Source organism: Rana temporaria, chromosome 13, assembly GCF_905171775.1.
Source record: "Rana temporaria chromosome 13, aRanTem1.1, whole genome shotgun sequence".
Taxonomy (NCBI): Eukaryota; Metazoa; Chordata; class Amphibia; order Anura; family Ranidae; genus Rana; species Rana temporaria.
Window position 1 is genome coordinate 29827954 of NC_053501.1, and position 284809 is coordinate 30112762.

General features: G+C 42.8%; 2 protein-coding genes across 13 annotated transcripts in view; one reads left to right on the forward strand and one right to left on the reverse strand.

The window, feature by feature from the left end:
• The window catches only part of CEP170B (centrosomal protein 170B), a 110681-nt gene extending 77699 nt beyond the window's left edge, over positions 1–32982 (forward strand). For 2 of the 5 annotated variants that reach the window (XM_040332684.1, XM_040332689.1), the window contains exons 13-20: positions 12424–12664; positions 16331–16490; positions 21573–21611; positions 24936–25073; positions 26816–26904; positions 26994–27087; positions 28872–28923; positions 30459–32982. In XM_040332684.1, the coding sequence (XP_040188618.1) occupies positions 12424–12664; positions 16331–16490; positions 21573–21611; positions 24936–25073; positions 26816–26904; positions 26994–27087; positions 28872–28923; positions 30459–30694 (1049 nt within the window). In that variant the 3' untranslated portion in view covers positions 30695–32982. The remainder of the gene's footprint in view (positions 1–12423; positions 12665–16330; positions 16491–21572; positions 21612–24935; positions 25074–26815; positions 26905–26993; positions 27088–28871; positions 28924–30458) is intronic. The other 3 variants (XM_040332687.1, XM_040332688.1, XM_040332686.1) reach the window with 3 other exon arrangements.
• Positions 32983–57721: 24739 nt separating this feature from the next.
• LOC120920636 (protein AHNAK2-like) lies at positions 57722–178055 on the reverse strand. Of its 8 annotated transcripts, none has more exons than XM_040332830.1 (11): positions 177721–178055; positions 116118–116176; positions 111837–111932; positions 109319–109417; positions 105793–105934; positions 105520–105698; positions 90843–101252; positions 82260–85985; positions 79092–81122; positions 75708–76619; positions 57722–67865 (listed from the first exon to the last, which is right to left on the reverse strand). In XM_040332830.1, exons 1-11 carry the CDS (start codon positions 177809–177811, stop codon positions 59370–59372), a joined length of 26241 nt encoding a protein of 8746 aa, XP_040188764.1. In that variant the 5' UTR covers positions 177812–178055; the 3' UTR covers positions 57722–59369. The 8 variants fall into 8 exon arrangements, with proteins under 8 accessions (XP_040188764.1, XP_040188758.1, XP_040188761.1 ...); XM_040332824.1 differs by lacking the exon at positions 75708–76619 and adding an exon at positions 69597–75691 and having other exon boundaries at positions 57722–68459; positions 79913–81122; positions 177721–178053; XM_040332827.1 differs by lacking the exon at positions 75708–76619 and having other exon boundaries at positions 57722–75691; positions 79913–81098; positions 84720–85985; positions 177721–178054.
• Between the last annotated feature and the right edge of the window lie 106754 nt (positions 178056–284809).

Consider the following 284809-nt stretch of genomic DNA (forward strand, 5'->3'; position numbering starts at 1 on the left):
AAACACACCTCCCTATGTTTATCATATATTTCAGCTGTATGTTTGCCTACACCTACACTTTAAAGAAAGATTGTGCAAGGACATGGCCGATGTCCATGTGTTCTTCCATTAAGATGATTTTTACATATGATGTATTGAGAATAATGTAAAGAAATGTGCTATTGTTCATAGTTGCAGAGAGGAAAATGTTGGTTTTAGCTGACAAAAAAAAAATGATTCTCAAAAAAATGTAAGTTCCGGGAATACGAAGACGGTAGCTCTTGTATTCAAATGAATTGGTTTTTCCAAACTCTTGGTAGCATACTAACTTAATTCCATAGTCTGTACTTTGATCACTGGTTTTATATGTGTCCTGTCCTATTAAACCTTGAGGTCTCCATGTACACATCTTCCACTTGATAGTCATCTGTCGAATCTCTCTGTGAGTCTGATAGGTGTGGTGGTTGCTGGATACACTGTGCTGGACTTACTATGGTAGACCCATGGCCATGAGTACAGGGTGTCTGTCAATGTATGTTTCAGCACTGAATGTCACTGATGACTTTCAAGGGAAGCTCTAAGGCCCCGTACACACGACCGAGTTTCTCGGCAGAATTCAGCCAGAAACTCGATGGGAGACCGGTCGTGTGTACACTTTTCGCCGAGGAAACCGACGAGGATCTCGTTGGGCCAAAAAGAGAACATGTTCTCTATTTCCTCGTTAGTCAATGGGAAAAGTTGGCTCGCCGAGATCCTCGGCGTCTTCACAAGGAACTCGACGAGCAAAACGATGTGTTTTGCCCGTCGAGTTCCTCGGTCGTGTGTACGAGGCTTAAGGCTTGACAGCTGTGCACATGGAGTCTAATGAACAATATTAATAATTGTAGATTTTCCAAGGAGCTATTTAATAATGTGTGGTGAACTGCAAGTAAATTTGATTGGTGGAAAAAACTGAAATTTTGGTAAAAATGACTACTTAAAAATAGGACCTTATTTATCATGATGTCTCTATTGAGTCAGTCTCTGTCTGTTGGATGAATGAAATGAACAATCTGAGTTGGGAGGGCTAGTGTGCAACTTGGTAGTTATTTCAGACAATTGAGTAAGTTATTCAGAATCTTTTTAGGTTCTTCAATTGACATACAGTGGGGAAAATAATTATTTGATCCCCACTTACAAAGAAATGAAGGGTCTATAATGTTTATCATATCTATATTTTAAATGATAGAAACAGAATATCAACCACAATCCATAAAAAAAACACATGCTATAAATTTAGTTGCAGTTCATTGAGTAAAATAATTACCGTATTTATCGGGGTATTGCACGCTCCGGCGTATAGCGCGCACCCCTAAAGTGGACCCGACATTCCTGTAAAAAAAACATTTTAGTACTTACAGTTTTGGTGTCTTGCGCGGCGGCCTCGTCGGGTCCGGCGTCTGTCTGCGGCTTCACGTGTCCTCTTCATCGGGTCCGGCATCCTTCTGCGGCATCCTCCCCGCTCGATCCCCGCTTTCCCGCGCCGACTTTGAATACTGCGCCGGCATATACCGAGCGCAGTACACTCGTGTATAGTTGGGCAGGCTGGGCTACTCTCTCGCTCACGTCCTGTACGTCCAGCTTTTTTCGGCTATATGAGGCGTATCCTATGTTAAGTATGGCTGTCGTTCCCGCGTCGAGTTTTGAAAATTTTACGTCGTTTGCGAATAGGGCTGGACGTAATTTACGTTCACGTCGATAGCAATGACGATTTGCGGCGGAATTTCGAGCATGCGCACTGGGATTTTTTCACGAACGGCGCATGCGCCGTTCGTAAAAAACGTCAAATACGCGGGGTCACGGTTAATATACATAAAGCACGCCCACATCATCCACATTTGAATTAGGCGGGCTTACACCGACACACATACATTACGCCGCCGTAACTAAGGGCGCAAGTTGTTTCTGAATACGGAACTTGCGCCCTAAATTACGGCGGCGTAACGTATCTGAGATACGTTACGCCGGGCGGATTGATACACCAATGTATCTGAATCCGGCCCATAATGTGTTGTCGTTTTGGAGCACCTTCTTAAATTGCCAGGACTAATCTGTGTACCACATGAGCACATACTGTAGCCAGTCTGTGGGAGCCAGAATTATTGTTGGTTGGTAGGGGATCAAATGCTTATTTTACTCACTGAACTGCAACTCAATTTATAACATTTGTATCTCGTTGTTTTCTGGATTTTTGGTTGATATTCTGTCTCTATCATTTAAAATATACTTATGATAAAAAAAAAATAGAGACCCTTAATTTCTTTGTAAGTGGCCAAACTTACAAAATCTGTAGGGGATCAAATAATAATTTTCCCCGCTGTAAATAACTTCCTTGTTGGCAATCAGAGGGTCGTTTTCATGGGTTCAGGAAAAACAGTGTTATACAGGTATGTCATGGAGAATAACAGAAATAATATCAGCAATGAGATCATGCCTATGTTATCAACAATTTGAATCTCTCGCAATCCTTTGTGAGAAACCTCAGTCTTGAGCCCATGCTGTTATATGCAATGAAGTTTGGATGGCAGAAAATGTACTCCCCTGTAACTGACATGCAGCCCAGATGTGACAGCTTCCATATGGGTAAAAATTGGGTCTAGCCGCAAACATTTTTATTTTATGACAAATCCTTTCTACAGAGAACCAGCCAAAAATGTAATTTGCAAGAATTAAAATCACCCCCACTAGTTACAACTGTGGAGCTTTGCCTCTCAAAATTGGGTGTTTGCGCTGTTATTCACTTGTATTCTCTTCCTGGCAGAGCAGAAAGTCAGCCCAATATCAGGCTGCACAAAAAAGCTGTATAGCCTTTATGAAGACTGTGTCCGACTTGAGCTTAGGACTAGGGTTGTCCCGATACCACTTTTTTAGGACTGAGTACAAGTACCGATACTTTTTTTTATGTACTTGCCGATACCGAATACCGATACATTTTTTTAAATGTCCCCCCACATATGCAGCCATGTCCCCAAACATATTGCAGCCATGTCCCCAAACATATTGCAGCCATGTCCCCAAACATATTGCAGCCATGTCCCCAAACATATTGCAGCCCTGTCCCCAAACATATTGCAGCCCTGTCCCCAAACATATTGCAGCCCTGTCCCCAAACATATTGCAGCCCTGTCCCCAAACATATTGCAGCCCTGTCCCCAAACATATTGCAGCCATGTCCCCAAACATATTGCAGCCATGTCCCCAAACATATTGCAGCCATGTCCCCAAACATATTGCAGCCATGTCCCCAAACATATTGCAGCCATGTCCCCAAACATATTGCAGCCATGTCCCCCATATACGCAGCCATGTCCCCAAACATATTGCAGCCATGTCCCCCACATATCCAGCCATGTCCCCCCACATGCAGCCATGTCCCCCGTACCTAAATGATGCCGCCGCCGCGTTAATCACTGCGCGGGGAACATTACAGTCAGCTTTCGTTTGAATAAGCTGTTTTCCCTGCCGCACTGTGTATAGAGACACTCCCCCTTGCTCGCGATTGGACAGATCGTCCAATCCCGAGCAAGGGGAAGTGTCTATGCGCGGCGGGGAAAACAGCTATTCAAACAAAAGCTGACTCTAATGTTCCCCGCGCGGTGATTAACGCAGCGGCGGCGGCTTTGCGATATACGGTGGCGGGGGGGGGGGTCAAGTATTCTATTTAGGCATCAGGGGTATTTGCGGGAGTACAAGTACTCCCGCAAATACTCTGTATCGTTCCCGATACCGGTATCGGTATCAGGACAACCCTACTTAGGACTAATACCTAACACTGCTCAGGCTGTTGGATGATGATAAATCTACAAATAATTAAAATATTTGTTTGTAGATCAAAGAGAAGCAGCGCCACTCCATGTATGATCCTTCAGGTTCCTTGATGCGGTAGGTGCTGGCCCCAAAGAACTTGTCCGCCTTATTTTAAGAGCAAGGCCACACTCTGATTATTCGAAAAGGCCCAATTGGGGTGAAACATGTTAGAGGGGTGTGGCCCATGGACGGGGACTGCATCGGAAGCCAGTTTGATTGAATAAACCTATGGTGTGATGTCAGAGTGCGGCCTTCTGCTTTGTTAGGGAAAGAATACAAGTACATCTTTAAAACAATTATTTGTGAGAAGCTAGATTTAAATTTTATAACAATTCCAGAACATGGAGTTTGGATGATTATGGAGACCTATTGGTGACAGGCACACCATCATATTTAATTGGAAAATGAGGACGGTAGCCATTTGACCCTTTTGTTGGTGTGAACGACGTCTGTTATGTTTCTTGTGCCCCGAAGCTTAAACAAGCTTTTGAATAATTTATTTGTCCAATTGGCAATGTTCAGATTTTGCTTTTGTCTTTTGCAAATTGTGGACACATGGAAGGCTATGTAAGCTTTCCATTAAGAGAACTACAGATAGAGAAGAGCTGCAGAGACAAACATCTGAAAAGAAGATTACAAACCTCTGTAGGCCGAATGAAGCAAGAACGATAATAAACACTCTCACAAAGTTGAGGGTTTTATTGACCTTCTTTACAATTACAAATTTGTCAAGAGGGTGGAGCTGGACTAGAAATGTCAAAGAAGGAAGACTTCTTGTAAACAAGGATTAACTCGCACAATATTTGCTGATTTCATAACAATGCGATAGCTTTTACTTCTACAATCCACTGCCCTTATATTAGTCATTGTGGCAGTCTGTTTAGTACACCTGTCATCTTTATACAGCAGACTGAACTTTAGCTTTGGCAGATGCGGTCTACCCTTTTTTTACTGGAATGAACATTTAGTTCATCCTTATCAACTGATGGGCAGCCCTTGTCCACTGATGGGCAGCCCTTGTCCACTGATGGGCAGCCCTTGTCCACTGATGGGCAGCCCTTGTCCACTGATGGGCAGCCCTTGTCCACTGATGGGCAGCCCTTGTCCACTGATGAGCAGCCCTTGTCCACTGATGGGCAGCCCTTGTCCACTGATGGGCAGCCCTTGTCTACTGATGGGCAGCCCTTGTCTACTGATGGGCAGCCCTTGTCTACTGATGGGCAGCCCTTGTCTACTGATGGGCAGCCCTTGTCTACTGATGGGCAGCCCTTGTCTACTGATGGGCAGCCCTTGTCCACTGATGGGCAGCCCTTGTCCACTGATGGGCAGCCCTTGTCCACTGATGGGCAGCCCTTGTCCACTGATGGGCAGCCCTTGTCCACTGATGGGCAGCCCTTGTCCACTGATGGGCAGCCCTTGTCCACTGATAGTTAGCATTCTCAAGAATATAGCTTTAACTTCATAAATCAGTTGCCTTTGGAACCTTAAAATTGTTCTTTAGATGGATTTTTCCTAGCATACACTATATTGTCAAAAAGTATTGGACGCCTGCCTTTACATGCACATGAACTTTAATGGCATCCCAGTCTTAGTCCGTTGGGTTCAATATTGCGTTGGCCCACCCTTTGCAGCTAGAACAGCTTCAACTCTTCTGGGAAGGCTGTCCACAAGGTGTGTCTATGGGAATGTTTGTCCATTCTTCCAGAAGCGCATTTGCGAGGTCAGGCACTGATTTTGGGCAAGAAGGCTTGGCTCGCAGTCTCCACTCTAATTCATCTATCTATCGATGTTCTTTCCTGTTGCGGTAAAGTTCAAGTTCCTCCACCCCAAACTCGCTCATCCATGTCTTTATGGACCTTGCTTTGTGCACTGGTGTGCAGTCATGTTGAAACAGAAAGGGGCCATCCCCAAACTCTTCCCACAACGTTGGGAGCATGGAATTGCCCAAAATGTCTTGTTATGCTGATGCCTTAGGAGTTCCCAAATTGCCATATTGCCAAAAGTATTGGGCCAACCCTCCAAATTATTTAGTGGAGGAGGATTATGGTGTGGGGCTGTTTTTTAGGGGTTGGGCTTGGTCCCTTAGTTCAAGTGAAGGTAACTCTTAAGGTGTCAGCATACCAAGACATTTTGGACAATTTCATGCTCCCAACTTTGTGGGAACAGTTTCGGGATGACCCCTTCCTGTTCCAACATGACTGCGCACTAGTGCACAAAGCAAGGTCCATAAAGACATGGAGGAGGGAGTTTGGGGTGGAGGAACTTGACTGGCCAGCACAACCCTGAGTCCTGAGCTCAACCCGATAGAACACTTTTGGCATGAATTTTAAGCAGAGACTGCGAGCCAGGCCTTTTCATCCACACAGAGGGAACTAGGTTGGTGTTGGGTATTAAGGAACCTTCTAAGCTGACCATACACTAATAGATTCATACGAACATGCAAAATGTCTTCGTACATTTTACAACCTGACAAATGTCTTTCTAAAGTACTTCTGTAAGCTGGCTGGCTTTTAATAGTCAATTTTGGAATGAATGAATATATATTCAAGAAAATTTTCCATCCTGCTCCTTCTAATTTTTTTCGGCACTAAAGTCAAAAACGAACATTAGACCCTACTAATTGAAAATCCAATTAATGTTCAGAAAACAAAACTTTTTAACAAAATTCTACTCGTGCATAGCCAGCTTTAGACATCTAATGACGATCTCCTTCTCTGGCTGTTTTAATAAGAAGACCTAAAGTGACCAATGGCAGATAATGCCTAAAAGCAAACGATGGAGGTGCTGTACAAATTTCAATTTGACACATTCGCCGTTTTTTATAGCCACCCTGGGGACACACTTGGGCTAGCCATAGACTGTTCGAATCTCGCCCGTCAAGCCATGGTTGCAAGAAAATAAATTTGCACTGTCTATGGCCTGCCTTAGGCCCATGTCAAACTGGTGATTTTGTTAGATTTGTAGTAGGTACAGAATTTATCTTTTACGTTTTTTTCATGTAAAAAATGCATTGCAGTCAACAATATGTCTATGGCCAGAAGTTCCAAGCGATCAGTCGGGATCATTTAGAACTATTGACACAATTGTCATAACTCGTCTTATCCAAAGCAGCTGTTGAAGATCGATCGGGGCTCAACAACAATTTATAGTTGCCTAGATTAAACATTGTAGTTGGCTACAGAAGCAACTTTAAAGCCAACTACAAATTACCAGAGAAAACAAGAAGAGAGATTTGTAGCTGCTAAAAACATCTACTAAAAAGTTGCTGATGTGATATGGCCCTTAGGCAAATACCTACTGTGGCTAATAATACATCTGGCTTGATCCCTGTGCTAGCACATGATGGCATTGTACAGCATGGACTCTTGCCAGTGAGTTATAAGAGAGCCTAGAATCCAGTTAATTTTGTACTGGCTAACTGATCTCATACATTTTCTATTATTCTCTACACCTGCGTGTGGTCAAAAATGATAGGAATGTTCAGAATGTTTTGAGGTTGATATTATTTGCAGTGTCGCCACACTTGTTGCATAGCTTCTTTGCAGAACAATATATGTTTCTTTTGTTGCAAAAAAATACAAAATTACGTTTTCTCCTATTTGGAACATGTTAAGCCACCATTATTACAGAACTAAAAATCTCATCATAACCGCCATCATTTCACATTCTGTTATCATCTATAACCTTCCATTATATCCAGAACAATAGATTCTTAGGGAAGGTTGTTCTTCTTTTGACTGCCTGAAAGGAATTCTATAGGCTTGTCTTTGTACAACAAAAGAAACATTTATATGGTCTGCGAACCATCTCAATGAAATCCTGGATAATGTTTTCATTCTAAGGGCTAGATTTAGCAAACTTTGAATGGCTGCTTATAGCACGTAAAAAATAATTCTATATATTGATACATACACTATATTGTCAAAAGTTTTAGGACACTGGCCTTTACACACACATGAACTTTAATGACGTCCCAGTCTTGGTCTTTAGGTTCAATATATGGAGTTGGCCCACCCATTGCAGCTATAGCAGCTTCAACTCTTCTGGGAAGGCTGTCCACAAGGTTTAGGAGTGTGTCTATGGGAATGTTTGACTATTCTTCCAGAAGCGCATTTGTGAGGTCAGACACTAATGTTGGATGAGAAGGCCTGGCTCGCAGTTTTCGCTCTAATTCATCCCAAAGGTGTTCTATCGGGTTGAGGTCGGGACTCTGTGCAGGTAAGTCAAGTTCCTCCACCCAAAACTCGCTCATCCATGTCTTTATGGACCTTGCTTTGTGCACTGGTGCGCAGTCACGTTGGAACAGGAAGGGGCCATCCCCAAACTGTTCCCACAAAGTTGGGAGCATGAAATTGTCCAAAATGTCTTGGTATGCTGACGCCTTAAGAGTTCCTTTCACTGGAACTTAGGGGCCAAGCCCAACCCCTGAAGAACAACCCCACACCAAATGATTTGGAATGGTGGCCCAATACTTTTGTGGCTGACCTCACAAATGCACTTCTGGAAGAATGGTCAAACATTCCCATAGACACACTCCTAAACCTTGTAGACAGCCTTCCCAGAAGAGTTGAATCTGCTATAGCTGCAAATGGTGGGCCAACAGAATATTGAATCCTATGCGGATTAAGACTGGAATGCCATTAAAGTTCACGTGCGTGTAAAGGCAGGTGTCCCAATACTTTGGGCAATATAGGGTATGTATGTGTATATATGTTTTTTTTTTTTTTTTTAATAATCATATTTTTATATATATATAATATAAAATTATCTGGTCTAGCATTGTGTCTAGATTAGCTATTTTTAGTCTGTCACCAGTTTGCCAGTCAACTTTTATAAATCTAGCCTAATTGGTAATCATATGTTTCCTAAGAATTTCTAGGGGGTTTCAGGAAAATCGAACATGTTACTTTTGACTGGTGTCAGTGGGAGGAATAGTGTCCCATCATTGGTGTCAGTGGGAGGAATAGTGTCCCATCATTTGTGTCAGTGGGATGAATAGTGCCACAAGGGCTGGATGAAGGCAATCAAAGGGCTGCAGTTGGAGACCACTGGTATAGCCTATAAATTGCCTGGGCATGCATGTTGATACCTGTGGGGCCAGCAAGAAAGAGCATCTGGCATGTCTAGAGGAAAACATTTGCCATTAGATAAAATGGTCCAACCCAGCTGTTCGCCATTTCCCTTGAAGCCAGTTAGCTGGGGAAGTCTGTTGCACTCTGATGTCCCTGGTGATCCTATCCCGTAGAAGTCGGATAAATTGGTTTACATGTTCATATTGTGTGAAAGAGTCAGAAGTAACAATTTCCATTTTCCAGGAGGGCCCGTTGAATATATAATTTTTTTTTAGTATGAGAGCTGATATACAAGTTGCTGATTTTGGTCATTTTTTTATTGTGGTATCGTGTACACATGGAAATCCTAGCAAACCATAAAAATGTCCTATGGAAGAAAACAAATTAGATATACAAATAGGCTTAAAATTTCAATTCACTATTGCAGACACAGTTGTTAAGTACAGTCTGCACTGCCCTCCAGTGGAAATATGGACAGGAAGTCAAATGTTGATAGAGAAATGTCTCCGTCCCGAATCATCAAATTTAAAACTTTATTAGCTTAAATATCTGCACACAGATTTTTGAACTGGACAGGGAATGTTACAACTCCTGAATCATAATTACCCGGTAAATTCTGGATCTGTGTGTTTCTCTGCAGATTGGACAAATTAAAAAAATAGACAACCAGTATATTTATTATGTAACTTGTGCTTTGAGCCTATTTTATGTCAAAACAAACTGAATTTTACTGAAATTAAAAGATACATTTTAAAATAATTTTGAGCCCTTAAAAAAAGACAGCTACTTGCTGTTATTCTAAATTCCTATGACATCATAAAACCGCTAAAGCTCAGGCATACACTGTTTGAATTTCAGCCAGTTCCATCCTGATGAACGAATCAAAATTCTGGCTGGCTCCCTCCAACCTGACATCCCTCATACACACTACTGTCACTGGCTGAAAGCGGCAATTAGGAGCCGGTCGGTAGACCTCTCTCGGCCTTGAACCTTCGAGAGAAGCCAGCCGAACAGCCGGCTTCTGTCGGACAGGCTGCTATACACACTTGCTGAATGTCGGCTGCTTTCTATTGAACCAGCCGATGCCACCCGACATTCAGCCTGTGTGTACTGGACTTTAATTGGAAAAATCATAAGAACCAAGTAGAAAATTTTTGGCCGAACGATGTTTGGGTATTTAAACAGCTGAATAATACAATAGTTGCAGTGGGAGATTTGTCTATCAGCAGTGTGACGTGTGGATGGAGGAATCTGTAACCCAAACGGGAAAAAAAAATCTGTATATGTAAGGCCAGCTTTACAGTTGTGGGTTGTAATATCTAAAAGCCCAACCTCAGCCACATTTTTATTTTAAATTTGAACAGACTTGGGGAGGAAATGCCTCTCAAGTTTTTATTACTCCAGAAAACAGACTGGTGAAGCACTAGACTTCAATCTTAAAATTCATTTAAATTCCAAATAAATTAGATGATTGCTATAATGTGGCAAATCTCTACTAAATGATGAAGCCCCAGTGGGTCCCTGAGAGGGTCAATTGGTGGCGCCCCACTGAGGTCCCTAAGAGGGTCAGCCTGTATAAGTTAAAAAATGAGAGCGCCAAGCCATAGGGATTGGTCCAGGTATTCATTTATATGTGCCCCAATAGAAGGGTCGGTGAAAGATCAACAGCCAATGCATTCTGGGGGTCATACACAAACCTTCCATCATTGAAGCTTGTATTTATTTTGCAAGTGCAATCTGCATGGACAGTTAATACTAGATTTTAATTTTTCAGAAGCTAGTTTACATTTGGCTCAGTAAAGTGGGCTTGCAGACAACCTTACTAAGTGAGCTGTAAACTGTTATTGTGACTAATGAAAATGCATATCTCTATGGCTTGATGCTCTCATAATTTTTTTTTCAAACTGTTTTTTTTTCAGAGAGAGGGAATGAACCTTTCTTCCTGTCTCTCTGACAAAAGGATGAGAAATGAGGGGGTTGGTGGTCACCGGACAGTAGAAATCACATGACAGAGGTCCATACTCTGATTTTTTTTTTTTTTTGAAAAATGCTAGTTTAATGTTTTCTAAGGACATATAAGGTCTTTAATTAGTAGTGTTTTTTATTGAATTTTTTTAATAGGCTGGATGTACTAAAATGTAAAAAAAGGAATACTGTAATTGTATTTGACAATTACACTATTAAGCACTTATGGACCGCCTCCTGCACATATACATCGGCAGAATGGCATGGCTGGGCACAAACACGTACCTGTACGTCCTCTTTAAGTGCCCAGCCGTGGGTCACGGGCGCGCGCCCGCAACCCGGTCTGAAGCTCCATGACTGCGGGACCGATCCCCGCCGGAGTCCTGCGAGCGGTCCCCGGAGCTGAAGAACGGGGAGAGCTGTGTGTAAACACAGCTTCCCCATTCTTCACTGTGGCGCTGTCGTTGATCATCTGTTCCCTGATATAGGGAAAGACGATCAATAATGTCACACGTCCAGCCCCGCCCCCTACAGTTAGAAACTGTATGAGGTCACACTTAACCCCTTCAGCACCCCTAGTGGTTAACTCCCAAACTGCAATTGTCATTTTCACAATAAACAATGCATTTTTATAGCATTTTTTGCTGTGAAAATGACAATGGTCCCAAAAATGTGTCAAAATTGTCCGATGTGTCCGCCATAATGTCGCAGTCATGAAAAAAATCACTGATCGCCGCCATTAGTAGTAAAAAAGTAAAAAAATAAAAAAAATGCAACAAAACTATCCCCTATTTTATAAACGCTATAAATTTTGCGCAAACCAATCAATAAACGCTTATTGTGATTTTTTTTTTACCAAAAATAGGTAGAAGAATACGTATCGGCCTAAACTGAGGGAAACATTTTTTTTATATATATATTTTTGGGGGATATTTATTATAGCAAAAAGTAAAAAATATGAAATTTTTTTCAAAATTGTCGCTCTATTTTTGTTTATAGCGCAAAAAATTAAAACCGCAGAGGTGATCAAATACCACCAAAAGAAAGCTCTGTTTGTGGGAAAAAAGGACGCCAATTTGGGAGCCACATCGCACGACCGTGCAATTGTCAGTTAAAGCGACACAGTGCCGAATCACAAAAACTGGCCAGGTCATTTAACTGCATTTTGGTCCAGGTCTTAAGTGGTTAACAGAGCCACACTGCGATCTGCAAGCTAAAGGCTTATTTTGTAAATTAAGCCTCCAGCCTGAATATGATAACTATGTTATATCAGACATGGTGATCATATATTAATGGACCATTCTGAATGGGTAGTGATGGTTAGTGGGGACGGCAAAGATTCAAATAAAGTCAAGTCAGCACGGGCTTTGTGCATGGTAGCATAAATCCGAAGACTACAGTAAGGAATTAAACCCTTTTCCATTTGGATAGCCATTTTGTTTTTCTTACAAGCAACTTGTATGTTGGCTCTCTCAATGTAAACAGTTCCTATCTTTCCAACTGGTGGCTAGGAGAAGATTGATCTTTTAACTTTCTCTCTTTAAAACCAATTCATTGTAAGCATCAAGACGGAGGCAGCAGGGTTCAGATTATTTGTCTACATCTGAGGAGGAGTATGGCTCTAATCACAGCACCCCTAAACACAAACGATCCCATACTTCAACAGCCACTCAGACCCCCAAGGCCACCACCATCATTTCTCACAGTCAAAGGCACAACCGGCTTCAGGATGATGATGACGACGACCAGGAGGTGTACAGCAACTTCATGGCACAGTCTGCAGAAATTGCAGAAATAGCCAGGTAGGTGCTTAATGCCACAGTAACCTTTAAACTTCTTTATGTCTGTATATTTTCATAGCAGGGGGTGTGTGTGTGTTGGGTGGAGTATTGTATTATCTTTATTAGGATTATAGTTTTGTACCACCTCACATGCAAGTGCGAGTACCTGAAGAGGTTTGCAAAGGGACCTAGGCTGTATGGCCGAATTTGTGAACACCTGACCATCACACCTCTCTAAGCTTGTTGGACACTCGATTTCAAAACCATGCACACACACTGAACATGGTTATTGAGTTTTAGGCCCCTTTCACATGTGCGAACCGTTCGTCCGTTTTTTACAAGTCCGTTTACGGACTTGTAATGCATCCCTATGGGATTGCAGACGTTAGCGGATGATGCATCCGCTAACGCCCGCAAAGATCCGCGTCCGTAAAGATCCGGTTTTTCGGACGGAAGAAAACCCTATTTTTCTTCCGTCCGGCGGATCGGATCGGATGAATACGGACAGACGATCCGTATTCATCCGATTCCCCATAGGGGAAAGCGGAGGAAAGACAGGGCGGTCTCTGCACAGTGTGCGGGGACCGCCCTGTCCGCCGACAGCTCAGCGGGGATTACGGATGATCCCCGCTGAGCCGACGGACACACACTGAGCGGACACAAAAACGGTCCGCTCCGTGTGAAAGGACCCTAAAAATAAAGTTATAAACATAGACCGCCAATGGCGGAAATAAAGAGCACAGAACATCAAGGATAACAAAGATTAACACTTGCCATACACCTATAGATTATCTGCAGATTTTCTATGGTCAGATGGAAAAAGTGGGAGATTCCTCCATCCACACAGTTTAGCGTGCACTTTTTCCATCTAACCATAGAAAATCTGCAGATAATCTATAGGTGTATGGCCAGCTTTAGGATGAGAGCGTGCTCACAAAGGAGGACATACAAAGTATGTATGCTGCTTGACAGCAGGTCACTAACATGGCATTGAGAGATAAATGGCAATATAACAAGCACTTGAAGGGACCCAGGAATACTGCCTTGCAGCACAAAAAACACAAAATTCAATGTTGTATTCTATTAATGTGAGAATCATTATGAGATGGAAATTAAGTCTTATTTAGGTCTTTGTAATAGTTGTATTTAAAAATAAAGTAGAACTATAGGCAGAACTTTTTTATTTTTATTTTGGATAGAGTAATGCCCGACAATTTCCCGACAATGCTTGTAAAATCCTACAACCCACTCTATTACAGTACTATATCATGTATAATGTGTGTGTTTCTGTAATATAAATGCAGGGAAGAGAGCTCCAGCGGTTCACAGAAGCGCAGAGCAGCGCTATAACAAAGGTATTTGGCACAATTATATTACAGAAACACACACATTGTGTATTATATACTACTGTAATAGAGTGGATTATATGATTTTACAAGCATTTTAACTCAGTTCACACTGGGGATTCCTGTCAGGCAGGCAGGGAGAGAGAGGAGGACAGAGAAGACAGCACTTTACATGGTAAGACCTACCCTGAAAATAAGCCCTACTGTGTCTTTTGTTGCCAAAATTAATATAAGACCCGGGCTTATTTTCGGGGGAAACACGGTAAGTATTATTATTATTATTATCAAGACTCTTTTTTCTCTTTTTTTTTGTACATTTAATAATAGGGTCTCTTTAAAGTGTATGTAAACTCTAACAATGTTCTTATTGTTAGGAGCTGAGCACATTTCTGGCAGATCAGTGGGTTTTTGTCTGTGCTTGCAGGGTGTATAAATTAGAATTGCAGGTTTAAGTTCACTTTAAAGCAGACCTTCAGTCATTTTTTCAACTTTGCATTTATTAAATCTTCTGCCCTTGTTGTTTTAACTTTGGATTGTAAAACATTTTTTTCTGCCAGTAAATACCTTATACAGCCCACTTACTATTTTTTGTCTGGTAAAAATACCAGGCTTATGACATCATGCACAGCTCTCTCTCTCTCTCTCTCTCTCTCTCTCTCTCTCTCTCTCTCTCTCACTCTTGTGAGAGTTTGCCAGATAGGGAGGGGGGATGAGTCATAAGAGGGCCAATCAGAGCCGCGGAGCTGAAGGTGTGCCTCTTTGTATCTGTGAAAATCCAGGAAGTGAACAGGTAGCAGCTTCAGCTGGCCACAGTTACAATGGTTGCAGCCAGACTCAGTGGAGGGAGATTTCTGCAGCATATTTGGCAAGTACAGAATTGCAGTATAAATAAAATAATATGCAAAGTGGTTGGAGGGAAGCTTCAGAATGGCAAAGATGGTTTTATTACAAATTATGTAAGCAGACTGCTGTTCCTCTGTATATAGATATTTTGAGCTACACTGGCCCAAATGAAATATTTCCATTGCAAAACGATGCGACTGCTGTGTGTGCTGTTGTAGACTGTAGCAGCATTAGCTACATACAGTATGCAGAAGTTAGTTTTGGGAACACTACAGGCGACTTCCCATCTGCTGCCAGAATGAAAGGAAAATGACCGAGTGCTTCTCCGCCAATCAAGAGAAGCCTTGTATTTTTTTCAATGAATACATGTCTTCTTTTGATTGGACAGGGTGGAGAACTGGGCGGATGATGTCACGATTCCCATCCCTGCCAATCAGAGAAAGCCTTGTATTCATTGAAAAAATACAAGGCTTCTCCTGAATGGCAGTGAAGCACTCAGCCCGACTATCTGGCAGCAGACAGGAGCTGCCAGAACACAGCTCTGCTTACTGTATGTAGCTAATGCTACTACTAATGTACTGCAGAAATCTACTGCATTGACTTCACTAGCATTGGATCATTGTGGGCAAATCTATGACAGCTAAGATCAGAGCATGTAGCAAATACGGGCCCGGATTCAGAAACGATTTCCCTAAGATCCGACCGGCGTAAGTGTCTTACACCGTCGTATCTTAGGCTGCATATTTACGCTGGCCCCTAGGTGGCGTTTCCGTATAGTTACGCGATGAATATGCTAATTAGGTATTTACGCCGATTCAAAAACGTACGTCCGGCCGGCGCATTTTTTTACGTCGTTTACGTTAGACTTTTTTCGGCGTAAAGTTACCCCTGCTATATGAGGCGTAGCTAATGTTAAGTATGGACGTCGTTCCCGCGTCGAGTTTTGAAATTTTTATGTCGTTTGCGTAAGTCATTCGCGAAAAGAGCTGTACGTAAGTTACGCTCGCGTCTAAAGCAATGACGACTTGCGGCGTAATTTCGAGCATGCGCACTGGGATTTTTTTCACGAATGGCGCATGCGCCGTTCGGAAAATACTTCAAATACGTGGGGTCACAGGGAATTTACATAAAACACGCCCACATCATCCCCATTTGAATTAGGCGGGCTTACGCCGCCACACATACGTTACGCCGCCGTAACTAAGGGCGCAAGTTCTTTCTGCATACGGAACTTGCGCCCTAAGTTACGGCGGCGTACCGTATCTGACATACGTTACGCCGCGCCGGCGGATACTGCAATGTATCTGAATCCGACCCACGGTCTATAGCAAAGGAAGAGGCCTTGCGTTGTACCAAGAATTTTAAAGATCGATAATTGAAACTTGGATCTATTTGCTATCAAAGGTACAAATGAGCAAAGAACATTTGTGAGATAATGATAATTGTAATAGTCAATCGGTGATAAATCCTTTGAATGACGGTCTGATGTATATCATAGGTTAAGTCAAACCCTGGTAAAAGATGTAGCCAGCTTGGCTAAAGAGATACATGAAGTAGCTGGAGATGGGGATTCTCAGAGCTCCTCCGGGACAGGACACAGTACCTCTATAAGCTCCGTGCCAAATACACCGGCCTCCATCATATCTGCGAGGGAAGAGGTAAGATTACGTTTTATAATAAAACAAAAAGCTACCTTTAACTTTCTATGTATTATCAGCAAAACGCCAGTGGATGTAGTTACTGAACCTAACACCTAACTCTGAAATAGTGTGAAGATCCTTTGCAAAGTTTTACATGAAGAAATGTCACCATGTGGCCTTAACCTATGGTTGCATATTGAACACTAAATTACTATTTATCTTTCTTTACCAGTTGATATTTCACAGCCTTAGCTGCTTGTATGAAAACATTTCTATTGCAGGCATAAACATTTAATAAAGTTGAATATTAGATGGCTAACACAATGTTGATGTTATGTCGAATAAATAGATACCCAACATGTCACGATTTAAAATGCCCACACTTGTGGAATGGCGCCAAACTTCAGTAATTAAAAATCTCCATAGGTGACGCTGTAAAAATCTTTACAGGTTACGGGGCAGATCCACAGAGATCTGCACCCGCGCAGCGTATCTGAGATACGCTACGCCGCCGTAACTTACCCGGCTTTGGTTCGAATCCATAAAGATTTTGCGATGTAAGTTACGGCGGCGTAGTCTATCTCTTGCGGCGGAATGGTGCGTAATTCAAATTGGCGAGTAGGGGGCATGTTTCATTTAAATGAAGCGCGTCCCCGCACCGAACGAACTGCGCACGCTCCGTTCCTAAATTTTCCGCCGTGCATTGCGCTAAATGACGTCGCAAGGACGTAATTTTTTGTGACGTGGACGTAAATTACGTTCAGCCCAATTCACGGACAACTTGCGCAAACGAAAAAATGTTTTTAAAATTATATACGCGGGAACGACGGCCATACTTAACATTGAGTACACCACCAAATAGCAGGTTTAACTATACACCGAAAAAAGCCGACTAGAGACGACGTAAAAAAATGCGACGGCCGCTCGTACGTTCGTGGATCGTCGGAAATAGCTAATTTGCATACTCGACGCGGAAAACGACAGGAACGCCACCCAGCGAACGCCAAAGAATTGCATCTTAGATCCGAAGGCGTACGAAGACGTACACCTGTCGGATCTAACCCAGATGCCGTCGTATCTTGTTTTGAGGATTCAAAACAACGATACGACGCGGGAAATTTGAAAGTACGCCGGCGTATCTATAGATACGCCGGCGTACTCGCTCTGTGGATCTGCCCCTACATGTTTAGAGTTACAGAGGAGGTCTAGTGCTAGAATTATTGCTCTTGCTCTAATGATAGTGGCGTATATAACCTGTGTGTAGATCTGACTCTGACCTCACCGCACGTCCCTGAGATATATATAATATATACACACACATAAATACAAATTAAGCTGACTAGGTATTATAAGGCAATCCGCACACTGAGGTTATAAATCTGCTCTCTGTAAGCAAGGTACCAGTGTTAAACTGACAGCACTGTGCAGCGCAGGGCAACCTGTCTGTCAGGATTACAGGATGCCAACATTAAAAACTACCGTAATATAAAGACAGACTTGGGTACTAGTGCTTGATGTATTTAAAAATCAGAAATGATGTTTGTTTCCGTTTTCAATGGGTGCACAAGGAGATTACATTATGTTTTGAGGTTTTCTCTGAAGATTGTGTTCCTTATATTCATAGTCTGGCAAACTAAAGGCATTAAACATTCAGATTTACATTTGGAATAGTAAAAGCAGAGAGTCTGTACCAAGATTAAAAGAAAAACAATTTTCCAGGAGGTGAATCATGGGCACAAGGAGTCACTTCTGAGCCTGAATTACAGAGTGCGGCTCGGCTGAGCTGCCAACACCCTGCATGTAATGTCTAAGATTTTTTTTGTTTTGACTAGCAACCCATATAATGTACAGTTGGAGTCCTAAAAGAAGGCACTTGAGATACAATTGAGGTGGATGTTTGTGTAAATAAGTATGATTAGAATTGCAGCAGATATAGAATTGGTCATGTGATCTTTAGTAGTGCCTGTACTTGTCAAATCATTCTTAAAGCGGGAGTTCACCCGAATTTTTTTTTTTAACATTAGATTGAGGCTCGTTTTGTCTAGGGGAATCGGGTGTTTTTTTTTTAAATCGAAGCAGTACTTACCGTTTTAGAGAGCGATCTCCGCCGCTTCCGGGTATGGTCTTCGGGACTGGGCGTTCCTATTTGATCGACAGGCTTCCGACGGTCGCATACATCGTGTCACGAGTAGCCGAAAGAAGCCGAACGTCGGTGCGGCTCTATACTGCGCCTGCGCACCGACGTTCGGCTACTTTCGGAAAATCGTGACGCGATGTATGCGACCGTCGGAAGCCTGTCAATCAAATAGGAACGCCCAGTCCCGCAGCCCATACCCAGAAGCGGCGGAGAAGATGTATCTCTAAAACGGTAAGTACTGCTTCGATTGTAAACAAAACACCCGATTCCCCTTGACAAAACGAGCCTCAATCTAATGTTAAAAAAAAAAGGTTTCTGGGTGAACCTCCACTTTAATTTTCTTAGGCTGTTTTTGTGACATTATATTATTTACTGTTTTATTATTTTTTATTTTCCTGATAAAAAAGGACTTCAAAGCAAAAATACATTAATATCAACTGTCTTGTATTCTGTACATGGCATTTAACCTGTATACTAACCCTTAGGCCTCGTACACACGATCGGTTAACCAGAGGATAACGGTCTGATGGACCGTTTTCATCAGTCCAAACCAATAGTGTGTGGGCCCCATAGGTTATTTAACCTTCGGTCTCTGCGTTCTGACACGATCGTTTTTTTAACCGATGGTGTGTAGGCGCGACGGACCATCAGTCAGCTTCATCGGTTAACCTATGACAACGGTCCGTTCTCATCGGATGGACTGATCGTGTGTACGCGGCTTTAGAGGCGGTTCACACTGGGGCAGCACGACTTGCCGAGCGACTCGGCAAGGCGATCTGCCCACGATTTCAGAGGCGACTTGCAAAATGACTTTTGTATTGAAGTCAATGCAGGTCGCACTGAAGTCGTCCCAAAGTCATACAGGAACCTTTTTCTAAGTCGGAGCGACTTGAGTCGCTCCTATTAGAATGGTTCCATAGTACAGAACAGAGTGCGACTTGTCAGGCGGCTAAGTCGCCTGAGGAGTCGCGCCTATATGAACCGGCTCTTGGGCAACTATGGTAAAAAATACACTGATTGTATGGAGACCAGTTTTAAAAACAAAAAAAAGTATCAAAATCTCATTATGAAAAGTCCATTTTAAGAACCTTGCACCGAGTGGGACAAGCCATGTGTTTCATGTATTGTTTTCAAGCATTTTCCTCTGCATTATTCTTTCCTTTCTCCATATTGATTCCGTTGGATGCACTGAGGTACTAATGACCAAGAGTCGTTCGAGCGAATATAATTAGGACTGAACCTGGTGTCCTCCCTGGGCACAGCACATGCACTGTTATTTTTCAGGAGAAATATGAGATAAAGGTCAATCTTTAAAAGTACTGCCTAGGCTCAATTGACATCTTCTAGATGTTTCCTTCCTTTAAAGGTAGAGGGGGGGGGGGCGGTTAAGTGTAATGTCATGTACACACGATTAGACATTCCGTCAACAAAACCGTGGATTTTTTTCCGACGGATTATTCACTCAAACTTGTCTTGCATACGCACGGTCACACAAATGTTGTCGGAAATTCCAAACGTCAAGAACGCGGTCACGTACAACACTACGATGAGGCAAGAAAAATGAAGTTCAATGATTCCGAGCATGCGTCGAATTCATTCCGAGAATGCGTAGGATTTTTGTGCGTCGAAATTGCATACAGACGATCGGAAAAATTGAAAACCAGCTCTCAAACATTTGTTGTGGGAAATTCCGACACACTGTTGGAATATCCAGCAAATGCCTACACACGGTCGCAATATCCGACCAAAAGCTCACATCGAACATTTGTTGTTGGAAATTCCGATCGTGTGTATGCGGCATTGGAGTGAAGGCGCTTAGGTGTTTACAGTGAAATTCACATTTGTTTTTAGAGTTTAATGTCCAGTTGTCCTGTGCCGAGTTGACAACCACATAAAGTAAAGTGTGTAATACATACATAACACATGCTAAAAAAACATTTGTGCCAGTAATTCCTGTGATAAAAAAAACGTTAAAATCTAAAAATAAAATGTTGCTATCGTTTTCATTACTTGGGCTGTAGTCCATACAGAGGAACACAGGGCCAGATTCACGTAGCCCGGGCGCAACTTAACTTTTCCGATTTAAGTTACACCGCCGCAATTTTTCCAAGTTAGTGCCCGATCCACAAAGCACTTACCTGGAAATTTGCGGTGGTGTATCCTAAATCCGGCCGGCGCAAGGCGGGTCAATTCAAATGGGGCGAGTCCCATTTAAATTAGGCGCACTCCCGCGCCGGACGTACTGCGCATGCTCCCGACGCAAATTTCCAGACGTGCCTTGCGCAAAGTTACGATGCGCCGAGGTTTTGTGAATCGCGACGGGTAAAAAAAAGTTGCGTCGGGGAAAAAAAGAGTTGCGCCGGGGAAAAAAAATGTTTTTTAAAAAATTTGACAGCGACGCGGGAAAGACTGGTACACTTTTACATGGTGTACTAACTTTACACTTTGTAAAAGGTACCCTATCTTTGCGACGGCAAACTAACACTTACAGCGACTTAACGAAGGGAAAAAGCTTTGTGGATCTCTGTAAGTGCTAATTTGCATACCCGACGCTGGTTTTCGACGAGAACTACCCCCAGCGGCGGCCGCGGTACTGCATCCTAAGATCCGACAGTGTAAGTCCATTACACCTGTCGGATCTTAGGGCTAGCTATGCGTAACTGATTCTATGAATCAGTCGCATAGTTAGAAACAGAGATACGACGGCGTATCAGTAGTATCTCGTTTGTGAATCTGGCCCACAGTCCCTATCCTACAGAACTGCCATGTTATGTGCTGTAAAAACACCAACGGTCCTTGACTAGTGGAATGGACAATTGGATCACTGACTTTCCCAACAAAAACTGTGGTCTGCTAAAGGGATGACATTCATTATTCTATTCATCTAAAGCGTTTTAACATTTTCATTGACTTTATTTTCACATCTATGATTTTGTATTGTCTTTTTTTCTTTCCTAACACAGATACTTAAAAGAGCATCACAAAGAGCATACCCATCCCAGGTGCCCTGATTTTCTTTTCTTTTTGTTTTAGTGAATTTATAGATTTTGTTTTCAGTTCCCTTTAAAAATTCAAAGTAGTTTAGAATCTTTTACTGTTATGGGCTTGAATTTATCACCCAGACACCATAGTTATCTGCCACACATATACTTTGGTCAGTTAGTGGCCAAATGTGATCTATCTCAGCCCATACTAATGCCACTGGCCTAACAATGAACAGTTTTTTAGTTTTTTAGCAACTGAGCTGAGGATGTAAGTGAAGGTGGTGATAAACTTTGTCAACTGTTGATATTACACACACTACTACTTGTGAAGATATTCTTTAAAGTGACCCATGCCATTCCTCTTGCTATCCCATCTACCAGTATCTGTGCATAGAAGCTGTTTTAAGATCTTTTTTGCTTAAGACGTCCACGTCACAAAAAATGATGTCCTTGCGACGTCATTTAGCGCAATGCACGGCGGTAAATTAAGGAACGGAGCATGCGCAGTTCGATCGACGCGGGGACGCGCTTCATTTAAATGAAACACGCCCCCTACTCGCCAATTTGAATTACATGCCATTACGCCGCGAGAGATGGACTACGCCGCCGTAACTTGCGGCGCGAAATCTTTATGGATTCGAACCAAACTGCAGTAAGGTACGGCGGCGTAGCGTATCTCAGATACGCTGCGCCAGGGCAGATCTTTGTGGATCTGCCCCTGTGTGTATAGGAAAGGAATCGTTTTTCAGGCACTATAGGTCAAAATGAGTCCATCAACTGTCAACATTACATTATAGCTGTCTCTAATATCAATATATACAACAACGTATACAAGAAAGTCCACTGTAGTTATTGTACGTAAGTGTAGGACTTCATTGATGTCATGCAGACTGTGCATGCAGTGGTTAGAACCTAAAGGTTGTATTGGTATATGGTACTATATAACCAGTGCCAATTGCATTAATTCAGTTTCTTAACCGGAAATAAGAGGCTACCTGTCCAAGCAAGGGAAGCCCCCTCTCAAACAATGGTCACCAGAACAAGTGTCCCTATTGAAAAATGTTTCCTTTTGTTTTCTTCCTGTTTTGGTGCCTACTCAAAACTTTGGATTTTCCCTCATTTTCAGTGCCGGTAACAGCGGCCACATAGTGAGTCCGAATCTGCCTAGTGGTAAAACAGATCACAACAAATAAAATCCTGAAGAGGTTCTAACCTCTCCCTGTTCTATCCAAAACTAAAAATGGTTTTAAATACGTTTTGATTTTTACACAAGGCTGTCTTTTTTGGCTTCTATCTAGAGAGAGATAGAAAGGCTGTGACATGAGAGAGGAAACAACGAAGAGCTTACAATAACCTCTACGAGCAGGTACTGGGATAGAAAGAGGCATGACATGGGTCACTTTAAAGTAATCTTGTCCTCCCTCTGATAATATATTTTTTAAGTGTGGAAGAGAAGGAATCATAAAATTCAATAAAACTCCCTCTCTTGTGCCAAACCTCTTCTTCTTTAGAGTCTTGCTTGAGGTTGCTTTTAGTTGCTTTCATGTAACCTTGAGAGTCGGTTCACACTAGGGCGACACGACTTCCAGCACGACTTTCAGAAGAAACTCCAACACGACTTGAGCATGAACCACAGGGCGATCTGGGGAGATTTACAACACGACTTGAAGTCGTCTCCAGGACAGGAGACATTCCCGTGGCCAATAAAGCAACCATCAGCTCTGGGAGGGGGAGGGAGAGGTTTGCCTGAGAAATGTATGTTATCTTCCTGGAAAGTAGCTTCAGTTAAAGACAGTGATCAGACTTGGAAGCGACTTCCATTGAAATCAATGGGTACAAATCGCCTACAAGTCGGATTGAAGTAGTACAGGAACTTCTTCTGAAGTCGGAGCGACTTAAGTAGTGTGTATTAACACCGCTCCCATTCACTTCCATTGCTTTTCTGGACAGCACGACTTGGGACGACTTGAGACGACTTCAAGTCGGATCCCAAGTCGCCCCAGTGTGAACCGACTCTAAATGTTGGACCTATGTTCTACCTTTCTGTGCTAAGGCCTGCCCACTAACCCCCCTTTCAGTGAGAGTCTTCTTATTGGCTTGCAAGGTGTTATCAATAGACAGGGGGCTGGTTGGTTGGTGGGCTTTGTGATAGGAAGTCTCTCAGGTCTAAAGTCCCAAGCCTCTGTGCAAATTGAAATCAAAGTTCTAAAGAGCTTCTTTAAAGTTCTAAAGAGCATCTTCAGTGCGTCAAATAAGGTTACTTTTCTAAGGTTACCTGAGCTTAGGGCCTAAGTGCCTCCTTGGCATGAAGCCCACCTACCTGCTAGCCCCCTGTCTACTGAGGGCACAGTTGCTACTCATATTTAACAAGATTGGCAAGTCGGGCTTAACATAGGTGGGTAGAACATAGTCCCAAAGTCACGGCTTTATTGGCAAACTAAGAGCAGTTTTAAGGCTTTTAAGAGAATCTTCTGAATAAGGGAGGCGATGGTACTTACACAACACATATACTCTGAATTGGATTACACGTTTACTTTGAAAATATCTTTATTTAAATTTTGATGTGTATTATACTTAATTTTTTTGATTTACTATATATTTAAAATCAAGCCATTCATTTTCATTCTTTTTCCTCCATTATTCTTATCCCTCTGGTCTTATTAACTAGACGTATATGCTTGTATAAAAACGGGAAGTTACCGCGCTTGCACAATAAATTAATTAATGAAATAAGTGAGCAGCAGCTCTAATGTGAGTCCTATTGCGGCTATTTTCGGGAAGCGTGACGCGCCATAGCCGGCCGTCAATCATGTTCCCCTCTTCATAGGAACGCCTACTCCTCGCGGGGACTCTGAAACAAAACTAATGGATTAAACTGTGAGTACAGCGCAAAAAAATAAAATAAAGGCATACTGTAGCTGACGCTAGTATGCTGGATGGCATGGTAGAAAGTTGTTTTTTAGGGTGAACCTCCGCTTTAAGTACCTTTTCTAGTTTACAAGTGCAAGTGCACTTGAATCTTTTGTCCCCCTTTGCCTATAACAAACAACTCTCAAAGCCATAACCTTATCTTTTCTGTACTACTGTTTAGTACTACACAACTTCTTTAAAAATCTATACTGTTGGGTTGGAGTCCTCCCAATCATTTGGGCAGCAGTCTCCATTCCAACGTCAAGACAGCCCTTTGCTCATTAAACTTTCCAAAGGTAGGGAAAGGGCACAGGAGCCCAATGTAAGTGCAGTCAAAAATAAACTGCATTTTTAACAATCTCTAATACATAAATGCAGTAAGTTTGAAGAGTGTGTGTGTATGAACATCTATTCTTTCCTTTTCGTTTAAAGTTGGTGCATCATATCCCAGAGGCAAGTCTAAACTATCAGAAAATCCCACCAGGCTACACAGGATCAGGTTTTGATCAGAACATGAATGACAATCGTGAGGAAGATCCTTTAAAAAGGAGAGCAAGAAACCGAGAGGAGGTGAGCATATAACACATCGACTTTGTGTATGCCTGTTTGTCCTAAAAAATATTGCATTGTTAGATGCTGGTAACTGAAATTGCCATATGCAATCCTATTATCACAGTGACTAAAATGTAAATGTTTTACATTAACGAAAAATACAATAGATTTAAATAAAATTATAACTAAATGAAAATATTGTATTTTGGTTTAAGTAAAGGAGAGTTATACCCCTGTTATTTTTTTATATCTCTGTCCCATTGGTGAGATTTCCCTTTACATTCTGTCCCATAGCCAAAGCAGGAATAAGGAGTCCCTCCGAAGTGAAGGCATCCCTGGTTGTCACCAGAACTAGTGTTCCCATTGGAAAATCCACCCTCTATTCCTGTTCTAGTGTCTGCTCAAGATTTGGGGTTTTCTTTCACTTTGATAATTGTAAACAGGTGTTAATCTTCATAATGGGGGTACAGAGAGCAAAAAAAGCTCTCTGGTGTTCTGGTCCCTTTCCACTGTATCCAATACCAAAAAAAATGTTGGTTTTAGTTATACTTCAGTGTATATCTAAAGATATATCTGAACCCAAATAACCAAAAAATATAATATATTGCAGCTTACCAGTTCGAGTGGCAGCATCCATTTTCTTTTAGAGTTTTTTTCACAAGGTGATCCTGCCAGTCCTAGGGCAACAACACTCCCCCACTTTACCTTATCTGTGGAGGAGGCGTACACTATATTGTCAACATTATTGGGATGTCTGCTTTTACACCCACATGAACTTCAAAGGCATCCAAGTCTTAGTCCATAGGGTTTAAACCTGAGTTGGCCCACCCTTTGCATCTATAACAGCTTCAACTCTTTTGGGAAGGTTGTCCACAAGGCTTAGGTGTGCATCTATGAGAATGTTTGGCCATTCTTCCAAAAGAGCATTTGTGAGGTCAGGCACTGATATTGGACGAGAAGACCTGGCTCGCAGTCTCCAATCTATTACATCCCAAAGGTGTTCTATGAAGTTGAGGTCAGAATTTTCTGCAGACCAGTCAATTTCCTCCACCCTAAACTTGCTCATCCATGTCTTTATGGACCTTGCATTGTGCACTGGTCCAAATTTGGTGCAGGGGGAGTTATGGTGTGGTGTTGTTTTTCAGGGGTTGGGCATGGCCCGTTCGTTCCGGTGCAGGTAACCCTTAAGGCATCAGCATACCAAGACATTTTGGAAAATTGCATGCTCCCAACTTTGTGGGAACAGTTTGGAGCTGGCCCCTTGCTTTTCCAACACGAATGCGCACCAGTGCACAAAGCAAGGTCCATAAAGACATGGATAAGCGCATTTGGGGTAGAGAAACTTGACTGGCCTGCTCAGAGTCCTGACCTCAACCCGGTAGAACACCTTTGCAATGAATTAGAGAGGAGACTGGGAGCCAGGCCTTCTCGTGCACATCAGTGCCCGACCTCACAAATGCACTTCTGGAAGAATGGTCAAACCTTCCCATAGACACACTCCTAAACCTTGTGGACAGCTTTCCCAGAAGAGTTGAAACTGTTATAGCAGCAAAGGGTGGGCCAACAGAATATTGAACCCTACAGACTAAGACTGGGATGCGATTAAAGTTCATGTGCGTATAAAGGCAGGTGTCCCAATACTTTTGGTAATATACTGTATATTTAACAGTAAGATGGATTTATGCTTTATGTAGAATTGATTGTACATGTTAAGTCAACTGTATTTATTCGACAAATGACTTTGTACTGATCTCCTTCAGGTAATATTTGACAACCTCATGTTGAATCCTGTATCGCAGCTGTCGCATACAATTTGCTCAAACACAGAGATACTTACTAAAAAAATGAAGTAGGTTACATTTTAAGGTTCTTGTTTTTATTTTGCCTGGTTATTTATATTTTTTTTAGGAATTAATGTAACTTTGTTTTATACAACAGAATTTTATTTAAGAACAAAGATAAAAGCTGGGAAGATATTGAGGCAAAAATTCATTCTGAAAATGAAGTGCCAATCCTTAAAACATCTAACAAGGTACATTTCCTTTGAAAATCCTACTGGTATTAACTGCAATATGTCATCTGTCATCATTATGTTATTTACACAAAAATAAGTTTGGTTTGCAAACCAGACTTTGAAGAGCAATTCCACCAAAGATTAAGGCCTCGTACACACGATAGGGTAACCAGAGGACAACGGTCTGATGGACCGTCTTCATCGGTCAAAACCAATCGTGTGTGGGCCCCATAGGTTTTTTAACCATCGGTTAAAAAAAAGCCAACTTGCTTTAAATTTAACCGATGGATTCCTAACCGATAGGTCAAAACCGATCGTTAGTAGGCACATCCATCGGTTAAAAATCCACGCATGCTCAGAATCAAGTCGACGCATGCTTGGAAGCATTGAACTTCATTTTTTTAGCACGTCGTTGTGTTTTACGTCACCGCGTTCTGACACGATCGGTTATTTAACCGATGGTGTGTGGGCGCGACGGACCATCAGTCAGCTTCATCGGTTAACCGATGACAACGGTCCTTCAGACCGTTCTCATCGGATGGACTGATCGTGTGTACGAGGCTTTAGCTTTGTTCGCTTTGGATAGAAATAGAAATTTTCACCCCATGCTGTGTCTTCAGTGCTGTCTGGTTTCCTGATAGAACGCCCCCACCAGCACTACTAAATATGATGGGCTGAGCTTGGCTTTTTAACCAAGTATCTAATGTCATAAGGCTAAGTATTTTAATGAGGGATTCACTAGAGCGCACAAGTAGGAGTGTTTGTGGCCTGTGCTTTTAACTTTTTATCTTTAACTTTTTTACCAGAGCACTTTCATCTTTGGCACAGACGACAAAATATGCATTTAGGTCAGAAAATGACTTTCAAATCCTCAAATATTATATATTTTCTGAGAGCTGAGAATGTGTAGAATATGTACTATATTATTTGCACAACTGTCTATCAAGCCTATATTTTTATTAAAGGAAAAGGTCAAATCTAATTTTAGTGCACACAAGCACAATAAAATCCCCCCTTTTTTCTAATATAAAACATGAGATTTTGCCCAATAAATAGATGCCAAACATGTTGAATCTCTGAATTGCAGTCGCAAAGCATCGACAAACTATGATACCCAATATTGTCCTTGGGCAACACTTTCAAAGCCTTTACTGTGCATTTGTTTGATATAGACAATGGCCCTGATATTATTCCTCTTATGCCGGTGCATGTGGTAACACCGAACTGTTGCACAATTGACGTCTATATACAAATGTGGGGTGCACATGTTTTTTATTCATGTGCCTAAAGCAATAAGCAGGGACGCTTTAGTGAATTTTTCTTTTTTCACTTTTTTAATACATTTTATTCACTTTTAATATTTTAACTTTTTTTTTTTATGTAAGAGGGTTTGTTTCATCTGTGTATAACCTGAGGCTAATCACTTCATTGGGTATATGTAAGGGTTTATAACTTAATTTTATTACAATTTTAAGGGGGCTCCCTGACTGTACGTAAGTAAAGGTATAGGCCAGTGATGGTGAACCTTGGCACCTCGGATGTTTTGGAACTACATTTCTCATGATGCGTATGCACTCTGCAGTGTAGCTGCTGAGCATCATGGGAAATGTAGTTCCAAAACATCTGGGGTGCCAAGGTTCACCATCACTGGTATAGGCTAAAATCAAGCTTTAACAATGACTGATACTGTATAATTTCATCTGTCTGCACTGTACTAAAAGCACTTTGCATACACAGCTGTAAATATGACTGGAGAACATTGCTGAAATGGTTATCCTCATTTTCTTTTCTTTTCTCTAAAGGAGATCAGCTCTATTTTGAAAGAATTGAGAAGAGTCCAAAAGCAACTGGAAGGTAGGTACTCCAATTGATTTCCACTAACACAGTATTTTAGGTTAGTATCTGAGAAAATCAAAAGTGTTGTGGACGGTTTGCCATCTTTCATAGCCTTGTAGCTGACAATGACTGAACACCCCATTCTACTGATTTGTAATGTTCATGGTGGACTACACCAAAGTCTTAAAAAGATAGTTTAACCATGGGCACCAAGTGTGTTTTATGTTCATGTCGCAGTGCCAGATATCACTATCGGGAACCCTCCTCACTCGGGTCTGGAACATATGGGATTTCCAGTTTTCTTTCAAATCTACTTTTAATTCTCTCAAGACATATTGGGGGTAATCCACAAAAGGGATACGCCGGCGTATCTACTGATACGCCGTCGTATCCCTGTTTCTATCTTTGGAACTGATCCACAGAATCAGTTTCCAAGAGATAGACAGAAGATCCGACATGTGTAATTGAATTACACTGTCGGATCTTAAGGATGCAATTCTAGGCCGGCCGCTAGGTGGCGAGGCCATTGCGGCCGTCCTAGAATATGCAAATGAACACTTACGGCGATCCACGAACGCTCCGACGGGCCCGTCGCTCTAATGCTACGTCGTTTACGTCGAGTTACGCCGTGTAAAAATAGGGCTGAGTCCTATTTGACTAAGCCCTATTAAGTATGGCCGTCGTTCCCGCGTCGAAAATTCAAACTCAACATCGTTTGCGCAAGACGTCCGTGAATGGCGCTGGACGCCATTTACGTTACCATCTAAGCAAATGACGTCGGAGCGACGTCAGCGCAATGCACGTCGGGTAAGTTACCCGACGGAGCATGCGCAGTACGTCCGGCGTGGGAGCGCGCCTAATTTAAATGGGACTCGCCCCATTAGATTCGGCACGCCTTGCGCCGGACGGATTTGAGTTACACCGCCGCAAATTTCCAGGTAAGTGTGTTGTGGATCGATACCTAACTTAGGAAATTTTCGGCAGTGTAACTTAAATCACATTACGTTGCGCTGGGGGGCTGTGGATTTGGCCCTTAGGACTTACTGTATTTATTTTATAGTAAACATGTCACAATCTCGAGCAACTGAGCATATGATGAAAAAACGGCATAAGCAGTTTCACTGCTAGTAATAGGTACATTTCTACTTGCCCTGTAAATCGAGCTTTACCACCACTAGTAAGCATCACACGATGTGAAACATGTCAGCCACCCTTTTCCTTTTCCTTTTGTTCACTTCTTTTTGACTGCAACATTGTTGGTTGTTTTTTGGATTTCACTTGCTGAATAAAGATACCGTTTTAAGGAGTGCGGCAGTCCAGGACCTCTTTTCATCCAATGTTTTGTCATTTGTTGTAACTAATTATTTTTCAGGCTAAAATGATCAGATGGGTAGAAAGATGAATCTAATTGGTTCCTGTAGATTTACTCCAATTTACACAAACTCATTTCACCTCCTTGTTAATGAGCCCATTATAATTTGCCCTAGCTAGTTTATGTTGCCTTTTTACATTGTGTACAAGTTCCTAATAGTTGTATTTTTCACATCCTACAGTCATAAATGCCATCATTGACCCAGCAGGACATCTAGAGGTCGTGAGCAGCAACAAGAAAGTCTCTCCAGCTCTTCAGTCTACAATGCCCCAAATCAGGACTAACAGTTCTCTTTTAGGAATTGAGTCCAACCAACCCGTCCATGTCAGAAACTACTTACAGAAGTCCAGCTCTGGATCTTCACGATCTCCAGAATCCAGCTTTGGTAGAGATGAGGATGGGGCTTATATTGTCTGATTTTTTTTTTTTTTTTTATTTATTTGATTTTCTTTTTTATTTTGTGTTTTTGTATGAATGGCCTATGTTATCAGTGTGGCTTTCGGTATAATATTTTGAGTGCTTGTGTTCTCTCGCAGGAAGGCTAGTCCTCACCAATGCGTAAAGTCTGTGTCATGCAAACGATTGTTGACTTTTTTCTTTTTTTTCTCAATCTCGTACTGTCTACCAGCTCCTGTACCATATTGAGGCAATTTTACTTGAACGTTATTTTTTTTTTTTTTTCAATATAGACTTTTGTCCTTGCTCATTAAAATGTGCCATACTGTTAAGACCTAAAATGCTGTAAATGTTCGATGCTAATAGGTCTGATATGTTTCCTGTATCCTGATTGCACTTATTTCCAGTTCTTTAAAAACTAGGCTAGTTGAAGCAAGTACAAAACAAATCGTATGATCTGTCTCTTGCCAAAAATTGTCTGAAACGAGTATGTCGGCATTTAATTTATCTGTTTAATAGGTTGTATTTAGCCAACAAAAACAATGTGTTCTAGGTTCAGTGTATTGTTTTAAAGGCATTGGAATTGTTGAATATATTGAAGAGACACTGACATTGTTTTTGCAAAGGAGCCCCCGAGACCCACAGATGCTCACCTTGCCAGCACTCCCCCAGCACACTCCTTCCTCCATCATAGATGCAACTAAAATCCTCTGTATCGGACACTAGAGGGAGAGGTGACCCCTCCCTCAATCATGTGACCGTGCTTGGGTCTAGCTATTGGTTGGTAGACATCAGTACCTGACATTGGAGGAGGTGACATGCTTTTCCATACCCCTGCATCAGAGGATGGAACAGCTGGCAAGGTGAGTATTTGTTAGTCAAGGGGGTCCCTTTCCAAAAAAGTTACCCTGAATGGAGGCTGTGTCTCTTTTAAAAAGAGAGACGTGTATAATAAGCCACATGGCAACCAACCACATGTCATCTTTCATTGATCTGACTACAGTCAACTGACAGCTGATTGGTTACTATAGGTTTCATGATTTTGTTGTAGCCGTTGTTATATGCCCAGTTTCTTTGCTGTGACCTCAGTATACCTTCCAGATTGGACAAATGCATGGTATTATTGGCACATTTTTTGTCACTAGCATGGTGTGGGTCTTAGAAAACGCCTGTTTGCTTTCACCCAGCATCTCCTGTAATGATTTAGTAAATTCTTTAAAGATCTGTTCAATATAGCAAAGTAGTGTTTGGCTTCAGGAACATTCTGCTTCTGCACAGCCACAGCATTAAAAATGAAATCTGTGTCAAAGGCTTGTTCCTGCGTTTATCATGCAGCCTACTTTGTTGTCTTGATAATAGAACCTCTTCATTTAGGGTCCTTGGAGCAGTGTACTATGATTACTCTACCCCAAAACTGAAAGTTTTTTTCAATACTATTTAATGTATTATCAATTATCCCCATTTAATGCTTGAATGAGACTTGGTCATATGCGTTAGAAAGTGATAAAGTTGTGCCATATTTTATGCTCAGTTTAAGGGCACGTGCACATGGCCGTAACTTACAGCATCTGGGCATACAGAGTAAAATATGTCTGCAGTTGTGGCACACAGGAGCTACAGCTGCAGCATATTTCTGCCCATAGGAATACATTACAGAATTTTTTTTATACATATAAAAAATATACCCTCAACGTGTGCATGAGTATAGGAGCACACAGCACTTTCTGTAATGTATTCCTATGGCAAAAATAAATTGCAACTGTGGCTCCCAGGTGCCACAAGTAGAGCTATACTTTACTGCAATTTATGGCCATGTGCAAGAGGCCTTAAACATAAATTCTAGTCCCATCATGCAGGCTCTCCTGGGTAAGCGTAGGAATCTTCAGTAGCATTTACAGCAACTTAAATGGCCAGCAGTAGTCTGATTGTGGTAGCTGTGTAGGATATTCATACGGCCATCAAGGCCAAGCACAGTAAGAAGTGCAGTCAGTATGCTCCATTGGGTTTTGGTCCTCCCCACATTGCTAGGAGATTTTGGCACCATGCACTAACATGTTCACCCTTCAATAAGCCCAAGAAAAGTTTACATACGTTGCAGCCTATCGGTGCTTTGATGTGGTGGCTGCATTTGTTTTGTTTTTATATGCCAAGTACATTTCCTGCCAGTACAGAAAAATACTTGTTGATCCTGATAGAAATCCAATGTGCTTGTACTTTATTTGTACTGAATTGAAATCTGAACCAATGTTATCAGCTTTCCAAGCCATTTTCTGCAAACAACAAAACCCCTCCTCCCTATGTAATGAAATGAGTAGAAGGGAAGGTGTACATAGTCTAAAAAAAGGAGAACAGCCTATAGAGCGACAACACTGCAGGATAGCCTGAAAAACAGAGACCAATGCAGCCACTATATCTGCAGACTGGTCAACTGCAATAGATTACATTTTTGCTTTTGGATTTCCATAAACTTTAAGGCCCCTTTCACACAGGCTGTCCCATTAGGTCCTACTGTCAGTTTTTCAGGCGGACCTGATTGGATCCTGCATGGTCCTCTGTGGAGCTGCAGATGTCAGCGGACACGTGTCCTATTTTTCATTCATCCGGTGTATCGGATCAGATGGAAAGGACATGCAGTCCGTTTCTATCCAATTGCCCCATATAGGAGAGCGGGCTGTGTCCATGTCAGCTGTGCATAACAGAGCGGACAAAGAGCTGTCATCCACCTGCTCAGCAGGGATCGGCTAAGAGATCCCCCGGCTAAGCAAGCAGATTGCACATAGCCAAGCAAACACAGACCTGTCATCAGGGATCAGCTAAGAGATCCCGCGCTAAGCAAGGGGATTGTGCATAGCAGAGGCGCCCGCATGAAAAGGGCCTAACAGACTATGCCTGACAACTGAGGACCATGCTCCCGTAATGTTTTTTTTTTTTTTTTAGAGGTTTAGTTAATGCAAAAGTGTTGCACTGCTTTGAAATTTGTAACAGTAGCAACCCCCACCCCCGGTTGGTCGGCAGTCGTTCGGGTGGGTCTGCTGCAATTTGCCCTATCTATGGTGGGCAGCGCTTCTCCTGGGCTTCACCGGTGGCTTCCCTTGCTGGGCGGCTCTGCGTCTTTCCCTTCCCCTGCTCTCCACGGGCATCGCGGCGGCTTTCTTTTCCTCCCTCCTCCTCGGCGGCCAATTAGGACTCTTTTTTTTCTTTTCAGCCAATCGGAAAATGGGTCTCAGACCTGCTTCTGATTGGCCGAATTGAGGATCAGTGTTTCAATAAGCGAATATTAATTCGCTGTTGTAACACCTGCGCGGGCTCCTGGCGCATAGAGCTTCTAATCGGGGGCTTAAAAAAAAACCACCCCTGCAGCTGTAATTTAAGCGCCTGGTGTCCTGAATGGTTGCCGGACACATTAATAGGGGGTGGTGGTGTGCTGTCAAAATAGCGTCTGTGGATAGAGCATGGGGGTGGTGGCCGTGGATAGAGGTGGCGGTGCTCCATCGCCCCTAATGGATGGGCCGCCACTGAACAATATGCTTAATGACTTTCATGATCAATCACAAAATTACCAACAGGTTTATCATTGGGGCTTTCTTGGACCTGTGCAATAAATTGTAATATAAATCTTGCCACGTAGTCACATGCATGCATTTTATTTTATGCACGTAAGAATGTATACTAAACAGAAATAAGAAATCTCAGGAACTTGGTGACCAATAAACCTTTTTTTAGGTGGGGGGAAAGAAAAAAAAGTCTTCGCAAAAATCTAGGATTACTTGTCAGGATTTAAGTGTCCATTTGACTGCGGGATCAGGCAACAATCCTGCAACCGAGTACTCCAGGTTCTTTCACTATGTGGGGGCTCAGTTGGTTTGGCTGAATTTCCCTGACCGAGCAATCATTAAGATAACACTGGAATGTCTGCTGAGCACCCAGATAGGAAAGAAGTGTGCATGCTGTGCTCTAATCTGATTGTTAGTGGTCTTTTAGTAATGCCGCCTTGTCTCTTCTTACTTTGCCATTTCAATGATGGTGAATGGCATATGAGAGCGCTAATAGTGATCGAGACTTTAGTTTATATTTGAGTGTCCTTTAAATGATTACTGCACATCTGAACCAGGTGCTGACTCAGTAGTCTGCTGGGTAGGGTAGCCCCATAAATGCATCCTAGGGCATACATATAGTGGATGTCTGAAGTGTGCTATGGCTTGTGTGTGGGTGTAGTGTTGGCGTACTAAATATGCAGAGCAGAGGACCGTGCACTTTATACTCAAGGACAATCTAACAGAGTAGAACATGGAAGAAAAACTCAGCTCCCATGATGTAGCTGGAATTTTTCCAGTTCTGGTTATGTTGTTCCTCAGCAGCACAACGTCCCGGAAGCAAGATGGGGATAATTAATCTGTGTTGCTGTCAGGTGTAGAGCTACCTATTTGCAAACCAGGTGCTTTAAGGGCTCTTTCACATGGACCCGTTCAGATCCGCCTGCCAGTTTTTTTGGCGGACCTGAACGGGCACTCTGTGCTCCTCTATGGAGCTGCGGATGTCAGCGGTGACATGCGCGCTGACATCCGACCCGCTCCGATCCGTCAAAGTGTGTCGGAGGAAAAACCTACTTTTCCATCCGTCTGGCGGATTGGATCGGGTGAACACGGACAGACAGTCCGTGTTCATCCGATCCCCCCCATAGGGGAGAGCGGAGAAAAGACAGGGCAGTCCCTGCACAGTGTGCGGGAACCGCCCTGTCATCCGCCGGCTCAGCAGGGATCAACGGAGCGATCCCCGCTAAGCAAGCGGAGGTTCACGGGGCCTAAGGCTTTTGCTACACAGGTGATTTTATTTTAATTTTTTTTAAATGACTACATTGCACCATTAAAATCAAGTGTGGTCTATCTTTATTAGAACCCTTCACCTATTAATGTATCTTATTTTAGTGGTGGCAATTTATGATAACCCAGGCCCAGAAAAAAAAAATAGAAGCAGTTATATATTTTTTTTGTTATAATTTTTTTAGTAATAAAGCTGAACTCCAGGCAGAAATAAAAACATTATTTAATCCAGTTACTTTGTAGTCATTAAAAAATAATTAAAAATTGGTCATTAAAAAACTGAAACTATTCTCTTCCTGCAAAGCAAACGGTTTGTGCTGAGCTGTCCTATTGCCCTCACCGCCGATCTCTACTGCACTAAAGAAGAAAGCTTGCTGAAGATCTACATTTGACACATATGATTGTGTTTGATCCCACCTCCCCTTCTGCCCTCTATGGTTTCACCCCCTGGACCCAATGTCAATACTGCATCATGTAGGGACATAGCAATCAGAGGATGAAACCACAAGGTGCAGCAGGGAGGGTCAGGACATTTAACACTCCTGGTAGTGTTGAATGTAAAACAAACTTTTGGCAAGCTTACTTTGTAGCAGCACACCTGGTGGGTATAAAGAGTTTATTTTGGGGACATGCCAGTTTCAAGTTTTAAAAGTCTTGATAGTCACTTTAAAATACAACTAGTTAAAGTACCAGAATTCTTTATTGTCTAGTCAGCAGGCTGTGTGTTGCTTCTTGACCAAGCTTTATTGTTCTAACTGGCAAGTTCTTTGGATGATAGGATTGGCTAAACAGCATAAAGGCGGCCATAGACAAAATTTTCTTTCCTGCAAACACGGGTTGCAGGGAGGAAAATCGCTTCATTCCCCCATTAACTCAGTGTTGATGGAGGTATTCCTCCTGCAAAGCCATTTTGTTCTCCCAGCAGGGAAGAGGGCGATGGGAGCCATCCCAACCTGGAGAACACAATGATTACTATAATATCTGCTAGCAATAATTGCATGTGAAATCTGACAGGCTGGTTGTACCCTAGTCTATTGATCGATCAACTTGGGTACATTTAACCTGCCCATGCATTGTTCGAATCTCGGCTGGTCCCTGCCATGGTTGCCGTTTTTAGAAGAGTAAATGTTTCTCTTATTCAAGTAATTGATAGAAAAATTGGGCATCTGTACATCTTAATTCCTTGTGTTTCTTTTTTGATTATTTTTACTTTTAATTCCAGGTTTATTTTTTTATTATTTAAATGAACACTGTTCCTTTGCAATGTGCACAAATCTTATTTTTTTCCTCTTATTTGTATATTTGTTTTCTTTTATATATAGTAGATATTTATTTTCTGTATATGTGTAAAATATATCTTTAAGTATGAATAAGAAGCAAATTATACTTTATAAATGTAAAATCATAAATATAATTCTACTTTTGATATTATTCCCTACTAACACACAAAAGGTACAAAGTTTCAATACTAATTCATTTGGTGTTTGCTGTCATCAGTGAGTTGTGTTAGTGGTTGATGGTTTTCCATCCTTATATGCTGTCTATATCAAGTTTTAAAATATCAGTCTGCCCAAAATGTGTATTTCAGTATTTGTTAGGGAGTTTAAACATCAGAGGCTCCATTCACAAAGCTTTACCGCCACCTTAAGGGCCACCAGCAGAATGCAATGATCACTGCTGGTGGCTATAGCTTCCGGCAGTGATAGGGTGAAAAAAAGCCAACAGGCTGGTTGTACTGAAGTTGATCAATAGATTGGCTTCAGTACAGCCACCCTGCCCACAGACAAGTTGAAATTCAGCCATTTCCTGCTGAACCAGACAAATTTTGATCAGTCTTTAGCTGGCTTAAAACTTTGGTTAGCAGGGGCAGTGGTGGAGTGATCTCTCATAAGAACTTGACTAGACAGCCCACCAAAATCCACCTACAGTATACTTGAATAATTGGGTGTACTGGCTCCTTTCATGTTTTCTTGGAAGAGGAACGGTAGTCTACTACTCCTTGTTATACATTCCTTTTCCCCATAAGATACAAGTATAATACTGTAGGGAGGAGGAGCCCCCCTTGTAATAAGAAGCTGGTCACACCAGGAAACCCAAGGGAAGTCCTCTAAAGAGTTGATACCTAGCTCCAGCCAAAACTTTTTATTCTTAATTACTATGGCCCAGATTCACAAAGCACTTGCGCCGACGTATCTCGAGATACGCCGCGTAAGTGCAAATATGCGCCGTTGTATCTATGCGCCTGACTCAGAAACTAAGATACGCCTGAAAATAGGCTTCATCCGACCGACTTAACTTGCCTACGCCGGTGTAGAGTGGGCGCATATTTACGCTGGACGTATTTGGCGCTCCCATTGATTTTCTATTCACATATGCAAATGAGGGAGATACACCGATTCACAAACGTACGTCCGTCCGACGCAGTGCGCGTAAAGTCATACCTCCGGTGTAAAGTTATGCCCCATAAAGGAGGTGTAACTCAGCAGCATCCATGCAAAGGGCTGCACCAGGGAACACAAGCCGACGTATTTTAAGTAGTTTACGTAAGACGTGAATATGACTAGGCGTATGTTACATTCACGCCGTAGGCAGTGACCCGACGTATCTTAGGCGGCAGTTCTGACGTGATTGTGAGCATGCGCCCACGGGACGGCGCATGCACAGTTGGCGATACATATCTGTCTGGTGCTCGGCCCATCATTTGCATGGGGTCACGCCTCATTAGCATGGCTCACGCCCACTTCCACTTACGCCGACTTATGCCTGAGAAACCCATCGCAGATTTGGGAGGAAGTGCTTTGTGAATTCAGAGCTTGCCTCTCTGCGCTGTGTCGGCGTAGCATAAAGGAGAAACACTACGGCGGCATTAATATGCGCCAGTGTCTGTGAATCCGGGCCATAGTTTCTAATATTTACCTAACGGTAATTTCCTGATATAGAGAGCGGCATGACTTAAATATTTTGCATGTTAATCTCATGCACTTCTAAAAATTTATTTCTACCCATCAACACTTCTGGTTCCAGAGATGCTGTTGAAATCTGTTGACATCCAGCAAATGGAGCTTCGGGCCAAATTAACTCAAAATAGTTTTATCTGGAGATTCACAATAAATGAATGCCAGGTCACAGAATTGCTAAATCATTGACATCTTATCTTGAATGCCATTTGAAGACTTTTTTACTCTTAGCAATTCATTCTTTGTTCTTTATTTTATTTTATTTTATTTTATTTTATTTTATTTGTAAGCTGTCTTTATTTTATTATTTTTATTTTTTTTATTCAATTTATTTTAATGATTTATCCATATGCCATGCATACAACCATCATGATAACCCAAATATCTATTTGAATTAATGGCCTTAATAGTGATTTCCCTATTGTATCTTAAGTTATTACTGGAAGATCCTATCCATTTGCAAAGATTTTCCTACTTTCCCTTATATGTCACCAAGCTGCCATGCCCTTTCTAGTAATTTTCTCACTAGACATAAAAAAAAACCCATAAAGCTTTGCTTTACCAACAATTATCTGTGCACCTGCTCAATTACAATAAGACCTAACAGTCCATGTAATACTACAAATTGAAATACTTAATCATTGTTTCTCAACATTTTTTCAGTCAAGGAACCCTTTAAAATTTATGGACAATCTTGTGACACCCTTTAAAAATGATGGACAGTCTCGAGGCACCTCATTTTGAAATATAAAAACGTATCTAATAGTTTTACATAATGTAGCAACATCTAGAAGTCCAAGTAGGACGTCCCAACGTTAGAGGGAATTTATTCTTACAAAGCAGATACTTTTCCAAACTGGTACTGACTAGTCTTCCAATGTTTCTCCATCACTCCGCTAATGGGACCCCACCACTGATGGCGAGGGACAGGGGCGGGTCAAACAAGGCTGATTTGCAGGTAACTTACATCCTCCTTATCAACTGAGGATGACATTGGTCATTAGGAGGTCGGCAGCTAGAAGGTTTTAAAAAAAAAAGGCAGGCTTCATCCACACACCTGCTTATATAAACATTTTGGGCAATTTCTAGGCATTTTGCCAAGGCATCCCTGAAGAAACCTCAAGGCACCCCAGGATGCTTTGGACATCCTTGTTGAAAAAGGCTGCCTTCAATCATACTCTGCTTTGCAGAGCAAACAACTAGTTTGCTTTGAAGCCAATTTCTGCTTCCGGCACCCCACAGTCCTCTCCCCTCCACACCAAGTTTTTAAAAGTATTTAACCTGGTCATGTATGGACAGTGGTTCTGGTTCTCTTTCTTCCTTCTCTGGCACTGAGCAGTCCTCAATGATGCGGAGGGCTGATGTGATAGCGTCAACACCATTCCTTGTATCCATGTACTGTGAGTGAAGGGAGCCATGGTGACTCCCCACAATGGGCAGGCCTGTGGCACTCTGCACCGGCAGGCATTATTCAACCCAAAGGAGGACTGGTGCTGGACCATGGAGAAGGTGAGTCTGGGTGACAGGGCTGGAGATGAGGTGAGTATTGCAGCAAGATTCTAACAAGAAAGCTGGGGCACCGATTTTATAAAAAATAAATAACAAGGACACAGTGGAATTTGGCCTTAATGCCCTTCCCCTGGTATGCCCACTCCATTCACCTGCTAGTAGTGAAGAAGAAAATGGCTGGTATTTCTGGGTGTATAGGAACCTGTGATTTAATTCTATGGCACATCCCATTGTTACGTAGGGATGGGAAGGGATAGCATTTAACCCCCCCGAGCTTACACAGAGATTATTCTCCTTTTATTTTTTATTTTCTCTTCTCTTTTCTCCTGAACAGTGGGGGGGGGCTGAAAAAATTCACCTATACACTGCTAGGGAGGAGGGCATTAATGGGCGAAGCACAGGCTTCGTTTTTAGCAGAAATGGAATTGCATGAATAGCAGTGCATAGAGAGACTGTTATCACATGGTAACAGACCACAGAGAACAATGATGTAATTATAACACAAAAAACACGACAGACTCCGAACTGATGACTAGCATTCTGTGTCAGAATGGGAACATAAACTAAATAACACTTCAACACTAAATGTTTTTTTTTTTTTGGTGTTTTTGGTTCATATGGGGAAACTTCAAGAGTCCAAAGTAATGGCGATGCCCCATTACAAAGTCCAATCCTTGTTTGTAGTGGTCACACTGGTTGGAATGATGTGTACGGATTCCATATTGTGCAGCTGAATGTGACTAGTGTGAGAAGTGAGGAATTCTCCCTGTCCCCTTTTGTAATGTGTGTTACACCACGCTTCAGTGGCTCATCTCAAATAAACTTGAAACTATAATTACTGTGCATTGTGTTTAGTCGGTGGAAACCAGCCAAAGAGCAAATCACAAGATTGTATTTTTCAGCCTCAGTAATTCCCAGCTATGAAGCAGCAACAGCGATATAGGTTTCACTTTCAGCCTGTGAAGCCCAGTTCTGTGTTAAAGTGCATCAGTTGGCCGAACACGGAGGATGCCGCCATTCTGTAACCGGGTTAATCTTTATGAAGGGGCAGCTTAATATCTTACTCTTAACTGAGGCCTCAGACAGAAATGGACTACTATGAGAAAAAGTGTTCTCATTGTTCTTAGTGACCAGCTAGATCAATTTTCATATATATTTTTTTCCTATACAGGGAGTATCTGATTATTGCCTTTAAAGCCTTGGTAAATGTGTTCCAGTGCAGTAAGAAATAGTGTGGCAAAACACTTGTAATTGATCAGAGGTCAGCTTTCAAGGGCTTAAACGGAGAAAGCTAGAATGAAGAGTTTTCGGATTGCTTGTTATGGTTGGTTACACACATCTATCCTTTCAAACAGGCAGCCAGGGGGCAGTTGGTCCACATTTTTACTGTCTCGTGACCTCTCATTTTCTAGTCAACATGGTGCCACATGGGTACACATTGCCTTGGCGACGATGCTTTGCATCGAGGTGAGGCAATTTTAATGAAGAACTCCAGCTTTTCACACAATTTACATAGTTTGGGCCAAGCCCACTAACCTGTGAGGCCTCTGGATTTGCGTTAAAAACTGCGGCTACATACAGCATACCACGCTGTGTTCTGGGTGCAAGCGGAGACTATGTCTGGAACATGGGAGAGTCTAGAGCAGCGGCACGCTGTTCAGAGGGCGCAATGTATCCTATCAATGAATACAAGGCTTCCTCTGAAGGGCTGATGAAGTCACACCACTGACTCAGCCATTCAGAGGAAGCTTTGTATTCATTGATAGAATACATTGCTTTCTCTGGATGGCTGAGCACCACTGTGATAGACTCTACTGTGTTCCAGGAAGTCTACGCTCGCACCCGGAATACAGTGCCGGTATGCTTTATGTAGCTACATACACTTTATACTGAAAATCCTGCGGCCTCACGGGTACATTGTTCGTTTGGGTCAGCTTGACCTAAATGATCTATATGAATTGTGTGAAAAGCTGGAGTCTTTCTTAACTCGACAGGCAGAACCACCTGCAAAATCACATTTGGCAGAAAAAAAAAAACACTTGCAAACCTCCTTTCACTGTCCTCTGAAAGAAGATGCACCACAAATCACTTTTCGGGAGGGGATGTGGTAAACACAGCTGCTAGAGTGAAATAGGCCTTAGATTAGTTATTAGTTTAAACCCAGCTGCAGCCAGGTGTTCTTGTCCCACTATGAAACTTTACCTCTAACTGCTTCGTCTCACACCTGTCGCCTAGACAGGAAGCGAGGAGAAATTTCCCCAGAAGGAAGAAAATCGGCAGTGAAAACTGCAGAGGTTCAAATCCTTCTAGAAGAAAATGGTTTAAACTCGGTTCATACTATGAATCGCACATGAACGGCGCCGCATTCCTGTTCAAACCACATGCGATTCCATACTGTGTGATTTGAACCTATTCATTTTTAATGGGCTCAAATTGCATCAAAGTTGTGCATGCAGCACATTTTTTTTAACCGCAGTGCAACCGGTTCGCATGGTACTTTTTGCACCATGTAATCCGATTACGGCAAACGCACTGCATTTATGACCTGCATTTGGGGTGTCGTTAAGATTGCACTGACAACTGCTGCAGAGGCAATGTGATTTAAATTCACAGTATGGCTGCCTCCACAAAGTTCAGGCCTCAGATGCACTTTAAACAACTGATGTTTCTGACCAGTAAATGTATTCAAAGACTGAAGTCTTTGTAATCCTTACAGCTGCAGTTTGTCACTTCTCTATTAGATCCCCACCTTTTTTTATCTTTGTGCATCTAAGATGCCTTAACACAAGATATTCTGTTAATATTCATTTCATGTTTCTTCTTTTTACCACTCATTTTGATTGCACTAATACTACAAAGACACTAGATGTATTTCATAGGATGATTGTTTAGTAACATTTTGTCTTTAAATAATTGACCCACCAGGCCTAACATGTCGGTTGCCCATAGCAATCTATAATATTTAGCCTTCCATTTTTAAGGGCCGGTTATAAAAGTAATGGAAGAACCTGCTTGGTTGTGATGGGCACCTATCACTTCTCATACACAAGGCTCCTCGGGGGTGTGGAGGTAGAGAATCTAGTAGGTGTTTCCGATACTAACCAATCATAATCACCCTGTCATTTTTCTAGTGCCAGTTAGAAGAATAAAATTGTGGTTGCTATGGGTATCACCTACATGTTTCCTTCCTTTTTTTTTTTTTTTTTTTATAAATATGCCCTATTATGAGTATATTTTCATCCTGGGTACTTGAAAATCAGAGGTTAATGTAAAAAAATGTAATGATGTGATATTGCTTTCCTCTGCTTATAGAATGCTTTATGAGAATGTGTTATTTTTGTTATTGCACAGCAGTGAGAAATTATCAATTTTGTGGGAGAGTTTTGTGTAAAAGATTAAATTAAATGTTTATGTGCATAGTGCATGGGGATACAATCTGCTTGTGCTTAATGGTACTTTGTATATTACCTTTTAGAAAATATTATATTTGTTGTTCAAATAGTATTGTGACAAATAGAAAAATAGTGAATGAAAAAATTTAAAGGACAACTCCTTCAAGTACAAGATATTGGTTGGGTTAGATGCAGTGGTTGTAGCTTAAAAATAACCCTCACCTTCATGCCCTCCTATTGATTTTAAAATATTACCTTCAAGCTGTATTTCCCTTTTGCTCCACTAGGTGTCACTCCTCTGACAGATTATGGAAACTTCCATGATGAAGTCAAAGAAAATGCAGTTTTGATGTTCTGGAGGTCCAAAGATCGGCATTTTAAGTTTGGTAGATCAATAGACTGGCAGCATATGCATAGGTTTTTTTTAAGGGCTGTTTTCTCCTTATCCCACCCCACTGCTATCAGCCTAGGGAAGTTCTCCTTTAAATTTTTAATTAAAGGGATATTCCATAAAAGATTAAAAGCATCTCCAGATAATTTTGACTTATCGGTTCAGTAATACAAAGTCTTTGCCACCTATCTCAGCTTTGTTGCAACGGTATTTGAGTTGTACTGGACAGGCTGCAGCACTGTTGTGCAGGCTCCCAGTTAAAATTTGGGATTATAGCTTTTATTTTATTTTTTCTATTTAGCCCTGGTTACCCCTATGTTAGTAACCATTAAATTCTGAATTATCTGGAGCAATTTTCATTTTTTTTTCTAAGTGGAACGCCCCTTTAAGTGTGCTCTGTGCTGAAATGATTGTGCCTCTCTACACCATTCAGTTCAAGAGGACTTGCAATGCTATGTATTGCAGAATCATAGAGTTTTATTGTCTTGCTGCTGAATTTGATTTCCAAAATAAAATATCCACCAGGTCATTCCGATTGCATGCCACACAAATGCAACTTAACTGTATGACAGTCAATTGAATAATTCTTCTGTTTAAACTTGAATACTTTTTTTTTCACACCTTGAGCTGTAACATTTTATGGATAAGATAAAAAAAAATCATCATTATTCAATGCTTTGTTTATTTTGAATAGTAATTTATTTCAATGTCATCTGTACATTATGTTAAAAAGTGGTAATGTTTGTTTTTGAGACAAAATAGATTACTATTTTCTCTAATGTTTTCCATAAGATATTGTAATAAATCATTCTTTTTTCATGCAATACTTGGCTTGGCTTTTTGGTTTTCAGGTTTTTAATGAAGGTATATACCATATATACTCGAGTATAAGCCGGGGCACCTACTTTTACCACCAAAAAAAATGGGAAAATTTGTTGACTCAAGTAGAAGCCTAGGGTGAGAAATGCAGCAGCTACTGTAAGTGGAAAAGAGGGTCAACAATGCCCATTTGCAGCTTCACTGTGCCCATTTGCATGCCTCAGCCTCACTGTGTCTTCTATCAGTGCCCACCAGTGCCTTCTATCAGTACCTTCTCTCAGTGCTCATCAGTGCCTTCTATTAGTCGTATTTACTTGTACTCGCGCAAATCCTCCCGATGCCTGACTCGATACCTGGGAGAGAGAGAGGCAGGCAGCGTGTAATGCCAGTGTCCGCGTATAATCCTCAGACGGCAGCCATCCAGTGTATAAAAGCTGCGCCTCCTCCTCTGTGATAGGGGAACACTCCCAGCAAGTGAGTCAGTGTTCTGCCTATCACGGACACCCTCTCATCCTCATCCCATGGACGAGGATGAGCGGGTGTCCGTGATAGGCGGAACACTAACTCACTGCTGATGGGAAACTGAGTTCCCATATCACGGACGAGGAGGAGGCGCGGCTTTTGAACACTAGATGGCTGCCGTGCTGAAGAGGTCCAGGTACAACAAAATCCAACCATGTAGGGGTGCAGTTCATCAATACTTTATCCAATCAATAACGTTGTGAAGTGAAAAATGTTGAAAAACACAACAATAAAAATAAAATATAAAAATAGAAATAAAAATAAATATAAAAATAAAAATAAGAATAAGGGTCAAAGTATTTCAGAAGAAGGAGGCCTTGTATCCAAAAAGGGTGAAAGATAGAGAGTGAGCCGTAACCAAGATCTCATATATGCACCTCTAGTGATCCCAGCAGCTCACCTCTAATCTGGCAAGCTGGATTAAATCAGCCTGATCCTGATGGGTGTGGTCCTTGAATATCGGATATTCAACAACGGACCACAATCCAGCTTGCCAGATTAGAGGTGAGCTGCTGGGATCACTAGAGGTGCATATATGAGATCTTGGTTACGGCTCACTCTCTATCTTTCACCCTTTTTGGATACAAGGCCTCCTTCTTCTGAAATACTTTGACCCTTATTCTTATTTTTATTTTTATTTTTATATTTATTTCTATTTTTATATTTTATTTTTATTGTTGTGTTTTTCAACATTTTTCACTTCACAACGTTATTGATTGGATAAAGTATTGATGAACTGCACCCCTACATGGTTGGATTTTGTTGTACCTGGACCTCTTCAGCACTGTGCCCTCGATTAATGACTATTCAACAATATTGTTTACTGGTATATTAGTGTCACTCCCCCTTTTTTGGACTTTCCCCACCCATTTTTTGTACTTGTATATGTATGTGGTTATATGCACACACACATTAATTTGTAAACTTTACAGCGCAAATATTTCACTTGTTACAATTATCACTTTTTGTCTATCGAGGTAGACCTCTTTTTTATTTGCAGCAGTATCCCCACTTTTCACTTGTCCCCTCACTCTAGACCAACGTTTCTCAACCAGTGTGCCGCGGCACACTGGTGTGCCGTGAAGAGTCCCCAGGTGTGCCGCGGCAAAATGACCCCCAATATGTCAGCTATGGCAGCTATCTGATGTCACAACTACTTCTAGCCACTTGGTTAATATTCGTTATTACAGCGGTGCCGGTCCGCTGTGTAAAGCTCAATTGCCACTGCAACAGGCACTCGGGAAGCTGTGCTGGCTGTGCGGGCCTCCCGAAAGCGTCTTGCCAACCGAGTACGTCATCGGTTGCTATGGGAGGGTCGGGCGCACTCACGCACTGCTATGTGTGACGTGTGAGCCGCGGCAGCTAGAGGACTCTGGCTGGCGCGCTTTTCCCTGAGGGGAAGAACGCAAGTAAAGTGGAGGTGGAAGAACAGTGAGGAGACACGGGTACAGTATTTTCTGTCTATTTACTGTCATTTTCAATGTGAAACATGTTTAATAGTTTTATTGCAGGCTGCAGGCATTGTTTATATAAAAAGAAGAAACTACATTACACCTGTTGGCACTTTCACATTGCCTCATTTCATTGCAGGCATGGTGATTTTTTTTTAAATGTTATATTTTATACATGGGCTATATGGGTTATTATTGATAATAACTGTATACTTCAATACTGCAGTTTGGCCACAGTGCAGGTGTAACGCAGTGTACCTGCGGTTTTCATGTGGTTTCTCAGACTTCTATTATGTCCCTCATTTTTGGTGTGCTTTCAGAAAATGTACCAAAAATGTACTACATAATAGAAGTTTATGAGAAACCACATGAAAACCGCAGGTACACTGCGCTACACCTGCACTGTGGCCAAACTGCAGTATTGAAGTATACAGTTATCATTATCAATATTAACCCACATAGCCCATGTATATTATATTAAAACATTTTTTAAAAGGCACAGTGAAAAGAAAAAAAAGTTTAAGACAATATTTATTTTTTTAAGCACCCTCCCCATCCCTACGCAAGTGGATATGCACACGCATATGTAAACAGTATTCACAACACACATGTGAGGTATCACCGCACATTAGAGCAAGTGCAATAATACTAGTGCTAGACATTCTCTTTAGCTCTAAACATGTAACCTGTAAAGGTTTTTTTAAAGCGTTGCTTATGGAGATTTTTTTTATACATTTTTGGTTTGGTGTGCCTTGAGATTCTGACAGATTTTAAAGGGTGCCTTGGTAAAAAAAAGGTTGAAAAACACTGCTCTAGACAGCGCAGGAGTTCACTTCACTTATACTAGATGGCTGCCGTCTGAGGATTATACATGGACACAGGCATCAGAGGCGTTGAGGATTTATTTTTATTTTTTTAGCTGACACGTCCAGCGCTGTCCCTCTTCTTCTTCCTCCGCTCACCTCCCCTACTGAGCCAGCCGCCAGCAAGGCGAGACTCAGCTCAGCCTGTGCCTGTCACACTGATGATGTGACGCGGCTGCACGCACCTGCTGTGATGATTGCTGCCCAGTCCTCTGTTTCCTCTCCCGGCCCGAGGTATGCCATTATGATAAGGGGGAGGGTGCGTTGGCATGTAGTACGCCGACCAGGGGGGGGAGCTGCTTTTGTCATTTATTGTAAGGTTTCATTTTATGGAATAAAAAATTATACATATTTGAAAAAAAAAAATAACTGAAATCAATAAACACAATTTGGAAGCAAATCTGTCACATGACATTAAAAAAAGTATGGGTATTTGGTATCGGCGAGTACTTGAAAAAAAGTATCGGTACTTGTACTCGGTCTTAAAAAAGTGGTATCGGGACAACCCTACTATTAATGTCCATCAGTGCTCATCAGTGAATGCTATTAATGTCCATCAGTGCTGTCTGCCTTCTCAGGACAGCACGACTCTGAGCAGAGATTGTGTCTGTCATGGAACAGTAGCACAGAGACACCGGCAATCATTGGCGTTCTATTTCCCCATCCGACCTCTCTCGCACGGGATGAGAGAGGACACACAGCTGATCTCACTGCTCCCCCTTCTCCCCCTCCCCCTCTTCTGTGTGCTCCGCAGGAAATGTTAGCTTCACACTTGACTGACCGCGGAGCACACAGGAGAGGGGGGGGTGAAAAGGGGGAGCAGTGAGATCAGCTGTGTGTCCTGTCTCATCCCGTGCGAGAGAGGACAGACGGGGAAGTGAGTCAGTGTTCAGCCTGATGAGGAGGCGGTGCTTGGTTACACTGCAAGGCCACCGATGACACTAAATGTATCACAGCGCCGGGGGATTAGGCTGCAGACTCGAGTATAAGCCGAGAAGGGAATTTTCAGCACCAAAAAATTTGATGAAAAACCCAGCTTATACTTGAGTATATACGGTACTTGATGTGATTGTAGCCGTATTGGTGCAATTGTGACAGAGAAAATTGAGTACTGTCCGTGATACTTGTTTTTATTTGCACTAGCATATAATTTTTCAACATACCCCGAAAGCTCGTCCTGAAAAATGATATGTTAGTACAAATATGTATAGTATGTATAATCAAATTATTTTTTGTAGTTTTGGAAAGAGTAGAAAAGATTAAAACCCCTGCTAGTTTATTTTTTTGTTGACGGTTTTAGAGAAATTTTCCTTTCACTTCCCATCTTAGAGACGCAACAGGAAGTTATAGGACATCTTCCAAAGTAAAGGGAATTCCCCTCTTTGACAGTTGTCGCTGGAACAGGTGTCCCCTTTGAAAGATTTCCCTTCACCTATTGTTCTAGGAACAACTCCAAAATGTGGTGTTTCCCCTCACTTTCTTTCTTGAAGAATATGGTCACCACTACAAATCGTGGGTGAATCCCTTCAATAGGGACACAGACAGGACTGAACCCGGCCACAGATGGATAAAATCTCTGCTGGTTCTGTAGGGACCAGCCGAGATCCGATCAATTTATGGGCCGGCTAGTTGTATTGAAGTTGATACATCTAGGAATGCAGTACAACCAGCAGAGATGAATTGAATATAGAATATTGAGAGAATATATATAATAGGAGCATTGGTGGAACTACCAGGGTTGCACTTGCAACTGTGCCCTGGAGTTCCGCCACTGTGGGGGGCCAGAGCCAGAGTAGACATGTATGTGGAATCCTGGAGCCCAGTGTCAGAGCAAGTTCCAGCATACAGCTTTGTTAACTAACCTGATGGGGGCTCGCTATTGTTGGACACCTGGTACACCAACCCTGCATCTCTTGCAGGGTGCCCGTGGACTCACACATGGCAGTCACCCTCTCTGGCAGCCGGCATCTTCCTCCACTGACTGCCTGCACACATAACAGCTGAGCTTGCAGAAGAAGGGACATTGCGCTCATTATCTGAGGTTTTCTAACCAGGAAAGGTGTGTGGGGGGGGGAAGCAGGCAATGATGTACACCTGGAGGAGTGATAGGGAGGTGGTAATAGGATATATGTTGGGGAGAGCTACCTTGGGTGGGGGAGAGGACTTCTCCTGGGAAATTCAGATTTGAAATCCCCCCCCCCCCCCCTACGGCAGGTTGATAAAAGGTGTGTGCATCCACCCAGTCATAGTCATGACAATGCGTTTCGAGCGTTGCTCTTATCAAATTACTTTAATTTGATAAAGGATCACGCCCAAAACGCATTGTCATGACTACAACCTGCTGACAGCCTTTCATCTGCTCTACTACTGCATCTGCGTTCCATCCCACACCTCGCTGTGGTGGGTTGGTTCCACATCTCTCCATGTTGGTGATGTCACATCCGGGGCTCTGCCCGACTACAGTAGCTGCACCATCTGGCGGCTTGGAGTCCACTTCCCAGTCCATTGGGGGCCTCTCTACATCATTGACCCTTACAGGTTCAACCAATGCTCTGTCATCCCTTCCATTGGGTGGATGCCCATGCAACTACACACCTTTTGGCCGCCCCAGCACCGACCCTGATATGCCTGAGTCATCCTGCCGAGGTTTGGGTAAGATCAAGGTTCACAATCGAGCATGATGTTTCACATTGATTGTCTGTCAGCCATATTTTAACCCTTTTCATTCTTGGAATCCTGTGACTTTGATTTCACAATAAATCATTTAATCACAAACCGTGGCATAGACATTTTTATGACTTTTCCAAGGTATGCCTCAAGCAGTTTGTAGCCATCACCCCCCCCCCCCCCCCCCCCCCCCCCAGCGCTGGATTAAGAGGAATCTTTAGTTGTTTGTTCTCTAGCTGTACAGTGCCCATCAAAGTAGACTTTTCTAAGTCCGATTTGTTTTCCTACTACAGGGATGCTTTTTTATTCCAAATAGGGATTTCAATTTTTTTTTAATCTTTCACATTTTATTCGTTTCTCAGATATATTACAAATGCTTCTTGGTACATTTACAGATAGATACAGAAAGGAAAAATACATATAAACAGGATCAATAAACAAAGGTGTTATCAATCCAATCTACAATTAAACATTGTCGGAGTTACAATACAATGGTAAGAACTACATTCCCTATGGACCCCATTGGGACCATATTGTCAATAGGGAATGTTCCTAAACTAAAAAGGGGGGAGGGGGGAGCCAAAAGAAAAAGCTTATGGAAGTCACTTTATAATTCAACATGTAAAGAGAGGAGACTCAATGGTTATTAAAGTCCTTCAGATATTTTGAAGCTCTAGGACATGGGTGCTCAACCTGTGGCTCTCCAGCTGTTGCGGAACTACAAGTCCCATCATGCCTCTGCCTTCGAGAGTCATGCTTGTAACTGTCAGCGGCTTCCAATGCCTCATGGGAATTGTAGTTCTGCAACAGCTGGAGAGCCACAGGTTGAGCACCCATGCTCTAGGAAGTACCGACCAGGCTTGCCAAATCCTTTTAAATTTTGCAATGGTAACGTTTTCGTATGCCAACATTAGTTCATAGTGGGCCTGTGTGTTTACTCTTAATACCACATCAGATGGATTGGGAGCAGTATTGGATTTCCACCATTTAGCTATGGTGAGCCTTACTGCTATTAATATATTGGCCACAATAGTTCTGTAGTTTGTTTAGTATATATCAAGGTGTAAACCTAGTAGACCTGTTGCAGGGTTAAGGGGAATCAGGTTACCCATAAGGGATGCAATAAAAGAAGATACAGCCCTCCAGAAGCTGGAGAGGTTTTTGCAGTTCCAAAAAGTGTATGATATAATGTCCATTTTTGATCACTGCATCTCCAACAGATAGGAGAGGAGGAAGAAGGGGAGATCTTAGAAAGTTTAAAGGGTGTCAAATACCAACGGTAAATATTTTTTGCAAATTCTCCCAATGTTCTATAAAAGATTTTGCAGATTGGTTTATTTTAATGGCTGTATGCCAGGACTCCCAAGAGAAGGTTTGGGAGAGATCTTTTTTTTCACTTGCGCATATTAATACTCTTTATATCAATAGGAAATACAGCAAGGGATTTCAAAATTTTAACTACAGACACTTGTAAATAAAAAAATTACTGAAAGTGGAGTTCCACCCAAAAATGGAACTTCCATTTTTTGGAACCCTCCTCTTCTCCTGTGTCACATTTGGCACCTTTCAGGGGGGAGCAGATACCTGTCTAATGCAGATATTTGCTCCCACTTCTGGGCATAGATCGCCGCAGGCTCCGCAGTGATCTACGCCATGTCCAGCCCCTCCTCCATTCCCCCGCTGTCTTCTGGGAGACACACAGGTCCCAGAAGACAGCAGGGACCAGTGGGATCGCGCATGCACAGTAGGGAACTTCACTTCCCGATTCCCTTACCGAAGATGGCAGCACCTCCACCCAAGAGCCGAGGGACATATCGGCTTCGGGTGCCGACATTGTGAGCTCCCTGGACAGGTAAGTGTCCATATTTTAAAAGTCAGCAGGTGCAGTATTTGTAGCTGCTGACTATTTTTGCGCAGAACTCCGCTTTAAAGTATAAGTAAAGTCAAAACTTTTTTTAGGTTTGGATAGAGTGGGGAGGGTTTAGGACATCTAGGTTTGTATTGCTGTCTGTGCCCTCCTTTTGGGAGGTTTACCCTCTCTATTTGCCCTGTTTACCATGATCACAATAGAAAGAAAATCCCAAATTTCAGTTTATCCCCAGAACAGAAGATACATGTGAAAGTGGGGGCACTAGTTCTGGTGAAAACCAGGGATCATGTCATCTTGAATGGATTTCCTATCACTTCCCGTTTCAGTGGGACACCCAAAAAAAAAAAAATAAACTTACAGGGATATAACCCTCCCTTACTCTATCAAAAATGAAAAAAAAACATTTTTTTTTGCCTGTAGTTCTACTGATTCCGTCACACTTGTACACGTCAAGACTTGTACACGTCAAGACAATAAATACACAGGATAAATAATAAAAACAATACTTTATTGTACTGCATATTGATATATTCTTGAAATTATATCTGACAGTGAATAATACAGTATATACTTATACAAGAATGCTAACACCGTCCCCAAAGCTTTTATATACATTATAATTTGTTTAAAGAGCTCAGATATACAACAGTTGAGAAAGCTCAAACTCCATTTTACAAATATATTATATTCTCAGTTAAAGATCAGAATTTTACCCCACACAGGAAAAGAACACGGGACATTCACTGTATACCTGTGTGTTAAAGGGAGCAGCAACATAAACCATTACATTCATACACACTTGTAATATATTGACCTTGCTAAAAGTTTCAGTGAATTGTTACGGCTCCTCCTCCTCCTTGCAGATAAACCCTTTTTATTGCCTGAAACAATACGCTTTTGGAAGACTTTTATTTTTTTCCTTCACAGTCTTGTATTATTGGGATAGTCAGTGCAAAGGTAACCTATTAAAATGTAATTGAACTTTCAGATTAAATTGGCCTATAACATTCCACTGCAAAGTCTCACAGTTAATTTTCTTTAAAAAGTGGCCATGTCCTGAATAGAAAAGCCTGTCCCCTGACAGGATAATGCTTGCCACCTATGTGGAAGCAGTGGTCTCTCTGCTCGATGACGCACCCATTGCTGAGTCAGTGCTGGAGTTCTCCAATCAGCAAGGCTCATACTGCATGCTGATTGGAGAGATTTGGCTCTGACTCAGCAGGGGTGGAGCGTCAAACCTGTGCAGAGAGACCTTCTCTATAGCTTGCTGTAAGGGGAAAGGATTTTCTAATCAAGCTGTGGCTGCTTTCTAAGGAAAACAAACCGTAATGCCTTGTACACACGATCGGTTTTCCCGGCGGTTAAAAGTCCGCCAGAAAAACCGAGAACCTGCTCGGTAGCTTTTTCCCCCTACACACGGCCAGTTTTCCTGGCAGGAAAACTACCATGAGCGCTTTGGCCAGGAAACATGGCCGTGTGTATGATCCACTGCAGTGTTTCCCATAGGAAAACTTGTGGGAGAAAAAACACCAGGAATCCCGGCAGGAAAAAAGAGAACATGTTCTAATTTTTCCCGTCAGGATTAAGGGCGGTTTTCCTGTTGGGAAAACTGCCATGAAGCATACACACGGCCAGTTTTCCCGGCCAAAAGCTGTCATGCCAGTTTTCCCGACGGGAAAACTGGTCGTGTGTACTAGGCATAAGACTTTGCAAATCTTTTGCTTTGATGCACATGGAATGTGTTTAGATATATTTAGCTCATGGCAACCGCAGATGCCTATTTTTATTTTATTACCTACAAAACATGTCTGTGCTATCTTTCCTCAGTTTTAATCCACATTTGTTTACAGTACCTATTACACCGAGTACCCGCAATGTGACTAGTACACTAGGTACCCGTACTGCAGAGCACCACAATGCACATGCTATGCTTTGTGCCTCATGTAAAATCTGACTTGCAGCTTACACTTTTTTTATCCACTCTGGTGCATTAGCAACCTGTTCTCAATGAATGCACTGCCTTATCACAACACATGTTAACACAGACAACACCACACAATAATGTGCATGGGGGAATGCAACACATCAAACTGGCATAGTGTAGTGTAGAAGATGCTACCCAAAACTGGTATCAGTTTCAATTCTAAGTTAAGTCCTACATTCAGACAATTTATTATTTATTTTGATTTCGTGGGAAAGAGTTAAAATTTCTGCCATATTTTTACTTCTGTCTATGACCCCATTGGGGAGATTTTTCCTAACTCCCTGTCCCTGTTACATCCATACCAGAAATGGAGTTGGGAGGGTGGGTTGTCATCCGGAGAGGAAAGACATGGGCAGCAATAAAAACATTAAGAGAAAATTTAACTTGCCCAATCTATTGAATACATGTTTTTGTTTTGTGTGTGTCCCCATTGGAGAGATTTTCCACGGTATTTTAGTAATGATATTCAAAGCAGTGCAATATCCCATAATAAGCTCAAAATTATTTTTGATTAGCTACAATGGTTTACTGTACTTGACACATTCCTGTTTATAGAAAGTTTAAATGTACATGTGTTTTCATCAAAATGCCACTACCAGACTTCAAATAATGACTTATAAAACGTTTCTCCGCAATGCTCCCTCCTGGGATTTTGATTCACGTATAGAGACAAAGTAGATCCACAAAGTCAATGGAAAAGTCCAGACAGTGCAAAGGCTTCCATAATATTGAATTTGTACAATTTGTATTACAGTAAACGATAACCGTGCCCGCCTCCTGGACGTTATTTACAGCAGGCTTCCTCAACAATGATTTTGTTTCTAAGTATTGTGTGATTAATGATTATGTTGGAAGATATTGCATTGTGTGTGATGGTACTTGGAACATACCTGTTTACAGAAGTATAATCTGAAATTAATTTAACTTCCCCACTGTCTGTATGCATATATGTGGCAACATGGCAGTGGGCTTTAACGCCATGTAACCAGAAATATGCATACAGCCGGCGGCGCACTGTAATTGTGCTGTCACTGACAGCTGTCGGTCGCCGTTTACAATTGGGAGAGATACGATGGGCTCCAAGACACGTGATTACTGTGACATCTGATCACAGTGATCACATGATCAGGAGGGCCACGTAACGCCACGTAACCTCACACTTAAAGGGCTATCTGATGGGTTAATTTTGTGGAACATGCCCAACATTTATGGAAAAGTGTATTGCAGGGACTATAAAGGTATTTGGAGATTGCGATTCACAATAAAGTGATACCATATGTATTAATAAATGTTGTTTCTCCTTTAACTATCACCTCCTACTAAAAGTAATCTTATGATATAGATATTATGATTTTATGGTATAATCTCATTAAATTGACCAACAACCATAGGGTACAAAGGGACTATCTGGATACGTATTAAATGGATTGGTTAGGTAAACCCTCATATTACATTGTTTTGGTAACTATAACAAAGCTTGTCCTTAAATTGTAGAATCAGATTGTAAATTGTATAACCAGCTTCAGGAACTTGATAACGAAAACCAATAAAATTAAGATGGTAGCCTATTTTACAAGGAAGACTGACCCCAGCCAATAAGTTTTGGTAAAAAGCATTGAACGATAAGTTTTGGCAACTCCCAATTAATAGGCCAGATATTAAGTATTACCTTGGGGAGATGCAGACTAGAATACTGCAATCACTGAGCAGCAAACAATATCACCTGTGATGTTATCTTGCCAACCTGGCCCGTTAGTGGGTCCTGAGGACAGGAGTTGAGAACCACTGTGTTATGGCATATAACTATGGGGTGGTTGAATTGCACATGGCTGACATCTGGAGTTGTAACCACACATATAAATGTTGCCGCTTAGAGTTATGTCACAGCTAGATGAGATTCCTTTTGCATCCAGTAGTGAGTACTTTCTTCAGGCAGCGTTGCCATAGCGGTGCATAGCTGGTCCGTGGGCACTCTCTCCATATAAAGGAATTGGTCACTTAGGCGTGAAGTAGCAAGGTGGTAGGGTAGCAAGGTGAGTGGCTCAGCCTCCATGGCTCTGGAGTATAACACTCCCAGTGGTAAGTCTCCATTCCAGATGACGAATGCTGTCAGCACATTGTCCGGATCCAGTTGACGAAAACATGCCAACTCACCAATGTCTGCTTAGACTCATGCACCTTAATGATGAGGATAGGCTGAGTGCTGTGTAGCTGTACCGAGTACTCAGGAATGCCATTTTGTTTAACTCCTCCAGACTGTGAACACTTTTCTAACTAGTCCCAATTGTTTTTTAAATAATCTTGGAAACACCTCCAGCTGCTCTTTCTTCATCCACCCTGTATTTATGTAGATATTTTTCAGCAACATATTAAATAACAGCTGAGAAAGCAAAGGTATTCTGTAATACATAACAACCAATCAGAATAATGCTACCTTCAAGTTAGTGTAATTCTAACTATTGAATGCTGATTTCTGATTGGTTGCTCTACAGTGCTGAACATTATTGCTCTTGTCTGTATTATTTTATAATAATGGATTTACGAAATTACTTTTTACCAATTTCAGATGTGGCCAAAGTCAATCTTCCTTATATAATAGGGAAGCATTGGTTTAAGCAGTAAGTTAGATGATGCTCCCAACTGATCAAAACAATTAGCACACCAGACCATAGTGATAAATACAATTTTTCTTTAGTGTGGATTGATCCTTTAAAACAGGGGTCTACCAACTACGGCCAGCTATGAGATTTTATCTATCCCCCAGCTTGGGTCAGTCATGTGGATTGATTGAGGATTAAGGTCAGCTGATGTAAGAGGGACTCTGATGGGGACCCTGATGTAAGAAGGGACTCTGATGGGGACCCTGATGTAAGAGGAGACTCTGATGGGGATCCAGATGTAAAAAGGGAATCTGATGCGGAACCTAATGGAAGGGGGGAATCTGTCAGGGACCCTGATGTAAAAGGAGACTCTGCTGGGGATGCGGATGTAAGAGGATAATATGATGGGGAACCTGAAGAAAGGGGGGAACCTGATGGGGACCTGGATGGAAGGGGGAATCTGATGGGGACCCTGACTAAGGGGAGACTCTAATGTGGACTCTGATGTAAAGAGGACACTGATGGGGATTTTTTTCAGCCTGCGATTATTGGTAAAATATACAATGCGACCATCATATTGACAAGCTTATAGACCCCTGCTTTAAAACATAATAAATCCTGCAGTTACATAACTCTTTAAAGGTAAAGAGAGCTGAAATGTCTGTTAAGCTACAGGTGCATAAATGGGGTTGCCCATATCGTGCGAGTTCATCAGTTGGACATCTGTCTTACAATTTATAAGAAATCTGTACAAAGAGAATAGCAGGGCTGCTATGGCTGACCTGTTAAACATGCTAGTTGCCTGGCTGCCTCAAGTCAAGGAAAGCAACAAGGAGTCATCATTATGGAAAATCAGAACTTCTGATCTGCATATATCTTGTAGGTTAGTAGCCCAGAGGGTACTAAAGTCTTTTTGATCAGTAAAACAGACAGAAAACTAGCATTTTTATCAGGAGAGTTCAGCAAAGGCAGCTTATGTCTATGCTTAGGTTTCCTTTAAAGCAGTGTTTCTCAATTCCAGTCCTCAGGCCCCCCCAACAGGTCAGGTTTTCAGGATTTCCATTATTTTGCACAGGTGATTTGATCAGTTTCACCGCCTTAGTAATCACCACAGCCTTTTCATCTGAGGGGAATCCTGAAAACCTGACCTGTTGGGGGGGCCTGAGGACTGGAATTGAGAAACACTGCTTTAAAGGGACAATGCAAGAAACTTGTGTGAAAAGAATCAAATACAAGTATCTATTACCAGGCCCATGTTTCATATTCCAGTTTAACTTCATGGCCTAATCATACAGGATACAAGTCAGAATAATAGCTTCCATAGGTGCCTGGTCACATGGGTGTTTTGCTGTGCGATGGATTCTGTGCCACATCATGTATTTTTCATGTGACTGGTAGAATGAAAAAAGACTACCTTTTAACCTGGCTGCAAGGAGGGGAGAGCTTGACTAACATTTGCATAGGGATAAACCCTTCTGATAGTTTATTAACGCCATTTAGTACAATTGTACACCAAAGTGGACTTATAGAAAATCTGTGTTGGAATGCCTTCTAATAGTATGGGATCTGATATCTGGAATAGTCAGGATTTAGCAAAGTATCATTTGCAATAGAAGCAAAACAATAGTTTAAAACACAACATTACTCTAGATACTTTTGTGCATTAGTACCCTTTGTGTGTTTATAGAGAAAAGCTCTGTATACCATTTAGAGTTTTAGACCAATAAGTAGCATATCGGTTTAAATTTATTTAGGATTTTATATGTAGTGGATGAAAATGATAATATCTGTCCTTAAGATATGTTTGTTATTTTATTGTAGCTTAAAACCAAGTTTCCAACTTTTGGAGTCCCTGGCTTAGATTTGAGTAGAGTGAGTCTCCATCTGTTTTTGTTTCTGAAGTGTTGAAAATGTCTTGCACACCAGGAGCGCAGCCTACATTTTTTACTGAAGTCACATGCAATACAACGTTACATCCTACTAACGATTCGGGGACTTGCTTGTCCACATGCTTGTCCTGCTTTTTAAGGTGACAAACATGAGTGCAATCCCATACACTGAGTGCAAGTTTTAATCTTTTCTTTTTCCATTGTCCATGTCTGTTACCTTGAGAAAAGAGACCTAAATGTCCCTGATCCATAGGTGTAATGTAATTGCAATGTATGTGACTGAAGCTTGGCTTCCAGTGTGCTGGCCATTATCTAGATTTCAAATTGACAATGGTACCACTGTAGGCCGTGCACCCACTTTAGAGACAAAAGAGCTACAGGTTCAGGGATGATTAATATATACTAGATTTTCTGTCTATTTGTTCGAGTAACAAGTGTCTAAGAAGAGATTACCCATCAATTCTGAGAAAATTCCTCCAATTTTTTTAAGCGAAAAAAAAACCCCCAATATAACTTAACAGGTTTCCTACTCCTGAAATACTATTCACTTGGGTGTCTCTGACTTAAATGCTTTGAGTAACTGACCCATTAATTGGCATGCAGAAAGTGAAGTCACATTGGAGTCTAATCTTCTTGTTGCAGGTCAGTTACGTAATAATTACTGAAGCCAATGGGTCAGTATAACAGTCAAACAGTTGGTATTTTCAAAAAGAAAGGTCAACAATTCCCCAAATTTTTCTTTCACTACAGTTTTTTTTTTAAGTATCGGAGTTTAGAGTGATTTTCAATGAATTTTTCATAATAAAATAATTTGTCTCAAAGAGTTAATCTGACTTTGCGCATGCTTGTTCAGGATTAAAGCAATGTTGTTGACTGAGTTTATTCATGTTATTCTTATTGAACTCACACAGCCTCCCACTGTGAATACAATAATGTCCTTTTGGTAGACTGTTAAATTTCACTTATTTGGTTGATTTGGTCTCACTTCCACCAAGGTCTGATTCGTTTATCTTAAAGTCTTCCGGTTCTGCCAGAGATGCCTGTGCACCTTGCTCTACAGAGGAGGTTTGTGCTTCTATATTTTCTGGTTCAGTTATGGTAGAAGAAACTTCAGGTCTTTGCTCTGTTTCTTTGTCTTCTGGTTTTTGTTTCTCAGTAGAAGAAAACGCTAGTTTTGGAAATTTATACCAAGGAACCTTTTCTTTACTTGATAATGCTGTTGTCGATTCTTTTTCAGGTTGAGAAGCTTCAGTCCTTTGTTCACCTTGTTCAGTTTTATTGATTTCATTCCCATCTAATGAAGAAGAGAAGCCAATGCTTGGAATCCAGAACTTAAATTTGCTTGGTGATTTTTGTTTTATGCTCATTTGCCCTTCCTGATTTGTTGGAGGTACATGTTCAGTTGTTTCAGGATGTGCAATCGCTGCATCTTTAGGATGTATGGGGAAACTAAGGGCAGCTGTTTGTGTTGGAGATGTCATCTCAATGGTAAATGTCTTCAACTTTTCTACATGGACTCCAGGAGACACTGTAAGATCACTTTTAATGAGCCCAGCTTTGGATTCCTCTAACCTGCTTTCATGGGATTGAAAAGCTTCTATAGTAATTTCCTCAGAAAGCCCTGGCTTACTTTCACAATGGTCTTCAGAAATCTGGTATTCTAAGTCTTTTGTGGTTATACTAGTGTTGACCTCAGGTAATTTGACTTTGAAAAGTGAAAATCCATATGCTGCCATTTCAGAAGTAGAAGTCTCATATTCTTTAACGATTCCTGAAGAAAAAGATGAAGACTTAACAGTTTCACTTTTTGACTTGACATCATCTGGGGACACGTTGTCATATTCACTTTTAATATCTCCTGAACTACTATCTGAAAACAGCTCTATGTCTTTCTTACCCACTGCTTCCTCTGCTGCTTCAGGAGAGGGAGCACCAAATCGAATGTAGCTGATGTGGGAGAGCTTGACTGTCTTGTGTCTTTCTTCAGTTTGACTTTTACGTATAGAGGCATTGGAGTCTGCCGAAGCTGGTTCTGTGTGTATTATAGTTTTGATTGCTTTCTCCTTCTCTTTAAGAGAAGCTGATTCCAATGTGCTAACATGTTGAGGTTCTGCATTCTCACTGGCCTTTTCTTTTTCACATACTGTAGCCTCTTCTTGATGTGAGCTTATTTCATCTGTTTGACCTCTCTCTTCATCCGTTATATCACTTGATTGCAATGCTTCTGGTATGTCTTGGACTGATTGATTTGCTACACAAATAATGTCCACAGCTGGCAATTCATCTTTACTGCTTAGGTCATACTCTGGAAGATCCAGCCCAGGCCCATCATGCTGCTTTGTAATATCAAAAGATTCTTTTTCACGGGGAGCAGAAAGTGTTAAAACAGGCATCTTTACTTTTGTAAAAGATAACTTGATTGCTTTTCTTGTTGGTTTGATTTTAGATTCGGTAATGTCTTGTTGGGAGGAAATGGAAATGTCTTTTAGCTCCTCAGAAACAAATTCTAGATTCTCAGCCTCAGGTAGACTCATGTCTATAGCTTTGTTTTTTTTAAGTGGTGTTTTGTATGTTTTGCTGAGGGTATCCTCATCTTTCATTTCTTCTGTGTGTACCTCCTCTTGAAAGCCTTGGGATAAATCTCCTGTCTCAGAAGTGACATCTTGAGGAACAAAAGCAGAAATCACTGGTGTTTTAAAATAAGGAAACTCAATCTTGATCTGTTCAGCTGGTTCATGAGTTATTTTAACATGTATCTCACTTCTTTCTAATTTCTGGACTCCAGCTGATCCAGGAGAGACCATGCTGGTATCATCCTGTGCCTCAAATTCACCATCTTTGTTTTTAGTAACTTGGGAAACATCGTCATCCAAAGATTCAGCCAGCACATGGGTACTATCTGTAGAAACTTCTATAGGTTTGGACAGTTCCGATTTAGGAAGCTTTATCTTTGCACGTTCTTCTTTTGCGCTAATTAGACCGGTCTTTACATTTGCACCTTCTATTCTACTTGCAGTTATGTCCTCTGATTTTCCAACATCTTTCTTTTTTTCAATTTCAGTAGATAACTGCTCTTGTGAGGCTACTTTGTCAGTGTCTGGCAAATCTATACTCATTGATTCACTCATTTTTTCTTTCTTTCCTCTTAAACTAAGAGATGGAAGTTTAAATGATGGCAGCTTAAAGGGACTTCTAGGTTTTTCTTCAACAGGTGACTGTTTGTCATTATCTGCCTTTGGTGTATGACTCTCCGCATCATCTTGATGTACACTATCAGCCTTCTCATATGTGCTCCTACCAGATTCTAGAGAAGTATCCAAATTTTTTTCAGTTTTACCAAAAATATTCATCCTAAAACTTGGCATCTGAAATTTCCACCCTGAAGATTCCGAACCTTCACCAACAGTTTTAATCATGTCTTCTTCTGTTGACAGCTTTCTTTGTACATTTTCTTCAACTGAGAAGTAATCCAATGTAGCTTGTATAGCCTCATCATCTCCGATGTGAATGCTTTCTCCCATAACAGCAACACTGAGTTTTGGGGTAGAAAATTGAGGAAAATGTATTCTGGTTGATTCAGTAACTGGAGACTGTGCTATAATATTGGCATTTATGCTGTCATCCTGTTTTGATTCAGTACACTCAAAAAGAGCTGTTGTATCAGGGAGACCACTAAAACTTGTAACATCTAAATCTCCTTCACTTTTATCTGCAGACAGAACTTGGTCAGTGATGCCTGGAGACAGTTCATGACTACTATCTGTGAAGAGCTTTGTTTTAGTGATAGAGTTGTCAAAGGGATAATGAGATACTGGAAACTCTGGAGATACTTTTTCTGGATATTCATATTCTTCCTCACTCAATTTAAGCTGCTGTACTTTTAAATTGATGCTATCTATAGTTTTCATGATATCTTTGTTTAGCTGGAGCTCAATGTTTGCATCTTGTTTGGTTTCTTTGGCATCTGACACCATTGTCTTGTGCAAAGTGAAGGCATCAGCTGCCCTTTCTTCTTCTTTGGACAGGTTCAAATTAACAGCGCCAGAACTCCTGTGTATTTTGTCTGTGAAACTGTTGTCAGCAGTTGGGCTATCTTCATCTGTAATTGAAATACTTTCTTGGAGAACGGTAACACCAAACCCTGGAAGTGACAACTGAGGAAAGATTATTCTTCTTCGTCTCTCTAAAATGGACAAATCAGAAGCTTGCTGGTCAGCAGTAGTTTCCTGGTGACTAGGTGTTATATCAGTAGAATAAAACTTTGCCTTTCCTTCTCTTAAGGATTTTAACTTACGAACTGAAACAAGATGCTTTTCAGGAAGTTGCATCTCATTACCTTTAGTATCTTCACTAGTTATATTAATACTTTCTGCAATAACACTAACACCTAATTTGTCAATTGAACTCATTGCAGTTTTTGTTTTCAAAAATATTTTTGCATCTTGAGAAAGGGTTAATTCTTCTTCGTTGTCCATTTTCTCTGTAAAATCAATATCCAATACACTTTCCTGTGCTTTAATCTTGAGTTTTGGTTCTGCTATAATTTCATTAGCTTCTAACTTTGCTATTATGTTTACTGATGTATGGTCTAGGCTTTTCGCTTGGTCCTCTACCAGTACTCTTTCCACTCTAGTTTCAGTGTTGTAAACACTATCTTCTGCCATTATTGACTCGGGTATTTCAGTTGTATCAGTTTTAGTGGTTGTAGGCTCTGTGACCACCTTTGTTTCAGTTATCGTATCGTCTGCTTCTGGAGAGATTCCTTTGAATGCATCTTCTGTTTCTGCTTCAAGAGATTTAACTTGTCCCTCATACACTGAAATCTGTACTTTTCTATCTACCGTAGCTACATTTTCTGTGAGATCTTCTTTATCTGCTTCGTATACTGTTAATTCTGTTTTCACTGCTGAAATTTCATCCGTGAATATCTGAAGTGCTGTCTCAGCAACAGTTTTTGAGGCTGCTTCTCTGGCCTTTTCCACAGAAGATTCCGTTGTAACATCTGTGGGTCTAGAGGTAGACATTTTCAATCTGGGTGACACATCCTTATGCTCTGCCACTGTAGATGTCACTTTGGTAAGGACAGTCGAGTCCTCTTTTACAGCTTCTGCTTTTTCCACACTTTCTTCAGGTTTAACTGATACTTCAACCATGATAGTTTCACTTTCTGGTGTTTGGTGAGAATCTTCCTTTACTTCACCTTCCTCCACTACAGTCTTAATTTCAGGGGTGGTTGGCTGGAGCTCCAGCATAGTAGGAATGGCTGCTACACCAGTGGTCTGTACAGTTGTGATGGTTTTCTCAACTTTTGTAATTTTTTTCTTGGGCTTTTTGACTTTGCCCCTTACTTTTACACTTTCTTTCGATGATTCTTCATCTACATCAACTACCTCTGTTAGAATTTCATGTACTGTAATCTTTAGTTCCTTATCCATGTCGTGCTCCTTAGATATTGGTGACTCTACAGAAGCCTCTAACTCCTCCACTTCAATGTGTACTTCTTCCACAACTACTCCTGCTATCTCAGTTTCGTCTGCCTCAGTTGAGGGTACGTCAAATGTAGATTTCAAGAAAATGGGCTGTGCCTCTTTTCTGTCCTCTGCTTTAAGAATGTCTGTGACTAACTCACACCTGTCAATGTCAGCTGTGACAGAGATAGTTTTGGGAACAATACTGTCACTTTCTTTTGCTTTACTTAGCACTGGAACCTGGAATGGTAGTTGCAAATCTTTGTAAGCGCTTTCCACTTCCTCTTGTCTCTTCTCTTGGCCCACTACCGGCATGCTCTCCACGCTAGTTTCAGTGATGTAAACACATTCTTCTGACTTTGTTATTAACTCCACTATTTCACTTGTATCAGATTTACTTGATGTAGCTTCTATGACCGCCTCTTTCTCAATTGTTATTTTACTTTCAGCATCAGGAGAATTTTCCTCGGATGAACCTTCCGCTTTTGCATTAGATGTGCCGAATAATGAAAGTTCTCCCTCAGACACTGAAATCTCTGATGTTGTATCTGTCATGTCTATCGTATCTTTGTGTTTTGCTTTATCTGCTTTGTATGCTGTTATTTGTGTTTTTACCATTGAAATTTCTTCTGTGGATTTCTGAAGTGCTGTCTCAGCAACAGTTTGTGGAGCTGCTTCTCTGGACTCATCCACAGAAGATTCTGTTGTAACTTCTGTGGCACTAAACAGTGGCATTTTGAATGTTGGCAACGTCCATCCAAAAGATATTTCCTCCTCCTCAGGCATTATAAATGTCACTTTGGTAAGGACTGACGAGACCTCTTCTACAGTCTCTGCTTTTTTGCCACTTGTTTCGGTTTCACCTGCTTCATCTGTCGTGATGGTTCCACTTTCTGGTGTGCTGACTTTTACTTGCTCTTCATAAATGGTCACTGTGATTTGGGCATGTGGAGAAACTACCTTTACTTTATCATCTTCCACTACAGTCTTAATTTCAGGTGTGGTTAAATGGAGCTCTAGTGTAGGAGAAATGTATTCGACACCATTGGTCTGAGCAGTTGTGATGGTTTTCTCAACCCTTGTAATCTTCTTCTCGCATATTCCTACTTTACCCTTTACTTTCACACCTTCTGTACTTAATTCTTTATCTGCATCAACCACCTTTGTTACGATTTCATTCTCAACTTTAAGTTCATTATCTGTGTCAGGCACTTTGGGAATTTGCGACCGTTCGGAAGCCTCTGATATTTTTTCTTCAGTTTTTCCTTTCTTCATAACTACTCCCATGTTCTCAGATTTGGTTCCTTCAATTGAGGGTGAATCATATGCAGAGTCCAAATGCATAGGCTCCACCTCTTCCTTCTCCTCTGCTGTAAGAATGTCTCTGCCTAACTTTGTGGCACTAAAGAGTGGAATTTTGAATGTCGGCATCTTCCATCCAAATGACACTTCCTCCTCCCCAGGCAGTATAAATGTCTCTTCGGTAAGAAGTGACAAAACTTCTTCTACAGCCTCTGCTTTTTTTACATCTTCTTCAGCTTTAACCGCTACATCAACCTCCAGCGTGGGAGAAATGCCTTCTACACCAGAAGTCATTGCAGTTGTCATAGATTTCTTAACCTGTGTAATCTTTTTCCTGTGCTTTTTGACTTTGCCCTTAACTTTCACGCCTTCTGTAGGTGATTCTGTATCTACATCAACATCCTCTGTTACAATTTTATCCACCTCAACTTTCAGTTCCCTATCTGTGTCAGTCTCTTGAGGTATTGGCGACTGCTCAGAAGCCTCAGAATTCTCCTCTTCAGTGCATTCTTTCTGCATAACTACTTCCATTGTCTCAGATATAGTTGCTTCAGTTGAGGGTGTTTCAATTGCAGATTCCAAATCCACAGGCTCAGCTTCTTCTTCTTTCCTTTGTGCTGTAAGAGCACATGTGACTAACTCGTGCCCATCAATAGCAATGATTTCAGAGGTAGCTTTTGAAACAATAATGTCACTTTGTTCTGATTGCACTTCCTCTAAGTTTTTCTCTTTGCCCTCTGTCAAAATGCTCTCCATGCTAGTTTCAGCGAGGAAAACACCTTCTTTAAGTTTTCTTATTGACTCAGCTATTTCACTTGTAGTGGAAGTGAATTCTATGACCACCTCTGTCTCAGTTATTTTACTTTCACCCTCTGGAGAGATTTCTTTGGATGAACCTTCTGCTTTCACCTCAGATGTGCCAAATAATGACAGTTTTGGGAGCTTGAATGATGGAAGCTTCCAACCCTCTGATTCTGTTTCTGCTTCTGGAGTTTTCTCTTTTCCATCAAACACCAAAATCTCTGCTATTGTGTCTACTGTGTCTACATTATCTTTTGTTTCCTCTTTGTCTACGTCATCTTTTGTTATTTCTGCTTTCACTGTTGAAATTTCTTCTGTGGATTTCTGAAGTGCTGTCTCAGCAACAGTTTGTGAAGTTGCTTCTCTGGGCTCATCCACAGAAGATTCTATTGGAAAGTCTGTGGCACTAAAAAGTGGAATTTTGAATGTGGGCAATTTCCATCCGAATGACCTTTCTTCCTCCTCTACTACTGTAGTTGCCACCTCAGTAAGGACCATGGAGACATCTTCTACAGTCTCTGCTTTCTCGACACCTTCTTCAGCTTTAACTGCTACTTCAATCGTGGTGGTTTCAGTTGTTGGTGTTCTGACTTGTTCTTCATAAACTGACATAGTGACTTGAGGTTGTGGAGAAACATCCTTTACTTCACCCTCTTCCACTACAGTCTTAATTTCAGGGGTGGTCAAGTGAAGCTCAAGAGTAGGAAAGATGGCTTCTACACCAGCCGTCTGAACAGTTGTGATGGGTTTCTCAACCTTTGTAACCTTTTTCTCGTGTTTTTTTACTTTGTCCTTTACTTTCATGCCTTTTGTAGGTGATTCCCTATCAACATTCTCTGTTACTATTTCATCCACCTCAACTCTCAGTTTCTTATCTGTGTCAGTTTCTTGAGTTATTGACAACTGCTCAGAAGCGACACACTTTCCCTTTTCAGTATATTCTTTCTCCACAACTACTTCCATTGTCTCAGATTTGGCTGCTTCAGTTGAGGATGTTTCAATTACAGATTCCAAATGCACATGCTCTGTTTCTTCTCTGTCCTGTGCTGTAACAACCTCTGTGACTAACTCATGCCTGTCAATATCAACAATTTCAGACATAACTTTCGAAACAATAATGTCACTTTGTTCTGTTTGCCCTTCCTGTAAGCTTCTCCCTTGGCCCTCTACCTGTATGCTCTCCACTCTAGTTTCAGTGATGAAAACAAACTCTTCTGACTTTGTTATTGACTCATCTATTTCATTTGTAGGGGATGCAGATTTTATGACCACTTGTGTCTCAATTATTTTACTTTCACCTTCTTGAGAGATTTCTTTAGAAGAAACTTCTGCTAATACCTCAGATGTGCCAAATAATGACAGTTTTGGAAGACTAAATAATGGAAGCCTCCAACCTTCTGATTCTTTTTCTTCTTCTGGAGATTTCACTTTTTCTTCAGACACTGAAATCTCTGTTATTATACTCGCTGTGTCTACAATATCTTTGAGTTCTTTTTTCTGTGCTTCATATGCTGATATTTCTGCTTTCACTGTTGACATTTTTTCTATAGATTTCCGAAGTGATTTCTCAGCAACTGTTTGTGGAGCTGCTTCTCTGGGCTCATCCACAGAAGATTCTGTTGGAACATCTGTGGCACTAAAGAGTGGAATTTTGAATGTGGGCATTTTCAATCCAAATGCCCTTTCTTCCTCCTCTACTACTGTAGTTGCCACCTCAGCAAGGACCATGGAGACATCTTCTACAGTCTCTGTTTTCTCAACACTTTCTTCAGGTTTAACTGCTACTTCAACCATGCTGGTTTCAGTTGTTGGTGTGCTGACTTGTACTTGTTCTTCATAAAATGACACAGTGAATTGAGTTTGTGGAGAAACTTCTTTTACTTCACCCTCCTCTGCTACAGTCGTAATTTCAGGGGTGGTTTGGTGAAGCGCAAGTGTAGGAGAAATGGCTTCTACAGCATCTGTCTTTACAGTTGTGATGGTTTTCTCAACCTTTGTAATCTTTTTCCTTTGCTTTTTTGCTTTGCCCTTTACTTTAATGCTGTCTGTAGGCGATTCCTTATCAACATCAACATCCTCTATTATGATTTCATCCACTTCAACCTTCAGTTTCTTATCTGTCTCAGTCTCTTGGGGTATTGGCAACTGCTCAGAAGCCTCTGACTTTTCCTCTTCAATGTATTTCTTTTCTGCAACTATATCCATTGGCTCAGATTCAGCTTCTTCAGTTGAGGGTGTTTTAATTGCAGATTCCAAATGCACATGCTCTGCTTCTTCTCTCTCCTGTGCCGTAAGAATGTCTGTGACTAACTCATGCATGTCAATATCAACGTTTTCAGAGGTAGTTTTCGATACAATAATATCACTTTGTTCTGTTTGCACCTCCTGTAGGCTATTCTCTTTTCCCTCTACCGGTATGCTCTCCACGCTAGTTTCAGGGATGTAAACAAATTCTTCAGATTTTGTTATTGAGTCAGTTATTTCACTTGTAGTGGAAGAAGATTCTATGACCACCTCTGTCTCAGTTCTTTTACTTTCACCTTCTGGAGAGATTTCTTTTGAGAATCTATCTGCTTTTATCTCAGACGTGCCAAATAGTGACAGTTTTGGCACCCTGAATGATGGAAACTTCCAGCTTTCTGATTTTGTTTCTTCTTCTGGAGTTTTCACTTTTTCTTCAGACACTGAAATCTCTGTTATTGTATCTGCCATGACCACGTTATCTTTAGTTTTCTCTTTCTCTGCTTCGTATGTTGTTATTTCTGCTTTCACAGTTGAAATTTTTTCTGTGCTTTTCTGAAGTGCTGTCTCAGCAACAGTTTTTGAAGTTGCTTCTCTGGGCTCATCCACAGAAGATTCTGTTGGAACTTCTGTAGCACTAAAGAGGGGAATTTTGAATGTGGGCAATTTCCACCCAAATGATCTTTCTTCATCCTCTACTATTGTAGTTGCCACTTCGGAAATGACCATGGAGACATCTTCTAAAGTTTTTGTTTTGTCAACACCTTCTTCAGGTTTAACTGCTACTTCAACCGTGGTGGTTTCTGTTGTTGGTGTGCTGACTTGTACCCGCTCTTCATAAATGGTCACAGTGATTTGAGTCTGTGGAGAAACTTCTTTTACTTCACCCTCTTCTGCTGCAGTCTTAATTTCAGGGGTGGTTCGGTGAAGCTCAAGTGTAGGAGAAATGGCTTCTACAGCAGCTGTCTTTACAGTTGTGATGGTTTTCTCAACCTTTGTAATCTTTTTCCTTTGCTTTTTGACTTTGCCCTTTACGTTCATGCTGTCTGTAGGTGATTCCTTTTCAACATCAATATCTTCTGTTACTATTTCATCCACTTCAACCTTCAGTTTCTTATCTGTCTCAGTCTCTTGGGGAATTGGCAACTGTTCAGAAACCTCTGACTTTTGCTCTTCAATGTATTCCTTTTCTGCAACTATTTCCATTGGCTCAGATTCAGCTTCTTCAGTTGAGGGAGTTTTAATTGCAGATTCCAAATGCACATGCTCTGCTTCTTCTCTCTCCTGTGCCGTAAGAAAGTCTGTGACTAACTCATGCATGTCAATATCAACGATTTCAGTAGTAGCTTTCGTAGATTTTGTTATTGAGTCTGTTATTTCACTTGTAGTGGAAGTAGATTCTATGACCACCTCTGTCTCAGTTCTTTTACTTTCTCCTTCTGGAGAGATTTCTTTGGAGGATCCATCTGCTTTTATCTCAGACCTGCCAAAAAATGACAGTGTTGGTAGACTGAATGATGGAAACTTCCAGCTTTCTGATTCTGTTTCTTCTTCTGGAGTTTTCACTTTTTCTTCAGACACTGAAATCTCTGTTATTGTATCTGCCATGACCACGTTATCTTTAGTTTTCTCTTTCTCTGCTTCATATGTTGTTATTTCTGCTTTCACGGTTGAAATTTCTTCTGTGGATTTCTGAAGTGCTGTCTCAGCAACAGTTTGTGAAGTTGCTTCTCTGGGCTCATCCATGGAAGATTCTGTTGGAACTTCTGTGGCACTAAAGAGTGGAATTTTGAATGTGGGCATTTTCAATCCAAATGACCTTTCTTCCTCCTCTACTACTGTAGTTGCCACCTCAGTAAGAACCATGAAGACATCTTCTACAGTCTCTGTTTTCTCAACTTCTTCTTTACGTTTAACTGCTACTTCAACCGTGGTGGATTCTGTTGTTGGTGTGCTGACTTGTACTTGTTCTTCATAAAATGACACAGTGACTTGAGTATGTGGAGAAACTTCCTTTATTTCACCCTCTTCTGCTGCAGTCTTAATTTCAGGGGTGGTTTGGTGAAGCTCAAGTGTAGGAGAAATGGCTTCTACAGCAGCTGTCTTTACAGTTGTGATGGTTTTCTCAAACTTTGTAATCTTTTTCCTTTGCTTTTTGACTTTGCCCTTTACTTTTATTCTGTCTGTAGGTGATTCCTTATCAACATCAACATCCTCTGTTACTATTTCATCCACTTCAACTTTCAGTTTCTTATCTGTGTCAATCTCTTGGGGTATTGACAACTGCTCAGAAGCCTCGGACTTTTCCTCTTCAATGTATTCTTTTTCTGTAACTATTTCCATTGGCTTGGATTCAGCTTCTTCAGTGGAGGGTGTTTTAATTGCAGATTCCAAATGCACATGCTCTGCTTCTTCTCTCTTCTGTGCCGTAAGAATGTCTGTGACTAACTCATGCATGTCAATATCAAGAATTTCAGGAGTAGCTTTCGATACAAGAATGTCACTTTGTTCTGTTTGCACCTCCTGTAGGCTTTTCTCTTTTCCCTCCACCGGTATGCGCTCCACACTAGTTTCAGTGATGGAAAAACATTCTTCGGATTTTGTTATTGAGTCAGTTATTTCACTTGTAGTGGAAGTAGATTCTATGACCACCTCTGTCTCAGTTCTTTTACATTCACTATCTGGAGAGATTTTTTTGGAGGATCCATCTGCTTTTATCTCAGACGTGCCAAATAATGGCAGTTTTGGCAGCCTGAATGATGGAAACTTCCAGCTTTCTGATTCTGTTTCTTCTTCTAGAGTTTTCACTTTTTCTTCAGACACTGAAATCTCTGTTATTGTATCTGCCGTGTGTACCTTATCTTTAGTTTTCTCTTTCTCTGCTTCATATGTTGTTATTTCTGCTTTCACGGTTGAAATTTCTTCTGTGGATTTCTGAAGTGCTGTCTCAGCAACAGTTTTTGAAGTTGCTTCTCTGGGCTCATCCACAGAAGATTCTGTTGGAACTTCTGTAGCACTAAAGAGTGGAATTTTGAATGTGGGCATTTTCAGTCCAAATGACCTTTCTTCCTCCTCTACTACTGTAGTTGCCACCTCAGTAAGGACCATGGAGACATCTTCTATAGTCTCTGTTTTCTCAACATCTTCTTCAGGTTTAACTGCTACTTCGATCGTGGTAGATTCAGTTGTTGGTGTGCTGACTTGTACCTGCTCTTCATAAACTGACAAAGTGAATTGAGTTTGTGGAGAAACTTCCTTTACTTCACCCTCTTCTGCTACAGTCGTAATTTCAGAGGTGGTTCGGTGAAGCTCAAGTGTAGGAGAAATGGCTTCTACAGCAGCTGTCTTTACAGTTGTGATGGTTTTCTCAACCTTTGTAATCTTTTTCCTGTGCTTTTTGACTTTGCCCTTTACTTTCATGCTGTCTGTAGGTGATTCCTTATCAACATCAACCTCCTCTGTTACGATTTCATCCACTTCAACTTTCAGTTTCTTATTTGTGTCAGTCTCTTGGGGTATTGGCAACTGCTCAGAAGCCTCAGGCTTTTCCTCTTCAATGTATTCCTTCTCCACAACTACTTCCATTGTCTCAGATTTGGCTATTTCAGTTAAGGGTGTTTCAATTGAAGATTCCAAATGCACATGCTCGGCGTCTTCTCTCTCCTGTGCGGTAAGAATGTCTGTGACCAACTCATGCCTGTCAGTATTAACAATTTCAGAGATAGCTTTTGAAACAATAATGTCACTTTGTTCTGTTTGCCATTCCTCTAGGCTTTTCTCTTGGCCATCTACCAATATGCTCTCCAAGCTAGTTTCAGGGATGTAAACAAATTCTTCAGATTTTGTTATTGAGTCAGTTATTTCACTTGTAGTGGAAGCAGATACTATGACCACCTCTGTCTCTGTTCTTTTACTTTCACCTTCTGGAGAGATTTCTTTGGAGAATCCATCTGCTTTTATCTCAGACGTGCCAAAAAATGACAGTTTTGGCAGCCTGAATGATGGAAACTTCCAGCTTTCTGATTCTGTTTCTTCTTCTGGAGTTTTCACTTTTTCTTCAGACACTGAAATCTCTGTTATTATATGTGCCGTGTCTACATTATCTTTAGTTTTCTCTTTCTCTGCTTCATATGTTGTTATTTCTGCTTTCACGGTTGAAATTTCTTCTGTGGATTTCTGAAGTGCTGTCTCAGCAACAGTTTTTGAACTTGCTTCTCTGGGCTCATCCACAGAAGATTCTGTTTGAACTTCTGTGGCACTAAAGAGTGGAATTTTGAATGTGGGCATTTTCAATCCAAATGACCTTTCTTCCTCCGCTACTACTGTAGTTGCCACCTCAGTAAGGACCATAGAGACATCTTCTACAGTCTCTGTTTTCTCAACATCTTCTTCAGGTTTAACTGCTACTTCAATCGTGGTAGATTCAGTTGTTGGTGTGCTGACTTGTACCTGCTCTTCATAAACTGACAAAGTGAATTGAGTTTGTGGAGAAACTTCCATTACTTCACCCTCTTCTGCTACACTCGTAATTTCAGAGGTGGTTCGGTGAAGGTCAAGTGTAGGAGAAATGGCTTCTACAGCAGCTGTCTTTACAGTTGTGATGGTTTTCTCAACCTTTGTAATCTTTTTCCTGTGCTTTTTTACTTTGCCCTTTACTTTCATGCTGTCTGTAGGTGATTCCTTATCAACATCAACCTCCTCTGTTACGATTTCATCCACTTCAACTTTCAGTTTCTTATTTGTGTCAGTCTCTTGGGGTATTGGCAACTGCTCAGAAGCCTCAGGCTTTTCCTCTTCAATGTATTCCTTCTCCACAACTACGTCCATTGTCTCAGATTTGGCTATTTCAGTTGAGGGTGTTTCAATTGAAGACTCCAAATGCACATGCTCGGCGTCTTCTCTCTCCTGTGCGGTAAGAATGTCTGTGACCAACTCATGCCTGTCAGTATTAACAATTTCAGAGATAGCTTTTGAAACAATAATGTCACTTTGTTCTGTTTGCCATTCCTCTAGGCTTTTCTCTTGGCACTCTACCAATAGGCTCTCCAAGCTAGTTTCAGGGATGTAAACAAATTCTTCAGATTTTGTTATTGAGTCAGTTATTTCCCTTGTAGTTGAAGTAGATTCTATGACCACCTCTGTCTCTGTTGTTTTACTTTCACCTTCTGGATAGATTTCTTTGGAGAATTCATCTGCTTTTATCTCAGACGTGCCAAAAAATGACAGTTTTGGCAGCCTGAATGATGGAAGCTGCCATCCATCCAATTCTGTTTCTTCTTCTGGAGTTTTCACTTTTTCTTCAGACACTGAAATCTCTGTTATTGTATCTGTCATGTCTACATTATCTTTAGTTTTCTCTTTCTTTGCTTTGTATTTTGTTATTTCTGCTTTCACAGTTGAAATTTCTTCTGTGAATTTCTGAAGTGCTGTCTCAGAAACAGTTTGTGAAGTTGCTTCTCTGGGCTCATCCACAGAAGATTCTGCTGGAACATCTGTGGCACTAAAGAGTGGGATTTTGAATGTTGTCAATTTTAATCCAAATGCCCTTTCTTCCTCCTCTACTACTGTAGTTGCCACCTCAGTAAGGACCATGGAGACATCTTCTACAGTTTCTGTTTTCTCAACAGCTTCTTCAGGTTTAACTGCTACTTCAATCGTGGTGGATTCAGTTGTTGGTGTGCTGACTTGCACCTGGTCTTCATAAACTGACATAGTCAATTGAGTTTGTGGAGAAACTTCCTTTACGTTACCCTCCTCTGCTACAGTCGTAATTTCAGGGGTGGTTTGGTGAAGCGCAAGTGTAGGAGAAATGGCTTCTACAGCAGCTGTCTTTACAGTTGTGATGGTTTTCTCAACCTTTGTAATCTTCTTCCTGTGCTTTTTTGCTTTGCCCATTACCTTCATGCTGTCTGTAGGCGATTCCTTATCAACATCAACATCCTCTGTTACGATTTCATCCACTTCAGCTTTCAGTTTCTTATCTGTCTCAGTCTCTTGGGGTATTGGCAACTGCTCAGAAGCCTCTGACTTTTCCTCTTCAATGTATTTCTTTTCTGCAACTATATCCATTGGCTCAGATTCAGCTTCTTCAGTTGTGGGTGTTTTAATTGCAGATTCCAAATGCACATCCTCTGCTTCTTCTCTCTCCTGTGCCGTAAGAATGTTTGTGACTAACTCATGCATGTCAATATCAACGATTTCAGAGGTAGTTTTCGATACAATAATATCACTTTGTTCTGTTTGCACCTCCTGTAGGCTTTTCTCTTTTCCCTCTACCAGTATGCTCTCCACGCTAGTTTCAGGGATGTAAACAAATTCTTCAGATTTTGTTATTGAGTCAGTTATTTCACTTGTAGTGGAAGTAGATTCTATGACCACCTCTGTCTCAGTTCTTTTACTTTCACCTTCTGGAGAGATTCCTTTTGAGGATCCATCTGCTTTTATCTCAGACGTGCCAAATAGTGATAGTTTTGGCACCCTGAATGATGGAAATTTCCAGCTTTCTGAATCTGTTTCTTCTTCTAGAGTTTTCACTTTTTCTTCAGACACTGAAATCTCTGTTATTGTATCTGCCATGACCACGTTATCTTTAGTTTTCTCTTTCTCTGCTTCGTATGTTGTTATTTCTGCTTTCACAGTTGAAATTTCTTCTGTGGATTTCTGAAGTGCTGTCTCAGCAACAGTTTGTGAAGTTGCTTCTCTGGGCTCATCCACAGAAGATTCTGTTGGAACTTCTGTGGCACTAAAGAGTGGAATTTTGAATGTGGGCATTTTCAATCCAAATGACCTTTCTTCCTCCTCTACTAATGTAGTTGCCACCTCAGTAAGGACCATCGAGACATCTTCTACAGTCCCTGTTTTCTCAACATCTTCTTCACGTTTAACTGCTACTTCAACCGTGGTGGTTTCTGTTGTTGGTGTGCTGATATGTACTTGTTCTTCATAAAATGACACAGTGACTTGAGTATGTGGAGAAACTTCCTTTATTTCACTCTCTTCTGCTGCAGTCTTAATTTCAGGGGTGGTTTGGTGAAGCTCAAGTGTAGGAGAAATGGCTTCTACAGCAGCTGTCTTTACAGTTGTGATGTTTTTTTCAACCTTTGTAATCTTTTTCCTTTGCTTTTTGACTTTGCCCTTTACTTTTATTCTGTCTGTAGGTGATTCCTTATCAACATCAACCTCCTCTGTTATGATTTCATCCACTTCAACTTTCAGTTTCTTATCTGTGTCAATCTCTTGGGGTTTTGGCAACTGCTCAGAAGCCTCGGACTTTTCCTCTTCAATGTATTCTTTTTCTGTAACTATTTCCATTGGCTCGGATTCAGCTTCTTCAGTTGAGGGTGTTTTAATTGCAGATTCCAAATGCACCTGCTCTGCTTCTTCTCTCTCCTGTGCCGTAAGAATGTCTGTGATTAACTCATGCATGTCAATATCAACAATTTCAGAAGTAGCTTTCGTTACAAGAACGTCACTTTGTTTTACTTCAACATCCTCTGCTGCAGTCTTAATTTCAGGGGTGGTTTTATGAAGCTCAAGTTTAGGAGAAATGGCTTCTACAGCAGCTGTCTTTACAGTTGTGATGGTTTTCTCAACCTTTGTAATCTTTTTCCTTTGCTTTTTGGCTTTGTCCTTTACTTTCATGCTGTCTGTAGGTGATTCCTTATCAACATCAACATCCCCTGTTACGATTTCATCCACTTCAACTTTCAGTTTCTTATATGTGTCAATCTCTTGGGGTATTGGCAAATGCTCAGAAGCCTCAGACTTTTCCTCTTCAATGTATTCCTTCTCCACAACTACTTCCATTGTCTCAGATTTGGCTATTTCAGTTAAGGGTGTTTCAATTGAAGATTCCAAATGCACATGCTCGGCGTCTTCTCTCTCCTGTGCGGTAAGAATGTCTGTGACCAACTCATGCCTGTCAGTATTAACAATTTCAGAGATAGCTTTTGAAACAATAATGTCACTTTGTTCTGTTTGCCATTCCTCTAGGCTTTTCTCTTGGCCATCTACCAATATGCTCTCCAAGCTAGTTTCAGGGATGTAAACAAATTCTTCAGATTTTGTTATTGAGTCAGTTATTTCACTTGTAGTGGAAGCAGATACTATGACCACCTCTGTCTCTGTTCTTTTACTTTCACCTTCTGGAGAGATTTCTTTGGAGAATCCATCTGCTTTTATCTCAGACGTGCCAAAAAATGACAGTTTTGGCAGCCTGAATGATGGAAACTTCCAGCTTTCTGATTCTGTTTCTTCTTCTGGAGTTTTCACTTTTTCTTCAGACACTGAAATCTCTGTTATTATATGTGCCGTGTCTACATTATCTTTAGTTTTCTCTTTCTCTGCTTCATATGTTGTTATTTCTGCTTTCACGGTTGAAATTTCTTCTGTGGATTTCTGAAGTGCTGTCTCAGAAACAGTTTTTGAACTTGCTTCTCTGGGCTCATCCACAGAAGATTCTGTTTGAACTTCTGTGGCACTAAAGAGTGGAATTTTGAATGTGGGCATTTTCAATCCAAATGACCTTTCTTCCTCCGCTACTACTGTAGTTGCCACCTCAGTAAGGACCATGGAGACATCTTCTACAGTCTCTGTTTTCTCAACATCTTCTTCAGGTTTAACTGCTACTTCAATCGTGGTAGATTCAGTTGTTGGTGTGCTGACTTGTACCTGCTCTTCATAAACTGACAAAGTGAATTGAGTTTGTGGAGAAACTTCCATTACTTCACCCTCTTCTGCTACACTCGTAATTTCAGAGGTGGTTCGGTGAAGGTCAAGTGTAGGAGAAATGGCTTCTACAGCAGCTGTCTTTACAGTTGTGATGGTTTTCTCAACCTTTGTAATCTTTTTCCTGTGCTTTTTTACTTTGCCCTTTACTTTCATGCTGTCTGTAGGTGATTCCTTATCAACATCAACCTCCTCTGTTACGATTTCATCCACTTCAACTTTCAGTTTCTTATTTGTGTCAGTCTCTTGGGGTATTGGCAACTGCTCAGAAGCCTCAGGCTTTTCCTCTTCAATGTATTCCTTCTCCACAACTACGTCCATTGTCTCAGATTTGGCTATTTCAGTTGAGGGTGTTTCAATTGAAGACTCCAAATGCACATGCTCGGCGTCTTCTCTCTCCTGTGCGGTAAGAATGTCTGTGACCAACTCATGCCTGTCAGTATTAACAATTTCAGAGATAGCTTTTGAAACAATAATGTCACTTTGTTCTGTTTGCCATTCCTCTAGGCTTTTCTCTTGGCACTCTACCAATAGGCTCTCCAAGCTAGTTTCAGGGATGTAAACAAATTCTTCAGATTTTGTTATTGAGTCAGTTATTTCCTTTGTAGTTGAAGTAGATTCTATGACCACCTCTGTCTCTGTTGTTTTACTTTCACCTTCTGGATAGATTTCTTTGGAGAATTCATCTGCTTTTATCTCAGACGTGCCAAAAAATGACAGTTTTGGCAGCCTGAATGATGGAAGCTGCCATCCATCCAATTCTGTTTCTTCTTCTGGAGTTTTCACTTTTTCTTCAGACACTGAAATCTCTGTTATTGTATCTGTCATGTCTACATTATCTTTAGTTTTCTCTTTCTTTGCTTTGTATTTTGTTATTTCTGCTTTCACAGTTGAAATTTCTTCTGTGAATTTCTGAAGTGCTGTCTCAGAAACAGTTTGTGAAGTTGCTTCTCTGGGCTCATCCACAGAAGATTCTGCTGGAACATCTGTGGCACTAAAGAGTGGGATTTTGAATGTTGTCAATTTTAATCCAAATGCCCTTTCTTCCTCCTCTACTACTGTAGTTGCCACCTCAGTAAGCACCATGGAGACATCTTCTACAGTTTCTGTTTTCTCAACAGCTTCTTCAGGTTTAACTGCTACTTCAATCGTGGTGGATTCAGTTGTTGGTGTGCTGACTTGCACCTGGTCTTCATAAACTGACATAGTCAATTGAGTTTGTGGAGAAACTTCCTTTACGTTACCCTCCTCTGCTACAGTCGTAATTTCAGGGGTGGTTTGGTGAAGCGCAAGTGTAGGAGAAATGGCTTCTACAGCAGCTGTCTTTACAGTTGTGATGGTTTTCTCAACCTTTGTAATCTTCTTCCTGTGCTTTTTTGCTTTGCCCATTACCTTCATGCTGTCTGTAGGCGATTCCTTATCAACATCAACATCCTCTGTTACGATTTCATCCACTTCAGCTTTCAGTTTCTTATCTGTCTCAGTCTCTTGGGGTATTGGCAACTGCTCAGAAGCCTCTGACTTTTCCTCTTCAATGTATTTCTTTTCTGCAACTATATCCATTGGCTCAGATTCAGCTTCTTCAGTTGTGGGTGTTTTAATTGCAGATTCCAAATGCACATGCTCTGCTTCTTCTCTCTCCTGTGCCGTAAGAATGTTTGTGACTAACTCATGCATGTCAATATCAACGATTTCAGAGGTAGTTTTCGATACAATAATATCACTTTGTTCTGTTTGCACCTCCTGTAGGCTTTTCTCTTTTCCCTCTACCAGTATGCTCTCCACGCTAGTTTCAGGGATGTAAACAAATTCTTCAGATTTTGTTATTGAGTCAGTTATTTCACTTGTAGTGGAAGTAGATTCTATGACCACCTCTGTCTCAGTTCTTTTACTTTCACCTTCTGGAGAGATTCCTTTTGAGGATCCATCTGCTTTTATCTCAGACGTGCCAAATAGTGATAGTTTTGGCACCCTGAATGATGGAAATTTCCAGCTTTCTGAATCTGTTTCTTCTTCTAGAGTTTTCACTTTTTCTTCAGACACTGAAATCTCTGTTATTGTATCTGCCATGACCACGTTATCTTTAGTTTTCTCTTTCTCTGCTTCGTATGTTGTTATTTCTGCTTTCACAGTTGAAATTTCTTCTGTGGATTTCTGAAGTGCTGTCTCAGCAACAGTTTGTGAAGTTGCTTCTCTGGGCTCATCCACAGAAGATTCTGTTGGAACTTCTGTGGCACTAAAGAGTGGAATTTTGAATGTGGGCATTTTCAATCCAAATGACCTTTCTTCCTCCTCTACTAATGTAGTTGCCACCTCAGTAAGGACCATCGAGACATCTTCTACAGTCCCTGTTTTCTCAACATCTTCTTCACGTTTAACTGCTACTTCAACCGTGGTGGTTTCTGTTGTTGGTGTGCTGACTTGTACTTGTTCTTCATAAAATGACACAGTGACTTGAGTATGTGGAGAAACTTCCTTTATTTCACCCTCTTCTGCTGCAGTCTTAATTTCAGGGGTGGATTGGTGAAGCTCAAGTGAAGGAGAAATGGCTTCTATAGCAGCTGTCTTTACAGTTGTGATGGTTTTCTCAACCTTTGTAATCTTTTTCCTTTGCTTTTTGACTTTGCCCTTTACTTGTATTTTGTCTGTAAGTGATTCATTATCAACATCAACATCCTCTGTTACTATTTCATCCACTTCAACTTTCAGTTTCTTATCTGTGTCAATCTCTTGGGGTATTGGCAACTGCTCAGAAGCCTCGGACTTTTCCTCTTCAATGTATTCTTTTTCTGTAACTATTTCCATTGGCTCGGATTCAGCTTCTTCAGTTGAGGGTGTTTTAATTGCAGATTCCAAATGCACATGCTCTGCTTCTTCTCTCTCCTGTGCCGTAAGAATGTCTGTGATTAACTCATGCATGTCAATATCAACAATTTCAGAAGTAGCTTTCGTTACAAGAACGTCACTTTGTTCTGTTTGCACCTCCTGTAGGCTTTTCTCTTTTCCCTCCACCGGTATGGGCTCCACGTTAGTTTCAGCGATGTAAACACATTCTTCAGATTTTGTTATTGAGTCAGTTATTTCACTTGTAGTGGAAGTAGATTCTATGACCACCTCTGTCTCAGTTCTTTTACTTTCACCTTCTAGAGAGATTTCTTTGGAGGATCCATCTGCTTTTATCTCAGACCTGCCAAAAAATGACAGTGTTGGTAGACTGAATGATGGAAACTTCCAGCTTTCTGATTCTGTTTCTTCTTCTGGAGTTTTCACTTTTTCTTCAGACACTGAAATCTCTGTTATTATATGTGCCGTGTCTACATTATCTTTAGTTTTCTCTTTTTCTGCTTCATATGTTGTTATTTCTGCTTTCACCGTTGAAATTTCTTCTGTGGATTTCTGAAGTGCTGTCTCAGCAACAGTTTTTGAAGTTGCTTCTTTGGGCTCATCCACAGAAGATTCTGTTTGAACTTCTGTGGCACTAAAGAGTGGAATTTTGAATGTGGGCATTTTCAATCCAAATGACCTTTCTTCCTCCTTTACTACTGTAGTTGCCACCTCAGTAAGGACCATGGAGAAATCTTCTACAGTCTCTGTTTTCTCAACACTTTCTTCAGGTTTAACTGCTACTTCAACCGTGGTGGTTTCAGTTGTTGGTGTGCTGACTTGTACTTGTTCTTCATAAAATGACACAGTGAATTGAGTTTGTGGAGAAACTTCCTTTACTTTACCCTCGTCTGCTACAGTCTTAATTTCAGGGGTGGTTTGGTGAAGCGCAAGTGTAGGAGAAATGGTTTCTACAGCAGCTGTCTTTACAGTTGTGATGGTTTTCTCAACCTTTGTAATCTTTTTCCTGTGCTTTTTGACTTTGCCCTTTACTTTCATGCTGTGTGTAGGCGATTCCTTATCAACATCAACATCCTCTGTTACGATTTCATCCACTTCAGCTTTCAGTTTCTTATCTGTCTCAGTCTCTTGGGGTATTGGCAACTGCTCAGAAGCCTCTGACTTTTCCTCTTCAATGTATTTCTTTTCTGCAACTATATCCATTGGCTCAGATTCAGCTTCTTCAGTTGAGGGTGTTTTAATTGCAGATTCCAAATGCACATGCTCTGCTTCTTCTCTCTCCTGTGCCGTAAGAATGTCTGTGACTAACTCATGCATGTCAATATCAACGATTTCAGAAGTAGCTTTCGAAGATTTTGTTATTGAGTCTGTTATTTCACTTGTAGTGGAAGTAGATTCTATGACCACCTCTGTCTCAGTTCTTTTACTTTCACCTTCTGGAGAGATTTCTTTTGAGGATCCATCTGCTTTTATCTCAGACCTGCCAAAAAATGACAGTTTTGGTAGACTGAATGATGGAAACTTCCAGCTTTCTGATTCTGTTTCTTCTTCTGGAGTTTTCACTTTTTCTTCAGACACTGAAATCTCTGTTATTGTATCTGCCACGTCTACATTATCTTTAGTTTTCTCTTTCTTTGCTTCGTATTTTGTTATTTCTGCTTTCACGGTTGAAATTTCTTCTGTGGATTTCTGAAGTGCTGTCTCAGCAACAGTTTGTGAAGTTGCTTCTCTGGGCTCATCAACAGAAGATTCTGTTGGAACTTCCGTGACACTAAAGAGTGGGATTTTGAATGTGGGCATTTTCAATCCAAATGACCTTTCTTCCTCCTCTACTACTGTAGTTGCCACCTCAGTAAGGACCATGGAGACATCTTCTACAGTCTCTGTTTTCTCAACACTTTCTTCAGGTTTAACTGCTACTTCAACCGTGGTGGTTTCTGTTGTTGGTGTGCTGACTTGCACCTGCTCTTCATAAAATGACACAGTGACTTGAGTATGTGGAGAAACTTCCTTTATTTCACCCTCTTCTGCTTCAATCTTATCTTCAGGGGTGGTTCGGTGAAGCTCAGGTGTAGGAGAAATGGCCTCTACAGCAGTTGTCTTTACAGTTGTGATGGTTTTCTCAACCTTTGTAATCTTTTTCCTATGCTTTTTGACTTTGCCCTTTACTTTCATGCTGTCTGTAGGTGATTCCTTGTCAACATCAACATCCTCTGTTACTATTTCATCCACTTCAACTTTCAGTTTCTTATCTGTGTCAATCTCTTGGGGCATTGGCAACTGCTCAAAAGCCTCAGACTTTTCCTCTTCAATGTATTTTTTTTCTGCAACTATTTCCATTGGCTCGGAATCAGCTTCTTCAGTTGAGGGTGTTTTAATTGCAGATTCCAAATGCAGATGCTCTGCTTCTTCTCTCTCCTGTGCTGTAAGAATGTCTGTGACTAACTCATGCATGTCAATATCAACGATTTCAGAAGTAGCTTTCGAAACAATAATCTCACTTTGTTCTGTTTGCACCTCCTGTAGGCTTTTCTCTTTTCCCTCTACCGTTATTCTCTCCACGCTAGTTTCAGTGATGTAAACACGTTCTTCAGATTTTGTTATTGAGTCGGTTTTTTCACTTGTAGTGGAAGTAGATTCTATGACCACCTCTGTCTCAGTTCTTTTACTTTCACCTTCTGGAGAGATTTCTTTGGAGGATCCATCTGCTTTTATCTCAGACGTGCCAAATAATGACAGTTTTGGCAACCTGAATGATGGAAACTTCCAGCTTTCTGATTCTGTTTCTTCTCCTGGAGTTTTCACTTTTTCTTCAGACACTGAAATCTCTGTTATTGTATCTGCCATGACCACGTTATCTTTAGTTTTCTCTTTCTCTGCTTCATATGTTGTTATTTCTGCTTTCACGGTTGAAATTTCTTCGGTGGATTTCTGAAGTGCTGTCTCAGCAACAGTTTGTGAAGTTGCTTCTCTGGGCTCATCCACAGAAGATTCTGTTGGAACTTCTGTGGCACTAAAGAGTGGAATTTTGAATGTGGGCATTTTCAATCCAAATGACCTTTCTTCCTCCTCTACTACTGTAGTTGCCACCTCAGTAAGAACCATGGAGACATCTTCTACAGTCTCTGTTTTCTCAACATCTTCTTCACGTTTAACTGCTACTTCAACCGTGGTGGTTTCTGTTGTTGGTGTGCTGACTTGTACTTGTTCTTCATAAAATGACACAGTGACTTGAGTATGTGGAGAAACTTCCTTTATTTCACCCTCTTCTGCTGCAGTCTTAATTTCAGGGGTGGATTGGTGAAGCTCAAGTGAAGGAGAAAGGGCTTCTATAGCAGCTGTCTTTACAGTTGTGATGGTTTTCTCAACCTTTGTAATCTTTTTCCTTTGCTTTTTGACTTTGCCCTTTACTTGTATTTTGTCTGTAAGTGATTCATTATCAACATCAACATCCTCTGTTACGATTTCATCCACTTCAGCTTTCAGTTTCTTATCTGTCTCAGTCTCTTGGGGTATTGGCAACTGCTCAGAAGCCTCTGACTTTTCCTCTTCAATGTATTTCTTTTCTGCAACTATATCCATTGGCTCAGATTCAGCTTCTTCAGTTGTGGGTGTTTTAATTGCAGATTCCAAATGCACATGCTCTGCTTCTTCTCTCTCCTGTGCCGTAAGAATGTTTGTGACTAACTCATGCATGTCAATATCAACGATTTCAGAGGTAGTTTTCGATACAATAATATCACTTTGTTCTGTTTGCACCTCCTGTAGGCTTTTCTCTTTTCCCTCTACCAGTATGCTCTCCACGCTAGTTTCAGGGATGTAAACAAATTCTTCAGATTTTGTTATTGAGTCAGTTATTTCACTTGTAGTGGAAGTAGATTCTATGACCACCTCTGTCTCAGTTCTTTTACTTTCACCTTCTGGAGAGATTCCTTTTGAGGATCCATCTGCTTTTATCTCAGACGTGCCAAATAGTGATAGTTTTGGCACCCTGAATGATGGAAATTTCCAGCTTTCTGAATCTGTTTCTTCTTCTAGAGTTTTCACTTTTTCTTCAGACACTGAAATCTCTGTTATTGTATCTGCCATGACCACGTTATCTTTAGTTTTCTCTTTCTCTGCTTCGTATGTTGTTATTTCTGCTTTCACAGTTGAAATTTCTTCTGTGGATTTCTGAAGTGCTGTCTCAGCAACAGTTTGTGAAGTTGCTTCTCTGGGCTCATCCACAGAAGATTCTGTTGGAACTTCTGTGGCACTAAAGAGTGGAATTTTGAATGTGGGCATTTTCAATCCAAATGACCTTTCTTCCTCCTCTACTAATGTAGTTGCCACCTCAGTAAGGACCATCGAGACATCTTCTACAGTCCCTGTTTTCTCAACATCTTCTTCACGTTTAACTGCTACTTCAACCGTGGTGGTTTCTGTTGTTGGTGTGCTGACTTGTACTTGTTCTTCATAAAATGACACAGTGACTTGAGTATGTGGAGAAACTTCCTTTATTTCACCCTCTTCTGCTGCAGTCTTAATTTCAGGGGTGGATTGGTGAAGCTCAAGTGAAGGAGAAATGGCTTCTATAGCAGCTGTCTTTACAGTTGTGATGGTTTTCTCAACCTTTGTAATCTTTTTCCTTTGCTTTTTGACTTTGCCCTTTACTTGTATTTTGTCTGTAAGTGATTCATTATCAACATCAACATCCTCTGTTACTATTTCATCCACTTCAACTTTCAGTTTCTTATCTGTGTCAATCTCTTGGGGTATTGGCAACTGCTCAGAAGCCTCGGACTTTTCCTCTTCAATGTATTCTTTTTCTGTAACTATTTCCATTGGCTCGGATTCAGCTTCTTCAGTTGAGGGTGTTTTAATTGCAGATTCCAAATGCACATGCTCTGCTTCTTCTCTCTCCTGTGCCGTAAGAATGTCTGTGATTAACTCATGCATGTCAATATCAACAATTTCAGAAGTAGCTTTCGTTACAAGAACGTCACTTTGTTCTGTTTGCACCTCCTGTAGGCTTTTCTCTTTTCCCTCCACCGGTATGCGCTCCACGTTAGTTTCAGCGATGTAAACACATTCTTCGGATTTTGTTATTGAGTCAGTTATTTCACTTGTAGTGGAAGTAGATTCTATGACCACCTCTGTCTCAGTTCTTTTACTTTCACCTTCTAGAGAGATTTCTTTGGAGGATCCATCTGCTTTTATCTCAGACCTGCCAAAAAATGACAGTGTTGGTAGACTGAATGATGGAAACTTCCAGCTTTCTGATTCTGTTTCTTCTTCTGGAGTTTTCACTTTTTCTTCAGACACTGAAATCTCTGTTATTATATGTGCCGTGTCTACATTATCTTTAGTTTTCTCTTTTTCTGCTTCATATGTTGTTATTTCTGCTTTCACGGTTGAAATTTCTTCTGTGGATTTCTGAAGTGCTGTCTCAGCAACAGTTTTTGAAGTTGCTTCTTTGGGCTCATCCACAGAAGATTCTGTTTGAACTTCTGTGGCACTAAAGAGTGGAATTTTGAATGTGGGCATTTTCAATCCAAATGACCTTTCTTCCTCCTTTACTACTGTAGTTGCCACCTCAGTAAGGACCATGGAGAAATCTTCTACAGTCTCTGTTTTCTCAACACTTTCTTCAGGTTTAACTGCTACTTCAACCGTGGTGGTTTCAGTTGTTGGTGTGCTGACTTGTACTTGTTCTTCATAAAATGACACAGTGAATTGAGTATGTGGAGAAACTTCCTTTACTTTACCCTCGTCTGCTACAGTCTTAATTTCAGGGGTGGTTTGGTGAAGCGCAAGTGTAGGAGAAATGGTTTCTACAGCAGCTGTCTTTACAGTTGTAATGGTTTTCTCAACCTTTGTAATCTTTTTCCTGTGCTTTTTGACTTTGCCCTTTACTTTCATGCTGTGTGTAGGCGATTCCTTATCAACATCAACATCCTCTGTTACGATTTCATCCACTTCAGCTTTCAGTTTCTTATCTGTCTCAGTCTCTTGGGGTATTGGCAACTGCTCAGAAGCCTCTGACTTTTCCTCTTCAATGTATTTCTTTTCTGCAACTATATCCATTGGCTCAGATTCAGCTTCTTCAGTTGAGGGTGTTTTAATTGCAGATTCCAAATGCACATGCTCTGCTTCTTCTCTCTCCTGTGCCGTAAGAATGTCTGTGACTAACTCATGCATGTCAATATCAACGATTTCAGAAGTAGCTTTCGAAGATTTTGTTATTGAGTCTGTTATTTCACTTGTAGTGGAAGTAGATTCTATGACCACCTCTGTCTCAGTTCTTTTACTTTCACCTTCTGGAGAGATTTCTTTTGAGGATCCATCTGCTTTTATCTCAGACCTGCCAAAAAATGACAGTTTTGGTAGACTGAATGATGGAAACTTCCAGCTTTCTGATTCTGTTTCTTCTTCTGGAGTTTTCACTTTTTCTTCAGACACTGAAATCTCTGTTATTGTATCTGCCACGTCTACATTATCTTTAGTTTTCTCTTTCTTTGCTTCGTATTTTGTTATTTCTGCTTTCACGGTTGAAATTTCTTCTGTGGATTTCTGAAGTGCTGTCTCAGCAACAGTTTGTGAAGTTGCTTCTCTGGGCTCATCAACAGAAGATTCTGTTGGAACTTCCGTGACACTAAAGAGTGGGATTTTGAATGTGGGCATTTTCAATCCAAATGACCTTTCTTCCTCCTCTACTACTGTAGTTGCCACCTCAGTAAGGACCATGGAGACATCTTCTACAGTCTCTGTTTTCTCAACACTTTCTTCAGGTTTAACTGCTACTTCAACCGTGGTGGTTTCTGTTGTTGGTGTGCTGACTTGCACCTGCTCTTCATAAAATGACACAGTGACTTGAGTATGTGGAGAAACTTCCTTTATTTCACCCTCTTCTGCTTCAATCTTATCTTCAGGGGTGGTTCGGTGAAGCTCAGGTGTAGGAGAAATGGCCTCTACAGCAGTTGTCTTTACAGTTGTGATGGTTTTCTCAACCTTTGTAATCTTTTTCCTATGCTTTTTGACTTTGCCCTTTACTTTCATGCTGTCTGTAGGTGATTCCTTGTCAACATCAACATCCTCTGTTACTATTTCATCCACTTCAACTTTCAGTTTCTTATCTGTGTCAATCTCTTGGGGCATTGGCAACTGCTCAAAAGCCTCAGACTTTTCCTCTTCAATGTATTTTTTTTCTGCAACTATTTCCATTGGCTCGGAATCAGCTTCTTCAGTTGAGGGTGTTTTAATTGCAGATTCCAAATGCAGATGCTCTGCTTCTTCTCTCTCCTGTGCCGTAAGAATGTCTGTGACTAACTCATGCATGTCAATATCAACGATTTCAGAAGTAGCTTTCGAAACAATAATCTCACTTTGTTCTGTTTGCACCTCCTGTAGGCTTTTCTCTTTTCCCTCTACCGTTATTCTCTCCACGCTAGTTTCAGTGATGTAAACACATTCTTCAGATTTTGTTATTGAGTCGGTTTTTTCACTTGTAGTGGAAGTAGATTCTATGACCACCTCTGTCTCAGTTCTTTTACTTTCACCTTCTGGAGAGATTTCTTTGGAGGATCCATCTGCTTTTATCTCAGACGTGCCAAATAATGACAGTTTTGGCAACCTGAATGATGGAAACTTCCAGCTTTCTGATTCTGTTTCTTCTCCTGGAGTTTTCACTTTTTCTTCAGACACTGAAATCTCTGTTATTGTATCTGCCATGACCACGTTATCTTTAGTTTTCTCTTTCTCTGCTTCATATGTTGTTATTTCTGCTTTCACGGTTGAAATTTCTTCGGTGGATTTCTGAAGTGCTGTCTCAGCAACAGTTTGTGAAGTTGCTTCTCTGGGCTCATCCACAGAAGATTCTGTTGGAACTTCTGTGGCACTAAAGAGTGGAATTTTGAATGTGGGCATTTTCAATCCAAATGACCTTTCTTCCTCCTCTACTACTGTAGTTGCCACCTCAGTAAGAACCATGGAGACATCTTCTACAGTCTCTGTTTTCTCAACATCTTCTTCACGTTTAACTGCTACTTCAACCGTGGTGGTTTCTGTTGTTGGTGTGCTGACTTGTACTTGTTCTTCATAAAATGACACAGTGACTTGAGTATGTGGAGAAACTTCCTTTATTTCACCCTCTTCTGCTGCAGTCTTAATTTCAGGGGTGGATTGGTGAAGCTCAAGTGAAGGAGAAATGGCTTCTATAGCAGCTGTCTTTACAGTTGTGATGGTTTTCTCAACCTTTGTAATCTTTTTCCTTTGCTTTTTGACTTTGCCCTTTACTTGTATTTTGTCTGTAAGTGATTCATTATCAACATCAACATCCTCTGTTACTATTTTATCCACTTCAACTTTCTTATCTGTGTCAATCTCTTGGGGTATTGGCAACTGCTCAGAAGCCTCGGACTTTTCCTCTTCAATGTATTCTTTTTCTGTAACTATTTCCATTGGCTCGGATTCAGCTTCTTCAGTTGAGGGTGTTTTAATTGCAGATTCCAAATGCACATGCTCTGCTTCTTCTCTCTCCTGTGCCGTAAGAATATCTGTGACTAACCCATGTATGTCAATATCAACGATTTCAGAAGTAGCTTTCGATACAAGAATGTCACTTTGTTCTGTTTGCACCTCCTGTAGGCTTTTCTGTTTTCCCTCTACCGGTATGCGCTCCACGCTAGTTTCAGCGATGTAAACACATTCTCCGGATTTTGTTATTGAGTCTGTTATTTCACTTGTAGTGGAAGTAGATTCTGTGACCACCTCTGTCTCCGTTATTTTACTTTCACCATCTGGAGAGATTTCTTTGGAGGATCCATCTGCTTTTATCTCAGATGTGCCAAATAGTGACAGTTTTGGCAGCCTGAATGATGGAAACTTCCAGCTTTCTGATTCTGTTTCTTCTTCTGGAGTTTTCACTTTTTCTTCAGACACTGAAATCTCTGTTATTGTATCTGCCATTACCATGTTATCTTTAGTTTTCTCTTTCTCTGCTTTATATGTTGTTATTTCTGCTTTCACGGTTGAAATTTCTTCTGTGGATTTCTGAAGTGCTGTCTCAGCAACAGTTTGTGAAGTTGCTTCTCTGGGCTCATCAACAGAAGATTCTGTTGGAACTTCTGTGGCACTAAAGAGTGGAATTTTGAATGTGGGCATTTTCAATCCAAATGACCTTTCTTCCTCCTCTACTAATGTAGTTGCCACCTCAGTAAGGACCATCGAGACATCTTCTACAGTCTCTGTTTTCTCAACATCTTCTTCACGTTTAACTGCTACTTCAATCATGTTGATTTCTGTTGTTGGTGTGCTGACTTGTACCTGCTCTTCATAAATGGTCACAGTGACTTGAGTCAGTGGAGAAACTTCCTTTACTTCACCCTCTTCTGCTGAAGTCTTAATTTCAGGGGTGGTTCGGTGAAGCTCAAGTGTAGGAGAAATGGTTTCTACAGCAGCTGTCTTTACAGTTGTGATGGTTTTCTCAACCTTTGTAATCTTTTTCCTGTGCTTTTTGACTTTGCCCTTTACTTTCATGCTGTCTGTAGGCAATTCCTTATCAACATCAACATCCTCTGTTATGATTTCATCCACTTCAGCTTTCAGTTTCTTATCTGTCTCAGTCTCTTGGGGTATTGGCAACTGCTCAAAAGCGTCTGACTTTTCCTCTTCAATGTATTTCTTTTCTGCAACTATTTCCATTGGCTCGGATTCAGCTTCTTCAGTTGTGGGTGTTTTAATTGCAGATTCCAAATGCACATGCTCTGCTTCTTCTCTCTCCTGTGCCGTAAGAATGTTTGTGACTAACTCATGCATGTCAATATCAACGATTTCAGAGGTAGTTTTCGATACAATAATATCACTTTGTTCTGTTTGCACCTCCTGTAGGCTTTTCTCTTTTCCCTCTACCAGTATGCTCTCCACGCTAGTTTCAGGGATGTAAACAAATTCTTCAGATTTTGTTATTGAGTCAGTTATTTCACTTGTAGTGGAAGTAGATTCTATGACCACCTCTGTCTCAGTTCTTTTACTTTCTCTTTCTATAGAGATTTCTTTGGAGGATCTATCTGCTTTTATCTCAGACCTGCCAAAAAATGACAGTGTTGGTAGACTGAATGATGGAAACTTCCAGCTTTCTGATTCTGTTTCTTCTTCTGGAGTTTTCACTTTAAGTTCAGACACTGAAATCTCTGTTATTGTATCTGCCACGTCTACATTATCTTTAGTTTTCTCTTTCTCTGCTTCATATGTTGTTATTTCTGCTTTCACGGTTGAAATTTCTTCTGTGGATTTCTGAAGTGCTGTATCAGCAACAGTTTTTGAAGCTGCTTCTCTGGGCTCATCCACAGAAGATTCTGTTTGAACTTCTGTGGCACTAAAGAGTGGAATTTTGAATGTGGGCATTTTCAATCCAAATGACCTTTCTTCCTCCTCTACTACTGTAGTTGCCACCTCAGTAAGGACCATGGAGACATCTTCTACAGTCTCTGTTTTCTCAACATCTTCTTCACGTTTAACTGCTACTTCAACCGTGGTGGTTTCTGTTGTTGGTGTGCTGACTTGTACTTGTTCTTCATAAAATGACACAGTGACTTGAGTCTGTGGAGAAACTTCCTTTACTTCACCCTCTTCTGCTGCAGTCTTAATTTCAGGGGTGGTTCGGTGAAGCTCATGTGTAGGAGAAATGGTTTCTACAGCTGCTGTCTTTACAGTTGTGATGGTTTTCTCAACCTTTGTAATCTTTTTCCTGTGCTTTTTGACTTTGCCCTTTACTTTCATGCTGTCTGTAGGTGATTCCTTATCAACATCAACATCCTCTGTTACTATTTCATCCACTTCAACCTTCAGTTTCTTATCTGTGTCAGTCCCTTGGCGTATTGGCAAATGCTCTAAAGCCTCAGACTTTTCCTCTTCAATGTATTCTTTTTCTGCAACTATTTCCATTGGCTCGGATTCAGCTTCTTCAGTTGAGGGAGTTTTAATTGCAGATTCCAAATGCACACACTCTGCTTCTTCTCTCTCCTGTGCCGTAAGAATGTCTGTGACTAACTCATGCATGTCAATATCAACGATTTCAGAAGTAGCTTTCGTAACAAAAATCTCACTTTGTTCTGTTTGCACCTCCTGTAGGCTTTTCTCTTTTCCCTCTAACGGTATGCGCTCCACGCTAGTTTCAGGAATGTAAACATATTCTTCAGATTTTGTTATTGAGTCAGTTTTTTCTCTTGTAGTGGAAGTAGATTCTATGACCACCTCTGTCTCAGGTCTTTTACTTTCACCTTCTGGAGAGATTTCTTTGGAGGATCCATCTGCTTTTATCTCAGACGTGCCAAATAATGACAGTATTGGCAGCCTGAATGATGGAAACTTCCATCCATCCAATTCTGTTTCTTCTTCTGGAGTTTTCACTTTTTCTTCTGACACTGAAATCTCTGTTATTGTATCTGCCATGACCACGTTATCTTTAGTTTTCTCTTTCTCTGCTTCATATGTTGTTATTTCTGCTTTCACGGTTGAAATTTCTTCTGTGCTTTTCTGAAGTGATGTCTCAACAACAGTTTGTGAAGTTGCTTCTCTGGGCTCATCCACAGAAGATTCTGTTGGAACTTCTGTGGCACTAAAGAGTGGAATTTTGAATGTGGGCATTTTCAGTCCAAATGACCTTTCTTCCTCCTCTACTACTGTAGTTGCCACCTCAGTAAGGACCATGGAGACATCTTCTATAGTCTCTGTTTTCTCAACATCTTCTTCAGGTTTAACTGCTACTTCAACCGTGGTGGTTTCTGTTGTTGGTGTGCTGACTTGTACCTGCTCTTCATAAAATGACACAGTGACTTGAGTATGTGGAGAAACTTCCTTTATTTCACCCTCTTCTGCTGCAGTCTTAATTTCAGGGGTGGTTCGGAGAAGCTCAAGTGTAGGAGAAATTGCTTCTACAGCAGCTGTCTTTACAGTTGTGATGTTTTTTTCAACCTTTGTAATCTTTTTCCTTTGCTTTTTGACTTTGCCCTTTACTTTTATTCTGTCTGTAGGTGATTCCTTATCAACATCAACATCCTCTGTTACTATTTCATCCACTTCAACTTTCAGTTTCTTATCTATGTCAATCTCTTGGGGTATTGGCAACTGCTCAGAAGCCTCAGACTTTTCCTCTTCAATGTATTCTTTTTCTGTAACAATTTCCATTGGCTCAGATTCAGCTTCTTCAGTTGAGGGTGTTTTAATTGCAGATTCCAAATGCACACACTCTGCTTCTTCTCTCTCCTGTGCCGTAAGAATGTCTGTGACTAACTCATGCATGTCAATATCAACGATTTCAGAAGTAGCTTTTGAAAAAATTATTTCACTTTGTTCTGTTTGCACCTCCTGTAGGCTTTTCTCTTTTCCCTCTACCGGTATGCTCTCCACGCTAGTTTCAGGGATGTAAACACATTCTTCGGATTTTGTTATTGAGTCAGTTATTTCACTTGTAGTGAAAGTAGATTCTATGACCACCTCTGTCTCAGTTCTTTTACTTTTACCTTCTGGAGAGATTTCTTTGGAGGATCCATCTGCTTTTATCTCAGACGTGCCAAATAATGACAGTTTAGGCAGCCTGAATGACGGAAACTTCCAGCTTTCTGATTCTATTTCTTCTTCTAGAGTTTTCACTTTTTCTTCAGACACTAAAATCTCTGTTATTGTATCTGCCGTGTCCACATTATCTTTAGTTTTCTCTTTCTCTGCTTCATATGTTGTTATTTTTGCTTTCACGGTTGAAATTTCTTCTGTGGATTTCTGAAGTGCTGTCTCAGCAACAGTTTGTGAAGTTGCTTCGCTGGGCTCATCCACAGAAGATTCTGTTTGAACTTCTGTGGCACTAAAGAGTGGAATTTTGAATGTGGGCATTTTCAATCCAAATGACCTTTCTTCCTCCTCTACTACTGTAGTTGCTACCTCAGTAAGGACCATGGAGACATCTTCTACAGTCTCTGTTTTCTCAACATCTTCTTCAGGTTTAACTGCTACTTCAACCATGGTGGTTTCTGTTGTTGGTGTGCTGACTTGTACTTGTTCTTCATAAAATGATACACTGACTTGAGTATGTGGAGAAACTTCCTTTATTTCACCCTCTTCTGCTGCAGTCTTAATTTCAGGGGTGGTTTGGTGAAGCTCAAGTGTAGGAGAAATGTCTTCTATAGCAGCTGTCTTTACAGTTGTGATGGTTTTCTCAACCTTTGTAATCTTTTTCCTTTGCTTTTTGACTTTGCCCTTTACTTTTATTCTGTCTGTAGGTGATTCCTTATCAACATCAACATCCTCTGTTACTATTTCATCCACTTCAACTTTCAGTTTCTTATATGTGTCAATCTCTGGAGGTATTGGCAACTGCTCAGAAGCCTCAGACTTTTCCTCTTCAATGTATTCCTTTTCTGTAACTATTTCCATTGGCTCGGATTCAGCTTCTTCAGTTGAGGGTGTTTTAATTGCAGATTCCAAATGCACATGCTCTGCTTCTTCTCTCTCCTGTGCCGTAAGAATGTCTGTGACTAACTCATGCATGTCAATATCAACGATTTCAGAAGTAGCTTTCGATACAAGAATGTCACTTTGTTCTGTTTGCACCTCCTGTAGGCTTTTCTCTTTTCCCTCTACCGGTAAGCTCTCCACGCTAAATTCAGGGATGTAAACACATTCTTCGGATTTTGTTATTGAGTCAGTTATTTCGCTTGTAGTGAATGTAGATTCTATGACCACCTCTGTCTCAGTTCTTTTACTTTTACCTTCTGGAGAGATTTCTTTGGAGGATCCATCTGCTTTTATCTCAGACGTGCCAAATAATGACAGTTTTGGCAACCTGAATGATGGAAACTTCCAGCTTTCTGATTCTGTTTCTTTTTCTGGAGTTTTCACTTTTTCTTCAGACACTGAAATCTCTGTTATTGTATCTGCCATGACCACGTTATCTTTAGTTTTCTCTTTCTCTGCTTCATATGTTGTTATTTCTGCTTTCACGGTTGAAATTTCTTCTGTGGATTTCTGAAGTGCTGTCTCAGCAACAGTTTTTGAAGCTGCTTCTCTGGGCTCATCCACAGAAGATTCTGTTTGAACTTCTGTGGCACTAAAGAGTGGAATTTTGAATGTGGGCATTTTCAATCCAAATGACCTTTCTCCCTCCTCTACTACTGTAGTTGCCACCTCCGTAAGGACCACAGAGACATCTTCTACAGTCTCTGTTTTCTCAACATCTTCTTCACGTTTAACTGCTACTTCAGCCATAGTGGTTTCTGTTGTTGGTGTGCTGACTTGTACCTGATCTTCATAAAATGACACAGTGACTTGAGTATGTGGAGAAACTTCCTTTATTTCACCCTCTTCTGCTGCAGTCTTAATTTCAGAGGTGGTTTGGTGAAGCTCAAGTGTAGGAGAAATGGCTTCTACAGCAGCTGTCTTTACAGTTGTGATGGTTTTCTCAACCTTTGTTATCTTTTTCCTATGCTTTTTGACTTTGCCATTTACTTTCATGCTGTCTGTAGGTGATTCCTTATCAACATCAACATCCTCTTTTACGATTTCATCCAGTTCAACTTTCAGTTTCTTATATGTGTCAATCTCATGGGATATTGGCAACTGCTCAAAAGCCTCGGACTTTTCCTCTTCAATGTATTCTTTTTCTGCAACTATTTCCATTGGCTCGGATTCAGCTTCTTCAGTTGAGGGTGTTTTAAATGCAGATTCCAAATGGACATGCTCTGCTTCTTCTCTCTCCTGTGCCGTAAGAATGTCTGTGACTAACTCATGCATGTCAATATCAACGATTTCAGAAGTAGCTTTCGAAACAATAATCTCACTTTGTTCTGTTTGCACCTCCTGTAAGCTTTTCTCTTTTCCCTCTACCGGTAAGCTCTCCACGCTAGTTTCAGGGATGTAAACATATTCTTCAGATTTTGTTATTGAGTCAGTTATTTCACTTGTAGTGGAAGTAGATTCTATGACCACCTCTGTCTCAGTTCTTTTACTTTCACCTTCTGGAGAGATTTCTTTGGAGGATCCATCTGCTTTTATCTCAGACGTGCCAAATAATGACAGTTTTGGCAGCCTAAATGATGGAAACTTCCAGCTTTCTGATTCTGTTTCTTCTTCTGGAGTTTTCACTTTTGCTTCAGACACTGAAATCTCTGTTATTGTATCTGCCGTGTCTACATTATGTTTAGTTTTCTCTTTCTCTGCTGTTATTTCTGCTTTCACGGTTGAAATTTCTTCTGTGGATTTCTGAAGTGTTGTCTCAGCAACAGTTTGTGAAGTTGCTTCTCTGGGCTCATCCACGGAAGATTCTGTTGGAACGTCTGTGGCACTAAAGAGTGGAATTTTGAATGTGGCCAATTTCAATTCAAATGACCTTTCTTCCTCCTCTACTACTGTAGTTGCCACCTCAGTAAGGACCATGGAGACATCTTCTACAGTCTGTGCTTTCTCAACACATTCTTTAGGTTTAACTGATACTTCAACTGTGGTGGTTTCAGTTGTTGGTGTGCTGACCTGTACGTGCTCTTCATAAACGGACACAGTGACTTGAGTTTGTGGAGAAACTTCCTTTACTTCACCCTCTTCTGCTACAGTCTTAATTTCAGGGATGGTTTGGTGAAGCTCAAGTGTAGGAGAAATGGCTTCTACAGCAGCTGTCTTTACAGTTGTGATGGTTTTCTCAACCTTTGTAATCTTTTTTATGTGCTTTTTGGCTTTTCCCTTTTCTTTCATGCTGTCTGTAATAAATTTTTTATCAACATCAACATCCTCTGTTACGATTTCATCCACTTCAACTTTTAGTTTCTTATCTGTGTCAGTCTCTTGAGGTATTGGCAACTGATCGGAAGCTTCAGACTTTTCCTCTTCAATGTATTCCCTTTCTGCACCTATTTCTATTGTCTCAGATTTAGTTTCTTCAGTTGAGGGTGTTTTAATTGCAGATTCCAAATGCACATGCTCTGCTTCTTCTGTCTCCTGTGCTGTAAGAATGTCTTTGACTAACTCATGCATGTCAATATCAATGATTTCAGAAGTAGCTTTCGATACAATGTCTCGTTCTCCTTTTTGCACTTCCTCTAGTCTTTTCTCTTGGCCATTTACCATTATGCACTCTACGCTAGTTCTGGTGATAAAATCACATTCTCCGGATTTTGTTTTTGATTCAGCTATTTCATTTGTAGTGGATTCTATGACCACGTCTTTGTCTGTTATTTTACTTTCACATACTTGAAAGGTTTCTTTAGATGAAACTTCTGCTTTTACCTCAGATGTGCCTAATAATGACAGTTTTGGCAGCTTCAATCCCTCTGGTTCTGTTTCTTCTTTTGGAGTTTTTACTTTTTCCAGCATAGGAGAAATGGCTTCTATAACAGGTGTTTGAGTAGTTGTGGTAGTTTTCTCATCCTTTGTAATCTTTTTCTTGTGCATTTTGACTTTACCCTTTACTTTCACACCTTCTTTAGATATTTCTTTATCTATATCAATTTTCTTTGTTTCAATATCATGCACTTCATCTTTCAGTTCCTTATCCATTTCAGGAAGTACAGTTATTAGTGATTCCTCAAAAGCCTTTGACTCTTCAGCGTATTCTTTCTCCACAGCTGCTCCCGTTTCAATTTCGAGTGCTTTGGTTGATAGCATTTCAGCTGCAGATTCCAAGTTCTCAGTCTCTGCCTCTGCCTCTTCTATTTTCTCCACTGTGAGAACATCTGTTACTAACTCACGCCTGTCAATATCAGCAGTGATAGAGATAGTTTTGGAAGCAAGATTGTCATCTTGAAATGACAGTTGTGAAGCTTTCCAAGCAGTTTCCATTTTCTCCAAGCTTTTCTTCTGACCCTCTAGCAGTGCACTCTCAACCATAGTTTTGGTGACGTAAAAACGTTCTTCTGACTTTTCTCTTGATTCGGCTCTTTCACTTGTACCCGTTTTAGTCGTTGCAGGCTCTGTGATCATCTCTGTCTTAGTTATCTTACTTTCAGCTTCAGTAGAGATTTCTTTGGACACATCTTCTGCTTTTATCGCAGCTGAGTCAAATAATGAAAATGTTGGCAGTCTGAATGTTGGAAACTTCCAACCGTCTGATTTTGTTTCTGTAGTCTTTACTTCTCCCTCAGACACTGAAATCTCAGTTTTTGTATCTGCCATGTCTACATTATCTTTAGTTTCTTCTTTCTCTACTTTGTATGCTGTTTCTTCTGTTTTCACCATTGAAATACCTTTCGTGGATTTCTGAAAAGCTGTCTCAGTGTCAATTTGTGGAGCTGCTTTTCTGGACTTATGCACAGAATATTCTTTTGTATCTTCTGTGGTGCTAAAGATTGGAATTTTGAATTTTGTGGGCATATCCCTTCTGGATGTTCCTACTTCCTCCTCCACTACCACTGTGGAAATCACTTCAAGAGAGCCATGTTGGATTAATTCTTCAGTTTTAACAGCTGTTTCTTCCAATGCTGTGCTTGCTTTACTTGCCTCAATTGAAATGTCTGTTACTGTTTCACCAATTTTGTTTTTATCCCCCTTTCTCCCAAAACTAGGTATTTTAATAGAAGGTAATTGAAATTTCAAACTAGTGGAAGTTTTATTTTTTTTCTCTGTGTAATCATGTGTCAAATCCACCGGCAAAGTTTCTTGGTCACCACTTGCATCTAATGATGACGCGTACATTATCTGATTTTCCCGGTCAATAATTCCACTAGATTGTCCCTCAGTAATATTCAAATTAATAGTCTGCATCTGATCATTTGGAAATTCTATTTTATTTGAAAAATCTTCATCCCCGGTTCCTTGATATTCCTTACTGCCAGTTAAGTCAATAATAGTTTCCATGAATAGATTTTCAAATTTTTGAGGGTCAAGAATTTGATCGTGGGCAGGTTCTGTCACTTTTGTTGTCTGTTCTACATGTATATCTTCAATATGTTTCACAGGTTGTTTAAATGTTCTTGAAGTTCCTAGAAGCTCCAGTTTAGGCACTTTGATTTTGGCAAGGTAACCTTTGTTTTTTGATCCCTCTAAAAAGTTGTATTCTGCTTCTGAGACACCCCTGTCTTTATCTGGTGGGTCACCTGCTCTCAAATCATCAGACTGTGTTTCTGCAGAACTGTCAGCTTCCTCGTACTTTTTAGCCATTTTAATTTCAGATTTCTTTGACTGAGAAACCTTTTTGGACTTCTTTTTAGACTTTTTCATTTTATCTGTTTTAAGTTTCTGTTCAATGTAATTCTCTCTCTCATTCTCTGGCTCATCAAGCTTTGCCTCAACATGTGTTTTTACTTCAATTGTTTTCTGCTTCAAATCTATATCATCATTATAAATGTTTCCATCCGGAGTCTCAGGTAAACCTGTACTAATAGATGTCCTTGTCAATGTTTTTTCAATGAGTTCCCTATTGGTCACTTTGACTGACTCACATTCTAAATCACCATCTATTTTTAAAACTGATATGTTGCCAACATCTTGCAGATCAGGTGTTACCTCTGCTTTAAGAGTTGATCGGTCCTTCATTTTAGTCTCAGAAACTTCCTGATTTTCTTTCTGAGAAGCTTCCTTCCCTGTCTTTGTTTTTACTATCTTCTTCTTCTTTTTGCTTTTAGTTACTTTTAGGTCTTTCAGACTGATGTCATTGTTAGTCTGTTCCAGCACAGGATGCAACTTTTCCATATCAGTTTCTTCACGGCTTAGTCTGCCCCTTAGACCACTCATACTGAATGATGGCAGTTTTACAGATGGCAGTTTGAATGGGCTACTATACTTTTCTATATCACTGTCTTCAGATGTTAATTCAGTCTTTTTGTTAACCTCCTGTGTGTCTGGCTCTGGAAACTCCTGGGATCCAGAAGCTGCTTTTTCTGAGCTGGAAATTTCTACTTCAGTTATTGACCGAACATTACATTTCTCTTCTTCTGTATATTTTTTGCCATCAATTCCATCTGCAGTTCGATCACTGGTTGACACGTCTGCTGTCATTTTCTCAGATGTGCCAAACTTTGGCATTTTTATAGAAGGCATTTGAATTTTCCAGCTCTTTGAATCTGTGTTCCCTATTTGTTCCATTTGTAAAGTATCCAAAGTTGAAATTTCTGACATGTCCTCATCCCCTGCACTTTCTGTTGTGTCTGAAATTATGTTAATTGTTTCTTCAAGATCTGCACCACCTAATTTTGCCAGCCCTAGCTTTGGCATTTGAAAATAAGGCAATGTACTCTTAAATTTTTCTCTTTGTACATTTGTTATATTAGTAGTAATATCGTTCAATGTGTCTTGTTTATTAGTGTCTAAAACATTTATCTTACTTTCTCTTTTAAAATCCTCAGACAGTGTTTGAAATTTTTCATATTCTAGCTCATTATTTGCATACTGTACATTTGTTGACACAGTATATTGTCCCCTTTGCCCTTTAAATTTTGGAAGGGAAACCCCAATTTTTGGTAATTTCATTCTTGTTTTATTTTCTACACTTTGTATGTTGTCAGTAGGTAAATCTTTAAAGTCACTATCTTTGTCATCTAAGTTTTTTATCCTGCTATCTTCATCTCTGATATCCACATGATCTTCTTTGACTTCCATCTTACCATCTGTATAATAGGTTGCTCTTTTTGTAAGTGAACCAAAAGAAGGAAGTTTAAACCTGGGCATTTTTAACGCACTTTCCTTGTGTTCATCTTGTGCATCTACAGATTTTATTTTATAATCTAAAGCTACGCCTGTACCACCCTTTTCCTGACCTTCAGTGATTTCTTCTACAGAAAAAATCTGCTTTGAAGAAATATCTATGGCCGATTTATTTTCTTCAGATCTTTGAAAAGCACTTCCAGAAGTAATTGGCTTTCTAATTTTAACATCAAATGACTTTGAGTCGAATGTTCCTGTCTCGCTTGTCAGAACTATTTCTTGGGTCTGATTTTTTATATAACTATCATCTGCTTCAGGTTTACTTGTATCTAAATCACTCTTTTGGATATTTACTGATGGAATATTTACCTTATCATCAGTTATTACATTTGCATGGGTAAATAAGACTTTTTGATCTGCATCAGTTCTAATAGTCTGACTTTTGCTTGAACCCGTTTGTACACAAAATGGGATCGATTCATCTACGGTAAAATGTCCCTTCACTGTTGGAACAGACATTTTTGCTCTCAGTTTCTTAATTCCAACTTTGTCTACATATTGATCTTCATTTACATATGTTTGTGGCAATATATGACTATCAAGATCTACCGAAGAATCTTTTTTAAGCATGTACAAATTTGCAGCATCTAACTGATCTTCACTTTCAGATCTAACTGACTTTCTGTAAAGTTTAGGTAGCTTGGGCATTTTTATAATAGGCATTTGCAGTTTCCAACCTAACACCTCCGACTGTTGATCTGGGGGTTTTTCTTTGACAGAAGACTCTATGAATGTAAGATCAGAATCTTCCTGCTGTGGGACACCAAATGAGGGCCCTTTGAAAATGGGTAGTTGAAGTTTAATGTCAGAGTCATCCGGCAATTCTTTGACACCAAAAGCAACTGAGTCTTTATCAACCAAAACACCTCTATGGTCAGGTTTTTGCAACGGAGTAAAGTCAGTACTTACTTTTTCTCTTCTGTCTATGATGAACTGGGTTTCATAGGTACCTGTGGAATGTTCTTTGTGTGTATCCATGCTGATTGGGCCATCTATTGTTCGTTTCTGTGCTTGAAAAAGCTCAGTGGATTTCTCCTTCTTTTTCTTCTTCTTTTTGTTTTTCCTCTGTTTAAATTCTGATGGTTCTTCTGTGGTGGGGCTTGAAACATCATCAGAAATTTCACTTGTCTCAGTAGGTCTTAGAAACTCTTCTTGTGTGGTTAACGGAGTTATTGGTATTTCAGTCGCAGCAATGTTTTCCTTTGATGCCCTTCCATTTCTCCTTTGAATTGGTGACACCTTGCAGGGTGATGGTAGATTTTTTTCTTTTACAATTATTACTTCAACTGGATGTAAGTTTTTCCTTTCCAAACTTGAGGTCTCTCTACTAGATGAGGAGATTGTGGAGTGTAGTGACAAGCCTTTTTTCATCTGTGTTTTTGGAACATCATGATGTTCTACACTAACATGTATGCTGCTATCCAAGCTTCTCTTCTCTTTTGATCTATCATGAGGTTCTTTTCTGTTTTTCATTCCAATCACCTCATTGTTGAATGTTGCTGTCTGACTGTGAGTATTTATTCCCGAAAATTCTTGACGATTTTGCTTTTCTTTTTCTGTGACAAATATTTCATCATCATACAAGTTAGTCTCTGTCACTTTTGAAGAAATGTCTAGAGTTTCATCTTCATTAGTCTCTGATGTACTTCGAGATCGCCGATGGCCTAAAAACCTAGTATTGGCCAGGGACTGAAACTTAGGCCAGGACAGCCTGTCTTTTTTTGAACGTTTTTTCTTATGTTCTCTTCTTCGGACTGTTTGTTCTTCAGACTTTTCAGATATTATGGTAGAATCATCCTTATCCTAACAGGGAAAAGACCAGAATCACTGTTATTAGGTTACAGTCAATTTAAAGACATATGTGTTTATTTTACATATACAGTACATGTAAGGCTTCCCATTGAGCTCAATGCCTGGAGGTAAAACAAATCTTAATGCCTGAATCGAGTTTTAAAACTTTGGCACGTGTTAGTAATACTGTACATATCACAACTCATTAAGTGTATCCAGGTAAATTATACCTTTTTTTTTCAGTAAAAATTGAATGTTTATTTGGTAATATATAGTAATGGATATCTACTGATTTTTTTTTATTATCAAAGGAAACTTTATTGGTTGAACTGGATGGGCTTGTGTCTTTCTCAACCAGACAAACTATGTAACTATGAAAACTGGCCCAAAATTTAGCTGTAAACTTCTTGCAATTACCATAAACCACCTCCAAAAATACACTTGAAATAAATTCTCTTACGATAGTACATAAGTATGTATTATTTTTAATCCTACGTAAACACACTGTTACTAACGCTAAAAACTTTTTTTTAAAAACACACTGACCATGACCTATGACCATGACTCTGACCCAGACTCTAACTTAGATCAAGCCCTGAACTGGCTATTTTATATTTTTTTATTTATGTATTTATTTTCACACCCACTTTTTATTATGTTTCAATGTTTCTCCTCTGATTAGAAGAAAAAAATCCAATGTATCTTTTACTCCATTCAGAGAAGAAAAACTGTACAGGGATGGGTCTCACTTAGGGATAACTGTGGTAACAAATCACAGGCTGTGACAGTAAACATGTGATCGAAAGCCAGTCCTACCGGTTCCCAATCACTTCCAGCACAAACCTGTGGTACCTCAGAAGAAGGCCCCCTTCCATGACAAGGCATGTACAGTAGGCATGAGTTTGGCATAAATGGGTCAACAATTACCCTTTTATACACTTACATTTATTCATCTAATAAATTGTATTCAGAAATATTAATTCTTAAGGATTATTTGTAAAAGAGTAGATATTAGGGTAGAACTACGGTATCTCCCATGTAAAACCACTTTTTATGGGCCTTTATTTAGTATGCCTATTGCATGCAATATATATACACTCTCCTAAAAGGGCAGAAGAGAAGTGGTTTTGTGATTGGTTTACTATAGCTTTATCAACTACTGTCTTTTATGCCGCGTACACACGGTCGTTTTTTGTGATGAAATAAAACAACGTTTTTAAAAACGTAATTTAAAATGATCGTGTGTGGGCTTCACATCGTTTTTTGTCTTCAAAAAAACGACCAAAAAAAAAATTCGAACGTGCTTCAATTTTTTATGTCGTTTTTCAAAATATTGTTTTTTGTGTCATAAAAAATGATCGTGTGTGGGCTAAAACGACGTTTTAAACAACGTTTTAAACCCGCGCATGCTCAGAAGCAAGTTATGAGACGGGAGCTTGAATGGAACAGAGTGCCGTCGTACGTGTTGTACGTAACCGCGCTTTGCTAGAGCATTTTCAGAAAACGATGGTGTGTGGGCAACGTCGTTTTTTATGATGAAGTTAGAAAAAGGTCGTTTTTTTTCATGATGAAAAACGTTGTTTTATTTCATCACAAAAAACGACCGTGTGTACGCTGCATTAAAGTCTGCTAGGGTAACTTGAATAATAATGGCCCCAGTATATTATTGCTGTGATCTATCTGAAGAAGTGCAAAAATCAAACATCTCTAGTTGGGCTAATCTACATGTTATTTACAAATATATAATTGCCTGCAGTTTAAAAGTGTTGCTATATCCATAAACAAAATATTATTATATGATGGCTTATCAATTCTTCAATATGACGATTGCATTTGTTTTCCTTATTTAGGCTTTTCTCCCCTTTATTTCCACCTGTTGATCATGTTTTAGAGTACCTCCACCCAGAGTGGAGACACCCTTATGTCGCGTACACACGATCGGTCCATCCGATGAGAATGGACCGACAGACCGTTGTCATAGGTTAACCGATGAAGCTGACTGATGGTCCATCGCGCCTACACACCATCGGTTAAATAACCGATCGTGTCAGAATGCGGTGACGTAAAACACAACAACATGCTGAAAAAAACGAAGTTCAATGCTTCCAAGCATGCGTAGACCTGATTCTGAGCATGCGTGGATTTTTAAGCGATGGTTGTGCGTACTAACGATCGGTTTTGACCTATCGGTTAGCAATCCATCGGTTAAATTTTAAAGCAAGTTACCATTTTTTTAACCTATGGGGCCTACACACGATCGGTTTGGACCGATGAAAACGGTCCATAAGACCGTTATCCTCTGGTTAACCGATTGTGTGTACGAGGCCTAAGGCAAGAAGTATGTTATTGACTGGTTCACCAGGTGAACATAAAGAAAAAAAAGGACAAAAAGAGAAAGAAAACAAATGCAGCCACAACTTTATGGTTGGTAACCAATGATAAAACTGAGTCCAATTAACATAAAAATTAAAATGTAAAAGTAAACCAAGAACAGCTACTCAATTTATCATAGAGTAAAGTAGTAATGTTTTATTAAAAGCGTAAAAAACGTAAGAAAATCACTCACATTTTAAAAATACTAGTGGACCTTACACCATTACACCATCCAAAAATGCCAGTAGACTTCCACAAGTGTGTGTGTTGAGATGTCAGAGATCAATGCGTTTTGGCATATAGCCTTTGTCAGTTGTATTAATAAAATATTACTCAACTATTGGAAGCTTTTCTAATTCCCTTTTTGGGTACTCACTTTAAGCGCTTGAGTAAAGTCGAATATGTCAGTCTCACGGTAAAGAAAGCTAACAGCCGTGACTTATATAGTCAGTCCAACAAATTGTAAAATACAAATTAACATTACTACTCTATGGGAAGCTATTTTCTCTCTTTTGGGTTACTCCAACTTCCTGTGTTAAATCAGATATATCTGCATACACACGCTCGGAATTTCCGACAACAAATGTTCGATGGGAGCTTTTGGTCGAAAATTCCGACCGTGTGTAGGCCCCATCGGACATTTTCTGTCGGAATTTCCGACAACAAAAATTTGAGAGCTGGTTCTCAAATTTTCCCACAACATAATCCGTTCTCGTAAATTCCGAGCATGTGTAGACAATTCCGACGCATGCTCTGAATCAAGTACGAGATGGAAGCGCTCGGTCTGGTAAAACTAGCGTCTCTCACCAAACTTCTACTACCATGAGATTAGCTGAAAGAGCCCAAAGAGTGGCGCACTTGCTATGGAACTTCCATTTTATTGTGCCGTCGTACGTGCTGTACGTCGCCGCGTTCTTGACATTCGGAATTTCCGACAACATTTGTGCGACCGTGTGTATGCAAGACAAGTTTGAGCCAACATCCGTCGGAAATCTATCTACGGTTTTGTTGTCGGAATGTCCGATAGTGTGTACGCAGCATTAAAGTACAAGGATCTAACAGCTGTGCTGTGATGTATACAGTTGGTCCGATCAAGTTAGAAGATATATGGGAGTCGTCAGGAGCCTAATAACACCAAAAGTGCAATTTAACCTTCTTACAATTTGGAAGGCATGTTATTTGGTGAGCGTAATTCTATGAGATGGCGGAACATATGGTGATTATCGCTTTAAGAAAAGGTTTTCATTTTAAGTCACATATTCAACTTATTTGGACACTTTATGATTTAAATAGACGATTTTTATTTATTTACAAGTATTTTTCTCTTTACTCATTGCACTGGATGGACAATTATTATATATACAGTATATACACTGTATTGTCAAACGTATTGGGACGCATGCCTTTAAACGCACATGAACTTTAACGGCATTCCAGTCTTAATATTGAGTTGGCCCACCCTTTGCAGCTATAACAGCTTCAACTCTTCTGGGAAGGCTGTCCACAAGGTTTAGGAGTGTGTCTATTGGAATATTTGACCGTTCTTCCAGAAGTGCATTTGTGAGGTCAGGCAGTGATGTTGGATGAGAAGGCCTGGCTCACAGTCTCCGCTCTAATTCATCCCAAAGATGTTCTATTGGGTTAAGATCAGGACTCTGTCCAGCCCTAACCTCACAAATGCGCTTCTGGAAGAATGGTGAAAGATAAAGCTGTTATAGCTGCAAAGGTTGGACCAACTTAATATTGAACCCTACGGACTAAGACTGGGATGCCATTAAAGTTCATGTGTGTAAAAAAGTAGGCATCCCAATACTTTTGACAATATAGTGTGTAAATATATATATATATATATATATGATCTACATTTTTACAAAATACGACTCAAGTAACACAGAGAGGATTGTACCTGTATTGTCTTCTCTTTCTTGAGTTGTACAATAGACTGCATTTTTTCTCTGTCTTCTTTTCCCAGCTTACGCTTCAGCTGGAACTCCACTCTGTAGGCCTCAGAATGCTGCAGGATCTTTATGGCATCTTCATATGTGATGTTGTCAAAATAGATTGTCGCACTTAGTAGCTGATCTCCTGCAGGGTGATGACAATAACTATGTCATTTTTTTTGCCTTTTTTTTTTAGCAAACAAAATTATTGTCCGTAAAAGGAAAACTAATAGTGTTACCTTCTTTAATACAGAAGATATTTGAATGCTGAGATTGTTTGGTGACTTGTGAGACGGTAATGCCTTCTGCGCCACCTCCAGTTATAGTGAAGCCTTTATCATTAGGTTCCACTTCGGTGCATAAAGTCACCTCCATTGGTTCCTAAAAGATAAAAAACAAATGTTGAATTATCTAATCATTTTTATTCTAAAAGCACCCATTGACATAGGAAGAGGGAAGAGTGACTAAGCTAGTGGGTTGCTGTTGGGGATCATCGGTCAAGCAGCTTAGAAAAACACATCTGCTCTTTTTTTTGGTTTGAGCATTCAAGTCCAACAGTCTTTATAGATATGTCATATACTGTAACTGTCTGCACCAGGAGATACTTAAAAGGCCAGCCCAGCTGCTGTATTAGAATATCCCCTGATATTCTGAATGTTATGTACAGTATATGAAATTACGGCCCTAGTTAAAGCGGAGCTTCAGGCCCCTACCAAAAAACGAAAAGCCAGCAGCTACAAATACTGTAGCTGCTGACTTTTACTATTAGGGCACTTACCCGTCCAGGGATCACCCAAGCCGATTCTTCAATTGTCTCTTGGGTGTTGGCACCGACATCTTGGGTAAGGGAAACTGTCAGTGAAGCCTTCACAGCTGGTTTCCTACTGTACATGCGCAAAACGCGTTGCACTTTCTCAATCTGTGGTCCTAACACTAAACAATGAGTGTCCCCACAATGGAGGCACATGCATTCTGATCAGAATAGATCAGGGCAGGTGGATTGAAGGTGAACTCAGCAGCAAATGAGAGTGGGTACCTGTCAAAACCAGGTACCCGCTCCCCCCTGCCCTCCACAGGGTGCCAAATGTGACCCCGGAGGGGGGAGGAGGCAGACAGAGCTTCCCCTTTTGGGTGGAGCTCTGCTTTAAAGTTAAGAAATAATTAAACACAAGGGCCCAGATTCAAGAAGCAATTGCGCCTGCGTAACCATAGGTTACACAGCGCAATTGCTTACTTGCTCCGGCGTTACGAATGCTCCTGATTCAGGAACATCGTAACGCCGACTGCAGCCTAAAATCTGCGTGGTATAAGGCTCTTATGCCACGCAGATTTTAGGCTGCATTCTTGCGATGACCGCTAGGGGGCGCTCCCATTGTGCTCAGTGCATAGTATGCAAATTGCATACTAACACCGATTCACAATGTTGCGCGGGCCCTGCGTACGCAAGTTACGAAGTTTCCGTACGGAAACTCACGTAACTCACGTTCACTTTGAAGCAAATGACGTCCTTGCGATTGGCGCGGGAGAGCGCCTAATTTAAATGATTCCCGCCCCCTACGGGATCATTTACATTAGGCGCCCTTACGCAGGGCAAGTTTACACAGCACCACCGCAATTTACGGAGCTACTGCTCCGTGAATCGCGGGTAGCGCAGTAAATTTGCGGGGGCGCAGGGCAAAAACGCTGCCCTGTGCCTCCGTAAGAAAGGGGCAAATTCTAGCTGAATCTGGGCCAAGGATAATATATTACTGTGTTTTCCACCTTTAACCTAAATCATATATGTGCAATTAAAAAAGTACTTTCAGTGCTCATCCATCATATATACATTTTTAAGCAGTAATATATTTTTATTATTTATTTATTACAGGAATTTATAGTTCTGGCAATGTATGCAGTGTTTTACATATAGTATATATTGTACATTAACATCAGTGCCTGTCCTTAAAGAGTTTACAATCTAAGTTGCCTAATTCCCTAATTCCCATTCATGCACACACATACTAGGGTCATTTTAGACAGGAGCCATTTAACCTACCAGCATGTCTTTGGAGTGCGGGAGGAAAGCCACACAGGCAGAGAGAGAGCATGCAAACTTCAGGCAGGTATTGCCATGGTTGGGATTCGAACCGACGACAATAGTGCTGCCAGGCAGAAGTTCAAACCGCTTAGCCACAAAAACATCAACCGATTTCATAAAGGTGCCTGGTGCACAAGAAATCTACAATCCCAATACTGGTGCTATAAAGTGCAAAAACACCTTATGGGGTTGATTTACTAAAACTGAAAAGTGAAAAAATATGATGCAGTTCTGCATAGAACTAAACAGCTTCTTATTTTTTTTATTTTTTGTCAAAACCTAATTGAACAAGCTCAAGTTAGAAGGTGATTGGCTACTATGCACAGTTGCACCACATTTTGCACTCTCTAGTTTTAGTACATCAACCCCTATATGTGTAAATTAAATCATTGAAGTATCCAATGCTTATAGTATCTTATTGTCCAAAAGAAATTTGCCACAATCCCTTTGCAGTAAGGCTGCATCCATACTTCAAGGGTTACGTGCTTGTTTTGTCCAGAGGAGAAGCAAAATCCTTATACTTACCCAAACCTCTGTTCCACCAGCAAATGGAGCTCCCCATGATCCATTAGTGGGCTGTTCCTGGCATCCTCATGTCTAGAACAGGGATATGGACACTGCTCTGGGCTTGATGACCCCGGGACTCAAGACCACCAGAGCGTGGGGATGCAGGGGCCTGTCAAGTGCAGAAAGGAGCAGACGATTGGGTAAGTATTTCTCCTTTCATCTTTCCCTGTCGTAGGTAGAAATATAAAAGAATGCAAATTTGTCACTGCATCTTTTGGTTTGTTTAAAAAATGTAGATTTCCAGGTGGCACTGAGTATTTTTTTCCCCTTGAAAAAAAAAAATTCTAAAAAAGGAGGCAGTAAGCTAAATAAGTTTGGAAACCTCTGCCTTAAAGGCTTCAATAAAGCTGCTTGAAACTTACCCAAAGGGATTGCAAAGACCTTGCAAAAGTCATCTGTACACATTGCTCCCAATCTGAAGCCTGTGTGTACAAGACACTAACCCTACTAATCATTAAACATTCAGAAACAAGTTAAAGCGGGAGTTCACCCATTTAAAAAAAAAAAAAAAATCTCCCCTTAGCTTCCTGCTCGTTCGGTCTAGGGGAATCGGCTATTTATATTAAAATATGAGCCGTACTTACCCGTTTTCGAGCTGCATCTTCTTCCGTCGCTTCCGGGTATGGGCTTCGGGAGTGGGCGTTCCTTCTTGATTGACATTCTTCCGAGAGGCTTCCGACGGTCGCATCCATCGCGTCACTCGTAGCCGAAAGAAGCCGAACGTCGGTGCGGCTCTATACTGCGCCTGCGCACCGACGTTCGGCTTCTTTCGGAAAATCGTGACGCGATGGATGCGACCGTCGGAAGCCTCTCGGAAACCTGTCAATCAAGAAGGAACGCCCATTCCCGAAGCCCATACCCGGAAGCGACGGAGAGGATGCGTCTCGTAAACGGGTAAGTACTGCACATATTTTAAAATAAATAGCCGATTCCCCTAGTAATAACGAGCAGGAATCTAAGGGGGAAAAGTGCCCTCTAAGGGTGAACCCCCGCTTTAAGACTCTCACACATCTTTCCACAGACAACCTAATTGGATTGAGAAGAAATCTACAGTTGGGTAAAGTGACCCTAATGGTCCGAATGGTACATCTTTCCGGACATTCATAATAAATTGTACGTACCTCCGAGTCCATCATCTTTGCGAAAGGATGGGAGGTTCGTATAATGGACGTCTTCCTTATACTGCTGGAATGTTCGGAGTCTGCATATATGGAACTGCCCTGTTAAAACAAGCATACTGCTTTAAACATATATCCCTCACTAATATGAAAACTATTATGCCCTGTACACACGATCGGTTCATCCGATGAAAACGGGCCGATGGATTTTTTTTCATCAGATATCCGATGAAGCTGACTTTCATCGGTCTTGCCTACACACCATCAGTAAAAAATCAGATCATGTCCAATGCGGTGATGTAAAACACAACGACATGCTGAGAAAAATAAAGTTCAATGCTTCCGAGCATGCGTCGACTTGATTCTGAGCATGCGTTGATTTTTAACCGATGGATTTCCCCACAGACGATCGTTTTTTTCTATCGTTTTTTTAACCATCAGAAAATTTTAAAACAGGTTTTATTTTTTTTCACCGATGGGACCGTTTTCATCAGACAAACCGATCGTGTGTACATGGCATAACACATACTGTAAATATACACAAGGGCCATAGTCTTTGGACTTGTATGCGCTTCAGAACTGCTCCTCTTAGCATGCAAACCTATGGGAATACAGGTCAATTACACCTGCATTGAATTCTGAACAATCTCAGAAGTGTCTAATACTGATGTCAAAATCATGCTGCCTTTGTCCATCAAAGCCCATTGACACAGCCCCTTAAGCCTCATGCACATGGACGTTTAGTTATTCAAAAATCTTTTAGGCTCCTTTCACATGGGGCAGTGGAGGTGCGGTGACGGTATAGCGGCGCGATTTTTAGCGCCGATATACCGTCGTATTTACCGCGATATTCGGTCGCTAGCGGTGCGGTTTTAACCCCCGCTAGCGGCCGAAAAAGGGTTAATACCGCCCGCAATGCGCCTCTGTAGAGGCGCATTGCGGACGGTATTACCGCGGTTTCCCATTGATTTCAATGAGAAGGAGCGGTATAGGAGCGGTAAACACCCCGCTCCTATACCGCTACAAAGATGCGACTAGCAGGACTTTTGGAGCGGTCCTGCTAGCGCACCGCTTCAGTGTGAAAGCCTTTGGGCTTTCACATTGAAGCCTGCAGGGCACGATTTTTTCAGGCGGTATAGCGGCGCTATTTTTAGCGCTGAACCGCCTGAAAAACATGTCAGTGTGAAAGGGGTCTTAGTATAACATTTTCATAGCTTTTCTGCACCCCAGGAGCTGCAGGTGCCGTAAACATCCAACCATACACGTGAATGGCTGTACACGGCTGTAAACACTGACTGTGGCTTCTGCATCTGCGTTTTCCAATGCATGAACAATGTATTTCCCAAACACAAAATCAGTGTGCTTGGGGAAATACTCAGTATGCACAGGTAAATGCCAATGCAGAAGTCATCTGTGTTTATAAATGTACTGCCACATTCACTTGTATAAGTGGCTGTACGAGGCATCTATGGCTACATGGGACCTTAGTCTGAACGGGACGCTCCTAGAAAAAAGATTAACAGCCCTTATCTTAGAGATTAATTAAAGCCCAACTAAACCTTCTGTTTGAATAAGGTGGCCACAAATGTTCCTGATAATGACAAGCAATGCCCCTAATTTAAACATTACTGGTGAGGATCAGGCTGCTTCTCACCTACCCAAAGGATGTGCATAGAAATATATATGTTGTGACAGGAAGTCAGGTAAATCTGTGGGTGTTGTCACAGACGGGACATACATTTCTGCCTTGTTTAGACAATACACCAATTGTTATTAGGCATTGGCTGCAACAGTAGCCAGAAAAGGCTAAAGGCCGTTGAACAACTTCAGCTGTTCAGAATGAGGCAATTAAGGCCTCTATAAGTAGTCCAGAGGATTACCACTGTTTTGCTGCATCATCCTGAGGCTATGTGAGTAAGGAGAGCAGCGTACTGAAAGTCTTCTGAGAAGGTGAGGATAGGATTGATTTTTTTGTGTGATAAAAATCAAAAGACTATTGTTTTTCTGCTGTATGAACAGCAATGTCTGCCCAGCACTAGGCTGTGCCAGACCCCATAGATAGGTTCCTGTGTGGTGAAGATAGACGCCCCAAGTTGCCAGGGTTTATTTTATGTTTGATTTTGTTTATGCTGTTTGGATGCTTGCACTTGTTTCCAGCAAGATGGAAGAATAAACCAAAATCTTTGTTTTCAACCGTCTTCGACTGCCTGTCTGTATAAATTCAGTGTGTAGTGAACCCATCCAAGGGGTCACACACCCCGCTACCGAGCTAACCCCTTACAATGTATATATACATATAAGTGTATAAGATCCTTCTGTCAGGACCTGGTTCACCTGCTAATATATATAATGCTTGTGGCTTTTCTCTCCATACAGCTACTACTTGTTAACACCTACCATATATACGTTTCTTTGTAGTAACACTGTAAATGTTTTGTACATTCTGAATGAAGTGCAGTAGATCACAACCACTAAGCTAATTTACTTATTTACTAAACACGTTTCTGAATACATCACTTACCTCCGGGTCTATATAACATTCATTTACAGCATATTCATATACAGGTGATGATCCTTGAGGTCTAGGTCTCACATTTTCAATCTCGACATCAATGGTCTATAAGAAAAATCCACAGATAAGAACCATGAAATCTGAAAAGTTCAAATCAGACTCATTCATTTTTATTCCACATCCATATGTCACCAACATACTGTTGAGTGTTTTACAGAGTACCTTGAACATTTCACATCTATTCCCGCCCCTGAGGAGCTTGCTGTCTTACTGTCTAAGCTCCTCTCTGTCATACATACAATTATATGGTTATTCATACAATATAGAAATTTAATCTAGGGCCAGTTTCTTCAGACTGGTTACTTTTATTTAACTTTAGGAGACCTATTCAAACAAATGGAGGACTTACCTAAAAATTGCAGGAAAGTGCACAAAACTCGTGTATTTATAATGCTTAATTGCAGTGTTTGAATTTCCATTTTTTATAAATAATGATTCTTCACTTGCAATTTGCCTTTGAACTTACTAGAAAATTTGACTCTTGTAAGAGTCAACTTCCCAGCACAGCCCCATCCAGTTTGCATGCTTTAGCCCACTCCTCTTCTGGGAACGTGTGATTCATAGGCAAGGGCATGAGCTAAAACAGATGGATCCATAAGAACAGGCCAGGCCATGCCCTTGGATCACAACACATATGTTGGCCAGAGCAGGTTGCATAGCAAGATCAACAAGAGAAAACATGGCTTTAAGAAGGGTTTCTAACTAATAACTGGGTCCTTGAACACTGGCTATACTCAACAAGAACAGTACAGGTTTTATTAATGGAGGAAAAGACTGGGTCCAATAGAGGAACCATGCATTGCTTCAGGAATCCCCCCTCAGTACGGTATTATTGAGCAGAGTGGAGAAACAAAGATTTTCTGCGGATAGGGCCAGTCATGTACAGAACAGGCTCCAAGAGCAAAAGTACAAGGAAGGTTTTGACCAGCTGGGCATTTTTGGGTAAGCAAGTCTGGTGACTTTTGGCCAAAATGATGCAAGTTGCTCCAGCGCAAGACAAGAATGTACTATATCAATAAGGACAGAGATAATTTCCTTTACCTTGGGAAAGATATCGGCTGACTTGGTATCTTCCTAAGTGGAGCCCTTGGAGTTAGATGTCGACCCCCCCCCCCCTCTTCAGGTAGCATTGAAATCATAAGATGAGATTCAGAGACAGATACAGTCTCAGGAGAAGAGACACAGGGGCCTTTAACAGGACAGACAGCCTTTTCATAATATTGGACATGGTGGCTGAGAATTTTTCTCTGGATAGAGAAGCAGAAAGAGCCAAGGAGGCCTTGGGAGTGGGCATTAATTGATTGATGGCAGTGGCTGCAGACCCATTCTGGAATATTAGTTGACACTCTTACAGCTTAAAGGGGTTGTAAAGGTTTGTTTTTTATTTTCTAAATAGGTTCATTTTAGCTAGTGCATTGTTGGTTCACTTACCTTTACCTTTGATTTCCCTTCTAAATGTTTTTTTTCTTTGTCTGAATTTCTCACTTCCTGTTCTTCCTCAGTAAGCTTGCCCCCATCATCTGAGCTGTTCTGGCTGAGGGTTAGTCAGTGTGCGTTCACAGCGTCTCCCCACAGGGATGTAGTCCCAAGGGAGGGGGCGAGCACGCTGACTAACCCCCAGCCAGAACAGCTTGGATGATGGGGGCAAGCTTACTGAGGAGGAACAGGAAGTGAGAAATTCAGACAAAGGAAACAAAACATTTAGAAGGGAAATCGAAGGAAAAGGTAAGTAAACCAACAATGCACTAGCTTAACCAGTTCCCTACCGAGCCATAGTAATATGACGTCGGCAGGAACCTTGGGCCAGATCCACAGCCAGCCGCCGTAACTTAAATATTCCCATTTAAGTTACACTGCCGCAAAATTTCTACCTAAGTGCCCGATCCACAAAGCACTTACCTAGAAATTTTCGACTGTGTAGCTTAAATCCGGCCGGCGCAAGGCGTTCCTATTCTAATGGGGCGAGTCCCATTTAAATTAGGCGCGCTCCCGCGCCGGACGTACTGCGCATGCTCACGACGTCATTTTACCGACGTGCTTTGCGCGGTTTTATGTTGCGCCGAGTTTTGAGAATCGCGACGGGCGTTTGCAAACTAATACTTACGGAGAAAAAACGAAGCGTAAAAGCTTCGTGGATCTCCGTAAGTGCTAATTTGCATACCCGAAGCGGCATTTCGACGAGAAATACCCCTCAGCGGCGGCCGAGGTACTGCATCCTAAGATCCGACAGTGTAAGTCCCTCATGCCGCGTACACACGGTCGTTTTATGTGATGAAAAAAAATGACGTTTTTAAAAACGTCATTTTAATTGACCGTGTGTGGGGGAAAACGTCGTTTTATGTCTTCTAAAAAACGACCAAAAAAAATTGAAGCATGCTTCAATTTTATGTGTCGTTTTTCAAAACGTCAACTTTTACTTCACAGAAATTGACCGTGTGTAGCAAAAACGTCGTTTAAAACGACATTTTTTCATCCGCGCATGCCCAGAAGCGAGCTTCAATGGAAAAACGTGGTGGAACGTAACCTCGCTTTGCTAGAACATTGTGAGAAAAACGATGGTGTGTAGGCAACTTCGTCTTTGAAAATTGAAGTTTCAAAAACGTCGTTTTTTACTTCACAAAAAATGTCGTTTATTTTCATCACATAAAGTGATGGTGTGTATGCGGCATGACACATGTCAGATCTTCTCCCTATCTATTGGAAACTGATTCTGTGGATCAGTTCCAAAGATAGAAACAGGGATACGACGGCTTATCAGTAGATACGCCGTCGTATCCCTTTTGTGGATCTGGCCCTTTGTCTCCCTCCGGGTGGACGTCATATGATGTCCTGGGCTCCCCGGCATGTCCGCCGGGCACCCGCGATTGCTGTGATCATGGCAGGAGTGTGGATCTGTGTGTCACGGTCACAATAAAAATCGCAGATCGCCGCCATTACTAGTAAAAAAATAAAAATAAATAAAAATGCAATAAAACTATCCCCTATTTTTGCGCAAACCAATCAATATACGCTTAATGCGTTTTTTTTTACCAAAAATATGAAGAAGAATATGTATCGGCATAAACTGAGGAAAAAAATATGTTTTTTTTTTAAATTGATATTTATTAAATCAAAAAGTAAAAATGATTGTGTTTTTTTTTTTTCAAAATTGTGGCTCTTCTTTTGTTTATAGCGCAAAAAATAAAAAACGCAAAGGTGATCAAATACCACCAAACGAAAGCTCTATTTGTGGGCAAAAAAACATATAGATTTCATTTGGGTACAGTGTTGCATGACCACGCAATTGTCATTCAAAGTGCGACAGCGCTGAAAACAAACAGTTGGTCTGGGTAGGAAGGAGGTGAAAATGCCCTGTATTGAAGTGGTTAAAGGAACCTATTTAGAAAATAAAAAACAAACTTTTGCAACCCCTTTAATATATGAAAGTGAACCCAATCCAACAAAGAGATGGCCCCATATATTTAGCAAAGAGACAGCCCAATCAAGCAAAGAGACATCCCCATATATTCAGCAAAGAGACATCCCAATTCAGCAAAGAGAGAGCCCCATATATTCAGCAGAGACAGCCCCATATATTCAGCAAAGAGAGAGCCCCATATATTCAGCAAAGAGAGAGCCCCATATATTCAGCAAAGAGACATCCCCATATATTCAGCAAAGAGAGAGCCCCATATATTCAGCAAAGAGACATCCCCATATATTCAGCAAAGAGACATCTCAATTCAGCAAACAGACATCCCAATTCAGCAAAGAGAGAGCCCCATATTTTCAGCAGAGACAGCCCCATATATTCAGCAAAGAGAGAGCCCCATATATTCAGAAGAGACAGCCCCATATATTCAGCAAAGAGAGAGCCCATATATTCAGCAGAGACAGCCCCATATATTCAGCAAAGAGAGAGCCCCATATATTCAGAAGAGACAGCCCCATATATTCAGCAAAGAGAGAGCCCATATATTCAGCAGAGACAGCCCCATATATTCAGCAAAGAGAGAGCCCCATATATTCAGCAAAGCGACATTCCTTTGAGTGCATCGCTCACTCAACAACTCAGTCTTTTTGGTTGGGGCCTAGGTGGCTGGGGCCCTCAGGACATTAGGGCCCCCTACACATGTATGGGCTGTCCCCCCTTCCTGATGGCAGCCCTGACCCTAAGCAATGGGCACAGAAACCCCAGGTAAACTTCTGTTCACGTCAATCCAACAAAACATGGTAAAAGCATTTTATTACCGTGTCGTCGTCTTCCAGATCTCCATCTGGCTCTTCTGACTTCAAGGGCTTTTGTGAAACTAAAACATAAAAAATAATATTATTAATATATTGTCTTTATAAGAGACAACTCATTTGTACATGGCAAAGTATTAGGTTCCACTATGGTTTAGCTCCCTTGATCGCCAGACCAGAACGAAACAAGGGCTCCTTCCGTGGCAAGCTTGAATCTGAAGTGTTTTGGCCAGCGAGGAAGTGATTCTGTAAAATCAGGTGTTATATGACCTGTTGCTGGAAAGCTGCGGTTAGTGACAGACTTGCTGGTTTGAGATGATCCTGACTGTTTAGCGTAAAAAATATTCGATCTAATAACTTACCACTGGATGGCAGCACACAATCACAGACCATTGCAGAGCCGTGCGTGCGTGCGTGTGTACATTTCTTTGATGATGTTATAATACTTTTGACCTCTGACACATCATAAGAGGGGAGGTTGATTTATTAAAGGCAAATATACTAAGTGCAGTTGGAAGTGCAGTTGCTCTAGATCTGTGGGGAAGCTCTGAAATGAGGGGAAACCCGGCTGATTTATATCATCCAATCATATGCAAGCAAAAATACTGGGCCAGATTCACATAAGAGATACGACGGCGTATCTCCTGATACGCCGTCGTATCTCTGTTTCTATCTATGCGACTGATTCATAGAATTAGTTACGCATAGATATCCCTAAGATCCGACAGGTGTAATTGTTTTACACTGTCGGATCTTAGGATGCAGTACCGCGGCCGTCGCTGGGGGGAGTTCGCGTTGTAAACCAGCGTCGGGTATGCAAATTAGGAGTTCCACCACGACGGATTTTCGCGTTCGCTACGTCGCCGCTAGTCTAGTTTCCCGTCGCAAAGTTAGTCGTTGTTTTTGGTGCCCTAACTTTAGTCAGCAAACGTATTGCTGTCTAAAGTATGGCCGTCGTTCCCTCGTCGAAATTTAAAAATGAACGTCGTTTGCGTAAGCCGTCCGGGAATACGGAATTACACTACGCGCGTCGCCGTTTGAAAAAATGACGTCACTGCGCGCAAAGCACGACGGGAATTGCGAAACGGAGCATACGCAGTAGGTCCGGCGCGGGAGCGCGCCTAATTTAAATGGCACACGCCCATTTGAATTGGCCTGCCTTGCGCCGGACGTCTTTACGATACACCGCCGCAAGTTTCCAGGTAAGTGCTTTGTGGATCGGGCACTAAATCTGAAAACTTGCGGCGGTGTAACGTAAACGGGTTACGTTACGCTGCGCCGCAGCTACGTGAATCTGGCCCGCTGTTTTTTTTTATTTTCCTTGCATGCTCCCCTCAGATCTAGAGCAACTGCACTTGAAGTGCACTTGTGGGTGCACTTGCAGTGCACAGACTATTTGCAAATAAACCCCATAGTCTCATAAATCAGAATATAATGAAATGTGTTCTAGAGTTGCAGAAAACATTAATAGAAAAAAAAACCTTGCTCGAATATATCAGCACCTAGACATTTTAGAAGCACAAATGTATAGCTGACCATAAACTGTTAGAACTTTGTCTAACTTGGAGGAATCGGATGAATTTCTAACAGTGAGTGGGTCTTCCAGCTTGAGTCAAGTCAATTTCTTAAGAACTTTTGTGGAAGGAGCCAGGCCGAAAATCCTGGGTCAGACAGAGCCTGCAGTCAATCAGCATTAAAGCGGAGTTCCACCCAAAAACGGAACTTCCGCTTTTCGGAGCCCTCCTCCGGTGTCACATTTGGCATCCCGGGGGGAGGGGCTGCAGATACCTGTCTAAGACAGGTATTTGCACCCACTTTCAGGAATACACTAGTGCGGCAGCCACGCCCTTACTCGCAGCCCCTGCTGTCACCTGGGAAACACACTGGGCCAGATTCATGTAGATCAGCGGATCTTTAGATCCGCTCGTTCTACGTGTTTTACGATCCGCCGGTGCAATTTAGCGAGGCTAGTGCAGTATTCACAAAGCACTTACCTCAAAAATTGCACCGTCGGATCGTAACTCCCCCGGCGGAATGCAAATTCCGCGGCTAGGGGGAGTGTACAATTTAAATCAGGCGCGTTCCCGCGCCGATTTAACAGCGCATGCGCCGCCAGCGAAATTTCCTAGTGCACATGCTCCAAATGACGTCGCTAGGACGTCATTGTTTGCGGCGGCTACGTCAATTGCGGCCATCCGTATTCCCGATCGACTTACGCAAACAACGTAAAAATTTGAATCTCGGCGCGGGAACGACGGCCATACTTAACATTAGCTACCCCTCATATAGCAGGGGTAGCTATCCGCCGGAAAAAGCCGAACGCAAACGACGTTAAAAAAAACGACGGGGGGGGGGGGCGTACGGACTTGAATCGGCGGTTCTCCTCATTTGCATATCCGACGCATAAAAAAAAGCGACGACACCTAGCGGCCGGCGGTAGATTGCAGCCTAAGATTCGACTGGTGTAAGTCACTTACACCAGTCGAATCTAAGGGAGATCTATGCGGAATCTGATTCTATGAATCAGCCTCATAGATCCGACCGGCTGGACTCAGAGGTACGACGGCGGATCAGGAGATCCGCCATCGTATCTCTTTGATGAATCTGCCCCACTGTTCCCAGGACAGAGCAGGGACCAGTGACGGCGCGCGGCGCTACTCGCACATTCCCGATTCCCTCACCGAGGATGGCGGTGGGTGCAGCCGAGGGACGAGCAATTGCTTGTCCTCGGATGCCAACATTGTGGGCGCGCTGGACAGGTTATTGTCCATATTTTAAAAGTCAACAGCTGCAGTATTTGTTGAATTGTTGAATATATACAGTATATATATGTGTGTGTTCTATAAAAAAAAAGTATCCACACTTTTTTAAACTCTACTATATATAGAAGTGCAGAAAAGTTTTCGTATATACAGAATATATATGTAAATTGCTTTACTTGCAAAGGTATTTGTAAATCTGTCATTCCTGCTATTTACAAATCTCTGCCACACTGTATAACCAGGGGCATGACACCATTTTTTTTTTAGAACACGGCAGATATTTTATTATGCAAATTGCACACAGAAAACAAATCTGTTGTTAACTTTCATTACAAATAAAGACACACAGCCCCAAGCTCAATTGTACAAATGGCTAAATGGAGAGGGAGGCAGAGATACGACCATAGCATGGGGGTCTATGAGGTCTGCTGCACGTACTTTCCAAGGGGTTCGGAAGCACAATGGGAACTATAAAATTCTTGATTTTGCCCTGATTTTTTATTTATTTTTGTGTATTATAACCGTCCCTCAGATTTGTCCTAGTTTTGCATAGTTTTATTAAATGCAGGGCTTTTTTTCAGGGGGAACTTGGGGGAACTCAGTTCCACCACCTCTGGCTCAGACCCTTTGGTGCCTGCTCACCACAATCACTTGTAAACACAGAAGTCTGGTTTATGTGTTTACAAGTGACAGCTCTGCACACTGTGTGTAATGCAATCCTGGTATTTAATGCCCCTTTAAGACCCTCCTACTGTTCGTGAATTTTGACTGACCACACCCACTATTTGATGTGATTTTGAGGGGAGGGGTTTTGTGGGGTCATGGTTAAGTTTCAGCACCAATTATTTGAGAAAAAAAGCCCTGATCAAATGTAACCCCTTCCTGCCCACCCCGGTTTTCCCTTAAAAAATTCTAAAAGCCGGGGGTCAAGGTCAGCTGATCACATGATTAGGAGCCAGTCCCACTAGCTACTGATCATTATCAGAGACCAAGAGCTGTATTTCATGTCTTGATCCCTGCAGGGAGTGCACAATGAGAGTACTCTTAGCACAGAAACATCAGCTGACCAGAAGCGCATATGTGTGGCATGTGGGCATTAAAGCCCAGCCTTTTGCCACACATACGTGTTAGAAGGCCATAAAGGGTTTAAAGGAGATTGGACTGAGATTGGACAGTCAGTTTGTATAGTGCATGACCAGCTTTACAATACAGCCATGACTGAGCAAACAGTCATGTAACCCATGCACTGGAGAAGGGAAGGACAGTCTAGTACCTTACATTCAGTGGGGGAGCAATAAAGTATTGAGTGTATACTAATACTAATATTACATACAAAGCAACCCACTAATGTGTGCCACCCAACACTGTTACTATTGGAAACCAATGGAAAACTCCCTGCCACAAGCTGGATCCAAAGAACTAAAGGCTCCACCAACTAAGCCGGCTAGCTCGCCTACAAATATGTGTATGACAGTCATATGCTAGGGTGAGTGATGCAATTTTAGCGAAACGTAATGGTGTCATATAGTTACTCTAAGAAGGGTGTCAAGCCCATTGTAAGTGCCAATTTTCAAAAAGTTGATGTTTTTTTTTTTTTTTTATAAATTATTTGTATTAAGTTTAACAATTACAGCAATATCACAATAGCCTGACATCAGGCCTCTCACAAGACATAGCACACAAACAACCTCAGCGCTGGGCTTTCAGTATAACTCGGAGGCTGGACATGGACACGTTCTCAGCAAGTTTCACTGTAGAAATATAATAGATGCAATTCTTTCCATTTAAAACATATTCTAGCTCCACCAATCCATTACAAACCACAGGACAACCATAGGAAAGCAACAGTCAGTATTCCATAGTAAATATATAGACCCAAAGCATATGTAAGGGATGTCAAAATCATGTACCCCATAAAAAAGGATTATAGTTCTGCAAATGGAGAAAGTAAAACTCATGGCAATTCTATTAAATCACCAGTAGATGGCAGCATAGAGTGAAAAGCCTGGATGACAGAAAGCACATTCTAAAGGAACCATTGCTAATAGCAGGGGAACCAAAACACTGACCTTTGTTTCTGGTGGGAACACAATAGCAGTTGCTACCCAGCCCATCAGTCTGAAGGTCATGTGTTTGTGTAATTGCAGGTAAGAGGGAGCATATTTAAGGTTATAAACAGGGTGAAAATTATTTAATTTACATCCTTGTGATCAGTAAAGGCTGCTGTGTGATTAATTAACATATCAACATGTACAGTTAAAAAATAAAATAGAAAAAGTGCAGCGCAAAACTCAAATATATAAATGATACTAGTATACTCAAACACCAATACCATAAGTGTGAATATGAATATGCAGAAAAAATGAAAAAAAAAAAAAAATATTAAAAATTAAATACAATTCAAACAAACAGTCCAAAAGTCCATAAGTGTCAGAAGATGAGTGAATTAAACGAAAATAAATCTCCACCACGTGACAATCCACCAAAATTTTGAAGTGATCCCTCCACCGTTGTAGATGGCTACTCTCCCCTTCATATATGGACCACTGAGTTAACAGATGGTCAATAAAGCAAATCAAATAGGCAGGTCATGAACAGGAACCAGGCTGATGTATTAGATCCTCATAAGACAACCAAACCGCAAAGGACAGGTGCATGTAAAGAGATAATCACAGACTAAGTGCTCACTGTTGCAATGTGTGGATTTATTCTTTAAAAGAAGCAAAAGTCAGGCTACTCACATTTGGCCAGACAAAAAACGGCATGAAGTAACAATCTTTAGGAATGAACAGCAGATGAGCGACGCGATGTTTCAGGCTCCTAAACCACCGACAAGGCCACCAAGGCCAGGCCTCGGGGCGGCAGTGGGGGCACCGGTTGTAACACACAGCGGGAGACTGCTGTGTCACTGAGCACACTGTGAAAAGTTTGAGTACACTGTGATAAAAGTCCCGTTCTCCTCCTAGACCAGCTTGTGTGATAGAGGCAGTGTTCTGATTGCACATGATTGGATAGCAGAAGTCAGCAGAGCTTCTGCTCATTTACTAAGTTCATGCAGAGTGCAACTGCACTTTGCAAACTGCACAGTCTATTTGTCTTTAGTAGATCAACTGTGTCCTAAAGATAGTATACTGTAATTTTAAAGCCCAACTCCAGCCTTTTTAATATCCATAGTTTGTCTTTGCTGCAGTGGTTTAAATGGTGGGGGTTCAGTCTGTCAGTGCTCAGACCATACGCTGCACACTGCATCAAATTCGTCTGCATGGCTGTCATCCCAGAAGGAAGTTTCTTCTAAATATGATGCACAAGGAAGCACATAAACAGTTTGCTGAAAACAATCAGACTAAGAACATGGATTACTGGAACCATGTCCTGTGGTCTGATGAGACCAAGATAAACTTCTTCGGTTCAGATGGTGTCAAGCGTGTGTGGCGGCAACCAGGTGAGGAGTACAAAGACAAGTGTGTCTTGCCTACAGTCAAGCATGGTGGTGGAAGTGTCATGGACTGGGGCTGCATGAGGGCTGTCAGCACTAGGGAGCTACAGTTTATTGAGGGAACCATGAATGCCAACATGTACTGAGACATACTGAAGCAGAGCATGGTCCCCCCCCCCCTTCAGATACTGGGCCACAGGGCAGTATTCCCACATTATATGTGACCCCAAACACACCTCCAAGATGACCACTGCCTTGCTAAAGAAGCTGAGGGTAAAGGTGATGGACTGACCAAGCATGTCTCCAGACCTAAACCCTATTGAGTATCTGTAGGGCACCCTCAAATTGAAGGTAGAGGAGCACAAGGTCTCTAACATCCACCAGCCCTGTGATGTCATCATGGAGGAGTGGAAGAGGACTCCAGTGGCAACCTGTGAAGCTCTGGTGAACTTTATGCCCAAGAGGATTAAGGCAGTGCTGGAAAATAATGGTGGCCACACAAAATATTGACACTTTGGGCCCAATTTGTTGGTAGTTTAGACATTAATGGCTGTATGTTGAGTTATTTTGAGGGGACAGCAAATTTACACTGTTATATAAGCTGTACATTCACTACTTCACATTGTAGCAAAGTGTTATTTCTTCAGTGTTGTCACATGAAAAGATATAATAGAATATTTACAAAAATGTGAGGGGTGTACTCACTTTTGTGAGATACTGTATTAAAGACATTCCCACGCTGACCATAATTCTGAAAACACCCATCACTGCAAGCCAAGCTGGGAAGAACAGCCTTTTTCAACCAGGGTGCCTTCAAGTGTCTTCAGGGGTGCATTGGCAAAATGCCTAAAAATTGCCCAAAAATTGTATACAAGCCAGCAGTTGGATCAAGCCTGCCTTTTCTAGTTACACAAAGCCTCAGGTTTTCATTGTGCACCTTTACAACCTTCTAGCCACTGGCATTGTAAAAAAACAATTACGTAATCGGTTGATGAGGATCATCCTTGTTTTCCCCTCCCCTGTCCCTCTCCATCAGCACTGTGGTCACATTAGCTGAGCAGGGAGAGAAACTGAAGAAGAAGAGAAACATTGGAGTACTAGTCAGTACCATTGTACAAAGGTGTATTTGATTTAGAAGAATAAATTGCCCCTAACTTTTGGTGTCCTACATATGTGGATGTTGCTGTGTTATGTAAAATTAGTAGTTACATTTTTTACATTTTATAACAGGGTACCTCAAGATTGTGCAGAATTTTAAAGGGTGCCTTGATTAAAAAAAGGTCGAAACACGAACATATTTTTACTTACATTCATAAAGGTTAAATGAATGTTTTGACACAGGAAAATGGCTATAAACTATACTTTAGGTGGTATAGGACACCCTACATAATTCATAAATTTAATCCTAATATTCCACCTTCATGTTGGCGCTGTAAAGCTTCCCTGGGGACTCTTCTCCACATTTGGTGGGATTGCCCCCATATACAACCATTTTGGAAGGAAGTACACCGCATCATCTCTCTCGTCACAACTTTTACTCCAGATTTTACTGCTGCCCAATATCCACTGCATCATACTTCATTATCTCACTCTATTTATAAAAATTATATTATTTTACATCTAATTAATGCAGCTAAACTCTGTATTCCGGCCCATTGGAAAGACGCCTCTCCCCCTTGCATTTCAGAATGGTTCCAAAGGATTAAAAGAATCGCGGAAATGGAAGACTTGATTCAACAAGCCAGGAACTCCCCAAAAAAAATCCATGAGAAATGGGCATGTTGGATCCATTTTACTAATTTTGTTGAGTTTCAAACACAGATACAACATTTCGCAATAACTTGACTTGGAAATAATACTTTAATACTTTCATATAGTTGATCTATTGGGATATACTCCCCATCGTACCTATTTTTTTCCTTATTCCTCTTTCCTAATTTTCCCTTGTTTAATGTTTAAAATTATTTCAGAAGTTTTGGATACCTTTTTTTTTTATTATTGCACCTTGAGGGTTGATAATTTATATTTCCATTGCCTTATTGAGTTATATACTCTTATTTATATTGTAATTTGTTTTCTATATACAATATTCTCAAACGTTTTATGACTGATATCTTGATGTATTAATATGCTGATGCATATTTATTGTACTATTTATTCTGGAATATTAATAACCTGAAAAAAAAGGTCGAAACACACTGTGATAGATTTTGGATTCTAGGCTATACTTGTAAAACGATTCTTAAAATAATTAATGCAGCTGTGTTATACAATATAAAACAATTCTGTAAAAAGTGAGCAAAAATTCATTCATCCAATCTTTTCAGCTAGCTATGATCACATAGATGTGATAATACTACTAGCAAGTCTAGTCCTACCTCACTGGGCCATAAGACAATTGCATAATCCTTCATGCCTACATCTGCTGTCCTTACGTAATATTGAAAGAATGCCATATCATTGTTTAATTTGCAATTTAATCCAAGCAAAACTACTGACTCTGTTCCAGATGTCTCTTTACTCCTGGCCTAATAATGAACAAGTAGTCATGAAGCTATAATACAAATACTTAAAATAAACATGATACCTTTCATATGCTCTTCTTAGAACATGTTTTAAGCCTAATAGAAAGATAGAAGCATGGCGACAGAAATAAGACCAAGTGGTCCATCGAGTCTGCACCTTTTTTACAATTTATACTGTATATGTTTTTTGTCTTTTTTGTTAACTTTTTTTTTGCCTGAGTATAGTTCTATGTTTGTCTCAAGCATGTTGGAATCCACTTATTGTTGACTGACTGGCTAACTCATGCTTCAACTACCGTTTCGGTAGGCTTAAGTCCTGTTAGTCTGAAGTCATGTCTAATCTAGTACTATTTTTGACCAGCAATTATAATGGCATTGCCTAGCCAAACAAAAGAGGAATACAAGAGGTGGAAAGAGTGAAATAGTAAAGAAATCCATAAGACCCCTTACTATATAACTCCTGCATTTATTTACAAGTATAAGATACAGGGAATCCTAGGGTGGGATTATCTAGTTATCAGGCACTATTCTGTAAAGGAAGTATAACACTTCCCTCTTAGGGCTACAACATTACAGTAATCTCCCATAATCACCCGTGTGCTCTGCTGTTACTTAAAAAAACAGGGAACCTAATGGATCAAACCGCTGACTGGAGATAATTGGTAAGGAGAAACAGGATTCCAGTCTTGGTCTAGGGGGGGCACCACACACTCTGCAACATGGAAATAAAATGGGCTTCAAAGAGCCCCTTGGTTGGTATATGTGGTTAAACAAATCAGCGATCTACACTGTTCATCAGAATGCTTCCTTTCAGCCCAATTCTCAGCAAATTTGTATTTGGGCTAACTGCTTTGCTAAGCACACAGGGGTCCTCTGGGTGCCCCCCTGTCCCAAAGCACCCACCCCACCATGTTGAGGGCATGCCGCCTGGTACGGTTCAGGAGGGGGGGGGCGCTCGCTCGTCCGACTGCCTGTAAAGTTGCCTCACTGTGAACGTGTATCTGACTTGGAGGCGACTTCCATTGAAATCAATGGGTACAAGTCGCCTACAATTTGGATTGAAGTAGTACAGGAACCTTTTTTCAAGTCGGAGCGACTGCAGTAGTGTACATTAAGACGGCTCCATTCACTTACATTCATTTCTTCATGCAGCGCGACTTGAGGGGACTAGGTGCGACCTGAAGTCGGATCCCAGGTAGCCCCTGTGTGAACCGGCTCTTACACTTTCTAGGCTTTATTTTTTATGAATTTACCCAGCCCTGGACAACCATATATTGATATCCACACTCACTCATTTTTCACTTTGTGTTTTTCAGTTTAAGAATTTTCCTGAATTCCTTTGCATTGTTCACAAGGCTTATTTCCATTTTTGGAATGAATATAATGTGTTCATGTAATTGCAAAAACTTCTAAAATATTTAACAAGAAACAGATGATAACATAGTTACTGGATGTATTTGGAAACCAATAAATAAACAAAATTTTAATAGAAAAAAAAATTGTTTTACAACAGCTGAAATACTGCTTTCCTACCTATGGATAAAGGGTAGAACCTCCCCAAACGAATGGTCAGCTGGGGCTGCCGTAAAAAAAAAAATGTCTTGTCCATTTACCACGGTACCAGTTAGGGAAGGATCATCTTATGGATAATGGCCAACAATGAGCTGAACATTTAGTATGTATACACAACCAGACAAAAAAAAGTAGATCTGGTCACAAGAAAGTTTATGTTTAGGCAGTGGAATGGCACAGATCATATCAGTGTTGGCTTATCTTAGTAGAACCAATGTCAAATGGACAAACTTTTCTGACCTGTTAATTTTTTCTTTCCCACAAGAATGGTCAGGGCTTTTGGCTGTCTGGTGGACAGGAAGTAGACACCAATAAAAAAAAGGGGGCATCCAAGAGGCACTGGAACTTTGATATGAGTTTATACAAGGAAGTGAGAGAGCTACAAACAGTTGAAGAGCCCACTGGCTCAGGCAAGGCTTCTCACAACAGGCAATGCTACCCTACTGTGTGTACTCCAGCAGGTGACCAGTAAAAGACCTGCACACATGTAGGTACATTACTTTTTAATATCTTTATAAATGATATTGGGTCTGAGATCAAAAGTAAAATTTCTGTCTTTGCAGATGACACCAAGCTATGCAGTGGAATAACGTCTTTACAGGATGTCGCCGATTTACAAGCCGACCTCAATGCTCTGTCTAATTGGGCGACTTTGTGGCAGATGAGGTTTAACCCCTTCCCGACCGCCGCATGTACATATACGTCGGCAGAATGGCACGTACAGGCACATTGGCGTACCTGTACGTCCCTGCCTAGACGTGGGTCGGGGGTCCGATCGGGACCCCCCCCGCGACTTGCGGCGGTCGGGTCCCCTCGGGGAGCGATCCGGGACGACGGCGCGGCTATTTGTTTATAGCCGCTCCGTCGCGATCGCTCCCCGGAGCTGAAGAACGGGGAGAGCCGTATGTAAACACGGCTTCCCCGTGCTTCACTATGGCGCTGCATCTATCGAGTGATCCCTTATATAGGGAGACTCGATCGATGACGTCATTCCTACAGCCACACCCCCCTACAGTTGTAAACACACACACAGTGTACACCAAATCCTACAGCGCCACCTGTGGTTAACTCCCAAACTGCAACTGTCATTTTCACAATAAAGAATGCAATTTAAATGCATTTTTTGCTGTGAAAATGACAAAAATCCCAAAAATGTGTCAAAATTGTCCGAAGTGTCCGCCATAATGTCGCAGTCACGAAAAAAATCGCTGATCGCCGCCATTAGTAGTAAAAAAATAAAAAAATAATAAAAATGCAATAAAACTATCCCCTATTTTGTAAACGCTATAAATTTTGCGTAAACCAATCGATAAACGCTTATTGCGATTTTTTTTACCAAAAATAGGTACAAGAATACGTATCACCCTAAACTGAGAAAAAAAAAATGTTATATATGTTTTTGGGGGATATTTATTATAGCAAAAAGTAAAAAATATTGCATTTTTTTCAAAATTGTCGCTCTATTTTTGTTTATAGCGCAAAAAATAAAAACCGCCGAGGTGATCAAATACCACCAAAAGAAAGCTCTATTTGTGGGGAAAAAAGGACACCAATTTTGTTTGGGAGCCACGTCGCACGACCGCGCAATTGTCTGTTAAAGCGACGCAGTCCCAAACTGTAAAAACACCTTGGGTCTTTGGGCAGCAATATGGTCCGGGGCTTAAGTGGTTAATGTAGATAAATGTAAAGTTATGCACTTGGGGGCTAAGAATATGCATGCATCATACATACTAGGGGGAGTACAACTGGGGGGATCTGTAGTGGAGAAGGATCTGGGGGTTTTAGTTGATCATAAGCTCAATAATGGCATGCAATGCCAAGCTGCAGTTTCCAAAGCGAGCAAAGTCCTTTCTTGTATTAAGAGAGGTATGGACTCCAGAGACAGAGATATAATTTTGCCCCTGTACAAATCATTAGTAGGACCTCATCTGGAATATGCAGTCTAATTTTGGGCACCAGTTCTCAAAAAGGATATCGGGGGACTGGAGAAAGTGCAGAAAAGGGCAACCAAACTGATAAGAGGCATGGAGGAGCTCAGCTATGAGGAAAGATTAGAAGAACTAAATGTATTCACTCTTGAGAAGAAGAGAATTAGGGGGGATATGATCAACATGTACAAATATATAATGGGTCCATATAGTGAACTTCGTGTTGAGTTATTCACTTTACAGTCAACACTGAGGACAAGGGGGCACTCTTTACGTCTAGAGGAAAAGAGATTTCATCTCCAAATACGGAAAGGTTTCTTCACAGTAATAGCTGTGAAAATGTGGAACAGACTCCCTCCAGAGGTGGTTCTGGCCAGCTCAGTAGATTGCTTTAAGAAAGGTCTGGATACTTTCCTAAATGTACAGAATATAACTGAGTACTAAGATGTGTAGGTAAAGTTGATCCAGGGTAAATCTGATTGCCTCTCGGGGGATCAGGAGGGAATTTTTTCCCCTGCTGTAGCAAATTGGTTCATGCTCTGCTGGGTTTTTTTGCCTTCCTCTGGATCAACTGTGGGTATGGAGTTGGGTGTATGGGATTGTACTATGTTTTTTATTTTGTTTGTTTATTTTTTTTTGTGATTGGACTGGATGGACTTGTGTCTTTTTTAAACCTGACTAACTATGTACCTATGTAACTATGTAACATGGAAGGAGTACCAGACCAAAAAATAAGAGTCCAAATTAATTTATTGATGTTGTGTTAAAAGACAGCCATTGCGTTTCGGAGGTCAAATGAACCAGGGCTACAATAAAACATATTATAATGTTTATATAATTGATGGGCAGGAAGTGACATCTAATGTCTTTGAACACCTTAAGAAAATTGAGATGTTTATCATCATGATCATTTGCCTAGAGAGTAGTCTTGTAGCTGACCCTTCAGCAGAAACCAGGTGACTAATGATTCCCAGCTGATCACATGACTGCTATAGGACAGAGTCTGAATTTGGTTTTCGTCAAAGCAAAAAGTAGTTGTGTGAATGTGTAAAATGTATTCATTCTAGGTGTTACTATACCTTTAATAGCTCTATTTAAAAATCAGTACATATGACTTTAACCCAACCATCTTTGATGAAGAATAAATCAGCTTTGTTTAAAGCACATACTGTAGACATAGTTACATAGTTACATAGTAGGTGAGGTTGAAAAAAGACACAAGTCCATCAAGTCCAACCTATGTGTGTGATTATATGTCAGAATTACATTGTAAATCCCTGTATGTTGTGGTCGTTCAGGTGCTTATCTAATAGTTTTTGAAACTATCGATGCTCCCCACTGAGACCACTGCCTGTGGAAGGGAATTCCACATCCTTGCCACTCTTACAGTAAAGAACGCTCTATGTAGTTTAAGGTTAAACCTCTTTTCTTCTAATTTTAATAAATGACCACATGTCTTATTAAACTCCCTTCCGCGAAAAAGTTTTATCCCTATTGTGGGGTCACCAGGATGGTATTTGTAAATTTAAATTATATCCCCTCTCAAGCATCTCTTCTCTAGAGAGAATAAGTTCAGTGCTCGCAACCTTTCCTCATAACTAATATCCTCCAGACCCTTTATTAGCTTTGTTGCCCTTCTTTGCACTCTCTCCATTCCCACTACATCCTTCCTGAGGACTGGTGCCCAGAACTGCACAGCATACTCTAGGTGCGGCCGGACCAGAGTCTTGTAGAGCGGGAGAATTATCGTTTTATCTCTGGAGTTAATCCCATTTTTAATGCATGTCAATATTCTGTTTGCTTTGTTAGCAGCAGCTTGGCATTGCATGCCATTGCTGAGCCTATCATTTACTAGGACCCCCAGGTACTTTTCCATCCTAGATTCCACCAGAGGTTCTCCCCCCAGTGTATAAATTGCATTTGTATTTTTGCCACCCAAATGCATTTTTTTATATTTTTCCACATTGAACCTCATTTGCCATATATTTGCCCACCCCATTAATTTGTTCCGATCTTTTTGCAAAGACCTGGAAGATTCTTCACCAGAAAGTATTTGGTGAAAGTCACATTCAATGTTTTGTAAATAGACCCCTAAGAGCCGGTTCACACTGGGGCGACTTGGGATCCGACTTGAAGTCGCCTCAAGACGTCCCAAGTCGCGCTGCAGAGAAAAACAATGCAAGTGAATGGGAGCGGTGTTAATACACACTACTCATGTCGCTCCGACTTCAAAAGAAGTTCCTGTACTACTTCAATCCGACTTGCAGGCGATTTTTACCCATTGATTTCAATGGAAGTCGCCTACAAGTCTGATCACTGTCTTAACTGAAGCGACTTTCCAGGAAGATAACATACATTTCTCAGGCAAACCTCTCTTGCCCCCCTCCCTCCCCTAGAGCTGATTGTTGTTTGATTGGCCACTGGAAAGTCTCCTGTCCTTGAGACGACTTCAAGCCGTGTTGTAAATCGCCCCAGATCGCCCTGTGGTTCATGCTCAAGTCGTGTCGGAGTCGCCTCTGAAAGTCTCGCGCTGGAAGTCGTGTCGCCCTAGTGTGAACCTACTCTAAGTGATGGCATACCCACAGATTTGGTTTAAAATGTCAAAGGTACACTGAAATTACATGAAAATTAATATAGCAAAGATTTGACAGATCTTTGGAGAGAGATCCAAGTATGTGACCATGAGTTAGAAATTAGTTACACTGACCTAGCTAGATACATGGCAGGGAAGGGATTGTTACACTGACCCTGAAGTCAAGGCTAGCAGGAACAAAAAGCACTCACTGTTTGGTAACATACTTGGAGAATACACAATGTCCTTCCACACTACATTCACTGATTAGTTTTAAATTGTAGCATAACTGTGTAGTCTTGGTCCAGAGCTGTATTTACAATGTAAGCAAATTATGCTTCTTTCTGGAGCACAACTGTTCATAAATACAAAATAAAAAACCTTTATGAATATATTCCTTTCCTTTTTGTTATGTCTCAATTGTGTGTAGTTTTCAATTCCCATAGTCTAAAATGTCCAGTGAAGAAAGCTTCATGTGAAATTAAAAAAAACCTGTCCTCCCTATACCACTCCCAGCTCTGCCACTTAGGCCTTATACACACGACCGAGAATTTCGTCGTAAAAGAAACATCGTTTTCCTCGACGAGTTTCTTGTCAGGCTTGTCGAGAATCTTGTCAAGCTTTCTTTGCATACACACTGTCAAGACAAGATCTCGTCGTTCTCAAATGCCGGGGACGTACAACACGTACGACGGCACTATAAAGGGGAAGTTCGATTCCACTGGCGACACACTTGGGGCTGCTTTTGCTAATCTCATGTTACTGAGTGTTAAGTAAAAGTTTGGTGAGAAACGATTCACGCTTTTCAGGCTGTTACAGCGCGACGAATGTGCTATCTCTATTACGAACGCTACTTTTACCGAAGGTGCGCTCCCGTATCATACTTTATTCTGAGCATGCGCGGGTTTCTAAGCATACACACGAACGTGTTTCTCGTCGTAAACCAGCCCGACGAGAAACACAATGAGGAAATTGAGACTCCCGACGAGAAAAAAGAGAACATGTTCTCTTTTTTTCTCGTCGAGATCCACAACAGTTTTCTCAACGAAAAACATACACACGACCGTTTTCCTCGGCAAAAAAGCTCTGCCAGCATTTTTCTTGATGGATTTTGTCGAGGAAAACGGTTTTGTGTACAAGGCCTTACAGATTAATTGGGCTGTAATGAAGACCACGTATAACACTTTGTTTTGTCTTGGAGATATGAATGAGTCTTTTTTTACAAATCCTCCACATTTGGAACCTTCTTGGGACTCCAAATCAACTGGCACACATCTTTTCTTATGCCCATAGGTGACTTTCTTCTTTATTCCCAACTATTGTCTCCTGCATTGCTTGTGTATCTAAATTCCAATACCCGGGAATTCGAAATTTCTTCAAAATATTAGTCTATATTAACCTAAGCTGGACTCCTACCAATGACTGAACCTACAAAACACTTAAGCCTTGTACACACGATCAGTCCATCCGATGAGAACGGTCTGAAGGACATCATCGGTTAACCAATGAAGCTGACTGATGGTCCGTCGCGCCTACACACCATCGGTTAAAAAAACGATCGTGTCAGAACGCGGTGACGTAAAACACAACGACGCGCTGAAAAAAACGAAGTTCAATGCTTCCAAGTATGCGTCGACTTTATTCTGAGCATGCATGGATTTTTAAACGATGGTCGTGCCTACTAACAATCGGTTTGACCTATCGGTTAGGAATCCATTGGTTAAATTTAAAGCAAATTGGCTTTTTTTTAACCGATGGTTAATCAACCTATGGGGCCCACACACGATCGGTTTTGACCGATGAAAACGGTCCATCAGACCGTTGTCCTCTGGTTAACCTATCGTGTGTACGAGGCCTTACATATTTGGTTCCAATTAGCTCTGTTCTAGTAGTTCATGTTAATATATTAAACATGGTCTTTATGCTCAAACTATTTTATCAGACGTCCCCAATCTGGTTACTTATGTATATTTTTGCTAAACTAATTGCCTTGATTTGCTTCTTCCTTTGGAAAGGCAGGAAGGCAAGAATATCTCTCAAAAAGCTAAGGAATTTGAGTACTGTCCGTGATACTTTTTTATTTGCACTAACATACAATTTTTCAGGACAAGCTTTCGGGGTATGTCCCCTTCTTCAAGGTCCAAGCAGTACTCAAAAAACTACAAAAGGGAAAGGAGAGGAGGGTTGGCAATTCCTCAACTTTTCTATATTATTTGATGGGACAGTTCCAACAACTCCACTAGGCATGTGCCTACTGAACCTCTACACCTCACTGATCTCCTGGGATATACAATTCCAGTGAACAACCTCTTGTTGAAAGCGACAGCGCAGAACTGAAAACATTCCTACATGGACTGACCCATTAAACAATAATTATTAGATGTGGAGTAGTGAAAAAGAAACTGCTTTCAGAGCGGTCTTGGGGACCCATACCTAAGGAATTAGGACTAGTTTAGCATAACATTTGCAGATTGTGGTTGTATTGTGGCTGTATTTAGACATAATGGTGCCTTAAGGAACATTTAAACGATGACGCCTTGGAGTTATGTAATTATTTTAGTAAACAATATTAGAATTTACTAGTGGATGCGAAGCAAGCTGTATGCTTTATATGCAGGTCAGCTTTTCAACTATACCACCAAAAAAGAAAAAGTAGAGATGGATTCATGTTTTTTTTTATTAAAGTGAGTCTTCTGATTCCTCTGAACATCTCCTGCCCATACTTCCTGTAATTAATTTGTTCCAACTTGGAAATTCTACCTTAACTGTTTGTTTAGAGGGCACGGAAAAATGTATTATTTTACCTGATCCTCTGTGCTGCTAGACTGGTCGCCACAGTGTCTTCTGCCCCATGCTCCAGCTGTCTAAGTCTCAGCATTGGACGTTGGATGCAAGGAGGATGCCGAGGGACAGAGCACTGCCGAAACATGGGGGGAGAGCTATTTGCCAGGGAGCAGAAAATTAGATATGTACTTTTACTCTTGATCTAAATGAGAAGGTAATCTGATTAACTGATTTCATGAAGCTGAGTTTTAAAAAATAACTTAATCCAATATTTTTTTGTTAAATATTGCAGATTTATGGTCCTTACATGTGGTTGCTGCATTCGTTTTTATTTTTCAGGCTACAAATATCTTTTACATGTGGTGGCTGAATTTGTTTTTATTTACAGGCTACAAATATCTCTAGCAAGTACAGAAAACACCCATTGCTCTTGTCAGAAACGCTGTGTCCTTGTCACTTTCATGAGATAAACAGACAGAAATCCCTGTCTTAAAGGGGTTGTAAAGGTTTGTTTTTTCTTCTACTTTAATGCATTCGTTTTACTTACCTGAGCCCTGCCGTCCTCCTCTCCTCGGAGTCCCGGCTTTGATTGGATAGATTGATAGCAGTGCAGCCATTGGCTCCCGCCGCTGTCAATGAAGTCCAATGACGCGGGCACCAGGGGACGGGGCCAAGTCATACACTCGGCGTCTATGGACGCCGAGTGTATGACTAAGGAGCGCGCCCGCAAGGTAACCCCCTTGGGAGAGCACTTCTCCAAGGCGGTTATCTAATGCGGGGAGGAGCCACCACGGAACCCCAGAAGAGGATGTTCGGGGCCACTCTGTGCAAAACGAGCTGCACAGTGGAGGTAAGTATAACATGTTTGTTATTTAAAAAAAATAAAAAAGGAACCTTTAGTATCACTTTAAGTAAACTACTAATCATGCAGATAAGCAAATGCCTAAATGTGGTAAAATTCCTCCACGATTGCATGGGATCCCCTTGACCCTATGTCCCACGAGGAGGAAAAATATCTTAACATATTTTTGCAAAAATCCCTGTTCTTGGCTAAGATGTAAATAGCTAGGTCCTGGATCCAGGAGTGAATTAGGGCTGTCAATACCACCCCCCCCCTACAAAAAATGACTGTATTCACACAGGGGTTGCCCGACTAAATACAACAAAATATGGAACAGGTGGACCCCTCCACTTATACTGACGAGGAGTAACCCTCATCTACCATGTGCAACTCCCTCTTTATTTTTGGTTTGGGTTTATATCAACCTTTTCCTGACCTTTTTACCCAAGCGAACCCTTGGAATAATTTGTACATCTCAGGGAACCCCTGTTGAAATTAATTAATTGGGGGACAGTGGGAGGAATGCCCCATACATTGTTCATTCGTTTTCGTCCGAATGCATTTTCATCCGAATTTCTGGGATTTTCGAATTTGTTTAAAAAAACGATGACGTATGCGCATGATCCAAAATCCGAAAGATCAAAAATAAAAAAATGCTTTATTTTCGTTTTGTTGTGACAACAGTTCGATATAGATAGAAGATTTCGACATGGCGGTGACAATAGCGATCTGTGTCTATCGAACCTGCGGTTGAATGTGCCTAACCTAACTCTATTAGTCCAAGATTATTCGACAAAAGATTTGACATTATAGAGACATGAAGATTCGACGAAGCAGCTAAAAACATACGATCATCACAAGCGGACATTTATGGTCAAATACTCCTTCAATTGACAGATTGAATTAATTCCGATTTTTGGACAAATGCATTTTTTAATGAAACAAAATAAATAAAAACGAATTTCGGGAGTAACTAAATACATTTTTTTTCGAACGAAACCGAAATTCCGAAACAAAATATTTCAGTGTGCACATGTCTAGCGATCAGTGGGAAGAAGGGAAGAATGCCACCCTTACATTCAGGGCCGGCCCTACAATGGGACCCGATGGTACCTCGGTCCCAGGCGGCACTTTAAGGGGGAGGCAAATTGTCACCCGCAAGCCAGCCCGTTCCGCCCGCTCCGCTGCTTATCCCACTGCGAGGGGTAGGGTTGCCACCTGTCCGGTTTGCACATGTGCCTGGGTTTCCACCCGCCAGAAACCCAGGCACATATACCTGTCCTGTGGCAGCTGAATCTCTGGCTAGAGGGGTGCACGATCATCCCGTACCTGCTATGTTCACACTGCTGCCTAAACATTGATGCACTTTGTGTTTGAGCCGAGCTCAGCTCAGCAATGGGCAGCGGCGGGTGTCCTGTGATTGGCTGAGCAGGTCATGTGCAGGATGGACGGTGGATATGAGGCTCTGTGATTCGCCTGGAGGACCTGGACATGTGGATACAGGGCTGGACTGTGTCTGTGGGTAATCGTGCCAGCCCTGCATGCGCCCGGAGTCCTAACTCGCGCTGTGTGTCACTATCTCCTGAGGTCCATCACTCTCATCTGCTCTGTCAGCTGCCCCCCTCCTCTCTGTCAGCCACCCCCCTCCTCTCTGTCAGACCCCTCTCCTCTCTGTCAGACCCCCCTCCTCTCTGTCAGACCCCCCTCCTCTCTGTCATCCGCCCCCTCCTCTCTGTCAGACCCCCTCCTTTCTGTCAGATCCCCCTCCTCTCTGTCAGACCCCCCTCCTCTTTGTCATCTCGCTGCTGCCTGCCTTCACTCTGGGACAGATCAAATGGCAATCCGCTACAATCTGCAACGTGTGGCAGGTGACATTGTGGCAAGTGACAATCTGCTAGGTGTGGCAGGTGACATCGTGGCAAGTGACAATCTGCTAGGTGTGGCAGGTGACGTTGTGGCAAGTGACAATCCGCTAAGTGTGGCAGGTGACATTGTGGCAAGTGATAATAGAAATAATACACTTCACTAATCTTGTTTTGCGATAAGGCACTGCGTCGATTTAACTTACAATTGTGCGGTCGTGCAAAGCTGTACCCAAACAAAATTTACGTCCTTTCCCGTTTCCCACAAATAGAGCTTTCTTTTGGTGGTATTTCTTCCTCAGTTTAGGCCAATATGTATTCTTCTACATATGTTTAGTAAAAAAAAAACGCAATAAGTGTATATTGATTAGTTTGCGCAAAAGTTATAGGCCCAGGTTCACAGAGAGCTGGCGCACATTACGCCGCCGTAGCACAAACAATGTACCCTATGCCAACGCAGCGCTGAGAGGCAAGCATGGAATTCACCAAGCCAGTGCTCCCAACACTGCGCTCGGTTTCAAAGGCGTACGCCGGCGTAGGTGGAAGTGGGCGCAAGCCATGCAAATGAGGCGTGACCCCATGCAAATGATGGGCCGAGCGCCAGACAGATACGTATCACGAACTGCGCATGCGCCAAGATGTGGACGCATCCCCCTGCGCATGCTCACAACCATGTCGGAAAAAACTGCCTAAACTACGCCGGATCACTGCGTACGGCGTGAACGTAACCTACGCCCAGCCAGACACGTCCATAGTAAAATACACTGGATTGTGTTCCCTGGTGCAGACCTTTGCATGTCTGCTGCTGGGTTACACCTCCTTTATGGGGAATAACTTTACGCCGGACGTACAACTTACGCGCACTGCGTCGGGCGCACTTATGTTCGTGAATCGCCGTATTTCCCTCATTTGCATATTTGAATGACTGATCAATGGCCACCATGCGTCCAGCCTAAATGTGCGCCCACCCTACGCCGGCGTAGGAAGGTTACGTCAGCGGGATGAAGCCTGTTTTTAGGCGCATCTTAGTTTGTGGGTCCGGCGCACAGATACGACGGCGCACATTTACACTTACATCGGCGTATCTTGTTATACGTCAGCGTAAGTGCTTTGTGAATCTGGGCCATAGCGTCTACAAAATAGGGGATAGATTTATGGCATTTTTATTATTATTATTTTTTTATTACATGTTATGTATTTTGTTTTGTGATTGGAGACCACTTGGTCTCGCCCCTGTGCGGGCTACAGTTGTATGTATATTGCATCGAGAAAATTATTAAAAAGATTTAAAAAAAAAATGTAATCATGGTCTTATCAACACCACTCTCTTGATCTTTTAATACTCACTTTTTCCTCCACAGAAGAGGTGGTGTCTGTCAGAAAGGGAGTCAGCATAAACTGTGCCTTGGGCAAAAAAACATCGAAATCCAGCTCTGAAAACTCTGCCAAAACTTGTACTTGCAATTCCAAATGCAGAGTAACACTTCAGCCTTCTGTGATATATTTAATATTGTTAGCAGTCACAATAAAAAATGCTCCAGTTCCAAGGACCCGTGTTTTCCTCCTTGGCACCCTTGTGGTTTGGTGCAGGACGAGGTGTTTCCTACAAAATTACTTCTATTGTTTGCACCAGGATGCCATCAGGAGTTTAGCATTAGTCATACAAAGTGTTCTGTCTCGTGCTGCAGGTTTCTCTACAAAGACAAGTAGCAGCAACATTCTTCTCTCATTCAGCAGTCACTGACTTGTAGGGCTTCAGTAGTAATAAATCAGCTTCATTCAACTAACCTGCAGGGGTCAGTCCCAACAATGGCGTTTTTCATTTTTCTCTTCCAAAATGTAATATTTAAATCCCAGTTTAAAGGGTTATTTCACCCTTTTAGAAAAAATGTAAAGGTGAACTAACCGTACACCCCCCCCCTCCACACCATACTTACCTACATGGGTAATGATTTGTCAGTGCCCACGCATCTGGTGTCTGGGGATTTGAAAGTCCCGCTCTCCTCAGTCTTTTTGCAGCCCTGGGTGGATCAGAGTGATACCTGGATTGTCCTGACAGTGAACACAACATTGGGAAAGCAAGGGGAATATAAGCTACTAAACCTGTTGTATTGCCCTGCACCTTTACCACTGACACGTAGCCTGGTCCTTGCACTCAACCAGTGCCATCTTAAAGTGGAGGTTCACCCAAAAAATACATTTTTAACATTAGATTTGAGGCTAATTACGGGAAGCAGAATCGGGTGTTTTTTTTTAAATCAATGCAGTACTTACCGTTTTAAAGGTAGATGTTCTCTGTGGCTTCCGGGTATGGGCTGCGGGACTGGGCGTTCCTATTTGATTGACAGCCTTCCGACCGTCGCATACAGCACGTCACGAGTTTCTGAAAGTAGCCGAACGTCGGTGCGCATGCGCCGTATAGAGCCGCACCAACGTTCGGCAACTCGTGACGCGCTCTATGCGACCGTTGGAAGGCTGTCAATCAAATAGGAACGCCCAGTCCCGAAGACCATACCCGGAAGCGGCGGAGAACATCTATCTCTAAAACGGTAAGTACTGCATTGATTTAAAAAAAAACACCCGATTCTGCTTCCCGTAATTAGCCTCAATCTAATGTTAACATTTTTTTTCCGGGTGAACCCCCGCTTTAAGAGCATTATAGGCCCCCGGACAATACAGTGCACTGGGGCCCTGTCTATACAATCACGCACAGGAATAAAAATGCAATTTTTATTCTCAAATTGGCTATATATTGATAACAATTATCAATAGGGCTATATTTATTGGTACTTCCAACAAAATCAGTGTTTAAACATTAACACAACGTTTGGACAATATAACATGAGCTTGAAAAGCAAGAAATTGAAAAACAAGAAATTACAGATTGAAATGGGACAGTGGCTGCGTTTGATGACACAGTGGTTGCGTTTAAGAGCACAGTGGCTGCGTTTGTATTTGAAGGGCACAGTGGCTGTGTTTGACGGGCACAGTGGCTGCGTTTGACGGGCACATTGGCTGCATTTGACGGACACAGTGGCTGCGTTTGAATGGCATAGTGGCTGCGTTTGAATGGCATAGTGGCTGTGTTTGAATGGCATAGTGGCTGTATTTGAATGGTACAGTAAATTACTTACAGGGTGAGGCCGAGGGTCAAGGCAGGCTCAGGACAGGTTCAGATCAGTCAGGCAGCTCTTCTCAGAAGTGCTCTGCTGTTCGCTCGCTCCCCTGCCTCTGAGCAACGCTGAGTCTGAAGATGGCAGAGGTGGGTGGAGGCTCCACCGTGGAGCTAGTTTTGCAGCCACGGAGGCGGCGCGCTCTGAATACTAGGGCGGCTGCGGCGCGCTCTGAATGCTGGGACGCCGTGGCGCTCTCTGAATGCTGGGGTGGCCGCAGCGCACTCTGAATGCTGGGGCGGCCACGGCACACTCTGAATACTGGGGCGAACACGGCAACTGCCCAGCGTGCCCATGCGAAAAGATGGCCCTGCACTCAACTATCGCTATGCCTGAACTCCTAACATTTTTGCTCCTCACCAACACATAACCTCCTTCCTCAAAACCTAGCCCTATGTATGCATATTCCATACCCACACTCCACACCTCATCCAATTAGAGCAGGTTCAGAACGTCTTGTAGTCATTGAGGAAAAATATAAAGTGTTCTGTGACTGAAGCTTGTGCTGAAAGTGCGACCCTCTCTGTTCACAATGCAACAGGACAGTTGCTCGGCATGGGACCCGGAAGACAGCGAGCATCACAGTAGTAGTAGTGGTTACTGCAGCAATAGTCCATTTCTACAGGGACCAGCCAAGTATGGAATATGTTTTTCTTACACTGGTCCACACGGTACCACACTGTACCACACTGTACCAATGTACCTATGCAAAAAAAAAGCTGGAATTCAGCTTTAATATTTACAGTTTACATTATCTCAATGTTCTGCATACAATTTCTAAACTGTTAAAACCATGAAGGTAGTATTATTCTGGGCCAGATTCTCAAAAGAGTTACGCCAGTGTATCTACAGATAGACCGGCGTAATTCGAAATTCCCGCCGGCGTATCATTGTTTTGTATTCGCAAAACAAGATACGCCGGAATTAAGCTAGGATCCGACTGGTGTAAGTCACTTACACCGTCGCATCCTAAATGCAATACAATGCTGACCGCTAGGTGGCGTTTACGTTCAGGTCTCATTTGACTATGCAAATGAGCCTGATACGCCGATTCCCGAACAAACTTGCACCGCGTCGTCGTCGTTTCCGTTAGCGTAAGGTTACCCCTGCTATATGAGGGGTAACCTTACGCCAGTCCGCCGTATGCCATGTTAAGTATGGCGTCGGGTCCGTGTCGTCTTTTTCCGTAATTTTACTAAGTCGTTCTTGAATACGACTTTACGTCAATGACGCTCACGTCTGCGTCATTGACGTTTTCCGTCGTGAGCTAGAGCATGCGCACTGGGCTATTTTTCAGCCCGGCGCATGCGCAGTTCAATCGGCGCGGGGGGCGCGCTTAATTTGAATACAAGCCGCCCCCTTTGAATTACGCGGACATACGCCGGGCCATTTACACTACGCCGCCGCAAATTACGGAGCAAGTGCTTTGCGAATACGGCACTTGCTCAAGTAGTTTGCGGCGGCGTGGTGTAAATGAATTACGCTACGCTACGCCCAAATGTATGTGAATCTGGGCCACTGTCATGAAAGAGGATATACACAATTATGACTGTTGTACAGCATTAGAAGGGAGACTATGCACGGACAATGAACACAAGTATCATGGTAAGTCATGGGGGCAATCTGGGTGATGGGAAAGTATATATTTTCGTGCCGTGGTTTCTGAACTAACAGAAAGAACACAATGCTGTCCATTGAATTTCTTTTTTTTTCATCATGGGTACCACTGACAGCTCATCATGGTTTAGAAAATAAATTAATCATATGACACTGGATGTAGCAATTGAGGTAACAGCTTGAAATTTTTAGATCCTAGTGTCATTCTTCCCATAGCAAAGCTGAAGCTACTTTAACCTTACACAAGTCCTAACTTCCAACTATGGTAACCCAACAAGAATTACAGAACAATTCCCTTGGTTGGGTTCTTTTTTTTATGTTGTTTTGCAGTTATTGTATGTTGTATTATTAAACTTTTTAAACCTTCTTCCAGACCAAATGTTTTTCATATTTTCACATTGAATTTTCGACTTGAAAAAGTGTTACTAAACCAAGGCATTCACTATATCTGGTCTCCGACAGTACACAGAACATGGAAATGCAATCGTTTTAGTAAATCCACTGCTCCAAAAAATTAAAGGAACACTTTTTAAACAGAGTATAGCATCAAATTATTGAAACTTCTGGGATATTTATCTGGTTAGTAAAGTAGAAGTGGGGTTTGGTAATCAGTTTCAGCTGCTTTGGTGTTATTGAAATTAACAACAGGTGCACTAGATGGGCAACAATGAGACGACCTCCAAAACAGGGATGGCTTTACAGGTGGAGGTCACTGACATTTTTTCCCCTACTCATCTTTTCTGACTGTTTTTCATTTGTTTTGCATTTGGTTAGGGTCAGTGTCACTACTGGTAGCATGAGGCGATACCTGGACCCTATAGAGGTGTCCGACTCCTCCAGGATGGCACATCAATACGTGCCATTGTCAGAAGGTTTGCTGTGTCTCCCAGCACAGTCTCAAGAGCATGGAGGAGATTCCAGGAGACAGGCAGTTACTCTACGAGAGCTGGACAGGGCCATAGAAGGTCCTTAATTCATCTGCAGGACCGGTATCTGCTCCTTTCTGCAAGGAGGAACAGGAGGAGCACTGCCAGAGCCCTACAAAATGACATCCAACAGACCACTGGTGTGAATGTCTCTGACTAAACAATTAGAAACAGACTTCATGAGGGTGGCCTGAGGGCCCGACGTCCTCTAGTGGGCACCGTACTCAGTGCCCAGCTTTGTGGAGCTTGATTTTCATTTGCCATTGAACACCAGAAATTGCATGTCTGCCACTGGCACCCTGTGCCGTGGAGAACGTTATGCTGCCTGTAACATGCAGCCATGCAGGGACGCACAGAGCTCTACAGACTAGACCATGGCACCCTGACGGCCATTAGGTATCAGGATGAAATCCTTTGACCCATAGTCAGACCCTACGCTTGTGCAGTGGGTCTTGGGTTCCTCCTGGTGCAGACAATGCTGGCCTCATGTGGCGAGAGCATGCAGCCAGTTCCTGGAGGATGAAGGAATTGATAACATTGAATGGCCCCCACGTTCGCTTGACCTGGGAAATTATGTTTCGATCAATCTGACGCTGCTAGGTTCCACCTCAGTCTGTTGAGAAGCTCAGTGATGCCCTGGTCCAGATCCAGATGAGGCACAGTGGCAGCATTTGATTGGCAAAGTGGGAAAATTTGATGGTGCACAGTGGTAGCATTTGATTGGCACAGCGGCTGCATTTGATTGGCACAGCGGCTGCATTTGATGGGCACAGTGGTGGAATTTGAAGGGCACAGTGGCTGCGTTTGATGCGCACATTGGCTGCGTTTGAGGGCACAGTGGCAGCATTTGAGGGCACAGTGGCAGCATTTGATGGTACAGTGGCTACGCTTGATGGCACAGTGAGGCTGCAATTGATGTTTTTTTCAGTTTGTTTGCTCCCCCCAAAAAAATTGGAGCACCAGCCGCCACTGTGCAAGACAGCCCAATAATTTACAGGAACTGGAGGCTTTTTGCCAAGAGAAATGGGCAACTTTACCATCTGAGAAGATAAAGAGCCTCATCCACAAATATCACAAAAGACTTCAAGCTGTCATTGATGTTAAAGGGGGCAATACACAGTATTAAGAACTGGGGTATGTAAACTTTTGATCAGGGACATTTGAGTAGTTTCTGTTGTGTATATGATTTAAGAAGAGTAAACACAGTTGACTGATAATGAATGGCTTCAGTCAAACACTGACCATGAGTGAAAGAAATGTTTTTGTGTTATCATTCATATTCTCTGAAAAGTGGCCAAGAAATCATAAATTTTGCCAGGGTATGTAAATTTCTGAGCACAACTGTAAATATATATATATATATATATATATATATATATATATATATATATATATATATATATATATATATATATATATATATATATATATTTTATAGCAGAATAAAATGGTGGTCGTTGCAACTTTTTATGTCACACGGTACAGTAAAACCTTGGATTGCAAGCATAATTTCTTCCAGAAACATGTTTGTAATCCAAAGCATTTGTTACAGAGGAGGTCTAGTGCTAGAATTATTGTTCTCGCTCTAACGATAGTGGCATATGTAACCTGTGTGTATCTAGCTCTGATACTAGCCAGTGCCTCACCAGCCACTGACCTCAATGCATGTCCCTGGCACGCATGTACTATTTGTAACTCACAAATGTGTGTTCGCTTTAAAAGAAAAAAAAAAAAAAACCTCTGCTATAAGTAGTGAACCGTACAGCCAGTGTTTATCAATCTGATTCTCAAGTACTCCCAGCAGGCCAAGAAAAGACAATTAGATGGAAATTTGTGTAATTGATTGAGTGGATAATTATTCCACTCCTGACTAATCAGGGATTGCTGAAACCAATTAAGGTGAGGAGTAATAAACACTAAAGTATCATCACTGGGCACTGCAATTAAAATAGCAGGTCAGTGAAAAAGGAAAAAAAGAAAGAAAGCATCTAGACACAAGCATATAAGCAAGTGTAACTTATTTTAAGAGATTCACAAATAATTGCTTTATGAATGGATCAGCGGGAGTATTTACAAGTGCCTAAAACTCCCATAAAAAATTCTACCTGTGATAATAGACTTTTTATGATCAAAGTTCCTGGTACTGAATACTCCCTTGACAGTTTGGTCATCCCAAAAGTGATATTTTAGTCATAAGTGGAGAATGGTGGGCCAAGGCAATGTCTGGTTTCATATACAGTGCATATGGAAAGTATTCACAGCGCTTCACTTTTTCCATATTTTATTATGTTACAGCCTTATTCCAAAATTGATTAAATTAATTATTTTCCTCAAAATCCTACAAACAATGCCCCATAATGACAATGTGAAAGAAGTTTGTTTGAAATCTTTTAAAAATAAAAAATGAAAAAAATCGCATGTACATCAGTATTCACACCCTTTGCCATGACACTCAAAATTGCACTCAGGTGCATCCTGTTGCATCGATCATCCTTAAGGCTGGGTTCACACTACTACACTACTTTCATCCTACTTTGCTCTGCTACATTGGTCCTACATTTATCCTACATTGGTCCTACATCCATCCTACTTTCATGAACAGGATACTACTTTGGTCCGACTTCAATGATATTCAATGGGCCTGAAGTAGGATCAATGTAGGACCAAAAGTAGTACAGGGAGCATTTTCAAAGTCGGACCGACTTGTGTAGGACGCTACAAGACGCTCTCATAGGGAAACATTGAACACAGAGCAAAGTAGGATGAAAGTAGTGTAGTAGTGTGAACCCAGCCTGAGATGTTTCTACAACTTGATTGGAGTTCACCTGTGGTAAATTCAGTTGATTGGACATGATTTGTAAAGGCACACACCTGTCTATATAAGATCCCACAGTTACCAGTGCATGTTAAAGGGGTGTTCCAGCCAATTTTTATGTTTATTAAAAGTCAGCAGCTACAAAAAGTGTAGCTGCTGGCTTTTAATAAACATACACTTACCTGCTCCAGCGTTCCAGCGACACGCCGGCCGGGGCTCCGCTCCTCTCCCCCCGGCTGGCGTCTTCATTTCAACTGTGGGCACCCGGCCGTGACAGCTTTCGGCTTCACGGCCGGGCACCCACTGCGCATGCGCGAGCGGCACTGCGCTGCGCCGTCTGATTGGACAGGAGATCGCCTAGGACCTGTGACGTGTCCTAGGCCAGTGGTCATCAACCCTGCCCTACAGGGCCCACTAACAGGCCAGGTTTTATGTATTACCATGGGGAGATGCAGTCTAGAATACTGCAATCACTGAGCAGAAAATGATATCACCTGTGATGTATTTCAGTTATCTTGCAAACCTGGCCTGTTAGTGGGCCCTGTAGGACAGGGTTGATGACCACTGTCCTAGGCGATCGCCTACAGGGAGGGGCTGCTGTAGGCGATTAAGCTTAATCGCCTAACCAGCCTCATGGCGGAAGGAGGAAGTGGGACAGGAAGTCCCACTCCTCCTGAAGCCCCCACTCCCCCCCCAAAAAAATTACATGCCAAATGTGGCATGTAAGGGGGTGAGGAGTGGGATAAGCGGAAGTTCCAATTTTGGGTGGAACTCCGCTTTAAAGCACAAACCAAGCCATGAAGTGCAAGGAATTGTCTGTAGACCTTCGTGACAGGATTGTATTGAGGAACAGATCTGGGGAAGGGTACAGAAAAATTCCTGGAGCATTGAAGGTCCCAATGAGCACAGTGTCCTCCATCATCCGTCAATGGAAGAAGTTTGGAACAACCAGTCATCTTCTAAGAGCGGGCTGCCCGACCAAACTGAGCGATCGGGGTAGAAGGGCCTTAGCCAGGGAGGTGACCAAAAACCCAATGGTCATTCTGTCAGAGCTCCAACATTTCTCTGTGGAGAGAGGAGAACCTTCTAGAAGAACAATCACTCCACCAATCAGGCCTGTATGGCAGAGTGGCCAGATGGAAGCCACTCCTCAGTAAAAAGGTACATGACAGCATGTCTGAAGTTTGCAAAAAGGCACCTGAAGCACTCAAAGACCATGAGAAACAAAATTCTCTGGTCTGATGAAACAAAGAATGAACTCTTTGGCCTGAATGGCAAGTGTCATATATGAAAGAAAACAGGCACCACTCATCACCTGACCAATACCATCCCTACAGTGAAGCATGGTGGTGGCAGCATCATGCTGGGGGGATGTTTTTCAGCAGCAGGAACTGGGAGACTGGTCAGGATCGAGGGAACGATGAAAGCAGCAATGTACAGAGACATTGATGAAAACCTGTTCTAGATCGCTCTGGACCTCAGACTGGGGTGAAGATTAAGCTTCCAACAGTACACCGACCCTAAGCACACAGCCAAGATAACAAAGAAGTGGCTACGGGACAACTCTGTGAATGCCAGCCAGAGCCCAGACTGGAACCCGACTGAACATCTCTGGAGAGATCTGAAAATGTCTGTGCATAACGCTCCCCATCCAACCTGATGGAGCTTGAGAGGTCCTGCAAATAAGAATGGTAGAAACTGCCCAAAAATAGGTGTGCCAAGCTTGTAGCATCATACTCAAAAAGACTTGAGGCTGTAATTGGTGCCAAAGGTGCTTCAACAAAGTATTGAGCAAAGGCTGTGAATACTTATTTACATGGGATTTATTTTTAATAAATTTGCAAAGGTTTCAAACAAACTTCTTATATGTTGTCATTATGGAGTATTGTTTGTAATATTTTGAGGAAAATTATGAATTTATTCCATTTTGTAATAAGGCTGTAACATAATTTTTTGGGGGAAAAAGTGAAGCTCTGTGAATACTTTCTGGATGCACTGTACAGTATATCTAACAGTGTAAACATTTGGCTGTAATTCCTGACTCTATTCTTCCCTATCTGGCGCAATCAAGAAGAGTGGTAAAACCCTTAGACCCCTTTCACACTGGGGCAGTTTGCAGGCACTATTGCGCTAAAAAAAGCACCTGCAAACCGACCTGAAACAGGGCTTTCACACTGGAGCGGTGCGCTAGCAGTACCGCTCCAAAAGTCCTGCTAGCAGCATCTTTAGAGCGGTGAGAGGAGCGGTGTGTTTACCGCTCCTCCACAGAGGCTCACTGCGGGCGGTATTAACCCTTTTTTGTCCGCTAGCGGGGGTAAAACCACACCGCTAGCGGCCGAATACCGCCGCAAATCCACTGCTTTACCGCCACCGCACCAGTGTGAAAGGGGCCTTAAGCTTGATTCACAAATATGTGTTTTTTAATGCTTTTTGCAGAAACGCACTACAGTTCATTTAACATGGTTTCCTATGGGACACGTTCACATCTATGCTTTTTTCAGCCGCTGTGTTATTTGAAAGTGTCAGTGCCTTTTTTAAAACGACTTACATGGAGAATCTGCAGAAAAGCATGTAGTGTGTTTTTGCTGAGATTTTGCCATGATTCACGTTTTTTAATCCTCCCAACAACAAATTGGCAAAAAAACATAAAAAATGCAAAATGCATAAAAAAAAAACAAGATACATGTTTTAAAAAACACGAGTGCAAAATCTTAAAAAAGGCGAAATGACTGAAATGACTGTTTACAGGGTATAGAGACATAATAGTTAACTGATTCCTTTTAAAAATGATTAAAAATAGATAAAAAACAATCATATAATGTACCTGCAGTTTAGTTTAGTTTTTGCTGTTGTTTCCTGGTTCTTTGATGTACAGAGACAAAAAAACAATAGAGGGCAGTGATGTTTTGTAAAACGAAACTGGATTGGTGCTGACACACAGTAATCACACCTCCTTGATTAGTCACCACAGTGAGAAATCTCCCAGTACTGTGGTGATCAGGAAACAGACAACCAGGAAGTGTCCAGAACAGAGAGGAATTACAGCAACATCAAAGCAAAAACGAGCAATGAGGACATGAAACCAGGACTGCAGTAAGGTAAAGGAAGCTATTTAGCTAAAAAAAAAAAATTCCTTTAGTGACCCTTTAAGTTTATATTGCAAAAAGAAAATTATGTCCGGAACCCCGCTTTAATCTAGAGCCGTCCCCCGCTGTACATATTCTTGGCCACAAGCTACCCTTTAAAGCAGAACGCCGGGAAAAGTAAAAGTCCTCCCTTGAAGTGGGGCTTGTACTGTTGGAGAATTATGGGAGCATCAAGACATGTGATAGGCATCATAACATTACACTCTATATACTAAAAAAATCAACCCAGTAGTTATTAAATACCACCAAAAAAGCTATGTCTGAAAAAAAGATAATACATTTATTTGGGCATTGTGTTGCATGACAAAGTAATTGTTAGTCAAACTGCATCTGTGGCGTTGAGGGGTCTGCTAGTGATGTAGCAGCTGGTGGGTGCAGGACCGGTGCCACCACTAGGCAAACTAGGCATCCGCCTAGGGTGCTCTGCTGCCTAGGGTGCCAGGCCACTAGTGTTCCTACTCTCTTCTCTCTGCAGCAAGACTTATTCTCAGCATCAGCAGGTAGCCGCTGCTCCATTCGCACATAGTGTCAGAGGCACAGCAGCGGCAGAGGACTGTTGTCCCGACTCCCGAATGAATGTAAGCAAGCTCACTGCGCGCTCCCAGCACACTGTATGGGCTGTCACAGACAGCTCTTGGTCAAGGTTCCTGATTGGGATCTAGTAGGACAGGCTTACGATCAAGTGACTGCTGTGAGAGCCAATCACAGCTATCACATGATACAAAAGCTGGTGCTAAGGGGCTAGGGAGGCAAAGGATACGGTATATATGCATGGATACAAACACAGCATTCCATTTCTCTAGAATTCCCCAAGGCAATAACATAATTCAAATATTTCTCAATAAATGCAATGTTTACTTCAGGCACCCGATCAGCGATAACAGAATGAAATAAGTATGAATATCAATCACAAAGCTTAAGCTGAAGTTTGTTTAATATTATTATATTATAATAATAATATGTACAGTATATATAAATATAATATCTCTATATATACTTTTTTGTTATATGGGTGTAGAAGTGTGTATCCCATTACCTCGATGTGTCTGCTTCTGCTAAAATCCCCCGTTTTTTAAAGCACTTTCAGCAGATGATTTTATCACTTAGAACCGTCGGAGCCCAACCTTTTGAAGAGCTAGGGCCACTTAAGCGACTTGGTAAATGGTCAAGGGTCACAATGAGAGGAGCTGGAGGATGACAGTTGCAGAGCGGACGCGGACACAGCCCACTCTACTCAATGGGTCCTCTGATCCGATCTGCCCAGATGGAAGGGGGCAGATCCCCTCTTATATCCCCTACAATGGGCGTGTGAGCATCAGAACTGGACCACAGGATCAATGGAACAAGGTGGCCTGGAATGATGAATCATGTTTTCTTTTACATCATGGCTCGCATGGTGATGAGTCCTTGCGGCGCACTCCCATGATACAGCGTGCGGCCATAGCGGCTCACTGTATCACTTGGCCCCTCCCCTCGGCGCGCCGCGTCACTGGATGTGATTGACAGCAGCGCCAGCCAATGACTGCGCTGCTCTCAATCCATCCGCTCTAGCCAATCAGCGGCCAGGCTGAGCGGCGAAGAGGATCTCGGGACCGAGCGTGGGACTTTCGAGGGGTCAGGTAAGTAAAACGGGGACTCGGGGGCGGGAATCATCAGATGTTTTTTCATCTTAATGCATAAATTACATTAAGGTGAATTTTTTTTATTCCTTTACAACTCCTTTAATGCAGTTGCACCCAATAGGGATGAGCTCCGGCGTGTTCGCATTGAACACGTGCGGAGCCCGCCAGGAAGTCGGCACCCGCGCTGCGCTAATCACAGCCAGGCAGACATTTCCCGATCTCTGCAGCCGAGCATCGAGAAATGTCTGCCTGGCTGTGATTAGCGCAGCGCGCACCCAACATCCTTAGCACCCAACACTGATTTCTATAGACACCTGAAAATGCCTCAATTTTAACATTAGCTGTAGGAAATACATCTCTTATAAAATAAATAAATGCACAGCAAATTCCCCTGTGCTTAGTGCTTACTGCATTTTCCATTACGCTTCAGTGGCAGCAAGGGCAATGAAAGCAGGCAGTAACCTCTCTCAATGTGTTGTAAAGTAATCAAACATGGCAAATATCCAAAATACAATTTACACTGAGAATGCAGCCTATGTATGGATCAGACAGTGGCACCAGCAACTATAGATTGCTCGGAAATGGTCCTTTATTTACAGAAACTGTAATGTGATTTTAATATAAGATACTGTTAAAAAATCAATTTCAGGCAACATGTAAAACCAATCAATGAACTGATTCAGCCATCAAGAAAATACTACAACTCCATGCAGCAACATCAGAGAGCACACTTAGTTTACTTCTCTCTACATTTTATGACAAAATTCACAAAACTCCACATGCGGTCAGTGGGTAATGTCAGCATCCTAAAACCTGTGCAAAATAACCTCTTCTTTCTGCCTGTTGTGTCCTCAATCAAATTCAAACCTCCAAATTTTGAAGAAAGGAACTTCTTATTCAGTGGCGGCTGGTGCTCAAATCGTTTGGGGGGGCGCAAACAAACTGAAAAAACAAAAACAGACATCAAGCGCAGACACTGTGCCCATCAAACGCAGCCATAATACCCATAAGATGCCGCCACTGTGCAATCAATCGCATTTGCTGCCAGTGTGCCCCATCAGTTGCTACCAGTGTTCCCCATCAATTGCCGCAAGTGTGCCCCATCAATTTCCACCAAATAGCCCCATCAATTGCCACCAGTGTAACCCATCAATTGCCACCAGTGTAACCCATCAATTGCCACCAGTGTGCCCCATCAATTGCCACCAGTGTGCCCCATCAATTGCAGCTACTGTGCCCCATCAAATGCTGCCAGTGTGCCCCCCACCGCCCGACACTTACTGTCTCTGCGCTGTACTCCATGCAGGAAAAGTTCTAGTATGAGGAGGACAAGCATAGGAATATATCACCAGTCACCAGAACTGCAGTTAAGTCTGCCAGTCAGCCAACCATTCTGAAGATGCTGTCCCGGTAAACATGGCTTTGCCTATAGTGTGCCTTACTGTGCCTGGAGAAATAATGCTGCATAACTGTTGCTGCTGTGTGACCTGCTGATATCACTGCTAGTGCCTACTCAACTTTTGGCGTCATTAGTAGTGTTGCTCACGAATATTCGCATTGCGAATATTCGACTCGAATATAGCATATTCGAGAAATCGCGCTATATTTCGAAATTCGCGGTGAATATTCGCAATTCCGAATATTCGATTTTTTACAATTTTTTTTTTTAATCAGATCACATCCTAGATATCTCCATCGACGTCTAAAAGCATTGCTGGTATCATTAGAGACCCTGGGCCGAGTAGCTGAAGCGTTCATTGAATTTTCCAGAAAGATCGCAATGCGATTATTCGGCAAACGCAATATCGCGCGATTATTTTCCTCGCCCCGATCTTCCGCATCAGAGCGATTTTTACAGTTTCATTTTTAAAACAGATCACATCCTAGTGATCTCCATAGACGTCTGAAAGCATTGCTGGTATGATTAGAGCCATTGGGCCGAGTAGCTGAAGCGATCATTTTATATTGCCGAATATTCGCAATGCGAATATTCGGCAATAGGAATATTGCGCGATTATTTGCTCCGCCCTTTTGCATCAGAGCCAATCAGAGTTCTCCTTCCACACTCGTCACAGGTTAGCAACCAATAGGAACCTGCCTGCATGGACATTATATAAGCTCACTCCCAGCACCATTTCATTGCAGATTCAGAAGCTTGCTATAGAGTGTGGAGGCTGTTTCTGTGTTCCTGGTTTCCTGGTTTCCTGTGTCTTTGTTCTTGATTGATTTAGATCATCACCAGCATTGCTATTTAGTGATTCCAGTGGATCTTTTCCAGTATATCAACTGCTTTTTTCAAAGCAATAGACCCAAGAGCTTTTTTCAAAGCTACGTTTTGTGCTGTTTTGTGCTGTTTTTTTCATTTGTGTTACTGTTTGATCCTGCAATCCTCCCTGTTCAGTTATATTTGCAAGAGATTTCAGAACACATTTTGCTGAGCTTTATAAAAGAGCTTTTCTAAAAGCTAAGTTTTGTTCATCTTGTGTTACTGTTAGATCTTGCAGGTTCGCTGTTCAGTGATATTTGATAGGCATCTCAGTTCAAATTTTGTTTAGTTTTCCCTAAAGAGCTTTTATAAAAGCTAAGTTTTGTGTTCAGTTTAGTTAAATTTTGTGTAGTAAGTGTACACACTGTTAGTGTACATTTATTTCATCTAGCTTAGCTTAGTGTGTGTTTAGTGTCTGTGTTTTGTGTTTAAAAAAAAAAAAAAAAAAAAAAAGTTAGTGTTTGTTTAGTGCTTTTTTTTTTTTCTTTAATTTTGTAGTCCTTGTCTGGTGTACTACTTTTCTTATAGTTTAGTAGCTGTCTGTGTACGTCTTTGTCTGCGTGCCTGTCTTGTAAAAAATACACAAAAACACATTTTGTTCACATTTTCCCCCCCCAATAAAGTTTAACCCCCCCACACACATATCAGCAATTATGAGCGGCATCCGTGGCCGTGGCAGTAGGGGTAGGGGAGTTACTCCCAGTGCTGGATCGCTGCCAGCACGGGGTACCTCTCGTGCCCCTACTAGTGGTAGAGGATCGGGTGCAAGGGGAGTACGCCTGATCCGGGAGTTCTTCCCATCGGGCAGCCGCCCGATATTGCCATCTCAGGCTCAAGTAGTGGTGGACTACATGGGGCACAGCAGTGCCACTGAGTCGTCGGTCCCGACTCACAGTAGTACCACCATTACACCGTTGCCTGTACTACCCCCCCCCAGCCCCCAAGAGTCCAGCATCTTACTGTTCGACAGCGACAGTGAGAGGGATCTCTTGGGGGAGGCCATGCATCAGGCAGACCTCCAGCTCTGTCCTGATGGTCAGGACCTTTTTGAAGGGATGGATGGACTACCTGCTGGCAGTATCCCAGAGACATCCCTTCAAACTGGTGCTGCTGTTTTGGTGCAGGAAACAGCAGCACCTAGTCAGACCCAGGCGTGGGTGAGGGGACAGCGGAGCCAGGCTAGAGGCTCCATGTCACGTGGTTCCCTCAGACCAACACATCTCAGCCCTTGGTCTGACATCTCTGGGGGCGAAGAGGGTGACCCATCATGGTTGCCATCTGACGCGTCGGCTCACTACGTCAGTGACGACGGGGAAGGTAGGCACCCTGGTGAAACGGTGCGCCAGGTCACCACCAGGGAGACCATCGTCAGGGTCTCCACTGGTGATGGCAGCAGGAGGTGTCAGGAGGAGGAGCAGCAGCAGCAGCAGCAGGCAGCTCCACCTGTGCGCACCGAATCCCAGCAGGTGCAAGTAAGCGTCACCCCATCTGACAGGAGGGCGGTGCTGAAGTCACCTGTCTGGAATTTCTTTACCCTGGTGGCAGACAACCCTACCGTGGCCATCTGCCGGATTTGTAAAGTGAGGGTGAAGAGAGGGAAGTGTTTGGCTCGGGTGGGTACCACAGCCCTGAACCAGCACCTGAGGATAAACCACTGGGCGTTGTATGACGAGATGAAGCGTGGTGGTGGTAGCAGCGCCACCACCACAAGTGAGCAGGGTACAGCAGCCCCTGCCACATCTTCATCTGTTTCCAGCAGGTCATGCCCCCCCGCTCCCTCTAGTAGAGGTACTGGTACCGGCAGCCAGACCTCTACTTCCACAGCACCCTCCACGTCTGTGTCCCGCACTGCCGTCCGGCGCCAGGCGTCGATTTCAGACGCCTTTGACCGCACCACTCCCTTCCCCCCTGGAGACCGACGTGTGCGTTCCCTCAATGGGCTCCTGGCAAGGGTTATTGCCCAACATCTGCTGCCCTTCAACATAGTTGACAGCAACCCCTTCAGGCAGATGTTGGAGCAGGCCCAACCCCAATGGCGTGTCCCCAGCCGCCATTTCTTTGCCAGGACTGGTGTCCCTGCCCTACACCAGCACATTGTGCAGAATGTAACCCTGTCGCTGGATCACGCTGTCAGCGACAGGGTTCATCTGACAATGGATGGCTGGACCAGCAGGCATGGGCAGGGACGCTACATCAGCTTCACGGCCCATTGGGTTTCCCTCCGAGGCGTCGGTGAGGGATCGTCGGCAACCGATCTTGTGGTGCCGCCCCGGGGTGTCCAGGGGAGAACTGCTGGTCTCCCTCAAGCCACTGTCTCCGCAGCTGCTGAGCCTCCCAGCAAGCGCCCCCGTAGCTACTCAAGTGTGGGGCACGTGCGCTGTCAGGCCGTGCTCCAGCTTGTTAGTTTAGGGGACCGGAGACACACTGCAGAAGAAGTGCTGAAAGCACTTCAAGCTCAGGTCCAGAAGTGGCTGACACCCCGAAGGCTCCAGCCAGGTATGGTTGTCTGCGATAACGGCAGCAACCTACTCGCCGCCCTCCATGCTGGCAGTCTGACGCACGTGCCCTGTCTGGCACATGTCCTCAACCTGGTGGTGCAGAAGTTCCTGCGCACTTATCCAGGGTTGAGTGACATTGTGGCAAAGGCGCGTAGGATTGCCAGCCACTTCAGGCGCTCCCCAACCGCTACCGCGTCCCTGTCCAAATTGCAGCGGAAGTACAATCTGCCCCTTCACAGGCTGATTGTGGACAGTGTGACGCGGTGGAACTCCACCCTCCACATGCTGAAGAGGTTGTGGGAGCAGCAAAGGGCGGTGAGGGAGTACCTGATGGAACTAGGCACTGAGAGGGCTTCACCACAACTCCCTTTCATCGCCTGTGCGCAGTGGGGGCAGATAAACCAGGTCTGCCAAGTGTTGTCCTCCTTCGAGCAGGCGACCAAGATGGTCAGCAGTGAGCAAATTGGCCTCAATAGCGTGCTGCCAATACTGTTCATGCTGGAGAGGACACTAGATCGCCTGCTCGAGGCTGGGGAGAGTGCCTTGGTGGAGCAGGAGGAGTCAGCAATGCTCCACCGAGACCAGGGCCAGGACCAGGAGGAGGAGGAGGAGGAGGAGGATGATGATGAAGAGGAGGAGGAGGTGGTTGCTGGTGTCGTCCCGGAGTCAGGGCCTGGTCAGGAGGGAGAGCCGGTGTTGGGGGCACCGATAGTCCGGGGGTTGGGCATGTCTGAGTTTGACCAGCAGCGCCTCAGGGATGAAGAGTCGCACCTCATTCACCTGGCCAGCATTGAGGAGTCACAGCGGGCTGTGCTCTTCCCCATGGCTGCCCACATGCTGAGATGCCTCAGGAGGGACCCCCGGGTTAAGACCATCAAGACGAGGGATGATTTCTGGATGGCCACCCTTTTGGATCCCAGGTGCAAGGGGAAACTGGAGCAGTTCATCCCAGCCAGCCGGAGGCAGCACCGGATGGAGGAACTGCAGGCAGCCATTGTCAGACGGTTGGAGCAGGCAACTCCCCGGCCTCCAGTTGTCCCCCCTCATCTCACCCAGCAGGTGGCTGCACCCAGCTGCAGCCGAGCAGGGGACCTAATGGAAGAGATGAGGATGTTCTTCCAAACCGAGCGACCCAGTACCACCACCAGCAGCAGCAGCAGCAGTCACCACCAGCGGCTGGCCCACATGGTGGCAGACTACATGGCGTCCGTCGGTGCTTCTGACAGTATGAGCACCGACGACCCCATGGAGTACTGGGTTGCCAGATTGGACACCTGCCGCGAGCTCGCTCAGTATGCGCTGGAGTTATTGTCTTGCCCCCCCTCCAGCGTACTATCTGAGCGGACATTCAGCGCGGCAGGTGGGGTGGTCACGGACAAGAGGACCCGTCTGGCCACAGACTCCGTGGACAGACTCACATTCATAAAGATGAATGAGTCCTGGATCGGCGGTGACTTTCTGGCACCCGTCGTCGGTTCAGGGCGCTGAAGGGTCCCTTGCCATGCATTCCCTGATGAAGCCCCGGACCTGATGTATTTACAGTGCTGAATATAACTATTTCAACATCAGAGAAAATCAATGTTAATATTTGGTACAGTAGGCTTTCTTTGCAATTACAGCGGTCAAACATTTCTTGTAGTTTTACACCAACTTTGCACACACTGGAGGAGGGATTTTGGCCCACTCCTCCACACAGATCTTCTCTACATCAGTCATGTTTCTGGGCTATCGCTGAGAAACACGGAGTTTGAGCTCCCTCCAAATATTCTCTATTGGGTTTAGGTCTGGAGACTGGCTAGGCCACGCCAGAACCTTGATATGCTCCTTACAGAGCCAATCCTTGGTTATCCTGGCTGTGTGCTTTGGGTCATTCTCATGTTGGAAGACCCAGCCTCGACCCATCTTCAAAGCTCTAACTCAGGGAAGGAGGTTGTTGCCCAAAATCTTGCAATACATGGCCCCGGTCATCCTCTCCTTAATACAGTACAGTCACCCTGTCCCATGTGCAGAAAAACACCACCAAAGCATGATGCTACCACCCCCATGCTTCACATTAGGGATGGCGTTCTTGGCATGGTACTCATCATTATTCTTCCTCCGAACACGGTTAGTGAAATTATGATCAAAAAATTATATTATAGTCTCATCTGACCACATGATTTTCTCCCATGACTCCTTTGGATCAGTCAAGACAATTATGTCAGCAGTTATTTCACACCCTATATACTCTTATTAAGACTGCTGTACATCATGGCAACTCCTGCCCATGTGATATGACTCTGTATCAACTACTACTGTTAATACTACTACTGCTGCTTCAGCTGCTGCTGCCGCCCAGTCAATACACCTATGTCAGCAGTTGTTTAACACTCTATATACTCTTATTCCTACTGCTGTTCATCATGGCACCTCCTGCCCATGTGATATGACTCTGTATCAACTACTACTGTTAATACTACTACTGCTGCTTCTGCTGCTGCTGCCGCCCAGTCAATACACCTATGTCAGCAGTTATTTCACACTCTATATACTCTTATTAAGACTGCTGTACATCATGGCAACTCCTGCCCATGTGATATGACTCTGTATCAACTACTACTGTTAATACTACTACTGCTGCTTCTGCTGCTGCTGCCGCCCAGTCAATACACCTATGTCAGCAGTTATTTCACACTCTATATACTCTTATTAAGACTGCTGTACATCATGGCAACTCCTGCCCATGTGATATGACTCTGTATCAACTACTACTGTTAATACTACTACTGCTGCTTCTGCTGCTGCTGCCGCCCAGTCAATACACCTATGTCAGCAGTTATTTCACACTCTATATACTCTTATTAAGACTGCTGTACATCATGGCAACTCCTGCCCATGTGATATGACTCTGTATCAACTACTACTGTTAATACTACTACTGCTGCTTCTGCTGTTGCTGCTGCCGCCCAGTCAATACACCTATGTCAGCAGTTGTTTCACACTCTATATACTCTTATTCCTACTGCTGTTCATCATGGCAACTCCTGCCCAAGTGATATGACTCTGTATCAACTACTACTGCTAATACTACTACTGCTGCTGCTGCTGCTGCTGCTGCTCAGTCAAGACAACTATGTCAAAAGTAATTTCCCACTCTATATACTCCTATTACCACTGCTGTTCATCATGGCACCTCCTGCCCAAGTGATATGACTCTGTATCTACTACTACTACTACTACTGCTGCTGCTGCTCAGTCAAGACACCTATGTAAAAAGTTAATTCCCACTCTATATATACTCCTATTACCACTGCTGTTCACTGATACCACTGATAGTTAATTTATCCCTTAACTACCCCCATTTGTGAGGGTCGGGGTTTTCCTTTAAAGTCCCATGCAAATCAATGGAAAATGTATGTTCCCACATAACTTCTGTACGCCTGGAGATATTTCAATAATACCCGCTATACATATTACTTATATGCCAAATAAAAATATATAACAGTTAAATTAACCCTTACCAACACCCTTATATAAAAGATGGGTATATTTATATTACTATGATTTTCCTCCCCAAAAGGTTAAGATAGGAAGACCGGGCAACGCCGGGTATTCAGCTAGTAATAGTATAAAATGTTTTCGGTTATTATTAAGCTAGATGTGTTGATGTTGATGTTGATGTTGATGTGTTAGATGTGAAGTTAGATGTGTTTAAAAAACTAACAATTTCAATAAGAAATGAAACCTTTGCAAAATATAACATTTTTTATTAAAAAAAAAAAAAAAATTAGGACATTAACTTCTGAAGCTCTGTCACCTCATCCATGTTTTTCGCCAGTTGTTGCACCAGTTGTTGATTTTGGCGCATCAAAAACAGTATCTGCTGCTCATTTGCCATTACTCTCTTCGTCAGGTTTTTCATGGCAGCTTGTTTCACCTCTAGCTTTTTTAGAACTGTTAGGATATAAGAAAAAAACATTTGGATTTCAAAGACCGTTACGAAAGATTATTTTCAGCCATAAAAATAATAAAGTCTGACTTAAGAGACTCTATGAAAGAGGATCTGGCAGAGGCAATTCTCTTCCTTAGAACTCTACATTGCATTTATTTGCATTTGCTAAGCCTAGAACTACATTTCAAGATTAATATAAACCATTTCTAGGTTTTTCATATTTTTTTTTTGGGTTCATTATAGATAAGCTTTGTTTTGGTTCTAAAACAGCCAAATAATGTGGTCTGTATTTTTGAACTGTTAAAGATCATGTTCCTGATGTTTAAGCCTGCTGCTACTATCCAGTCACTTGATTGTTTTCATTGTGTTTGTCTTTTGCTTAAACTGTGCAATACAGTAGACTGTTGGCTTCCCAGCCAGTAGTCCTGTGGTAGTTTGCGTTTCTTTCCCTCAAGGAATCTATAAAATACATTCGCATATTAATACAGAGGAGTCGGAGTCGGGGAGTCGGGGAGTCGGGGAGTCGGAGTCTGAAGTACATAAAACTGAGGAGTCGGAGTCGAAAAATTTATCTACCGACTCCACAGCCCTGCTTTAAATGCTGTCCATTTTTAGAGCTACATTTTATTGTTGAAATTTTATTAATATATGTGCACATATTTACCCTCCTGATTGACGGTATAATTAACCGTCTCATCCTGCTCCTCTTCCTCGTCACCCACTACTCCACCAGAAGTTTCGGGGGGGGGGGGTGCAGCTCCTCCTCTTGCTCCTCCACAGGAACTGGGGGTGGTGATGTGGATGGCCCTGGCTGCTCCTCCTCATCCCTCTCCTCCTCTTCCACATCCTCCTCCTGCTCCTCCTCTGCGGCCTGTCGCCTTGTGCGCTTGGGGCGCACAGTTGGTAGCGGAGCTCCTATAATAACACAATGTTCATATATTATAAAAATGTTTTCTAATGACGTATGCAAATTCTGTGTACTCTACTGTATTGTATATGAATACAAATTAATTTATATAGACAGTTAACCAATGGGACAATGTTATATTAAAGGGTCTTGTGGGCACTACAGGGGACTGAGCGTGAGCTGGGCTGCCACCATGGTAAAATGAGCTGTTTTTGTCTCCTTTGTTTTGTTCAGACGATCTCATGTTAAAAAAAAGTACTTGATGGAGTACACAGGATTACTATAACAACCCCACGCCTAACACAGGAATTTAGTGGGAATCTATATATATAAAACTCAACGTGTGTGTGCATGTATGTATGTATGTTCCACCATCACGTCCAAACGGCTAAAGATATTTACATGAAACTTGGCACACAGGTTACTTATATGTCAGCCACAAATATAGGATTGGTGGTTTAACCCATACCCACCCCCATTTGCCTTGGTCAGGGTTTTTCTTTAAAGTCCCATTCAACTCTATGGGAAATACATGTTATTTCATAACAGCTGTAGATATTTCGATAACACTTGGTCACATGTTATCTATACATCCACTTAAAGTATAGGATCGTTAATTTATCCCTTAACTAACCCCATTGGTGAGGGTCGGGCTTTTTGTTTAAAGTCCCATGCAAAGCAATGGGAAAAGTATGTTCCCACATAACTTCTGTGTTCCTGTCTGCTGTCCCATGTTTTTTTCCAACAGTACTATGAATACCTTGGCTGGTGGTGATATATGTTACAACAACATGGCGTCTTGGTTAACAACATCTGACCTTACATTAATTACATATGACCTTACATAACTGTCCCCAAGGGACCCGGGCTGGCTCAACGCGATTGCCACTGCGCTGACAAGCCATTCACCTCTGCAGCTAGGGGTTCGGATCCCGCTCTCGGCTACATGTGAATTGAGTTTGGTGGTCTCAGCTCGGCCCCCGGTGGGTGTGCTATGCGAGGTAAGCCTGCGCTTAGTATGCCCACCTCCCTCCCACAAAAACCACCACACTTACACACGCACTCGCAATTGGGTTAACATGCACGCACTCTGACCATGCGGTCTCTAAAAAGAGAGGCGAAGGACTAACGGGGCTGGTTGAGCGGGCAAATCCTCTCACTCCCTTATAGGGAGTCCCTCTGCCCCGTGGGGCTTCGAAGCGGAGCAGGTAGGACGGTCTGTGTGGGAGGACCCCCTCACACCCGCCATTGCCACCCGGGGCATGGAGAAAGGTGGCAGATTACCTCTGGGGGAGGCCTGCCTACTCCCAACTCCTGCAGTCCGGCTCCTCTCTCGAGTACACGCACAAAATACACTTTAGGGAAAAAAAAACATAACTGTGACCAATAACTTACCAGGATGATATTTATTCCGGATACGCCTGACCCGGTTCATCTGGCGCCTCTTCAGGTCGGACCACTTTTTGAGGATCGCCATGCGAGTGTGTTCTTCGCCTAGTTCCTCAATCAGGGAGCTTATAACTCCCTGTTTTTCTTGCTGCCTCCGCAGCTCATCGTATCCTGTTTCCAGGAACTTCTGCAAGATGAAGAACAAAGTATATTGTAATACTTTTGTTGACAGCCTTATGGATATATGACATAAATGTATGCTATTCAACAATTGGAAGCATTCTCGCCTTATTAATCAATGACAGGGGTAACATGACAGATTTTATATACTGCCATTTCGGTCGCCACCTTTTTTACATAAATATAGCAGCCATTATCATTTGCATAATTATGAATATATACTAACTTTTAAACTAGACTAAAATGCAGTTGAAGATAATGAAATAACAGTGGTCAAAATACTTACACAAATCAGCAACTTTTCCTCAGATACAGTGAAATTACTTCCAACCATCTTGCTCTGCGATTGCATTGCGATCATAAAGTTGGAAACTGGCAAGGGTCCAGGAAATGGTCGCGTGTTGTTCGCGTGTTGATTGCGCTGCTTGGACCGAGATGGGTCCATATGGCTTCGGCTGTATGGACCACAGTAACTCTTTTCCCTGTCAGGAGCCTAACGCCCCGGGGGGTCAGAGACGGGACCTTTTCGGAGGACCACTGACGTATGCAACCGTCGCAGTTTTTTGTGATGTCACTCTTTAGGTGTGTGCAAATTTTTCCTTGCACCGGGTGGAGTTTTTGGGTTGTGTTTTGCACGCCACAGGCTTTTCAACAGAAAATAACCAGCTGGAGGCAGAATGGTTGCAAAACACTACGGGTTTGTTACCTAACTCTGGGTTTCAAGACCAGTCCACCTCCAGCTGTTGCAAAACTACTACTCCCATCAGCCACGGTCTGTCAGTGCATGCTAAGAATTTTACTTTTGCTGCATTTAGGGTGCCACAGTTTAGAGACCCGTGCATAAAGGCCTGAAAAATGTGGGCCTGCAGAACTTACAATACTAGAAGTGCCAGCATTCCCAGGCATGCTGGAAGTTGTAGTTCTGCAACATCTAAAGGGCAATATGTATTCGAACGTCCTTGGGCCTTGAGGACACTGAAGTCAGGACGTTCGCATACGTCCTATGTCCAATAAAATGTTAAATTCATTATGCTAAATAACAAGGAAAAGTGCCTAAATACACATTTGCCAACCAGGGTGTCTGCAGCTGTCCAGGCATGCTGGGACTTGTAGTTTTGTAAAAGCAGGAGACACATTTTTTGTGAAATACTAATATCTGATCATATATACTAACTTTTAAACTAGACTAAAATGCAGTTGAAGATGATGAAATAACAGTGGTCAAAATACTTACACAAATCAGCAACTTTTCCTCAGACTTAGTGAAATTGCTTCCAACCATGTTGCTGTGTGATTGCGCTGCGATCATAAGTTGGAAACTGGCAAGGCTCCAGGAAATGGTCGCGTGTTGTTCGCGCAATTGCGCATGCGCGATCGAAAAATCGCAATCGCAATATGTATTTTGGTTAAAATATCATACATATTCGATTTCAGAGTGCTGCTACAGCAGTTTTCGAAATATCTGCAATAAATTTCGCATTCGCATGTTGCGATATTTCGATAAAATATCTGGAATATTCTGAGCCAATCAGAGCGCTCCTCCAGCATATCTCGAAATTGCGCAATAAATATCGCATTCGCATGTTGCGATATTTCGATAAAATATCACGAATATTCTGAGCCAATCAGAGCGCTCCTCCAGCATATCTCGAAATTGCGCAATAAATATCGCATTCGCATGTTGCGATATTTCGATAAAATATCACGAATATTCTGAGCCAATCAGAGCGCTCCTCCAGCATATCTCGAAATTGCGCAATAAATATCGCATTCGCATGTTGCGATATTTCGATAAAATATCACGAATATTCTAAGCCAATCAGAGCGCTCCTACCGCAGTTATTAAAAAATCGCAATTATTTTCGCATTCGCAATAGCGAAAAATCGCATTCAATTAATTTCGATAAAATATCACGAATATTCGAATTTAGCGAATATATCTCGAATATTCGAATATATATTCGAGATATATCGCGAAATCGAATATGGCATATTCTGCTCAACACTAGTCATTAGTGTCTACTGCCCACCGTTGGGAATTGTTCAGTGGTGGAGTGAAGCATTAACCCTACCTGTTACGTAGACTGTTACTGCAAGCATTTCCGCACCTGTTACTGGAAGTGCTACTGCACCTGTTACTGCTGACTGCAGTTTCTTTCTTAGGTCTCATCAGGTTTATACTTAAACCTAGTGACTGATTGCTTCTGCCTGTTCTGGAAGAATATTCCAAAAATAGTGTGGGAAGGTCAGTCACTGGATTATGAATATTTGACCTTAACCAATCCCTGGGAAGCTGACCCCAAAGGTGTGGCTGGAGAGAATATAAATATTTGGGAAGATCTGCTTAGCCTCTCTCTTCCCCTGGGGCCTCTTCCCTGGGACAGAACATGTCTACATTTCAGAGATGTTACTGCTCCTGGCCTCAGCAAGTGGTATGACTGATGACCTGTCATACCACCAGTAATTTTGCTAGGCCACTTAAAGGATAAGTCCACCCTAACACTAAAACCTTTACATCTACAGACATCCACAATCTAACACTAACCTTTCTAACCCTGTAAAGAAGAAATAAGTATACATACATTTTTTGAAGCTGATCTGATCTGGTCCTACGCTGAGCTGTCAGAGGCGGCTTCACTGTGGAGGCGAGTGCAGAGGAGACAGCCGTCAACGGAAGCCCCATAGTAAGTAAGTCTACAGGTGATGTCACTTCCCATTTATTTCACAGCCATGTTGCCTGTGTCCTCTGCAGAGCTTCCGCCGCTGGAGACCGAACTGGATTGGCTTAAAAAAAGGTATGTATAGAGACTTCTTCATTACAGGGCTAGATAGGTTAGTCTGGGGTACATAGGCGTGCGCACAGGGTGTGCCAGGTGTGCCCAGGCACACCCTAATCACCCTTTGCAGCACAGATTCTCCCTACCGCCCTGGCTCCCATCTTTCCCCCCGCAGTGCAGCCAGCTTCTCCTATCAGCTGTTGCTGCTGGGATGTTTTAGGAGTGGGGACGGGGCCAGAAATTTACTGTCCCCTTCCTCACTCCTAAAACATCCCAGCAGCAACAGCTGATAGGAGAAGCTGGCTGCGCTGCGGGTGGAAAGATGGGAGCCAGGACGGTAAGGGGAATCTGTGCTGCACAGGGTGATTAGGGTGTGCCTGGGCACACCTGGCACACCCTGTGCGCACGCCTATGGGTACACTTATATATTTTTAGCGCTGCATCCCTCTTGTCCTTTATACTTTATTGCAATTAGCCTTATTGCTGATGCTGGCAGCTGTTTGATATTAGTAGTGCAATTTTTCCCCTCACTATTTTAGTCTTCGTATTCAGGGATGTCAAACCGGTGGCCCTCCAGTTGTTGCAGAACTACAAGTCCCATCATGCCTCTGTTTTTGAAAGTCATGCTTGTAACTGTTAGCCTCGCAATGCCTCATGGGACTCTGTTCCACAACAGCTGGAGGGCGACCATTTTGCCACCCATGCAAGACTTGGATCATGGATGTCTGTAGATGTAGAGATTTTAGTGTAAGGATGGCCTCCCACATTAATTAGCTTCCCTTTGCCCCAGCCATCAGCATGACAATGGAGCATGCCAATACACCTTCTGGTGTACCGCGCATGCTCCAAAGTGTGTTGCGTCATTTCCTATTGAGGATAGGTTCCTGAAAGCTCTATGGGCCATGCTGTGCCCCACTGTCCTGCACAGCATCTGGCTTCCTTTGTCTTCTCCGGCTTGGAGTGTCCAACTCCCCTCCTTCACTGGACGGTGTGTGGAGAGATGTCACCCTAACAGATGCCAGCACCGTGGATATCCTCCACAATACTGACATGCCTGCATTTGAGTGGTTAGCAATTTGTCTTTCCAATGAATGTCACACAAGATACTACGCTTGTCCTTTCTTGTTGCTTAAGGAAACTTGCTGGAGGAAACTTGCTCCACTAGCATTTGCCCTAGAGGCCCTAATCACATTTAACAGCTCAAATAAACAGTAACATATGAACAACAGTGTTGCCGGCCATTGATTTGTACAGGCTACAATTCTGGCTGCATGACATGTTAAGGACCGACTTTCCATTATTGACCACCCCCTTTTACGACTGCTACACTTTCCCACTTTACCAAATAACGGCTGACACCGGTGTGGAGTAAAGTTGGCCTTACGGCCTATTTATTTAAAGGCGGATGTGTCACTAAAAAAAAATATTAAAAGCCAGCAGCTATACAAATACTGCAGCTGCTGACTTTTAATATTAGGACACTTACCTGTCCTGGAGTCCAGCGCCGTTCGCAGCAGAGGACGAGCGATCGCTCGTCTCTCTGCTGCTCCCCCCGCCATCCTCAGTGAGGGAACCAGGAAGTGAAGCGCTCTGGCTTCACTACCCGGTTCCCTACGGCGCATGGGCGAGTTGCGCTGCGCCGCTGATTGGCTCCCGCTGTGCTCTGGGAGCCGAGTGTTCCCAGAGCACAACGGGAGGTGACGTCATGCCCGGAGAAAACCCGAAGCTGTGTGGCCGGAAGTGGGTGCAAATACCTGTCTTTAGACAGGTATCTGCACCCCCCTCCCCCTGAAAGGTGTCAAATGTGACACCGGAGGGGGTGAGGGTTCCGATCAGCGTGAGTTCCTCTTTAGGGTGGAGCTCCGCTTTAACAAAACTAAAATTAACATAAATAACCATTTTCAATAAATAACTTTTTACACAATGTTAAACCTCCTGGTGGTCTGAGAGACCACAACTCCAATTGGCCACTGGGACAATAACTGTTTAACTTCGGCCTCAGACGCAAACCCCAGACTCAGAGGCAGTACCCCTGTCCGCAGTGACCTACACGTTAACTCCTTCCTGGTCAACCCGCGTTGACCGAAAGGTACCCGTATCCCCCATATCACCTATGGGTACAACCGTTTGTCTTAAAACGTCCTGCCTTTCTTCCTCTCCAGAAACCCCAAACACCGCCCCCCCTTCCGCTCGCCTACCACATGGGAGGGTGGGTGGGACGCTTCACATTGCTGTTAAAATGGAGGAGTGACGCTACGTCACTTCCTCCCTCCAGGCTAGTATTAGACCGCCCCTCCTTTACCCTTAGCTACTCCTCTTCCCTTAAAGCAGCACTGCTCATTAACCCCCAGCCACTCCTATTAAATTAAAGCGGCCACAGCCTAAAACCTTGCTTCCTAGCGGTCCCTCCCTGTCGTGCCGTCCCTCCTCCTATCGGTTCCCTCTCAGCTCTGGGACTCTCTCAACTGCTGGCCGCAGCTGTTCATATACAGCGTCTGCATAGAGAAAAGCTTTTCTACCAGCTGGTGTAAAAGCTAGTCACCCATCTGAATGAGCCCTTAGGCTCGATTCACACCCATGCATGTTGCTTTTGAGCATTTTTGCAGTGCTTTTTTGCGGTGCTTGCTGCATTTTTACCGCAATTATTTTTTTTTTTTATCTTTTTTTTTTTTTTGCCGGCCGCCAATTTTTACTTTTTTACATCTTTTTTAACAACCAGCTATAAACAGGTAAAAAAAAAACGCAAACCGCAAATCGCGGCAAAATCGCGGTACTTGCATTTGGATGCGGGTCCATTGAATTCTATTACATGCAAAACGCTGCTTTTTGCGGAAAAAAAAGTCCCGACCCTTTGCAAAAACGCAGAGGCACAAAAAAGCATTGATGTGAACATGTTCCATAGGAAACCATGTTAAAAAATGTCCCTGCATTTCTGCAAAATGCATCCAAAAAACGCATTAGTGTGAATGGAGCCTTAAAATGCATAGGTGTGAATCCAGCCTAACATGCAAAATGCTGCTTTTTGCTGAAAAAAAAGCCCCGACCCTTTCCAAAAACGCAAAGGCACAAAAAAACATTGATGTGAACATGTTCCATAGAAAACCATGTTAAAAAATTTCTGCAAAATGCATCAAAAAACGCATTAGTGTGAATGGAGCCTAAGGCCTGGATCACACCTATGCATTTTTTTGTGCGTTTTCCATTTTGCAGAACCACACTACAGTCCATGTAACATGGTTTCCTATGGGTCCTGTTCACATCTGTGCATTTTATGGAAAGGGCCAGGGACTTTTTTCTGTTTTTGGTTCCATAGACTTCAATGGATCAAAAACACGAATTGCAGAACTGCTAAACGCACTTGGAATATCATGCAAACTGCAACCTGCATAGGTGTGAACCAGGCCTTAGGCTCGATTCACACCTATGCATGTTGCTTTTGATCGTTTTTGCAATGCTTTTTGCGGTGCTTGCTGCGTTTTTTTGACGTGCGTTTTTACCGCAATTTTACCACTATTTGCGTTTTTTTTTTGCCAGTAATTTTATTTTTTTACATTTCCTTTAACAACCAGCTATAAACAGGTTAAAAAAAAACTGCAAATCGCGGCAAAATCGCGGAACTTGCGTTTTGGATGCAGGTCCATTGAATTCTATTGCATGCAAAACGCTGCTTTTTGTAGGAAAAAAAGTACCTGACCCTTTCCAAAAACGCAGAGGCACAAAAAAGCATTGATGTGAACATGTTCCGTAGGAAACCATGTTAGCCACTTCCTTACTGGGCACTTAAACCCCCTTCCTGCCCAGAGGACTTTTTGCGATTCGGCACTGCGTCGCTTTAACTGACAATTGCGCGGTCGTGCGACGTGGCTCCCAAACAAAATTGACGTACTTTTTTTCCCACAAATAGAGCTTTCTTTTGGTGGTATTTGATCACCTCTACGGTTTTTATTTTTTGCGCTATAAACAAAAATAGAGCGACAATTTTGAAAAAAAAAAAAACATTTTTTACTTGTTGCTATAATAAATAGCTCAATTTTTTTTTTTTATCCTCAGTCTAGGCCGATACGTATTCTACATATTTTTAGTAAAAAAAAAAAAATATTGCAATAAGAGACTGGTTTGCGCAAAAGTTATAGCGCCTACAAAATAAGGGACAGAATTATTTTTTTTTATTATTTTTTTTTTACTAGTAATGGCGGCGATCTGCGATTTTTATTGCGACTGCGACATTATGGCGGACACATCGGACACTTTTGACACATTTTTGGCACCATTCACATTTATACTGCAATCAGTGCTATAAATATGCACTAATTACTGTATAAATGTGACTGGCAGGGAAGGGGTTAACACTAGGGGGTGAGGAAGGGGTTAAATGTGTACCCTAATATTAGTGTTCTAACTGTGGGGGGAGGGGGGTGACTGGGGGAGTTGACCGATCTGTGTCCCTATGTACAAGAGACACAGATCCGTCTCCTCTCTCCCTGACAGCACCGCTGTCTGCGAGTGCCGGCAATGAGAAATGATCTCATATGTAAACATATGAGATAATCTCTCATTGGCCGCACAGATCTCCTTGGAAACGGCCACTCCGATTGGCCGTTCACGGCGATCTGTGATTGGCTGTGTCCACGGGACACGGCCAGCACAGCAGTTCCCCGCTGCGCGCTCGGGAGCGCGCGCGGGGAACGAGCAAAGGGGCGGACGTCAATTGACGGCGCCTCAGAGAAGTAGAACCACCCTGCGGCCGTCAATAGTCGTACGGCCGTCGGGAAGTGGTTAAAATATTTCCCTGCATTTCTGCAAAATGCATCAAAAAAAGCATTAGTGTGAATGGAGCCAAAGAGAAAGCCTGCAGATTTTACCAGGTGTGCTGCATCTAATCTGCCAAATCAGGAAGGCCATGACCATGGGCAGATGTCCAACACCTATCATTTTTGGTGACAGTCTGTCTGTTCAGGGCCACCCCAACACAGAGGAGGCAGTGACACATTCCATATCAAAAAATGTAAAAGTAAAGCAGGCACTCCTTAAAACATACTTATCAGTCATGCTAACAGCATTTTAATATGGCTTAGTCTCCATAGACACAGCTCTGTATAATACACAATAAACATATTTTTATCTTTGAACATCCAATCAGGGAATGTATTTAACCTAAAGCGAAAGGTATGTCCCTATAACCTTGATAGCCGGGAGTGCAGTAAACCCTAGTCACATGACTTTTTCTTTCTTTCTGTTGATAACATGGAAACAATGTATGTTACTGTCTACAAAGAAAATACTCCTATTTTATTTTCATTAAACTTTGCTGCATGAGACAGATCTGGTTTAAATGTCATGAAATAGTGGCAACACTTTTGCTAAGCATGTAGGTGATTGTGTGAGGTCTTGGTAGGCGGAGGCTGGAGCTGCAGGTAGTCAATTATTTTCAATTGCTGACCCCTCCCCTCCTATAGCACTACACCTCCTCCGTCAGCTGTCAGGGAGCATGCTGATCTATGTCCTTTAACCACTTAACAACCGGGCCTATTTTGGCACTTCTCTCCTTCATGTAAAAATCAAAAAAATTTTGCTAGAAAATTAATCAGAACCCCCAAACATTATATATTTTTTTTAGCAGACACCCTAGGGAATAAAATGGCGGTCATTGCAACTTTTTTTCTCGCGCGGTATTTGCGCAATAATTTTTCAAACGCCTTTTTTTGCGAAAAAAAAAACGGTTTCATGAATTAAAAAATAACAAAACGGTAAAGTTAGCCCAATTTTTTTTTATAATGTGAAAGAGGATGTTACGCCGAGTAAATAGATACCTAACATGTCACGCTTTCAAATTGCGAAAACTCATGGAATGGCACCAAACTTCGGTACTTAAAAATCTCCATAGGTGACGCTTTAACATTTTTTACAGGTTACTATTTTCGAGTTACAGAGGAGGTCTAGTGCTAGAATTGTTAAACACGCTCTAACGCACGTGACGATATCTCACATGTGGGGTTTGAACAGCGTTTACATATGTGGGCGGGACTTGCATGCGCGTTCGCTTCTGCGCGCGAGATAACGGGGACAGGGGCGTTTTGAAAAAAAAAACATGTTTTATTTTCTTTTTATTTTACTTAATTTTTTTTTATTTTTACACTTTTTTTTATCACTTTTATTTCTATTACAAGGAATGTAAAAGGAATCAGTCTGACAGGTCCTCTTTATGGAGAGATGTGGGGTCAATAAGACCCCACATCTCTCCTCCAGGCTTACAAGCATGAAATCGGTGAACAAAAAAATCACCGATCACATGCCGACAGCCGCGCCCGGGCCTCCGACGGTCATAGAGATGATTGGTGACCAACTGGTCACCAGTCATCTCTATGCCTTCCAGCAGCGCCAACCGATTTGTTCTCCGGTCCACCGATGGCACTGGAGAGCCCGGAGAAGCACAGGATGGCGGCGGGAGAGGGGGGACGTCCCCTCCCGCTGCCTATAAGAACGATCAAGCGGCGGAACCGCCGCTTTGATCATTCTCATCGTGCACAGAATCGGTGGCTGAAGACGGCGATATCTGATGCCTGTAGCTGCAGGCATCATTCAGATATCACCGCACAAAGTGGAGGACGTCATGTGACGTCTTACCGTGGACAAGTGGTTAAAATTGTTCATGGTGTTATAGTGTTACCGCACAGCACAAGTTTCAAAGACAGTTTCTGTGACAACATATAGTAGCAGCATATATTTGAATGTGGAATTTCGTTTTTTTTTTCCCCTACAATTTGTTTGGTTTACATAAAGCATGACCCCAGTCTTATGCCGCGTACACACCATCACTTTATGTGATGAAAAAAAACGACGTTTTTAAAAACGTCACTTTAATTGACCGTGTGTGGGGGAAAACGTTGTTTTATGTCTTCTAAAAAACGACCAAAAAAAATTGAAGCATGCTTCAATTTTATGTGTCGTTTTTCAAAACGTCGTTTTTTACTTCACAGAAATTGACCGTGTAGCAAAAAACGTTGTTTAAAAAGACGTTTTTACACCCACGCATGCCCAGAAGCTACTTATGAAGCGAGCTTCAACGGAAAAACGTGGTGGAACGTAACCTCGCTTTGCTAGAACATTGTGAGAAAAACGATGGTGTGTAGGCAACTTCGTCTTTGAAAATTGAAGTTTCAAAAACGTCATTTTTTACTTCACAGAAAATGTTGTTTTTTTTCATCACATAAAGTGATGGTGTGTACGGGGCATTATTCACTGCATGTAGCTTTAGCAATGACACATATTTTTTCATCAAACAGTAATAGGCCTGCTTTTACTGGCAAATAAATGGCTGAGGCTGTTCTTGTACTTGCTTATGCAAAACCCTATTTTACCACTATAGCCACTTAGTAATTTGGGTTCTCTGGTTTGCGCCTTGTTGTGGAAATTTAATGAAGATGTATTTAATATGTATTGTCATAGTGTCACCCATTGTTGGTTCTCCCGCAACCCGCTCTAAAAGAGCTGACTGGGGCGGACTGAGACTGGTTGAGATACACTTCCTGATTTGGAGAAGGGTGTTTGTGGAGTGGGGGTGTCAGCCGGCGAAAGGGCCCCTGTGTCATGCACAGATATTCACCTGGGGGATGCGTCCACTCTACAAACGCATTGTCGGTTTAGTGGATGTGCGCTCTTGTCATCTCTCGGTGCCTGATCAACACTGTTTTGTGATGTGAGCATACACCTGCAGATAATCTCCCCTCATCAGGAACTGTGTTCATTGGTTATTGTATTATTACTGTATCGTATTGTTATTGAATTATTACTGTATCGTTATTGTATGTATCCCTGTCGGAGGGGTTTATCATGTGCTGCCAAATCCATTTATGGGCATCTGCTGGGTGGAGCTCACTTCCTATGGAGGAGTTCACATGCTGTGACATCACTTCCTATGGTCAAATGCTGTGATCTCCTCCAATCAGTTGTGGTCTGTGAAGCCTTTTGGAAGTTGTGTGGGCGTCGGCAGCAGTCTTGTGATGATGCTGAGATGAGAACAAGATGGTTGATGTTTGGTTATTTGAATGAATGGCAGACCTAATGCATGGTGAGTGAACCTTTTAGCTTAAAGATGGATTATTTCACTAAGATGAAGTGTGTGCTTATAGCACAAGGCAGAATGGCGGTGTGCTCTGCATACCACCAAAACTGCCACGTCAGCCTCGACTCCAAGAACATCCTCAGCCCCTCTGACACACCTGGTTGAATGAAAGTTACTGCATGCACTTATAAACACAAGTACATACCTTTAACTTGGCTGTGAATTAGTAACAGGAAATCTACCGGACTGTTTAGTGTAAATTAACTCAATGTATTGATATATGTTAGAATAAATGGTGGTTTGGGTATAAATGAGCTCTCAAAAGTTTGGTTCAGACACTGTCCGCTATTCGGTATAATCACTATGCCAAGGTAACTTAGAATAGACTTCTGTATCTCTAGACTAGGATTAACTCATGAAGCAGCAAAATCAGCCATAAACAATGCATATAAGAATTAACTGCAATCTGAATACTAATAATACTATAAGAAGTCTAGAGTGCACTCTAGAATAATTGCTAGAATATGGTGCAATGTCCCCTGAGAGGAAGCTCTTAGCATAAGCAATAGGTGAAGATCTCTGTGTAGCAGCTGTAAAGGGACAGTCTTTAGTCCTAACTCTTCAGCTGGCTAGCGTTAGGGCCTAGTTGTACCATTGGTGCATGTGAGAATAGTCCCAGTCAAGCCTGCAGGCAGCAATAAGGCTATATGGTTCCTAAAGGGCTCAGTCTCTCTAGCAGCTGATAGTAAATCGCCACAGAAGCAGCTCACCATCTGCTGTCGGACAATATGCAGCAGTGATGGTGCACACTGGACAGTGATGTACATTCTTTGGTCTACTTCACGGGAAGAGGAAGCTATATCCTGTACAGCTTGAAGAAATTCAGCTCTTTCCCCTCCTCCTAGCAATTTGCTTCTGGGAAATGCAGTTAAAAAGCTCTTGATTACAGTCTTTCCTCTGGACTACAGTTCCCACAGTGCAGTGCTGGCTGACTCAGTCTATTAAACTCTTCGTGCTTAGCAGCTCCCTCCTCTCACTGATATAGCTGTTAACCAGTTTAGCACAGCAGAGCACAGCTACAGAGAGAAGCTTTAGCCAGTCTTTAACCACTTGCCGACCAGCTGCCGTCATTATACTGTGACAGGTCGGAACCGTCATAGCCGTACGTCGGTCCCTTTAAGAGGAATAGCAGGCACGCCCACTCCCGCTGCATCGCGGGGATGCCAATGCTCGTGATCGGCGGTTGCGATTACCACCGGCTGTAAGCGATCACGGGCACGAGAGGCAGAACAGGGACGTGTGACAGTGAACACACAAATCCCTGTTCTGTGAGGAGAGACAGATCGTGAATTCCTAATAGCTGGGAACCACGATCTGTAATTTCCTCTAGTCAGTCCCATCCCCCCACAGTTAGAAACACACCTAGGGAACACTTTACCCCTTGATCGCCCCCTAGTGTTAACCCCCTTTCCTGCTAGGTGACATTTTTACAGTAATCAGTGCATTTTCATAGCACTGATCGCTGTATAAATGCCAATGGTCCCAAAAATGTGTCAAAAGTGTCCGATGTGTCCGCCATAATGTCGCAGTCCTGCAGATCACCACAATTACTAGTAAAAAATAAATAATAAAAATGCTATAAATCTATCCTCTATTTTGTAGACGCTATAACTTTTGCGCAAACCAATCAATATACTCTTATTGCGATTTTTATTACCAAAAATATGTAGAAAAATACGTATCGGCCTAAACTGAGAAAAACATACCTTAAAAAATAAATAAAAAAAATGGGGCTACTTATTATAGAAAAAAGTACAAAATATTGTAGTTTTTTCAAAATTGGCACTATTTTTTTGTTTATAGCGCAAAAAAAAAAAATTGCAGAGATGATCAAATACCACCAAAAGAAAGCTCTATTTGTGGAAGAAAAAGAACATCAATTTTGTTTGGGTACAGCGTCGCATGACTGCGCAATTGTCAGTTAAAGCGGCGCAGTGCCAAATCGCAAAAATGGCCTGGTCATTGAGCAGGCAATTCTTCACCTAAAACACTATCAATAGGAAAATATTCTAAAGCTTTCCCTAGAGCAGCGATACGACGTAGCGTATCGTATTTACGCTACGCCGCCGTAAGTAAGTGAGGCAAGTGCTGTATTCACAAAGCACTTGCCTCCTAAGTTACGGCGGCGTAGCGTAAATGGGGCCAGCGTAAGCGCGCCTAATTCAAATGACCCGACGTGATTGATGTTTTTTACGAACGGCGCATGCGCCGTCCGTGTACATATCCCAGTGTGCATTGCTCCAAAGTACGCCGCAAGGACGTATTGGTTTCGACCTGAACGTAAATTACGTCCAGCCCTATTCGCGAACGACTTACGCAAATGACGTAAAAAATTTGACGCGGAAACGACGTCCATACTTAACATTGCATACGCCTCATAAGAGCAGGAGCAACCTTACGCCGAAAAAAAGCCTAACGTAATTGACGTGAAAAAAATAGCGCCGGGCGTACGTACGTTTGTAAATCGGCGTATCTACCTAATTAGCATATTCCTTGTGTAAATCGACGGAAGCGCCACCTAGCGGCCAGCGTAAATATGCAGCCTAAGATACGACGGTGTAAGACACTTACGCCAGTCGGATCTTAGGGAAATCTATGCGTAACTGATTCTATGAATCAGGCGCATAGATACGAGGCCGCAACTCAGAGATACGACGGCGTATCAGGAGATACGCCGTTGTATCTCCTACCTGAATCCGGCCCATACTGTACACTATGGCTGCTCTGTGACCCCTTACCCTTTTTTTAGTGAGAGGGATGACTTATCCAAAAGCTTGAATTGGTCCTTTTAAGTTTTCTTCTAAACCCTCTTGCTATAGTTCAAAGACAATGCAATGCAGTGCAATTTGGTTGCGTATTGGATTTGGTTTGCGTGCTCTCTGGGGTCAATAATACACTGGAATCGCACCAAGGTAGCACAGGACCCTTTTCCAAAAGCGTGCTGTGCTGCATTGACATACCTCCCAACTTTTGAGGGACACCTATCAGCAAAAGTATGCAGGCGTAGGACACACCCCTTGCCACGCCCCCTTAAAGGAGAGTTGTACAAAAAAAAACAAGATTGGTTAAACCCACAAATGCTTTTTTTACCATTAGTATTCCTTTATATTGTCTTTTGGAAATTACAAATGCAGCAATTTAGAAATCGGATAAAAGGTTTAGCGCTTTTGATAGATAAAAAGTGCATTTTATATACAACTTTATAGATCAGACTAAAATGAGGGGGAAAGAGGGACAGAGACATTGCTCCAAATCAGGGATAGTCCCTCCAAATCAGGGACAGTTGGGAGCTATGCTATATGCAAAATTATATGACATACCATTATGTTCAATTCCAAGGGGCGAGCTGGGGCAGTATAGGGGCAGGCTAGGGCAGAATATAAACAGGCTAGGGTGGTATATAGACAGGCTAGGGTAGTAAATGGGCACCATAGGGTAGTATATAGACAGGCTAGGGTAGTAAATGGGAACGCTAGGGTAGTATATGGACAGGCTAGGGTAGTATATGGACAGGCTAGGGTAGTATATGGACAGGCTAGGGCAGTATAGGGGCAGGCTAGGGTAGTATATAGACAGGCTTAGGGTAGTAAATGGGCACCATAGGGTAGTATATAGACAGGCTAGGGTAGTAAATAGGAACGCTAGGGTATTATATGGACAGGCTAGGGTAGTATATGGACAGGCTAGGGTAGTATATGGACAGGCTAGGGCAGTATAGGGCAGGCTGGGGTAGTATATAAACAGGCTAGGGTAGTAAATGGGCACCATAGGGTAGTATATAGACAGGCTAGGGTAGTAAATGGGAACGCTAGGGTAGTATATGGACAGGTTGGGGTAGTATATGGACATGCTAGGGTAGTAAATGGGCACGCTAGGGTAGTATATGGACAGGTTGGGGTAGTATATGGACATGCTAGGGTAGTAAATGGGCACGCTAGGGTAGTATATGGACAGGCTAGGGTAGTATATAGACAGGCTAGAGTAGTATATGGATGGGCTAGGGCAGTATAGGGGCAGGCTGGGGTAGTATATTGACAGGCCAGGGTAGTATAGGGTCGGGTAGGGTAGTATAGGGGCAGGCGGAGCAGCCCAGGGGGGAGTTGTCATCATGACACACAAAACTGCTGGGAAAAAAAATTGTGGTCGTCAAATTTGCTGGGTAAATAGAAGAGAAGGAGAAATGGCCATGGTTCAATTTGCTGCCCCTCTCAAAGTGCTGCCTGGATCCAATGGACCCACTGGGAACCATGGTAGGGCCGGCCCTGTACTGGCTGGATCACCAGGTGAAAACAGAGGAAAGAAGCCTATTAAAAATAAAACAAATGCAGCCATCACATCTGAAGTTTGTTAAGCTGCAACAATTTTGGTTTTGGGTAATGTTTGTTTGACAGGTAATGCTGCATGTATAGTTTAGTGTACATTTTCGGCACTGCTCTGTGCTGTCATGATGCGACTCCCATGCGCCTGCACGAGAGTGGCAACATTGCAGCCTGGCCAATCAAGTGGCTGAAAAGTTGGAGCCCAGAGAAGATGATAGTGCCCGTGATCAACAATGCAGAACTAGAAGGGATTGCTTTTCAGGTATATGGGCTCCTCATGCCCGCAGGCATTTATACAGCTGCTTCTAGGGGCATCTGACTTTTTAACTGCTTCTGAATGCCCCCCCCCATGTTAGCCTATGTGTCCATGCACACATAAACTGTCAGAGATGATGGAGACATAAGTGTTTAGGGGCAGTAGAAAAAAACAGCCTGTATCCAGGAGCAGAGGCTCTTGAGCTGTAAAAACGGAAAATGCCAAAAAACGCTGCTAAACGCTGCAACAAGCAGTTTTTAGGCATTTTTACATTATAGAGGGTATTTCCAGTGGAAGAAAGGCAAGAAACGCTAAAGCCAAATGAAAAAGGGAAAAACGCTCATAAACGCTTTTCAAGAATGCGACTAACAGCGCTTTTTAACGCTGCTTTTTAAACGTCCTGGGGCAGATCCACAAAGAAATTACGCCGGCGTATCTATTGATATGCCGGCGTAATTTCAAAATTCCCGCGGCGTATCTTTGTTTTGAATCCTCAAAACAAGATACGACGGCATCTCGGCTTGATCCGACAGGCGTACGTCTTCATACACCTTCGGATCTTAGATGTAATTTTTCGGCAGCCGCTAGGTGGTGTTTCCGTCGTAATCCGCGTCGGGTATGCAAATTAGCTATTTACGGCGATCCACGAACGTACGTCGGCCCGGCGCATTTTTTTCCGTCATTTGCGTTCGGCTTTTTCCGGCGTATAGTTAAAGCTGCTATATGGTGGCGTACTCAATGTTAAGTATGGCCATCCTTCTCGCGTACAATTTTGAACTTTTTGCGTAAGTCGTTAGCGAATAGGAATTTGCGTAGAATGACGTCACCGTCGTAAGCATTGGCTGGTTCCGGTTTAATTTCGAGCATGCGCACTGGGATACCCCCAGGGACGGCGCATGCGCAGTCAAAAAAAACGCTGTTTACGTCGGTTCACGACGTATTAACATAAAACACACCCCCATCACTTCCATTTGAATTCCGCGCCCTTACACCGCAACAGATACGCTACGCTGCCGTAACTTGCGGCGCGGATTCGTTGTGGATTCAAACAACACAAAAGTAAGTTACAGCGGCGTAGCGTATCTTAGATACGCTGCGCCCGGCGCAGATGTATGTGGATCTGGCCCCTGTGTGCATAAGGCCTTTATGTGCACATTAGCACGTTATGGCTAACAGCCCCCCCCCCCCACTGGGGCGCAGTTAAGAAAAAGTTTGCTAGAGCTTTAAATCCATTTTAACATTCATCTTACTGCGATAAAATACAACATAAAAAAAACGTAAAACATTCTTATAACACTAGCAACACGTATAAACTACTAATAAATCAATCATGTTTCTGCTTGCAAATGCAATAATAAAAAAAAAAGGGATTGTGGAACTCACCTAGTGAATCCCTGCGCCCAGCTTGAGTCCCTTCCAATGTTATTATGGGGGCTATAGGAAAGTTCAGGCTGTTCATAGAACTATCTTGCATGTAAGCCCCACTGCTGCTTCATTGCAGAACTCCTGGAGAACTGTCAGGCCCTGCTGGGGGCCAAACGACTTGCGAAAATCCACCTAAACTTTTTTTTTTTGCAATGTATCTCTTTCAATCAACTGTGTAAGCGACCCGTGGAATCCTAGGATGGAGGCATAACGCTGCCTGCTGTGGGCTATCCCAATGCAGCACACTCAATTGCATCTGTCAAAGTTACTTTCTCTTTATATGTGGCTGGGCTGTTCTCCTCTGGAGGCACCAATAACTTTAAAGGGGTGGAGATAAAGTTTTGTCCTCGGAGAAAGCAATGCAAAAAAAGGAGAGAGTTACAGAACAAAACAAACATCTCCCATTCTTGCCTGAGGCCGATATGAGTCACAAGACGGATCTACTGTATCTTCAACAACTGACAATGGGTTGTATTAGCGGTCTGATTAGCAGGAGGTTTCATTATACTGACAGCAAAGGAAATATGTCATGGCAGCTTATAAACTCCCAAGGTGCACAGGTATCAACGATTGTTCCGCACGGGTGATCGCGACTATTTCAGATGGCTGACTGAGACAGTTGCCAATATTTTAAAATAACATACAGTATATACAGCAGGGGTCTCAAACTCAAATTACCTGAGGGCCACAAGACAAGTTTTCATATGCCATGAGGGGCCGCATGCAAACTTTCAAACTTCAAAAACAACAGTACTGGTGTCAGCGAACACATTATTAACCCCCAGCACTGGTGTCAGCGAGCGCATTATTACCACCAGCACTGGTGTAAGACAGGGTTTGACAAATTTGCTTGGAATCTAGGAGCCAGCTAAAAAAGTTAGGAGCCAGAAAACGCACCCCGTCCCGACGAGCTCGCGCGCAGAAGCGAACACATACGTGAGCAGCGCCCGCATATGTAAACGGTGTTCAAACCACACATGTGAGGTATCGCCGCGATTGGTAGAGTGAGAGCAATAATTCTAGCTCCTCTGTAACTTAAAACATGCAACCTGTAGATTTTTTTAAACGTCGCCTATGAAGATTTTAAAGGGTAAAAAAAGTTTGTCGGCATTCCACAAGCGGACACAATTTTGAAGCGTGACATGTTGGGTATGAATTTACTCGGCGTAACATTATCTTTCATAATATTAAAAAAAATGGGGATAACTTTACTGTTGTCTTATTTTTTAATTAAAAAAAGTGTAATTTTTTCCCAAAAAAGTGCGCTTGTAAGACCGCTGCGCAAATACGGCGAAACAGAAAGTATTGCAACGATCACTATTTTATTCTCTAGGGTGTTAGGATAAAAAATATATATAATGTTTGGGGGTTCTAATTAGAGGGAAGAATATGGCAGTGAAAATAGTGTAAAATGACATTAGAATTGCTGTTTAACTTGTAATGCTTAACTTGTAATACCAACGGCCACCACCAGATGGCGCCAGCTCACATCTGGTGGTAATAACTTGTAATACCAACGGCTCACCACCAGATGGGGCCAGCTCAAAAAAAAAAAAATAATAATTTTTTTTTTTTTTGCTCCCCTCAGGCCCCGTACACACGACAGAGGAACTCGACGTGCTTGGCACGTCGAGTTCCTCGTCGAGTTTTGGGATGAAGCCGCCGAGGAGCTCGGCGGGCCGGCTTCTCCCATAGAAGAACGAGGACAACGAGAAAATAGAGAACATGTTCTCTATTTTCTCGTCGAGTTCCTCGGCGGCTCCATCGAGCCAAAACTGTACAGACGACAGAGTTTCTCGGCAGAATCCGGGTTTTGACCGAGTTTCTCGGTGAATTCTGCCGAGAAACTCTGTCGTGTGTACGAGGCCTCACTTCCACCCTGCCTGGGGGCCATTTATAACTGGTCCGCGGGCCGCAAATGGCCCGCGGGCCGGTACTTTGAGACCACTGATATACAGACTTACAGAGGGTAAAATAAGTATTGAACATGTCAGCAATTTTCTAGGTGAATATGTTTCTAAGGCTGGATTCGCACCTATGCATTTTTAGTGCTTTTTGCATTTTGCAGATTTGCACTACAGAACGTGTTAAATGGACTGTAGTACAAATCTGCAAAGAGCACTAAAAATGCATTGGTGTGAATCCAGCTTAAAGGTGCTATTGACATTTCACCACATGTCTATAACAACAGATGCAATCAATACATACAAAGAAACCAAAACAAATATGTTTAGAAATTAATAGGGATGCGGAAATTAACGATTAATTCCTAGATTAATCGTAATTTTTTTTGATCAATCAAAATTCTTTTGATCGGTACTAGTGGTGCAACGGATCGTAAATGATCTGTGATCCGAACGGGTCACCATATGCGGATCGGCACACCACTTGATCCATGGAGCTCCGCTGCTGCCTCGGCCATAGGAAAGGCCGCGGCTTTGGCCTAGCTTCCGGGGCGGCGGCCATCTTGGTCCTAGGTGAGCCTAGAGCGGCGCGCTAGCGTCATCACGTGGCCTCAACTGCTCGTGTTCGGCCGGCTTCTCTGTAAGACTATGCAAGCACTAATCTTCCTTTACAGTGGGGGAGATGTGGACCATATTATAGTGGGGAGATGTCTGTGGATTACAGTGGGGGAGATGTCTGTGGATATTACAGTGGGGGAGATGTATGTGGATATTACAGTGGGGGAGATGTCTGTGGATATTACAGTGGGGGAGATGTCTGTGGATATTACAATGGGGGAGATAGATTGTGGATATTACAGTGGGGGAGATGTCTGTGGATATTACAGTGGGGGAGATGTATGTGGATATTACAGTGGGGGAGATGTCTGTGGATATTACAGTGGGGGAGATGTCTGTGGATATTACAGTGGGGAGATGTCTGTGGATATTACAGTGGGGGAGATGTCTGTGGATATTACAGTGGGGGAGATGTCTGTGGATATTACAGTGGGGGAGATGTCTGTGGATATTACAGTGGGGGAGATGTCTGTGGATATTGCAGTGGGGGAGATGTCTGTGGATATTACAGTGGGGAGATGTCTGTGGATATTACAGTGGGGCAGATGTCTGTGGATATTACAGTGGGGCAGATGTCTGTCGATATTACTGTGGGGACTATATATGGTGGTGATCCGAAAAATGTATGTGTGTTATAATTAATCGAAATTAGTCGATTCATCGATTTAAAAAAAAAATCGATCAACCGAACATGAAAATTTTAATCAGTAACAGCCCTCTTTGGTGTCACTAAGATGAAAAATGCCTCACTCAGTTTTCACTGAAATTTACCTCTGCTCTATATATTTTTAAAGTATTCAGTTCTCAAGCTTGAGACATGTTTGCAATAAGCTGTAACTAAGTGAAGCTGTAACTCTTTAAATCATTTACAGATTTTCCACATTTGGATGTATACAGTATACAGTGCCTTGAAAAAGTATTCATACCCTTTGAAATTTTCCACATTTTGTCATGTTACAGCCCAAAACGTACATTTATTTTATTGGGATTTTATGTGATAGACCAACACAAAGTGGCACATAATTGTGAAGTCGAAGGAAAATATCAACTGGTTTTCAAAATGATTCACATATAAATATCTGAAAAGTTAGAAGTAGGCATGTGCATTTCGTTTCGTTCCGAATCGAAATTCGGACAAATTTTTCATTATTCGGACATTCGGATGCATACGAATTCCCGAATTGCAATATTAACGAATTTACCGAATCCGAACGAACGTTTTTGATTCCGAATCGAAAACACGCAGACGAAATTCGATCGGAATTCGAAAAAAAAATTCTATTCGAATTGAATTTGAAAAAAAATTCTATTCGAAAAAAGGAAATATTTTCGATTTCGACTGGATTTTTCGAAATTCGGTCGAAAACGAACGAATTCCGAAAACGAATTTAACACATGTAACGAATCTAACTTAACGAAATTAATTAAATAATGAATTAAAACGAAACGAAACTAAACAAATTTTTCCCTTTTGCACATGCCTATTTAGAAGTCACCTAATTAGTAAATAGAGTACACCTGTGTGTAATTTAATCAATGTATGAATACAGCTGTTCTGTGAAACACTCAGAGATTTGTTAGAGAACCTTAGAATAGGATTGGGAAGGCCAAGGAACACACCAGACAGATAACGTTTTGGAGAAGTTTAAAGCAGAGTTAGGTTATAAAAAAAAATCCCAAGCTTTGAACATCTCACGGAGACTGTTCAATCCATCACTAGAAAATGGAAAGAGTATGGCCCAACTGCAAACCTACCAAGAAATGGCCGTCCACCTAAACTGACAGACCGGACAAAGAGACCAATAATCAGAGTAGCAGCCAAGAGGCGCATGGTAACTCTGGAGGAGCTGCAGAGATCCACAGCTCCGGTGGGAGAATCTGTCCACAGGACAATTATTAGTCGTGCTCTCCCCAAATCTGGCCTTTATGGAAGAGTGGCAAGAAGAAAGCCATTGTTGAAAGAAAGCCATAAGAAATCCCATTTGAAGTTTACGGGAAGCCATGTTCGGGGACACAGCAAACATGTGGAAGAAGGTGCTTTTGGCCTAAAAGCAAAACGCTATGTGTGGCGGAAAACTAACACTGCACATCACCCTGAAAACATCATCCCCACCGTGAAACATGGTGGTGGCAGCATCATGTTGTGGGGATGCTTTTCTTCAGCAGGGACAGGGAAGCTGGTCAGAGTTGATGGGAAGATGGATGGAACCAAATACAGGGCAATCTTAGAAGAAAACCTGTTAGAGTCTGCAAAAGATTTGTCCTTCCATCAGGACAACAACCCTAAACATACAGCCAGAGCTGTATAAAAACCTGCAAACAGCGCAAATATTCAAGTCCTGAAATAGCATGCCAGCTGAACACTTAAAGATTTTCACATAAATCTATATACAATAAATAAAAATGCAGCGCAATAAAATAAATCAAACATTAATAAACCTAGCAAAAAGTCCATATATTATTAAGTTGAGCCTCAAGGCCCAGATAGCACCAGCAGAAACTATTCACATATTGAAATGGAATCTGGGAGTAAAAGATGCCATCACTGACCCCCTCAGACCTCTGATCACGGTTGTAATTCTACTATATGTATAAAGCTTTTAAACATTCCAAGGTGTATGTTGCCCATAGCCAACTACATTTTTCTAATTTTCTAAACTACAATACAACAGAAGTTATTACTTTCTTGTTGTGGCAACACAAAAAAAAATTCCTTTCATTATTTTCTATTTATTTTTTGCAATGCCAAATAAATGCCTTATTAGGATTAAAAGATGATTGCTCGGTATTTATTGTGGTGTGGTGTTTATTTTCTAGGGATCATGAAATATTTAGATTGGTGTAGTTCATTGGTTCTAAAACCTCTCCTTACATCAAACAATTGCATGCTTCGTCCTCCCTCCATCTGCACGCATATGACATTGGCCAGGATATTGACTTCCTATACCCCTTAGGACAGGGGTCTCCAAACTGCGGCCCGAGGGCCAGATGTGGCCCTTTGCTAGCCTTCATCCGGCCCTTGGGGCAGTATTGCTCCCAACTATATGAGGCACTATTCCTCCCAATGACACCAACAATGGGGCACTATTTATTCCACTAATAGCAATGATGGAGCACTATTCCTCCTCCTACTGCCCCCCAGCACTGGGGCCATGTTTATTCTCACTGATGCTCGGCCCTGGGAAAATTTCTACCCCCACTGGTCAGAATCTGGCCCCCCTTAAGTCTGAAAAAAACAGTAAACTGGCCCTTTGCTTGAAAAGTATGGAGACCCCTGCCTTAGGATGACGTTCAGTATAGGAACAAGAGCTAGAAGAAAACAACACAGTGATTTTTTTTTGCGCTTTGAATGTAACTATTAAGTGGAAAGGTTCATTTTGTGTTTGAACCAATTTCTCAGACAATGCAGCCAATCTATTAACTAGGAAGGGGTGACATCAGTGTGGCATTAATTCATAATTGGCAGCATTTCTAGTTAATTTCCAGAGACACTTGGATGGCAATCCAATGATTCTCGGCCAATTGTGTACACATGTACCGGTTGTGTCATATTTCCTAATATGTTTATTAATAGAGATGAGGGATTTATTTCCCCAAAAATACCCAGCCATTCTCTGCAATACCCTGCCATACTCTGAAATACCCTGCCATACTCTGCCATACCCAGCAAACCCCTGCCATACCCAGCCATACCCGGCAATACCCAGCCATACCCGGCAATACCCTGCCATACTCTGCAAAACCCAGCTATACTCGGCGATACCCAGCTGTACCCAGCCATACTCGGCGATACCCAGCCATACTCGGCGATACCCAGCCATACTCTGCTATAGCCAGCCATACTTGGCGATACCCAGCCACACACAGCCATACTCGATGATACCCAGCCATACCCAGCCATGCTCAGGCATACTCGGCCATGCTTGACCATGCTCAGCGATGCAGGGCTGTACTTTGCCCCTGTATGTGGTCAGGCTCTAGAAGTCTCACACATGTGGTATCGCCATACTCAGGAGGAGTAGGAGAATCTATTTTGGGGTGTAATTGTTGGTATGTACATGCTATGTGTTAGAAATATTGTATAAATGGACAACTTTGTGTTAAAAAAAAAAAAGTGTTTTAACCACTTCCTGCCCGCCGGCCATCATATGACGTCCTTGACTTGTGCGGGGATATCTGAATGATGCCTGCAGCTACAGGCATCATTCAGATATCAGCTTTTTCAGCGGGCGATTCCCTACACCATAAGAATGATCATAGCGGCTGGTCCACCTCTTGATCGTTCTTACGTCCCCCCTCCCGCCGCCCTCCGGTGCTTCTCCCGACTCACCGCTACCATCGAAGCCAAGATCGTTTTTTTAATTTTTATTATTCAGGCTTCCCAGTCTAGAGGTGAGATGTGGGGTCTTTTTGACCCCATATCTCACTGTAAAGAGGACCTGTCATGCCATATTTGTAATAGGAATAAAAGTGATCAAAAAATACATTTTTGGGAAAAAGTGTCAAACTAAAATAAATAAAGTAAAATTAACAATACATTTTTTTAAAGCGCCCTGTCCCCGTGTGCTCGCATGCAGAAGCAAACGCATACAAAAGTCTCGCCCACATATGAAAACACTGTTCAAACCTTAGAGCGAGATCAATCATTTCAGCCCTATGCCTCCTCTGTAACTCAAAACATGTAACCAGTAAAAAAAAAAATAAAGCGTCGCCTATGGGGATTTTTAAGTAGCGAAGTTTGGTGCCATTCCACGTGCAATTTTGAAGGGTGATATGTTAGGTATCTATTTACTTGGCGTAACTTCATCTTTCACATTACGCAAAAACATTAGGTTAACTTTAGTGTTTTTTTTTTAAACACACAAAACAGTTTTTTTTCCCCAAAAAAGTGTTCGAAAAATTGCTGTGCAAATACTGTGCGAGATAAAAAGTTGCAACGACTGTCATTGTATTCTCTAGGGTCTTTGCTAAAAAAAAAAACATGGACCGGATTCACAAAGAGTTACGCCGGCGTATCAGTAGATACGCCGACGTAACTCGGAATCTAAGCCCGTCGTATGTTTACGAGTATGCTCAAACTGAGATACACTTAAACCTAGCTAAGATACGGCGGCCTGCGCCGTCGTATCTTAGGGTGCAATTTTTCCGCTGGCCGCTAGGTGGCGCTTCCGTTGATTTTGTCATAGAATATGTAAATGACTAGATACGCCGATTCACGAACGTACGCTTGCCCGTCGCAGTAAAGATACCCCGTTTCCGTAAGAGATACGCCGCGTAAAGATAAAGCTGCCCCCTAGGTGGCGTAGCCAATGTTAAGTATGGCTGTCGTTCCCACGTCGAAATTTGAAAATTTTACGTTGTTTGCGTAAATCGTCCGTGAATGGGGCTGGACGTAATTTACGTTCATGTCGAAACCAATACGTCCTTGCGGCATACTTTGGAGCATAGCACACTGGGATATGTACACGGACGGCGCATGCGGCGTTCGTAAAAAACGTCAATCACGTCGGGTCACCAATCATTTACATAAAACACGCCCCCTCATTCTCATTTGAATTAGGCGCACTTACGCCGGCCCCATTTACGCTACGCCGCCGTAACTTAGGAGGCAAGTGCTTTGTGAATACAGCACTTGCCTCTCAGACTTACGGCGGCGTAGCGTAAATACGATACGCTACGCCGCCGTAAAAATGCGCAGATCTACGTGAATACAGCCATATATATATATATATATATATATATATATATAATGTTTTGGGGTTCTATGTAATTTTCTAGCAAATAAATTATGAATTTTACATGGAGAGAAATGTCAGAATTGGCCTGGGTGCTCCAGAATGCCTGAAGGTGCTCCCTGCATGTTGGGCCTCTATATGTGGCCATGCTGTGTATAAGTCTCACACGTGTGGTATCGCCATACTCGGGAGTAATAGCAAAATGTGTTTTGGGGTGTAATTTGTGGTATGCATATGCTGTGTGTGAGAAATAACTCACTAATAGGACAATTTTGTGAAAAAAATTAAAGGAAAAAAATAATGATTTTACAAAGAATTGTGGGGAAAAAAATTACAATTTCAAAAAACTCACCATGCCTCTTTCTAAAAACCTTGGAATGTCTTCTTTCCAAAAATGGGTAATTTGGGGGGTATTTGTACTTTTCTGGCATGTTAGGGTCTCCAGAAATGAGATAGGCCGTCAGTACTTCAGGTGTGATACATTTTTAGATATTGGCAACAATGCTTGTGAACTCTATAACTTTCACAAAGACCAAATAATATATACCAATTTGTACTTATTTTTACCAAAGATATGTAGCAGTATAAATTTGGGCCAAAATTTAAGAAGAAAAGTTACTAATTTGCAAAATGTTATAACAGAAACAAAGATTTATTTATTTTTTTACAGAATTTTCAGTCTTTTTTCTTTTATAACGCAAAAAATAAAAAACCCAACTGATTAAATACCACCAAAAGAAAGCTCTAGTTGTGTGAAAAAAAGGACAAAAATTTCATTCAAATTGTGAGAGCACCGAAAGCTGAAATTGGTCTGGTTAGAAAGGGGGTTTAAGTGGCCAATGGGCAAGTGGTTAAATATCAAGCTCCTCCTGCTTGAAATTGCTTTGAAAATGCCAGTAAACTTCATTCCATGGAAGATACCATTCTATTGTCCTTAAAGGGTCACTAAAGGAAAAATATTTTTTTGCTGAAATGACTGTTTACAGGGTATAGAGACATAAAAGTTAACTGATTCCTTTTAAAAATGATTACAAATAGATAAAAATCAATCCTATAATGTGCCTGCAGGTTAGTTTCACTTTTAAACTGGTTTCATGTTCCTGTGAACTAGAGAGACACACAGAACAAAAACAAACAAATCCAGGGCAGTGTTTTGTTTTTAAAATGAATCTGATTGGTTCTGAGGAGTTTTAGACACACAGTAATGACCGCTTAGACCACCGTGAAAAGCTCCCAGTACTGTGGTTATAAGGAAACAGACAACCAGGAAGTGTGGAGATCACAGCAGAATTACAGCTACTTCAAAGCAAAAACGAACAATGAGGACATGAAACCAGTACTGCAGTAAGGTAAAGGAAGCTATTTAGCTAACAAAAAATTCCTTTAGTGATCCTTTAATTATCTTCTGTTCTTAGTTTTCACATGCTTACTGTATATTATGCCATCTGCTTGTATTAATACCTGTGATTTTTTTATTTTCTATAGCTGTGCCTGTGAAAGGATGCTGGCAAAAAGAACTGCCTACCGCCTGCCAAATTAAACAAAGACTATTCTAAAGTTTAATCTTGTTATTGTGGTTTCCTCTCTACTGAAAAATACTTTCTTATATTGTTCAATCTGGGTACAAAAGGAGGTGTGAGTGTTTTCCACTTATAAAGAGAATGGAATAGAAGTGCATGATATATTTTGGGACATGGTCACTACCAGATTGTCCAATTTCATATATGTGATATGGTAGTGCTTTATGCCCTCTTTATGGCTGCATATGCAGAATTACAATGTAATCTTATGATTGGTGCCATCTACTGGCATAGAAAAGTCAACGTTTTGCCAGACTGCATAATTTTTTTTTTTGTTCTCCTTGCTTGGGAATGAAACTCATTTACGGGTACCACTGCCAACTTTAAAGTGAACTTGAGGGATCAGAATTTTGGAAGGTGTCATTGCTGACTTGCTTTTAAAGGTGCAGGTTGTGACATCCCCTGCTGATTGTGATTTAGTTACATGGCGAGTCATTGACCTAAAACATGCATGCAGGAGGTGAAGTCTGAAGATGTAAGCACCCACTATAAAACCAAAAATTCCAGGTCAGTGCATAACTAGGTAGGCCTACTGTAGTACATGAGCATGGGGTGGGGGTCTAAATTGCTTCCTTCCCTTGCAGCTGAGGGATTTGTTGCCAAGGTGCACAATCTGGGACCTCTCAGGATGTAGATGGGGTAAGGCCCATATATATATAACCAACCTAACATTCCTTAGTTTACCTAGTTCACCTATCTACATACAGAGACTCAATACTCTGCCTAACACCCTCATCGGAAAGTTTCATTAAGAACTGGGTACAGTATACCTATAGCCCACAAACACAAACAGATTGCTTGCATGCCATGATCAAGATCACTCTGGTAAGCAAGGCTTGCTAGTTCTAGAGCACCTGCAGGAGTGGGTCCAGCAGCAGTACAAGGCATGTTTTTTCACCATTTTAACTACAAGAATGAGAGTAATTCCTGATGGAGACTAAGGGGCAGATCCACAAAATAATTACGCCGGCGTATCTATTGATACGCCGCGTAATTTTAAATTTCCCGCATCATATCTTTGTTTTGTATCTACAAAACAAGATACGACTGCATCTCGGATCGATCCGACAGGCGTACGTCTTAGTACGCCGTCGGATCGTAGATGCATTTTTTCCGCCGGCCGCTAGGTGGCGTTTCCGTCGAATTCCGTGTCGAGTATGCAAATTAGCTAGTTACGGCGATCCACAAGCGTACGTCCGGCCGGCGCATTTTTTTACGTCGTTTGCGTTCGGCTTTTTCCGGCGTATAGTTACCCCTGCTATTATGAGGCGTACTCAATGTTAAGTATGTCCGTCGTTCCCGCGTCGAATTTTGAATTTTTTACGTAGTTTGCGTAAGTCGTTTGTGAATAGGGATTTGCGTAGAATGACGTTACCGTCGTAAGCATTGGCTTGTTCCGGTTTAATTTCGAGCATGCGCACTGGGATACCCCCACGGACGGCGCATGCGCCGTTCACAAAAAACGTTGTTTACGTCAGGTCACGGCGTATTTACATAAAACACGCCCCCATCACATCCATTTGAATTCCGCGCCCTTACGCCGCCAAAGATACACTACGCCGCCGTAACTTACGGCGCAAATTCTTTGAGGATTCGAAAAAAAAATTTTACGGCGGCAAAGTGTATCTTAGATACGCTACGCCCGGCGGATATATGCGCCAATGTACGTGGATCTGCCCCTAAATCTTCTCTGCTCAATCCAAAAACAAATAAAAAATGGCAAAGGTGGGGCTTTTAAACCTGTGAAGATAGAAATATAAGCATTGCTGATTTGGGATCTTTAGGATTGTCATCTTAATCCTGGCTTTACTATCTAATGAGGACAATGAAATCTGTACGGTCTTCCTAAATGCTTCTTTCAGATTAATGGTATTTTCCATTATATAGTTTTCATATAAAATGGTCCTAGTGTATGTCTGTATGACAGTGGCAGGTACATTAAATTGTAAGGTCAGGGGCACTCACTGAAGGAGAAAGAGAGAGAGAGAGAGAGACAGTCTAGGACTACATGTACTGCCATGGAAGAGCTGATATTGATCCAGACCAGAAGCAGGGACTATTAGGCAAGTTTTGTGATGTTTATTATTTTACTATTGTTGCCCATAACTTCTGAATGTATATATAAAGACTGGTGACAGAATTATATATGTCTTTGTTGTTATTTCACATGCACTATACAAGATAGATAGGTCTATGCGTGTGTGTAGTGGTCACCCTGCTTTGTGTTACTAGGTGAACCTGTTTATTACAATAAACTTTATATGCAGCCCCTTTTATTCTAGTTAACCCTGTCCTTTCTGTTCTAAGAATCTATAGCTAGTGTTAGCACAGGGCTCAGTAACTAGCACAGGCTAAAGCTACTTTAGGCATCCAACATCCCATAAGTAGTTAGAGGTCCAGTTGTAGGGCAGATTAGAAACTACTAGGGACTTAGAAGCAGAGTAGATAGTCTCACATAGGTCTTTGCACATGCAGGATGAAAAACGGTTTGTGTAGCATGTCTTCTTGGACTGGTGTTAACCTGAACACAAGCCAGGGACCGAGCAGGCCAGCAGGGGTGAAGCTTGAGAAGTATCGGGAGTGCCAAGCCAGGGACCCAGCAGAGGGGAGGGGTGACGCTTGAGGAAGATACTACCGTAAGAGATTAAAGGAGCTCAAGGCATTCAGTGGCAGTGAATTAGAGGGTCTAGTGAGAGACTAGGAGCTCAGTGGGCTCAAGAACTACAAGGAGAAGTTCTAGCAAAAGTGAAGGAACTGTTATGTTTGGTGTTAAGAAGATTGTTGCCATAGACAGCATCCCTGCACATGCACAGTGGCTTCTTGCTGGAGGCCTTTCTCTGCATGACTGTACTCTTATTGAAGTCTCGGCGTCTGCTAATTGAACTTGCAACTACTCAAGGGTGTGCTGGCCCTAACCCTCTTTTCTCCATAAAAGTTTGGAAGAGAAATAAATACTGTATCTCTTTTGCATTCAAGAAGTGTCTGGTGCCCAATAATTTCCACCTTGCACCCACTATGCCCTTACAACCCACCACATACTGAAGGATGTCGGCTATCTCTGGCCCTGGAGGTTCTCATTAGGCCCCTTTCAGACGAACGGCTGTTTTGCCGCAGCTAAAAGCATGTTTATGTTTTGCTGGAATTCAAGACTCCAGGCACAGCGATCAGCTGCATTTGTACTATGCTTTTAGCTGCGGTTGCATTTAGCCGCGGCACGATATTGAACGAGGATCCGACTTGGATCCCTGCCAATACCAAGCACTGTGTCTAGTATGACTCTTGAGGGGGAACTCCAAATTTCAACTAAAAACCGGCATGGGTCCCCCCTACAGGAGCATACCAGGCCCTTGGGTCTGCTATGGATTTTAAGGAGACACCCCCTTCGGCGTGGGGCGGTCCCCCCAAAATCCATACCAGACCCGTATCCGAGCAGCAGCCCGGCCGGTCAGGAAAGGGGGTGGGGACGAGCGAGCGCCCCCCCTCCTTAACCGTGCCAGGCCGCATGCCCTCAACATTGGGAGGTAGGTGCTATGGGGCAGGGGGGCGCCCTGTGGCCCCCCCACCCCAAAGCACCCTGTCCCCATGTTGATGAGGACAGGGCCTCTTCCCGACAACCCTGGCCGTTGGTTGTCGGGGGCTGCGGGAAGGGAGCTTATCGGAATCTGGGAGCACCCTTTAATAATGGGGCCCCCAGATGCCGGCCCCCCACCCTAGGTGAATGAGTATGGGGTACATCGTACCCCTAGCCATTTGCCTGGCATAATAAAAAAAGGAAAAAAAAAACCAGACACGACACAGGGTAAAGTAATTTATTAGTCAGCTCCCGGGCACCCCTCTCTTCTTTAGCTCTTTTAAGAGGGGGGGCTGCTTCTTTGATGTCTTCTGGGGGGGTGCCGCTCTTCGCCACCATCTGGTTCTGTTCCGCCGGGGGGCGCTTTCTTCTTTAGCTCTTTTACAGCGACCCCCCTTCCGGGCTTCCTCCGATGTGTTCGGCGATGGGGGGGGGGGGTGTGCAGGTCTTCGCCGCCGTCTGGTTCTGTTCCGCCAGGGGGGGTGCTTTCTTCTTTAGCTCTTTTACAACGGCCCCCCCTTCCGGGGCATCCTCCGACGTGTTCTGCTTCTTCTTTGATGTTGACACGTCGCTTCTTCCCGCTTGAATTACCCTGTGTCGTGTGTTTTTTTTTTTACATTTTTTATTCCGCCGGGTGAATGGCTAAGGGTACGATGTACCCCATACACATTCACCTAGTGTGGGGGGCTGGCAGGGGGTGTCTCCTTAAAATCCATAGCAGACCCAAGGGCCTGGTATGCTCCTGTAGGGGGGACCCATGCCGGTTTTTTAGTTGAAATTTGGCGTGGAGTTCCCCCTCAAGATTCATACCAAACGCAGCTGACACAGTGCACTGCGGTTACCTGCGGTTATGTGCCGATAGCTGCGGGATTTCGCAGCTGGACGCATCCAGTTCTATTTTTTCTATCGGCACAAAACCGCAGGGGAAAAACACCGCAGGCAACCGTAGTGTGTGAATGATATCATAGGAAAGCATTGTGTGCTTCTAGCTGCGGTAAAATCCGCAGCTAAAAGCACCATTCTATCCGTCCGTCTGAAAGGGGCCTTAGACTGAAGGAGGCCTGAGACCTGATTAATTTGTCAGGAAGGGAATCACCTGTTCACAGAGGACCTGTCCTGGGCGAATGTTTTGATTCTCTTATTTGCCTACAGTGTAATATCCTGTTTGGGAGGGCATTTCTTATAACCCCCCAAAAGAGGGCTACGTTATCTAAAGCATTGCCGTTTTATAAAAATGCATGAATTCATGTATTTATAAAGCATTTACATCCCAGGGATTCTGTGTAATGTGTTTTTGCAAACTTAGTATTATGCTGCAAAAGCAGTTTTGCACGTGGTCCCTTTTCATCAGGTGCTGAATCACAGGGCTCAGATGGTGGATGACAAGGAAGGAAATAGCAATCTTTTCACGTAAACATGAAACTTATAGGATGGAGCACAAAAAGCAATTAATCACTCATTCTCTCCTATGACATATACAGATCTTTTTAGCATCCTTAGCAATCATTGAGCTCAGTTTACGTGCTCAGAATGTGTCTTTTTTTTTTTTTTTTTTTTTTTACTATTATTAAAGCTGAACCCTTAGGCAGATATTAAAAATATTTTAATCTAGTTATGTATTCAGTATAAAACCAATTACATGTAAATTTAAAGTCAACAGGGCAGATCCATGTACATCGGCGCATATTTGCGTCGGGTGTAGCGTATCTCTGATACACTACGCCGCCGTTACTTAAATTTTTTTTCGAATCCTCAAAGAATGCGCGCCGTAAGTTACGGCGGCGAAGTGTAAATTTGGCGGTGTAAGGGCGCGCAATTCAAATGTGATGGGGGCGTGTTTCATGTAAATACGTCGTGACCCGAGGTAAATGACGTTTTTTTTATCGGCGCATGCGCCGTCCTTGGGGGTGTCCCAGTGCGCATGCTCGAAAATAAACCGGAACAAGCCAATGTTTACGACGCTGACGTCATTCTACGCAAATCCCTATTCGCGAACGACTTACGCAAACGACGTAACATTTTCAAAATTCGACGCGGGAACGACGGCCATACTTAACATTGAGTACGCCTCATATAGCAGGGGTAACTATACGCCGGAAAAAGCCGAACGCAAACGAAGTAAAAAAAATGCGCCGGACGTACGTTCGTGGATCGCCGTTTCTAGCTAATTTGCATACTCGATGCTGAATTCGACAGAAACGCCACCTAGCGACCAGCGTAAATATGCACCTACGATCCGACGGCGTACTAAGACGTACGCCTGTCGGATCGATCCCTCATTCCGTCGTATCTTGTTTTGTGGATACAAAACAAAGATACGACGTGGGAACTTTGAAATTACGCGGCGTATCAATAGATACGCCGGCGTAATTCTTTTGTGGATCTGGCCCAACAAGTGTTAGTACCTAAATTTGTCTTTGTATTAGCATCCTGAAAACACTTGTATAGCAGCATACCTCCCAACATTTTCAGATGGGAATGAGGGACACCTACTAGCAAACATATGTAGGCATAGGACACGCCCCCTTAAAGGAGAATTAACCCCCAAAAAGTTTATTAAATCTACAAGGGCTTTTTTTTACCACTACTGTTCCTTATATTGGCTTTTAAATTTTACAAATGCAGCAATTTAGATGAAAGGTTTAGGACTGGGAACACTTTTTGAAAGATAAAAAGTTAATTTTATATACAATTATATAGATCAGACCAAAATGGGGGATACATGAGGGGGAAAGAGAGACATTGTTCGAAATCAGGGACAGTCCCTCCAAATCAGGGACAGTTGGGAGCTGTGACAATCTCTAAAATTAGGGGGAAAGCTAAGCACCTTGAGCTAATTAGGCTACATTTACAAATGTGGCTGTCACTCTGAAAAGTGATGCGTGGTCAGATCGCTTTTCAGATCCATTTGACAGGCAGACAAGAGGGGGTTGTGGCATAGCAGGTATAGTCTAAAAGTGATTTTACTATTATCAGTTTTTCATGGTACTGTTGCAGCTTTTAAACACATGACTTTTATAAATTTTGTGCACACAAGCGTGGTTAAAGGTTTCTTAGAGAAACTCAGATTAGTTTTTGCAGAGGCCCACCTAAATGGGTCAGTTACAGAGACCGAGTCAAAGCTACGGTATGTGTACACAACTGTCCGTTGCCTTTACGGCTTAAGGGAGGAGGGCATTAAAGCGGATCTCCCATGCCAAAACGTTTTTTTTTTTTGGGGTAGTTAAACGGATATTAGGAAGGGTTAAATCAACTCACGTTTTGCTGTTTAAACGTCCGCTCCTTTCGTTTTCAGTCTGCAAGAATTAGTTATATTCATCTGTCTGCGCCGTTGCCATCTTCACTGTGGGCATTAGAATCCCACCAGCAGCGACTTCCTGCTTTCGCTGACGCTGTAATCCCAGCATGCACCGCGCGATCTCGCGCATGCGCACTCTTAGCAGGGAGCAGCGGCGTATCAGTATCTGTGCTGTAATGGAGAAGTTTAAAACGCCCGCCCCTTCCTTTGTTTACATCCGCGTCACTTCCTGCAAAACGAAGTCGCGCGATGTTTGGTAACAGAGCGGAATATTATAATTAGGGAGCTCTGACACTGGCTCCCAGCAGACACAGCGCGGCACAGGAAACTGGAGAAAACCCGTCAGAAACCCGAGGGGGGGCAGACCGGAAGCCTGGCTGATTAATAAGGTACACGATTACTACATTAAATGAAAATAGCCGATTCATCATTATTTTGGAGCGGTAGGAATATGGAGCTGCAGTTGAATTGAGGGTGGAGATCCGCTTTAAAAACCTGGTTCAACTATATGTTTTTATTGCCCCCAACTGCAAGTGTAAACAAGCCCTCAAGGCTTTGTGCCATCAGTGCCACCAGGAGGGAATGGGACAGGGATGAAATCTGAATGTAGCCCATCTGCTTCAATGTTCAATGATCAGTGTTGTGCGTTCAGAGATGGTATTCTGCATACCTTGGTTGCTATGGCCTGTCTATCATCTCAAACCAGTCTGCCCATTCTCCTCTGAAATCAACAAGACATTTTCGTCCACACAACTGCCACTCACTGGATATTTTCTTTTGGACCATTCTCGGTAAACCCTAGGGATGCTTGTATGTAAAAATCCCAGAAGTTTTTGAAATACTGAGACCAGCCTGTCTGGGACCAACAACCCTGCCACGTTCAAAGTCACTTATTGTAAAAACCCTATCTTCCCCATTGCGATGCTCGGTTTGAACTTCAGCAAGTCGTCTTTGCCACGTCTAGATGTCTAAATGCATTGAGTTGCTGACATGTGATAGACTGATTAGCAATTTGTGTTTTCAAACAATTGAACAGGTGTACCTATAAAAATGGCCGTTCAGAGTATATTTTTATGGCTATATACAGCCTTTGGAGAAAATGACTTTTTTATAATTTGAAATTGATCAGTTGGTTAAATGTATATTAGTGCAACAGGTATAGTCTAAAAGTGATTTTACTATTATCAGTTTTTCTTGGTACTGTTGCAGCTTTTAAACACATAGGGCCAGATCCACATAGAATTGGATCGGCGCAGCGTATCATAGATACACTACGCCGCTGTAACTTACTTTTGGCTGGTTCGAATACTGGAAGAATTTGTGCCGTAAGTTACGGCGGCGTAGTGTATCTCTGGCGGCAGAATTAGGGGGCGTGATTCATTTAAATGAAGCGCGTTCCCGCGCCGAATGAACTGCGCATGCTCCGTTTAGAAATTTCCCGCCGTGCATTGCGCGGCGCAAGGACGTCATTTTTTAAACTTAGACGTGACTTACGTCCATCCCGATTCACGGACGACTTACGAATTTTTTTTTTTCAAATTTCGACGCGGGAACGATGGCCATACTTAACATGGCAAGTCTAACTATACGCCACAAAATACCAGCTTTAACTATACACCGGAAAAAGCCGACTAGAGACGACGTAAGAGAATGCGACGGCCGCGCGTACGTTCGTGGATCGTTGGAAAAAGCAAATTTGCATACCCGTCGCGGAAAACGACGCAAACGCCACCCAGTGGACGCCGAAGTATTGCATCTACGATCCGAAGGCGTACGAAGCCGTACGCCTGTCGGATCAAACCCAGATGCCGTCGTATCTTGGTTTGAGGATTCAAACTAAAGATACGACGCGGGAAATTTGAAAGTACACCGGCATATCAGTAGATACGCCGGCGTACTCTCACTGTGGATCTGGCCCATGACTTTTATAAATTTAGCGCACACAAGCGTGGTTAAAGTTTTCTTAGAGAAACTCAGATTCGTTTTTGCAGAGGCCCAAGGGCCAAAGGGTCAAATTAGGCCTTTGGACTGCAGGTTGGGCTCCAGGGCTTTAAATTGTCAGTGAATCCAAAGCCAATAGCTCACCAATGGGAGAATGTTGGCGGGTTAAATCACCTGCTCACTGCTTATACCCTCTCATAAAAAATATCTCTCTAGGATGGCCATGGCAAGAAGGAAGGTTGAAAGTCTGTTGCAAAGATCCTGCAACAGTGGGTCATTCAGCCTGACATAACCCACCCAAAATGTGACATAGCCAATTAAATAAGCCTGTATGCATTAATAGCATTATCCTGTATATTAGCCTTTTATCATGCTCCCTAAATGAGTCTGGGTGATTCATTTGATTGTCATAATACCAATTATAAGGACAGAAGAGTGTCTGTATATTGTACTGGATTACATTATGATTTCATTCCGAGTTCTGTTCCTCCCCACCAATCCTGGATTATGATTGGATGTAGGCACAATGGTGCTATTTAGAGTTTTTTTGGAAATAGCTCTGTGTACCACACCAGTCTTAAGCAGAAAAGTACGATTGAAATCACCTTGAATTTCCAGAACTCTGAAAGAGACTCGTTAATAGTGTTACATTTTCCATGCTTGTAACTAAAATAATTCAGAAGCATGTGTATTCAAAAAGCAGTTCCAACAAAAAATGTTATTAAAGAACTTCTCTCTACACTATAAAACAAGGGCACAGCACTACATACAGAGGGTGGGGATGAGGTACATAAAAGGCAAAAACACATACAAACCAACTACAAATCAACTTTTCACCTAATTATATGTAGCCAAGTCCGGGCCTAATGATGACCTCTAGAGTTAAAGCGGAGGTTCACCCTAAAAACGTCTATATACCATAACATCCAGCATAGGTCACTGGCTGAAGAAGGAACCAATGAGCTGTTCCGAAACGCGTCCCGCCTCTATGACACACTTCCTGCCCTCTTCCTGTTTGTGTTCCATGCTGGTTTTTGTCTCGCTTCCTCTGACATCATCCCCAGGCTCCATCACCATTGTGTTCCCTAAACACTCACAGCACAAATTGGCTGTTATCTTGTGGACTTCCCTGGAAGCTTTATCATCAGACTGGGACTGCCCTGCCACTGGAACATCTTCTGGACACACTTACCTGCTAAATGCCTGCTTTATCCACCATCTTGTAAGTGTTTTTAAACCCTTTAGGGGATATTAAAAGTTTTATATTTCTGCACTTAGAGGCGCCTTGTTTGTTTTTCTGTCCAGCATACTTCCTACATCTATGCTGTTTTTTTTTTTTTGCCATACATACCGTTTTATTGTTATTTTCCCCCCGGCTTCCGGGTTCTGGCTCCCGCAGGAGTGGGCATTCCTATTCAGAGGTTAGATGATTGACGTCTGGTGAAAAACTTCCCCTGGCTCATAAGGCGCGTCACAAGTTTTCCGTAAGTAGCCGAACTGCAAATCAGCTATATATGGCGCCTGCGCAGTCAGCTCTACACGGCGGGCGCAGGCGCCATATAGCGCCGTATAGAGCCTACTCGCAGTTCGGCTACTTACGGAAAACTGGTGACACGCCTTATGCGCCAGGTGAAGTTTTTCACCAGACGTCAATCATCTAACCTCTGAATAGGAACGCCCACTCCCATGGGAGCCAGAACCCGGAAGCCGGGGGGGGGGGAATAATAAAACAGTATGTACAGCAAAAAAAAAAAAACAGCATACTGTAGATGTCAGAAGTATGCTGGATCTTATGGTATATAGATGATTTTAGGGTGAACCTCCGCTTTAAGGACAGCTGACATCCTTCTGTGTAGAGTGGGTTACGAGGCATGGTGGGTTCGATGCAAGGAAGATTAATGGGCGCCAGATTTATTGTCTTTTAAACAGAACTATGGGAGAGACGGTTAGGGCCAGGAAACACTTTAGTAGTCGCAATGTTAATTTAGCAGACTCCGAGACTTCTATAGGTAGACAGCCACGCATGGAAAGGAATCCAGCAAGACACCACATCTGCGTGAGTAGGACCGCTGTCTCCTATGGCAATAATCTGGAAAGTTTCTAACCAAATTTTTAATGAACTTATTCACTCCTTCTCTAATCTCCTATTGTAGATCTTTACCCAACTGACCTCCCAGGCTTTCACTAGACTTGCTGATCCACTGCCACTGGATCCTCTGAGCTCTTCCAATCTTCTCACTCAGTATCTTTCTCAAGCGCCACCCTGCGTCCCTGCTGGGTCCCTAGATCTGCAAGCGTCTCCTCCACTGGCTGGGTCCCTGGCTTGACATCTGCTGGTTTCCCAATTCTTCAGCTTCCCGGTGGGTGAGAATACTGCTCTGGTACTTGTTTCAGCTACTCACAGTGGCCCCTGTTAGTAAGGTGGATGGTCCCATAGTGGCGACTGCTTCCCCACTACCTCCGACCACGTCAGGTTCTCCGTCCGGCAGAACCGTCACTTCTGGTTGGACTGCAAGCCGCAATCTCAACCCTATGCTGCTCTCTTGCTTCTGGATAGGCCCTCAGATAGCCTAGTAGCCAGATGTCCCCGGGATAGGCCTCAGGTCTGGCCTAGCAGCCCGGGGCAGCACAACACACGTCCACCCAGACAGCCGTCCAGGTGGCACAGAACCCTAATCACCTGACCTAACCCAAATAAATAGGCTCAGCCGGGTAAAAACAATAAACTTGTGGTGAGGAAAGTAAAGTTGAAGAAGAAAGGAGAACAGCAGATTGATGATAGGGAAACAGTCCTGCTCCCAAGCGTAACACTTCTCTGCGCCACTCCTGCCTGAGTGGGTTTAGTGTACCCGGACAGGACTCTCTCACTGACCTGGCAGCCGGAGTATCACTCGGACAATTGTAGGATAGAGTCTCTGCCACAGACCCTCCTTGGTGAACTTGAACTTGAGGAAAAGTCTCTGTCACAGACCCTCCTTGGTGAACTTCAGGGAGACAACTCTGCCACAGGCCCTCTCTGATTTGTAGTTACGGAGATAATCCTCCTTAGATGAATTACGTCTGGATCTCCTTCAACTTGTCGCCCAGGTACCGACTGACAGGTGATCAATCCTTCAGTGTCCGGCTACCTTGATCCCCGGTGGTTTGTCAAAGCCCTTTTGGATCGGCAGCCTCTCAATGGCGCTCCTCAGTAGTGCAAAGTGGATTTTCCTTTAGTAAATTAAACACCATTATCTTACTTGTAGGTGCTGACTCCTTCCTGTCCCTTTCCAAGCATCCTTTGCAGGCAGGTTAACTCTTTCAGGACCAAAGTCCCTAAGTCCCTTTAATCAGGGTTTGAAGGCTCTTTCTCACCTAAATTCTATCTGAGTCTCTGGATTCCGGCTCCCAAATGAGAATTTACCAAACCAGAGAATGCTGTAAATCAGTCCTCTCCGACCAGACTACCTCAAAACCCCTTTACACTGCATGGATAAGAACCCCTAAAAAATGTTCTTATTGTTCCTCTTTAAGGGACCACAACCCAAAAGGAGGGGTGGTGATGTTCCAATCTTTACCTCGTCCTATCAGTATTCAATGAAAAAAATATATAAGCTGTTCTAGGGCTGAGGTGCCAAGTGAACCTCTGAGGGTCACAACTATCACTGTAGCAGCGCCAACTGCAAAGGTAATTTCCAGCTCCCCCAGCTTCATCCCTCAGGTATGACATATGCATATTGTGCCAAGCTGGACCAATGTAAGTATGCAATACAAATCATTTCTTTGGGCTTTAGGTACTGAACCAAGGATGAGAATGTCAGCCCTGGAATTGGCACTTTTACAAACAAGCCAACACTGGCAGCTTTCATATTTCTATTTTTCCATGTTCCCTTTAAGATAATGTTTTCATTATTAATGCCATAGACAAGTAGTTTAATCGTGCTCCTATTTCACATGGATGCCGCAGGGTAAATATAGCAGCATCAGTTACAGAAGAGACAGGCTGTTCACTGTCCCTGGTAAACTGATCCCTGAAATTCAATTATATCTGGATTCTAGTTGGACTTCTGAGGTTGGAAAAGAATAGTGTTATTCTTACTGACCTACAATCAGGGCGAGAGATAGACAAAGGTCATGCCTAAGATTACTGGGGTTTAAAATGACCATTAAATGTAAATTCAAGCTGGTTTATAGAAAAAGAGACTTTAAATTACTTTTACAGATTTACATGTCAAGGTGTCGGAGAGCTCAGTAGTACAAAAGGTCCGCAGATGTACATATGATGTATACAGTGTATCCTTCGCACAGCTGGTGTTCTGCATAGTAATCACTCTGAAGGACACTGCAGTCCCCTTCCTACTATGAAATGGCAAATAATGTCAGACAACAAGCTGCACTATGTGACATCATAAAATATATTAATATTTCTCGGAAATCCATCGGCCTTATTCATTTAATAACACAGTACAAAGGACAGCGAGTAACTCCTGGCAACTGAATGTGGCAACTGAATGTTAGTTTACAGTTGTCAAATATGAACAGAATTAAAGTGACACTTAGGTTTTTTTTTTTTTTTAAAACAAATATTATAAGGTTGGATCTATGCTTACATACGTTTGAAAATAGATTTTCCTCATCCCTATCTCAAAAAGTTGGGAGGTATGGTCAGGGCCGGATTTGCTCTTCCTGCCGCCCCAAGGCCAGGTTCCGCAATGCACCCCCTCCCCGCCAACCAAACTACCCCCACCCCCCAAATCAACAGAAAATGGCAACCGGATGGCAGGGGCGGCACGGTTAGTTCAAATATTTTTTGTTTCTTTTTTTTTTACTTTTTAATCACTTTTTTTATTTATTTTTATTTGTAGCTTGTCATGTACTCTTTCTTATTATTGTATAATTTTCTTATTATTTTTAATATTATTTTTCTTTTTCTTTACTTTTTAATTACTTTTTTATTTTATTAATTTAATTATTATTTCTTAGTATTTCCCCCACACTACATTTAGTCCTGCTAGAAAGCAACTTACCGCCATTAACTGCATGTTCCGGGCATCGGGGGACTCCATGCTGCTGCCGCCCCTTGGCACCCTGCCGCTCCAAGGCCTGGCCTTGGTGGCCTTGTGGGAAATTCCGGGCCTGGGTATGGTATATATGCTGGAAGAAGGGATCACTATGGTCTTGTATGCAAAGATGTCTGGTTGTATAATGAAAGTGTGGATAACAGACATTTACAAAGTGTTTGCAAAACTTTCAGTAACTTTGAAGCAGCGTTCTTAAAACCTTCAAAGCACCCTTCAGCTCCATGATGTTAAACACAAATGCTGCTTGCTATGGGGGCACTCACCAGGAGAAAGGGGCCAGGAGAGGAGAAGAGGGACTCGAGAAGAGGAAGATCCGGTCTGCTCTCTGGAAAACCACTTTACAAAGCAGGGAAGTATAACATGTTTGTTATTTTTAGAAAAAACAAGACTTTACAACCCCTTTAAAGGGGTTGTAAAGGTTTAAAATGTTTTTTTTTTAAATAACAAACATGTCATACTTCTCTCCACTGTGCAGTTCGTTTTGCACAGTGGCCCTGATCCTCCTGTTCTGGGGTCCCTCGGCAGCTGTCTCGGCTCCTCCCTGCCATAGCTAACCCCCTTTGGGAAGCTCTATTCCATGGGGGTTAGCTTGCGGGGCGCTCCCTGTCATACATGCTGCGTCCATAGACACAGAGGGCCAGATTCAGATAGATTATCGGATCTTTAGATCCGCGTAATCTATCTGTTTTTCGATCCGCCGGTCCAATTTTGCGAGGCTAGTGCATGATTCACCAAGCACTTACCTCGAAAATTGCACCGTCGGATCGTAACTCCCCCCGGCGGAATTCAAATTCCGCGGCTAGGGGGAGTGTACAATTTAAATCAGGCGCGTTCCCGCGCCGATTTAACTGCGCATGCGTCGCCGGCAAAATTTGCCAGTGCGCATGCTCCAAATGACGTCGCTAGGACGTCAATGTTTTCGGCGGCTACGTCAATTGCGGCCATCCGTATTCCCGATCGTCTTACGCAAACGACGTAAAAATTTGAATCTCGGCGTGGGAACGACGGCCATACTTAACATTAGCTACCCCTCATATAGCAGGGGTAACTATCCGCCGGAAAAAGCCGAACGCAAACGACGTAAAAAAAAAGCGACGGGCGGGCGTTCGGTCTTGAATCGGCGGTTCTCCTCATTTGCATATCCGGCGCGTAAAAAACTGCGACGACACCTAGCGGCCGGCGGCAGATTGCAGCCTAAGATCCGACTGGTGTAAGGCACTTACACCAGTCGGATCTAAGGGAGATCTATGCGGAACTGATTCTTATGAATCAGTCGCATAGATCCGACCGTGGGATCTCAGAGATACGACGGCGGATCAGGAGAAACCCGCCGTCGTATCCCCTTGATGAATCTGCCCCAGAGTGTATGACTCGGTCTCCCCCCGGCGGCCGCATCATTGGATGTGATTGACAGCAGCACGAGCCAATGTCTGCGCTGCTATCAATCTATCCAATCAACGGCCGGACTCCTTGGAGAAGAGGACACCGGGGGATGCACACAGCGGGTGAACAGGCTCAGGTAAGGAGGGGTTTGGGTGGATGTGACAGCGAGGTGTTTTTTCACCTTAATGCATAGGATACATTAAGGTGAAAAAACACGAACCTTTACAACCCCTTTAAGGTCTGCTTCAAACTTATGACTGCTATCCAAGAGCTAGAAGTGGTTCAGGATTTTACTGGCGGAAGACCCCCTCCTCAATCCTAGACAGGCCAAATTCATTTTGGATTCCACAAAACTTTGCCTCTCACATAACTACTTTCAGTTTGACGGAGATTTTTTTCTACAAGTTCATGGCACAGCGATGGGGGGTAATTTTTCCGCCAGTTAAGCCAATTTGACTATGGGGTTCTGGGAATCTCAGTCTATTTGGCGTAAAAAGTCTATTGCTACCCTTGTCATATTTTAGGGGAGGTATATTGATGATATAGTGGAGGTACCGTAAGTATAACATGTATGTTATTTAAAAAAAAAAATCCTTTACAACCCCTTTAAGCATTTTCAAGGCATTTGTGAAGCTTTTGGCAAGCTTTGGACAGCTTTGTTGATGTTTTTATTGTGAAGTTTGGTTGCAGTATGGAGATGTCAAATACAGATCTGAATGGGAGTGCTGATGGTCACTTTAAATAAACAGCTAGGAGGCCTAAATGGGCTTTCAACAAGCTTCAATTAGTGCTGAAGTCGGCTAGTAATTTGTTTAAACTGACAGTCTGCAGGCCCATTAAAGGGAAGTAAATTTACAGCATGCCCTAGAGCATTTGCCACAATGTATAGGCATGCACAGTATACTTGCTCATTATGTCAAATAAACCCCCTAGTGCGCCCTCTTGCAAAAATGCAAGCTTTTGGTGTCCATTTATTGCTCAATTTGCCACCCCTGCCATCTTCTTCAAGTCTTCCTCTGCATTTGGTGTCTTTTCTCTCAGTCGTCCAGTTAATTGTCATGGATATGAATATGCATTGGGGTTATAATGTCCTGGTGCCCTGCTCTGTTCTTGTCTCCTTATAGGGCCCCATAGTGGTAATGGAAGGTCCAGGCTCCACCCCCTATCCCCTTCTCAATTGCTTTCCAGTTCCACAATACTCCTCTTTGACAATTGAGTGACCACAGGGCTCCATTCTCATTGTCCTAAGGATGCCACACAGGAGCCAGTACAGTTTACTACACTGCACATGTTCCTAAAACATAAACAGCTAGTAGTCAGGGAAAAGTTTTTTTTATCAAAAGAGACTTTGCAGGTCTCTTTTGCCAAAAAAAAAATAAAACTCCCTACAATATTTTTTTGTGGAGTTTTAATTTCACTTTAAGATTTGAGAATATCCTTTCCAAAGTGGAGCTAAAGGATACTTTAAACACCTGGGGGCAGATCCACAGAGATCTGCACCGGTGCAGCGTATAGAAGATACGCTACGCCGCTGTAACTTACTTTAAATTTCGAATCCACCAAGAATTTGCGCCGTAAGTTACGGCGGCGTAGTCTATCTCTCACGGCCTAATTCAAATCGGCGAGTAGGGGGCGTGTTTAATTTAAATGAAGCGCGTCCCCGCGCTGAATGAACTGCGCATGCGCCGTCCCTAAATTTCCCGCCGTGCATTGCGCTAAATGACGTCGCAAGGGCGTCATATTTTTTAACATAGACGTGAATTACGTCCATCCCGATTCACGGACGACTTACGCAAAAAAATAAAAAAAAATAAACGCGGGAACGACGGCCATACTTAACATGGCAAGTCTAACTATACGCCGCAAAACAGCAGCTTTAACTATATGCCGGAAAAAGCCGACTAGAGACAGCGTAAGAGAATGCGACGGCCGCGCGTACGTTCGTGGATCGTCGTAAATAGCTAATTTGCATACTCGACGCGGAAAACGACGAGAACTCCACCCAGCGGACGCCGAAGTATTGCACCTACGATCCGAAGGCGTACGAAGCTGTACGCCTGTCGGATCGAAGCCAGAAGCCGTCGTATCTTAGTTTGAGGATTCAAACTAAAGATACGACGCTGCAAATTTGAAAGTACGCCGGTGTATCAGTAGATACGCCGGCGTACTCTCACTGTGAATCTGGCCCCTGGTGCCCAACCTGAACCCCTGTGGCCGTATGCGGCCTTTTAGCACTTCTTGTTTGTCCCTCAGAGTTCTTTTAGACAATGTTTTATTTTTTCTTACTCCTTGCTTACTCAGGGCAGCGAAGGAAAGTATTCCTTGGATTGGGTTCCAGTAGTTAAATACTTTGTTTTATTTCTTTCACACTTTTTCTACTTTTTTTTTCTATGCTGTTCATTCCTATTTTGTTTTATGTTTTTTTACCCTTTGATCTCGACTGGGCACAATTTTAATTTAAAGGGAGTTGTAGGGAGCAAAAGCACACACTGTAATATAAGCTAGATGTAGTTAGTAATGTTCACCTGGACTTGTTCTATAATGCTAAAGGCATTTTGTAACTTGCCAAGCTTTAAAGGGGTTGTATGGGTTTGTTTTTATTTTAAATAACAAACATGTTATACTTACCTCCACTGCGCAGTTAGTTTTGCACAGAGTGGCCCCGATCCTCCTGTTCTGTGGTCCCACGGTGGCTGTCTCGCTCCTCACCGCAATAGCTAACCCCCTCCGGGAAGCTCTAACCCAAGGGTATTAGCTCCCTGTCATACATGCTGTGTCCATAGACACAGGGGCCCGGAATCTCGTAGAACCGCGTATCTTTGTGCAGGCGTAACGTATCCTATTTACGTTACGCCTCCGCAACTTTGACAGGCAAGTGCCGTATTCTCAAACCAAAGATGCGGCGGCGTAGCGTAAATAGGCCGGCGTAAGCCCGCCTAATTCAAATGTGGTAGATGTGGGCGTGTGTTATGTAAATTTAATGTGACCCCACGTAAATGCCGCTTTTTACGAACGGCGCATGCGCCGTCCGTGAAAGTATCCCAGTGCGCATGCTCCAAATTAACCCGCAAGAAGCCAATGCTTTCGACGTGAATGTAAATGACGCCCAGCCCTATTCGCGAACGACTTACGCAAACGACGTAAAACGTGAAAAATTTGACGCTGGCTCGACGTCCATACTTAAAGTGGAGGTTCACCCGAAAAGTTAATTTTTAAAATTAGATTGAGGCTCATTTTGTCAAGGGGAATCGGGTAGTTTTTTTAAATCGAAGCTGTACTTACCGTTTTAGAGTTCGATCTTCTCCGCCGCTTCCGGGTATGGGCTTCGGGACTGGGTGTTCCTATTTGATTGACAGGCTTCCGACGGTCGCATACATCGCGTCACGATTTTCCGAAAGTAGCCGAACGTCAGTGCGCAGGCGCCGTATAGATTCTTTCGGCTACTCGTGACGCGATGTATGCGACCGTCGGAAGCCTGTCGGAAGCCTGTCAATCAAATAGGAACGCCCAGTCCCGAAGACCATACCCGGAAGCGGCGGAGAAGATCGCTCTCTAAAACGGTAAGTACTGCTTCGATTTTAAAAAAAACTACCAAATTTCCCTAGACAAAATGAGCATCAATCTAATGTTAAAAAAAAAAAATTTGGGTGAACTCCCACTTTAACATTGGTACGCCTCATGTATGCCTCATATAGCAGGGGTAACCTTACGCCGGGAAAAGCCTAACGTAAACAGCGTACCTGTACTGCGTCGGCCGGGCGTACGTTCGTGAATTGGCGTATCTAGCTGATTTACATATTTCTAGGCGTAAATCAGCGTACACGCCCCTAGCGGCCAGCGTAAATATGCAGTTAAGATGCGACGGCGTAAGAGACTTACGCCGGTCGGATCTAATACAAATCTATGCGTAACTGATTCTAAGAATCAGGCGCATAGGTACGACGACTCGGATTTAGAGTTACGACAGCGTATCTGTAGATACGCCGGCGTAACTCGTACGAGAATCCGGGCCAGAGTGTATGGCCCCCGGCTGCCGCGTCATTAGATGTGATTGACAGCAGCGCGAGCCAATGGCTGCGCTGCTATCAATCTATCCAATCAACGCCAAACTCCGTGGAGAAGAGGACACCGGGGGACGCGCACAGCAGGTGAATGGGCTCAGGTAAGTAAACGGGGGGCTGTCACTGCCAGGTGTTTTTACACCTTAATGCATAGGATGCATAGGATTTACAAACCCTTTAATTTAAGTACAACATGTAATGCAAGCAGATATCTCAAAAATAAAGACAAGCAGCAACTGTTGGGGATACAGGAGTATCTACACCCTTTTGGTTATGATCTACTATGCGCCCACTCATAACTCATATACCTCCTGTGTATCTGCGCATTACTGATGCCCTGCAAATATTATTCCATTTTATTGCTAATTGCAAATCATCTGATGGCATTTTGCTGATCATCGCATATATATTTAATAATTTAGGAACCAATAAGGATTTCCACATTACACAGTGACCAATGTTCCAGCTTACAGCATTAGATAATCCATGTTAAAGGCAAAGTGCAATTCATGTTTTTTCCACGTGCTGCTTTTCTTTCTTTTGTGTTATATGGCATGCATTATTGAAATGATCTAATTATTGTAACCTTACAGGATGATCCGTATATATAGTACAGTATGTGACTGACCAATGAAAACTCATAGTTGAGTTCTGTTTGCGCATGAGGTCCATTTATAAAGCAGTGAATCCTTTTACAATCAATCACTGTCATTGTGAACTCGGAAGAATCTTCTCATTTGCTGAATGTCGGAATCAGTGCTTTGTAAATACGCCCTTTAAACATACCAACAATTACTTCCCCAAATGGTTCAAGGCATTCAAAGAGAAAAAATCTACTCATATCAATTACATGAATTCCAAGGATTTTTAACCCATTGCTTCTGATCTGTAGACAAAAAGAAAGACCATTTCACTATTCTAGGTGAAATCTTAAAACATGAAATGCCTTGTAGGGAGGTCTATTTTTACTGTAATCAATCCTGTAGTTGTAAAATAGAAAATCAGTGCCACCAGTATTCCTCTGCAGCTCTCTTTGCAAAGCCGGCCATAGACGGAAAGATTTTCTTCCTGCAACCACGGGTTGCAGAAAAGAAAATATATTGATTCCCTAATCAACACAGTCAGTGTTCATGGGGGGAATCCCTCCCGTGGGGCTATTGTGTTCTATAATAGCCGCTAACAATAATCGCATGTAAAATCGATCAACTTTGGTACAATCAGCCTGCCCATACATGGTTCGAATCTCAGCCGGTCCCTGCTGAACCAGAAAAGATTCAAACCGTCTATTTACAGCTTAACCACTTAAGGACCGCCTCCTGCACATATACGTTGGCAGAATGGCACGGCTGGGCACATGTACGTACAGGTACGTCCTGTACTAGTACCCAGCCGTGGGTCCCGGGCGCAGGCCCGCGGCGTGCTCCCGCGACCCAGGCCGAAGCTCCGTGCCCGGAGCTTCGGCCTGGGTCATTTTTATAGGGACACAATCAATGACGTCACACCTACAGCCACACCCCCCTTACAGTTGTAAACACACTTCAGGTCACACATAACCCCATCAGCGCCCCCTGTGGTTAACTCCCAAACTGCAACTGTAATCTTCACAATAAACACAGTCACGAAAAAAAACGCTGATCGCCGCCATTAGTAGTAAAAAAAAAAAAATCATAAAAATGTACATGGTGCAGATTTCAGGCATGTACAACCCATGCACACGCCTATGGTGGACACCTTGCTGATCCCTGATTCCAGGTGGGGGCACTTGCCCCCCCTTGCCCCTACCTGAGGACACCCATGGGCTCAGCTCTGTTCCTGTGAGCTGTGTGAAGAGGGGTGTGTCCCTACCCTCCAATCAGCTCTCCGAGCTCTCCTCACCAAGCTCTGCAGAGTGTAATTTCTGCTCTCCACCCTCTCTTTTTGGACAGCTCTACAAGCTTTATAAATTCTACACTTTAAATGGATGTAGAGATGGGGAGACTGCAGGTAGACAGGTACACTTTATGTAGGAGGACTGTTTTCATCTCTGTGTATCACCTTAGGCCAGTCACTTCACTGGGTATATGTAACCGCTTTAAGCAAACTTTGCAACACACCCTATCTTTTAGCAGTAAATCAAAGGAATAGCTTTTTTGAGCTGTCAGAAGTGACATTACTGTAGGAACGAATAGCAATGACGTACAAGACCTATGCATTCCATGCTAGATGTCCATGTGTCAATTAAACATCCAATTTAATCTTTTTTGCTTTGTTAGCCCTTTCGGTACTTGTGAGCCCAGTATATTACTAAGTGGCAGATTGATACTTTAGGTCAAGGATCTTCAAACTACGGCCCTCCAGCTGTTGCGGAACTACACATCCCATGAGGCATTGTAAAACGCTGACATTCACAGACATGACTAGGCATGATGGGAATTGTAGTTCCTAAACAACTAGAGGGCCATAGTTTGAAGGCCCCTGCTTTAGGTGATCTACCATAGAATGCAAAAATATAGTCAAAGACATTCTCTGAATTTCCTGGCTTTTTAAGTGTTGGTCTCGATCACATACAGGGCCGCCATCAGGAATTATGGGGCCCCTTACACATCTTCAGGCATGGGCCCCCTGGAGCAGAGAACCGGGGGGGGGGGTGCTGCCGCTTGAAATAGAGAAGCAGGGGGGGCTGCCAAAAAAAAGAAGAAATAAAGAAAAATATATATCTGGGCACTTTAATAAAAAGAAAAAAAGAAATAAAAAATATATATTTCTTCTTTTTAAAAGGCGGGTTGCCATCCAGGGCCCTGGGGACACCTGGGTCCTTTAATAAAAGAAAATATATAAACAAAAATAAAAAAATAAACATTTATATATAAAAAAAAGGGGTTTGCCACATGGGGCCCTGGGGACCTCTGAGCCCTTTAATAATATATATATATATATATATAAAAAAAAGAAATAAAAAAAGGGGGTTGCCATCCGGGGCCCTGGGGACCTCTGGGCCCTTTAATAATAATAATAACAATATATATATATATATATATATATATATATATATATATATATATATATATATATATATATATATATAAACCAAAAAAAGACATAAAAAAAAATAAAAAAAAAGATTTATTTTTTTATAAAAAAAGGGGGGTTGTCATCCGGGGCCCTGAGGATCTCTGGGCCCCTGGGGACCTCCGAACCCCTAAAAAAAAAAAATTGTCCCTTTAATAAAAAATAAAATAAAAATATATTAAAACATTTTTTTTTTTTTAAAGAGGGTTGCCATCCGGGCCCCTGGGGACCTCCGGGCCCCTTACAGGTGTACTGCCTGTACCCCCCTGATGGCGGCCCTGATCACATATCATGACTTATATTAACCAATCAGGAAACGACTTGTTAAAAACTCAAGATGGGAAAGTTAGGAAAACAGGCATGCCTGGTTGACTTTGGTTACCAACTGCTCACCCCTAGTTTTGGCAACAAATTCATTCAATTTTTCCTAACAACATCTTAACACACAAAAAGGCACATTTGATCAAAAAGAACATAAAGCAATTCAAACTTATTTATCCTTCCATAAATTTAAAAACAGTCAAAATAATATTGTTTTGCTCTTTGAGCACCCAATAAAAAAGTTCCAAAAAATATATATATTTTGGAAAAAAAAACTCTGTCTACTAATATATAATCTGGAAACACAGGGCAAAGAGTAAGTGGCAAAATACAGAATGCTAATTTTAACAGTTTGCTGGTCTGCATCTTACAAAGCTTCGTAGATGCCTACAGACTGGCATGAAATAGTTCCTTGCAAATGGTTCCTGCAAATCATTAAACAGCGAAAGCAAAGCATGTCATTTAAAGTATGACTCGGCTAAAAAAAAAAAAAATCAAAGGGAGATTATAACAATATAATCTAACTGCTAAAGGATTTTGGGAATTTTGGGAATTAAGCAGATTGGGGATGGGCAGATGCCACACCCTAAGCAGAAGCCAAGATGATACAGCAGCACAGTGCAAAAGACAGTATTGTATTAGTAATAGAAATATCCCACCACTGGCTGGAGATCCCTGCCAATTAGGCAGAAAGAGATGGAAGCAATCACACATCTTGATAGGGTGTCAGGCTGTCCTGTGAGATTCTGAAGTTGGTCCTTAGCTGGAGTCTGGAGTGTACATCATCTAGCCAGCCTAGCTCTGATGCTGCTGTACAGGAAAGTGCAGGGAGTCTGATTGCAAATGCTGACACATTCCTGCTTCTGGACTAAACCAGCGAATGAAACAGCCCCTGGATGGTACCCAAATTATTCAAGGCTGTCCATAAATACATTGCATTCAATTGATCCCATCTCTGGTGGAGGAAGAAGTCACATGTCACTGCAGAGGATCCATCAGAGATGCTCTTACAGAACTGATACTGTAGAAGCGTCGGATGGAAGAGCTGAGGTTTTTTGTTTCCAAGCCAGGCAGGGAAGATATTCTGGCCTTATAGGGAGGGATGGTTAGAATATTGATTGTTAGCAAACTAGCAAAATGCCATTAAGTGAGTAAAGTGGTCATAAAGTCTTGAATCAGCTATAAGGGTTTGCATAAGTGGAGCAGGTGCAAAAATATGCCGTCGCGGATAAAGTAAAAATTCAAGTTTTTTTATTTTGAGGACTAAATGCAGAGCAGTTTCCAAATTAGTGCAAAGAGGAAAACTGGGTACCACACCATAAATATGAAAAATTGAGAGCTCATCCGCTCACAATCCAAAGGAGGTGGGGCTCAGTGTCCAGGGACTGCATAAAAAGAAAAAAGACCCACCCAAATTAGGCAAAGTTGGCAGTTGTCATGCCGCATACAAACAATCATTTTTCGGGTTGTAAAAACAAAGTTTTTCAGGCTCTAGAAAAAACGAAGTTTTTTTCAACTTCATCATTAAAACGGCCTTACCTACACACGATCGTTAAAAAAAAATGCTCTAGCAAAGCGCAGTTGCGTACAACCAGGGCGGCTTAAAGGAATTTGGGGGCCCCAAGCAAGAAGCGGGGGAGAGGGTGTTTAACCACTTGCCGACCGCCGCACATACATTTATGTCAGCAGAATGTCAGAGCTGCACAAAGGGACGTACCTGTATGTCCCTTTAAATTTGCTGCCGTCACGTGGACTCGATGTCCGCCGGGTGCCTGCGATCGTCTCACGGATCGGCAGAACGGGAAGATACCTATGTAAACAAGGCATTACCCTGTTCTGCCTAGTGACATGGCAGGGATCTACTTCTCCCTGTGATCAGGAGCAGTGATCTCTGTCATGTTGTCGTGAGACCATACCCCCACAGTTAGAATCACTCCCTAGGACACACTTAACCCCTTCATTGCCCCCTAGTGGTTAACCCCTTCCCTGCCAGTTTCATTTACACAGTAATCAGTGCATTTTTATAACACTGATCACTGTATAAATGACAATGGTCCCAAAATAGTGTCAAAAGCCAATGTGTCCACCATAATGTCGCAGTCACGCTAAAAATCGCAGATCGTCATCATTACTAATAAAATAAATATATTAAAAAATGCCATAAATCTATCCCCTATTTTGTAGATGCTATAACCTTTGCGCAAACCACTCAATATATGCTTATCATGATTTTTTTTTACCAAAAATATGTAGAAGAATACATTTAGGCCTAAACTGACGAAGACGAAAACCGCAGAGGTGATCAAATACCACCAAAAGAAAGCTCTACTTGTGGGAGAAAAAAGGACGTCAATTTTGTATGAGTGCAACGTCACAACGCAGTGCCGCCTCGTAAAAAATGGCCCGGTCATTGGGCAGCCAATTCTTCTGGGGCTGAAGTGGTTAAAAAAGAAGTTTATATAAAATAACAAACATATATTTATATAAAATAAAAAGGTTATTTTATACGGGGTTAGGTACCATCTGGTGTGTAACTTGATGGCTGTTTCTCTTGCCGAAATTGAGCAAATACATTTTAGTAGGTTTTGGATCATAGTGGTCCATTCTGGTAGTGCAAAAGATTGTTCCAAGTCAATTTCCCATTGAAGCATTGGTTTTGATTTTCTGAGAGGGAAAATTCATTTAAGCAGCTGTAAATACGAGAGATCGATCCCTTATCCCTTGGTGAGGAGATGCAGATTTGTTTAAATTGGGAATAAGGGGATTGTAATGTTAGAGAGTAGTATTTTTGATAAAAAAAATTAGATTTGAGTATAATGTGGCAATTCTGAGACTGGGAGATCGTCTATTTTGCATAAATCTGTAAAAGGGCGAAATTTATTATTTAGGGATTTCAAAGTAGTGCGGTTCCATAGTTTCCAAATTTAGAAAGTGCTGCTATTTCTAAAAGCCGAGGAGAAACGGGGGTCTCCTATAAAGGATGCTGGGGGGAGGGGTTGAAAATTAAGTCGATCAGTCTATAATTTTAATGGTAGGTTTATTTTTAACAGTGAGAGACAGAATAACCACAAAAATATCCAGATCCAAAATGCATTTCAAAGAAGTTATAAATTGATTTGCATTTTAATGAGTGAAATAAGTATTTGATCCCCATCAATCAGCAAGATTTCTGGCTCCCAGCTGTCTTCTATACATGTAACAAGCTGAGATTAGGAGCACTCTCTTAAAGGCTACAGCAGTGAAGACCACACCAGGTGCCACTACTGTCAGCTAAGAACAGGAAAACAAGGAAAGGTGGATGGGGATTATTGCGGTGCCAAAACAACTTACCGTATTTATCGGGCTATAACGTGCCCCGGCGTATAGCGCGCAACCCTGCGCGCAAAAAAAAAATACTTACAGTTTGGATGCCCCTCGTCGGTGTCTTGCCCGTCGTCCATCGGCGGCCTCATCCGGTCCGGCGTCCTTCGTGGTGTCCTCCCCGCTCGATCCCCGCTTCCCGCGCTGTGTTCGAACCACTGCGCCGACATATACCGAGGGCAGTACACTCGGGTATAGTCGGGCGGGCACAGCTCCTCTCGCGTAAAGGACGTACAGGACGCACAGGACGTGACAGCGAGAGGAGCAGAGCCTGCCCGACTATACCCGAGTGTACTGCGCTCGGTATATGTCGGCGCAGTGGTTCGAACACAGCGCGGGAAGCGGGTATCGGCGTATATCGCGCACCCACGATTTTGCCCTGATTTTCAGGGCAAAAAAGTGCGCGGTATACGCCGATAAATACGGTAATCGGAAATAAACGTTAAAATTAAACATTTTATTACAATATATGTCAAAGAAATCACACGAAAACAGTCAACAAATTAGCATATCAAATTATACTGATGGCCCAGATCATAAAAGCCTGTTATGGTGAGGGATCCAAGCTTCCCTACATGTTTCGCCGAAACATCAGCTTCTTCAGGGGAATAGGCCTTAACCAATAAAGAAAATATTGATTTAAAAAAGAAATGTAACAGTGAATAAATATAATCAAAAAATGCAAAAGAGAAACTAAACATAATGCACAATACCAAAAGATGGGATAACAGGGCCCCCGAGAGGCCAAAAAACCCCACCCACCACTTGGTGGGAATCAACCACACCGCAACCCACAATACAATCCCCCAAACCTACCCCAATGCTCCCAAATTGCGGGATCCAATCAGAGCAGCATCCCAGAGAGGGCAAGCCAAACTGCCATAGTGTGGCTGCAGAGGGCAATAAAGGCGAAAAGAACAGGAAACCGAGGCTACAATTCACAAAGTTTACCGAAATTAGACAATAAAAAATTGGAAAAACGTTGCCAGGTCGGATGAGTCTCAATTTCAGCTGTGAAATTCAGATGGTAGGGTCAGAATTTGGCGCAAACAACAAGAAAGCATGGATCCATCCTGCCTTGTATCAACAGTTCAGGCTGGTGGTGATGTAATGGTGGGGGGGGGATATTTTTTTGGCACATTTTGGGGCCCTTAGTACCAATTGAGCATTGTTTAATCCAGAGTATTGTTGCTGACCATGTCCATCCCTTTATGACTACAGTGTCCCCATCTTCTGATGGCTCCTTCCAGCAGGATAATGCACCATGTCACAAAGATCCAATCATCTCACCACTGGTTTCTTCAACATGACAATGAGATCACTGTACTCCAATGGCCTCCACAGTCATCGGATCTCAATCCAATAGAGCACCTTTGGGATGTGGTGGAACGGGGGATTTGCATTATGGATGTGCAGCTGATAAATCTGCAGCAACTGCTTGATGCTATTATTTCAATATGGACCAAAATCTCTGAGGAATGTTTCCAACACGCCACGCCCATGAAGAATTAAAGGAGTTGTAAAGGAACATTTTTTTTTTGCTGAAATGACTGTTTACAGGGTATAGAGACATAATAGTTAACTGATTCATTTTAAAAACAATTAAAAATAGATAAATATCAATCATATAATGTACCTGTAGTTTCTAGTTTCGTTTTTGCATGTTATTTCCTGCCTCTGTGCTATACAGAGCCATAGAGCAGTGATGGTTTGGAAAAACGAAACTAGAAGCTCCCAGTACTGTGGTCATCAGGAAACAGACAACCAGGAAGTGTCCAGAACAGAGAAGAATTACAGCAACATCAGAGCAAAAACGAACAATGAGGACATGAAACCAGGACTGCAGTAAGGTAAAGGAAGCTATTTAGCTAAAAACATGTTTTCCTTTAGTGACCCTTTAAGGACGTTCTGAAGGCAAAAGGGGGTCCAACCCCGTACTAGCAAGGTGCACCTAATAAAGTGGCCGGTGAGTGTAGTTACACTGGATTTATTTAAAGGGTCAGTCCACGCAAAACTGATTTAACCCTAGAGGATCAACATACACCGGTATTCTGAAAAGGGTCCGGAGGGCATGAACACCCGTTTTTTACTTATCTTTACAGTGACAAAGTCAAGATTTGCTTTGTGTACTTTGCCTTCATTTAGGTAGATTCAGGTAGATAGGATTAAACTTGCGGCGGCGTAGCTTAGCCTTTTTAGGCTACGCCGCCGTAAATTAGCTAGGCTAGTAATGAAATCAACTTACCTGCTAATCTACGGCGGCGTAGCCTAAAACGAGCGGGCGTAAGGGCGCCTAATTCAAATTGGTTGGAGGGGGGCGTGTTGTATGGAAATGAGGCTTGACCTCACGTTTTTGACGTTTTTTTTACACTGCGCATGCGCCGGGCGCCTACATTTCCCAGGGCGCATTGCGGCTAAGTATGCCGTACGGGCCTATTGATTTCGACGTGGACGTAAACGATGTAACTCCCGATTCGCGGACGACTTACGCAAACGACGTAAAAAATTCCTCATAGGTGGAATAACTTTAGGCCGCCTAAGGCCTTTACGGAAACGGCGTAAAGCGACTGCGGTGGCCGGGCGTACGTTCGTGAATCGACGTCGTAGAAGCTCATTTACATATTCTACGCCGGCCGCAATGGAAGCGCCACCTAGCGGCCATCCGAAAAATTGCAATCTAAGATATGACGGCGCAAGCCGTCGTATCTTAGATATGTTTAAGCGTATCTCTGTTTGAGCATACGCTTAAACAAACGCCGGCGTAGATTCTGAGTTAGGCCGGCTTATCTACTGATAAGCCGGCCTAACTCTTTGTGAATCTACCTAATTGTGACCAAAAGCAGAGCAATTCTACTTAGAAAGCACATGCATCCTGAAGATTTGTAGATACAGGCGAGGGAACAATGATGGCAGAGACACAACACAGCATAGTACAACACAGGCCAAGCTATCACTTCACTGACAAGAGAAATATGGCTGAACAAAGTGTATTGTAATCTGAGCAACTGAGCATATCCATCTGCAGCTCCATGGATGGGAGCCATACCCACTGATCCGACTCTGCCGAAGATTTGTGTGCGGAACGATCTGTCACTTTCATTTCCTAATCAGTTGCGAGAAAGTGATATAAATAAAATAAAAAGCATAATTCTAATAGAAAGTGTTTTACAAGAAGGGTTGTCGTCACTAAATACTTGCAATTAACATTTTAACCTATTGTCTTGCTCTGGTAAAAAAAAAAAAGTCTGTGATTTACACATCTTCACCGTATATAATTCTCTCGCAGGAGAATGTTTATTAACATTCATGCGGCGTACACACGACCGTTTTTTAATGGTCTAGAAAAAATGCCTTTTTTTTAACCCGATTATTGTTAAGCCGGCCTTGCCTACACATGATCGTGAGAAAAAATGCTCTAGAAAAGCGCGGTGACGTACAACGCCTACGGCGGCACTATAAAGGGAAAGTTCCATTCGGATGGCGCCACCCTTGGGGCTGCTTTTGCTGATTTCGTGTTAGTAAAAGTTTGGTGAGAGACGATTCGTGCTTTTCAGTCTTCGTGCTTTTCAGTCTGTTACAGCATGACGAATGTGCTATCTCCATTACGAACGCTAGTTTTACCAGAACGACCGCTCCCATCTCATAACTTGCTTCTGAGCATGTGCGTTTTTTTCACGTCGTTAAAGCCCACACACGACCATTTTTTACGACGTTAAAAACGACAACGTTAAAAAACGACGCAAAAATTTAGAGCATGTTCTAAATTTTTAATGGCCATGTTTAACGTCGCGAAAAATGCTCTGGAGCCCACACCCGATCGCGAAAAACGGTAGTGTGTACGTGGCATTATACTTCTCTGATATAGAAGAGGAGTAAATTGAAGAGAAATCCGAATCAAATCAATATTTGGTGTGACCACCCTTTGCCAATAAACAGGATCAATTCTTTTAGGTACACTTACACACAGTGTATGAAGAAACTCGGCAGGTAGGTTGTTCCAAACATCTTGAAGAACTTACCACTAGATATTCTGTCGATATATGCTGCCCCAGATCCTTCTGTCTCTTTATGTAATCCCAGACACACTCAATGATGTTGAGATCAGGGCTCCATGGGGGCCAAACTATCACTTCCAGGACTCCTTATTCTTTTTACACTGAAGATAGTTCTTAATGACATTGGCTGTATGTTTGGGGGTCGATGGCCTGCTGTAGAATAAATTTAGGGCCAATCACGAGCCTCGCTGATGGTATAGCATGATGGATAAGTATCTGCCTGCATTTCTCAGCATTAAAGTGGATGTAAACCCTCACATATACCCAGTGAAATGAACAGCCTCAGATGATTAAACAAATCTCCCTACATAAGTTTTACATGCCTATCTGCAGTCTTGCTTGCATTATACTTTAGAATTCTTACATTGTGTTAGAATTTTTACTTCCCCATTCAGCAGTAGGAGTAGATTCTTGGCTTACACTGTGTGACTGCTGATTGGAGGAAAGGCACACACCCCCACTCCACATAGACAGAAGAACTAAGATACGTTCAGAGCTGTGCTGTGACAAAACAAACTCTCTGCTAATCTATTTATAGCACCCACCCCGACACAAATTTCAGGCTGGTTTTATCTCCCATCTCTGAGAACTTGTCATAAATTATCATGCTGATAACAGAGGAACAAAACTGCAGAAAGACACAGGACTCAAGGCTTTGGAGAAAGATACATACACACTACAGATATGTGTGCCTAGATAAAACTTCATGAAACAGGTTTACATCAGTGTTGCCAACCTACCAGATTGAAATTTACTGGCACGACACCCGAAATTTACTGGCGCAGCCACGTTTTTGCTGGCATTTCACAAAAGTTACAAAATAAAATTTTTAGGTGCAAATTTCAGTATTTAAGCTACAAACGCTAGGCAAATAGCAATGTGATTTAAGGTAGATATTAAGGTAAAAAAACAAATTTTTGTTATTTTCAATAAAATAAGGGCAAATTTATTAGTTACATCACAACCTGCCTCCACCCCCCTCTGCCACCAACACCCCCTGCCTTCACCCCCCACTGTTCACTATATGGACCCCTATTTGTACATGTTGATCATATCCCCCCTTAATCTCCTATTTTTAAGAGAGAATAAATTCAGTTCATCTTATCTTTCTTCATAGCTGAGCTCCTCCACGCTTCTTCTTCTTGGCTGCCCTTCTCTGTACTTTCTCCAGTCCCCAGATATCCTTTTTGAGAACTGTTGCCCAAAACTGAACGGCATATTCCAGGTTAGGTCTTACTAATGATTTATACAGGGGCAAAATGATGCACAGTACTTCTGAGTATGGAAAAGCATTGGTCATCTTCTATTCTTCTAGTACCCATATGAGCTTAGAAAAATTTACTTGGAACTTACTTTTTCTCTTTGCTGCAGCAATACATTTGGTATCAAGGGAGCAGTGGAAAGATAGATACATATAAAATGTAAAAGAATGGGTGTTATGGTTGCATGGACAAAACACAGGTTCACGTTAGTAAAGTATCAGAGAAATTTTCCCCAATGAGGTTTTTAGGCAGCTCAAGTAAAAAATTTGAATTCAAAGTGTATAAAAGGTTTTATTTGGGATAACACGTACAAAGAGGGGAAAGGGAAGTAAAATTAAGATATGAGTTGCGGTATTACAAAAGCATTAAAATTCCATACATTGACAGTACACAACAAATATTTTTAAGGCTTGATACTGTGAACATAAGCATATACAAATAAGTCCTAACATGTTTCGACCCTAAGGGTCTTCTTCAGAGGTTTTGGTTGTTACTGAAAATAAATTTACAAAAAATCATTAATATTATATATTTTATCAAATAAATTGAGGTAGAAAATCTACGGAAAGGATTTTTTACCAAGTTGTTGAGTATGGAACAGTCCAAATCAAGCTTCCTCGTCGCAACAGAGGAGGACCCGTTGGTCCCCTGGATAATGTGCTGACCTGAAAGCGCTCCCCCACTATTGTATCCCTATGTGATTGCCAAGTGATCAAGTGTGACTCTACAGGAGATCACCGGATGCTGGGCGAAGCCCGAAAATGTGGTGTGTAGAGAGGGAATGGGAGGGGGAGTTGTTTGACACCTGCATCGAAAATGATTGAGAGTTATTATTAAATATTATTAGGGTTATTCTGGTGTGTGCACATGTATGTATGCACTTTACCTAGACACCCTGTATGTTGATCATTTTAAACCATATAAAACAAAATAAAACAGCCAGTCATGGCAAATCCCAAAGCACACAAATGATAGTATATTAATTGGATTAATTTTGTTGTTATTACGTGATATTATATTAAAATGGGAATCGAAAAAAACAACCAGCTGAGACGAGGTGTGAATAAGTGAAGTAGAGGGGGAAGGGAGAGAGAAAAAAAAAAGAGAGAGAAAGGTGAATGAAGTGGGGGAAGGGACGGGGCAAGAAAAGAAGGGAATAGAGAAGGAACAAAGGGGGTGAAAAAGTGTAGAAAGAACAGTGTGTGAATATATGTGGATGATTGCTTGAGAAAAGAGCAAAAGGAAAAACAAAAAACATGTGTGGCAATGAATAAAAAGCAAAAACAAAGGAATGTGGTAAAGATACATGGATATTTGTGAGTAGAAAGCTGTTAGCAATATGGGAGTGAAAGATGAGGAATAGTGTTGAGCGGAATACGCCATATTCGATTTCGCGATATATCACGAATATATAGACGAATATTCGTGAAATATTCGCTAAAATCGAATATTCGTGATATTTTATCAAAAACATTTTTTTGCGAAATTTCGCTAATGCGAATGCGAAATTGATTGCGAAATTATGAAACATTCAATTTCACCTGCCCTTTGGAAAAAGTGTGGTTTTACGTAATGGACCCTGCAACTAACAACAAGGTATTAATAAAATAAATACATTATTATATAGGTTTGAGGGTTTACTTTGACCAATTTGTATATTGATTAGTTTAATAAATATTGAATAACCATAGATTTGGAAAATACAGATCTCTCCTCTAGACTGACCTGTATTGAGTTAGGTAAAGATCAACCGCACACTGGGGCCCCTGATTTTGTTGCGTTAAAAAAAAGCCAAGTAAACCGTTTACGTTGACATCTCTTAAATGTCTTTTTGTTAAACAGTTATTATTCTCATTAAAGAGGTGAAATGCAAATGATGACACGGGACAAAAGATGGAAAATTCTTTAAAGATGTGATACACTGGAAAAACGCACAGAAACACTCCACTCTCTCTAGCCACCTTGTGAATCTGCACTGAAATACTGCTGGGAGTGATCTTATATACTGGTCGTGCAGGCAGGTTCCTATTGGTTGCTATGGAGGTTGCTAACCTCTGACAACTGTGGTAGGAGAACTCTGATTGGCTCTGATGCAAAAGAAGGGCGGAGAAAGTATTCGCAAATAATCGTAATACGAATTTTCGCGATAGCGAATATTCGTCAACATAAAAGGATCGCCTCAGCTTAGCTACTTGGCCCAGGGTCTCTAATCATACCAGCAATGCTTTTAGACGTCAATGGAGATCACTAGGATGTGATCTGTTTTAAAAATAAATTTGAAAAAATGTGAATATTCGTAATAGCGAATTTTGGCCGCGATATTCGAGTTATTCGCGAATAATCGAATATGCAATATTCGTAACGAATATTCGCAATACGAATATTCGTGAGCAACACTAATGAGGAAGTGTGAGTGGGAGGGAAGTGAAAATGTATCTGCTTGAAAGTGAGTGAAAAGTGAGAGGTGAAAAGGAAGTGTGTTAGAATTACCTTTGTTGTCACAGGGTGGTGGAATAGCCTTGCAATATATGCAAAAAGATTAATGTAAAGCCCAGGTTTCAATTGAAAGAAATGTAGGAATTAATTGATAACATAATCCCAATCTGCAAGTCATGAGAAGGGATTCATTATAGTTTTTGAAAAATTAAATAAAGAAATTTTCAGTAACAACCAAAACCTCTGAAGAAGACCCTTAGGGTCGAAACGCGTTAGGACTTATTTGTATATGCTTATGTTCACAGTATCAAGCCTTAAAAATATTTGTTGTGTACTGTCAATGTATGGAATTTTAATGCTTTTGTAATACCGCAACTCATATCTTAATTTTACTTCCCTTTCCCCTCTTTGTACGTGTTATCCTAAATAAAACCTTTTATACACTTTGCATCCAAATTTTTTACTTGAGCTGCCTAAAAACCCCATTGGGGAAAATTTCTCTGATGCTACTTTTCTGGGTGAGCAGCATTTTCTCTCTACCAGACGTGTTTTGTCCTTTTTTCATATTTTTCACGTTAGTAAAGTTGCCTTGCATAGACTCGAGTCAGAACTGCAATTTCCTTCCCAATCTTGACATTCCATAGGACAGAAAATCATGGCTATGGGTCAGGGACCTGTAGCTCACTGACCTACTTTCCTGACAGAATATATGCTTTGTTATCCACTCAAACACTGATCAGGCAGGTTACTGCAGTATACGTTCTCATAATGTACCATGAAAAGGGGCAGTGTTTATGCTGTGGGCCCGCAGGCTGTTGTCTTTCATATCCTAACCTTGGTAAATGGTATGCGCCAGAGGCAAGGTGAATTTAAAAGGCTGTACTAAATGTTTAAAGTGACTGAACAGGTATGTTGCTTGAAGACATTTCAACATGTAAATACAATTTAAAATACATCTTCAGCGGTGACATGTGAGGATTATCTGATGTGTGCTGCCATACACCAAAGTACAGAGCAGTCATTATATCACATAGTCACATAGTTGGTAATTCATGTATATTTGAAGGAGTTCTCTGCTTTCCAGCTTCTTTGATGTTGTCATGGACATTTTATTGATTTGTTAGTTGGTTGACTGGACCTAGGATGACTAAGAAAACCCTACAAGGGATGTTATGGGGTCTAATCTGTAATCTGTTCATTTGTATTTTATTTTGCACTTAAAGCTTAGTTCCACCCTAAAAATTAAGGGGGTAATCCACAAAGCCGCGGCGCAACGTAACATTTCGGATTTAAGTTACTCCGCCGCAAAATTCCCAAGTTAGGTGCCGATCCACAAAGCATTTACCTGGAACTTTGCGGCGCTGTAACTTAAATCCGTCCGGCGCAAGGCGTTCCTATTCAAATGGGCGAGTCCCATTTAAATTAGGCGCGCTCCCGCGCCGGACGTACTGCGCATGCTCCGTCGGGTAACTTACCCGACGTGCATTGCGCTAACTGACGTCGCTCCGACGTCATTTGCTTAGACGTTAACGTAAATGGCGTCCAGCGCCATTCACGGACGTCTTACGCAAACGACGTAGAATTTAAAATTCGACGCGGGAACGACGGCCATACTTAACATGGCTTAAGACAACTAGGGCTCAGCCCTAGTTTTACGTGGCGGAACTCGACGTAAACGACGTAGATTTAGAGCGACGGGCCCGTCGGAGCGTTCGTGGATCGCCGTAACTGGTCATTTGCATATTCTACGCCGGCCGCAATGGCCTCGCCACCTAGCGGCCGGCCTAGAATTGCATCCTTAAGATCCGACAGTGTAATTCAATTACACATGTCGGATCTTCGTCCTAACAATGGGAAACTGATTCTGTGGATCAGTTCCATAGTTAGGACCAGGGATACGACGGAGTAACAGCAGTTACTCCGTCGTATCTCTTTTGAGGATTTGGCCCTAACTTTCTATAAACAGCTTTTCCAAAAATTTCGTAATCTGCCTAGTACCTTGTTCTCGGTGGTTCAACTTCCAGTCCTAAGACCTCATTGCCTCCTGGGAAATGATGACACTCGTTTCCCAGGAGTCTCTGGGCATTACTGGGCCTAAAAATCCCGTTATTTCCTTACAGGAAATGACACGATTAAGGCAGATCTCAGCGCCATTTTTGAAAAGGGAAGAACGCCCTGTGTTGTCATAAAAATGGGGCGGGACGTTCCTCCGTCGCCGCCCGTTATCATGACAACAAAACAAACGAACTGCGCTACAAGTACCGTTCTACTGCTCATTCGCAAGATCGAGAGGAGCATGCTGGTTACCCAGCATGCACCTCTCCCCGAAAACAAGGAAAAAACAGGAACTGGGCTTCAGATGCCCACACATATGATGGAAACGTCCACAACATGAGCTGGTGAATATAAGGCGAGTGATTATAATGATTTCCTGATCGATTGGGGAGCTATTAATATGTTTAATGTAATTAATTTTAACTTGCAAAAAAATAAAAAATTATGCCCGGAACCCCGCTTTAAATTGTGTATATTGTGTATAGTATAATGACCAGGATCCTTTACAGATTGCTGCCATAGCCAACGTGTAAGGTCTTTATATGTTTGTATGTATTGTAGAAACGTACTTTGTTGCTGAATCTGCATTAATTTCAAAGAGCTCAATTAATTGTACATTATGTTTTATGTCCATATATACTTTTTCCTTTGCTCTGTTCTTTGTATTAGGATGTGGTTCCTGAGATAGTGTGTGTGAAAATATTGCGCAAACTTATAAAAGGTGAAAAAGGTGGGCGGCCAACACACAAAAAATATTTGTAAAGGTATTGTGTAAAAAGAAGTGTAGCGCCAATATATTTCAACTCTACTTTGGTAAGAACCAAAAGGAGAGAGATAATATAAGATTGGAAATAATCCAAATGTGTACTTAACACCGTGAGGTGTAGTGACAATTATTTGTAATTGAGAATTTTGTAAATCCTTCAAAATTAATAAATAAAACTTGTGAAGTGAAAATAAACACCTATAATGCAAAAATAGTCTGTGAGACAAATATTCCTGTGTGGATGTTAATGTGAATGTGAACCTCAGAGGATCAACATGCACCTGTTGCCAGTTAAGTCCTGTTAGGGACTCAGGAGAGAGATGATGGTACTCTCAAATAAACACACACTACAGCAATTAATCTGCAAAGGCAGGTGAGCTATAGGTTCAAAACAAGTTTTTTTGGGGGAACATCTTAAATCATATGGGATGATATTAACTTCACATAAATTATATATAGTCCAATCCCCTGTTGGGAATAATGCATATATATAGTCCTTTTTGATTGTATAAATATCCTCAGTAGCACGCTTCAATCAGACTTTTACGAGAGAAGAAATAACTGGGTACTCTTACCAGAACACGTTGACCCACTCCTCATCTTACGATGGGTGGGTCTCCAAAGCTTGTACGGGCCGATTGCCCTCTCTGGTTACCCTTGCGATGTGATTTCTCTCAAGGCCTCTCCAGCTTTATGTGGTCTCCAGATAGTGGTTGGTGCAAGATTATACTCACAGACAAAAGGACACAGATGTTCTCCAAAAAAATTTAGGTGATGGAATCAGTGGTTGATCACAACAGAGTATGTGGAAAAAGCAAAAAAAGAGAGCTCCACATAGTGTAAAAAAGTTACAGTTTTAATGAAAAAACTTCAAACTTGTGTCACTGAAAAAAGTGAACACACTGGATAAAATAACACTTTGAACAAAAGTTTTTTCCAAACAAAGTTCAGCAATAAAAATCAAAATCAAAAGTCCAACAAAAAATTGTAAAATCCAAGAAAACCATGCAGCAAACCAAAAAAGCTTTCCAATCCAATAAACGGACAGAAAATATCCACAGATAATGCAGGTGATGGCGGTATGACCTGTGTACCCTACCGGTTTCGTCGCTATAAGGACTTCTACTGGGGTGTAGAATATACACCCCAGTAGAAGTCCTTATAGCGACGAAACCGGTAGGGTACACAGGTCATACCGCCATCACCTGCATTATCTGTGGATATTTTCTGTCCGTTTATTGGATTGGAAAGCTTTTTTGGTTTGCTGCATGGTTTTCTTGGATTTTACAATTTTTTGTTGGACTTTTGATTTTGATTTTTATTGCTGAACTTTGTTTGGAAAAAACTTTTGTTCAAAGTGTTATTTTATCCAGTGTGTTCACTTTTTTCAGTGACACAAGTTTGAAGTTTTTTCATTAAAACTGTAACTTTTTTACACTATGTGGAGCTCTCTTTTTTTGCTTTTTCCACATACTCTGTTGTGATCAACCACTGATTCCATCACCTAAATTTTTTTGGAGAACATCTGTGTCCTTTTGTCTGTGAGTATAATCTTGCACCAACCACTATCTGGAGACCACATAAAGCTGGAGAGGCCTTGAGAGAAATCACATCGCAAGGGTAACCAGAGAGGGCAATCGGCCCGTACAAGCTTTGGAGACCCACCCATCGTAAGATGAGGAGTGGGTCAACGTGTTCCTGAGATAGCAAACAATGTTTTTCAATATTTGCTCTAGGGCTTGACGTTTTTTAATGAGTGCTGGTGTTGGACAGCCTACTGTAGGAGCTGCCTGCCTAATCCCCAAAGAATTTTTAAACATTAAAATCTGTGGAAATCTTTGAAAACATTTTTCTACTTGGGACCCAGTGCCATCAGTTTTTTGCCTTCATTAGAAATAAAAACCTGACAGAGGTGCTAATTCTGCTTCAGTTAATGCAAAAGAAGACTTTCTGAATCTGTTGTAGTTGCAGTATTTTCTGAAAGACATTGGAAGTTAACTAATTTATAAGAATGAATTGGCTGGTCTATAATAATATGAACACTTTTTTAAACACAACTATCTGTTACTATAAAGTAACCTTTAAAGATTTTTTTTTTCCCTTTAAGCATTTCACAAGTCACATAGTTGCAGTATGGACGTTGTATAATGTACGTAGCTAGTTTTAACTTGCCTTACATAGATCACTCATATATCCATAGCCAAGAGTGAACATTTTCACTGTAGAATGCATAAGGAACACACCTCAGGGTTGGGGTTATTATGTGATCTGAGGCAAAGGTTGGATTGAATTGATTTTTCTCTGCTAGGTGTAATATTACTGCACCCTTCATGACATTTAAATAACATGTTGGTCTAAGTTTTAAAGGGGCTGTAGACATTTTTGCATCAAAACAAAAGTGCAGAAATGCAAGGCAACCAATCAGCAACCATCTTTGATTGACACTTTTTTTAGAGCCTATTTCCCACTGCAGAGATTGAGAACTAGCTTACATTGGAAATGACTCTCTTGCTGTCATGCCAGGGCTGTATTTGCTATAAGCATCATTACGCATTTGTTAAGCTAGCAGAGTAGCACCCAAATAGCAAGCAATTGAGCTGTACGTTTGAAAATGACTTGCTAAGCTATTGCTAGACTTGCCAGGCTTCACAAGTTTGTTGCACAATTGCAGCAAGTCCGCATTGCATGACTCCAGATCAACTTTCTTTGTCAACTTTCTGCAGTTCTGCTGCAAGTTCTGGTTCAGATATGTTGTGCAATAGTCATCCACCACAGGGGGCACTGTGGCTAAATTTTCATGCTGTAGACTTGCAGAGCTCTTGCTGTAGACTCACTGCTGCAACTTTGCTCTTGCTAGAGACTTGCCACGCAAATTTACCACAAATTGTCTACTAGTGTGATTCAAGTGCTTTTCAAGTGTACGACTTGCCAGTGAAAATGTACAGCAGGTTAACAGGCTTACAATTCAACACTGCCACAAATTTGTGGCAAGTTATCCTTGCCTTCTAGGCGTCTGTGCCAAAATGTCTTATATTTCTTTTTTTCTTTAGCTTCCTTTGCGGACAGGTGGATACATTTATCACAAGAGTCTTTGGCCCCGTACACACGGGAGGATTTATCCGCGGATACGGTCCAGCGGACCGTTTCCACGGATAAATCCTCTCGAGGATTTGCGCGGATTTTGATGCGATGGAGTGTACTCACCATCGAATCGAAATCCGCGCCGAAATCCTCTGGCGATGACGTGTCGCGCCGTCGCTACGATGATGACGCGGCGTCGTGCGCGACGCAGTCATATAAGGAATTCCACGCATGCGTCGAATCTTTACGACGCATGCGGGGTATCCCTTTGGACGGATTGATCCGGTGAGTCTGTACAGACCAGCGGATCAATCCGTTGGGATGGATTCCAGCGGATAGATTTGAAGACATGTCTTCAAATATTTATCTGCTGGAAATCCATCGCATGGGAGAAAAATCCGCGGAAACAGATCCGCTGGATTGTACACACCATAGAATCTATCCGCTGAAACCCATTCGCTGGGATTTTTCAGCGGATGGATTCTATCGTGTGTATGGGGCCTTTGGGTCAGGAGTTATAGCAGAGGCAACTGTGACTGGGCCCCTGTTTCAACAGCCTTTGAACCCTCACCGTCACTTGCACAGCATGCAAAGCAGCGAGAGCTGTTCGGTGACATTCTCCAGAGCATAGCTGTATGACAAAATGTCTTCGGGCATATGCAGATGGTAGTGATGCTTTCCGGGGCATTCCCTGCCCTTGGTCAAATGGTTTGTGGTGTCACATGATCAAGATTGAGCACAAGGGACATGGCTTAGGGAGGGGTGTGCATGTGATGTTTGAATAAAGTGGGCATGAACTCAGCAAGTAAACATTTGGTAAGTTATAGGGAACAGTACCCCAAAAACTCTACCATTTGACTTGAATTTCTCCTAAAAAATAGCAGTGGAGTTCTTGGTATATAAGGGTGCCTAGGTTTTCCTGTTCTGTATCCTCATACTTTTATGTCTGCTGTTTGAGATGTTAGGCACTGCTGCCGCTGACTGCTAGTCTCAGGGCATTTGTTGTGAAGTATGGTGATGCCAATAAGGTGCAGCTCACTGTTATCTTTGATACGAAGAAGCAAAGCCCTGCCCCTACCAACAGTGGCGTATCCAAGGTATGGCAGCCATGGCAAGTACCATGGGCGCCATGTGGGGGGGGCGAAAAAAGAAACAAAAAAAAAATTCCCACCCACACCCGTCCTCCTGTGGGCCGCCTCCCACACTATAGCCCCCGGTGAAGGCACAGCACTGCACTTGTAGTACTCTTACTTGGCTGGATGGCAGTGTTTTCGGAGAGGGACAGGTGCGGGCGCCCCCATGCTTGTAGATGAGTGTGACTGTCCAGACCATCGTGATTCGGCTAACTGGCGGTGGCGGAGGCGGAGCTTTCCTCCTCTGCGCGGCTTTCATCTTCTCCCCGAGCGGGTCGGTGACGTCACGTGAGGTCGCAGTCACTGAGGAGAACTTCAGCTGACAGAGGAATTGGACTCTGGAACCCGAGCCCCCAAGCCAGGCAGCACTGCAGCAGCGGCAGCCTGCAGGTACAACATAGCTATCATCATGTGTATATGATGTGACAGTGTGCCAGGCCAGCCCACCTGCCAAGCAGCCAATCAAATATGGTGTCTGCTTGCTCAATATGGATGAAATAAACTGTAATTATGCATAGCCATAGATATCATAAATAAAGTGATTTGTGCAACAGCAAGTACTACTTGCACAAATCACTTTTTTTTATGATATCTATGGCTATGCATAATTATCATTTATTTAAACAATTTTGAGCAAGCAGACACCATATTTGATTGGCTGCTTGCTTCTGTTTGGGCCTGTGCCTGGCACATTTATGACTTAGGCTATTTTCACACTGGGGCTTTGCGCCGTTGGCGGTAAAGCGCCAGTATTTTAACTGTGCTTTACTGTTGTTTTTGCGGCGCTATTCAGCCACTAGTGGGACGCCTCAAAGATGTCGCTGGCAAGACTTTTTTGAGCATCCTGCCAGCGCACCACTAGCTGCCCAAAAAGGGTTAAAACCACCCGCAAAGCGCCGCTTTGCTGGCGCTTTGCTGATGGTTCGGTGGCGCTGCCCATTGATATCAATGGGCAGGGGCACTTTAGAAGCAATGTGTACACCATTCCTACAGCGCCACAAAGTTCCTACAGCGCCACAAAGCGTACACCGTTCCTGCCAGCGCACCGCTCCAGTGTGAAAGCCCTCCGGCTTTTACATTGGAGTAAGAAAAGAGACTCTTTTAGGGCGCTTTGCAGGGCTTTACTTGAGTGCTTTCACACTGGAGCGGTGCGCTGGCAGGACATTAAAAAATGTCCTGCAAGCAGCATCTTTTAGGCGCTGTAGGAGCGGCTCCTAAAGCACCCCTGCCCATTGAAATCAAAGTGGCGCTTTGCGGGCGTTTTTTTACCTGTTCTCGGCCGCTAGCAAGGGTTAAAAGGGCCCCACTAGCGGCTGAATAGCGCCGCGAATAAGACAGTAAAGCGCCACTAAAAATAGTGTTGCTTTACCGCCAATGCCCCCACCTCCCAAGTGTGAAAGAGGCCTTAAAGCAGGGCTCAAGTCCTGCGGGAACATGTGGGAACGGAGTTCCTGCACTTTTTTTCACAGCAGGAACTCGGTTCCCTTTGCAGGACTAGAGCAGCCGAGAGCAGCCGAGTCGCTCGAGCCAATCCTTCACTAAGCCACGATGCCCAGCTCGAGTCACTGTCAGGGGCAGGTGAACCTTAGTAATCCTTTATGTTACTGGCCGCTTCCTGTATATGGATTCATCAGGTAGTGTGCGGGTATTCCGTCACTTCCTCGATGCCGCAATGTCTCCTGGGAGCTTTTGTCATTGTTCCCAGGAGACATTGCGGAGGTCTGCCGCGAGTTATCGCGGGATTTAGAAAGAACTTGCTTCTTTCTAAATCCTGCGATAACTTGCGGCAGACCTCCGCAATGTCTCCTGGGAACAATGACAAAAGCTCCCAGGAGACATTGCGGCATCGAGGAAGTGACGGAATACCCGCACACTACCCGATAAATCCATATACAGGAAGCAGCCAGTAACATAAAGGATTACTAAGGTACAGTGGATCGAAAAAAAAAAACATGCGGTTTAGTAATTATGCATATGAGCGTATCATTTTTTTTTTTTGGTGGGAGAGTGGATCTTGGGTTGGAGTTCCCACACTTTTTTCCCCAGGACTTGACCCCTGCCTTAAAGTCATCATAATGTGCGATTGTGCGTGTGTGCTAAGCAGACAGTGTCAGAGGCGCAGCAGTGGCGGAGGACTGTATCCATTATGAGGAAATCCCCTGCACTGCTGCGTGTCCCTGATCATCACAGTGCCACAGGGCCGGATTAATAATGGGGCTGATGGAGCTGCAGCTCCAGGCCCCTTTCTCAAGATAGGCCCATTTGCCCAAAAAAAAAAAAAAAAAAAAAAAAAATTTTTTTTTTTTTTTTAAGAATTTTTTTTTTTTTTAAGATCGAATTTGGGGGGTTGTAGCTCGATGACCAGAGGTCACAGAAACCCCACATTTGGGGGTAGGCATGGGAAGAGCTACCCCACAACTGGTTAAAATATGGGACGGCTATCATTTATGGTTCCGGAGATACGGGCCTGCTTGCACAGCCTGTCAGAAGCTACATTCAGAGCGGCCAATATAAATACAAGCTGACACACTACAGCAGACTGAGAGGATCACAGTGCTTATAATAATTATTTGTATATTACTCATGGTAATTAACCCCTTGCCACCCAGGCCAATTCTGACACTTCTCTACTACATGTAAAAATCATCATTTGTTTTTTGCTAGAAAATTACTCTATGGTGGTCTTTGCACTTTTTATGTTGCACGGTATAGAGCTGCACGATTCTGGCTAAAATGAGAATTGCAATTTTTTTGCTTAGAAGATAGATCACGATTCTCTCACGATTGTTGCGGCGTAACATCATCTTTCACATTAAAACAAACAAAAAAAAAAATGGGCTAACTTCACTGTTTTGTTTTTATGTTTTTTTATTATTCATTGAAGTGGGAAAATACAGTGTGACATAACATATTGCAGCAATAGCCATTGTATTCCCTAGAGTCTCTGCTAAAATATATATAATGTTTGGCAGTTCCAAGTAATTTTCTAGCAAATAATATTGCTTTCTAACTTAAAGTGGAGTTCCACCCATTTTTTTATGTTTGTCTGTGCTGCATGCTCTAATCTCATAGTGTTCAGAATGGACAATTTTTATTTAATTTGTTGCTTGTAAATACCTTTATTTTGTAGTCATTCATTACTTCCTCCTCCTTATTTGCCTAGGCCAGTGATGGCGAACCTTGGCACCCCAGATGTTTTGGAACTACATTTCCCATGATGCTCAGTTACACTACAGAGTGCATGAGCATCATGGGAAATGTAGTTCCAAAACATCTGGGGTGCCAAGGTTCGCCATCACTGGCCTAGGCTATATGCAAGGGTTTCTGGGATAGGCATCATGTTTCCCAGTAGTCCTTGCAAACCTGACTGAAACCTATTACATTGCTTGTGCACTGAGCATGTGCGAGATATGCAAAGCTGAAATCCAGGAAGTCATACAGTCTGGCTTCATGATGCCCACACTTAAGATGGCCACGGTCTATTTCTAGATTATAAACTATTTAAATGCTGTAACAACCTAACAAAACGGACCTTAGTTTACAGACTAACTTTACTAGAATACATTAAGCTTGTGTATTACAGGGGTATTTATATTTAAAAAGTGAAATTGTGGGTGGAACTCCCCTTTAAGAAACAAGTGTTGGACTTTAAGTGGTTAAATTTAGTTACAATGTTAGTTAGTTACAATGTTTCATTTTGTTTACAAACTTCGCAGACTGCCCAGATTTGTTCTTTACACACAGAAGTGTATCCCTTTGATCTAAGAAGGAAGTGTCAGTTACAATGTTTCCTGTTAAAAACTTGGCAGACTGCCCAGATATTTTCTTTTGACAGCTGAAAGTCTCTCCACTTGTTATATGAAAGAATCAGCAAACTCTGCATTGAAGATCGTCAGGGGGGTTGAATCGAGATCACGATTTTTTTAATGATTAATTGTGCAGCTCTAGCACGGTATTTGCGCAGTAATTTTTCAAACATGTTTTTTTGGAAAAAAATGTTTCATTCATTAAAAAAACAGTTAGTTAGTTAAGTTAGCACAATTTTTTTTGGTATCCTAAGCGATGCTTTACATTTTTTTAGGTTACATGTTTAGAGTTACAGAGGAGGTCTAGTACTAGAATTATTGTTCTCGCTCTAACGATCGTGGCGTATGTAACCTGTGTGTATCTGGCTCTGATACTACCAGTGCCTACCCAGCCACTGACTAGTATCTCTCCCCAGCCTGTCCCCACACACCCTCTCACCTGCTGACCTGTGGATGGGGGAATCACTCCTGCAGTGTTATTGTGTTCTGCCAGTGCGTACAATGATCAGTGTTGCTAACTTTAGCTGGCAGCACTGATTGTTTTAAGAAAAAAAAACAGGCTGGTTGTACTCAAGTTGATTAATAGATTGACTTGTGTAAAACCAGCTAGCCCATACATAGATTGACTATGGCTGGTCTCTGCATAATTTGCGTAATTTCAATCCATGTATGACCCGCTTAACCACTACTCAGTCCCTAAATATCCTTCCACTCCTGTACATAGTGCTCACTGTCATACTCTCCACACTCCTCTCCTGTACATAGTGCCCACTGTCATACTCTCCACACTTCTCTCCTATACATAGTACCCACTGTCATACCCTACACACTCCTCTCCTGTACATAGTGCCCACTGTCATACCCTCCACACTCCTCTCCTATACATAGCGCCCACTGTCATACCCTTCACATTCCTCTCCTGTACATAGTGCCTGCTGTCATACACTTCTCTCCTGTACTTAGTGCCCACTGTCGCACCCTCCACACTCCTCTCCTGTACATACTGCTCACTGTCATACCCTCCACACTCCTCTCCTATACATAGTGCCCACTGTCATACCCTCCACACTCCTCTCCTATACATAGTGTTCACTGTCATACCCTCCACACTCCTCTCCTATACATAGAGCCCACTATCATACCGTCTACATTCCTCTCCTGTACATACTGCCCACTGTCATACCCTCCACACTCCTCTCCTGTACATACTGCCCCATCATACCCTCCACACTTCTCTCTGGTACGTACTACCCTCTGTCATACCCCCACACTCTTCCTGTACATACTGCCCATTGTCATACCCTTCACACTCCTCTCCTGTACATAGTGATTTTTTCCGTACCCTTTGTACTCCTCTCCTGTACATAGTGCCCACTGTTAGACCCTCCACATTCCTCTCCCTCACCTGCACATACTTCCCACTTATATACCGTCCATACTCGCTTACCCACAAAAACAGTTCTTTAAAATTATACTGAATATCCTCAATGTTACCAGCTCTAGAATGGACACACTTTTTTTAGTTCAACTAAAGGAAATATCAGTTCTCATATTTGTTCTGCCCCATTATTAGTACTCATTTAATTTTGTGATTACTACTATGATGTATAGAGGAACATCGGGGATCTCAGCTACTCTAAATATAGCACTTATATAAAAAAGTGGCCCTGAAAATATTTTTTAAATGTTGGCAACTGTGCACTTAGGCACTGCCCAAGGGCCACCGTCCACCGGGTCAGTAGGGGCCCCATGAGAGGCTCCTGGGATCCTGTGATAAAATAAAGCGGTAGTAAACTTTCCTGACATTACTACTTTTTAGAGGCCCTGGGGTAGGTTATGCCACAATATACAAGTATGCACAGCATATTAGCACATTAGTGTACACTTCAATTTTCAGATTGAGCCCTCCAGTGCTGCGATGAATCAGGCGGGGCCTGGACACTTCCATCTTCACCCGGTCTTCCTTCTGGGTTCTGTGCCTTTGGTCACTTGCCTTGGCTGGGCTGCGTTCATGTCATTCCCACGCATTTATTTATTATTTATTACACCCCATTCACACCTCCGCGACAAAATGCCCGACGCCGGCCGCTCGTGCCGCTGGAGGGGAGAATTCCCATTGCTGTCTATGAGATGGTTCCCATCTCATAGACGCCGTACACCTGCGGCATGAAAAAAAGTCCCGGACCCTTTTTTTCAGGCGGCATTGGCGTTCAGCCATACAAAGCAATAGGAAGGATTTGTAAAAAAAAAAAGTTACACTATTCGCGGCAAAATACGCCTCGTACGCGGCGTTACTTGTCGCGGAGGTGTGAATGCAGCCTAAAAGGCCCCACCAAAATCCTCAGCACCAGGCCCATGATGTTCTTAATCTGGCCCTGCAGTGCCACTGCCAGTGAGTGTGACCTGTCTGTGTTCCACTGCGTGCAGTCACTGTCTCTGATGTTCCGTTCCACTCTGCCTTTCTGCCCAGTGCTGTTCCCGTACACTGCATGATCCGCCCCCACGGAGGCCACTCTCTCTCCCTAATGCTAAGTTCCCATACACCACACGATTCCTCCGCATTTCTGTGTGCTGTTATTACTGCATTTTTGGGTGCTGGTAAGGCCGCATTTATGGGTGCTGTTACCACATTTATGGGTGCTGATGTTACTGCATTTATGGGTGCTGATGTTACTGCTTTTATGGGTGCTGATAAGGCCGCATTTATGGGTGCTGATGTTACTGCATTTATGGGTGCTGATATTACTGCATTTATGGGTGCTGATGTTACTGCATTTATGGGTGCTGATATTACTGCATTTATGGGTGCTGATGTTACTGCATTTATGGGTGCTGATGTTACTGCATTTATGGGTGCTGATATTACTGCATTTATGGGTGCTGATGTTACTGCATTTATGGGTGCTGATGTTACTGCAATTATAGGTGCTGATATTACTGCTTTTATGGGTGCTGATGGTACTGCATTTATGGGTGCTGATAAGGCTGCATTTATGGGTGCTGGTAAGGCCGCATTTATGGGTGCTGGTAAGGCCGCATTTATGGGTGCTGATGGTACTGCATTCATGGGTGCTGATATAAGAGAAGAAACAGAAAAAAATGACTTTGAGCAGATCATAGACCAGTTTGCATCAGTGAAAGCAAGGAAGGTGCAGTTGTAAGTTTAATGTAGTGCCAATCCATAATTTGTTAATTGGAAGATTAAAGAGTTTTGTCAGCTGTTTTTTTTGTTAATGTTATCTGGAAGATGGGTTTCAAATGTTTTGACAGGGGCGCAGTTTTAGCGCTTGCCATAGGCGCCATTTTCACTAGATACGCCTCTGCCTACCAAGACTGCCACCTCCACACTGAGATATACTGCAGAACCAGGAATGTCATGCCTTCAGCAAGGTTTTCTTATGTTCCTTGTTAAGTGTTGAATATGCTAATAGTATGTAAAGTAAATTGTAATATCGCCATCTAGTGGCTCTTTTACTTACTCAGTATCTGTGAATAATTTACTGAAGGTAGGTAGAGATTGTTGAATAAAAGCCACTATAGCTTCCCATAATTCCACTGGTCTATACCATGAGGTCTGAGAGACAGCCCCCAGTATCCATCTTCCTTTTTCATTTCATGCATCTGCTTCAGAGAACTCCACACCTATTCAGCTGCAATTCTAATGTCAGCCTAAGGTAAACATCGCCGGTATGCTCATAACCCCTTTCCCTAGTTAGACTAGTGTGTTAGGACTGTATATTTTGTATATTGTGTATACTGATTGTATGTTATTTCTTTTATGTTAGTTTTACTCTAACTTCCCTTCCCTTCCTCTCTGCAGGGACTCTGCGGGGAGTACGTCACTTCCCGCCCACTGTGTTCTGGGAAACACTTGGCTCCCAGAACACAACAGGGACCAGTCAGGACGGCGTTGCGCGACTCACGCATACACCATAGGGAATCGGGCAGTGAAGCCGGAGCGATTCACTTCCTGATTCCCTCGCCGAGGATGGCGGTGGGGGCAGCAGAGGGACAAGTGATCGCTCGTCCTCTGCTGCCGACGTCGCTGGACTCCAGGACAGGTAAGTGCCCTAACATTAAAAGTCAGCAGCTGCAGTATTTGTAGCTGCTGGCTTTTAATATTTTTTTTTCCGGCAGAGATCCGCTTTAACAATAAGAGCAATCATTTTAAATTGCACAGAAAACTTTAGCCAAAAGGCTGTTTCCAAATTTTAGCTGCAAAGAAGTGCATCCCCTTTAAAATGATAAACACTAATGCCGCGTACACACGATCGGAAATTCCGACAAGAAAACCGTGGATTTTTTCTGACGGAATGTTGGCTCAAACTTGTGTTGCATACACACAGTCACACAAATCTTGTTGGAAATTCCGACTGTCAAGAACGCGGTGATGTACAAGACTTACGACGAGCCGAGATCAATGAAGTTCAATAGGCAGTTCGGCTCTTCTTGCTTGATTCTGAGCATGCACGTCACAATTGCATACAGACGAGCGGATTTGCCTATAGGAACTTTTTCCGTCGGAAAAATAGAGAACCTGCTCTCAATCTTTTGTTGGAGGAAATTCCAACAGCGAAAGTCCAATGGAGCATACGCACGGTCGGAATTTCCATCCAAAAGCTCACATCGGACTTTTCTTGTCGGAATTTCTGATCGTGTGTACACGGCATTAGAGGTTGATTTACTAAAGGCACTAGACTGTGCACTCTGCAAGTGCAATTGCGCTAGAGCTTAGTAAATGAGTGTCATGGACCTTGGAAGGCAGAAGTGTTCCTCCTTGAAATCTGTTACACAGTGGGGGGTCTTCTTCCCTGTCTTAAGGCTCCAGACGGCTACATTGTTCTGTGTTTGGCTATTGTGTACATTGATTGCCCCCTGGGGCTTCTGTCTCATTACACATAACAGTCCTTCTAATCAAGCTATCGGACCAATCCCTGCTGACTCATTTTCAAGTCCTCATTTGCATGGCTAAGGAGGACCTGAAGGAGGACTACATGTACTTTACAATTGACCAATAGGAAAGCGGTTGTTGGGGGCGGGATATTCCAAATTCTGTATAAAAGTGTGTTGTGTACTTCCAATAAAGGTCTTCCTGTTTGAACTTACATACAGCCTGCCTGGTGTTTGTTCTAATGGATTCCGAACGGCACTTAGCTGTAGTTCGGATCCCGGAGCCTTGGATGACCGAACCATCAGATGTTGCGATCTGCAAGCTGACTCAGTAGTAGCAGAGGAGTGTCGGGAGAGCGGAAGCGAGCGAGCAAGGGTCTCGTTACAATGAGGTAAAGCTTTACTTTGCACAGAATACCCAATCACATGCAAAGAAAATGAAAAAAAAAAGCATTTTTGATTGGATGAAGAAAGTCAGCAGAACTTCTGCTCATTTACAAAGCTCTGGAGCAACTGCAGTCTATTTGCCTTTAGTAAATCAACCCCCCCTAAGTCACTTTCCATTTGCCTTCAAATATTTATCCATCTTTAATGTGGACCTGTCAGAACTGGCACATTTTGTGATCATTACACTCCGTAAAAGGTTTTATTTTTAAGCACTTCTTTTTTTTATATTCCATTACACTCTTTTTATGGAAGGTGAAATACATTTACATAGACAGGTTCTGCAGTGGTCACTTAATATTGCTGTAAGTGCCCTTGCCTTGCATTGTATCAGTTTCTAAATGGAACTTTTTGCTTGGATACTGCAGTGCATGATTTCCTGAAAGGGACGATTCTGCTACGCCCCTCTCGTGGCTCCGAGCCAGTGGCACAACCAAGCCAAGAGTCTGTTTTGACAAACATGAAAAGCCTGCCAGAGCAACCAATCATCTCTCCCCAAGGAGATCTGGATGGTTTAGTCAGCTACATTAAAAGCTTTTAAGAGCAGATAGCATACACCTTTCATGACATCTCAAAATGAGCAAACAAAATTAGATGATGATTTCAGGGAGAAAAAAAAAACATGATAGGTGCATTATGATGGAAACGTTAACATTTCAATGGGGAAGACCACAGAGATTTACTCACCCTGTGGTCCTCTGTGCATTACTTTGTAGAGAGCAGAATGCTGTTTTTGACAAGTAAATGTTATCACTTTGCCTTCCTGCTGAAAAAAGTATCTCTAGGCAATAAATAATCTCAGTTAGTTAATGGTTAATACCATCTAGGAAACACCAAATTCCACCTATTCATGTCAGCTTAAAGGGCTTAAAAAAGTTGTTTTTTATCTTCTAAATAGGTTCCTTTAACCACTTCAATACCAGGCACTTACGCACCTTCCTGCCCAGGCCAATTTTCAGCTTTCAGCGCTGTCGCAATTTGAATGACAATTGCGCGGTCATGCTACACTGTACCCGAATGAAATTTTTATTATTTTGTTCACAGAAATAGAGCTTTCTTTTGGTGGTATTTGATCACCTCTGCGGCACTGATGGGCACTGATAGGCGGCGCTGGTATGCGGCACTGATGGGCACTCATAGGCGGCACTGATGGGCACTCATAGGCGGCACTGATGGGTACTTATGGGTGGCACTGATGGGTACTTATGGGTGGCACTGATAGGTGGCACACATGGGCACTGATAGGTGGGCACTGATGGGCATGGATGGTCACTGAGAGGTGGCACTGATGGACACTGAGGGATGGCACTGATGATACTAATGGTGGCAGTGCTGGTCATCACTTTTTTTTATATGTTTTCTATGTTGTGGCACTGATTGGCATCTATTTGCGAATATTTTTTAACATGTGGATGGCCATGGGGTACATACCTGGCCATCCACATGTTACCCCCTTCCCTGGTGGTCCTGGTGGCTTCCCTGGTGGTCCAGTGTGGGCATCCGCGGGGGGCTACGCTAATAAACAATCAGCGTATACCCCCCCTGTCAGGCGAGCCGCCGATCGGCTCTCCTCTGCTCAAGTCTGTCAGACACGAGTGAGGAAGAGCCGATCAACGGCTCTTTCTGTTTACATCGTGATCAGCCGTGATTGGACACGGCTGATCACGTGGTAAAGAGCTTCCGCCGGAGGCTCTTTACCGAGATCGGAGTTGCAGGGTGTCAGACTGACACCCCGCACCACCGATCGCTGCGCTGCGTGCCCCCACGGACGCGCGCCGGCATGTTATCCTGCTGGACGTCAATAGACGTCCAGTCAGGATAACAGAACCACTTCCCGGACGTCAATTGTCTATTGACCGGGCAGGAAGTGGTTAAGCTAGTGCATTGTTGGTTCACTTACCGAAATTCGAAATTTTGTTAGATAATAATTTTCGTTTAATGGATTCGTAATTTTGTACTTTCGTAAATACATAGCAACACGCGGCTAATCCATATTAACATATACTTTCTCTTAAGCCCCGTACACGCGGTCAGATTTTTTGCCAACAAACGTCAAAATGAGCGTTTTCCAAAAAATCCGACCGTGTCTACGCTCTATCGGACAAACTTTTTTGGTTTCAAAAGTCTGGCCAACTCCCTTCAGACAAAAATCCACGGAAAAGTTTGTTTGAAGTCCGATCTCGTGTACGAGGCTTTACACTGTACAATGTGACTCAGCACAAAAGAGATAAGCTGATTGGCTAAGATATTAAGTAAGCTACATCACTCACTAACTACACTGCCCAGTGCCCATTCGAAAGAACGATACAAGTACACAAATTTACGAACAGACAAAGAAACGGATTTACAAAACACACAAATGAAAATACAAACATACGAAGGAAAATACGAACAGACAAAGGATTTAAAATACGGAATGCAAACGTTCGTTATAGATGTCATTTTCGTTCTTTTGCTTTTTCAAAGTTTCGTATTTTAGTAAGATTGTCCAATCATACGTTCGTATTTTCGCTTGTTCGTTATTTTGCTTATTCGTGATTCCGTAATTTTCGTATTTTGGTTATTTCAGCTTTTCGGATGTTCGAATTGATCCGAATGTACGAATACTAACAAATCTGTACAAAAATCCATTTGTTACGAATGGGAACACACTGGGTATAAAGGTAAGTGAATGTACTAATTCCTTTTACCTTGGCATCTTATTTCTTTAACTGTAAAGATGCTGAATATAATTGAGGCGGGGACCTGGTGTATTAAATTATCCTATATAAAGATGTTATAAAGATGTTATAAAGATCCTCTGTAACAATGTCATTTCATTATATACCCTGGTGTTGGTATTCTCATGTCCGCATGTGCTTGCAAATATATGAAACTAAGACCTTTATTTCTATCAAAATATTAGAAGCAGATGTAATTATGTCCCATTTGCTCACTGGCAGGGCTGAGTACTGGGGAATTGTTTAATGCACTTATATAAATAAACAATATAACCACAACTGAACCATTTAACCAATTACCTATGATAGCATGGACTGCAGGAATCTCTCACGATCCCACAGTAAATATGCTGATGTTGCGCCCTTCTCTAGTTAGGCTGCTAGGTAAATATAGTTTTGATTTCTGTGACAGACCCAACCGGGACGGGGCATTTGCGGGGGACTAGGGGCAAGCCTTCTACCCACTGATTATGGCCTACGGAGGAGACTGGGAATTTTGGCCCAGATTCTAAAAAGGACTTACGACAGCGCAGCGCCATGTACGCCGTCGTAAGTCCTAATCCGACCCGTCGTATCTATGCGTCGGATTCTTAGAATCAGTTACGCATAGATATCCATTAGATCCGACAGGCGTAAGTCTCTTACGCCGTCGGATCTTAACTGCATTTTTTTTTGACCGCTAGGTGGCGCTTCCGTCGAATTCCGCGTTGAGTATGCAAATTAGCTAGATATGCGAATTCCCGGACGTACGCGCGGCCGACGCAGTAAAGTTACGACGTTTACGTTAGGCTTTTCCCGGCATATAGTTGCCCCTGCTATATGAGGCGCCGCCAATGTTAAGTATGGTCGTCGTTCCCGTGTCGAAATTTGCGTAAGTCGTCCGTGAATGGGGCTGGACGTCATTTACGTTCACGTCGAAACCAATGACGTCCTTGTGGCGTACTTTGGAGCAATGCACACTGGGAAATTCCACGGACGGCGCATGTGCCATTCCGCAAAAACATCAATCACGTCGGGTCACAGTAGTTTTACATAAAACACGCCCCCCTGATCCAAATTTGAATTAGGCGGGCTTACGCCGGCCGATTTACGCTACGCCGCCATAACTTACGGAGCAAGTGCTTTGAGAATACAGCACTTGCCCGTGTAAGTTGCGGAGGCGTAACGTAAAGCGGATACGTTACGCCCGCACAAAATTACGCCGCTGGACGAGAATCTGGGCCTTTGTCTATTTTGGACAACAATGGGATGAGCGCTGAGAGCGAGGCTGAGATTCATTCTCTGAATAAAGACAATAAAGCTTCCCTAGTGGAGAGGATGGAAAGGTGTAATATTAATCTTGTACAGGTTAATGGTCAGAGGAAATATGGTGGCCCTGATACAGACTAGGTTGGAGAAGCGCCTCCACTTGGGACAAGAATCTTTATCAACAATCTCCCTCAATAAATCTATGAAGATAAATGATTTCCACTTTTTCAGACTGCTGGAACATTGTATGAGTTTTGTCTTATGATGTCTTTTCTAGTGGACAGATGACACAAGTGAAAGACAAACACCATGTGTAATGTAGTGTATCTTGTTGGTGAGCTGTCTGGGGTGGGCTCCCTCATTAATCAAAACTTATCTGGGTGCCTGGGTGTTGACTACCTTACTTTTAATTAGGTCACTGCTTAATTAGATTACTGTTAGCTGTTTATCAGATATCCTGATGATATTACTGTTTAAAGTTTGCGTTGTTTAGGACAATGTGATCAAGCTCTTTTTTTGTGTGGTAAAAATTCTGTAAATATTCAATAAAGAGTTTCAGCTTGCACCTAGTTCCTGGGTGCAATTCTCAGCTATAATACCTCATTCTAGAGTGGAGGAAGCTGTATCTTGGTGGAGGCACCCAGGCAGGGTGCCAGGCGGTCCATCTCAGTTTCATTGTAGTTAAAGCAGAGTTCTGCCCGCGAAAAAATTTAAGGACACTTACCTGTTCAGGGAGCCCGTGATGTCGGCACCTGAAACCGATCTTCGGATCGACTCTCGGGTGCTGCCGCTGCCATTCCCGATGAGGGAACCAGGCAGTGAAGACTTTTGGCTTCAGTCCTGGTTCCCTACTGAGCATGCACAAGTCATGCTGCGCGTTCTGATTGGTCCCTGCTGCCTTCTGGGACCTGTGTGTCTCCCAGAAGACAGCGGGTGGGAAGGACATTGGGTAGATGGGCGTGTGTCGTGATTTCCCCCAGAAGTGGGAGCAATTTCCTGAATTTGACCGGTATCTGCTCCCCCCTGAAAGGTGCCAAATGTGACACTGGAGGGGGGAGGAATCCGAACAGCAGAAGTTCATTTTCTGGGTGGAACTCCGCTTTAATGGAGCAGTGATTGATAGATTTTGTCTGGTGAGGCTGGTGTTTGATTTCTTCTACCTGCTTCTGGAAGCTTCCAGAATATAGGGCAGGGAGAATCAGATGCCCGGTATGAATATTTATGTCCCAGTCAATCCCTGGAGGGAGGATTTCAGAAGGTGGCTGGGAAGGTGATAAATGTTGAGAAGGCCTAAGCAGAGTGTTCTTTCCTCTCCAGGGAGGTTTGCAGCTCTCTTGGGGCTGCTGCCCCTGGAGGCAGCTCCACTAAAACAAGAAACTGCAGTCTGGGTCTCAGCAGCTGCTGAGCTGAGGGCCTGGAGAAGATTACCAGAGGATTACATTTTCTGGAGGGCATTGCACTGAAGAATTGGTCTGGGGACGGATCTTGTTATCTCCCTCACTAAGAATCTACATGTGGATTCTGGGTGGCAGACAGCTCCTGAGACATCGTGAGTAAAGACTTTTCTGGAGACTAGCAGTTGTGCAAGTGCCAAAAGGGAACTGAGTGCCAAATGTGGCTATATGGACTGCTGCTTTAGGGTTCTAGACAGTGGTGGCTGGTGCTAAAAATTTTTGGGGGGGCACAAACGAAAAAAAAAAAAAATTGCAGCCTCACTGTACCTATCAATTGTCACCACTATGCCATGCCATCAAATGCAGTCACTGTGCCATCAAAACGCAACCACTGTGCCATCAAAATGCAGCCACTGTGCCATGCCATCAAAACGCAGCCACCGTGCCATCAAAACGCAGCCACTGTGCCATGCCATCAAAACGCAGCCACCGTGCAATGCCATCAAACGCAGCTACTGTGCCATCAATTGTCACCAGTATGCCATCAAACACAGCCACTGTGCCCCCAATTGTCGCCACTGTGCCCCCAATTGTTGCCACTGTGCCCCCAATTGTTGCCACTGTGCCCCCAATTGTTGCCACTGTGCCCCCAATTGTAGCCACTGTGCCCCCACTTGTAGCCACTGTGTCCCCACTTGTAGCCACAGTGCCCAGTACCTCCCCCCCCCCTGGCACTTACCTTTATGGCTTCTACGTCCCTCGATGTCCCGCCCTCGATGACGCTTCAGCCAAATCTGTATATTTGTATGAATCTGTATATTTTACTGGCTGTGAGCGAGCCAGAGGGGGCGGCGCTCCTGCGTCCCTATGGACGCACCGCCACTGGTTCTAGATATGCTGCCCATTCCCTATTACCCTCAGAAAAGTTGCTATTGAAGATAAGAGAGAAGTTTGTCCTCCTATCATTGCTACTGATCATTTTGGAGTATTCTGTGAACCTAAACCCCTCTTTAGTTAAAGTTCTTCATAAATAAATACTACTGAGCCGGCATTGTCAATGTGCATGGGACTGTGCCTGTGTGACTAGCAGCCTCTGTACTACTTTGGGAGAACCTGACTATTTCCAGCAGCCCCTCCAGGGGTGAGCACTACATCAGAAAAACTTATAATTAGTCATCATGGAGGACAGACATGGAAGAGCTCTGCTTTCCCAAGTGTATCCCATGATACGATTCCTGAATGAAGAGCTGACATTGGGTAGATAAACAAAAAAAGATCATTTGGACTTTTTTTGTAGAATGTGTTTTAATATCATTGTTTACCAGGGAAGAGAACGTATTGTTTTTTATTTTTATTTTTTTTATACTTCATTACACTGTGCTGAATACATATACATAGGCCCAGATTCTCAAAGACTTACGACGGCGTATCTCCAGATACGCCGTCGTAAGTCTGAATGGCCGCCGTCGTATCTATGCGCCTGATTCATTGAATCAGTTACGCATAGATTTGGCCAAGATACGAGCGGCGTAAGTCTCCTACGCCGTCGTATCTTGGGTGCAATATTTACGCTGGCCGCAGCGTTGAATATGCAAATGAGCTAGATACGCCGTTTAACGAACGTACGTGTGCCCATCGCATTTAGTTACGCTGTTTATGTAAGACATACGCCGGCATAAAGATAAAGCAGGTCTCTAGGTGGCGCAGCCCATGCAAAGTATGGACGTAGGAACAAGCGTATCTTTTTACGTCGTTTGCGTAAGTCGTACGTGAATGGGGCTGTGCGTAGGTTACTTTCACGTCACAGGCATTGAGCCGGCGTATCTTTGGGCGTAAATACGACGTGATATTGAGCATGTGCGCATGTGTCGTTCGTTCGGCCATGCATCCACATGGGGTCACGCTTAATTTAAATACAACACGCCCACAACCTGCCTACTTTGAATTACGCACGATTACGCCGGCCGATTTACGCTACGCCGCTGTAACTTAGGACGCAAGTGCTTTGTGAATACAGCACTTGCCTCTCTAAGTAGCGGCGGCGTAGCGTAAATAAGATACGCTATGCCCGCACAACGTAAAGCCACCCTACGTGAATCTAGGCCATAGGGTTCATAAGCCCTCCAACCTTATATCTATACAACTTAATCACTTGATTACCCCTTTATTACCAGGCCAGTTTTCAGTATCCATTGCTGTGATCAATTGACTGACAATTACTCCAACAGGCAACACAGTGCCCAAATTAATTTTTTATCATTTTTTAAAAAGACAGATAGAGCTTTCTTTTGATGGCACTTAATAACTACTTGTTTTTTGTTTGACTGCATTTTTAGAGTAGTCAACCTCTGGAGGGACATGGAGTACATCTATGCAATGCATGCACATTCCCCAATGCTTTATCTCTTTATAAACATTTCAGGTAGAGAAAATGCCTAATAATTCTTCCAGAAATCTAGTTAGCTTTTACACCTTGGTGTTGGCTGTCAGTACTGACACTGCAACACTGAAATCCCAAGTAGTGTTCTCAGTACCACATAACTCCTAGCTTTGCCCCTCTTTGTCCCTCTGCAAGAACTTCACAAGCCTGGTGATGATGTCATAGGGAGCGATAAAAGCTATTTTCGCTATAAAAATGCGTTAAAAGAAAAAATTGTGCTCTAGAGCAGTGGTCTCCAAATTGGGGACCAGATCGCTTGCCTTTATCAATAAAAGTGGGCAGAAACCAGCAGTGGTCTCCAAATTGGGGACCAGATCGCTTGCCTTTATCAATAAAAGTGGGCAGAAACCAGCATAAAAGTAATCATAAACTACTGTATATGGCACCCACATTTCTGAATTAGAAAATAGTTAATGTACAGGTTATGGGATTTTAAGGGTGCTAAAATCCCATATCCTGTACATTTACTAGGCTTACCTGTAGGTTTAAGTGGTTGTAATGGGTTTACAACCACTTTAAAGGCTGAAGGATAGAGTACATTGGCTATTTGTTTAGACATTTTGGAGACGCCTGCTCTAGACGGTAGAGAGGGAGGTTCAATTTGGGTCATGTCTGGAGATCACCTTTGAGAATCAATGCCCGGCCTGGAGGAGGTTACAACCTCAGAAAGCAGAGATCTTCTTTGTCAGTTTATAGAAGTGATATGGAGGATGGGAGATGGTATTGTAGGGTGACCACATGTCCCGCATTTTGCAGGTCTGTCCCGGGCACCTTCATTCCAGGACAATACAGTGTCCCGGAATGAAACTGACACAGCCACCCACCAGGCCAGTCTGATGCCCCCAAAAAAGGCCGCCACATCACCGCTTTACTCACTGACAGTACTTGGCCGGGAATGCCTGGAGGAGCACAATCCCGCCCCCTGCTTGTGATTGGATAAATCATAAATCCCGCCTCTTGTGTCCAATCACTGTGCTGTGATTCGTTACAGCACAAGCTGATTTTTGGCAAGGGAGGGTGTCCCTGAATGGTAGTTTGGAAATGTGGCCACCCTATGGTATTGGGGACACTGGAACATGAAGATGCACTTATTCAGCAATACATCTTGGTGTCAAATGTTATGGAAAGTGCTAATCTACATACCAAAGGCAAAGGATTTAGCCCAAAGCATCTTTGCAGTTCATGCTCAATGTGAAAGGAATCACAGGTCACTAGGGGTTAGTGGTGAGATATGTAGAAGAACAAGGTAAATGAGATACCAATTCATGGGAAAGTTACTTCATCATTCATCAAAAGAACAATTCTCACTAAGTCAGCTGAGACCTAAAAGGTCATCATTTCTCCAAACCTTCCCCAAAATATGACTCCGTCAAAAACCAGCAGACATTTACATTGTCTTCTGTTTACTAGCTTGACCTGTACACTCTATTATGAAATAATGAAAGTCAAAGGGCTATTAGGCACACAAGGGCATTTAGATGCAGTGCATCTCTCCTGGGGTTTTAGTGCACCCTGAAGGGACAGATGCAGCACCCGGTCCCTATACAGGCAGCCTGTCAATTATATTGCAGGTTGTGGCTGGACAGAACTGAATGCTGCACCAAGTGGTGCCCGCATTTAGGGCCCTATGTGTTCAGGGTTTCTAAATTCTGTGTTTGTCCCTAAACGCATCGGGCCCTAAACTAGGTTGACCACATTTCCAAACTGCTATTAAGGGACACCCCCCCTCTCTCACCTTCCCCAAAAGAAGATTAGGCGGCCGTGGGGGTGGGGGGAAATGTAGTCTCGGGGTTGATGGGGAATTTGGCGGCCGGTTATTTGTCAGGTGAATGTGCCACTTGCCACCAAATGCAGTGCCGCTTGCCACCCATAGCCTGCTACCAGATGCAGTGCTGCCGTCACTCCCTCTGCATGAGCCGCGTGCATAGAAGGAAAGGAGTGGCGTCACTATCTGGAGAGTAAACATCACACCAGTCCCTGTTGCTTGCCGCTGGATGCCAGAGAAGGAGGAGGTGCTGAGTAGGGTGACCACATATCTAAACTACCATTCAGGGACACCTTCCCTTCCCAAAAATCAGCTTGTGCTGTAACAAATCACAGCACAGTGATTGGACACAAGAGGCAGGATTTATGATTTCTCCAATCACAAGCAGGGGGCGGGATTGTGCTCCTCCAGGCATTCCCGGCCAGGACAAGTACTGTCAGTGAGTAAAGCGGTGATGTGGCAGCCTTTTTTGGGTGCATAAGATTGGCCCAGGGGGTGGCTGTGTCAGTTTTCATCCCGGGACACTGCATTGTCCTGGAATGAATGTGCCCGGGACAGACATGAAAATGCGGGACTGTCCCAGGCAATCCGGGACACGTGGTCACCCTAGTGCTGAGGTAGGTGGGGACAGCAGTGCTGCACTAGGTGCAGGCCTCGCTCCCGGTCTCACTGTCTGAGAGTAAATTGTCACTGGTTGCAAGATGCCAGGCAGTGCCGGCCCTAGCAACCAGTTCTGAAAATGTAGTTATTAGTTAGTAGGGGATGACTGTGTCCTCTATTTCATTCCGGGACATTGTATTGTCCCAGAAAGAAGGTGCCCGGGACCCAGGACAGACATGTCAATTGCGGGACAGTCCCGGGCAATCCGGGACACGTGTACACCCTACCCTAAACATGAGAACCACTTAGTACATCGTTTTGCCACATCCTTCCACAGCTTGCCAAAGATTTTGACGGGCTGCAATTGGCAAGGCCAGCTGGATGCTGCACCTGTCTCTCTTGGCTTACTAAAATGCACAGGATGCATTTCTCCTAGATGCCCCCCTGTGCACGGGGCCTTAAAATTGAAATTCTGAGATAAATGTGGCATAAGCACAGAATAGATTTTTCACTAATGTCATGGTCTTTCGAAAAAGTAAATGTAAATCCTAATGACATTTAATTTGTTAAAGTGGTTGTAACCCCTTGCAGACCACTTTTCCCTGCAGGTAAGTCTATAATAATAAGGCTTACCTGTAGGTACTGGAAATATCTTCTAAGGCTGCATTCACATCTAGACGGACGAAATCGCGGCGTTTTGTCGCCGCAAATCACGGTAAAAATAGCAGCGTTTTGTACCGCGATTTGCGGCGACAAAACGCCGGTATTGTCCGCCTAGATGTGTCCCAAGATGACCCCCTCTATGGAGATGATTCCCATCTCCTAGCCGAACGCTCGAAGTCGCCTGAAAAAAAGGTCTGGGACCTTTTTTCACGCGGCAGGCGACAGGCGTCCGGCGTTCGACGTGGAGATGTGAACCATCTCCATAGAGGGACATCTGTTTTCAGCCCTCTGGCGGCAGTGGCGTAGCGCTACAGGCGTAAAAACGCCTAGATGTGAATGCAGTCTTAACCTGTACAGTTTAGAAGATATTTACCATATACACTTGCGCCAACGTCATCGGCGCATGCTCACTGAAGAAAGGGCACAATCTTTTCTATAGTGACCGTCGGCTCCCGCGCGCAGTGACATCAGGCGACTCCGGCCAGTTACAGAGTCCACAGCCCCGGAAGGAAGAGGGGTGAAGATGGAAGCTCCCTGCAGCGGGGACAGAGCGGGCTTCCTTTTCAATGCTTATACGATGCATACTAGTCCATTATGCTTTTACTTTGCAGGGTTTGCGGTAAACAAAAGAGGAAGTAAAACCCATCAGGGTTTACTTCCTTTTTAAATCCCTGTGTATCATAAACAATTGCTGTGTTTTTTTTGTTTAGTTTTTATTGTGAGCTTATGTTATTTCAGGCTGTTTCCATTTTAAGTGATTTCATTACACCAACTTGTGCATGCTGAGCCCTATCCACATCCACCTGTCCAGTGTTTTCCACTAAAATTTCCCAGTAGCGGAGTGAACCCCACCGTGCACCCTGCATGGGCTCCACGCGTGCTCTTAACTCTTGAACTTCTGCACCTATGTACAGAATTGGGACCACTACAGCGTGAATCTGCTCCCATTGCTCTGGGAGACAGACCACTGATGGAAGGAGTGCTGACATCTCCATTGCTTCTAGAGGTAGCTCTATACATAACATGTACACGCTATCGACAAGCTGTTGTAAAACTTCTGTTACCCTAGGTAATCATGTCTTCACAGTACTCTACTCCACACCAACGTCTTCATACCCCAATGTGTATAAGACCCAATCAGTGAACTATGTGTGTGCCAGTAACTTGCATTACACCCCTTTCAGTAGCTTCAGACCAGGCAGGGATGACATTTCAAACGCTTTACTTAGAAAAGTGCAAAGGCAATTACAGAGTCCAAACATTCACAGGCACAACTGTTCCCTAATTTCCTAATTCTAACTACAGGCTGTGTGCTGCCCTGGCATACCTGAAAAGGCAGTGATCATGTAATGCACCTGTCGGATCTTAGGGCTATCTTTGCGTAACTGATTCTATGAATCAGCCGCATAGTTAGGACGGGCGGATCACAGAGATACGCCGGCGTATCAGGAGATACGCCATCGTATTTCTTTTGTGAATCTGGCCCTAAGTGTTTTGTGATAATAAAAAGCCCTGTTTCAATCCACTATTACCCCAGTGTCATTACTCTGTTTACTAGCGCTGCACTGCATGTGAGGGAATGTTGGAGAATGCTATTGTAGTGTAGTCATCGTTAGCTTTTCTGTTTAAAATCAGCACAAATTAATTAAAGATGAAACAAACTTTATCCGTGCTTGGCTGAATGGCAAGTCTCTCGCGCCCATCACACTTTGAGACTGGCATGTGGTTCTTTGCGTGGTCATCTTGGCATGTTGTACGCTACATCCTTGTGACTACTCAGGCATGTCAAGTGACTGCGATCATCTGATGTCTACAGAGTTTACAGAAACTTCCAAATATTCTTTACAATTAATCAAGAGAAAGCGTAAGATCATTAAAGAATGCAGCAAGTTATTGAAAAAAGAACAATAATAAAAAAAAAAAAGCAGAGAAAATATAGACTCATCCTTTAGTCCCCTATAAACATAATCTTATCAGTGGCAGCCCATCCATTAGGGGTGCACGGGCCCTGCACCCCTCTATCCATGCGTCCGGATCCCTAATCTACATGCAGGGCGCCGGGCGCATGGATTCCAATCACGTTTTTTTTAAATTAGGTCTTTATTAGTATTCTTCTACATATTTATTTGTAAAAAAAAAACACAATAGGCTAGATTCAGATCGCCCGCCGTAACTTTGTGCGGTCGTAGTGTATCTCAGATACGCTACGCCGCCGTAACTTAGTGAGGCAGGTTCTGTATTCACAAAGAACATGCACCCTAAGTTAAGGCAGCGTAGCGTATGTGGTCCGGCGTAAGCCCGCGGAATTCAAATTATCCATGTAGTGGGCGTGTTGTATTGTAATAAAGGCTGACCCCACGTAATTGACGTTTTTGACTAACGGCGCATGCGCCGTCCGTGAACGTAACCCAGTGCGCATGCTCCAAATTAACCCGCAAAAAGCCAATGCTTTCGACGTGAATGTAAATTACGCACAGCCCTATTCGCGAACGACTTACGCAAACAACGTAATCGACGGAGAATTGAACGCTGGCCCGACGTCCATACTTAAAGCGGTGGTTCACCCTCCTTCACATCATTAGACCATTACATTCGGCATCGTAGCGCGAGCTACGGTATGCCGGTCTTAAATTTTTAATCCCCGTACTCACTGTGCTATCGCTCATTGAAGAATCCGACTCCCGCGGGGAATGGGCGTGCCTATGGAGAGGGAGGATGATTGACGGCCGGCTCTGGCACGTCACGCTCCCCGAAGACAGCCGGAGTAGGTCTCGGTTCTTCACGGCGCCTGCGCACAGGCTATGCGCAGGCACCGTGAATAGCCAAGCCTATTTCGGCTATTTCCGGAGAAGCGTGACGTGCCAGGGCCGGCCGTCAATCACCTTCTCTCACCATAGGAATGCCCATTCCCCGGAATCTTCAATGATCCATAGCACAGTGAGTACGGGGATAAAAAATGTAAGACCGGCATACCGTAGCTCGCGCTACGATGCCGAATGTAATGGTCTAATAAAAAAAAACATTTTTTTTTTTTTAACAGGGTGAACCCCCGCTTTAACATAGGATACGCCTCATATAGCAGGGGTAACTTTACCCCGGAAAAAGCCGAACGTAAACGACGTAAAAAAATGCACCGGGTGGACGTACGTTTCTGAATCGGCGTATCTACCTAATTTGCATATTCATTGCGTAAATCGACGGAAGCGCCACCTAGCGGCCAGCGTAAATATGCAACTAAGATACGACAGCGTAAGAGACTTACCCCAGTCGGATCTTAGCCAAATTCCGGTGTATCTTGTTTTCTGAATACAGAAAATAGATACGCCGGAGCATCCTAGAAGTTACGTGGTGTATCAATAGATACGCCAGCGTAACTTCTTTCTGAATCTACCCCAATAAGCGTATCTTATGCACGGGTCGACGTACGGGTACGTCGGTTCGCGCAGTCCGAAAGTAGTTAAGTTACAACATGGGCTTGTGTAGCAATTGTATAGATTATTTTGTTTGTTTGCTATGTTTTCAAAAAAAATGGGAGTTGCCGTGTAAGTATAAGAAATCCAGGGACTTAATTTTTTGAGATTTTAATAGTATGTATTGTGTCATTACACATTGAATGTCATCCGAAGTGGGGTCTCCTAAAGACCAGCCATCTGCTTTTTATACTTCCATTTTTGCATCAAGGGCACTATGTAGGCATGTGAACATTAATGTGAAGTCAGGGGCCATCCAGATCTTGGGGGGCCCTACTCTAGCAGTTAAAAGGGTTGCTATAGGCTCATTTAAAAAATTTTTTTTTTTTTTGCTAAAGACTCAAATTTTTATAACCAACATGTTATACTTACCTGCCCTCTGTAATGGCTTTGCTCAGAGCAGCCCTGATACTACTCTTCTCGGGTCTGCAGGTGGCGCCTGGTTACTTCTAAGAACCGGTGCTAGTTTAAATTTAGAGGGGGTCAGAGAGTTAGTTAGCTCTGACCAGTCTGATCTGTTCAAATATGGGTCTCTGTCTCAGCTTGGCTGTGCTGTGGGCTAATTCTGTTGAGTCTGGGGTGCTGAGCTCACCCCAGGACGACAGGTGGCAGCAGTGGAGTCGAGGTTTGGGTGCTTTTCCCCAGCAGCCAATTATGGGGAGTTTTCCTCGCTGTGCATGCTGGGGGAAGGCATTTATGGGACAGACGCCATTGGTCTGGGTCTTCTTCCAGTGTGGCATCCACCTTTAGGGTGACCACGCCACAAGGCCCCCCCGGCGAAATGGCCTTCCAGGCCGGGATGCGCGTGCCACGCGGTGTTCCTGGTTCCGGGACCACGTTGGTCCGGAACATTTGAGCTGTGGCTGGGCCCCAGTGATCCACTGGGTCCCCAATCTTGAGAAAATCCCAAGCGTTGTTCCTTTGAGAAGAAGCTTTTCGGTGGGGAGTCCACCTCAGCAGAGCCAAGAGAGGCTGGCGATCCAATAGGGTCTCGACAATCCACCAGCAGAACCTATTTATTTGGCCACCCGCGATCCTTCGCGGAAGAGGCAGAACGGCAATCTGCCTTTGTAAACAAGGCAGATCGCCGTTCTGTCATTGGGAAAGAGAGAGATTTTGTGTTCCTGCTATGCAAGAACACGGATCTCTTTCTTTGCCCGGTCAAACCATCCGCCACATAGTTAGCAAGCACTCCCTAGGAGCACTCTTAACCCTTTGATCTCCCCTGGTGTTAACCCCCTCCCAGCCAGTGTCATAAGTACAGTACAGTGACAGTGCATATTTATAGCACTGATCACTGTATTAGTGTCACTGGTCCCCAAAAAAAGTGTAAAAAGTGTCAGTTGGGTGTTCGATTCACAGTCCTGCTAAAAATGATCTGATCTCCGCCATTACTAGTAACAAAAAAAAAAAATTGGCCTAAATTGATGAAGAAATTCGATTTTTTTTATTGAATATGTATTATAGCAGAAAATAAAAAATATAGGCCCGGATTCACATACATCGGCGCATATTTATGCCGCCGTAGCGTATCTCTTTTACGCTACACCGGCGCAGCGCACAGAGGCAAGCACTGGATTCACAAAGCACTTGCTCCCACTCGCTCTTAAAGATACGCTGGGTTTCCTCGGCGTAAGCCGTCGTAGGTCGAAGTAGGCGTGAGCCATGCTAATGAGGCGTGACCCCATGCAAATGATGGGCCAAGCGCCATAGAAGTACTTAAAATGAACGGCGCATGCTCCGTCCCGTGGACGCATCCCAGTGCACATGCTCAGAATCACGTCGGAACAACTGCCTAAGATACGTCGAATCACTGCCTACGGCGTGAACGTAACCTACGCCTAGTCATATTCACGTACAACATAAACGACAAAAGATACCACGGCTTGTGTACCCTGGTCCATACCTTTGCATGAGTTGCGCCTTCTATATGAGGAATAACTTTACGCCGGACGTACGACTTACGCAAACTGCGTATATGATGCTCCGGGTGCAACTATGTTTGTGAATTAGCGTATCTCCCTCATTTGCATATGTGCATAGAAAATCTATGGGAGCGGCAAATTCGCCCGGCGTAAATATGCGCCCACGATACGACGGCGTAGGCAAGTTACGTTGGTCGTAGGAAGCCTATTTTTAGGCGCATCTAGTTTTGTGGGCACGGCGCAGAGATACGACGGCGCATAGTTACACTTACGCGGCGTATCTCGAGATGCGTAAGTGCTTTGTGAATCCGGGCCATAGTTTTTTTTTTTTTTAATTGTTGCTCTTTTTTTGTTTATAGCGCAAAAAATAAAAACCGAGGTGATCAAATACCACCAAAAGAAAGCTCTGATTGTGGGAAAAAAGGACATCAACTTTATTTGGGTACAGTGTCGCACGACCCCATACCTCCCAACTTTTTGAGATGGGAATGAGGGACACCTAACAGCAAAAATATGCAGGCATAGGACACACCCCTTGCCACGCCCCCTTAAAGGAGAATTGTACAAAAAAAAACAAGATTGGTTAAACCCACAAATGCTTTTTTACCACTACTATTCTTTATTTTGGCTTTTGGAATTTACAAATGCAGCAATTTAGAAATCAGATGAAAGATTTAGGGCTGGAATTTTGATTGCTAAAAAGTGCATTTTATATACATCTATACAGAGCTTTTTTTCTCAGAAAATAGGTGCAGGAACTCAACCACGACCCCGTTCAGATTTCACAAACAGTAGAAAGGTCTTAAAAGGGGCATTAAATACCAGAATTGCATTACATACAGAGTGCAGAGTTCAGGTGGTTACACACAGAGTGCAGAGCTGTCACTTGTAAACACAGAAACCAGACTTATGTGTTTACAAGTGATTGTAGTGAGCAGACACCAAAGGGTCTGAGCCAGAGGTGGTGGAACTGAGTTCCCCCAAGTTCCCCCTGAAAAAAAGCCCTGCATCTATATAGATCAGACAAAATGAGGGACAAATGAGGAGAATGAGGGACAGAGGGACATTGCGCCAAATCAGGGACAGTCCCTCAAAATCAGGGACAGTTGTCAAAATCAGGCGCATTTGTCAGTCAAAGCAATGCAGTACCGTGTCATAAAAAATGGCCTGGTCATGAAGGGGGGTAAAACCTTTCCGGGGCTGAAGTCGTTACGTAATTATTGGCAGGTTATATTTTTTACTTTACAGCAGCAAAAGGAAGCCAGGCTTCTAAATGAATTTTATTGGCTTGAAGCGTGCACACTGGCATGTCACAATACATAAACACTGTGTTCTATTAATAATCTGCCCTGAGCATATTGGATTCAAATAAAACAACCACTATAAAGAAATAAAGTGATAGAAAAACACAGGAGAATATCTGTTTTGCTGATTGGTGTATCAGTGATCGTCTTCATGTAAAGAATGGATATCCCGAGGACAGAGAGCACAAGTTTTACTGACACCCTACCTCTCAGCAGTTGCTGCAAGTTCTGTCTTGTTCCCTTATTCATTCTGGGAAATTAAAATTACTTTTGCCATCCAAAAACATCACTTAATTCCCAATTTATTGGTGTGTAGTGGTTGGAAAAATTGCTTAACATACATTAGAATTTTATTCATTTTACTTTAATGCAAAACACCCCAGGCGTAGATAAAAACGCTGGCAGCAACATTCTGACGTCTACATACAAAATGTACATCCTGAAACAAAGTATTTTTTTGAATCATACATTAAAGTAGTATTCAACCCTCGCCATTTTTAGCTTAACACATTGAGTACAATAAAATAAACATTTCCCAGTAAACTACTTGTTAAAATTCTTATCTCTGCATCTACAGGTTAACCTCTTCACTGGCAGTGTCACTTTTACAGTAATCAGTGCATTTTTATAGCACCGATCGCTGTAAAAATGACAATGGTCCCAAAATAGTGTCAAAAGTCTCCGATGTGTCCACCTTAATGTCGCAAATCGCTGATCGCCGCCATTACTAGTAAATTTTTTTTATAAAAATTGCATAAATGTATCCCCTATTTGTAAACGCTATGGGCCAGATCCACATAGAATTGGATCGGCGCAGCGCATCAGAGATACGCTACGCCGCTGTAACTTACTTTTGGCTGGTTCGAATCCTTGAAGAATTTACGCCGTAAGTTACGGCAGCGTAGTGTATCTCTGGCGGCGGAATTCAAATCGGCGATTAGGGGGCGTGATTCATTTAAATGAAGCGCGTCCCCGCGCCTAATGAACTGCGCATGCTCCGTTTTGAAATTTCCCACCGTGCATTGCGCGAAATTACGTCGCAAGGACGTCATTTTTTAAACTTAGACGTGAATTACGGCCATCCCGATTCACGGACGACTTACGCAAAAAAAAAAAATTCAAATTTCGACGCGGGAACGACGGCCATACTTAACATGGCAAGTCTAAGGCCCCGTACACACGGGAGGATTTATTCGCGGATACGGTCCAGCGGACCGTTTCCACGGATAAATCCTCTCGAGGATTTGCGCGGATTTTGATGCGATGGAGTGTACTCACCATCGAATCGAAATCCGCGCCGAAATCCTCTGGCGATGACGTGTCGCGCCGTCGCCGCGATGATGACGCGGCGACGTGCGCGACGCAGTCATATAAGGAATTCCACGCATGCGCCAAATCATTACGACGCATGCGGGGGATCCCTTTGGACGGATTGATCCGGTGAGTCTGTACAGACCAGCGGATCAATCCGTTGGGATGGATTCCAGCAGATAGATTTGAAGACATGTCTTCAAATATTTATCTGCTGGAAATCCATCGCATGGGAGAAAAATCCGCGGAAACCGATCAGCTGGAGTGTACACACCATAGAATCTATCCGCTGAAACCCATTCGCTGGGATTTTTCAGCGGATGGATTCTATCGTGTGTATGGGGTCTAACTATACGCCGCAAAATACCAGCTTTAACTATACGCCGGAAAAAGCCGACTAGAGACGACGTAAGAGAATGCGACGGCCGCGCGTACGTTCGTGGATCGTCTGAAAAAGCTAATTTGCATACCCGACGTGGAAAACGACGCAAACTCCACCCAGCGGAAGTATTGCATCTACGATCCGAAGCCGTACGCCTGTCGGACCGAACCCAGATGCCGTCGTATCTTGGTTTGAGGATTCAAACTAAAGATACGACGCTGGAAATTTGAAAGTACGCCGGCGTATCAGTAGATACGCCGGCGTACTCTCACTGTGGATCTGGCCCTATAACTTTTGAGCAAACCAATCAATATACGCTTACTGCGATTTTTTTTTACCAAAAATATGTAGAGGAATACGTATAGGCCTAAACTGAGGAAAAAAAAAATTTTTTTTATATTTTTTGGGGGGATATTTATTATAGCAAAAAGTAAAAATCGCAAAAAGTGGCCTGGTCTTTGGCCAGCCAAATGGTCCGGGGCTTAAGTGGTTAAATACCACCAAAAGAAAGCTCTATTTGTGTGAACAAAAATCATAAAGATTTATTTTGGTACAGTGTTGCATGACCGCGCAATTGTCATTCAAAATGCCACAGCTCTGAAAGCTGAAAATTGGCCTGGACAGGAAGGGGGTGAAAGTGTCCTGTATTGAAGTGGTTAAAGTGTTATATGTATTTATCTTTAGCTATTGCTCCTGCCAAGGATTCAATTCCCCATATGACTATGGATGAGTCAGCTATAAGCGCTTCATATGTTTTACAGCTATTGCTCCTCCCAAGGACTAATTAATTTGAGGCACAAATATTATATACAGTAGCACTAACGTTTTTGGTTCTATATATAGGATTTAACCATATTGATGTCTTTATCAAACAGGCAAGAAAACATGGATATGGGGGCAGATCCACAGAGAGAGTACGCCGGCGTATCTACTGATACGCCGGCGTACTTTCAAATTTCCCGCGTCGTATCTTTGTCTTGAATCCTCAAAACAAGATACGACGGCATCTGGGTTAGATCCGACAGGCGTACGTCTTCGTACGCCTTCGGATCTAAAATGCAATTCTTCGGCGTCCGCTGGGTGGCGTTCCCGTCGTAATCCGCGTCGAGTATGCAAATTAGCTATTTCCCACTATCCACGAACGTACGAGCGGCCGGCGCATTCTTTTACGTCGTCTCTAGTCTGCTTTTTCCGGCGTATAGTTGAAGCTGCTGTTTTGTGGCGTATAGTTAAACCTGCTATGTTAAGTATGGCCGTCGTTCCCGCGTTTAATTTGAATTTTTTTTTTTTCGTTTGCGTAAGTCGTCCGTGAATCGGGATGGACGTAATTTACGTCCACGTCAAAACCAATGACGTCCTTGCGACGTCATTTAGCGCAATGCACGGCTGGAAATTTAGGGACGACGCATGCGCAGTTCGTTCGGCGCGGGGACGCGCTTCATTTAAATGAAACACGCCCCCCTACTCGCCGATTTGAATTAGGCGCCGTTACGCCACGAGAGATAAACTACGCCGCCGTAACTTACGGCGCAAATTCTTCCAGGATTCAAAACAAAAAAAGTAAGTTACGGCGGCGTAGCGTATCTCAGATACGCTGCGCCGGGGCAGATCTTTGTGAATCTGCCCCATGGACTCTATCTTTCCCCTGGTCTTTAAAAATATATAAGAGTGTTTCATAAATGTATGGAAATGCATGGAGTGCATGGAGCATACAGGTTGCCAGTGTTCAATTAAATAAGATCGGCATACATGAGACAACAAATAAGAAGGCCAGTATGGTGGCCTGAGTTTATGGGAGGAGCCCGGAGGGTATTTAAGCAGCCCACTCACACATGCTCTTTGTCGGTTCAGTGTGCGGTACTACACGTCACTGGGCCGACTCTTTCCAGCTCACCTCATGTCCGTGAGTCTGCGCATTCAATCGCATTCGACATCGCAAGCGCTTTGCGGCTTCTCCCTTCATGGTCTTCGCCGGCGGTTCCCGCTTACTGTCGCAGGTAGGATTCAAACCTTTTCGAATCTTGTGCAATCTTACAATTCGTTATGCTTCCTATCCTGCATCCCTTTTGGGAAAAAATCTGCCTGAGTTACTTTTGCTTATGTTCCAACATCATTCGGCTCAGGCATAATACATTTGCAACTTCCTTCTGCCAAACATACGATTCATTTGTAAATCCATTTGGAGATTGACATGTGTTTGTTTGGGTTCTTTGGCAGATTGAGGTGGTAATTGGACTCACATGGTGCCTTCTCTGCACTTGATTAGCCTGGGGGGATGGGTGGTTGGTAGGTGTTCGGTTTCAAAGCAAGGGGTAGCATACACTCTACAACCAATTCGTATCAGATTCGTTCAATACTCCTTACTATCAATTCGTATCAGATTAATTTCATGCATTTTACAACCTTTTTGTATGAGATACAATTGCATACTTTCTACCGTTGTCATTCATTGTTTCCCCCATGCCGTGTGTTTTATTTCCCACAGCGGAACTTACGAATTGTTTGTTCACGGCTCTTCTCTCTCATTTATTTACTAAAGTTATTGCCTGTGTGTCATGCCTGGCGCCACACCACACTCTTGGGATGTGTTGCACATCCACTCCAGTCCAAAGCAAACCCAGTCGCATGTTCACTGTCCCAGGTAGGATTCGTTAGCTTGTTTGTCATGTCAAATTCGTGGCCACTCATGGTGTCACCTGTACCATAGGTTTGGTTCCCGCAGTGGAGCTTACAAAGCATTGATACGCACTTCTCGTGTTCTATTTTCTACACCAAACCTCGTTGTTTTGCCCCATGCACGGCATCACGCTACACGTTCCCGACATGTTTCACTCCAGCCACAGTCCGCCGCAAACTCACTCGCATGGCCCACTGTCGCAAGTAAGATTACACATGCTTTATGTCTTATCAATTTGCTACCATTCGTTGTCTCCCATATCGTTCATTAGTGGCCCCTATGGAAGCTACGATTCAAACAGGCGTTGTCCTTCTACCTTATACTGCTTGCTTAAGGTACAAACAAACCAGGTGTTTCTATCCTTTCTCAGTAACCCAATTCTTATTGATTGAGACCTTGCAACCATGCAAATCATCTCGGCAGTCTGAGACCCTTGCAACACATGACCCTTACAAAATGCAAAAAAAAAAAAAAAAAAAAAAACGCAAAAAGTTAAAAAATATATAAAACGCAAAAAAAAAAAAAAAAAAAAATATTGCCACCACGTAATCTCAGCCCAGCAACCTGACACCTGTTGAGACCGTTGCAACAATGCAAAATTCGTCTCCACAGCCTGACACCCTTGTTAAGACCCTTGCAAACGCAATACCGTCTTAGCAGCCCCACACTCATCGAGTCTTGCAACCACACTAAATCGTCTCAGCAGTCTGACACCCTTGTTAAGACCCTTGCAACACATGACCCTTACAAAAAAAAAAAAAAAAAAAAAAAAAACGAAAAAAAATAAAATAAAAAAAAAAAAACGCAAAAAAAAAAAAAAATAAAAAAAAAAACGCAAAAAGAAAAAAGAAATATAAAAGTGCAGAAAAAAAAAATAATTGCCACCACACAATCTCAGCCCCGCAACCTGACACCTGTTAAGACCGTTGCAACGGCGCAAAATTCGTCTTCGCAGCCTGACACCCTTGTTGAGACCCTTGCAAACGCAATACCGTCTCAGCAGCCCCCCACTCATGGAGACTCTGGCAAGCACAGAAAATTGTCTCAGCAGCCTGACACCCTTGCAAACGCAATACCGTCTCAGCAGCCCCACACTCATGGAGACTCTTGCATGCACGCAAAATTTGTCTCCGCAGCCTGACACCCTTGTTGAGACCCTTGCAAACACAATACCGTGTCAGCAGCCCCACACTCATGGAGACTCTTGCAAGCACACAAAATTGTCTCAGCAGCCTGATACCCTTGTTAAGACCCTTGCAACACATGACCCTTACAAAACGCAAAAAAAAAAAAAAAAAATATGCAAAAAAAAAAAAAAAAAATTGTCACCACACAATCTCGGCCCAGCAACCTGACACCTCTTGAGACCATTGCAACCATGCAAAATCGTCTCAGCAGCCTCACACCATTGTTGAGATCCTTGCAAACGCAATACCGTCTCAGCAGCCCTACACTCATCAAGACTCTTGCAACCACACAATACCATCTCAGTAGCCTCACACCATTGTTGAGACCCATGCAAACGCAATACCATCTCAGCAGCCCTACACTCATCAAGTCCCTTGCAACCACGCAATACCGTCTCAGCAGCCTCACACCATTGTTGAGACCCTCGCAAACGCAATACCGTCTCAGCAGCCCCACACTCATCAAGGCCCTTGCAACCACGGAATACCGTCTCAGCAGCCTCACACCATAGTTCAGACCCTTGCAAACACAATACCGTCTCAGCAGCCCCACACTCATCAAGACTCTTGCAACCACGCAATACTGTCATGAGCAACCTCCCACTCGTCAAAGACCTTTGTGACCATACAGTCTCGCCCCAGCAACCTGGCATTCATTGAGACCCTTGCAGCCAGACAAATCATCTTTGGCCTCATGTACACTGCTGTTGGTAAAAAAAAAAAAAAAAAAAATGGGTTCAGACGGATGTTCAGAGGCATTCGAAACGCCAATGCCTGTAACAGCTTGTAAACACTGCCAGATGCGGTAACTCATGTTTACCAGCGTTTCATTCACAGTCGTTTTCATAAAAAATTAAAATAAAGGGGAATATTGTCTCAGCAACTTGACACTCATTTGAGACCCTTGCTAAATGTAATATCATCTCAGCTACCTCACACCCTTCTAGACCTTTGCAACCACACAATCTCATCTCAGCAACCTGACACCCGTTCAGACCTTTGCAGCCATACAAAGTCATCTTAGCAACCTGACACTCATTTGAGACCATTGCAAATGCAATATCGTCTCAGCAACCTGACACTCATTTAGACCCTTGCAGCCATACAAAGTTGTCTCAGCGGCCGACACTCATTTGAGACCATTGCAAAAACGCAACATCGTCTCAGCAACCCCTCACTTGTTGAGACCTGTGCAACCACACCATTCCATCTCAAAACAAACCTCATAATCATCGACACCTTTGCAACCATGCAATATCGTCTCAGCAAACGACTGAGACCCTTGCAACCACCAATACCATCAAACCTTCATACTCAAGGCCCCTGCCACCACACAATATCGTCCCAGCAACCTGACACTCACTGACACCCTTGCAACCGCACAATATTGTCTGCAGTAGTATAAAACACTTAGCGGCACGCACCTACGTGCAAACCCGAATACAAACTAAACTTGCAAACACACCTCAGTGACAAACAATCAGCCACACAAACACACAGTGGCACCCAGTTGGCCATTCATCTTCAGTGGCACGCGGGCCACTCATCTTTTCTCAGTTTTTTCCCTGCGGTTAGTTCAGGTTTTCATCCAGCACCAGCGAGTGCACGTTGGCCTGTGAGTGCATGTATATCGTCTTGTTGAGCACCTGTGTATTGTCTTGATTTTCTCACACCAATGCAAGATCCAGTCCAAGTTCTCAAACTAGACCAAGCATCAGTAGCAGACTTAGCTATGTGGGACAACTTCCCCACCTGATAGAACATCATTTCAATCTTCATCCCGGCAGTGTCAGCCGAGCCACCAAAGGCTTTTGCAGCCATTTTTTAGGCCGCCACTGGTTCTCCAAACCTTGGCCCCCAGAAATTCTCTTAAATTTTTGCTTCACCCAGTCTTCATCACGCCTCGTGCTGCACCCCATCGTGGCAGCTGCCCAGGTCTGGGACCACACTTGAACAGGACAGACACTGTTCTTCACCACAGACAATCAGGCCACAGCCGACATCATCAATTAAGATAGATCTAAGTCACTCCCCATCACTTCCTGCGCAGGCTCGCGCAGCTGTCACTCCGTCACCAGTTAATATCTTATGTAGACCTTTTCCAGGCAAATGCAGCAGCTGATGCGCTTTCCTATTCCAACCTTGGAATGTATGTTTTTTCCAGCAAGAGCCTGGAGCCGACCCAACAACTATCCCTGTCCCACCATGGACATTGCTGACGATGGACTGAAGTCGCATCTCGCCAACGCAATCCAACTTATTAACCACTCCTTGGCACGCAACACACTGAAGGCCTATCGCACTGCTTGGAACACTAATCGCAAATTTTTGGCCCCTTGCCCCGAAGCAGCAGTTGGACACATCCTAGCCTTCATATCGTATTGCCACATGCAGCTGACCATTTCTCAATACTATCACGCCATATCTAGATGGCATCCAGCATTTCCTGTCCCTGCAGGACCCCAGTAAACCGTCAGTATTCTCGAGCCCATGCAGTCAAGTCCCTCCTACAGGGCATACAGAAGCACCAACCTGTAGTCAGTGGCAAGCACCTACCTTTCAAGAGTCCCCTCTTTAGGGACATGTCTAAAATCCTTACTCGTTCCCTGTTTAGCGCTTTGCCCAGTCTAGTCACCCAACAGCCATCTACCAGGCCTTCTACGGTTCCCTACAACCTAGTGAATTTAGTCAGCGGCTCCGGCAGTCACACACTGCTCCGACGCCACCCGACTCGCTTTCGAACCACTACACTCTCACAGTCTGCAAACGCAACAAACCAGCCCCTGGGGTTGACATCAACCTGTTTCAGACTGACAACGCCTGACGCCCAGTGACGGTGTTCGACCCACTACTGCTCCATCTACCCAGCCAATCTGATGGTAGCTCGTTGCTACCCTTTCTAAACCAGCTCCCTGAGTGTCAGCCAGTGTGTCAAGCATGTCAGAATCCTCCTAAGTAACTTGGGCTTCAAACCCCAGTCAGTTCTTTGGACATTCTTTCCGAATTGGAGCAGTCTCAGTTGCCTCCCAACAGGGAGTACCAGACTACGTAATCAAGATACCAGGCTGATGGAAGTCTCCTTGTTTTGCCACATACATCCCAAATCCTCATGAAGGAATGGCACAAGCCTTTACCAAGCTGGCTCAATAAATACAAGAAATCAATATAAACTATTTCCCTATCTGAGTCTTTTGCCCCCTTTTCTTGGCATACTGACCAGACCACCAAGGCACACTTCAGGTCTATTTATGTTGTAAGTCTTGTCGCGTGTTTATGTGATCCACATCTCTCTCGGTCAGAGGGTAACGACCATAAATAAGAAGGCCAGTATGGTGGCCTGAGTTTATGGGAGGAGCCCGGAGGGTATTTAAGCAGCCCACTCACACATGCTCTTTGTCGGTTCAGTGTGCGGTACTACACGTCACTGGGCCGACTCTTTCCAGCTCACCTCATGTCCGTGAGTCTGCACATTCAATCGCATTCGACACCCTCCCGCCCTTCCCTTTTTCAGGGCACTTCTCAGCATGTCCTTCTTCAATTAACTACCCATTACTTACCTTGGGTATGCCCCCTTTTCTTGGCATACTGACCAGACCACCAAGGCACACTTCAGGTCTATTTATGTTGTAAGTCTTGTCGCGTGTTTATGTGATCCACATCTCTCTCGGTCAGAGGGTAACGACCATAAATAAAGAATAAAAACCTGCCAACCACCAGATCACCACTTAATGTAGCAAATCCAGTATTCTCCATGTAAATAAGCTTTTCATGATTTTTAAATTGTGCCGTCGTACGTGTTGTACGTCACCGCGCTTTGCTAGAGCATTTTTTAAAAACAATCGTGTGTGGGCAACGTCGTTTTAATGATGAAGTTTAAAAAAACTACGCTTTTTCTACATGCCGAAAAAAGTCGTTTTTTTTCATGCCGAAAAATGATCGTGTGTACGCGGCATAATTGTTTAACATAAATACATAGCCGCATTCATTGATTTTTTTTATTATATATATATATATATATATATATATATATATATCTCTATCTCTACCTGAAGTTCAGCTTTACATTTTAAAGGCAGCCAGAGTTTTTCCATCTCACAAGCTAGAAATTATGGGCCAGATTTTCGTACAGCGGCGTATCTATAGGCGGGCGTAACGTTTCCGATTTACGTTATGCCTCCGCAACTTAGACGGGCAAGTGCAGTATTCTCAAAGCACTTGCTCCGTAAGTTGCGGCGGCGTAGCGTAAATCGGCCGGCGTAAACCCGCCTAATTCAAATGTGGAACAGGGGGGCGTGTTTTATGTAAAATAACAATGACCCGACGTGATTGACGTTTTTCACGAACGGTGCATGCGCCGTCCGTTGACATATCCCAGTGTGCATTGCTCCAAATACGCCGCAAGGACGTATTGGTTTTGACGTGAACGTAAATTACGTCCAGCCCCATTCACGGACGACTTACGCAAACGACGTAAAATATTCAAAATTCGACGCGGGAACGACGTCCATACTTAACATTGGTACGCCGCATGTACGCCACCATATAGCAGTTGTAACTTTACGCCGGGAAAAGCCTAACATAAACGACGTATCTGTACTGCGTCGGCCGGCTGTACGTTCGTGAATTCGCGTATCTAGCTGATTTACATATTTCTAGGCGTAAATCAGCGTACACGCCCCTAGCGGCCAGCGTAAATATGCAGTTACGATCCGACGGCGTAAGAGACTATCGCCGGTCGGATCTAATAGAAATCTATGCGTACAGTAACTGATTCTAAGAATCAGGCGCATAGATACGACGGCACAACTCAGAGATACGATGGCGTATCTCCTTTGTGAATCTGGGCCTTATGCCGCGTACACACCATCACTTTTTGTGATGAAAAAAACAACATTTTTAAAAACGTCATTTTAAATGACCGTGTGTGGGGGAAAACGTTGTTTTATGTCTTCTGAAAAACGAGAAAAAAAAATTCGAACATGCTTAAATTTTTTGTGTCGTTTTTCAAAACGTCGTTTTTTGTGTCATTTAAAATGATAGTGTGTGGGCAAAACAACGTTTTTAAACCCGCGCATGCTCAGAAGCAAGTTATGAAGCGAGCTTCAATGGAACAGAGTGCCGCCGTACGTGCTGAACGTAACCGCGCTTTGCTAGAGCATTTTGAAAAAACTATGGTGTGTATGCTATGTCGTTTTCGAAAATGAAGTTTGAAAAATGATTTAAAACGTTGTTTTATTTCATCACAAAAAACGACCGTGTGTACGCGGCATAAAAGTTCACCTTTTTCTGTCTCATAAGAACTAATGTCCCTGGGAAAAAAGTGTTAGAATCCTGTAAAGAGCTGGAGCGCCCTCTGATGTTCTGATTGAGAACAGCCTTTGTAGAGGTCGCTTGTACAGCCTGCTGCCATCATTACTCGCTTTGTCATTGTTCCCAGCAGGGACGTGTGAATGTAGAAGCACTTTTGTGGTTATAATTATTGTCTTTGCAGAGTTGTTTACCGCATCTACTGCTGGAATTTATTCAAGAAGAAAAGCATTTTCCGTTGTTGCTGTCTTTTATAGTACATCATCCTGTCCTAATCTGAGTTTAGTGCTCATATATCAGTGCTAATTGAATATTCCACTTTAAACAGTGTGTACTGCGAAGTGAGGACGAGCCGCTGACTCACTGTATTAGTGCAGTTGAAGGTCCTGCAGAATTTCCCCCTTATGCCTTTAATTATGAAGGGATTCTGTAGACTTTTTAAAGTTTTCCTAAGAAGTCAATGATGTACATTTGAAGCATATTTAAAAACACAAACTAATTGCTTTACTTACTCAACCTTCAAAATAATTCCTAAAGTCACCAGCACTCCAGCATTTGCAGTCATAGGTGTGTGCACAGGGTGTGCCGGATGTGCCTGGGCACACCCTAATGAGAAGATAGGAAAGATCTCCCTTTTAGTGCTTACGCACTTCTCTTTCACCGTGCCGGCAGGGAGATCAATGTGTCGGGCCATATAAATGTAGACACACACACATACATGTGTTTTTGAGCTTCATGGTGCACACCCTAATGCAATAGCGCACACCAATGCTCACAATTATATATTCAATTACCACTGATTCATTACAGTATATTTCTTCTTTGTTTACCCTGTTGCAGTATACTTTTGTTACTACTTAAAGGGGTTGTAAAGCTTTGTGTTTTTTCACCTTAATGCATCCTATGCATTAAGGTGAAAAAACACCTCGCCCCCCCCCCCCCCCCGAGCCCCCGTTTTACTTACCTGAGACCCGAATCTTCTTGTGCGCGATCCCGTTTTGCTTTCGCGGAGCTCTAGTCGGCTCTTCATTAGATGATTGATAGCAGCACAGCCATTGCTTTCCCGCTGCTGTCAATCAAATCAATCACTCGGCACGTCAGGGGGCGGGGCCAAGTGATGCAATCGGTGGCTATGGCCGCCGACTGTATCACACGGGAGCGCGCCCACAAGCTAACCACCTCAGGAGAGTTAGAGTGCATGGATCTCCTCACAAAGGCGTGGGCAAAGGCACAGGGGACCCACCACATAATCGGCACCTTTTAGAGGTAAGCACTACACAGTTGGTGTTGTCACTTGCCCATCTGCCCGTTTGCTTACCTTTGGGGGCAGACTCTTTTCTGTGAGAGCAACGGCTCTATGGAATAGTCTCCCTGTTTCCATTCGGTCTCTCCCCTCTATTATGGCCTTTCGTAAAAGGCTAAAAACTTGTTTTTTGAGAAAAAGCAGGCCGAGTCATGTTAGTTCTCCCTGTTGTTCCCTGGTGATCTGTTTTTTTTTGTTTGTTTTTTTTGCTCTCCTTTTTTCTTTTCCTTCTATTTCTTTCCCTCCCTGACTTGATTTATCTATTTCCAGTTATGTTTTCTGCGCTTAGACACTGCCCTGACGGGTCAGTATTTGGCGCATTATAAATCTATTAAATCAATCAATCTATTAAATCAATACACATAGGAGATATGTCTTCCCAGCCCGGCCTATCAAGATGGCTGAAGAATGGGCAAAGATGTCAGTGCCTGTGGGGGTGTTTATGGATTCAGTATGGAGGACAGTATTTGCAGTAGATATACAAAGGAGTGCAGTGCAATATTAGGGCTCATTGAAACATTTCATATGTGATAAAACGTCCATATATAAATCCAAATTAAAAATGAAAGCAGAAGGTGGACTTACAGTCCCAGCAAGCAAAGAGTCCCAGTGAGAAATTTCAATGCAATTGTGATTTTCTCTCCACCTCCAGCACACTTGCTTCGCTCACCTCTAGGAGTGGACCACTGAGCTAACAGATGGTCAACAACGCATGTCCCATATGGGTATAATCTCCAAACAAGATCCAGATCCACCGTTCGATATCCCAGGGGTATAATTATTAAGAGAGAAGCAGAATCTAAGTGCACACTGATGATTTCCTTTAAAAAAAGCTTTATTTAGCAAACAATTGGCTACTCACATAGCCTTCATAGAAACAGCGCAAATAGGAGCAGACACCTTAAGCATGGAGGTCCAGGGTGACAGCGGGTGATGTCAGAACATGGCTCCTTCCCCCTACGCGTTACGTTCACACAAACTTCCTTAGTGGGGTGGAGCCAAAAAGCATCACCCATTCATTTAAATACACAGCATAATCATCACAAAAACGTGACACAGAGGCATGAAGCCACTCCCTCTACAGGAAGAACAACACCAAACCTGACCTGCAGTGAATCCACAGACAGGAAGTAGCATTCTTACATTGCCCACTACACTAAAGACAGTAAACACTGACAGCGGGTGTTTTTATCCAATATTGTATTTCTTCTTTTGATTGATATATGCCATGCCTTTTTTTGCCACAAGATGTCAGTGTTTACTGTCTTCAGTCTAGTTGGCAATGTAAGATTTCTACTTCCTGTCTGTGGATTCGCTGCAGGTCAGGTTTGGATTGCTACTTCCAGGTCTGTTGGATTATGTGAAAAATCTTTTAGTGTTCAGCTGCATTTTATCTCTGCTAATTTTCTCTTTGCGCTGATTGTATTCATTCTGATATTAGTATTTGCAGTAGTTCCACTTTAAACCCAACTACAGGCTCTGGACAGGAAGTCCTTCCACTTCCAGCATCATTTAACCCAGAAGACTGAGGACATCTAGTGGTGGAAAGAATTGCTTTAGGGTACAGTGCCGGAGAGGAGGTATTACAGCCAGAGCTGTATTTTTATAATTTCACACCTTCTTTAATATTTTATTTACCTAGAGTTGAGCTTTAACCACTTCCTTACTGGGCACTTAAACCCCTCCTACCCAGACCAATTTTCAGCTTTCAGCGCTGACGCACATTGAATGACAATTGCGCGGCCATTCAACGCTGTACCCAAATGAAATTGTTATAATTTTTTTCACACAAATAGAGCTTTCTTTTTGTGGTATTTAATTTTTATTATTATTATCATTTAGGTACTTATATAGCGCCGTCAATTTACGCAGCGCTTTACATATACAATGTACATTCACATCAGTCCCTACCCTCAAGGAGGTCCCTAACTCACATTCATATACTAGGGCCAATTTAGGCAGAAGCCAATTAACCGACCAGCATGTCTTTGGAGTGTGTTTCATGGTTTGTTATAACATTTTACAAGCAGGTAATTTTTCTCCTTCATTGATATGTGCTGATGAGGCGGCACTGGTGGGCACTGATAGGCTGCACTGGTGGGCACTGATAGGTGACACTGATGAGCACTGGTAGTTGACACTGATGGGCGGCACTGGTAGGTGACACTGTGGGTGGCACTGATGGGCGGCACTGTGGGCACTGATGGGTGGCACTATGGGCACTGATAGGTGGCGCTGGTGGGCACTGGTAGGCAGCACTGTTGTGGACTGGCAGGTGGCACAGATGAGCAGGCGGCTGCTCTCCTTGATCGGGACCGATGTCCTTCTAACAGCCGCCAGTGATTAGCTCTTTTTTTCTCCTCGCGTTATCAGCGTGAGGAGAAAAGATAGCAGATTACCGGCTCTGTTTACATCACATGATCAGCTGTCATTGGCTGACAGCTTATCACGTAGTAAGGGGTCGGGATCCACCCCTTACTCCAATCTGTGATCAGCCGAGTCTCATTGACTTGCTGATCACAGGGCGCGTAGGCCGCTCAAGAACGGTAGGGCGTCCATGGGCACCCTCCAGGCAAAATAGGTCCGCACTGTAGCCGTCTTTCAGCTATAGTGCGGATCTAAAGTAGTTAAACCAACTCTCTCATACATTTTACTTGAGAGGACAACCCTGACTAATACTTACCTTTTCCACATTACTGCTCTTTTTGCTTTTTGTAGCCCTTGGGCATAAGTAGTATTCCCAGGTACACAGGCGCATGTAACCTTCTCCCCTTCCTCGTATGTTAGAGTGCATGGGGCCTGAATGGTGCATGAATGGCCTGAGAGCTGACATGTGGGGGGAGGGGAAGTCCTTGGCACTATGCATGCTCCGACTCACATTGCCATTAAGCTTACACAGGTCTCTTCACTTAGGGTTCCAGCAGGTAAACGGGCAGCACAGACAGGGCCGTCTTTACCACAGGGCAAATGGGGCAGCTGCCCAGGGCCCTGTCACTGTTGGGGGCCCAAAGCAACCCCCTTTAAAAAAAAAAAAAAAACTTTTTTTTTTATTTTTTTTATTTTTTTAGGGGTGAGGAGGTCCCCAGGGGCCCGGAGGCCCACAGGGCCCCAGATGGCAACCCATTTTTTCTATTTATTTTTAAATAAAAAAATATATATTTTTTTAATATATTTTTATTTTGTTTTTTATTAAAGGGCCAATTTTTTTTTAGAGTTTTTTTTATTAAAGGGACAATTTTTTTTAGGGGTCCCCAGGGGCCCGGAGGCCCCAGGGCCCCAGATGGCAACCCCCCTTTTTTTTATTTATTTTTAAATAAAAAAATATATATTTTTTTAATATATTTTTATTTTATTTTTTATTAAAGGGCCAATTTTTATATATATATATATATATTTGTATTAAAGGGCTCAGAGGTCCCCCGGGCCCCATGTGGCAAACACCCTTTTTTTTTTTTTTTTTTATAATGTTTATTTTTTTATTTTTGTTTATTTTTGTTTATATATTTTTTTTATTTTTTTTATTAAAGGGCCCAGAGGTCCCCAGGGCCCTGGATGGCAACCCCCCTTTTTTTTATAAATGTTTCTTTTTTATATATATTTTTTTATTAAAGGTCCCAGAGGTCCCGGATGGCAACCCCCTTTTTTTTGTAATTTATTTTTATATAAAAAACAAATTATTAAAGGACCCAGAGGTCCCCATGGCCCCAGATGGCAACCCCCTTTTTAAAAAAAACATATATATATTTTTTATATATATATATATATATTTTTTAATTAAAGGGCCCAGAGGTCCCCAGGGCCCCCGGATGGCTACACCCCTTTTTTTTATATATATTTTTCTTTATTTCTTTCTTTATTCCTTTTTTTGTAAAGGGCCCCCCTGCTTCTCAATTTCAGGCGGCAGCACCCCCCCCCCCCCGGTTCTCTGCTCCAGGGGGCCCATGCCTGAAGCTGTGTAAGTAAGTGGCCCCATAATTCCTGATCCCTGCCGCCCGTTAAGCCCCTGTGCTGCCCACAAATCAGGCTGAAAATCATCAGCGGCACGCAGCCAGTGACAGTACTGCTTCCCTTCCCAGTGTTTTAAAATGTACAGCACCCCTGGCTTCCCTTTAGACGTGCACTTCTCCCTTCCTGCCACTGGGTGCTGCTTGTATATAAAAGTGAATTAGAATGTGATTTTATAACATCCCCAGTTTGCTCTTCCCGAGGCTGACTTCTTCATGTCCTGCTCCTCAAGGTATGTCACTTTTTTGCTAATCTATATTTTATATAGAAGTTTTCTGTAGAGTGTGCCCAAAGTCTTTATAATATGTGATGATTAACTGCAGGTCTGGTCAGTGTTTTAAAAAGTCCCTCTATTTTACACATGGCATGGCATGGGGGTCACAGCACTGTCTGTCCATTCTGCTTTAGCACCATGGGACCCCATGCCATGCCATGTGTAAAATAGAGGAACTCTTTAAATCACAGACCAGACCTGCAGTCCAGGCTGAGTAAGGCCTCAGAGCACATGGCATTACTGTCTATATTTAACTGCTTGATGGGCTTATTTTGGGCCTGGCTGGTTCACATGTATGTGTTTTGGCGGCCCACATTTGCGCAGGCACAGCAGCCCAATACATTTGAATGAGCCGCCATGCCTGCATTTCCTGCAAAGAAAAGCGCATGCCTCATGTAATAGGCTGCGCACACGGCACGCCTATGCCCATCAAGCACTGAAATACAGCACTGTCTGTCCATTCTGCTGTCTGCTGTGACTTATCTGCAATTCCCGCACTGTCAAACTTGCTGCATTTTTAGATGTTTAGGTCACGCTTTTAAAAACACAGTGCGTTTGTGTGTGCAAGAACTGCAGGTAAGTAGCATGGTGGAAAAGCAGAATGGATTTCAAGGCAACTGTATTTTTAAAATGCTGACTGCACCTTTTTTCTGCAGGAAACAAAGGCATGGCAGCCCATTCAAATCAATGGGCTGCTGTGCCTGCACAAATGAGGACCGCCAAAACATACATGTGAACCAGCCAGGTCCAAAATAAGCTGGAGGGGGGCCCAAAAAAAATGTTTGCCCAGGGCCCAAACCATATTAAAGACGGCCCTGAGCACAGAGATGGTAAGAATGAATTGATGAAGAGATGGACTATCATAAGAACCTGTCACTTTGTCCCAAATGGCACTGAATTGTTTTTTTCTTGCATTTTTAATTTTCCTTTTTGTAATTTCCATGCTTTTAATTTAATAAAATTACCAAAACGCATTACATGTTGTGATTTATACCTTTTGGACTGAAGCGCGTGTGTCTCCTTGCAGCCTAGGAAAAGCGCACTGCAATGCAGTAAGTAAGTCGGAGTGCACTTCCGCTATATGAATAAAATATATATACAAACATTAGATGAACCTGGTGATGGAGGGGTATTTGGTGCCAAGCACTAATTGCTGTTGTGGAATAAGCCTCTGCTAAAGAAAACTGAAACTCTGTCTCATTCAAAGATTAAAATAACAATACTGGACCCGTGCCTATTGAATGTGACTTCATAAGCATACTGTATAATGTTTCTGCATGGCCAGAACGACAATTGGCCTCTATTGGATGGGGAGAAGCTCTCCTGCTCTAACTCTTTGGGTGTTTTTGTAAACTGTTTTATACTTTAGGGGAAAAAAATTTAAGGATTCTTATTTCTTTCTATCCAATCCTGAGATTTACACAGCTCTGCCTCACAGCAAAACTCTGTCTGGCCAGGTGCTGTTGTAAGTTGCACTTACAGGTTTTGGGCCAGATCCACAAAGCGTTTACGCTGGCGTATCTATTGATACGCCACGTAACTTCTAGTTTGCTCTGGCGTATCTTTGTTTTGTATCCACAAAACAAGATACGCCTAAAGCTGGGCTAGACTTGACTGGCGTACGTCTTAGTACGCCGTCGGATCTAAGGTGCATATTTACGCTGGCCGCTAGGTGGCGCTTCCGTCGATTTCCGCGTCGAGTATGCAAATTAGCTAGATACGGCGATCCACGAACGTACGTCCGTCCGGCGCATTTTTTTACGTTGTTTCCGTAAGGCTTTTTTCGGCGTATAGTTACCCCTGCTTTTTGAGGCGTACGCAATGTTAAGTATGGACGTCGGGCCAGCGTCGAATTTTCCGTTGTTTGCGTAAAACGTTCGCGAAAAGGGCTTTGCGTAGTATTACGTTCACGTCGAAAGCATTGGCATGCTGCGGGTTAATTTGGAGCATGCGCACTGGGACACCCCCACGGACGGCGCCGTAAAAAAAAACGACAATTACGTGGGGTCAAGTCAAATTAACATAAAACACGCCCACATCTTTATCATTTGAATTCCGCGCCCTTACGCCGGCAGATTTACGCTACGCCGCCGTAACTTTAGAGGCAAGTGCTTTGTGAATACAGCACTTGCCTCTCAAAGTTGCGGCGGCGGAGCGTTACTACGATACGCTACGCCTGCCTAAAATTACGATCCGCTACGTGGATCTGGCCCTATGTTCCTGCACCAGCCTGTGACTGGACAGTGAAAAGAGAAGCAGCAGATCCATGAGTTTATCTCTGTGTCACTCTGCTATCTCCTCTGTCAGCCACTTCCCTATTAGAATATGGGTGCTGAAGCACAACGAATTGGTTCCTTCTGTTGCTTCTCCCTCTTCCATCTCTACAAGGATTATAAAAGCTGAAGCCAAGTCAAATGCAGGTAAATACACTGCTTGCATTCAAATAAGTGCAATTAATGATGTATTAATTATTATTATTATTATTATTATTATTATTCTACAGGATTTATATAGCGCCAACAGTTTGCGCAGCGCCAGTGGCCCGGATTCAGCAAGATTTGCGCATTTATTACGGAGGCGCAGGGCAACGATTTTGCCCTGCGCCCCCGCAATTTTTTTGCGCTGCCCTCGATTCACGGAGCAGAAGCTCCGTAAATTGTGCCGGCGCGCCGGCAAAATGCCCGGCGCAAGCGCGCGCAATTTAAATGATCCCGTAGGGGGCGGGAATCATTTAAATTAGGCGCGTTCCCGCGCCGATCGCAGAGCGCATGCTCCGTCGGGAAACTTTCCCGACGTGCATTGCGGCAAATGACGTCGCAAGGACGTCATTTGCTTCAAAGTGAACGTGAATGGCGTCCAGCGCCATTCACGAATCACTTACGCAAAGTACGTAACATTCAAATTTCGCGACGCGGGAACGACGGGTATACGTAACATTGGCTGCCCCTGCTAATAGCAGGGGCAGCCTTACGCAAAAACCGCCATACGGAAACGACGTAATTTGCGTACGCAGGGCTCGCCCAATGTTGTGAATCGGTGTTAGTATGCAATTTGCATACTATACGCTGAGCACAACGGGAACGCCACCTAGCGGCCATCGCAAGAATGCAGCCTAAGATATGCGGGCATAAGAGCCTTATGCCACGCAGATCTTAGGCTGCAGTCGGCGTAACGAGGTTCCTGAATCAGGAGCACTCGTTATGCCGGGGCAAGTAAGCAATTGCGCTGTGTAACCTATGGTTACACAGGCGCAATTGCTTCTTGAATCCACCCCATAGAGTATAGATCTGTGTCGATGGAGTTCAGTGTTAATTGGGACAGCTTTACTTATTCAGCCACCAGGTGGCATCGCCATTATTTCTATTTGTATTGCATTGGGCTGCTATTGCCTTTGCAGTAATACTCAATAAACCAAATATTTGTTCTAGAACAGTGGTCTCCGAACTGTGGCCCTTTGCTTACTTTTATCTGGCCCCTGGTGTACTATTTCATCCACTATTACCAACAATAAGGCATAATTACACTAACAATGGTGCCCAATAACACCAACGACGGGGCACAATTCCTCTGACTGACACCAACAGTGGGTCACAATTCCTCCGACTGACACCAACGATGAGGCACAATTTCTCCCAATAAGACCAACAATGAGGCCCAATTCCTCCTAAAGATTCCAACGATGGAGCACAATTTCTCCCAAAGACACCAACAATAGGGCCCAATGGCACAACTCCTCCCACTGACACCCACAATGTGAAATTGTTTTTTCCTACTGACATCAGACACTTTTCTACTCCCAATGGCCACAGTCCGGCCCCCCTAAAGTTTGAATGACGGTAAACTGACCCTTTGTTTAGAAAGTTTGGAGACCCCTGTTCTAGAAGAACGGGGGTCTCCAAAGAATGGCCCACTATAAAATTGTATCCAGACGCAGGTAAGGTCAGCAGTGTATCCTTAATGTGCACAGATAGAGGATTACGGTGAGTAGAGACTGCCTATGCTCTCCGCTTCAAACCCTCTTTCCCCAATTTATACCTGGACTCTGACGGGAACACTCATACAAAGGAGGACTCTGACGGGAACACTCATACAAAGGAGGACTCTGACGGGAACACTCATACAAAGAAGGACTCTGATGGGAACACTCATACAAAAGAGGACTCTGATGGGAACACTCATACAAAGGAGGACTCTGATAGGAACACTCATACAAAGAAGGACTCTGATGGGAACACTCATACAAAGAAGGACTCTGATGGGAACACTCATACAAAGGAGGACTCTGATGGGAACACTCATACAAAGGAGGACTCTGATGGGAACACTCATACAAAGGAGGACTCTGATGGGAACACTCATACAAAGGAGGACCCTGATGGGAACACTCATACAAAGGAGGACTGGTTTAGCATACCTATATTTTTTATTCATTTATATTCTTAGGTTAGCGCAAATTTTCTATTCTCCATTATTTTAATGAAAGCTATGAATTTTAAAATCTCTTCTGCAATCATATTAGGATGTTAAGGCGTATATGAGGTATAAGTGATTGGGTTTAACTTTCTTTAACAGCTAACATTTTCAGATGTTTTTGTATAAGACCTCATTTAATTAAGTGATATTCTGACATCTTGCTCTGAACTATGATCGCTGATTGCATAAAGTATTTGGCTTAACATGGCCAAAGCAGCTTATTATAAAATCTCATTATCCTAATTCTGTTATTGAGGAATGCAGGATGAAAGGAAATCCAATGTTCCTTTGGTCACATTGGGTCACTATCACTAAATTGTTCTTCCATGGTAATACAGATATTAGACAAGGTTCCTGGTATCCTAAGATTCAAATTCATCTCATTTATCTTTCTAACGCCGCCTACACACGATCAGTCCAATCCGATGAAAACGGACTGAAGGACCGTTTCATCAGTCCAAACCGACCGTGTGTATGCCCCATCAGTCCGTCATCCTTCAGTCCACAAATTTAGAACTTGCTTTAAAATCGGACTGATGGACGCCGAACTGATCGGTCAAAACCGATGGTTAGTACACAAAAGCATCGGTTCCAAACCCGCGCATGCTCAGAATCAAGTCGACGCATGCTTGGAAGCATTGAACTTCGTTTTTTTCTGCACGTCGTTGTTTTTTACGTCACCGCGTTGGACTCGATCGGTTTTTGAACTGATGGTGTGTAGGCACATCAGACTGCTTCACGATGAACCGATGAAAACGGTCCTTCAGTCCGTTTTCATCAGTTTTTACTGATCGTGTGTACAGGGCCTAATGCCTCGTACACACCACCGGATCTATCCACTGGAATTGATCCGCGGATCAGTTCCAGCGGATAAATCCGGTCGTCTGTACGGCCTAGCGGATATTTATCCGCGGAGATTTCTCAGCCGGATCGATTTCAAGCGGATATAAATTTCTTAGCATGCTAAGAAATTTATCCGCTTGAATCGGGTCCAGCGGATTGATCCGGTGGTCTGTACAGACTCACCGGATCAATCCGTCCGCTCCCCTCCCTCGCATGCGTCGTAATGATTTGACGCATGCGTGGAAGTACTTACCTTCCAACGTACCGTTTCCAGCGGAGATCCCCTTGTGTGTACGGGGCCTAAGAGTTTGCTGCTTTTTCAAATTCCACTTCCTCCTTGGTATTAATCAAGCAACATAAGTAACATCTCCTGCAGGATTCATATATACAGTATCTCAGAAAAGTGAGTACACCCCTGACATTTTTGTAGATGGGCGTAAATTTGGGCGGGCGTAGCGTATCTCATTTACGTTACGCCGCCGCAAGTTTTTCAGGCAAGTGCTTTATTCACAAAGCACTTGCGTGTAAAGTTGCGGCGGCGTAACGTAAATCACCCGTCGGAATTCAAATTCGGCGGGTAGGGGGCGTGTATAATTTAAATGAAGAGCGTCCCCGCGCCGAACAAACTGCGCATGCGCCGTCCCTAAAAAATCCCAGCGTGCATTGCTCTAAATGACGTCGCAAGGACGTCATTGGTTTTGACGTGGACGTAAATTACGTCCAGCACCATTCACGGACGACTTACGCAAACAACGTAAATTTATACATTTTCGACACGGGAACGACGGCCATACTTAACATTGGCTGTGCCTCATAGACCCAGGGGCAACTTTATGCCGGGAAAAGCCTAACGTAAACGTCGTAACTTTACTGCGTCGGCCGCGCGTACGTTCGGGAATTCGCGTATCTAGCTAATTTGCATACTCGACGGGGAAATCGACGGAAGCGCCACCTAGTGGGCAAAAAAAAAATTGCAGTTAAGATCCGACGGCGTAAGAGATTTACGCCTGTCGGATCTAAGGTATATCTATGCGTAACTGATTCTAAGATGCAGCATCAGCAGCAGGTAGGTGTGATAAAAAAAAAACATATTCCCATACTTCTCTTTTAAAGATTACATGAGATTTTGATTTGTTTTTTTTTTATATATACTTAATTTTTTTTACTGCATTTTATCATGTGGGTGTGGCTAATGACTTTTCCAACATAATGTATTCATAATTATGGCTGCTGCACACCTTCCAGGATAGCACATTAGCATGTAACCATTGGAATCTGTGGAGCGGTGCCATTGTGTACCTTGGCCCGCACATAGCAGAAATGGTTTGCTGGCCATAAATTGTTCAGTGTAAAGATCTCTCTGGCAGAGAATTTCTTTCAGCAGCTCATCTGTAGTAAACAACTGCAGGAAATTTATTGGCTTGAGATTTGCTTCTGGAACATTTATTCCAGGCTGAGCTATAAATTTGAGGATGTCTGGAGCCTGTGCATTAGGTGATGACTACACAGGGTTGAAGTGGTACTAAATGCTAGATGTTTTTACCTTGCATTCTCTGCATTAAAAAGTACAAAATACTTTGGTATCTTTCTCTTCCTCGTCCTTAAAGCGGAGTTCCGGCCACAATTTCACTTTTTAAATATAAATACCCCTGTAATACACAAGCTTAATGTATTCTAGTAAAGTTAGTCTGTAAACTAAGGTCCGTTTTGTTAGGTTGTTACAGCATTTAGACACTTTATAAAATATAAATTGACCGGGGCCATCTTAAGTGTGGGCATCATGAAGCCAGACTGTATGACTTCCTGGATTTCAGCCTTGCAAATCTCGCACATGCTCAGTGCTGCACAAGCAGTGTCAGATCAGGTTTCAGCACCTGTGCTGTCCAAGTCACATGATTCTTTGAGACTGGGGAATGCACAGACTCCTGGAAAGTTCCACCCACTACATTCCCAGGAGTCTGTGCGGTGTAGGTTAGGAAGCATTAAGCACCTAGGTGCAGGAAGTGGGAAGATTAACTATTCTGCCTAGCAACAACACTTTGAAGGCATCTAAAAAAAAAAAAAAAAAATTCGTAAAGGACTAATGACATTTTTTTAAAACTACTGATGTAATGTTATATTTATGGGTGGAACTCCACTTTAAACACCCGCCTGCAGTCCATTGTCACCACTGAGAAGTCCCCACTATCATAGGTGTGCGCAGCCTATTGCACTAGGGTGTGCACCCCAAAGCCCAAACACACACTACTGATCACTCACGATGTTCATTCAGAAAGGGAAGGGGCCGGTAAATTACATATTTACTGGCCCCTTCCCCACTCCTAAAACATCCCAGTAGCAACAGCCGATAGGAAGGGAGGGAAGCTGGCAGCGCTGCGGGGGGAAAGATGGGAGCCAGGGCAGTAGGGGGAATCTGTGATGCTCAGGGTGATTAGGGTGTGCCTGGGCACACCCTGTGCGCACGCCTATGCCCACTATCTACCCCGATTCCCTCGGTTCTAGAAGCAGGTACTGAAGACTGCGGAGTGACAAGCTCCCGCTGCCATCAGTCAAATTGCTTGGAGGAAGGTGCAGGGGCATGCACACAGCACTGGCCAGTAGCGTAAAAAAGCTCAGGTGTGTCTCCTTAGCATGGGGTAGAAAATGTTAAAGAAGAACCATATTCAAATGCAATTGTTGGGCTCCTCTTCTTAAAATAAATGAGAGTTTACTATCACTTTAAAGCAGTATTAAACCCAAACCAAAAACGTAATATATTGCAGCTTACCAATCATTAGATGTGGTGGCTGCGATCGTTTTCTTTTCTTTGGCTTTATTCCCTTTGGCCCGGATTCATAGAGCTCTGCCTATTTTTAGGCAGGCGTAGCGTATCTCAGATACACTACGCCGCCGTAACTTACAGCGGCAGGTCCCGTATTCAGAAAGAACTTGCGCTGTAAGTTATGGCGGCGTAGTGTAACTGTGCCGGCGTAAGCCCGCTTAATTCAAATGTGGAAGAGATGGGCAGGTTTTATGCTAATTACTCGTGACCCCACGTAAATGACGCTTTTTACGAACGCCGCATGCGCATGCTCCAAATTACGCCGCAAATAGTCAATGCTATCGACGTGAACGTAACTTACGCACACCCCTATTCGCGAATGACTTACGCAAACGACGTAAAACGTAAAAAAAAATCGACGCTACGCCTCATAGAGCAGGGGTAACTTTACGCCGGAAAAAGCCTTAAGTAAACAACGTAAAAAAACGCGCCCGGCGGACGTACGTTTCTGAATCGGCGTATCTACCTAATTTGCATATTCGACGCGGAAGTCTTGGGAAGCGCCCCTAGCGGTCAGCGTAAATATTGCACCTTAAGATACGAAGGCGTAGGAGACTTACGCCGCTCGTATCTAGGCAACATTGAGGCGTATCTGATTCTATGAATCAGACGCCGAGATGCAACGGCCCGCATTCGGAGTTACGACGGCGTATCTGGAGATACGCCAACGTAACTCCTTTCTTAATCCGGGCCTTTCTTTTTTACCCGGTGATCTGGCCAGTAATACACCTCTGGAGGAATGGGAGCGGGAGAGGCACAGCAGATGGCATTGTCAGTGGTGGGGGGGAGGGGTTAAATGTATTAGCAGCTTTAGAACCACTAACAACTTGAAACTAAACTCCAGCTCACACTTAATAAGCAGTTACAAAAACATATTTTTTTCCCTTTTGGGATAAAAGTTTTGCATGAATAAATTAAATCAGCTATGAGTAAGCATCACGTGATGTGAAACATTTCGGCCGCCTTTTTTCTGTTGTTCACTTCATTTTGACTGCATCGCTTTGGTTGTTTTTTGGATTTCATTTGTACAATAAAGACATCGTTTTAAGGAGTGCGGCAGTCCAGGATCTTCTTCTATGCAATGAATAAATTAAACCTGGTCGTTTAAATTGCCCATGCACGAGTTATGCGTTTTCTTTCATCTGTGTAAACGGATACATTCTGCTGGAGAGCTTGTGCTGTGGGTAACAGCAGGCTTGCTGATGACTTTCTGATGGATGACCTGCTGATGTCATCGCTACCCACAAGTCCCGGAAACGCGGGTGCTCTTTGTATATGCCGGCCATCGATTTTCAATGCATACTTTTAACTACGACAATCGTTTTTTTATTTTTGAGCCTGACATCCCGGACATCCCAGAAGGAGGATTCTTTTAAAGGTCCATTGTGAGTCTGCAGGAACATCACGAAAGGCCCTGGCGGGATAATCAGCCAACAGTCTTACTGGCCTTACTGTTTTATAAGTACCAGTACTGCTGGTAAGCAGGCATTCTTTCTACACTAAGACCTATAGCTAGATTCAGGTAGGGGCGCGTATCTTTAAGGTGGCGTAGCGTATCGTATTTACGCTACGCCGCCTTAAGTCAGAGAGGCAAGTACTGTATTCACAAAGCACTTGCCTCCTAACTTACGGCGGCGTAGCGTAAATGGGGCCGGCGTAAGCGCGCCTAATTCAATTGAGGATGGGGGGGCGTGTTTTATGTTAATGTTTGGTGACCCGACGTGACTGACGTTTTTTACAAACGGTGCATGCGCCGTCCGTGTACATATCCCAGTGTGCATTGCTCCAAAGTACGCCGCAAGAACGTATTGGTTTCGACGTGAACGTAAATTACGTCCAGCCCCATTCACGGACGACTTACGCAAACGACGTAAAATTTTCAAATTTCGACGCGGGAACGACGGCCATACTTAACATTGGCTATTTGTTGAAATAAGCGCTATAGGCGCTATAACTTTTGCGCAAACCAGTCGCTTATTGCGATTTTTTTTTTTTTTTTTTACAAAAATACGTCGAAAAATATGTATCGGCCTTAACTGAGAAAAAAAATAGTTATTTTTTTTTAAAAAAATGGGATATTTATTATAGCAACAAGTAAAAAATATATATATATTTTTTTAATTGTCGCTCTTTTTTTATTTATAGCGCAAAAAATAAAAACCGCAAAGGTGATCAAATACCACCAAAAGAAAGCTCTATTTGTGGGGAAAAAAGGACGTCAATTTTGTTTGGGAGCCACGTCGCACGACCGCGCAATTGTCTGTTAAAGCGACGCAGTGCCGGAAGCTGAAATTTTGCCTGGGCACGAAGGGGGTATATGTGCTCAGTAAGCAAATGGTTAACCAGTGCAGTGCCATCAGCACCATGGACAGCACACATGATACCCCTTCTTGTCATTCATTTTATAGGAATACACTGATAACTGTAGATAACCCATGCAATAATACAATGTGTAATAATTCATTCCTTTTTTTCCTGCATACCTTTATTTTTATTTTACTCCACAAGCTGGTCAGTAAAGTGACAGGGATTGGGGCAAACCATGACATTCCCAGGGAGGTCAGAGCAGTTGCATTGTTTTAACCAGAAGATATAAACCAAGGGAATTAAAGGTAGCCCATGGAAATTGTACAGTTTGTCCCAATCCCTACCATAGTCACTTTCTCTAGCCAACGTGACCTTCATTTAAATCTAGGGAAAATATAAATAAATGGCATGTTTTAATAAAGTACATTTATGTAAGGCAGAGACCACCATGCTGGGGCCCAGGGGTGCAGACGTCCTGTCAGGGAGAGGAGACTTATGGGGCCAGATTCACGTATCTGGCCGTATCTTTGTGCGGGCGTAGCGTATCCTATTTACGCTACGCCTCCGCAACTTGGACAGGCAAGTGCAGTATTCACAAAGCACTTTCCTCGGTAAGTTGCGGCGGCGTAGCGTAAATTGGGCGGCGTAAGCCCGCCTAATTCAAAATAGGCTGGTAGGGGCCGTGTTGTATGTAAATTAATCGTGACCCCCACGTAAATGACGCGCCTAACGAACGGCCCATGCGCGCGCATGCTCAGTATCACGTCTAATTTACTCCATAAGATACGCCAGGCCCAATGCCTGTGACGTGAACGTAACCTAAGCACAGCCCCATTCGCGTACGACTTACGTAAACGACGTAAAAAGATACGCTTGCCGACGTCCATACTTTGCCTCATATAGCAGGGGTAACTTTACGCCGGACATAAGCCTAACGTAAACGGCTTTAGCGGGCGCAAGTACGTTCGTGAATCGGCGTATCTACCTAATTTACATATTCGACGCGTAAATCTACGGAAGCGCCCCTTGCGGCCAGCGTAAATATACACCCAAGATACGACGGCGTAGGAGACTTACGCCGCTCGTATCTTGGCCAAATCTATGCGTAACTGATTCTAAGAATCAGGCGCATAGATACGACGGCTCACATTCGGACTTACGACGGCATACGTGGAGATACGCCGTCGTAAGTCCACTGTAAATCTGGCCCATGGTGTGTCCCTTGTACATAGGGACAACCATCGGTCACCTCCCCCAGTCAGTCCCCTCCCCCCACAGTAAGAATCACCTAGCAGGGAACACATTTAACCCCTTGATCGCCCCCTAGTGTTAACCCCTTCCCTGCCAGTCACATTTATACAGTAATCAGTGAATATTTATAGCACTGTTCGCTGTATAAATGTGAATGGTCCCAAAAATGTGTTCCGATGTGTCCGCCGTAATATCGCAGTCCTGACAAAAAATGCAGATCGCCACCATTACTAGTAAAAAAGTAAAAAATAATAAATAAAAATGTCATAATTACATCCCCTATTTTGTAGGCACTATAACGTTTGCGCTAACCAATCACTATACGCTTATTGCTATTTTTTTTTTTTACCAAAAATATGTAGAAGGTATTCTTCTACATATTTTCGGCCTAATCTGAGAAAAAATATTGTTTTTTTTTTTTAAAAATGGGATATTTATTATAGCAAAAAGTAAAAAATATTGGGCTAGATTCAGATAGCCCGCCGTAAGTTTGTGCGGGCGTAGTGTATCTCAGATACGCTACGCCGCCGTAACTTAGTGAGGCTGGGGCTGGATTCACAAAGAACCTGCGCCCTAAGTTACGGCAGAGTAGTGTAAATCTGCTGGCGTAAGCGCGCCGAATTCAAATTCTGAAGAGGTGGGCGTGTTTTATGTAAATAAAACATGACCCCACGTAAATGACGTCTCTAATGAATGGCGCATGCGCCGTCCGTGAACGTATCACAGTGCGCATGCTCCTAATCACGTCGCAAATAGTCAATGCTTTCGACGTGAACGTAATTTACGCAAAGCCCTATTCGCAAACGACTTACGCAAACGACGTAAACGACGCAAAATTTGACGCTGTCCCGATGTCCATACTTAAAGCGGTAGTTCACCCTCCTTCACCCCATTATTCCATTACTTTCGGCATCGTAGCGCGAGCTACGGTATGCCGGTCTTAAATTTTTAAACCCCGTACTCACTGTGCTATTGTTGATTGAAGAATCCGACTCCCGCGGGGAATGGGCGTGCCTATGGAGAGGGAGGATGATTGACGGCCGGCTCTGGCACGTCACGCTCCCCGAAGACAGCCGGAGTAGGTCTCGGCTATTCACAGCGCCTGCGCACAGGCTATGCGCAGGCGCCGTGAATAGCCAAGCCTATTTCGGCTATTTCCGGAGAAGCGTGACGTGCCAGGGCCGGCCGTCAATCACCTTCTCTCACCAGAGGAACGCCCATTCCCCGGATTCTTCAATCAACGATACCGCAGTGAGTACGGGCATAAAAAATGTAAGACCGGCATACCGTAGCTCGCGCTACGATGCCGAATTTAATTGTCTAATAAAAAAAAACTTTTTTTTTTTTTTTTACAGGGCGAACCCCCGCTTTAACATTGGTTACTCCTCATATAGCAGGAGTAACCTTACGCCGGAAAAAGCCTTACGTAAACGACGTAAACAAATCCGCCGGGCGCACGTACGTTTCTGAATCGGCGTATCTAGCTCATTTGCATATTATACGCCGAGATCAACGGAAGCGCCACCTAGTGGCCAGCGTAAATATGCACCCTAAGATACGACGGCGTAG

Coding starts and splice junctions, on each gene's coding strand:
- LOC120920636 (XM_040332822.1), bottom strand. CDS start 177,811: ATGCAAGATAGTTCTATGAACAGCCTGAACTTTCCTATAGCCCCCATA. Junction 116,177..177,720: donor TGGGCGCAGGGATTCACTAG/GTGAGTTCCACA, acceptor TTTATGTTTTAG/TTTCACAAAAGCCCTTGAAG. Junction 105,935..109,318: donor CAAAGATGATGGACTCGGAG/GTACGTACAATT, acceptor TTTATCTTTTAG/GAACCAATGGAGGTGACTTT.